Genomic DNA, 267,526 nt, shown 5'->3' with positions numbered 1-267,526 from the left:
AGATCTCTAGACCTGACCTCTGATCTTACATTATTACTGACCTGCTGTGTCCTTTCCCTGAGTACCCCTTCACCCCAACATCAAACTCACCTTTCTGGAGGCAAAGTCAACATCCTACACCCTAAACTTGCTTTCCTCCTGGACAGCCCTATTTCCATTATGTCTGCCAACATCCCCTCATTTCCTAGACTCAAAACTTGGGAGTGACCTTTTATTCTCTTTCTCTTGTCCCTTACCTATTCATAGGAAGCATCTTCATTATATCTTAATAATATCAAGTACTATTTTTGTTTTAATGTTTTAAAATATTTTCAGGAGTGCATTTTTCCATCATAATTCCCCTACATTAATATTAGGCTTAATTATATATATTTAATTTATTATGGGGTCAATGTCTCCTTTTTAAATGATTGGATAATTAGTATTTAAATATAACCATAGGTACTTCTTTGACTGTAAGGGTGTCCCAACTCCCTTCTCCTGGCTTTTCTACAAACACAGAGGCTGGAAAAGCTGAGCCTTCCCAGTATACAGAAGTGGCCATGAGACTGGGTCTGACTAATAAGATTCAAGGGGAAGTCTGCTGACTCATCTATTAGGTAAGGCTAATTGACTGAATTTCTTAATCCAATTCCTATATTTTCTTTTTTTAAAAAAAATTGAGATATAATTGACATATAGCATTATATGAATTTTAGGTGTACAACATAATGATTTGGTATATGTATATACTGTGAAATGATCACCACAATAAATTTAGTTAACATCCATCACCACACATAATTACAAATTTTTTTTCTTACGATGAGAACTTTTAAGATCTACTTTCTTAGAAATTTTCAAACATACAACACAATATTGTTGACAGTCGTCACCATGCCTTACATTACATCCCCAAGACTTATTTGTCTTATAACTGGAAGTTTGTATCTTTTGACCACATTTACCCATTTCTCCCACTCCCCTACCCCCACCTCTGGCAACCACCAATCTATTCCCTGTATCTATGAGTCCAGTTTTTTTAAGATTCTCCTTATCAGTGAGATCATATGGTATTTGTCTTTCTCTGTTTGACTTATTTCACTTAGCATAATGCCCTCAGGGTCTATCCGTGTTGCTGCGAATGGAAGGATTTGCTTCTTTTTTTATGGCTGAATAATATTCTATTGTATATATACACCACATTTTCTTTATCCATTCATCTGTTGATGGACACTTAGGTTGCTTCACCTATATTTTCTTTTCTTTTTTTAAAAATAAATTTATTTATTTTATTTATTTATTTTTGGCTGCATTGGGTCTTCATTGCTGCGTGCAGGCTTTCTCTAGTTGCCGCGAGCAGGGGCTACTCTTTGTTAGGGTGTGCAGGCTTGTCACTGTGGTGGCTTCTCTTGTTGCGGAGCACGGGCTCTAGGTGCGCAGGCTTCAGTAGTTGTGGCTCATGGGCCCTAGAGCTCAGGCTCGGTGGTTGTGGCGCACGGGCTTAGTTGCTCTGTGGGATGTGGGATCTTCCTGGACCAGGGCTCGAACCCGTGTCCCCTGAATTGGCAGGCGGATTCTTAACCACTGTGCCACCAGGGAAGCCCTCACCTATATTTTCTTATTGAAGAAACAGAATAATTTCCCCCAGGGAGTTCTACACTTCAGCCATGTTCTCAGGGTGTTTTACATCCTCGTCTCTCTCTAAGGCCATAGAGACGACCTCACCACCTGCACATCCCCATGGATTCTGTAGGGAGGAAGTGATCAAGCAGAGTCCCACAGGCACAGAAAGCAGGTTGGTGGTTACCAAGGTCTGAGGGGAGGTGGGAAGGAGAAGTAACTGCTTCATGGGTATGGATTCTCCTTTTGGAGTGATAAAAATGTTTTGGGTCTAGATGGTAGTGGGGTTTGTAAACATTGTGAATGTACTAAATGCACTGAATTGTTCACTTTAAAATGGTTAATTTTATGTTATGTGAACTTTATCTCAACTAAAAAAAAAAAAAAAAAAAGAGTCCCACTAGCAGAAACATCATCCTGCCCTACTTGTTCTTCCCAGGAAGAGGAGGGATGGGGAATGGTGTAGCAGCGGCGTGTAGGTTCATGAGTCACAAACTGAGGAGAACCAAGAATTCTCTACCCTCTTTGTTGCTCCTCTCCCATGGTTTACTTAGGGGTATTGACAGTGAAATGGACTGGCCTCACATCAGACCCAAGAGAAAAGGAAAGAAGTTTGTTGTAACTTAGGAAAAGCATGTCATAGAAAGATTTCCATTATTATAAAGGCAGACATAAAATACAATGAATAAAGTTAGTTACTTGATGCAAACATAAAAGTTCATTGTTATATAGCTATTTTTTATTATTAAAAATAAAGTTCCCAAATAATGTTCTGGCTTGTGTAATAATGAGAAAGAGGGATTCAGCAATTCACCCAGAAAAATCACCGATGGACACTTGCAGGACCTCAGGTGAGAGCTGAGTGGATTGTCTGTTTAAAGGAATTCACACTGAGTTGTTAATGAGGCTTGGCAAGGCAGTAATTGCTTTTAAAGGAGAAACTCGTTTACACAGATGTATCTCTAGTTGGTGTATAGTGGGGAGAGATAGTTCTGGACAGGGGCCACTGGTGTTCCTCTGTTCTCTGCTGCCCCACCCCACCCTTAGTCAGCCAGGAAACAAAATTCAGGTACTTACCTTTCACCTAAATCCTTTGACAATTCTGCTTCTCTTGGAAAACAAAGCATCACCAGTGTGTGTGTGTGTGTGTCCCACAAAGCATCACCTGGGAGCCAGGCCTTCTTGGCTCTCTTACTGGGAATCTAGAATATATTGAATATATGTCTTAATCCTATCTTAAGTAAAAGAGCCTGTGGTTTCACAGCATAGCATTAAGCCTATTACCACAACGCCAGCATTTACAGTGCCAATATCTAGACCTTGTTTAGACAAGAAGAAATATGCCACTATTATTTCAGCTTTTCTGTCACTTATGCCCTAATCTAATCCTAAATAATAAGGTCTCTGTATTGCAAAAGGCAGAGATTTTGGGGTAGTGAATCCTTAAAGTAATGCAACTAATCCCTGCCAGTTTCCTTTGAAACAAGATATTAGATGCTAAACCCGGGTGTCATTTAGTTCTGGTTGCAGAGCGAATCCTGAACATGATCCAAACACATGATATTTGTAGATGTAAGCATCCTTAGGGCTTGAAGGATGTTTCCTGAATGCTGATCATGTGCTGAGCTCTGTGCCAGGCATGTTTAAGATGCTGCTCTGCATTTATTCTGCTTTATGATTTCTATGGATTTGAGAGAAAAAGTATAATGCAGTGGATGAGAGGAGGGAAAGCAACATTTTAAAGCATTCCCCAGATGCTTCTCTCTAAGCCCCTCAAACCCAAGCAGTGTACTCCTTTTCTGTTTCTACATGGATGCTCTCAGATTTATCTACCAGGTGACCATGATCTGGTCTCCTGTTCCTGTCTCTCCCTGCCCAGACTTACAAGGGCCCATTTTTGTGCGGATTACACGTCTTTCAAGAAGGTTTCCTTCTCCTAGTCACAAAGTGGCTGTGGACACAGAAGTGCTCAAAAGAGACAAATTTCTTTCTCCCCAGCCCTTTCCCATAGCCCAGTCATACAAAGCACTGCTGAATAAAATCACTTCTGCATTTCTTATAATATATTACTCGTATTATAGAAATTTGTTTCATCAACTGCTCTACCTGAAATATCTCATTCACTTCTCACAGTAACTGTGTGAGCTGGTACTATTTGCATCTCTGCTTTATAGTTGAAGAATCTGGGGTTTAAATTCATCCAAGGTCACCAAACTAGTGAGCAGTGAAGGCACGATTTGAATTTGGGCAATAAGACTTCAAAGCTTATGTATTTGACTACTTAACTATATTGTCTCTCTAATGTAAGTGCTGAATTCCTGTTAATATAGACCCTTCAAGTCTAAGCATTACCATAGAATTTAGTTTGGAAGATACTAAAGGATCATGGAATACTGAGTTTTTTTGTAAGAAGCATTTTTAGTGAGAGACGTTTTTGGCACACAGTTTAAAGGGACCTTGCTTTCAGATATGGCTGGGTCCAGGTTCTCAAATGATGTGATTAGAACTGGATATTTCTTTTTATTTGTCCATTTCTGTGTGATTAAACCACTTTGGGGCAGGTTGTTATATACACTGAATCTAATCCTATCTGATGTGCAACCCCAATTCTCAGAGCTCTGGGCGGATTCACTTAGCTTAGCTTGATAAGCTAACATGATAATGGAAACTAATGAATGTGGCCAGGGGGATTTACTACTCTTCTTTGCAAGGCCTGTCTTCCATGCCCACACCTGTGGCCCTGGAGTGGAGTCAGCCCATCCAAATACATGGCCTGACAATGTGGGGGAAACGCTTTCCCAAAGAAAACCATTGTGTTCTCACCAGAAGCAGGGAGAGTGGGTCAGGAAGGAACTTCAGCTACTCACTGCAGTAATTAAAGGATCTTTTCTATTTACAAGACTTGACATGCTAGTTTAATGATGAAGCAGCCTCCTCCAATAGAGAGGATCTTGGAGTTAGGACCGGAAGACTTATATTCTAGCCCTGTTTCTACTGAAACAAACTATCTAACAGTCCATTCCTTGACCTCAGTAACTTCTATAAACCAAAGGACTTGAATAAATCATTTGCGTATATATCAACTTTTAAATTCTATACCATTTTAAATGACTTTACCTACTCTTTCCCCCCACCCTCACTATGCTCCAGGCATGTCAGTCTTTTAGCTGCTTATTTATGGCTGTTCTTTCCTGTTTTTAAACCTTTGCCCATGTTGTTCTCTCTGCCTGGAAAATGCCTTTCCCTCTACTTATCTGATTTGATATTCAGATACCACTTTAAATATCACTTCCTCAGCAAAGCCTTCCATGAATTCTCTATCTAAATTAGGTTGCCCTTGTTATATCTCTTAGAGCACCTGTTTTTTCTCTTTAGATTGATTACCAGAATTTGTATAATATAATATAATATAATATAATATAATATAATATAATATAATATAATATAATATAATATAATATAATATAATAATTATTTTGAGCGCATACTAGGAGCCAGGCACTAGGCTAATTCTAAGCACTAGGGATACAACAGTGAAAAGGCAATTGTTCCTGACCTCATGGAACTTATGGTCTAGTAAGGGAGAAAGTTGGAAAACAAATAAACATATAAGATCACGGCAAGTAAACATATAAATGTGATGAAGAACAGTAAAGCAAGAAGAATATAGCGTGACTTATTTTAGGCCCATTTCAGATTATGTGGCAAGGACAGGTCTCTTCAATGATGTGATATTTAAGCTGAATAAACTTAGGGGAAGAATATTCCAGGCAGAGAGAACAACAAGTGCAGAGCAAGAAAGCTGGAGCTGAAGGATCTGGGGGAGAAATGTGTATCTACGGATAGGAAAATGGCTAAATGAATTATATATTAGAATCTCATGTAGCTATTAGTTATTAATATTACATATCTGTTTACTTTTGTTCATTATTTTAACATATACAAGGCCTTTTCCCGACCAGAGTATGCATCTCTGTATTCTTTTTTTGTGTGTGTAGCTGTATTTTTATGTTTTTTTTTAATTTATCTGGAATTTAGTTTGATGTGAAGTGAAACTCTACCTTGAGCATTTTTCCAAATTCTTCTTCTTTTTTTATATATTAAGTTTTTATATATACTAGGATATACCTTGAGATTTTGGTCCATTCATCTGACTGTTGTGTCTTAAGTTAGTATTTCACTGCTTTTTTTTTTTTTCTACTTTATTATTACAAGTTTCAAAAAAAAAAAAAAAGAAAAAGAAAAAGAATTATATGTATATGAATTATATATATCATTGCCTTGATTCAACAATCATTGCCATATTTTCTTTATATGACTATCTTTTAAATTTATTTATCACTTCAAAATAAGTTGCAGACATCATAATCTCTCTTCCTAAACACTTCATACACACCTCCTAAGAACACTTCCTACACAACCATTATCACACCTAAGATAATTAACAAAAATCCCTTAATGCCATGTAATATCTAGTGTTGCTTTTTTATTTTTATTTTTTTTAAGTTATTTCATTTTCTTTTTTTTTTTTTAAAGAGTGAAATAGAGAGAAAGTCTTTTTATTTATTTATTTATTTATGGGTGTGTTGGGTCTTCGTTCCTGTGTGAGGGCTTTCTCTAGTTGTGGCAAGTGGGGGCCACTCTTCATCGCGGTGCGCGGGCCTCTCACTGTCGCCGCCTCTCTTGTTGCGTAGCACAGGCTCCAGACACGCAGGCTCAGTAGTTGTGGCTCACGGGCCTAGTTGCTCCGCAGCATGTGGGATCTTCCCAGACCAGGGCTCGAACCCGTAGTCCCCTGCATTGGCAGGCAGATTCTCAACCACTGCGCCACCAGGGAAGCCTCAAGTCTTGCTTTTTTATAGCTAGTGTTTTGAGCCAGTACTGAATCAGAATTCTTGTGTATATCACATTGTTGTAATTTTTAAAGTTCTATCCTCATTATTCTTTATGGTAAAAAAAAAAAAAGTCCTAACAATTCTTCTTTTTTCTTTTCCTGAGGCAAAATTTGCATACAATTTAATAAATGATTCTCCTAACTGTGCAGTGTGGACCCTGTGGTCCCATGAGGAAAAACAAAATACACCTCTTAGCTTTCCAGGTTTTTCCTTTTCATGGTAAAAAACCTACTCAGATATTGATGATAAATTCATATACTTCTAAAAAGACAAATATCCCTGAGAGAAAGCAAATCTACCATTTGCTTAGGAGAAATGGTTTTTAGATTCCCTTCTTATAAAAAGTAATTTGCCCTCTTTCCCCTATCCCAAATTCCTGAGGCTTTGAAAGGATAAAGAAACCAGTTTGGAGCTCTTTCAAAGGATTTATGTGCTACAGAATTGCCTGAGCCCACCAACAAGATGAACTCAGGATTTCTGTGTTTAAAAGGATTTTGCTCACTGCTTTATTTTTACCAGAACTTCAACATTCAAAAAGCAATTCTTTTTGCCAGAATTTGGCATTCCTAGAGGAGGTTAGAAAAAGATAGAATCTATAGAATTAGATGTCTAAAAATAGAAAAAAAAATCCCAAACATTAAAAAATTCCTAATTTGGACAGGTCCTGAGTTGAAATCACATTCATCTGCAAAAAGAACAGTTTTAGGTCAGAAATGCTGTATTTTATAACTCCAGATCTTGACCTTGGACTTGACTAGTGAGCATTCTAGGAACTGCATGAATTGACAGGAGGGATGCCATTCCGTTGGCCAATTCTGGCATGTGTCCTGGCTTGTGAAGTTTTATAAGTCTCTCGTAAACCCAAACCTCCTGGTTCTGTGCTGCCAATTGCCTAAATCTGATTCTCAATACTTTTAAAACAAATAAACAAAAAATTTCCCTGTAAGATCACACTTTTAAGTATTTGTTGCTTGTGGATAGATACAGAGAAACCAAGTATGGATGTGAATTAACAATTCAGTGATGGAGCTGTGAATCTCTGGATGGCTATGTAAGCTGTAAGAAAAGTTCCTCACTGAACCTGCACTTGCTGTGCCCCAGAGGTGACCATCCAGGCAAGGTCAACCTGAAGAGGGTGTGAACCCCAGCAGCTGCTGGATGGGTTTAAATCGCCACTATCTGCCTCCAGCTCTTCTACCAGACCAGCTAGTTTTTCCATCCGAACAACTTGCTGATCATGTTTCACCTGTTTAAGCGTAGATGCCACTTGATAGCTGAAAACGGATTCACAGGGGAATCTCTCAGAGCCATCTTGTAACATCTCTCCAGCTCCTTTGGGGTAGGTGAAAAGGGCTTTCCGTGGTGGGGCAAGGTCTGAGCCACTGAAACCAGATCCAGTGACACAACTTCCACTGACCCCACCGACTGAGGAGGATGATGAAGAGGCAGCCATTTCCTCTCTAGTAGAATTCTCACTTCACTCTGCAGCTTTGACAAGTTCCTCTACAGCCCCGCCCCCAAGGCCAACCGGAGTGGCCGCGTTTACTGCTACGAGGGCGGCAGCCTGCTCCCTAACAATTCTTATTTATTATTGCAGATAAAATTTAGACCTATTGGTAAAGTGCCAAAAATTACGATTGGATTTTTATTAGACTTCAGTTAAACCTATACGTTATTTTGTGTAGAAGTGATCATTTTTACTATATTTAGGTTTTCCATACAGGATTGTCTTATGTCTCATTACTTTTTTTTCAATTTTAAAAATTTTTATTGGAGTATAGTTGTATGTCTCATTAATTATTGAAATATTATTCAATGTCTTAGTAAAGTTTTTATAATTTAAATCTTGAATATTTAGTGTTAAGATTATCCCTAGTATTTTATCATTTGCTATTATGAATGCAGTTTTTTTCTCATTGTATTTTTTTAAAATTAATTAATTAATTAATTTATGGCTGTGTTGGGTCTTTGTTTCTGTGCGAGGGCTTTCTCTAGTTGTGGCAAGCGGGGGCCACTCTTCATCGCAGCGCGCGGGCCTCTCACTATCGCGGCCTCTCTTGTTGCAGAGCACAGGCTCCAGACGCGCAGGCTCAGTAATTGTGGCTCATGGGCCCAGTTGCTCCACGGCATGTGGGATCTTCCCAGACCAGGGCTCGAACCCGTGTCCCCTGCATTGGCAGGCAGATTCTCAACCACTGCGCCACCAGGGAAGCCCTCTCATTGTATTTTCTAAGTGATCGCTGCTAATGTAAAGGAAAAGGTATTGAAACTCTTATTAGATGTCGCTTATTAGTTCAAATTACTTGCAGCTGATTATTTTGATTTTTATAAGTACTGTAGTAGTTTACAAGTAATGAAATTTGACTCCTCCTATCCAATACTTAATGAAGTTTCAAGCTTTAATACAAGGGCTGTGGTTTCCAAAATAATATTAAATAAACATGTTGATTGTGGGCATCCTTGCTTATTTCTAGATTTGTTTGATAATCATTTGTGGTGTTGACTCTTTTGACTGAACTTATATGTTTAATAGGAATGCTCCACACATATCATATTTACACATCATCTAAAGCTGAGTTCAAGGCAGCAACTACACAAAAGAGGACTAACTTGAATCAACATTAGATGTTTTCTTCTAGGCATAAGAATGTGGCAGTCTTTACTGAGTTGGGATAGTGACAGATGAAAACTATGTTCCTGAGGCACTCATGTCACTTAACTCCATGGTAAAGTTCGGCTACTTTCCTTCTTCTAGATTTCTAAATATGTAAGATCTCGACATAAAGTCTCTCAGTCAGGAGCTGTTTGACATCAGGCAGTTCAAATCAACCATGCAGACAGGAATTGGAACCTGTGCAGAAACTATCGGCCACAATGAATTACTTCCCCAAATCATGGTTGTAACTAAGTTTAGGTATGCTGGCTTAACCTGCAAGAGTGTATCCATCAGTGTTCAAGCAGGAAAACAAATCACTCTGGGCCTTTCAAGCAAAGAATCAAGTGTTTATATTGGGCTTCCCTGGTGGCGCAGTGGTTAAGAATCTGCCTGCCAATGCAGGGGACACGGGTTCCAGCCCTGGTCCGGGAAGATCCCACATGCCGCAGAGCAACTAAGCCCGTGCGCCACAACTACTGAGCCTGCGCTCTAGAGCCCACGAGCCACAGCTACTGAGCCCAAGTACCACAACTATTGCAGCCCGCACACCTAGAGCCCATGCTCTGCAACAAGAGAAGCCACCGCAGTGAGAAGCCTGCGCACCGCAACGAAGAGTAGCTCCTGCTCGCCACAACTAGAGAAAGCCTGCATGCAGCAACAAAGACCCAACACAGCCAAAATAAATAAATTAAATTAAATTTAAATTAAAAGAATCAAGTGTTTATAACACTGAAGAAGAAGGAGACTTCCCTGGTGGTACAGTGGTTAAGAATCCGCCTGCCAATGCAGGGGACACGGGTTCAATCCCTGGTCCGGGAAGATTCCACATGCCGCAGAGCAACTAAGCCCGTGCACCACAACTACTGAAGCCTGTGCACGCTACAGCCTGTGCGCCACAACTGCTGAGTCCACGCAGCTCAACTACTGAAGCCCCCATGCACTAGGGCCCGCGTGCTGCGACTACTGAAGCCCGTGCACCTAGAGCCCGTGCTCTGCAAACAGAAGCCACCGCAGTGAGAAGACCGTGCGCCGCAATGAAGAGTAGCACCCGCTCGCCACAACTAGAGAAAGCCCACGCACAGCAACGAAGACCCAATGCAGCCAAAAATAAATAAAATTTTTTTAAAAAATGAATGGACTAATATTAAAAAAAAATAATGAATTGACTAAAGGTTAAAAAAAAAAAAAAGAAGAGGAAGTCAGGGGAACCTGCCACTGGCTTCCAGGTTTGCACTATTGCTCTGGTCCTACAAATCAGTAAGTTGTGGCTGCCACACAGGTCAGGAAATCACAGGAACTAGCCACCAGCCAACATCGCTGCTTTGTTGCAGAGAGGTGAGTGACTAACAGTGGAATGCCTGTGCTCATTACAGCAATCCCCATCTGCCTCATCCCACACACCTGCCCACTCCACCAGAGGAAGAAAGACATGGCTTCTACCTCTCTTCTGCCTTACAAATAGTGCATGAGTGTATCTTGTGCTGACTGTAAATGGCATCCAGGATCCTGTAGACAACAGGGTCTGAGAAATACAGTTCCAAGATTCCAGCATTTGTGATATAGAGAAGAGCTTAGAAGGGAGTGAGAATGCATCTTGGATTAAAAGAGAAAAGAAAAAAAAGCAGTCTATCTCTTCGGCTTCTCAGCAGCCACACAGTGCTTTCTATCTATAGTTAAGCAAACAACAACAACAGCAAAAATTCCTTCTAATTTTATGCAACTATCCCTTATACAAAGAAAAGCATGCCCACCTTTTCTCCTGAAGGGGACAACAAAAGTCTCATCAGCCACTATACTATTTCTGAATGATATTTCTTATTTAGTCATAATCCTCCTTTGATAATCTGTACATACTGGATTAATTTATAACATTAACTGCCACCAAATTCTTTATATAAAATAATACGGAAAGGGGAAAGGGAAAAAAATAGGTTGGTAAATAAAGTATATACATAACAAAACATGGAAAAGCATACATAGGAACTTCATCCTTGTTTCTGCAACTGGTCATCAGAGTATAACATATTTATAACCTCCTTCGTCCACTACTTATATCCTGTTCTCTATTTCTGTGACCTTAGCTGGTCACAGTTCTCTACCAGTAGTGAGATGACCCAAATCTCCATTTCTGAAGGGTCTGAGCTCTTACTGGCCCTGTTTCTGTTGGGTTGTTATAGTTTTTTATTACATTTTCGCCACTGTTCGTGGAAGTACTAAGAGGTGCTTTAGAAAATACCCAGAAGTCTGGGACTTCCCTCGTGGCGCAGTGGTTAAGAATCCGTCTGCCAATGCTTGGGACACGGGTTCGAGCCCTGGTCCGGGAAGATCTCACATGCCACGGAGCAACTAAGCCCATGCACCACAACTACTGAGCCTGAGCTCTAGAGCCTGCAAGCTACAACTACTGAGCCCGCGAGCCACAGCTACTGAAGCCTGCACACCTAGAGCCTGTGCTCCGCAACAAGAGAAGCCACTGCAATGAGAAGCCCGTGCACCGCAACGAAGAGTAGCCCCCGCTCACCACAACTAGAGAAAACCCGCGTGCAGCAACGAGGACCCAGCGCAGCCAAAAACAAACAAATAATAAATAAATAAATTAATTAATTAAAAAAAGGAAAATACCCAGAATTCTAGATATATTCCTTATTCCCAATGTGAAGCAATCAACACGTTTTCCATTTATAATTAGCATCAATTGCCCCTTCTTTGCTTGTGGATTCAGTGGCACGAAGAGCCCCAAATGTCCAGGTGGCAGTCTTAACTTCTAGTTCAGTGGGATCATTGTTTTTATTTCTTGGAAAAACATTCCTTTCATTAGAACTAAGTTATCTAAACCAACAGAGCCAATAACTCTGGAATGAGGATAATCCCATATTGTTAATCCCATATTGTTAAACCCATGTTTAACTCTGTGGCCATTTTCAACATGAGCTCATTGAGCAAGTGCTGGAGTGGTTGGGGAATGATCCTGGCTCACATACAGAATCTCTTGTCTTGTCCACTTGATTATTGGAGGCCTTGTCTGCAGTTGGTGCACTTTGGTGAATGTTTACATGGAATGCTAACATCTTCTCATTCTGTGCTATTCTGAGAGGTAGAACCACATACATCTCTCCTTATCACTGATCCTCTGGTCTTATTGTGCAACAAAAACCATCATCCACAAACCATTAGCCCCTATCCCAGAGTCAGTGATATCTGTATTTCTGGACATCTCTCTTTCCAAATGAACTGTTTCAAGTTCTGCCCATTTGGAGGATTTCTCTTCCCTGTGGTCCTTCAGGGCTATCCTTAAGTGGGATTATATCATAGTTCTATAGTAATTTCTTTTGGCTTGTGTCAAATATCATGAAAATATCATGAAATATCATGAAGATATCATGAAATATCATGCTTTAGCCCATCTTCCCCTGGATGATGGAATGGATACCATTCCACTTGATGAAGGAGTGCTGCTGGGCATTCCCAGCTTTAAATACTGGTGTGTCAGATAACATCCAGTTCATGATGGGCATAATAGATCATACCATCAATGATCAAGCATAGCTTTGCTTCAAAGCCTATGGGTCTACTCTATGATTCTCCCATTAGTGCTTACCAGAGGCTCCATATAGCATCGTTACGTGCCACAGACAGACCACCACTGGATTTACTGGGTCATGAGTCCCAAGTGTTAGACCAGCTTGTTTTTCCTTTTTCTTTGGCTCCACTCAAAACTGTCAACTTTATGGGTAAATGAGTTGGAGCAGTATAAGTAATGTGGCACATGCTGCCTCCAAAATCCAAAAAGGCCCTCTTATCATTGCACCTCTTTCTTAGTGATAGGGAGTTTAACATGCACAAAATTCTTTCACTTTGAAGTGGGTAGCCCAAGAGGACTAAGACCACTGGAGCCCTAGAAACTTAACTGAGGTAGTGGATTCCTGAATTTTCATGAGGTTTATCTCCCACTTTGTGGCATGTGTCTTCCAAGGCATCAAGCAAACTTGCTACATGCTGCTCACCAGGTCCTTCAAGCACTGTGTCCTGTGGAAGAGCAAGACAATCACAGTCCTAGTGGAGGGACTTCCCTGGTGGTGCAGTGGTTAAGAATCCGCCTGCCAGCGCAGGGGACATGGGTTTGAGCCCTGGTCCGGGAAGATCCCACATGCAACGGAGCAACTAAGCCCATGCGCCACAACTACTGAGCCTGCGCTCTAGAGCCCTAGAGGCACAACTACGGAAGCCCACGCGCCTAGAGCCCTGCTCGGCAACAAGAGGAGCCACCGCAACGAGAAGCCTGCGCATCGCAATGAAGAGCAGCCCCCGCTCGCCTCAACTAGAAAAAAGCCCGCGCACAGCAACGAAGACCCAATGCAGCCAAAAATAAATAAATAAAATAAATAAATTTATTAAAAAAAAAAAGTCCTAGCGGACTAGAACATGACACAAAGTTGAGGAGCTGACACAGCCCTGTGGGAAGACAGGCAGGTGTACTGCTTCTGCTGACAGATGAAGTAAAGTGCTTCTGGTGGTCTTTACTAATTGGTATAGAGAAAAAATAGTCTGCCCAGATTAATAGCAGTACACCAGTTGCAAGGGGCTATGTTAATCGGCTCCAGTAATCAGTAAAAGCAGATCCAATTGGAATCCCTAACTGAATAAATTTTCATAATCCATTATCAAGCTCTAAAATCATGTCCTGCACAGATCAAGCAGAAGAGTTGAAAGAGATATGAATCAGACTTATGCTTCTGGAAAAAAATGGAGTTAGATGTACTTTTACTTATTTCTCCTGCTAATTATAACTAAAATCCTTGGTTGAAATACTTAAATCACTTATCATAAGACTCTGAAAGGTTGGGGAAAAGAAGGTGGCCTGGCCAGGCCCTTTGGGACTTGCAAACTGGCCCAACAGTGAGCTTCGTGAGGTTTTTATTTTGCCTCCTGTATATCCAGGCCTCAGTACAAGGGAATCCTGCTCTCACTAGCCAAAGGAATGGGAAAACAGTGACTCTTCAGGACAAAACCCATACTACTCCAGGTAAACACCATGAAAAAAGCCACACGCATCCCCATTGTCACTATTTCTGGCCAAGCCTGTGGGATGGAGCCCTGTCGACATTGCCCGGCCTGCACCAACACAAGCAGACGCAGCTATCCCCTAACCTGGCGCTACAGAGACTGTGAGGGGGTGCATTCCTGACCGTCGCTGCACTACACGAAGTGAACAGCTGCAAAAAGGCAACGTGCTGCTCCTTCCCAACTAGTGACTGGGTGAGAATTAGACGAGAGAACTGGAAAGCAGGATTCTTTAAATCTGTGTATGAAGTCCTGGGCATACCTTGGAGCAGACCATCCACGAGGTTGACTGTAATCAACACAGCAAACTGAACTATGTGTGGACTACTGCCCAGGTTTCAGTTTGGCTTCTGGGTCACACCCAAGTAGGGCAGACCAGAATAGCAATGCAAAGGCTTTGAAAATGAGTTGACACTTGAAACATAGACCACAAAAGTGGGCCAGGACATGCATTTTGAACCTAAACAGTTTGACTGCCTTCTAAAATGGAAGATCTAAATAGGAACCAGAGTCTCATAATATTCAAAATGTCCTGGATACAATGCAAAATTACTCGTCATATCAAGAACAAGGAAAATCCTCAACCTGAATGAGAGCTATAAAGAGGAACTAAATGGAAATTTTAGAACTGAAAAATACCAATGAATAAATAAATAATAAATCAATGGCTGGGCTTGACAGCAGAATGGAAAAGACAGAAGAAAGAATCAGTGGACTTGAAGGTAGAGCAATAACAGTTACCCAGTCTGAACAACAGAGAGAAAACAGGGAAAAAAAAAAAAATGAGCAGAGCCTCAGGGACATAGGAGACTCTAACAAAAGATCTAACATTCATGTCATTGAAGTCCCAGAAGGAGGAGAGAAAAAGAGGGAAGGGCCACAGAAAGAAATAATGTCAGAAAATTTCCCAAATTTGGCAAAAAATACAAGCCTACATATTTAAGAAGCTTAGTACTATGGACTGAATTGTGCTCCCCATCCCCAGATTCATAGGTTGAAGCCCTAACCCCAATGTGATTATATTTGGGGAGAGGGCTTTTAGGAGGTAATTAAAATTAAATGAAGTCGTAAGGGTGGGTTCCTAATCCATTAGGATTGGTGGCCTTATAAGAAGAGGAAGAGCTTTCTCTCTTTCTCTCTCTTCCTCTTTCTCGTTCTCCTTGTGCACACACCAAAGAAAGTCCAGGTAAGAACATAGCAGGAAGGGATCCATCTGCAATCCAGAAACAGAGCCTTCACCAGAACTGAATTGGCTGGCACTTTGATCTTGGATTTTCCAGCCTCCAGAAATAAATTTCTGTTGTGTCTACCTCATTCATGGAATTTCAGTGTGGCAGCTCAAGCTGACTAAGACACTGAGAAAACCTCAAATAAGATAAACCCGAAGAAATCCATGCCAAGACACATCATAGTCAAACTTCTGAATACTAAAGACAAAGAAAAGTGCTGAAAGAAGCAAAAAAGAAATGACATTTTATCTATAGGGGGAAAAATATTTGAATGATATGATTTCTCATCAGAAACCATGGAGGCCAGAAAGAAGTGGCACACATTTTTCAAGTGCTGAAAGAAAAGAACTGTTGACCCAGAATACTATATCTTGTGAAAATATCTTTCAGAAATGAAGGAGAAATCAAGTCATTCTCAGATGAAAGAAAACTGAGAATTAGATGCCAGCCTTTAAAAAAAAAGGACTGAAGGAAGTTCCCTAAACAAAAAGAAAATGATAAAAGAAGCATTCTTGGAACATTAGAAGGGAAGAAGAAACAATGGAAAGAGCAAAAATATAGATAATGTCTTCTTGCTGTGAATTCCCTCAATTTTTGTCTGAGAAAGTATTTATCCTTCACTTTTTTTTTTTTGGCTGTGTTGCTGCGTGCAGGCTTTCTCTAGTTGTGGAGAGCGGGGGCTACTCTTCATTGTGGTGTGCGGGCTTCTCATTGTGGTGGCTTCTCTTGTGCAGAGCATGGGCTCTAGGCGTGCGGGCTTCAGTAGTTGCAGCACGTGGGCTCAGTAGTTTTGGCACATGGGCTTAGTTGCTCCGTGGCATGTGGGATCTTCCCGGACCAGGGCTCGAACCCATGTCCCCTGCATTGGCAGGCAGATACTTAACCACTCACTGCGCCACCAGGGAAGTCCTATCCTTCACTTTTTAAAAAAAGTTATTTATTTATTTATTTTTGGCTGCATTGGATCTTTGTTGCTGCACGCAGGCTTTCCCTAGTTGGCATCGAGCGGGGGCTACTCTTCGTTGCGGTGCGTGGGCTTCTCATTGAGGTGGCTTCTCTTGTTGCAGAGCACAGGCTCTAGGTGCGTGGGCTTCAGGAGTTGTGGTACGTGGGCTTAGTTGCTCCGTGGCATGTGGGATCTAAGTTCCCTGACCAGGGATTGAACCTGTGTCCCCTGCATTGGCAGGTGGATTCTTTTTTTTTTTTGAAATTTATTTTATTTATTTTTTATACAGCAGGTTCTTATTAGTTATCCATTTTATACATATTAGTGTATACATGTCAATCCCAGTCTCCCAATTCATCCCACCACCACCCCTACCTCCCGCCACTTTCCCCCCTTGGTGTCCTTACGTTTGTTCTCTACATCTGTGTCTCTATTTCTGCCCTGCAAACTGGTTCATCTGTACCATTTTGGCAGGTGGATTCTTAACCACTGCACCTCCAGGGAAGTCCCTATCCTTCACTTTTGAAGGATAATTTTCCTGTATAGAAACTTAGGCTGGTGGTTTTTTCTTTTAATAGTTTAAATATTTCACTCCATTCTCTTCTTATTTGCATACATTTTTTTTTTTAAACAAGAAATCTGCTGAAATTCTTACCTTTGTTCCTCTATAGGTAAGGTGTTTTTTTCCTCTAGCTTTTTAAAAGATTTTCCTCTTTGTCTTTGGTTTTCTGCAATTTAAATATGATATGCCTAAGTGTTGTTGTATTTCTCTTGCTTAGTGTTCTGTGATCTTCCTGGACCTATGGTTTGATGTTTGTTTTAATTTTTTTTAATTTAATTTTTAATTTTTTGGCCTTGTCATGCAGCTTGCAGGACCTTAGTTCCCTGACCAGGGATCGAACCTGTGCCCCCTGCAGTGGAAGTGCACAATCCTAACCACTGGACCGCCAGGATATCTCCTGTTTTAATTTTTGAAAGTTTTCACTTAATACTACTTCAGAGATTTCTTCTGCTCCTTTCTCCTTTTGGTATTCCAATTATGCATATATTGTACCTTTTGAAATTGTCCTACAGTTTCTGGATGTTTGGGTCTGGCTTTTTGTTTCTGTTTTTTTGTTTTTCATTCAGTTTTCTTCTTTTGCATTTCAATTTGGAAAAAGGTCTATTGACCTATCCAAGCTCACTAATTTCTTTCCTCAGCTGTGTCGAATCTACTAATGATCACTTAGAAGGTATTCTTCATTTCTCTTACAGGGTTTTGATTTCTATCATTTTCTTTTAATTATTTCTTGGAGTTTCCATCTCTCTGCTCACACTGGCCATCTGTTCTTACATGCTGTCTACTTTTTCTTTTTTTTTTTATTTTAAATTGTATTTATTTATTTATTTATTGGCTGCATTGGGTCTTTGTTGCTGCATGTGGCCTTTCTCTAGTTGCGGTGAGTGGGGGCTACTCTTTGTTAGGGTGCACAGGCTTCTCATTGAGGTGGCTTCTCTTGTTGCGGAGCACGGGCTCTAGGCATGCAGGCTTCAGTAGCTGTGGCTCGCGGGCTCAGTAGTTGTAGCTTGGGGGCTCTAGAGTGCAGGGTCAGTAGTTGTGGTGCATGGGCTTAATTGCTCCGTGGCATGTGAGATCTTCCCAGACCAGGGCTCGAACCGGTGTCCCCTGCATTGGCAGGCGGATTCTTAACCACTGCGCCACCAGGGAAGTCCCTCTATCAGAACTTTTAACATGTTATTTTAACATAGTTACTTTAAATTCCTTTTAGAATCATTCCAACACCTATATCATATGCATGTTTGGTTCTGATGATTTTTGTCTCTTCAAACAGTTTTTTTCTTGACTTTTTGCATGCCTTGTAATTTTTGTTGAAAGCTCAGTGTGCTGTATTGGGTATTAGGAACTGAGGTAAATAGGGCTTTAATATGAGATTTATGTTAATTTGCCTAGAGTTGGGCTGTGTTTAATATTGCCTGTTTAGGACTTCCCTGGTGGCACAGTGGTTGAGAATCTGCCTGCCAATGCAGGGACACAGGTTCGAGCCCTGGTCCGGGAAGATCCCACATACCACGGAGCAACTAAGCCCGTGAGCCACAACTACTGAAGCCGGTGCGCCTAGAGCCCATGCTCCGCAGCAAGAGAAGCCACCGCAATGAGAAGCCCGCACACCAAAACGAAGACCCAATGCAGCCAAAGATAAATAAATAAATAAATTAAAAAAAATATATATATATTGCCTGTTTAGTACTTTTTATTGTAGCCCTGTTTATGTGGTGTGTGGTGGTATATTGTGGAGGAGAGGAAGTGTTTCCTAATGTTCTAATTAAATATTAGTGTTTTTGTGGGCCTACGTCTCGGACTGTGAACTTCCAAGTGTTTCTCCAGTGATAAAGCTCCCTCACTCCCAACCCTGCCCCATACTTCTTTCCCTGGTTGCAGAGTTCCCAGTCTATTTCCCTGAAGCACTAAACCCTTTTGACTTTTTTTTTTTCCCATTATGTGAGACCAGAAGGCTGGAGCGGGATAGAGTGGAAGGAATTCCCTTCTCCAGCTGGGATAAAGCTCTGGTAAAGTCCTTTCCTTTGCAGAGTAGGTCTTTGTCATAAAGAAGACTCTGGGCATATTTCACAGTGATTACTCATTCTCTTCCCCTACCAGTGCTATGAGGAGATATTTCTTGGATCTTCACCCTAACTATGGTGGGGCTTCTGGGGGTAAAACCCAAGAAAGTGTGAGAGCCTCACTAAGACTGTAGTTCCCAGGAGTTTTAAATTAGTCTCTTTTAAATTAGTCCACACTTAGCATCCAGCAGTTCATCATAATTACCATTATGTGTTCCTACCTGTTTAGGGCTCCAGTGGCTTCTGCTCCAGGTAATCAGATCTTGGCTGTGATTCTTTGTATAAGCCTGTCTCATCAGATTTCAGGGTGGCATTTTGCCCTGCAATGTCAGTTTTCAGATGTGTGCAAAAGTTATTGATTTTTCATTTGTTCACCTTTTTCTTGTTTTAAGGACAGGAGGGATGACTTCCTTGCTCTTTACATAGTGGAACTGAAACCAGAAATCCCAAATCTCCATTTATATTCTAATCTTCATAACACCCCACTGTGATTTGTGGACTAGAGTTGTTTAGTTTGGATCTGAAGAGTTTAGCATTATCTTAGAACAAGGTTCTAATAATCCACCCAAAGTCTGGATATTTTCTTTTGTTGATATATTAGTCAGGGTTCTCTAGAGGAACAGAATCAATAGTATACATACACTCTCTTTCTCTCTCTCTCTCTCTCCATTTATACACACACACACACACACACACACACACACATACACACACACTCTATATAGTCTCTCTCTCTCTCTCTGGAATTGGTTCATGAGATTACAGAGGCTGGTGAGTCCAAAATCTGCACTAGCAGGCTTGCAGGCTGGAGACTTAGAGAAGAGCCAGTGCTGCAGTTCAAGTCCAAAGGCTATCAGGGTACAACTAATGTTGCAGTTCAAGTCCAAAGGCTGTCTACTGCATAATTCCCCCTTGCTCAGAGGAGATCCATCTTGTGTTCTAGTCAGGGCTTCAACTGATTAGTTTAGGCCCACCCACTTTATGGTGGGCAATCTGCCTTACTCAAAGTCAACGGATTTAAATCTTTAATCCAAAAGCATTCTCACAGAAACATCCAGAATAATGTTTGACCTCATATCTGGGCACTGTGGCCCAGGCAAAATTGATATATAAGATTAACCATCACACTTGGTAAATGACCACAGGCATCTTTGGGAGAGTTTAGGAGGAAGATTTACAGTATATACTTATAGCAGGGTCATAAGATCTTTTCTCAAGGATTCTTTCTTAAGATCCCCGTCATCTGGGTCTATGAAACCAGCTAAAGTAAGAGAACTAGTTGAGCAACTGGGTCTCTCCATTTGGGTGACATATCAAATTTTGGTTCACCAGATTAAGTAAGATTTTCATAGGCTGCTCATTAATTAGAGAACACCAAAGATCCCTGTGGATCAAGCCCATTACCTCTCTAACTCAGCTGTGCATTATAGCAAACTTGCTCACTGTTCTCTGTTTTCTAGTGTTGCCACTGGCCTCTACCACTTTGGAACTCCATCATTACCATTGAAATCAGGGAGCCCATTTCAACAGTGGCATCTTCCATCATCATCTCACATGTGCAGACATAAAGTACAGAGCTTTTCAAGAATAATGCTGATCCTCTTGAACCAATGGATTTCTTTTGGTGAAGATATTGTCCTCTGTGTCTTACTGAGGAATACACTGAAAGAGTTGAAGAGTATGTTGCACATGATGAATCCAGCACTCTTATCTCACCAAGTCTTTGATTTTTTTCTTTCTTTTTTTTTTTCTTTTTTGGTCACATGGCTTGTGGGCTCTTAGTTCCCCGACCAGGGATTGAACCTGGGAACTCAGCAGTGAAAACACGGAGTCCTAACCACTGGACTACCAGGGAATTCCCTCTCACCAAGTCTTTGGATCCTTTCTTCTCTATTAAACCAAGAAAGTTCTAGTATCTTAACCTAATTTAATGAAGGCCATTATTGAGTCTGATTTCAGTCAACCAACTCAGCAGACCCTTAGAACCACTCCTGACTTATTGAGTTAATACACTAAATCCAGAATCTCTAGTGCTGCAAACACACCAATCACTTCAATATTATATTCCTTCTTCCTTGGTTAGAACCCACTCCTACACAGGAATCCTCCAGTGCCAATGTACATTAGCAATGTCTTGCAATTATTTCCCTGTGTAAGCTTCTCCTCTGGTGTCAGACATCTTATTCACCTTCCTAGGGTATGCTGCAATCTGACTCTGGCTGTGGATCTAGAGGTAAAGAAGCGTTGGCATACCTTTGCAAGATTAATTCTTTTTTTTGGCTGTGCCGTGTGGCATGCAGGATCTTAGTTCCCCGACCAGGAATCGAACCCGTGCCCCCTGCATTGGGAGTGTGGAGTCTTAACCACTGGACCGCCAGGGAAGTCCCTGAAAGGTTAATTTTTCAGTGAAGCCATTACAGGATCATCAAGCAAGGGATGGCCAGCATCTCAGAGAGAGGAGAAGGGACTGCTTCAAGTGGCAAGGGGAACTCAGTGGGATTTGAGGATTCAAGATAATTAAGGGCTTCCCTGGTGGCGCAGTGGTTAAGAATCCGCCTGCCAATGCAGGGGACACGGGTTCGAGCCCTGGTCCGGGAAGATCCCACAGGCCGCAGAGCAACTAAGCCCGTGCACCACAACTACTGAGCCTGCGCTCCAGAGCCCGCGAGCCACAACTACTGAAGCCTGTGCACCTAGAGTCCGTGCTCCGCAACAAGAGAAGCCACCGCAATAAGAAGCCCGCGCACCGCAACGAAGAGTAGCCCCCGCTCGCTGCAACTAGAGAAAGCCCGCGCGCAGCAACAAAGACCCAACGCAGCCAAAAATAAATAAATTTAAAAAAAAAGATAATTAAATTCAACCCAAACTACGAAGATGTCCCCATTCCAGATCTTAGGGTTTTAAATTAATCCCAAGCTTTCACATATGAGTCCTAATAAAGCTGTGGATTCAACTTGTATGATAATTTGACAATCAGCTGGATCAAACATTGGGTCTGACTTGTAAATACCTTCTCCCTGCAGCTACAGAAGTTATAGAGCATTGAAGCTCTCTAGTTCTTTGAGCTGTCATTTTATTCGGTAAACTCTCCAGGGCATTCAAAAGCCACTAGCCCTCTCTATAGTCCTTGTAGGCATCATTCCTACCAGAAGGGTCTAACCTAGCAACTATTTGGTCTAGCAAAGACCTGTCTTCAATAGGCAATTTATTCCCCACTGATAATTTAAGTAACTCTTTCCATTTCATGCCTAAGACTATCATGATCTCATTCTCCACTAGTGATAATGTTGTCATTGCCTTCAAACAGAACTGGGTCAGATAGCTAATCCGTTTAAGCTTTAAGATTACTATTTTAAAGCTACTTTTGGCCTCAGTTACAGTCTTTGTTAAGGTTTATTTAGGAAAACAAACAAAACACTCAAAATATTTCAAGCATAACTGGATTAAAGTGCCAGGAATAGGTGCATATAAAACCAGTGGAAGGACTGGACTGAAGAGCAAGAGACAGGGTAGATAGAATACCACCATCTTCAGGTCAACCACTGAAGCTCTAGTCCAGGACAGTGAGAAATTCCTGCTGCCTCCTAGGTTGGAAAACCACAGGACATTTCCATTGACGGACACAGCTGCCTTGCTGTACCAACATGGATGGCTGGTAAAGAAGGGCTTCATGTCTGCTGCCACCCATGCATCTGCCTGCTGCTGTCAGAGAAATAAGAAAATGGTTTCCACTTTTATTCCATTTTCCAGTTCTCACACAAGAGTATCTTGTTGACAGAAGACTAATGACATTCAGAACTCTGAAGCCAATCTTGGAATTATAGTTCTCTTGCTTCCAGTTCCTGTGATACACAGAAAAAGAATAGTCAGGAATGGGGAATAAATGCACATTTCTCCCCCTCCCCCCATGGTCTCTAGCACCGAGGATATCTCCCAACTTTTATGAAGGCTGTAATTTCAATTCCAAATGGATAAAAAGCTGTTCAGAGACATTCCACCCAGCCTTTCTAGCTCACCACTCACCCCCACCTGCCATAAAAACATTTTGCCTACTGCTTTTTATTTTATACTTTCCTGCCTCTCTGCCTAGTCTCTGTGCCTGTCAGCTACAGAACCCAGAGTGTGCAGAAGATGATTGAAGGAGGAAGCTTAGAGCAGGAGAAAGAGGACACGTTCTGTTTTTCCTAGTGTTAGTACACCTAATGTTCTGCTGATTTCTGTCCTTCTCTCTTCCTCATATTAGAATGACAGTGGGAATTTTGTAAGTTCATTCTCGATAAAAATCTCAAGAGATAACTAGAGAGATTAGATTTCAAAAATATCCAAGTATAAATAATTTTCCAACTAAGATGACAGTGCAAAATGTATACCTTTGTATCTTTTGCATTTTTATACCACACACCCGCGGGGGGGGGCGTGGGTGGGGGGGAAGGAGGAAAGAGAGAGAGAGAGCGCTCAAGGCTAGTGTTATGGCAGTGCTTTCAATGCATAATCTCTTTTTAAATCCCATCCAGCTCTATGAGATGCGGAAACCTAAGCTCAGAGGTTGGGTAACTCGCTCACGATCCTACAACTATATAAGAACTCTCATCTGTGCATATTGGTTTCCATGAGATATTCCCAATTTTGGTTCCCAAAATTAATGGAGACTAACCAACTCTTTGAGTCTGGCCTCTCGGTTGGAATCATCTTCCATCTCAGCTGAATTCCCCAGGCACTTCGCCTGTGGCCTCTGGCACCGAGCGCATGGAGCGCCCCCGCCCCGCGTCAACCAGAGATGGAGTAGGAGTAAGTGAGAATGGAAGACTCCGGACGAGGCGCAGCAGTACTCCGCCGAGGGCCTGAGGAGGGGGTAGGGAAAGGGGGCGGGGGGCGGGGTCTACCCCGCCCCCGCCCTTCCGTTCACTCCCATTGGCCGAGCGTTTCCTGGCCGTATCCCACTGCCCACCCCCAAAACGACGCTTAAAGTGTGCGAAGCAGGTGCCTCGAGTGGAGTAAGAACTTTGCGCGCGTGTCCGGGCTCCGCGCGGCACCCATTCATTGCCTCTGACCATCCATCCGTCCCTTCGGTCATCCAGCGGGGAGGGGCTCCAGCCACCCGGGGGCAGCCGCTACCCAGGGGACCGCGACCAGAAGAGGAGCCGAAAGCGCGCTGACCCTCGCCGGCCCGGCAGGGGACGGTGACCACCACCATGCAGACGTGCGCCAGGGCCTGGGGGCTGCGTCTGGGTTGCGGAGTCGGGGGCGGCCGCCGCCTGGCTGGAGGCGCGGGGCCCTGTTGGGCGCCGCGGGACCGTGACAGCAGTAGCGGCGGCGGGGATAGCGGCGGGGCTGGGGCCTCGCGCCTCCTCGAGCGCCTCCTGCCCAGACACGACGACTTTGCTAGGAGGCATATCGGCCCTGGGGACAAAGACCAGAGGGAGATGCTACAGGCCCTGGGGCTGGCGGTAAGGACCCCAACCCGGCCCTCAGAGGCCTCACCCTGCGCCACACGGGTTCTACCCGTACGGCCTCCCGGCCCCCGCCAGGAGCTCTGCTTCGCTCCGCGTGGGACCGCACCCTGGCCCGGGGCCCCTGGTGTGGGAGCGAGCACGCGTGCTCGGTCCGCGTGCCCCAGCCTGCTCCCACCAGGTTACTTTCGCCTCCACCCGCTCTTCGCGCCTCAAAACCGTATATTTTTCAACCTAAGTCGCCCTGCAGATGAGCTCTCACTTTGCAAGAGGAGGACCTCCTGATTTATCCGATTATCTCCGGTTGCCCACTGAAATCCAACCCGGAGTGGCCGAATCACTACCCCGACTCATTATTTTTTTCCTCCAGTGATTTTTGGTTTGTTCAAAGTTCTTTTTAAAAAGAAACCCTAATTAGACAATTTAAATGAAGTTTCCCACAAGCCTTTGTAGCTGCAAAATACAGAGGTGACTTTTAACTGAGAAGCAATTTCCTCTGCCTTTAGTGTTCACGGACTTGCGTTTTAATTTTAGAGCATTGATGAACTGATCGAGAAGACCGTCCCCGCCAGCATCCGCTTGAAAAGACCCTTGAAAATGGATGACCCAGTCTGTAAGTGACCGGGAGACTCCGCTTGCTCCGGCCTATTTGTCTTCTATGGTCTTTGAAAGTCCAGCTGTGGGTTAGGATTGCTCAGGAGGGAGAATGTTTATGAAAATAAATCAGCGTTGGGTACCTCACGGGGCGGAAGAGGGTGGAATAATTCAGTTCTTTATCTCAGCGAGGAGACAGCAGACTTCCCAGGGGAAGGCAGTGCACAAACACGTGTAGAGGACTCCCAACTTTCCAGGCACCTGTCCCAGGCCATGGTTCTCCCATCCTTTGGCTTGAGAGGTGTCATCACTTCTCTGCAGATCAGGATACTCAGAAGGGAAAAGGAATTGCCTACAGTCATGCAAACAGGGAAGTGACAAAAATGGGAAACCCAGACATCTGGCCTCCTACCCCAAGGTTCTTTATACCACAGTATCTTCAGATTGTTCTCTCTCACATCCAAATTTTACTATTTATACCTACTGAAACGCAGCAGTACTTTTAAAGCCTGAATGATTTTTATAGAGAAACAGAAATAAGATGCATGCTTGATTAAGAAATCTTAGTTTACCCATAGACTCTCTTAGAATTTTATTATTTTTAATTTATTTTTATTATTTATTTATTTATTTTTAAAATTCAAACAGAAAGAGAATTTTATTTTATATTTAAAATATTTTTAATGGTCTGAAGATTATTTGACTTCCATGGACTGAGCAAGAATCCACAAAAAAATTAAAGGCAAATAGGCAGAGCTGAAGAGCTTTTTTTTCTTTTTTTTTATAAACAGGAAAGAATTCTCATGGTTTTGAATTATAAAAATGCTATCTCTTACTTCTGGAGTCAAGTGAAGAGAAGACAATTTGTTTGTTTTAGGTTTTAGGACAGAAAGGATATGTGAAAGGCAAGCTTTATTTTGTTTTAAAGTATACAACTTGAGGTATGAAGCAGGTCTAGCTCCAGCTGGCTGATGCTGTAACTCAGGGTGTGCTGAGGGCTGCTCCCTTTGTTAGTTTCAAATCTGAACCATTTCCCCTGACGGCAGGGACCTTGTTCATAGAAGAAAATATGCGCTTTTTGTCCAATTGAACTGATTGAGACTTGGGGATAGCTGGAAGCCTTATCTATTTCAGTTTTAGGAAATCAGAATCCTGATTAATTGAATGTTTAGAGTGAAGAGTTATATATTTTTGAAGCAAGCCATCGGTGAATATTTGAACAAGTAAATGCCCTCCTGAGACTTTCAAAGTCAGGACATGTTAGGTCAGCCCTTTTACCTTATACTCTAAAATAAAATGTTCCTGAAGAAATTAGCGTCTAGGAACCAGGTCAAAGTTATCTAGCCTTTTTTAGTTCAGCTGCTTGTTTCCAGCTGACTCATTTGAACCTTGGGGGATTCCATTTCTCCTCCTCTCTTTAGAAGCAGACTTCTGATAAGTAATTTGCAATTTAAGTGTAAACTTTAAACCCAGCTTCTGTGAGACTTGGGGCTGGTTCCATCTGGTTAATCTGAGGTGACTCAGAAAATATTGCACAGTCAGGAGTCCCCCCTTGCCCTGAAGTGGGCTGGCTCTCCAACAAAGCTTGCTACTTGGAAGTGAGCTGGGGGCGGAAATGGGGAGGATGGGGAGGGGGAGGGGGAGGTGGTGGTGGGCGGCACAGAATGCAACAGAAAGGCATCAGTGTTTTACTCTGAGTTGTGCACACGTCATGGGTAATGAATGTGTTCCACGTGCGGAGAGCAAATTGGTACAGGTAACCTCTAGTAGAAGCATTTTCATTTAACGGTGGAGCAGCATTATCCAAACTTGGTTTCACGTGAATGCTGAATGCCTGTGTTCTACTGTAGTCAGAGGAATTCTAGACCAAATATTTGTTCACTGCATACAGAGAAAACTAATAAGAGCTAGTTAGATGAGTCTTAAATCCCTCATTGCTGAGTAAAAAGAAGATTGTGAGAGCTGTAAGCAGCATGGAGATACTTGGGTTAGTTCTTATGCATAACTTTATAATCTCAAATCTTTATGTAGTGCTTACCATGTACTGGGCACTTTTTAAAGTGCATTTCATGTATTAATTTAATCCATATTACAACCCTGAGGGGTAACTACCATTAACAACTCTGTTTTAAAGATGAAGAAACCATGGCATACAAAGGGTAAGAATCCTGCTCAAGGTCACCACTGGTAAGCGGTGAAGGCAGAATTCATCCCACACAGACCAGCTGCTGTTCACACTCCAGCCATCTGTCTACATTGTCTTCGTTGTGTCCTCTGCAAGGGGGTGGGTGCATAAAGTAGAAAACTCCTGTCCTGACTCTTCCAAAGCGTCCAGTTTACGGGTATGCACAAGGCCAATCACACTGGAATCACTCTGCCATTTGCCAACTGCCCTAGTGGAAATGCAGCGGCAGGCTGAGAGCACAGGTGTGAGAACACTCAGGCCCGCTGCCAGGGTGAGGGAAGGGATGACAAAAGTTCAGGACTAGGGCTGGGTATCGAAGGGTGAGTAGTTATGCTCTGCTGGACAAGGCTGGGGGAGACTGCTGGAGCTAAAGGGACCAGCTCGTACAGGAGAGAGTGGCCTGACAGAGTCAGGGAGGTACAGATGGTTCAGCCGTCCCGCAGGATACTCCCCCTCCCCTTGGACACTTCAGGAAGTGCCTTGAAAGAATACCTTGATCATTAGTTGGCTTCACAGTAAGCCATACTTTACAGAAACAAGCAAAGATATTCAGTTCAAAACCCTATCAGATTCATCTAGTCAAGTGACTTCTCCATCCCTCACTGACATACACAAAGAACAAAAAACTAGAAGGATATATGTCAGTGGGAACATTTGTTTCTCTGGATGGTGCCATTATGGATGATTTTAGATTTCTTTTTATTCCTTTGCTTTTTCTAGATTTTCTACAATAACTATGTATTTATTTTGTTATTAATATAAAATTTAAATACTTTATGAACCATGCCAATCACTTTCGGCTATGCTATGCCTGTCTGTATAGTATTTTCAGTGAAGCCATCTCAAGTGAACCAGACTGAACTCTAGCCTGTAACTTCACAGAAGCAGGGTTTAAAGTTTACACAAAATTGCACATTGCTTATTGTGAGCATGCTTAGGAAGAGAGAGGAGACACTCAACCCTTTAATGTTCAAGTTATTCAACCAGAACTGAGCAGCTGAGCTGTCAGAATGAGACTTTTGATGATCTTGTGAGAACTTAGTGTTCTAAGAGATATCGTTTAGAGTGATTTTAATAAATGGTTAATGGAGGGCCGTGAGCAGAGGGAGGAGGTGTTGTGTAACGCAGCTGCAGGTGGTGACTGTCACCCAGGTGGGGTTGGGCACTCTTCCATTTTTTAAATTTTTTAATTTATTTTTGACTGCGTTGGGTCTTCGTTGCTGCGTGCGGGCTTTCTCTAGTTGCGGCGAGCGGAGGCTGCTCTTCGTTGTGGTGCACGAGCTTCTCATTGCGGTGGCTTCTCTTGTTGAAGAGCACGGGCTCTAGGCGTGTGGGCTTCAGCAGTTGCAGCACACGGGCTCAGTAGTTGGGGCACGTGGGCCCTAGAGCTCATGGGCTTCAGTAGTTGCGGTGTGTGGGCTCAGTAGTTGCAGTGCACAGGCTCAGTAGTTGTGGCTCGTGGGCTCTAGAGTGCAGGCTCAGTAGTTGTGGCACATGCTGTTAGTTGCTCTGTAGCATATAGGATCTTCCTAGACCAGGTATTGAACCCGTGTCCCCTGCATTGGCAGGCAGATTCTTTACCACTATGCCACCAGGGAAGTCCATGGGCACTCTTCTGAACTGATCCCAAGGACACCTGCAGGGCAGTTGTTCCCCTGGCTGTGGACGTCAATTATCTTTCAGCTGGATTAAGTCTGTTGTGAGGTGCAACCTGTAAACTCTTCAGTCTGTGACAAATCTCTCCTTTGGCCATTCCTAGCTCCTTCAGTTCCCAGCACATATGAATTATTATTTCATCTTTAGGATAATTCCAATGGATTTTCATTATACAACTGTGGAAATAAATAAAGACCAGCCAAATGAGAACAGCAAAGGCTGTTTGTTCTGAACTTGCTCTAGGAGTCAGACTTCTGTTTTGCAGAGGAGTGGGAAGACCTCATAGTGAAATAAAGGAAAGGCTTCAGGTGTGCCCTGTTGGCCTGGGCAAGCTGTAGGTGGGCCAATTAAAGCAGGGCTTCCTATGTGATTGGTTAGGGGTGCTTGTTTGGCTTTGTCTGGTTGGTCCTAAATTGGAAGCAAGGACCAAGAGTAGGGAAGCTGTCAGTTATTAATCAAGTCCTGGCCCTTTTGGGCCAATTGTTATAGAAGTTATCATTCATTTTCCTCCATTGTCACTGGAGATAGCAAAAGATGGCTTTCTGCAAGTCTAATCTGTAGCAGGCTGACTTCAGAGGTGGTTTATTGTAGATAAGGGGGTTGGTTTCCTGAGTAGGCTGCTGCAGGTTGTGGGTGAAAGTTCTGTGGTCTGGCTATTCCTTATTTATATGTTTAGACTCTCACAGCAGTCTGTTGTCCTTGTATTTTTGTCATAAATTCTTGTTAGGCAGACCTCTGCTGATCTGACTGATACCTTGGACAGTCAACCTATTGCCTAAATTGTAAGTGTTTATGGCTATTTACTATAGGCAAGGAACTGTGAGGATAAATGTGTGAAAAAACAGTCACTATCCTTAGGGAGCGTCCATCTTAACATAAATTGATTCAGAAAGTTAGTGTCCAAGATGTCATAAGAAATATGAATAAAATGCTGTGAGTGTACAGAAATGATGTGAAATTGGATAGCAAAACAGGGATTTCTGAAAACAATGTGAAAAGTTGAAGTATATCTTTTCCTGTTAGAAAGAAAGACAAAATCTTTACATTGACTATGTTTTCTTTGTGTGTAAATGTGTTATTATAAGAAGGGAAAAACTCAAAAAGGCAGCTCCTTCATTGAGAAAAAGAAACGGCAAAATGCAACGTGTGAAGCATAATTACGGAATTATTTGAGTATTGTTATAGTCTCATCCTGGATGGAATCTTAATAGAATAATTATGCTGTCAATGATTTGGGGGATTCTGGAGTGTTTTCCAACACCACCGAGCAATTTTCAGTTCTCAGGGGACACCAACTGGTTGTCCTACAATTTAACTCACTTCTGATACTGTCTACCTGCATATAGCATCAGACCTCACAGATTAAGTCCCCCAAAACTGCCCCCACTTCAGATGCCAATCACAAGTTAGGGTTGTCACCTGGTCTTCTGACCAACAAGCTATAAATTGGACCCCCTCCTCTGGTTCAATTAATTTTCTAGAGCAGCTCACAGAACACTAACATTTCCTTACATTTACTAGTTTATTATAAAGGATATTATAAGAGATACAGGTGAACACCCAAATGAAGAGGTACATAGGGTAGGGTCTGGAAGTGTCCCGAGCACAGGAGCTTTTGTCCCCATGGAACTGGGGTGGACCACTTTCCCAGCACAGGGATGTATTAGCCAGCCGAGAAGCTCATCAAATCTGCTGTTTTTATAGAGCTTATCCTGCAACCCCTCCCCCCTTCCTTTTCCCAGAGGTCAGTTGGTGGGCCTGAAAGTTCCAGCCCTCTAATCACTTGGTGTTTTTGCTGACCAGCCCCATCCTGAGGCTATTTAGGGACCCCACCCTAATCACTTTATTAGCAGATACTCAGGTGTGCTCAAAAGGACTTGAGTATGAATAACACAAGATACTCCTGTCACTCAGGAAATACCAGAGACCAGAGATATTTCTTATTATACTACAGGGATATTTCAGAAAAATATGTGGTGGTATATCCTGATAAAAGTGGAGAGGTGAAAATATTTATTTTAAAAGAGATGAATCCTAAAATAAATTGTGATCAGTTTTTTCCCCTTCCTTTTGAAACTAGAACACCAAACGAGAAATCTCAGTCTTTGTAAAGTATCATTTTTAAGCATTAATATGTTTTGAACTATCAATCTAAGTAAGGATGTAAACTGAAACAAGCTCAAATTACCAGAAATTTGAGTTTATCTGGGAATAGCAGAGGAATTGCAATTTAGGAGACATGTGCTGTAGAAGCTGCAAACAAGTTATTGAGGGTCTGGGGCAGGTTGTGTTTGTGGGCAGGGAGTACAAAGAGAGGGACATCCAGCCAGAACCCAGCCAGTAAGTTCATTGGCTTGAGTATGGAGAGATTCTTGGTGGATGTTCATTGGTCCGGAGGTAAGTCTCAGTCTTCTGTAAATCAGGCGTTTACAGGAAATCAGTCTCTCAGTTCTTAAGTTCCGTTCTTCTGAGGGAGCATGTGTGAGATTCTCCATTTCATATCCTTGGGTTCCATCTTTTTTTTTTTTAATAGTCCTTTTTCTGCTGATAGCACCTTATCTTCATTTGGCTGTATGAGTCCCATCCTTTTCCTCTTCAACTTTTATGTTTCTGCTGTCTCAAATTGTTCCTTTTTTTTTTTTTTTGTGGACGGGCCGCATGGCTTGTGGGATCTGAGTTTCCCGACCAGGGATTGAACCTGGGCCACAGCAGTGGCCACCAGGGAACTCCCCTTGGGTTCCATTTTGGATTGAAATCCTTTCACAGGACTTGCTTATTTTTTGACATGCAAGGATACAAACATGCTGACATATGGTGATGAGGGACCAAATAGGTCATGTGATTGAGACAAAGAACTTAAAATGTAAAACAACTTTTTCCTCTTCATCTTGTTAAAGGATCATGGAATTCATCCAGCACCATCAAAGATTTTATGTAAATGGAATTCTTTAACAATATTTTAAAAAATTGGCACTTTTTTGGAAAAGTTACTGTATTAGTTATCTCTTGCTTTATAAGAAATTACTACAAAACCGTGGCTTAAAACAACAATGAACATTTATTATCCTCACAGTTTCCGTGGATCAAGAATCCAGGAGCAGCTAAGCTAGGTGGTTCTGGCTGAGTCACTCATGAGGTTGTGGTCGCACATGGGTGGACGCTCAACCAGGGCTGGAGGAGCCACTTCCAAGGTGGCTCATAAACATGGCTGGCAAGTTGGTGCTGGCTGTTAGCGGGAGGCCCCGGTGCCTCCTCACATGGGTCTCTCCACAGACTGCTTGAGTGTCCTCACAACATGGCAGCTGGATTCCTGCAGAGCCAGTGATTCAGGAGAGAAGGAAAGCCAGGCAGAAACTATTCTTTTTATGACCTAGTCTTGGAAGTTCTACAGTATCATTTATATCATATGCTGTTCATAAGAGTGAGTCACTAAGACTGGCCCAAATTCAAGGGAAGGGGAATTAGTTTACACCTTTTGAAGGGAGGAGTGCAAACAAGATTGCACACATAATTTTTTTTAATAGACGTTCCTTTTTGAGCAGTTTTAGGTTCACAGCAACATTGAGCAGAAAGTACAGAGAATTCCCCTATACCCCTTGCCTCCACATATGCACAGCCTCCCTCATTATCAACATCCCCCATCAGAGGGGGACATTTGTTACCACTGATGAACCTACGTTGACACATCATCATCACCCAGAGTCCGTAGTTTACATTAGGGTTCACTCTTGGTGTTGTACGTTCTGTGGGTTTGAACAAGTGTATAATGACATGTATCCACCATTATAGTAGCATATAGGGTGTTTTCACTGCCCTAAAAATCTTCTGCAGAGATATTTTAAAAACTACCACATTCATCTAAATTAGCATATACTTGCTATCATAAATTATAATGAATTTTATCTAACTTTTAAAAGTACTAAATGCTATCAAAATAAAATATACTGTGCTTTAAATATGGTATTACTCTTGAGGACTGTTGAGGTACATAGGGCCATTTGCCCATACACTAAATGCCCCAACCTACTCCCCTTTGTCACCATTGGGTTATAAGCCACTATTACCAAATCTATGTCTACAGCCTCCTCCATCTACTTTCATTCCTTGAGAGACTTCAATGGAAAATACAATACTGCTTTAGGCACTGAGGGTACAAGAATCAGGAAGTAAAGGGTGATAAAGATATGGTCCCTGACTGTAGGTTAAAACTGATAGGGAGATAGATACTGAATAGCTCCTTAGGTCTGCAAATAGGATGAATGGTTTAGCTGAGGTTATGGCATGAGCAGAGGCTTGGAAGTGTGGACATGCCTCAGATAACCTAACATGGTTATTTGAGGATGGTGAGTAGACCATGTGTGTAGAATATTGAGCTGCAGAGAGGTATGGAAAGCAAGGTATGGAGGGCCCAAAGCCATGATAAAGGATTTGTTTTCCTCTACATAATGGGGAGACATTAACAGTTATTACAGAGGTAAGTGACATATTCAAACTGTGTTTTGCAGAGTGCCTCTGAGATAGAGGCAAGGAGACCAGCTGGGAGATTGTTGGAGATTTTATTGTATATTTTTTATTTTGGGCTGCCTTGGGTCTTCGTTGCTGCGTGAAGGCTTTCTCTAGTTGCGGTGAAAGGGGGCTACTCTTCGTTGCGGTGCACGGGCTTCTCATTGCGGTGGCTTCTCTTGTTGCGGAGCACAGGCTCTAGGCACGTGGGCTTCAGTAGTTGTGGCTCGCAGGCTCTAGAGCACAGGCTCAGGAGTTGCGGTGCACGGGCTTAGTTGCTTCGCGGCATGTGGGATCTTCCCGGACCAGGGCTTGAACTCATGTCCCCTGCATTGGCAGGTGGATTCTTAACCACAGCGCCACCAGGGAAGCCCTGTTGGAGATTTTAGAGGTGAGATTTTAAATGTGTCTACCAGGAAGCAGTCACCAAGCTGATATTAGATATGTAAGAGTGGGAGCAGGAGAAGGCAGGGGAGCCTTTAGACTGTGATGCAGGTCTGACCCTGGTGGAGGGGGAGAAGGATGGAAGAATTGGGTAAGAAGAATCATAGACTACAGCACAGATCTAAAAAGTTTTGGTCAGACTGAGCAGAGTCCTTGAACCAAAGTCACCCATCAGAGGGGTCCCACATCTTACAGGAATGGGTCTGCATTAGTTCTCCTGCTGGGCTTAGTATCAATAATTGCCTGGGAGCAGCCTGTGGGAAGTATGGTTTTGGTACAAACATGGTGGTCGGTCCAGAGGGACAGCAGGTAGGACTGTCAGTCAGTCAGTTTCTAGGCTGAGTGTCTTGGGGTGATGGAGATGTCATTAACAGAGAGCAAACAGGGAGAAGAGGAGGGTCCTAGAGGAAGCCTAGATCATGGGTGTTGTTTGAGCAGAACTGAATTTGAGGTGCTCAGGAACATGCATTTGAAAAAGCTGAATCAGTAGTTGGAAATAACGAGTCTAGAGCTCAAGAGACAGATTAGAGATGGAGTTGCAGATTTAGTGAGTCTTCTGAATGAATTAATGAGAATGAGTGAGATTTCCTATGGATGGAGTATGGGGAAGAAAGTGGAAACCAGGATATTGGGAAATAGAGCATGGAAAAAGGACACAGGCAGAGCAGCCTGAGATGAAGTAATCCAAGAGGCCAGAGGATACATTTTAAGTCAGGGGTTTGTGGACCTCAGTGTCATATTCTGGACCTTTCTTAGGCATAGAGAGAAGAAAGTCCACATGATGACATAAGGACACTCCGAGGTGGGAGGAGTTTAGGGGCTGCCTGTCTCATGATCTAAGTAAGAGGCAGGAAGGGTGAGACTGAGCATTAGAAAAGTGAGAAAGTGATCATCTGGGTAGTGAGGAGCCTAGATCACCCTGCATGGAAGACCTGCTGAGATTTAATGGCTTGAATCTGTAAGGTTTGCTAGGATCCCCTCACCCAGCATCATTTAGTGACCTGGGAGCAGGAACAGAGAAATGGGGTGCCTGAATTTAGCTTAGTTTGAGGATTGGTAAAGTCAAGTGGCCAAGGACTTCAAGGTCCACACAGGCTGGCTGGGGTGGGAGACAGGTGAGGCAGTCCCATCCGTCCACATTGGGATGGGAGCTCAGTGACCACCTTATGGGAATGGGAGTAGGGGGCCTGACCTGCTAAACCTCTGAGTCAGCTCGGGAGCCTGAAGGGGGGTGGCCCACAATGAGGTTGTGTGCTGCTTGCAGGAGGGTGAGTGTTCTGGCTTCTATTCCTTATGCCCTCTTTTCACCCCACCAAATGGCACTGTGCTTTGCTTTTAGAAATCTCTGTTATATGATGTGTGAAGAACTTTGATCTCGTTTTGACTGCTCAGGTTTGTTTTACTTGTTAAACCTGAAGTATTTTAATAAAAATGCAAACTGGGAATTTTAGTAAGGATTCTCAATGTCCATATCATCCAAGGTACTAACTGATTAAACAATAAGGAAACAAAATTTTGGAAAATATGAAATTATTGTAGGCACTGTATTATTTCACAGAAGTTGCTTAATAGCTGCAAGTTTCCCTTTAGAAATGTTTCTCTGAAGCTCATGCCTTTAGGGATGTGAGAACAGCTTGCACATTGATTTGTCATTGTGGATTCTGTGATAGGTGAGTTATTGTGACTATTGAGCTAACTATATGTGGGAGTTTAGGTGAATTTTCATTCACTTGTATTTTCTGAGCACCTAGTATGTACCTAGCAACCACTATGCCCCTGTCCACAAGGAGATTATGATTTAGTTGGTGAGATTCTTGGCTGGATTACAAATTTCTCCATATGCCTGTATTCCTTTGATCTATAAAAATTCTCTCTTTCCTGCAAACATGTTAAATTGTTTGAGTTGGACTGAATACATATTTGTCCCTTCTTGTTCTTGCTCTGCTGGCCATGACAAGCTACTCACAGGGCAGCAAAGAGGAAAAACAAACACTCCAGGACTTCCACTCTGATTCTCATTTCAAATTGACCATTTGGCCTGCTTATGTAGGTCAACTGGTGTTCCATGTAAATATAATAAATTGTAATGTTTCTCTGTACACTTCTTTTGTAAATGTTTATAGATTGAATGAAAAGGGGCGGTTGAGGAGGTCTCCCACAGAAAGTAGTGTGACCCAAGTCCAAGAAGTAAATAACAGACATGTCCCCACTACCCCACCATGGGATGCTGTTCTGGGTTTCCTACAGCTCCTATAAAGATCTTGAACCTGTATATCTCTTGGGTGAGCAGGCAGAGCTCTAGGGACTGCTCACTCCTGTGGAGACGAGGGACCATGGAGCCATCAGAAACACGGATTGGACGTGCCTTGGCTCCTCTCGGCTGGAAGTGCCTGGCCGGGGGTTCTAATTCCCAAGACTCATGAGGGGCTGCGTGAGCTGGGGTGTTAATTGGCTGAGCAAGAAGATGGGAAAGAGCCTGGCAGGATTAGGGTTGGGGGGCCAGAGCTGCAGGTCAGGCCTGTGTGGTGCTGCCCAGACCACATCCTGACGCATGGGGTGGGCGCCCCTCTGCCAGTCTTGAAGGGTTTTCAAAGAGTTTCCATGTCATTATTCTGCGTTAACAGAGCTTATAGATTGGTTTGCCTTCCCGGACTGAACAAATGCTATAATTCAGCAGACTGTGGTTGTGAAACCCTCCTTTGCTAGGGAAAGAAACTTGACAAATAAGAGGGAGTAGGGTTTAATGGGCTGGGTAAGTGGGGTTAAGCCATGCTTAAGCCCACTTATTTATGGGGGAGGGAGAGAGGTGCTGCAAATGATTAGGCGAAGTTAGAAAAAGGCTACGCATTAGGATGGAGTTTGTAGGCAAATTCTGGCTTCCACTCAGGAAATCAGAAAATCCTGATATATGCTATCATCCATGGTTTGTTTATCTTGAGACCCCAGACTCCACCCCATGGTTCCTGAGCAGCTTTGGCAAGAAAAATGCTAAAGCAGTCTCCGTCCTCCCATTCTAGCCCCAGCTCTTCCCTTCAGCCTCAGGCAGAAAAAGCCTTTTCTGGGAAATTCAAATACGAGTTTGTTGGTTTTCAGTCCTGATGATTTCCTTAGAGCCCTTTTCTGAGAATCTTGCAAAGCACATGAAGGGCAGGGAGTGGGAGGGAGGCTCTGTTGCTGGTTGAGTGGCTGCCCCATGCTGGGTGTTGCTGGGCTGCCTGGAAAATGCTCTGCGGACAGCCAGCCACTGTGGGGACAGCACATGTCCGCACCCATGTATTTCACAAGCAGGATTTTGTTCTGGGTGTAACATTTTAACTCAATTTAAATTTTTTGAATAAATAACACAGGCATATTATCCAAAATTCAAAAGCATGAAAAGATATACAGGGTAAGCAAGACCCCTTCTCACTTACCAGTTTCTTAAGAATCATCCCAGAGATATTCTGTTAATATACAACATATCCATATATATTTATTTTTTAATGTAAATGGTAGAATAATATATACTCTGTGGAAACTTAGGCATAATATTTTTAGATTGTCAGAAAAGCAAAAGCAAAGCATGGATACATTTTTCCATATAATTGTGGCAAAAGAAAATTGTGTTGTGTGTTTGGGAATGGGTTAAGGGTGGGGAACAGTGTGTGTGTGTGTGTGTGTGTGTGTGTGTGTGTGTGTGTGTGTGTGTTGGGGTGTAGCAGGTATCTTGACCCACACAGCCTGCCTGTTTATTCTAATGACATTCTCCTAGTTCTTGTCCAAGTTCACATGTATGGGAAATTAAAACCTAGGCCTAGAAATTTAACAGCTAAATCAGCTTATTCCTACCAGAAAGTATATTTGGGGAAGTGGTTGGTACAAAATTCTCCTTGATGTTTTAGGTGCAAGTGACAAGGGAGTTACTATTGGAAAGGCTCTTATATGGAATTATGTAAGGAGGAAGCATTCATTCTGAATTCTGAGAAGCAGGAACATTGTGAGACCCACCTGTAGTTTCTTAGGGAATGGTGCCCAGGTCACTGAACTCTGTTCTTGGTACATTAGGACCAGGGCGTTATGCAACGTGCTGAGGTAGAGGAATAAACAAGGTCAGAAGCAGGTATTTATTCCACAAGAAAAGAACGTAACTGCTTAGATCGCTAAAGGATTGAGGAATTTCATGGCTGGGAGGGCACAGTAATGCAAGGTCTGGCTGCTCTTTGAGGCTGTAGGCAGACGTCTGGAGAATGACAGTTTGTCTCCAAGTGTTTTGTTTTTATTTATTTATTTTTTTAATTGAAGTATAGTTGATTTGCAATGTTGTGTTAGTTTCTGGTTTACAGCAAAGTGATTCAGATATATATATATATATATATATATAGTTTTTCATATTTTATATATATGTATATCTATCTATCTATAGAGATATAGTTTTTTATATTCTTTTCCATTATGGTTTCTTACAGGATATTGAATATAGTTCCCTGTGCTATACAGTAGGACCTTGTTGTTTATCCATCCAAGTGTTTTTTAATGGACATTCCCTTTCTCATTCTGTCTCATTTCCTCCCTGGTTTGTTTCATTGTCCTTCATATTCAGGAAGATAGTTACTGGAATTGGGCCTGTTAACAGGAAGAAGCTGTTTTTGTCAAGTTGGAAGGGCAAGAGTGAGGAACGTGTACTGCTGTGGGGCTCACTCTGGGGGGAAGCCGATCATTTTCCTCTCTCCTCTTTGTTCACACAGCTTTCCTGGGGCTGTGCTGCCCAGGGGTTTGGATGACACAATTGCCTTTTTAAAATGCTTGTCTTACTACGTAGGTGGAAAAGACTGCCGCTTTGGACTTAAGGATCCCACACTATTTCTCTAGAAAGGCATTCTTTGCCAAGGGAGAAAGGAATCTAAATCTATTGTGAAGTACAGTGGTGGATATTGCATGGTTAGGATTTGGGCTTTTATTTAGACCAATCATGCCCCAAAACTTGCTCTTAGAGACTGCTTCTGCTATGTTCCATTTCAGAGAGGTTCAGCGGTAGACCTCTGATTGTGGACTTTTCCCTCTTCTCCCCTTTTCTCCATGTCTATTGGATCTTGGCATTATTTAACACAGTAACTCAAACTCTGGGCTCCTAAATGTACTAGGTTGGCTCTTCTGCTGATTGGACCAAAGTCAGATTTCATTAGTAGGTATGAGAAATGGTGACCAGTGAACAAACATTAGAAATAATCCAGACACTCACTAAGTTGTGTTTTTGGGGAGTGTTTTTTATTAAATGTGACTGGTGAAGCCTGAGGTCTAGATTTTTTTAAAATTTATTTATTTTTATTGACATATAGTTGATTTACAATGCATCAGGTGTAAAGTGATTCAGTTATATACGTATAACTGAATTCTTTTCCATTATAGGTTATTAGAAGACACTGAATATAGTTCCTTGTGCTATATAGTAGGTCCTTGTTGTTTATCTATTTTATATATAGTAGCGTGTATCTGTTAATACCAAATTCCCGATTTATCCCCCCTTCCCCTTTCCCTTTTGGTAACTATAAGTTTGTTTTCTGTGTCTGGGAGTCTATTTCTGTTCTGTAAATAAGTTCATTTGTATCATTTTTTAGATTCCACGTATAACTGATATCATGTGGTATTTGTCTTTCTCTTTCTGACTTCACTTAGTATGATAATCTCTAGGTGAGGTCTTGATTTTATCACAGTAAGAAGCAGTTTAACTCTCTGTTCTTCAAGTCACAGACTGTCTTGACTTCTAGGTTGTCATGATGAGCAATGGATGAGTGAATGGTAAAGGTTTCTCAGACCATTATAACTTTCAGAAGCATGACCAAGTACCTACCCTACTCTTGATGGCTCATGAGTGTCCATTAGCTTGGTGTACAGAGGACTACTCGTTCTATTAACTCACTTTGTTCCCAATAGAATGTAAAATTGGTTGTCAAGACCAGGCTATGATGAGGGCCAATCAGGGAATACAGTTGTCCCTCAGCGTCCAGGAGGGATTGGCTTCAGGCGCCCCCTTACCCACACCCTCCACCATACCAAAATCCTTGGATGCTCAAGTCCCTTATATAAAATGGTGCAGCATTTGCATATAACCTACGCACAACCTCCACATATACTTTAAATCATCCCTAGATTACTTATAATACCTAATACAATGTAAATGCTATGTAAATAGTTTTAATACAAGGTAAATTCTATGTAAATTGTTGTAAATACGATGTAAATGATATGTAAATAGTTGCCAACACTGGCACATTCAAGTTTTGCTTTTTGGAACTTTCTGAAAATTTTTTTTCCGAATATTTTTGATTCTTGGTTGAAATCCACAAATTTGGAAGCTGTGGGTCCTGGAGGGCCTGCTGTATTTGTATTAGCTCTATCTGGGTAGGGGCAGAGCCCACAGGTGCTTGGAAAATTTGGTCCCATAGGGACTAGAGTCTATCTGTTATAGGATTATTTGGTTGCACCAGGTCTTAGTTGCAGCAGGCAGGCTCCTTATATGTGGCATGCGAACTCTTAGTTGTGGCATGCATGTGGGATCTAGTTCCCTGAGCAGGGATCGAACCCCAGCCCCCTGCATTGGGAGCATGGAGTCTTAACCACTGCGCCACCAGGGAAGTCTCCTCTGTTACAGGATTAAAAACTTGTGTGTCTCAAGTTTGAACATTTTTATGCTTCTGGGTCTTATCTATAATTAATTTTTTTGCTCTTCTTTTATGCTAATTGGCCTTTAAATTTTTTCAAGTGTTTTATCCAAGTGTGTAGGACGTTGGCAACTATGAGGGATGATGATATGTATTGATATATGGACACCCTGAACTGATGTGGGATGTGGCAGTGGGTTCCTGGCTAGTCTGCAGTGGTGAAGGCATATGGACAGGATAGGCTACAGAATGGACGAGAAAGGAACTGGGCTCTAACTGAAGCTCTTTCACTGGGCACACGAACTTGCACTAACATCCTCAGCCCTGCTGGGAGGTATGAGAGAATGGGTTTTCTCGCAAAAGGAAGAATCAGGTTCCTCCACCATTCTAGTTGAGAGTTTAGGGTCTCCAGGTAAATATCAACATCTCTCGTAGCAGCCACTGATGTTTTATGTACTTGTTTAGGCACCTGGGGTTAGGACTTCAACGTATCTCTTTAGAGGATACAGTTTAACCCTTTAACCCATAACACTCCCTGGACCATCTCCCTCCTGGACTATTGTGCTGGCCTCTTACCATATCCCCCTGTTTCCAGAGTCTCCTCCCTGACCTATCCACACTATCAATAGAATTATCTTTCTGTAATGTAGAAAAAAAATCATATTACTCAATACTCTATGGCTCTCAAAGGTTAAACTCTTAATCTGACAAAGTCCTTCAAAGACTGTTCTCATTTGAGAGCTGGACCTTTTGTCCTCATGGCATAATATGGAACAGGGACCTGTCCCTCTTGCACAGGATCTTGATTGAAGCTGGCCTTGCTGAATTGGGTGTGGGCCAGGCACTGCTAATTTCCCCTCCTACTGGGCTTCTTAATCACTCTGCCCTAAGAAGACTTTGGGAAGTGATTGGATTTCTTGCATGATTGTTCCTAAGGATGCTGTACTTGCGTATCTCCTCAGATATTGTTTTATTGTACTTTCACCTATAGTTCCTAAGTTTTCCATGGAAGAAGGCAAGATTGTCCATCATAAGGCAGTAGGGTTGTATTTACTCATGAAACCGATACTTGTAAACTGATACTTACTCCTCTCTTTTGTTAGCCTAGTCTGGCAAAATGACACATCTCTTGTGAATTTATTTACTGTGAACGCAAGTGGGGTGGGAGGGTAGGATGGAAGGTGACAGTGTTTTCAATGAAGATAAAGAAGGATTAATGACAATAACAGTCACAGAGTTCAGTAGAATTAAAACATCGTGAAGCATCTTACTAGCCAGTTTGCCATTTTAGAGATTGTTGTACCTAGATCTGTAACAATAAAATCAATCAATTCCAAGATTTAGTGACTGAGTCCCTAATTTTTTTTTTTTTTTTTTGGCTATGTCGGGTCTTTGTTGAGGCATGTGGGATCTTTTGTTGTGGCACGTGGGCTTCTCTCTAGTTGTGGCGTGCGGGTTTTCTGTCTCTAGTTGTGGCGCACGGGCTCTGTAGTTGTGGTGCACAGGGTCCAGAGCGCGTGGGCTCTGTAGTTTGTGGCTCGCGGGCTCTAGTTGAGGCGCGCGGGCTCAGTAGTTGTGGCACACGGGCTTACTTGCCCCGTGGTGTGTGGGATCTTAGTCCCCCAACCAGGAATTGAACCTGCATCCCCTGCATTGGAAGGTGGATTCTTTACTACTGGACCACCAGGGAAGTCCCTGAGTCTGTAAGATCTTAAAGGGGGCAGACATTTGCCTAAGTAGTTAAATCTCAGTTAAATTTAGTAGCATGATTTAACTATATGCAGAGGGGCAGAGAAAGAACCACGTAAGGTCATTTGTATCTAGAAAGTATCTTTCAGTATAAGTGCTATACATGTAGCAGTTCGAAATCTGGCCCATTCAGGAAAGTGTGGAAGCTGGAGTTAGTCTGGGTAGCTAATTTAAAACCGTGTAGCCTTAGGTGAGTGGTTCTTTTCAAGCCTTAGTTTCCAAAGTGATGTGGAAAGCATTTGGTACAATTCCTGGCAAAGAGTAAGTGCTCAAAATGTCAGATGCTGTTATTACATGCATGTCCCAAAATAGGGTCTCATCTGCATCTGAGGACTTTTATAATTCCTCCTTAATTACCTAGTTCCCTAATGAAAATGCTGGTTAAGACTTTCCTGGTGGTCCAGTGGTGAAGAATCCGCCTTCCAGTGCAGGGGACGCAGGTTCGATCCCTGGTCAGGGAACTAAGATCCCACATGCCGCAGGGCAACTAAGCCCGGGCACCACAACTATTGAGCTCACGCGCCTCAATGAGAGAGCCCGTGTGCCGCAAACAACAGAGCCCACGCGCCCTGGAGCCCGCACGCCACAACTAGGGAAGAGAAAACCCGCACGCAACAACTAGAGAGAAGCCTGAGTGCCACAACTAGAGAAAAGCCCATGCGCCACAACAAAGAGCCTGTGCACTGTAACGAAAGATCCTGCATGCCTCATGCCTCAACGAAAATCCCATGTGCTTCAGCTAAGACCTGACGCAGCCAAAAATAAAACCAAAGGGGGAAAAAATAAGGAAAATAAATATTAAAAAAAACCCTGCATGTCGGTCTTTTATTATTTTTTATTTTTTTATAAATTTATTTATTTATTTATATTTTTTATTTTTGGCTGCGTTGGGTCTTCGTTGCTGCGCGCGGGCTTTCTCTAGTTGCGGCGAGCGGGGGCTACTCTTTGTTGTGGTGCGCGGGCTTCTCATTGCGGTGGTTTCTCTTGTTGAGGAGCACGGGCTCTAGGTGCACGGGCTTCAGTAGTTGTGGCTTGTGGGCTCTAGAGCGCAGGCTCAGTAGTTGTGGCGCACGGGCTTAGTTGCTCCGTGGCATGTGGGATCTTCCTGGACCAGGGCTCGAACCCATGTCCCCTGCGTTGGCAGGTGGATTCTTAACCACTGCGCCACCAGGGAAGTCCTGGGTCTTTTATTATAACTGATATTTTCTTGGTTGGGTGAAGGGCCTTTTATAAGTAGCCCTTTCAGTGACACACAGGAAAAAGTGTCAGAATTAGCATGGCAATTTTAGAGAAAAATGTAGGTCATGTGTTATTTAAGACATACCAACTGTTGGTATAAGGCAATTTAAAAGGGAAAACAGGGCTTCCCTGGTGGCGCAGTGGTTGAGAATCCGCCTGCCAATGCAGGGGACACGGGTTCAGGCCCTGGTCCAGGAAGATCCCACATGCCGCGGAGCAACTAAGCCCATGCGCCACAACTACTGAACCTGCGCTCGAGAGCCCACGAGCCACAACTACTGAAGCCCGCGCGCCTAGAGCCCATGCTCCGCAACAAGAGAAGCCACCGCAACAAGAGAAGCCACCGCAGTGAGAAGCCCGCGCGCTGCAACGAAGAGAAGCCCCCGCTCGCTGCAACTAGAGAAAGCCCATGTGCAGCAACAAAGACCCAACGCGGCCAAAAATAAATAAAATAAATTAACCCCCCCCCAAAAAAAAAAAAAAGGAAAAATATTTTACTAAGAGCAGAATTTTTATTTGGTGTAAATAAAACATGTAAAGGAACAGAAGAAAACTGGAATGAGGCAGGTGTCAAAACTGGGAAATTCTGACAAAGCCAAAAAAAGAAGAGCCAAAAAAAATTATGAGGAACCAACCTTGAGGAGTAACTGAGTGCTGTTTGGGGATTTTTCAGGTTCCTGCGTCTAGTACTTAGTGTTGCTGAGCGGATGATTCTTATATTTTCCATATAGCTGTTCTCCTCATGTCAATATTCAAACAAAACTAGGGCTTTAAACTATAACTAGAGCTCTCTTTTGAGACATTTTCTCTCTGTAACATTTCTCTCTTTCCCACAATCAGGTGAAAATGAAATCCTTGCAACGCTGCATGCCATTTCCAGCAAGAACCAGATCTGGAGATCATATATTGGCATGGGCTATTATAACTGCTCAGTGCCACAGACAATTTTGCGGAACTTACTGGAGAACTCAGGATGGTAATGTATTTCTTGATGAAAAACAGGAGTGCTGTGATTTGTTTTGCATTACTCTTTCTGTGTCCCCACCCCCCAAAGCCTCAGAACTTGCCCACTGACACCCATACTCTAGTGCTATCCGTAACCTGCAGGAACCTACCTGGCTTTCTCTGGCTTGGGAGATTTCCTTACTCAAATGTAGAGGACTTAGAAGCTTCTTTCCACTTTTATTCCCATAAAATAATCTAGAGCTCAGAATTGTGGATGCTGGGCATCTCTTCCTCTTGCTGACTCCGTGTTTGTTCTCAGTGCGCGTTTTTGAGCAAGATATCAAACCTGCAGGTGGGCAGATTCAGGGCTTTATTCTTTGGAGACACTAGGATTTTAGGCTGTCTGAGATTACTCAGTGAGTCAAAATCTTGGTCCATTGTCTTCTCTCAGGATTTTAGGAGCTACAGTTAATTATACCCCCCTCCCCTGCCCCCTGCCCCAAACCAATATTCTGGGTTTATGACCAACTGAAAAAAGAAGACGTTGTATCAGGTAGATGGAGATGAAAATGTTAGCTTTATTACTTAGCACTTTGTAGGGAAAGAGAACATGTGTATTCTGTGAACAGGCTCTTCTAGAAACAATCAAAGACAAGCCTGAGCTGTTAATGCTGTTACTTGTTCTGCCTCCACCTCACCTATCAGGTGACTCATTCCTAGTCCTCTAGGGGGTGGGGTAGGGGGTGTTCTTGTCCCTGCCCACTCTGGCTGCCACAGGTTGCACAAAATGAAAATGTTTCTCCTGCACTTGAGGAAAACTTCCATGCTATCTTGCTTTTCCATTCCTGTTTGCTGTATGATAGAAAGAAGGAAACAGAGGTTCACGTCCTAGTATACACTAAACCAGAAAACACCTTGGGTACTTCTTAACGGGCAAAGACCGTGGCTTCAAAGGTGCCTGAGAGCAGATCAGAGCATCTGCTTCTTCTGCCCACTGGGAAATATTGTCTGACTATGGAGGAGGAAAGATGGGGACCCCTGGGCCTTTCTTTCTCTTGTTTTTGGATCAGTGCCATTGTATACACCAGCATCTTTGAATTGAAACTTTATTTCAACTGATAACCTTATCTCCAAAGGAATGTGTGCACTTACCATCTCTAGCATAGAAACAAACCAAGCCTGGGAAGGCTTTGATACTTCCTGGGTGACTTTTTTTTTTTTAAGTTGGTTGGTGTACGAGGTAGATTTAATTTTTAGTAGGACCATTATTATGTAAGGACAGAGTAAGTGATTGCCTCTGCAATTCAAAGGTATTTATAGCAAGATGCAGAGACTATCTTTTAGGTTAGCATATAGAAAAAAAAAAATCAACTTTAGTAAAGGGAATGTGGACCCCCCCATGGGAAAGCACGGAATTGCCTCCTTTGAAATACTAAGTACGTGCTCCACAGCAATATATCTTAAACATTTGCTGAACACTTCACATCTGTTTTAAAAATAGGTTTTATTTAATAAAATTCTGTCAGAGTTAATTTGAATCAAGTGACCAAAATTCTCATTTCAGTATAATCGCCTCATATAAGAAGCTGTCCACCTGCCGTCCTATGACAGACTATTGAGACATCTGTTAGTCCATTTTTTTACTCAAAAACAGAAGTAAGGAGCTTCCCTGGTGGCGCAGTGGTTGAGAATCTGCCTGCTAATGCAGGGGACACGGGTTTGAGCCCTGGTCTGGGAAGATCCCACATGCCGCGGAGCAACTGGGCCCGTGAGCCACAATTACCGAGCCTGCGCGTCTGGAGCCTGTGCTCCGCAACAAGAGAGGCCGCGATAGTGAGAGGCCCGCGCACCGCGACGAAGAGTGGCCCCCACTTGTCGCAACTAGAGAAAGCCCTCGCACAGAAACGAAGACCCAACACAGCAAAAATAAATAAATTAATTAATTAATTTTAAAAAAAAAAGTAAAAAAAACAGAAGTAAGTGCCTGCCTGAGAAGACTCAAAGCTACCCCCCAAATTTACTGTTTGTTCTAGTCAACTCCTGAAGATGGGGTCCGTGTCTCCCAGCTTCTGAGGTTGGGTAGGAGCCTAACTTCTATGAGCACCAGTTAGCAAACCCAGATGGGTTTCATGTGGACGGCCCCCTTCCTGTTTTTGTAAATTTTCATTTCCCAGACTCTACTGAGTCCCTGCTCATTCCCCTCCCCACTCCCTCATTCTCCCTTTAAAACAGCTAGTCACCTCTAAAACACACACACACACAAACACACAGAGAAATATGCAGCCCCATCTAAGATTACAAACTTTGACAATTTTGACATTTTAGAGAGTAAACCTGATACCCTACGTAATTTTAAACTTTGCACAAAGTGTTCTTAGTACTAGGAATAGATGTACTGTTTTGACTACTTACCATATGTGAACTTACACTCTGAACTTACACTCTGTTTGAACTTACACTCAAACAAACATAGCGGTTTCTGTGTGTTTGAGTCTGTGAGTGAATATGTGTTGGGCCGTCAGCACAGCGGGCCTTCATCTGGTGCCTAAAGCCCAGACCTGTAGGTCTGAGGACCAAGGCATGTGTGTAGCTCAGGGCATAGGTTAGACTGGGTGGGAAGCACAGCGCCTTTGCATCTTCTGTCTGCTTTTGCATAAGTGCAAAGGTAATCCTGGTTGGTGAGGGTGTTTGTCCTAGATGCAGTGATTCACGTCCCATCGTTATAGAAGCCAGATCTGTTGGCCTAATCACTCCTGCATTGCTTTTGGTTTCAATATGCTCCATTTCTTTATTAATAGGAGAACAGGAATGAACTGTCAAAGAAGTAATTTTTCTGCTTTGTGTGTGTGTGTGTGTGTGTTTGTGTGTGTGTGAACGCGTGTGAAGGTATTTGTATTGCTGAGGGCTTCTTTTCCCCTGGGGTATTGGTAAAAGTTTGGATGGTAAACTCCAAGTTTGATTTCAAAAGCAAATGGCCTGTCTCCTCCTTCTTACAAAACAAGCCTCCTAAGTACATGAATGGGCTGCAGCATTCCAGCCATCTGAATACTGGCCAGCTGTCTTCGCTCTTGGTGGCCGCACAGAATATTCACCATATTGCTTCCTGGCTGTGAGTGGATATGTTCATTTACTTTAGGATCCGCCAGAGTTTTGAGAGGGAGACAGTGTTGGTCTTTGCTTTTCAGTTCTGGTTTTGGGGTGCATTTTAAGTATTGTTCCTTTGCATTCTCCGAAAGCTGATCTGAAACAGAGGGTGATACTGGCCCTTGCCAGCCCTGATAGGGAGGGCTGTGCACATGAGCGTGGGTAGACTTCACATTATCACCCTTCTGAATGGTTGCCATAGAGATGGAACCAACAAATTCCGGTGACGTGAGGTGAAAATAAATGGGTAACATAGCCTCCAGAGAATACAAACATTTGGGCTCTTACAAGAAGATTTACATTAGGCCTAGAATATATTTTATGGGGTCTACTTTTTGAAATTTTCGATTGCTGATAATATCAGTTAACAAATATCAAAACACTTAGATTTCCCTTGTGACTATTTCTGTTTTGTGTAATGTTGGCACTGGGATTAAATGAGAGAATCTCATGAATGTTTGTCTTCCTGCAACTCCCCCACGCCTTTTTTGGTTAAAATTGTAGAGAATACTGATTATTTTGGAATAAATGTTAATGCCATGTTGAATATATCATGCATCCTTTTTGAGCGGAACAGAATGCCTTCTTGGATATGCAGATACTTTTTGGGTTTTAGTATTAAAATATATCTAGAAACAGAAATCAATTGAGTTAAATATCAGTTGGAACATAGAAATTGTAGATTACAGACATTTTCTTGATCACTGTTTTGCCTGAGGCAACTAAACCCTTTTATGCAGGATGGCAGGCCCTGTGCTAGCATTTTTCTCCTGAAATGAGGGTTTATTTAGTATCTCCAGGCTTGAGACTCACCAATACGTGTCCATTAATAGATGATTTTTAAGACCATTTATGTCTGTTTATTAGTGTAAAAAAAAAGTGTGGATTATAAAAGAAGTTTACAAGTAAAAGAAGTAGGATCATGTGTTTGTCATCTTTGCAAGAAAAGTTTTAAAGCTCTCTCCTTTTAGCAGTGCTCATTAGCATCAGCCTAAGCTTGGACTTTGAGCAAGGAGAGAAAGGCTGAACAAGGGAGGGGGAATATTAAATCCCAAAGTCTGTGAGCAAAGGAATTGCATGGTCTCAGGTATGAAAGACTATGTTTGGGAGGTTTGGGGCTTTTTCTTGCAGGTGACTGGGGAGCCATCCCGATTTGAGCAGGAAAGTCAAACACATACATTTGCACCAGAAATATTAGATAATTTCCTATTTTAAGCACTGTGCTAGGCTAGTAAGGCAACAAAGGGGTGGATATAGGACGTCGGAAGGAAGACTAATGGCAATTGGTCATCATTTGGGCCTAAAAAAATCTGGAGTTTTTACCTTGAGAATTGGCATGATAGTGGTAACTTTGAAGGAATAAGAATATTTAAGAAAAGAAACTACCTTGTTTGGCGATCTGGTTGGAGGAAGGATAGGGAATGTGATGCTGACATGGGATGTGATGAATTTCCAGAAAGAAATTGTTTCCAAGTAGAAATATCTAATAATATCTGAATAGAAGTATGAATAAATCCTTTGGGAGAAGTCTGTGAGTGTTTAAAAAAAAAATTTCTAATACCGGAACAGAGGATAAAAACTTTTCAAAACAATCAGCATTTGGGAAGGACTTTACCATTTCCAAAATGCTTTATGTATGTTAATTGGACTTGAGTGTTAAGATAATATCTGATATGGGTGATGTTATCTCCATTGATGGCCAAGAGAAATTGGCAGGGAGAGGTTTAGTGACTTGTCCCAGTTCACAGGTAATAAATTAGAGAATTTAGGTTGACACCCAGAGCTTCTTAATGCTTAGCATTGGTGAAGATACAGAGAAACCTGTGAATCACTGTATTACTTAAGGGAATACAGAATGGTGTGAACTGTCTAGAGAAAAACATGGCATATGTACCGAAAGATTTGAAATTGATTATCGTACACCTTATGATTTGAAATTCCATATCTGGGGATTTAGCCTAAGGAAATAATACAAAGATAAGGATGCTCACTGTTATGCTATTTCTAATATTTAAAAACCAAAAGTAATATTCAACTTGAGGGGAATTTATCATGAGGAAATAATACAAAGATAGGAATCTAGGAATTTATCCTAAGGAAATAATACAAAGATAAGGATGTTCACTGTTATGCTATTTCTAATATTTAAAAACCAAAAGTAATGTTCAACTTGAGGGGATTTGTTAAATAAATTATGATAAATGATTTAATAACATAACAATCAAATGCATATTTCTGAATAATATTTAAAGTTATTAGAAATTGTCCATGGAATAATGTTAACAGAAAAAAAATCGAGACGCAACTTTATACAGAGTACCATCTTACTTTGAAGTATAAATATGATTGTGATGTCAAAAAGAGACTGAAATTAATTAACCTGATTGTGGTAGTCATTTCACAAAGTATACGTATATCAAAACATCATGTTGTACACTTTTAATATACACATATTATATTAAGTGAATTATACTTAAGTATAAGTGAATTATACTTCAATAAAGCTAGAGAAAAAAAGAAGAATGTATATAGAAAAGTCACAAATTAACAAGAAAAGGGGCAAACAACACAACAGAAAAATGAGCAGGAAAAGAAAAAGAAAAAAAGACTGAAAAGAAATGTACCTAAATGTTAACTATTGTTATCTTGGAGTTCTGGGATTATGGGTGATTTTATTTTCTCAGTAGTTATCTCAATTTTCCAACTTTTTACAAAGAGCATGCATCACATAATCAGCAAAAAAAGGTTGTAAACATGTTCCTGACACACAGAAGATGGTTAATAAATGGTAGCCAATGTCTTTAAAATTTAGAACATATAATAAAAAGGAAGTAAAAATTATGGTTAATCTTGCCACCCAGAGAAAATCACTGTTTACATTTTGGTTCACGTTTTTACAAATTTACAAAAGTAAGATTGTAGTATTTTACATTTTACTTTTTAAATTAATGTATCATGAGCATCTTCTATGTCAGAAAATATTTTTACATATCATTTTCACAATCCATAGTATTATATGCATATTGTCTATTTAATTAATTAATTAATTTAATTTTATTATTTAATTTATTTATTTAATCATTTATTTATTTATTTAATCATTTTCCTTTTAATAGAGAGTTTGTTGCTCATTTTTCAACATTCTGTTCAGTGCTGTGATGAATTCTTTGGATGGGCTAGCTGATACATATGCATGCTTGTTTGTGTATGTGTGTGTATAAGTTTGTGTGTCTGTCCATATGCCAAATAATGATTGTGAGTAAAATGAATATTTCGTGTTAGCCAGGCTATCTAAGCATATGTCTTTGTGGTGGCAGACTATGCTGTGTATGAAGATCTTATCTGATCTGAGGTCACAGTGGCCCCTTGCCTGTGCCTTTTGTGTGCCATTTCTGCTTAGATTCCCTTTCTACTTTGTCTACATTATGTATTGTGTACTTCATTTATTCCAGTTCACCACCCGCTTAGAATTTGGCAAACTGATTACAGTTGCTAAGCCAGGCTGTTCAAGGAATTAATTTAAGCAAAAACATACTCTGCTGTACAAACACACACACACACACACACACACACGCACACAACTATACCAATGAAAGTTTCAGGGAAATTATTTCAAAGTCTTGACATTGTACTGCTTGGTAAGGCAATCTCCCCCACTCTATTCCCCCTCAAAGGTAAGAAGACATTGATTTCAAAGCCTTCAGAAAAGAAAAAAGAAAAAAAAAAGGTGGAAATATCCTGAACATGATTACCAGATCAGGAGAGAAGGAAAAGGGGTTGAAAAAAATTTTTTTTCCTAATACTCTTCGGGCTTGGAAGAACGAAAACAATAGAGATATGAAACAGCGTTAATCTCATGTGGGAGCATAGCCCCCAATCTGACACACTTTTGTAGTACAGTAATGGATTCTTGGTGAAAAGATAGCAGCTCTTTCCAAGTCCTCAGCCACCCTCTCTCCTCTTATTTTATTTTCTTTAAAATATTTATCACTCTGAAATGATTTTATGTATTTTTTATCTCTTTTTCCCCACTACAATATATTTTCCTTGAGATCAGGGACTGTCACCCATCTTGCTTATGATGTGCCACCAGAACTTATAGTTTTTGGCACTTAGTAGACATGCAGTAAATATTTGTAGGATGAGTGAATGAATGAAGGGATGAAAAAAGTGATGAAGTCACTAAGTGGGTTAACTCTCATACCTAAAGACACATTTTTGGCTAATAACTGGAGGATTTTAAGGTTAGAATTCATGTCTACGCTGCCTTCTAACCATTAGTATTCTTGAATTTTGATAGGTATGGAGTTTACTACTTCCATAGACTTTTAATAACTGGATAGTGACAATTCTTTTTTTTTTTGGCTGTGCCACACGTCTTGTGGGATCCTAGTTCCCTGACCAGGGATTGAACCTGGGCCCTTGGCAGTGAAAGTGCAGAGTCCCAACCACTGGACCGCCAGGGAATTCCCAACAATTCTTAAATAGACCTCTATTAATTTTTTAGGAGCACATAGAACTTCTGGTTAGTATAAACAAAGCTCCTCTCCCCCAAAACCAAAAGTTTCGAGTATTAGATATTAGATTCTTAGATACTTTTCTATTGTGAACCGTGGTTGTGGTGAGCTTTTTTTTTTTTTATTCTGTTTATAATATCATAGGCAGTCTCAAGTGGATTTTAAGAACCAACTTACAATACAACATACTTACAATAAGATCATTAAAATAGAAATGTAAGATTAAGTAATTTAGAGGGATAGAAAAGTAAGTATTGATTATCCCCAAAGGATAATATTGTTACTATGATTTAATGCTGAGCTTCCTTACGAAAGACAAAAAGGAAGCTTATTGATGTATTATATGATTCTCAAGAGAGGCAAACTTAATTTTCAGATACTGAATTCTAAAATGAAGGTATTTCATGAGCTTTTTCTGAATAGTGGATTCACAGTTTGGACATAGTGTTTTGGGTCCCTTACAGGATCACCCAGTATACTCCGTACCAGCCAGAGGTGTCTCAGGGGAGACTGGAGAGTTTACTCAATTACCAGACCATGGTGTGTGACATCACAGGCATGGACATGGCTAATGCATCCCTGCTGGATGAGGCCACCGCAGCTGCAGAGGCAATGCAGCTCTGCCACAGGTGAGAGACCCAGCATGAGATTCCCTCAGGGGGAGGGACGTCTTCCAGTCTCACAACTGCTGTGCAGGCGGGGGTTCCCCTGCTCCGGTCAGTGCCCAGTGACTTTGTCCCTCTTTCCCTCTCTCTCTCTCTTTCTCTTCCCTGCCCCCTCTTTCTGTCTATCACACACACACACATTTGTGTCTATGAGATATGTTGTATCAGTATCATTATACCAGTTAGTTGAGGTAACAAACAGATGTGAAATATAGTGCATTTAAAAAAGCCACTGCTGTTTATTGTTTAACATTATGAAAGAAAGACATTTTGCTCTTCACATACATAATGTTAAGTTCAGGGATGTTACAGCAACTCCGAGATAGTATCAAGGACCAATGCCCCTCTCTCTTTGCCATCGTTAGTGCGAGGCTTTCATCCTGTAGATTGAAGAAAAACATACAACCTAAAAGTTGCAAGTTAAGTTTTATTTGGAGATCTTACTAAGGATGAGAGCCCCGGAGACAGTCTCTCACACAGCTCCGAGGAACTGCTCCGAAGAGGTCAGGGAGGAGCCAGAACATGTAGGAGTTTTTTGCTGGAAAAAACCATGCAGTCGAACATCAAAAGATGACTGCTAATCACAAAGAACATACATCTCAGGTTAATGATGTGAGTGCTTTTCAATATATGGGAAGATGTAAGAGTTTGGGCTCATTGAAATTATTCCTTAGAAATGCATCTTAACTATCTTGGGCCAGTCTCCAAAGCAGATAATACTTCCTGTTTTTCTCCATCCTGAATTCCTCTCAGGGTGCACCATCAGTGGGCAGCTACAGTGGCTAATGGCTTGATCCTTGTAGAACTGGGATGGCAGGCAACATTTTTTGTTTACTGCAGTGGCAGACAACAGTCCCGTCCACAGTCCTCCTGGTCACAAGATGACTGCTGGAGCTCTAGCCATGACGCCTGCATTCAGGAAGAAGTAAAGGGTACTTCTAGCGAAATAAGCTCTCTTTAAATAGTGTTTTGGAAGCCTCCACTCAACAATTTACTTATGCTTCATTGACCACCCCTACCTACAAGTGACCTGGAGAAATGCAGTTTTTTTCAGATGGGCACATTGCTGCCCTCTACATATTGGGGTTCTGTTACTATGGGTGACAGGGAGAATGGATATTGGGTAGGAACTAGCAATCTGCAATGTAATATGTAAATAAGTATCACCCTCTTTTATGAAGAATATTCTTCTCAGGTTGTATTTAATGTTTTATAGCTTGCTTTCTTTTTCTATTTAACAATATTTTGTGAACATTTCCCCATTTCTTTAGTCAGCTCTCTAAACTGTGGCTTTTATTGGCTACATAGCAATATTCATTTGCATGGAAGTACCATAATTTATGTAACCTCACCTCTATTGTTATACATTGTTTGTTCCCATTTTTCACTGTTATTAATGGTACTTTTGTGCATCTGTAGGATAAATCTTTGTCAAAAGTTCTGATTATTTCCTGAGGATGCATTTCTAGGAGTAGAATTGCTGGGTCATGGTTAACTTTGGTTAATATTTAGTTAATAATCATTCTCCAGCTCCTCACCTTCTTTTGTTCTTTGCCTTGAGAATACATTTGAGTTTACCTTCCTTCCAGGTAGAATTCTCATGTAGATGGTCATCTGGTAGGGAAATCTGCCCACATTGATGATGTGTCTGTCTGAGGTTTTGGAGGGCTGGCCCTAGTCGACTGACTGGGTGACTGCAGTGGCTAATGGCTTGATCCTTGTGGAACTGGCGGGCAACATTCTTTGTTTACACTCTGAATGCCCATGTAAGTCTCTTTCTTGGCTTCCACAGTCTTGAGGGGTGGTTAAATGGATCCTGGTACCAATTCCCCCTCAGGGAGGGGGGTTCCTCTCACACCTGAAAACAAATGAACAAACATCTGCTGGTGTCTGAGAATTCAACTCAATCCTGACACCATCTACCTGGAGATGGCATCAGATTCCACAGGTTAAGGGCTCAGTTTTATAAAACTGCGCCCCACCCCCCCGCCCCTGCCCTACTTCAGCTACAAGTCGCAAGCCCAGGTTGTTACTTGTGCCTCTGACCAACTGGCTGTAGATTGGGGTTCCAACAACCCCCTCCAACTCAGGATGCCATTCTCAAGTACAGGTTGTTACCTGTATTCATCGACTGGAATTTTCATGACCCCCTCCTCAGAGCAGCGCACAGAACTCAGAGAAACATTTTACTTACTAGAAGCAGTTTATTATCAAATGATATAACTCAGGAATAGCCAGACAGAAGGGATGCATAGGGCTGGGTATGTTGAAAGGGCTCAGAGCTTCCACGCTCCCTCAGAGATCCCCATTCTTCCCAAATCTCCTCATGTTCACCAGTCCAGAAGCTCTCCAAATCCTACCCTTTGGGTTTTTTATGGAGGCTTCATTACATAGACACGATTGATTAAATCTTGGCCATTGGCAATTGATTCAGCCTCCAGCCCCTCTTCCTTCCCTGGAGCTCAGGGTGTAGAACTGAAAGTTCCAACCCTCTAATCACACGGTTGGCTCCTTTAGCAACCAGCCCTCATTCCTCTGTGGGATGCAGAAGTCACCTCATTAACATTACAAATGACACCTTGATCACTTTTCACACTTAGAAAATTCCAATGGTTTTGGGAGCTGTGAGCCAGGAACTGTGGACAAAGACCAAATATATATGAGAAATATATCTTGGTCATCTGAATGATCAAATATTTATTTCCTATAAATCACAGTGTTGCAGTTGTGAACCTCGAACTCACTGGTCAGATATGGAGGCCTCTAAGTTCCAGGCCCTTCTGCTTCCCAAGCAGTCCCAGGGGTGGATTCAGGCTCAAAAGTTGTCAAAAGTTCTGATTCCGGTCATCTTAGGGACAGCCGGAAAGGAATGCCATTTCTATTCTACTCTCAGCTTTTCTTCCGGTCATCTTAGGGACAGCCGGAAAGGAATGCCATTTCTATTCTACTCTCAGCTTTTCACTCCTTTTCACCTTCTCTCTTCCTCATCCACCTGCTCGCTGCTCTCCCATCCCCCACCTCCATCCCCTTTTTCTGAGTAAGAGCTTTCATCTCACACTTGCAGAAGCTGAGACCTTTGTAGTTGATGGGTCAGGGGTTCTCTCCTGAACTTAATAGAGTCACTGGGCTACGCACACTCTGCAAGTGCTTGATTTGCTTCCTCTCTCTTAATTCTCATACCTTCCATCCTGCATTTAATTTTACCCTTGAGAAGCAGCCTTGTGTTTCTTATCTTTAGGAAATGTTTTCTTCAATAGCAATGTTTTTGTTTCCATCCGAGGTCATTTAGGCTTAGATAGCTCTTCTCTCCAGAGTTATTTAGATATAGACTTTGAAGAGCTTTGTGCATTGGACAGTTAATTTTGTATCTCCCAACTCTACTTACTGTATTGAATTTATGCTTATTATAAGAATAATACCTGTTCATAGTGGAAAATTTCAAATAGTAGAGAAGGACGTAATGACAAGTAAAACCTTGCTGTTTCTCAGTTCCATTGCATTGAGAAACTTGCTGTTAACTGGTCATGTGGATCTTTCTTTTTATACAATATACTTGTATCCTCCACTCATTTCTTTTTACCCAGATGCGCTTGTGATACAGAAAATCTTATGCATCCCCATCAGTTTTGTTTCCTGAAACTATGGACTGTTAGAGAACTTCCTGAATTTGGGTCTTAGACCCAACACAGTTCCTTCCATAGCTGTGCGGTACCTGCACGTATCACAACCTATCTGAGTTCTTCTCTGCTTCCTTTGAATGAGGACACTCGGTTTAGATAATCTCTAAATGCTCCTTTGGCAATAAACTTCTCAGATGATTTTATCTAGAAGACTTAGTTTTTTGTTCCTACTCGCACCTAATCACTACCCTTTTCTTTCTTTTTCCTCATAGTATATTTTAAAAAATTTAAACCAGTTTAAGATTGATTTTGCTAAATGGGGTTAGAATGGGAATTGGATTTCAGTGAAATTCTAATCAGGAAATGTCACTATTAGTTATTAATGACTCATTATTTTTTATCCTATGCTCAGACTTTCCTTAAGTACCATCTTTGCTTTGCATTCTTAGAAGATACTCTGATTTCTTTAATGTTCGTGTTTGAATTGTGATTTTTCTTTTCAACAGACACAACAAGAGGAGGAAGTTTTTTGTTGACCCTCGTTGCCACTCACAGACAATAGCTGTCGTCCAGACTCGAGCCAAGTAATTAATTTTATTTGTATTTTGAACTCAGGGATAATGTTATGCTCATCTCTGCTGTTTCTTCCTCTAATTTCCAAACTGACTGGAGTTGAACCTGGTTTAAGCTGGGGTTATTGAATTTTACTTTCCCTACCACTTTCTTCCCATGACCTCACTGGTAAGTAAGATGTGTTAGAATGCAGGGAAAAATACACAGTGGGTTTGGTCGCCTTTGCTTTATATTTTACAAAAAGAACACATTGTTTTGTGTTCTTTTTTTTAAAAAGAAAATTAAGAATATTAAAATTGTTTCAACAGTATTTTGAAAAGTTTGAAAAGCACAGGGTAAAAATGGAACTCTCACACAACTGTTATGATTTTGTATATATTCCTGCAAACATGGCTCATAGGGAATCCACATAATACCTAGTTTAGTATGATGTAGATGAAAGCATATTATATTTTTTAAGTGCTGTAATCAGATAAAACAAACACAGCACAACTACCACATGTGGGTGTGTTTATTTGCTTTCTCCTTGTAAAAGCCTTTCCCCCTGATCCCATACCACCATTCCTTCAGAAGTGGTTTTCTGACATATGATAGGAATTAGATAGTTGCAGGAACCTAAGGAAGGGCTTCTTCCTTGTCTTACTGAGGTTTTCCATTCACCTAAGACCTATCCAAGGTCAAAGTGGCAATGGCTCTGCAGTTACAGGTGGTGGTTGTTTAGCCCTAGGAAGGCATGTTTCTGCTCTTGTCTCAGGCACAGGTTCTGACAGGAAAGCGGGAGGGGAGGTGCTAACGGTGGCTGCAGGTGAGTGGTGTGAAGCACAGTTACCACTGAAGGGCTGGGTGTGGGATGGGGGTGTGTGCGTGTTGGGATAGGGTAGGGGGTGGGGGCACTGAGGAGGGACACAGCATACGAACGCTCTATCGTGGAAAAGAAACTGGAGATGATTTGACTTTCCCTGTAAACCAAAAGCATGGTGGTTCTTTGTCTTCTGTCTTTTCAGGTATGCTGGAGTCCTCATTGAGCTGAAGTTACCCCATGAAATGGATTTCAGTGGAAAAGATGTCAGTGGAGTGCTGTTCCAGTACCCAGACACCGAGGGGAAGGTGGAAGACTTCACGGAGCTCGTGGAGAGAGCCCATCAGGCTGGGGTAGGCAAACCTCTCCTTGTGGGGGGGTCCATGGAGGTGTGTCTCAACTTTGAATTATTATTGTTACTCTTTTTAGCATGATTTTTAAAAAACTTTATTTGTTTAATTTCTTTTTGGCTGCATTGGGTCTTCGTTGCTGCGTGCAGGCTTTCTCTAGTTGCGGCGAGCGTGGGCTACTCTTCATTGCGGTGTGTGGGCTTCTCATTGCGGTGGCTTCTCTTGTGCGGAGCACAGGCTCTAGGTGCGCGGGCTTCAGTAGTTGTGGCTCGCGGGCTCTAGAGGGCAGACTCAGTAGTTGTGGCGCACGGGCTTAGTTGCTCTGTGGCGTGTGGGATCTTCCTGGACCAGGGCTCAAACCCGTGTCCCCTGCATTGGCAGGCGGATTCTCAACCACTGCGCCACCAGGGAAGCCCTATTATTGTTACTCTTTTTGTTGTGTTTTAATTTCCACACATTTATCGCTTGGTAAGGTAAAACTGCCTCCTTCCAACCTCCTTTTTTCAAGTTTGTTTTCTTCACTGGTTCCTGGCACATGATAGGCACTCAGTAAATATTTTAAATGAATGAATGAGTAAATAAATTTCACAGGATACGAACCAACTCTGCCAGTCTGCCTATAATGGAGATAATTTGCTATCCTTCCACTGGTCTCAGGGGAGGTCACAACCTTGTCCATTTTCTCTTGTTTCCTTTCTAGAGCTTGGCCTGTTGTGCTACTGACCTTCTAGCTCTGTGTATCCTGAGGCCTCCTGGAGAATTTGGGGTGGACGTTGCCCTGGGCAGCTCACAGAGATTTGGGGTGCCTCTGGGCTATGGCGGACCACATGCAGCCTTTTTTGCTGTCAGAGAAAGTTTGGTGAGGATGATGCCTGGAAGAATGGTGGGGGTAACAAGGTAAAGCAGCTCATGTTTCTTCCCTTTTATTGTGGTTATGGTTTTCCCTGCTCCTTCTCTTGATCACAGAAGTTGTTGATTTCTCTTTGAATTTAACTGGGCCATTTTGGGTCGATTAAGGAAATGTAAACATAGAGTCAGAAGAGAGAATGTATTTGGGGTATGAATGTTTGGGGTATCAATGCCCTGCCTACCCCCCAACCCCATCCCAATATACACACACACACACACACACACACACACACACACACACACACACACACACACACACACACCCCCCATTTTCCCATACTTGGCCCTTCTCAAATGCCATGTACCTCTTCTCGAATGCCATGAATTTGTGCATATTTGGAAAAGTATGTGTACAATTTATAGCATATTTGTATTGAAGTCATAGAAATGAATTTTAGATTGATGAAAGTCTTGAGAGACTGAATATTTTAAGTGTGTTTTATATCTAACTAGTTTCTTTCTCAGAAATATTAACATGCCACATGGCTATGTAAAGGCAAGGGCAATAAGAGATTACCATGCACACATTGGGTGTGACCTACATTATTTCCTAGAGGCCTACCCTTTGGCCATTTGAGTAATTTCCAAATGTACTTCCTTCAGTGCTTCTCATTGATGAAAATCCTCAGGTTAAGAATTGAGATGAATGCCATGATTATTACTGTGGAACTTTAGCATATTGTTTTTGACCTTTCATAAAGCTGGGCTATTAATGTAAGTGAAGAGTCTGAATTAGTGAATGATGTGCTGGTGATGAGAAGTTCTGAAATACTTTCACTTTGTCACATGATAGCAAAAGGCACTTTGCTTTTTAATGTAAAAAATAATAGTTTCTTTAAGTATTCTCACATTACATTTTCTTTCAATGATGTCTCTTCACCAGATGAGACAGAGGGTTTTCTAATTTAAAAGAGTTTCATATATCAGTTATCATCTTCTGATTTTTTTTTTTTTTTTTTTTTTTTTTTTTTGGCTGTGTTGGGTCTTCGTTTCTATGCGAGGGCTTTCTCTAGTTGTGGCAAGCGGGGGCCACTCTTCATCGTGGTGCGCGGGCCTCTCACTGTCGCGGCCTCTCTTGTTGCGGAGCACAGGCTCCAGACGCGCAGGCTCAGCAGTTGCGGCTCACGGGCCCAGTTGCTCCGCGGCATGTGGGATCTTCCCAGACCAGGGCTCGAACCCGTGTCCCCTGCATTGGCAGGCAGATTCTCAACCACTGTGCCACCAGGGAAGCCCTCATCCTCTGATTTTTGTATTGAACTTCTTACCTTTCTGGAAAGTGGACCTGAGAGTTTGATGAAATAAAGGCTAAGACTGCTGAATCTTTATGGTTATCTAGATTTTTAATTGTATTAAGAAAGGAGAAATTTTATTAGAGACAAGTGTTAGGTTGTTAACATCCTTTATTTATAGCCATATAGTTGCTTTAGATTTCTAGTATAGAAATTCTGTTTCCTTTGTTGGGTATTTCCCTTTTCTCTGAGTCTGCCAAGAAGCTCAGAGTGAAGTTTAATCCTCAGTCACCATCATTTTATTAGGCTGGGTGATTCCTGGAAAATTTTCTTTTAAAGTTCCCAGCTTATTGTATATATCTCAGTGCCTCAAATCCTCAAAGTACAAACTGAAAATTAACAGTCCCCTTTAGAAGAAGATTGGTTTGGAAATTGTTTCTTTATGGCCTTGCACCTAAGTAATTTTGCTGAATTCATTTCAAGGTGGGAAGGAAAGAAGCAGTTCTGTTTATGGCAACTCCTGGTGCTATGATGATCTGTACTAACCGGATGTTTTATTCTTGGTCCAGAGATGCCAGTGGAAAAGAAGTGTATCGTCTTGCTCTTCAAACCAGGGAGCAACACATCCGGAGAGACAAGGCTACCAGCAACATCTGTACAGCTCAGGTAGATCACATACCTGACCTGCTCACTGACTGTCTTACAGTCTACAGCAATGAGCTACTTGTTCATTTACTGAGTTGTTGCTTCATTCATCCACTGAGCAGTGTGCACACCAAAAATGTCAAGATCTTGTTGGTAGAGAAGCCTTGTGGTCTTGTCAGAACACCAATACAATGTATTTTACTGTGGTTCCATGTATGCACACCCTTCACCCGTTAGGGTCTCTGGCATTCTTGGCCACAGGGCAGGTCCATTATGAGTGGTGACTGGGGCACCTTCTCTTAGGGCTGAGACGGAGGCCCTCCAGGTTAGTGTGAGGAAGGCAAGGTGAAGGTGCTTGAGGTGACTGTACTGAGGGGATAGTCCAGATTGGCCAGCCGGTGGTGGCCATGGGGTACTCTTACTGGGAACTCATGAGAGGCATTTCTGAAATGTATGGGATATAAAAGAGGAGGAGTTACCTGAACGTTGCCCAAGGTCTCAGGTTAGAGGGAGCAGTGTTTTCTGACATCCAGCCAGTTCCTAGGATCAGGTGGAGGACCACTCCTGAGCATATAATCCATTCTCGGTTCTCTTCCATTCGGGCTCAGGGAAAGGGAGAGATCTCACAGATACCTCAGTAGGCAGTGCAGTGTTCTTCCCCTCAGGGCACTGGCTCACAGCACCACCGCCAGCTTTTAGAAAGCCTCTCCAGGGAGGGAGTAGATGATAAGGTCTTCTTATAGTTTGCTCCATATCCATTGGTCGTTGAAATAGTTTCCTCAGTTGGTTTTCCTGTATTATTTTTTTTGTCTCAGGGAGGTGGCTGCTTTTCAGGGAAGAGCTCCTCTAGTATCGCAGGAAGGAGCCAGTTGTCACAAGCATGTCCTCTGTTGACAGCAAATTGATCTTCATGTGATGCCTTTACTTTCTGTAGTTTACCCTTCATTTGTTGAATTCCCTGCTTACATATCTTCCCTTCCTCTGCTGCTTTCTGCTCATGTTCTTCCAGAAGGTGTCTCTCTGATCATAAGTGCACTAAGGGCTTTCTGCTTCAAGGTTTGAATTAATTTTCCAGGTTAACTTGGGCTATCTACAATGAGCAAAAGTTACATTCCTACTTCTTTTTTCCTTCCAGTTCATGGATAGCTGATATTTCATTATTTAACCTGGATCGTAAGAGGTCTCTGTTTTTCAGCAATGAATAACATGATGTTTGCCTTAGAGATAGTCATACCCTGTCTTCTCTGATTTTCACTTTCTTATTCTGGAGATTTTCTAACTCTCCATTGTCTATTTCATCTCATGTGTTTCTTCTCATAACTGGTTGCATGAAACAATTGCTTGTGACGCCAGTGTCATTTTCTTTGTAGGCCTATAATTATTCTCTTTTGTTCGGAGATGATTGATATTTTTTAAGCTGTTCCTTGAGCACTCTATGTCATTACTCCAGCCTTCTTCTTGTAGCACCTCTTCCATGTTCTTCTCAGGGCTGCCCCATTCCTCTTGAGTGTTGTAGGGTCCACACTGGACTTCTCTTAGTTTTGCATCACTGATGGTGCAGAACTTTTTTTTTTTTTAATCTCTGAAAATGCATTACTGAATTCTTTAAAAAAAATCTTTCTGTAAACTCGTGACATTTCTACAGGTGTCTGAATTTGCATCATATCTTCTTATTTATATTCTCTTATTTCTCAACTTCCACCACAAGCTTTCATTAGCTTTTTCTAAAGTCCAGGGGTATTGATGTATAATTTACATTTCATTAGCTCTTTTATTGAGATATAACTCTCCATATAATTCACCCATTTAAAGTACACCGTTCAATGGTTGATAGTATTTTCACAAAGTTGTGTACCCATCACCAGCATTTCATTTCTGGATATTTTCATCACCCCTAAAAGAAACTTGTTCCCATTAAGCAGTCACTTCCTATCCTTCTCCCCTCCCTTCAGCCCCTGGTGACCACTTACCTCCTTTCTGTCTCTATGGATTTGCCTATTCTGGATATTTCATATAAATGAGATCATGCAATATGTGGCCTTTTGTGCCTGGTTTCTTTCATTTGAGATGATGTTTTCAAGGTTCATCCATGTTGTAGAATTGGGAAGGAAAAAAAAATTTTTCGTCTAACCTTCTAGGTTCTTCTAGCTGGTCTAAGAATTAAATTGATATGAGACAGATTAACAGGAGAAAATAACATTTTATACATACATACAGGATCCCCACATATATGAGAGGCTCAGAGACCCCACATACATAAGAGGTTAAAGGACAGAAAAGTAAATAAGGTTTACATGTCATCCTGGGCTAAGGAATGGGATAGGGACCAGGTGCTTCCAAGCATGGGAGGGCCATTCACTGGATGATAAGAAGAAGAACAAGATGTTTGGTAATTCGTTGTTTGCTCTGCCATATAGATGGGGCCACTTAGATAAAATTTATCTTTGGTAATAACTCCTTTTCTGGGAAAAATCCTCAATTTAAATTCTTCTGGGCAGTTAAGGGAGGAGCAGTAGTTTCTCTTGAGCCCAGAAGGTCTCCATTGCCTGAACTCAAAATAATCCACATGCTAAAGTGGCACATCTTAGGGAGGCCTGTTTGGAACCCCTACGGTATCATGAATCAATACTTCATTCTTTTTTATGGCTGAAGAATATCCCATTGTATGGATATATCATATTTTGTTAATCCATTCGTCAATTGATGGGCATTTAGGTTGCTTCCACTTTGGGGTACTTTGAATAAGGCTGCTGTGCACATTTGTGTATAAGTTTTTGTGGGGACATATATTTTCAGTTCTCTTGGGTATATTCCTAGAAATAGAATTGCTGGGTCGTTGGTAACTCTATGTTGAACTATTTGAGGAACTTCCAGACTCTTTTCTGAAGTGGCTGCACCATTTTACATTCCCTCCACCAATATATGAGGGTTCTAATTTCTCCACATTTTCACCTGTACTTGTTATTGTTCCTCTTTTTGGTTATAGCTATCCTAGTGGGTGTGAAGTGACATCTCACTGTGGGATTGATTTGCAGTGACCTAATAACTAATGATTTTGAGCATCCTTTCATGATTCACTTTTTTTTTTTTAAATAAATTTATTTATTTTATTTATTTATTTTTGGCTGCGTTGGGTCTTCATTGCTGCACGCGGGCTTTCTCTAGTTGCGGCGAGCGGGGGCTACTCTTCGTTGCGGCACACGGGCTTTTCATTGTGGTGGCTTCTCTTGTTGCGGAGCACGGGGTCTAGGTGCGTGGGCTTCAGTAGTTGTGGCACGTGGGTTCAGTAGTTGTGGCTCGCGGGCTCTAGAGCGTGGGCTCAGTAGTTGTGGTGCACAGGCTTGTGGGATCTTCCTGGACCAGGGCTCAAACCCATGTCCCCTGCATTGGCAGGCGGATTCTTAGCCACTGCGCCACCGGGGAAGTCCCCATGATTCACTTTTGATTACTTTAAGTATCCTAATTATGTTGTTTGTCAGATTATCAAAGAAATTTGAATCTTCTTGGTCTCTCTGTTTCTCTGAACTTCCTTTGATATTCTAATGCCTTACCAAGATTTCTAAAAGTGACTTTATACTTTTCATTAATTTGTTGGTCAGTTGGTTGATATAGTCTCCTGTTTGTAGAAAGAATGATCTCTAGTTTAAAAAGTGACATGAACCAACTTCCACAAGACTTCTGTGATGGGAGGCTTCCAGAGCATTCTGTGAACATCAAGCCTGAGTTTTTATTCCCAGGCAGTATAGCCATGAGCCATGATACACTATATTATGGATGTTTTACTTCAGACATGCCCTCTCCATAGCTATAACGTGTTGTGGTTCTTCCGTATTTATTTCTAATTGTTATACAGAGTCCACAAGAGTGTCTGTACTCTCTCTGGCACTTGGTCCAAGAAAGTCTACTGCTGTGTTCTCTGATGTCTTCTTTTCCTCATTTCCTTTATTGACTCTGATTTCACTTTCTGGCATTTTTGCAGTGACCCCAGAGAGATTCCTTCTAGCAGCCTCACAGAGGAAATGTGTACCTAACAAAATAGATCTGACGTTGAACATCATCCAACTTTAAAGCACTGTGTTTCTCAGCTGAGTAGTGTTTCTGTTCTGTAATGTGCCCCTTCCCACCTTGGGATGCTTGAACATGAAGGTGGACCTTGAACTGCTGACCTAGTACGTTAGGACAGAAGTCACTTTAGTGGGACTGGAAACTCATAGAAACCATGGTGCTGGACCAATGAGATGGGAGGGGCTGTGGGAGAATTGAATGGACTAAGCAGGTGAGGAGTCTGAGACTAGAGTTTGGGTCAGTTACCTAGGGTGATATTGCATGGTTAGAAGGCTGCTGGTTGGTAGGATCTAGGGTGGAAAAGCAGGTGAGGGATAGGGCCAAAAGGAGGAGAGACAGGAGGTGGGCCTCCGTGATTTTCCCCCACATTGGCACTCATTTTGGTTTCTGACCCTTGCCATCCTCTTTTTATCCTCCTCCCTGACCCAAGATGCCACCACAGTGGTCCCTTCCTTGCTCCCTATGCTGGATTCCCTCCCTGAGTCTCTGAGAGATTCTAGTGCCATTCTTTCCTATTCTCTGTCACACTAGAATACACACTTCCCTGTAAATATTTTTGTGAAACTTCAATCAACGGTCAGGAGAGATATCTTTACCTGAGAAAGTGACCTTACTGTCAACAGGGAATAAGCCAGTACGTTCTGGTTTTCCCTTCCTAATACATCTCCTGCCAACTCATTTTGGTTTTATTCCCCTGCGTCCTGCATTTTCATCGTTGATGGTCCTTTGCATAGATTCACCATTCACCTCTTGGTTGGCTGAAATTCAGTTTCTAGTGCTTTATTTAAGGCTTCAAGAGAATTATACTCCCTGAGTTGTTGTGTGTTTGATAATTTTGTTGCTTTTATCCTTGAAGAACTGTATTATTGAGCATAAAATTCTTAGATCTCACTTTTTTCCCCTGAGGTCTTTGTTGTTCCACTATCTTCCAACATTAAATATTGCATCTCCATGTCTGATGACAGCCTGATCTTCCCTTTTATGGGTGACACGATTATGTTGCATGGATGGAACGCCTTGCTAATGGTCACATTCAAAGATTTAGTATAGTGACTCTAGGGTGTCTTGGATACTGTATTTACCCCTCAGATGGTTGGGCAGGTTATAAATGGTCTCCAACTATCACAGAGAAGGCAGGGAGTCTGATCATTTTGCTTTGTACCTGCTTTTAGTTTTGGCATCTCAAGTCAGAATAACAGTCCCTCCCACTGATCATCTTCCATCACATTGTTGAACCTGATTCTTTAAATGCTCTTTGTCGTTTTAGGCTCTCTTGGCGAATATGGCTGCAATGTTTGCAATCTACCATGGGTCCCACGGGCTGGAACATATTGCTAGGAGGGTACATAATGCCACTTTGATTTTGTCTGAAGGTGAGTCAGTTTTCTGCTTTAAAACTTTTGGTTATAACAAGACTGATACATGTGAGTAAATAAAATTGAAAACTCACTGCATGTCTAATACTACATGCAAAATTAAAAGTCAAATAAAAGCCTAGGAATAATATTTTCAACATCTATGACAGACTGAGTGTTAATATATTTAATATATTGAGCTCTTCCTCAGTCCCCCCACCCCATACACAAGAAGAATGAACACCCTGAGAGAAAACTGGACAAAGGACATTAAATGTAATTTTAAAAGAAAGTATACAAATGAACATATATAATTTCAGCCTCACTATTAATCAAAGAAATGTAAATTGAAAGAATAAAATAGTGTTTCTCTCATTACATTGGCAGAGATTAAAAAGAATGCTGAGATTGGTATGACTTTTATGAGGGCACTTAAACAATACGTGTCAAAAGCTTTTAAAATGTGCCTACAATTTGATACAGAAATTCTAGGAATGTATCTAAAGGAAATAATCAGATAACGATGTAAAGGATGTGCATTGAAACATTATTTACAATAGCACAATCTTGGAAACAGCCTAAACGTCCAATAATAAGTAATTAGTTAAATTATGGTACATAATTTAAGTTTGAATATTATATAGCCATTAAAAATAATGATAGGGGTTTTGATCTGTAGAAAAGCAAAATCTTCATGATACATTAAATTTTTTAAAAAAGGGTAAAGAAGTATATGTATGTGATATATTACACGCATACATACACACACACTCTTCTAGAGGAATCTATACCAAGAAGTAACCACTAGTTATTTCTGGATGGTGATTATGGTGATTTTTTTCTCCATTTTTATATGTATTTCACAACTTTCTGTAGCATAATAATAAACATTTACCTTTTTAAAAAAAAATAAATTTATTTATTTATTTTTGTCTGTGTTGGGTCTTCGTTGCTGCACGCGGGCTTTCTCTAGTTGCGGCGAGCAAGGGTTACTCTTTGTTGCGATGCGCAGGCTTCTCATTGCGGTGGCTTCTCTTGTGGAGCATGGGCTCTAGGTGCATGGGCTTCAGCAGTTGTGGCACGCAGGCTCAGTAGTTGTGGCTCGCAGGCTCTAGAGCGCAGGCTCAGTAGTTGTGGTGCATGGGCTTAGTTGTCCCGTGGCATGTGGGATCATCCCAGACCAGGGCTCGAACCCGTGTCCCCTGCATTGGCAGGCGGATTCTTAACCACTGTGCCACCAGGGAAGTCCTACTTTTTTTAAAAAAAGCACCGACCAAAACACTGGGTAGGAACAGACCGTAGTAGGATTTACCTCTTTACTTCTGTGAAGTGTCAGTGGCAGAGGGTCTGGTTTCTACATAGAGACCGGTGGCTATCCTATCTTGTCTAGGTCTCAAGAGAGCAGGACACCAACTCCAGCATGACTTGTTCTTTGACACTTTGAAGATTCAGTGTGGCTGCTCAGTGAAGGAGGTCTTGGGCAGGGCTGCTCAGCGACAAATAAATATTCGGCTGTTTGAGGATCACACAGTAAGTCAGACTTTCAGTTTTGTTTGTTTGTTTGTTGTACAAATTCTATAAATTTTTATGACTTTTCTCATTAAAATTTCTCTTTATTTAAAAAAAAAATCAGTATTGGACCTTTGGGCACAACTTCTTTGTAAACAATTTTCATTTCCAGTTTGGAACATTGTGACCTTTTAAATGATAATCCATTGTCAGCTTTCCTTAAGATGTTGTGTTTTCATATATGGGACTCTTAGGCACATATTTTGCTCATAATACTCCTTCGATCACAATATGACTGTTCAAGGTAAAGGCTATGATAAGTGATATGATAAGGTAAGTTAAGGGAAGAAAAAAGTGAGCATATCTAGTACCAAAAGGAGTGCCCTGCAGCCATCTGGACTCTTTTAGAGTCCAGAAGTGGCTGTAAAACTCTCAATCTTTTGACGTTTGGGACTGGTCTAGCCTACTTTGCCCAAGGGCCAACTTGGACATAATGATACCCTGTTATTTTAGAACAACTGAGAGTTTTGTTCAGCACTTTCTCCCCTTTGACCTCTCTTGGAGTCTCTGCACTTATCTTGGCATTTAGAGCTGATGTTTTCCCTTTCATTTTCATTTCTATAGCTTGGTATTTCTCTTGATGAAACAGTCAATGAAAAAGATCTGGATGACTTGTTGTGGATCTTCGGCTGTGAGTCATCTGCAGTAAGTAAATCAAAATTCACATTCCTCATAATGACTATTTGAGGAGGTGTCACAGATGGCTTTGCCTCTTATGGGCCTGAGTGTGAGGGAGAAGGGGGCGCAGGAATGACATTAGGTGGCCTGCGTTAAAATTATGCCACCGATTGTCCCTTGCTACTGTGACTGCTGATAGTTAGAGGTCACTGCCGTGGGCCCTAGCCAGGACTGAGCAGCAAGGCGAGTTGGAAGGATTGTTAATGGTGTTTAATTGAAACTATTCCTAATACAAAGATTCATGACATTGGCATCTTGGTTATGTTGATTCTGGGAAAACTGACCTAATATGTGCCAGGTCTTATGCTGTGCCCTGCGGCTAGTGGTAAATCAGACATACTTCCCTCCCTTTTGGAGCTTATAGTCTAATGAGGATCCAAACAGGCACAAGACTGCAATCCAGATGATGTACTATGATGGGCACTGTCCAAAGATGCTCTCTGAGCACAGAGTGGAGGGGGCTTCTCACCAACACTTGGAAGAAACTGTCCTAAGCTGAGACCTGAAAGATGAGTAGGAGCTATCCAGACACAGTTGAGAAGAAGGAGGATGGGGCCAGAGGTGTTCCAGACACTGGGAAAAGCAGCCACAAAGGCTAGGAGGAGAGAGGTTATATGAGAACTAGAAACAGTTCAGTGTGACTGAGTTGGTTTCTAAAATGATGAGATAGCAGGGACATGTGAGCAGAAGAGTCTGTGGGATGGAAGAGAGACGTCAGCTATCTAGACCTGTGGCAAGGTGTTAATCACAACACTCTACAAGGCCTGGAGCATAGGAGCCACTTAATAAATATTTGTTAAATGAATCAATGAAAGGAAACAGAAGGTTCCAGAGTGTTGATCAGTGCTGCCCTGGTTGTCTGAGTCCTCTTTGAGAGATGACTTAAGTATCAGATAACAAATGTAAATCATCAAAAAAGTATTATACTGTTCTCTTTTAATCTTTAATTAATGAACAAGACTGAATAATATCTTCCCTCTAGAACTCTGCAGTAAATTTAATCACAGATATTTGTTCCATGCATTTGAAGAATATTTATGGAGCAACCACTGAGGGCTCTCATACTATCGGCCTGGAGCAGAATGAGGAGCAAGCCATGTATCTAATTATATATTCTGGATATTAAATGCTTATCAGATATATGATTTGCAGATATTTCCCCCCATTCTGTGGGTTATCTGGTAATTCTCTTGATAGTGTCCTTTAATGCACAAAAGTGCGCTTTATTTTTTCTTGTGTTGCTCATGCTTTTGGTGTCATATTTAAGACACCATTGCCAAATCCAAGGTCATGCAGATTTGCCCCTATACTTTCTTCTAAGAGTTTTGTAGTTTTAGCTTGTAAATTTAAGTCCTTAATCCATTTTTTTTTTTTTTAATAAATTTATTTATTTATTTATTTTTGGCTGTGTTGGGTCTTCGTTGCTCTGCGCAGGCTTTCTCTAGTTGCGGCGAGCGGGGGCTGCTCTTCCTTGCAGCGCGTGGGCTTCTCATTGTGGTGGCTTCTCTTGTTGTGGAGCACAGGCTCTAGGCGCGAGGGCTTCCATAGTTGTGGCACATGGGCTCAGTAGTTGTGGCACACGGGCTTAGTTGCTCCGCGGCATATGGGATCTTCCCGGACCAGGGCTCGAACCCATGTCCCCTGCATTGGCAGGCGGATTCTTAACCACTGCGCCACCAAGGAAGTCCCCTTAATCCATTTTGAATTAGTTTTTGTATATTCTATAAGATAAGGATCCAACTTCATTCTTTTGCATGTGTATATCAAGTTTTCTCAGCACCATTGTTGAAGAGACTGTCCTTTCTCCCACTGAATGGTCTTGGCACTTGTATTTTATTAGAATTGTTCTCAAAGATAAAAGAGCAATGTCAAGTGAGAATCTTTACTTGAGTGTTATCATGGTCGTCACTTTTTAGATAGCCCTTTAAAATAGTTTACTGGAACTTGCTTCATTATTCAAGGAACATGCAGGGGATGTCAACTTTTTTTTCTTTGGCAGTAAAAATTGTTCACTTTTCTTTGTTCACTGTGGCTAAGTTCAACAGAACTTAAAAACAGTGTTTTGGAGAATTGCCACAATGCATGACCCCTGACATCTGTCATTGCACTGTGCCAGATATCCCTGGGGTGGGTGGTCAGGGAGGTGGGCGGTTGGATGGTAGGGAATTTCTGGTGCTCTGTCAGAATACACGCTGAATGGAAGCCTTCTTCACATGTGGTTCCAGGCATGCTTCCTGCCCTTCAGTTTCTTTGGTCTCTCCATGCAGGAGCTGGTTGCTGAAAGCATGGGTGAGGAACGGAGAGGTATTCTAGGGACTGCCTTCAAGAGAACTAGTCCATTCCTCACACATCAAGTGTTCAACAGGTTTGTGTAGTTTGTGTGACTACTGCATTGTGTGCTGTGGCTTGGGAGCACGGTAGAGAGTGGCTTCTACTATGGCATTCTGACTATGACATGGCCTGGTTTATTGTGGCTCAGCCTGACTCACTACTAAATCCCAATTCTAACCTGGGCAAAGCACACCTTATTTCCTGGTGGCTGTGCTCCCTTGACACTATAACCCCTAATTCTACTCTCAAGAAGATGGGAGTTTTGATGCATAGTCGCCAGGCTGAAGATCATACCCAGGAACTCAACATCCTCTTCTTTCCAACTCTTCCTCTCACGCCCACAGGCAGCTTCTTGTCCTAGGGCATCCTCTGAGCTTCATGGGGGGTACACGCCCTTCCCTCTGATGCTTTGTTGGCATGTTGTCCATGGCCTAATTTGATCTGTATGTTGAAGGTAGATGTCAGTGTGTCTTACCTTTTAGAAGGATGTGTATGGGCTCTTACCTAACTATATTGACCTAAACCATGTGTTTTATGTTCACAGCTATCACTCAGAAACAAATATTGTCCGATATATGAAGAGATTGGAAAACAAAGACATTTCCCTTGTTCATAGCATGATTCCACTGGTAATTATTGCCTTTATTTCCATTTCCCACCCTACCCTGATCCGACCTCTTTGGGTCACATCTAATATGCTGCAAGAGGGATGAATGGGTGACCATTCGGGGAGATGGGAGGGCCGATCAGATAGACCATAGGATGTCACTAACGTAATACGCTTTGGCTGTGCTTCTTAAAGGGGTCCTGTACCATGAAGCTCAACAGTTCATCTGAACTCACAGTAAGTAGGTCACTTCTATTAAAAGGGAACTTAGCAGAGGCAGTGTCTTGGCTTATACATAAGCAGATAACTAGAGAAAGCTGCTGCTGGGGCTGTGATTTAATAACTGCTTTAGTAATCCTTTACCTTGCTCTTCAGCAATCTTGGCAGAAACCCTAACTTTATCACAACCTGATCATTTAAATTTATGGGTGAAATTATTTTTAAATATTAAAATAATTAAACATACAGTGTTTATGTCTTCCTACCTTCCCCAACTCCCCCCACCACCCTTTTAAACCTGCCATGTTGAAAGCTTTTATCAATTTGTAGTTGTTAAGCTCAGATAGAATTAAGAACCGTAAGCCTTCTTTCTAGAAATCCTTTCTCAGTGCCAGAAAGGTAGAGATTTGAGGTTTTAATTTGTTTCTTGTATCAACAGAAGATTTGTGTCCCCTGCTATGGTGTTTGGTAAGTATCTCTACTAGGCTAGGATGTTTCCTTTTTTCCATAGGATTAGTCTGATACGACAAATCACATCAGGCAAAGAAAATCATTTTATATTCTAATAGGAGGATTTTCCCCATTTGCTTTTATGTTGGTGTTTTGTTCTGCTTCATGAAAAAAGAATGATATATGTGCTATGTAAGAGCTTGAATAAACCATGCCTGAAACAACTCATTGGGTTTCATGGATATAAATCTATTCAGGGGCCTTTTTGTTCCTGAAAAAATAGGAAATGGTTATACTTTTGTATAAGTTCCCTTTCTGGGCCTCTGTGACCCACTTGTAAAATGAAGGCAGTAATAGTACTTACCCCATAAGATTGTGGTAAGAGTTAAATGAATGAATGTATGTAAAGTGCTTAGAACAGTGCCTGGCACATAGTAAGCACTCTTTGTGTTAGCTGTTGCTATCATCATCATCATTATTAAAGTCAGTCTTGTTATTACTATTACAATATGTACATATGTGTATGTTTCCTCCCTTCTTGCTCTTTAGCCTATCACATGGAAAGAATTTGCAAACATCCACCCCTTTGTGCCTCTGGACCAAGCTCAAGGGTACCAGCAGCTTTTTCGAGAACTTGAGAAGGATTTGTGTGAACTCACGGGCTATGACCGAATCTCTTTCCAGCCTAACAGGTAAGGGGATTTCTTCTTCTGTCTTTTCAGTTATCTCTTGTAGTATAATACCCACTGGGATGGATGACTAGAAGGTCCAAAGTGGCCTCATTCACATAACTGGGAAGGTAGTGATGGCTGTTGTCTGGGAACTCAGTTAAGGGTGTTGACCTGGGCCTTGGTTCTTCTCCATGTGGACCTCTCCAGTGGTTGCTTGAGCTCCGTCACAGAATTGGGTCTGGGTTCAAAGTGGAGTGTTCCAAGATGGAAGGACGTGGACGCTGCAAACTTCTTAAGGCTCAGCCTCTGGAGTTACACAACATCACTTCCAGAGCATTCTATCTGTCACAGCAAGTTTCAGGGCCAGCCCAGATTGAAAGTGGGAAGGGGACAACATGTGGGTGTGAATGTCAAGAGTCCTGGTTCATTGCAGGCCATCTTTGGAAGCTAGTTACTACATCCATCTTATAGTGTAAGAATCAGAATCAAGCACACGTGTTAACTCCTTATAAGCAGTAATGCCTCAATCTAGTAAGGCCAGGAGAGTCCGGATCCTAGTTTGTTCTGTCACTAACTTTGAAAGTTCCCTTCCTCTTTTCTGTCCTCGGTCTCTGTCTGTAAAGTAAAAACATTTGAGCAACAGTGATTTTCAAAAGCAAAGGGCTCTTGCAGCATCTCCTGGGTACTTGTTAAAAAAATATAAATTCCTGGGCCCCACTCCAGAAGTACTGATCTCCAGGGGTTGAGACTAAAAGTCTTTGTTTTTACGAAGCAACCAAGTGATTCTGATGTAGTATAGTCAACCTGGATCCACTGGATTTGTGATCTTTCTGTCTTCATGGGAATAGATAGACAGACAGACAGACATGTCGTCAGCATGTGAATTAACATCTGGGGATACCTTCAGAGGAGGAGTCTGGTACGTGCCCCGAGGTTCTCTACCTCCCACTGCTCAGTGTGGTTCTCCACCAGCAGTCTCAGCATTGGCAGCACCTAGAAGCTTGTTAGAAATGCCAGATTTCTATTTCAAGATACAAAAATCAAAGGATTTTTAAAACTGAGACATTTATTGTCTCATTTTCTGAGACAGAAAGTAATCAGATCTTAATCAGTTACTATCAAGCCCTACCTCCTGTTTGGAAACATAGGTAACACAGCAAAGCCATACACTTTGTGAAAACAATATACCCCATACAGTACAAACCCTTTAGGAAGAGGGCATGTGACAGATGAAAGGACACAGAGCTTTTTTAATATTAGTCTCTCAAACTCTCATTTCATAAATAGGAAGGAATTGACATTTATGAAAGTCAGGCTGTAGTATACCTTCATTAAAATGTCATCATGCAGCTTTGCTTTTTTTTTTTTTTAATTAAGGGAGGAACCTGAGTAAATTAACCTGAGGCAATAATACCTTAATTAAGTGTTGACAATGAAGAAACTGCCCTCTAGTGATGGAATATGATCACATCTTCTGTATTGTACTGGAGAGCAATTTTTCAAGACCATTTTAACTTTTTAAAGTCATTAGCTCTTTTTTTTTTTAAAGTCATTAGCTCTTGCAGTAAATTGAGGTCCCAGGCAGGGTCTCCAGAAGACTGACTGAAGGATGAAGAAGCTCTCCTTCCCATAAAGCAGTGGTTCCCAGGCCTGGAAATTAGACTCACATGGTGAGTCTATAACTAATCCTGATGTCCAGATCACAATCCCAGATGGAATAATAATCTCGATGGGGAAAGACTAGGTTGAGGGAAGGATGCAGGCATGGGTATATCTTTAAGGCTCCCCGGGTAATTCCAGCTTGCAGCCAAGGTTGAAAACCATCATCTTAGAAGTTTCTCTGTTCTCCTCAGTTTATCTAATGCTCTTTCTCTGTCTTACTCTCCTCATTTGCATGATTGTCAGCGAGGCTCCATTCTCTATCCCAGTCTTGGAGGAGGGAAAGAAATCTTTATCATTTTGTACCTCCTGGCAGTGATGCCTTCTCCAGCTCCAGAGATTCCCAGATATACCACCCATTTCCAAGAGCTGACTTGAGTGTTACAGAGGCTGTGTTGAGGCTTAGTAGAGGGATATTTCTGGTCCTGAGCAGAGGCTGCTATGACAGATAGGGAAATACCTTACTCTTTGTTGGGAAAATACAGGGGCTATGCTTCCAGTGAGTAAGGAAATTTGATGTCTAATTTGGGAAAAGAGGAAGGGATGCACCACATATTCTATGTGAGTGACTTTAGTTTTAGCTCTTCATAACCTCCATCTTGGTTTATTTGTGGTAATCTTTTCTCCATAGGTGGATTATAAATCCCAGGTCTTATAATTCTATATTCCAGGTCTCAGAGTCAGTCTACCACAAGGCTAACTACTTACTGGTTAATTAGTCATGATTTAATGCTGGCTAGTGTCCACTGAAATCTAAGGGACCAATGTAGGCTTTATAGTTATTGTAAGAAGAAACACAAGTTTTCTTGACTACTCTGCACAGAAAAAGAATTTAGTGTACCATGTCAGCCACTGAAGTTATACTCATAAAATAGAGGGTGTAGTAACCTCTTTTATCAAGGGACCATTTCCTGGTGTTTTTATTTATACCTGACAAGTTGGAACTGGTCAGTGTGTCTATAGAGTTCTAGAGTCCAGTCACCAAAACTTTGGAATCTAAATATATTTCCCTTCCTTTTTTGTTACTGCATGGTATTTAAAAGATAACTATGGCATAATTTTTAGGAAGTAGCGTTAGTAATATTTTATAACTTAATTTTTTATTGTGGTAAAATATACATAATATAAAATTTACTATTTTAACCATTTTTAACTGTCCAGTTCAATGGCATGCATTACATTCACATCATTGTACAACCATCAACTCTGTCTAGCTCCAGAACTTTTTTATCTTCCCAAATCGAAGCTCTGTACTCATTAAACAATATTTCCTCATTTACCCCTTACCCCAGCGCCTGGCAACCGTGATTCTACTTTCTGTCACTATTAACTTGACCACTCTACGTACAGCACATAAATGGAATCATACAATATTTGTCCTTTTGTGTCTGGCTTATTTCACTTAGCATAATGTATTCAGGGTTCATCCATGTTGTGACATGTCAGCATTTCCCTCCTTTTAAAATATTCCATTGTATGTATGTACCACATTTTGTTTATCCATTCTTCCATCAATGGACATATGGGTTGTTTCAACCTTTTGGTTATAAGGAATAATGCTGCTATGAGTGTTGGTGTACAAATACCTGTTTGAGTCCCTGCCTTCAGTTCTTTTGGGTGTATAGCCAGACATGAAATTGTTGACTATATGGTAATTCTGTTTAATTTTTTAAGGAACTGCCATACTGTTTTACAGATCTATGCAGAGGCATAGATGGAAAGAGAATCAAAGGATGGACACCGAAATAGTTATCTCAAGGTGGTAGAATTTCAAGTGATTTTTACTTTTTGTCCTTACGCTATTTTAGTTTATAAAAACGTTTTTTAACCACGATATATGTTATTTTAATACAATCCAAAAATAAGTTACTTTTATTGTGGGGAACGTGCATATTATGAATCAATGAAATTCTTGATAAGATGCTTACAGATTCATTTCCACCCTGACTCTCCTGATCTCAGGGGGTTTGGCCATCAGCTGATAGCATAATGAAGTTGGCTTTGAACTTGCCTTGGGGTTGAGGCAAACCACTGGTCTTCCTTTGTAGCAAAGCCGTACTCAAAGTGAGGAAGGTTTGCAACAAAGGGCAAAAGAGCCAAACTCTGTAGAATAGAGTAATATTTAACATCAAGTGGACTCGAAATACAACTCTCTGGTTCTAAAATGCCTAAGTAGGAAAACTGCAATTTTCAGGCATAAACCTGAGTGTTTCTGCCTGTTTTCCTGATGGCTCCGTCTCGTCTGTGCTGCTGGGCCCTCACATAATATCTTCCAGTCCAGAGCAGTTTTATGTTATGCCCACAGAGGGTTTTTATTCTTTCTCTCTTTCTCTAATAGTTCCCGCCTAGATAGAGACTGCCACAGGGCCTTTGTCTTCAGTGCACTTTTTTCTGAGGGGAAATCAGCAGCTCAAAGGAGAGGTTAGCTAGCACCCAGGATATGTGAGGCCTCCAGAGCTCTGTCATGTGGCTTCCTCCCTAGTTGTGATGTAGGTTTCTCTCCTATACAGCAAGAAAGGGAACACTACCTTATTGATCTGAGATTTAATTGAGGGATGGCTGATAAATATGGATGACAAAGGATTTTGTAACCAAAAACTGTGGCGTGAAATCTTTGGTTCATATAGCCAAGCCTTCACTTGGTCTATTTCCTGGGACAGTTAGATCCCAACGTTGTTTAAAGGACTTGAAACAAAAATGTCAAGAAACTTGTCCCCATTTCTCTTATTTGCTCAATCTATAAACACGGAGAGCATTTCCAGCTTAGTGGAGAACATAGCCAGATAATATTTAATTACCTTTCCATTTCCTACTGTGCCCAGTGCAGCTTGCTTCGGCTTGTTCCCCATATCCCTGTGACACTCTTAAAATCATTCAGCAGCACACAAATACACTCTAGGAATTGCTAGGTTAGAATTATGATATAATGTTTAAGGCAGACAGAAACAGCATTTAACACCTTCCACGGATATCTAAAATGAAAGACAAGCTGGAATTATTATTAGCTCACTTGGCTTATAAAAGTGAGGGAGTTGTTTTTGTCTTTAAAAACTGCAAACTGTGATCTTGAGTGTAGATAGAGCTAGCGGTTGCTTTCCTGGAATCTCCTCCTGGTAAGGTTCTTAAATGAGGTGTGAACAGGGCGCAATCAATGACTCTCAAACTTTATTGTGCATGAGAATCACCTGTAGGGCTTGTGAAATTGCTAAGTCCCACCGCCAGAGTTTCTGATTTAATGAGTCTGGATTGAGGCCTGAGAATTTGTATTTCTAATATAATCCTGGGGGATGAGGTGGTGCTGGTTTGGCTACCACACTGTGAAAACCACGGCCTGCAGGGGTTCTCAGTCCTGGCTGCATATTAGAATTCCTGGGGAGCCTTTGAGGTATACCATGGCCTCCCCACCGCGCAAACTAGCTACATCGGAATCTCCTCCAGGGGCAGTACCCAGGCATCACAGCATTTTTAAAAAGCTCCTCAGGTGATACTAATGTGCATCACTGGGTTGCAAAGTGTGTTGACCTGGAGGAACACCAAAGAGGGAGGTTTAGTTATGACTAATATCTTCCAGTGGAGTGAACTTTAAAACTGGCCTTTGCAGGCCAAGTCATGACTGTCATGTGCAGATCACATTGTTTACAACAAAGAGAGTCAAACCCCTGATATTGGCCATGTCCCTCCCCTTCTTTCCTGAGCTCATGGTCAGTGTCATTGAGTAGACTTACCTCATTGATAACTTCTGATTCGCTTTCCTACTGGGCCTAGTGCAGCTTCAGAGCCCTCCCTTACAGAGAGCTCTGAGAAACCAGATATTAGAGACCCTCTCTGATGAGTGACTGATTTCCCAAGGAGACACTCAGAGTGCCAGGAAGAGAAAGAAGGGTGAAGGATGAAAAGAGCCACTTTTGGGGAAATATAAAGCAATGAGAAGGATCTCCCCTTCCCCAACTTTCTTGACTCTCAAGAGTATATTTGGATTTTTGCAGTTTGTAAGGCTTTGGAGAAGTGGTTCTCACATTGGGCTGTACCCACAGAATTTCTGATTCAGTACTCCTGGGGTGCAAGCCAAGCATTTATATTTCTAACAAGTCCCCGGGTGATGCTGATATTTGGGGATTTTGAGTTTGAAAACCACTGCTTTAAGGTGCTCTTGAGATATCAGAAAGGTTAGAGTGGCTGGATCCATCCAGATGTTTTTTGCCCAGAATTCAAAGGTTAAGCATAGAATTTAGCTTATGTCAAATTAGATACAGGTTGGTAAGAACATGTTGAGGGGGTGTTATTTTAAGCTACTAGAAGCAGAGATCTAGGTAGTGTTTGGAATATTTGAGTTATGCAACAAAGAGTTTGATTGAATTTGAATTGCTTCTAAGATATGGAAGCATATCATGTTTATCCTGTCTGTAAGATAGGAGTCAGCACTAATTCTACCTTGTTTTCTTGAGAGTGGTCCTCTGAGGTTGCCATGCACTGATTCAGGTCATTTTTGACACGCTGGCTGTTTTGTTGATCATTTTACTGTGATTAGTTTTACCATATGTCAGTTTCTTAGCTAACATTTCACTTGGATCATTTTTGTTCCTAACCACTCGTTGGTGGTATTTTTAAAGTAAAGAAGGGTTTGGATGAGGACAGTTTGGCATTAGAATGTCCAACATCAAAACATTATGTATCACAAGAAATTATTAATAGTGCTTCTTTCTGGGGAGTAAGAGTGGGAAGAATTTGGGGGGGGGGTTGCTTTCTTTTTTTTTTTTACTGTAAGCTTCATCCCTTCTGCATTGATGGAATTTTAAAAAAATCAGACAAACTTATTACTTTTATAATACAAATTTTAAATTCATCTGTAAATTAGGTGGCATATCCCAATGAGACAGATGAGAGTAAGATCTAGAGGAACTCAGGGTAAAATTGCTTGAAAAGGGACAGCAAATCAAGGAAGGCTTTGATATTAGGGGCAAGAGAAACTCCAGGATGGCCCCATCTCTTTGTTAGACCTGCCTAGGAATGAGTGACTTTAAAATGCTGTGTTGTAGGAGAATTTAGTAATCCCCTCCCGCCCCATGACACCGTCATTAAGTAAAGGTTCTTAGGTGCAACAACAGAAGATGGGTTGGCATAATTTAAGCAGAAAAGCAATTTACAGGGTGAAGATATTGGGTGCTTCCCAGAATTGATGGAAAAGCTGGAGAATGGGGCTTCAAAAGTGAGCAAGACCCAAGGGAAGTTGGCAGCAGAGAACAAATCAAGGTCACTACAGGGGAAGCATCACCACCACCACTGTGACTGCCCTTTTCCTAGGGTCACTCCCTCCAGATTCATGAAGTCCCAGGTTGGAGTATCCGTTAGGTTGAGACTGGGTTACATGTCTAGCACCTCGTTCATGGGTAGTGATTGGGAATATCTGGTCCCTTTCTGCTTCCATAGGGGGTTTTAGGACCCTGCCTTTCCCTAGACTCACACAAAAGGGGAAATTCCCCTTTTAAGGGGACTGAAAGGCTGAGCATTTCTACATATACACCCACGAAAAGAGCAACAATGAGAACCTGCAAATCTCCAACATCCTAATGTAACTCTTCCTTTCTATTTCTAAGCACATTCACATGTTTGATCATCACAGCACCATTTTCTAATTGAGTTGCCTTTGTTTTTTACTGTTTGTTATGTAGTTTGTTTGTTACTGTTTTTACTGTTTATATGTAGTTTGCAGATATTTTCTCCCAATCTGTAACGTGTCTTTTCATCTTCTTAACAGGGTCTTTTGCAGAGCAAAAGTTTTCAACTATGATGAAGTTCAATTTATCCATTTTTCCTTTTATGAATTGTGCTTTTGATTTCAAGTCAAAGAACTCTTTGACTAGCTCTAAATTTCAAAGATTTTCTTCTGTTTAATCCTAAAAGTTTTATCGTTTTATGTTTTACATTTAAGTCCATGATCTATTTTGAGATAGTTTTTGTATAAGGTATGAGACTTAGGTTGACCTATGGAAGTCTAATTGTTCCAGCATTATTTGTTGAAAAGGCTGTCTTTCCTCTATTGAATTACTTTTGCAATTTTGTCAAAAATCAGTTGGGTTTATATATGTGAATTTATTTCTGGTTTCTATATTCTATTCCATTGATCTACAAGTATATCCTTCCATTAATAATACACTATTTATTACAGTAACTATATAATAAGTCTTGGCATCAGACTGATTCTTCTTACTTTTTTCTTTTTCAAAATGAAGCTATTTCAGTTACTTTGCCTTTACATATAAATTTTAAAATAATCTTATGTCTACAAAAATCTTGGTTTTATTGGATAATGATGCATATTTTAGCTCCTAAATATTATAGTTTTGGGACTTCCCTGGTGGCGCAGTCGTCGAGACTCCACGTTCCCAATGCAGGGCGCCCGGGTTTGAACCCTGGTCAGGAAACTAGATCCCACATGCATGCCGCAACCAAGAGTTCACATGCCGCAACTAAGGAGCTGGTGAGGTGCAACTAAGGAGCCAGTGAGGTGCAACTAAGGAGCCCGCGAGCCACAACTAAGGAGCCTGCCTGCTGCAACTGAGACCCAGTGCAACCAAAATAAATAAATAAAATTTTTTTTAAAGTTATAGTTTTTACAATAGGCTAGATGTTAGATATTATAGATATTATAGGTGGTTGAAGGGAAACAATTCACTTCGTATTTAAATTTACAGTTTATCACTCAAAAAAACCTTTTCATGAAAAATGTATTTTTAAATGTAATAATTTTAAAAACATATCATAGGAAACTTCTGAAGAAGTTCAGATATTATTAGAAATAAAATAGGCCCACTGACTTGTAGACAGCTTAAAAGAAAACTTCTCTGAAACTGCACACTAAATGTGGCCATTAGTGTGTGAACTACAATGGTGTGTTAAAAACTACTGAATGATTTTCAGAAGAATATCTAGAGAAAATTAAAACAAGAATAGATTTGGTAAATCTCGATACTTAATAGTTCAAAAAAATTGTATAAATCTTAAATTACCAGCACCCAAAATTTTAAATGTTATGATCCATAACATGATCATTTTCTTTAGGGCACTATTTTTTTTTAAATTAATTAATTAATTAATTTATTTTTGGCTGTGTTGGGTCTTCGTTGCTGCGCTTGGGCTTTCTCTAGATGTGGCGAGCGGGGGCTACTCTTCGTTGTGGTGCGCAGGCTTCTCATTGTGGTGGCTTCTCTTGCTGTGGAGCATGGGCTCTAGGCGCGCGGGCTTCAGTAGTTGCGACATGCGGGCTCTGTAGTTGTGGCTCGCGGGCTCTAGAGCGCAGGCTCAGTAGTTGTGGCGCACGAGCTTAGTTGCTCCGCGGCATGTGGGATCTTCCCGGACCAGGGCTCGAACCCGTGTCCCCTGCATTGGCAGGCAGATTCTTAACCACTGTGCCACCAGGGAAGTCCCTAGGGCACATTTTTAACACCTTTTGACTTGTATAAATATAGTATCCCACTTTGACTTGTATAAATAAAACATCCTACTGTTTTCTCAGTTCAATTTATAGTATAATTCAACAGGAATTTTGGTGACTGCTGGGTTTCACACTAAGTCGTGAATTGTAGCGTATTCTGCAGTCACGCAAATGGGTTCTATGTTACTTTTTTGTAAGTATATATACTGTGCAGAAATCTTTCTCTTAAAAACAGCAGCTACAATAATCCATCTTCAAATATTCCCAAGCAGCCAACTTCTGAAGAATTTCTTATGGTGTATATAAAGTCAGCCACTATATTCTTTAGGTGGAACAAAGAGGTTATTTAATGACTGGTTGAGGATGACTTCTGCAATCAGTGACAAAGGTACTCAGTAACTGACCAAAATGCCTTCTTTATAGGATGCAATTCACTTATAATCTTATGCTTAAATTGTATGCTTAAAAAGTGCTGTGCTTTCCACCTGTGACTATTGGCCATGCATATCATTCTGCAAAATCATCTGTAGGAGCAGGCCATCCATGTTCCTTCTTCATCATAGGTAGATGTATCTGCAGTTATATTTCTAAAATCTAGTGGAAGTTTCCAAGTGTCCCTTGGGATTTATTTTGTGTGATAGTCCAATAAAAATTTGTTCCAAAGATCTAAAAATTTAACCTTTCCAGATAGAACTAAATTGTAATATTTCTTAATCTTAACCTTTGCTCAGTGCTCTTAGCAAAGGTAAAGGTAAAATGATAAAAATCTTTGAAGTTTATTTTGTCCTTCTTGTTCTAATCTTAGCAAAAGAGCTGAACTATCACTCTAGCTCTGTCATGCCATCTTCAAATTCCACCCCCCCCTTTAATTAATTTTTTTGCCAAATTCACATTGAATAGCTGCCCTGAAATCCCACACTTACGATGACACACTGACGCTAATAGGGTCTAGGTTTAAATCATTACAAAACTGTTGAATCTCATCAACTCCAATTTATTTTCACCTTGTGGATCATTGTACTTGCTATACAGTTGTTCTAGCTTCGTCTGGTCTACTGGATTTCGTGTGGATTCTTTGTAGAATGAGTCTGGGTTTTGGAAGAAGTTGCTAGTTCTCACTCATTCTGTGTTAAACAGTACAATATGTCGCAGTTTTTTCACCAGCCTGAGTAAATGCCGTGACTGGGGGCCTTGTTTTTCTCAGACAGTTTAAGCTTATGCCTACCTGGCACTTCTAAGTGGGTCTGAGGCTCCCCATTCACTGGCATCCTCCTCACTGTGGCTGGCTCCGCAGGTCCAGGCCACTAGCCACTTCATTTTAAATAGATGTCAGAAGACCACTATCCTAGCTGCCCCTCCACAGGTAGTACTTTTCTGATGGGTTCTGTCTGGGTTATGCTTATAAGCAGTTACTTTTCATAATACTTTTCCACCAACAGGTGGCACTAATAATTCCCCTTATTTCCATAGTACCCCAGGAATAAGACTTGTGTGGCATTTAGAACATATCTTTTGTACTTTTTTGAGTTGAAACATGGCTGATTTTTAAGAATATCTAAGGCAGAAAACACCCAGCATTCCTGATCAAGTCTTTAGCATGTTGCCTTTCTCCTGGATTACTGGCTCCTAGCTCCAGTCTCTTCTTTCACTCCTAAACACCTTGGTTGGTCTTCCAACAAAACAAGATGAGTAGAAGTCATGACAAAAACACAGAGAGAAATACAAAATCCATGTGCTGAAGTCCCTTTCCATGGGGGAAAGGATGACATTAATGTTGATTGTCTGGACTGGAGAAGAACTCAATTTTGAACAAATTGACTAAACATTTATTGCAGAGCTACTCCATGCATAGTACTATTCTATATATTCCCTGTGAGTACTATTCTATATATTCCCTGTGAATGTATAGAGAACTCTAATACCTAAGATCCTATTCTCAAAGCCTATACCCTAATTGAGATAAAATAGGCACACGAAGTACATGTGAGATCTATAATTTCAATGTACAGTGTATGAATAGGATGGTATTATCAGAAGAACGAGTAAAGTAAAATACTACGTGAGTTTGGAGGAGGTAAAGAATAATTCAGTCAGTCAGTCAATCAGTATTTATTGAACACCCCCTATGTCAGTGTTCTTGGCATAGAGAATACAATGTTGATAAAGACAGATAAGATTTCTGCCTTCAGGGAAGGCCTCTCTGAGGAGGTGACACTTGAGCTGGGGCCTAAATACTGATAAGAAGCCAGATATTTGAAGAACTAGAGGAGGAGCTTTCCAAGCAGAAGGAACATTTAGTGAAAAGCCCCAAGGCAGACATTGGCTTGATCTGTTTCAGGGAAGGAAGAAGGCTTGGGTGGCTGGAGGATAGTGAGCAAGGAGAGAATGGCAGAAGACATGGGTGTAGAGGTGGATGGAAGTCACAGATCATGTGGGGGATTTGTAGGCCATGGTGAGGAACTGGATTTGTGACTTTGCGGAAGGCTTTATAGAAGAGGCAGAACTTGAGTTGGGACAGTTGAAGAATGGTGGATTTGGCTTGTTGGAGGGAAAGGAGAGGGTGATAGAGGTTGAGGGATGTGGAAGTGCTCATTCAAATGCTGTGGTAGCCCATCCTCAGCCCATCCTGAGTCACAGAGTGATGAGGGTTGCTGCCTGAAGATGGTGATGATTGATATTGATGATGATGATGATGTTGATGATAGTGATGATAGTTGCCAGTACTTAATGAGTGTTTACCTAGTGCCAGGCACTGTGAAAAGCCCTTTACCATGGATCATCTCATGTCTTATCATATCTGCCCTTCGAGTTGGGTGCGATTATTATGCACATTTCAGAGATGAGAACACAGAGAGTCTAAGTAAATAGTGGTGTAAGTGGTTTGCTAAAACATGGCATGTTCATTTTCCTGTTCTCAAAATAAAGAACATCAAATGAGCTAGAACTTGTTTTTCAGAAGCCAGGAAAATAGAAGCCCAGTGTTTGCCTCCCTTCCTGGAAGAGAGAGGAGAGAGGCAAAGCTCACTCAGTGTGGGTGATGAGGAAATGGGTGCCCCAGGTCTTATGGGGACAGGCCTTTTACATGGAGCTAAACCTCCTAGTTCTGTCAGTCAGACAAGGGTTCTGTGAAGGAAAGCCAGCGTTTGCTCCCATGACTCTCAATCCTTTGGGAAGCACAGCGTGCTCAGAGGAGCCTCACTGCTTACAAGTAAAGCACGAGGCCCCTTAAGACAGGCCAACTTGTATCAATGTCTCCGGCTGTCACTGTTGGCCGGTTGGGCATGTAATACTCTGACTCAGTTTCTTCATGTGCAAAATGAAGACAATGGTACCTATCTTGTGGGGGTATTAGGAGGATTCAATAAGATGATGTAAAATGCTTGGTGGTGACAACAACAATGTTTCCCATTTACCTGTGTTTACTCAGTGCACAGTGCCTGGTAAAGAGGAAGTGCTTAATTAATGGAGCAGTTTATACTTATTGTTATTATTATTATTCCTTAACTCATCTAGTCTCTTCTGTTGCTCTGTGACACCCACATTGTGGAAATCACCACTTTCCTTCCTTTCCTCCAGCCAGGCTCTACGCCCTGCACACCCAGATGTTTCCCTGTTCTCTGTCTTTTTCTCATGCTGAGCCCTAAATCGTCAATTCTGCCGTCTCCTGACACCAAACCATCAATGCCCCTATGCTAGTTTGCAGATATTTCAAATCCAACTGGTTCCATCCCAGCGTTCTCTCAAAAAATGTTTTCCAATGCTCAAAATTTTAGCTTTTAGTTTAGAAATTAAACAGTTTATCCAATTTATTCTTAAGCCTTGTGCTTTTTTAGAGTATGATCTCAATATTACGGGGTGACCAGAAGCGATGAATGCCAAAACCACCGCGCCTTCCACAGAGTCAAAAGATGGTGTAATTTTGCGAAATGGAGGAAATATGCATTTTGAATGGGATTAAAAAAACCTATTACTCACTTCCTTTCCTTCCTGCAGAGAGTACTGAGAACATTAAGTAACAGTTTATGACTGACTCAGCATCCCTCCCTGGAATGTTAGTCATTAAGTGTTCTCTAAAAGTAGTGTCTTCAAGGACTGCTGAAACAGGGATGGCCAGCCTCTAGCAGCCATGATCATTAGGGCTTGGGAAAGCCAACCCTGAGACTGTCAGGAATGGTGCCACACTCAAAGTGTACAGTTCCTTTGGGGTAATCTGATCATTGACTAAACATTTGGTGATGTTAAGAAATTATTGTTCATTGTTTTAGGTGTAATAATTATCTTTTGTTTTTATTTATTTATTTATTTATTTTGGCCGCGCCATGCGGCATGCGGGATCTTAGTTCCCCAACCAGGATCAAACCCGTGCCCACTGCAGTGGAAGCGTGGAGTCTTAACCACTGGACCACCAGGGAAGTCCCTACAGTTATCTTTTAAAAATAATTCTTATCTTTGAAAGATACATATTGAAGATTGAATTGATGAAATGATGTGATGCTTGAGTTCTGCTTCAAAATAATCTAGTTCAGAGTGAAGGATATAGGTGGAAACAAGATTGACCATAATCTGATCATTTTTAAAGCTGGGTGATAGGTATAATGTGATGGTTCCTTATATTCTTCTCTCTACTTTTCTATAATTTTGGAATTTTCCATAATAAAAAAAAATTTTTTAGGTGCATGGGTAAGCTTTAGTGCACAGACCAGGTACTGTTGTGGTTGTTCAAGACTTTAGGCTCATGCAGGGGTCCTAGGTGAGCTTTTAGTGTCACATGTTGGTGAACACACAGCCTGTGCCCGATGAATATTGAATGAGTAAATGAAAGCAGAGAGGCATAAAGCTCTGACCCTTTTCTTCCTGTCTTTGCAGCGGAGCCCAGGGGGAATACGCTGGGCTGGCCACTATCCGAGCCTACTTAGACGGGAAAGGAGAGAGACACAGAACAGTGAGTGTGGACCGTTTGCTCACCACTGGGGGGTGGGGGGAGGGCAGCAGGTTCAGCTTTAGGGTCCCTTTCATTCTGTGGGACACTCCCTCCAAGTCTTCTTGGAAGAAGCTGGGGAAACATATAATCAAGAAACAAATGTCTATGAACTGGCTATTACGATCCTTGCCTCCAAGACGTTTCACTGAACCATTTTGAGGGAAAACATTTGGAGATAAAAGGCTTTCTCTCAAACCCAGTCTGTAAAAGTCAGCCAGTTGGCTGTGGACCTGCTCCCCGCAGGGAGCAAAGGGAGGAAGGGGCAGGAATGTTGCCATTCCAAGCCTCCCTCCTTGGCTCAGCCCTGGACAGAGGGCAGAGACCGAGCTTTCATTCTTCTGTAACTCCTACTGTGCCTGAGCACGGTTCTTGTCATATGTATGCTCAGAAAATATTTATTGAATAAATAAATTCCCTATTAAGTGATTCTCAGCTCTAAGCAACAAAAGAAGACATGGGACATGGAGCAGAGTTCACGGTTCTGCTTCTTTGTTTGCTTTGGGCGAGAGTCTAGTCTCCAGGGTCCAAACTGCTTTTGGGGGGCCCTTGTGCGGCCAGCAGGTGCTAATGGGCTCGCCAGGCCTCCACTAATCCCCAAAGGCAGTGCCTTTAGCAGATGACCTAACAACACAGGCTTCGGATTGTGGCTGAAGGAGGTCTGTGTTCCTGGGACCTTCATTTTGGTGATGGCCACGCTAAACTTGAACTTCATGAGCTGTGGAGGTGGTGTTAGAGGGAGCAGTGGGTAGGAGCCAGGATCAGGTCGAAGTGTCTGCCCAGCCCAGGAGAGTTAGAGAAAAAGGTGCTGGGGTGGTCTGGCTGCCCACATAAGTGGGGTGCAGTGGGTGGTAGTCCAATCTTAGTCCATTCCTGGTTTTATTAAAGCTGGAAGATTGTTTATGGCCAGTTGCCTGGATTTTGCAGTGAAGAATTTAAATACTATTTCACTTCCCTTTCCCAAAAGGGGAGAAAAAAAATTTTCTCCCACCTTCCCTTGTTTATCCATCCTGATTACACAGGTGTGTTTTCCCAGGCCTTCGTCCTGGTTGGGGAATAGAATTGATTTTCAAAGACCTTTTGGAAAACAGGACATTTATTACTTGAATAAGTTATTGAAGACTGGCCACATGCAAGGTACTGTGTGTGCCAGTCCAGAGAGAGATCAAGCGATAAATAAGACAGACACAGTCCCTGATATTTCAACTTTTTTTTTTCGCTTGGGTGTTGAATTCTTTAACTTTCTAAGGAAGGGTTAGTTTGGAATTACAGTTGTTCTTTGGACCTCAGAATCTCAGCACCGTCATAGAGTCAGAAAGGAAACACTGGGACTCCAGTGAGAGGATGCCAGATGACTGACATTTAAAGTTGCTTTTTCTATTTTTCCTCCGTGGCTTCCATGTACTCAGTAGCCCCTGGAACTCCCCATTGTTATGTTCTTTAACCATGAGGTGTCTGGGACTCCTGGGGAGGGAGCCATTCATCCTGTGTAACCATCTTCATGTCGCTCCTGCTTTATGGAGAGGCCGCCGAGATCTACACTGTGGTGCTTGTGGAAGGCCAGTGAGCAGCTAGCGAGAAAAGGCCAGCTAAAACCCAGGGCTGTCCACTCTGTGATACTTCCCATCCCTCCTTGGTTCCCTGCTCTTTAGTCTGACACCCGGAGCTATCTGTGAATGTCTAGGAGTTGGGGACCAAACCAGAAAGGTCAAGGAAAAAGGATGAGAGACGTTTTGATTGGGCCTGGGCAGAGTTCTTCTGTGACTCATGGATTCTTTTTAGCTCCTTTTCCTTCTTTGTTTTTTCCAGTCCTCCCTTCTCTCTCAGTCCCCTTGTGTGTGACTTTTCTTCTGGCACCACTGTTCACACTACCATCACTGAAATGTTGGGAGAGGTTATTCCACTGAAGGACAGACAGGAGTGGGATGCTGCATTTTGGGGGGTGGGTGAGGGGAGGCAGGGAAGGCTACCCAGTCACTGAGCTTGTAGAAATACAGAACTCTTAAGTTTGGAAATGTTGGCATCCTTTTCAGATTAAAGATTTTAATTAAACCTGACTTTTTTAGTTAAAGAAAAAGAAAATGACTTATTATTCAAATAATCAGGATTTTTCAACATCAGAGATGTCTAAGACAGCTGCTTCCATACAACAGACTCTAATGGAATCTAGTAAAATATATCCTTCTTTTGGAAAAAAAAAAAAAAAAAAAGAATGTGGGGAAGTCATGTGCTACAGAACCTCCTGGGTTCCTGATGATTCTCTTATTTCAAGCTGTTTTGGAAGTTATTTTCACATTTACTCTTAGGTTAAATTTCAGAGGTTCCTAAAATGCAATGGCCAAGTTCTTGATTTACCAGTTTAACTTGAGAGAATACAAATTATTTAACAAACACTTATATAGAAATTACTCTGTGCCAGGCACTGTCCTAAACACTTTATATTTATTAACTCAATTTGCCTGTCAAATACTAACTCAGGTTTGTTGATCAGAGACTGAATTTCCTATACAAAGGGAAAACACTGACCAAAAAACCCCCCAAAAACCAAAAAAAACCCACCACCAAAAACACCCCCAAAACCTATATGTATTTTTCTTTTCTCAGCTGCCTGAGGCAAAGGAGTGGCCTTTTGTTTTTGGATTTTACCTGTGGTAAGAAATTGATTTCCCTTGCAAAGGAGCCCTCCTCCTTAATCTGTCACTCATTCAGCAAGTCTTCTTTTTTTTTTTTTATAGATTTATTTAATTTATTTATTCATTTGTTTTTTGGCTGCATTGGGTCTTCGTTGCTGTGTGCTGGCTTTCTCTGGTTGCCGCGAGCGGGGGCTACTTTTCGTTGCAGTGAGTGGGCTTCTCATTGCGGTGGCTTCTCTTGTTGCGGAGCACAGGCTCTAGGTGCGCAGGCTTCAGTAGTTGTGGCACACGGGCTTCAGTAGTTGTGGCTCGTGGGCTTAGTTGTCATGTGGGATCTTACCAGACCAGGGCTTGAACCCGTGTCCCCTGCATTGGCAGATGGATTCTTAACCACTGCACCACCAGGGAAGCCCCCAGCAAGTCTTTGAGGATGAGCTAGCTATGTTGGGTCTATACCAGGTGCATTGGGGGGTTAGAAAAACACAGCATCCACCTAAATTGGCATAAATGTGCCAAAGAGGGTTAATGTTGATAAAATATCAAATCTGGGTCCTGTTATTTCCAAGTCCTTTGCAACGCCACAATTTTTAAAGTGAGGATCCACATAGAAAATCAGAAACGTCTAACAGCAAGAAATCCCTGACAAAACCACTGAGACCTTTTCTTCCTGCTAATCCTTATATCAGGATGTGTATTAGTTTCCCATGGCTACTGTAACGAATTACTACAAACTTAGTGACTTAGAACAACACAGATTTATTTTCTTATAGTTATGGAGGCTAGAACTCTGAAATTGGTTTCACTTGGCTAAAGTCAGTGTGTTGGCAGGGCTCGTTCCTTCTGGAGGATCCAGGAGAGAATCTGTTTCTTTGCCTTTCCTAGTTTCTGGAGGCCTCCTACATTCCTTGACTCATGGCCCCTTCCTGCCATCACTCCAACCCCTTGTTCAGTTATCACATCTTCTACCTCCTCTGTAGTCAAAGCTTCCCCTGGCTCCTTATGATGAGAACACTTGTGAATGCATTTAGGGTCCAACCTATAATCCAGATTTCAAGATCCCATCTCAAGATCCTCAATTTCTCACCTCAAGATCCTTAATTTAATCACACCAGCAAAATCCCTTTTGCCATATGAAGTCACATTCATAGACTCTGGGATTAGAATGTGGACACATTTGGATGCTATTCAGTGTATCACAAGATGAGTGACATTTTTAGCTTGGATGTTTTTGTTTCCTTATAACTTCTCTGGTATGAATTCTTCATTGAGGCCTTTAACAAATATTTTATATTCATTTTTAAATATTCACCTTTCCCTTCCTTGATCAGTGTTCTGCCCAGAAGGGATCCTTTTATCCAAAGATCCTTTGGTAGAATAAAAATATCTTGTGAGAAAGGAAAAATAACTCCAGCTTTGGTCCTGAGAAATTAAAGAAAAGAATTTAATACAAAAGGGAAACATTTAAACAAGAAAAAGGATTTGAGGACAACACAGCATAATAAGCATGAGACCAGTAACCATTCAAAAGAGGCACTAACTTTCTGTCTGCAGAAGAACAACAAAGTAATTTCATGTTTGCCTCTGTTTGTAGTTCTCTTTGGGTCACATACATTTTGCTTAAGTAGATGGCTTTGCTGTTTTTGAGGAAACAGCTGTAAGCTAAATATCCCCTTCATAAGCCTATTTTTATGATGCCCATCCATTTCTCTTTAAGGGGTGTCAGTATTGGTTCTGGGATTAAAAAAAATTAAAAACAGGATTGTTTTCAGGGTCAAGATTGCTTCTTCTTGTTGCTTTCTGTTGGAGGGAACTCCATGAGGCCCTTTCCTGTAGTGGGGCACCATCAGATCACACAGAGCACCTGTGTTCACATGATTTGGGGGCAGGAAATGCAAATGATTTAAATCTGGGAATTTTAACGTTGTGCCTACCATCCGCCTTCCATAAGAATTCAACACATCTTTAAGCTCTGGCTTAGGTTCTAGCTCTTGAAATACTTTCTCTTGATCTCTTCAACTTGAAGTGGCACCCCGTTATTCTGATTTCCTTTGGTACCTGTGGGCTCTAGACATTTTTTTTTAAAGAATTTTTATTTCCCCAATTATACTGACAACAACAAGATGCTTTGGAAAGAGAGGAACGGCTTCCTCAGATAAGGGAGGAGGAGATGTTTCCACTGGCCAAGGAGACTAGGTTGAGGTGATGCAGTCCCTGTTTAAAGGGTCCTTTTATTTATTTATTTATTTATTTATTTTTAATCTGACCGCACCGCCCGGTATGTGGGATCTTAGTTCCCCACCAGGGATCAAACCCGCGTCCCCTGCATTGGAAGCGCGGAGTTTTAGCCACTGGACCTCCAGGGAAGTCCTTCTAGACATTTATTTATACGGATGCCAGCCTTGTCAGTGAATGCAGTGTGTGAGCACAGGGCAGGGGCTGATCGGCGTTTGTGCTTAGTTATGATTCTCATGGCAACTAACAATTCATTGCACAGAGTAAGCATCCAATAATGAAGTAGTCATTGGTGTGTTGGCACTGGGAGGCCTTGGAATATGTCGGCTATTACTTCTCCTGGTCTCAGTAGAGCCAAGCAGAGCACTGGAGCTGTGATGTGTGCATTTGAGTCCTAGAGTTTAACTTCCAATCTCATGTTCTTGTAAGGTGCTTTCTATATATTATAGCTGAGACAAGGTTAGAATAAGCCTAGGCCTGCTTTTGGTGTTGCTGGGTTAAGGGAGGAGAGTATTAATATTCTGAAAGTCTTTAGGGAACAGTATTTGGGGATTCAAGTGTAAACTCCTGTTGGACATTGTTTTGCAATACAGTAATAATGAAATTGTAATAAACTTTAAGGCACTACTGGTCAATTTAAATAGAGCATGTGGCACCTATTGAATTTATGCTCCAAGTATTTTGTAGGACTTTTCTGTCATTATGAATAGCCTGGTGATTTTTCTCTCCTTCCTTCCTTTCATTCCATTCCTAAGGTTTGCCTCATTCCAAAATCCGCACATGGAACCAATCCTGCAAGTGCCCACATGGCAGGCATGAAGATTCAGCCTGTGGAGGTGGATAAATACGGGAATATCGATGCAGCTCACCTCAAGGCTATGGTACTCATCTTCCACTTAACAGATGGGGGAGGTCTGGGTTGGAAAGAAGTTGTGGGGATCAGGGATGGTTTATCTTCTTTTGCATTCTAATTAAAAGACTGCAGTTCCTCCTCTGAATGAGTCTAGGGAGAATGGCATAAAATCAGAAAACCTAGCCGACTCTATAAGAAAAATAAAAGCAAGAGTCACATTTCTGGTCCAGAATAAAGCTGACCACTGTCTATTTTACCTCTTCCTTCTCTAACAGGGAGAAGGTCCTTTACACTGAAATCCCATCATCTAATGTGTGCATGTGTAAGAAACTGAATGAATTATTCATGGTGGTAGTAAGGATACTCCTTGCAGGATCTACCTGCCTCCTTCTGCCCAACCTTCCCCTCCTTCCCCCGTTAACAGTCAAACTGGCAGTCACTGGTATTCTCAATCTTTGTGTTGGGAATTAAAACATAAATGTAGATTTTGCAGATGCTTGTGATGGCCCCAGCCGTTACCTGCTGAATTTCAGGCAATATTCCATCTTCCTTCTTGCAGCACCAATCCCCACTCCCAACCTCCCAACCTCCAGGAAGAGGTTGCCTAGCAACCGTATCTGCTTTCTACTGGTGGACTGGAGGCTGCATCTTAAGAGGGAAGGAAATCACTTGAATAGCAATGTGGTTTTGTCGGGGTTGTTAGGTACGGAGACTGAGAACTTCATGTAACTACCTCAAAGGGAAGATGAAAACACACAACGCTGCTCACCTCTCCCATCCACCCTCCTGCTTCCATAGCTCCATAAAGTTTTTACTGATAGATATTCTGGGCCAGTAGTTATAATTATTAAGTCTCTCCAAAATAGGATATGACCTTAAAAATTTTTTTTTTCATTTCCACATGAGCCTGTTCACTGACTTGCTGGTCAAAAAAACAGGAACATGCCTTTTATATATGCTTGCCTTCTGTCAAAAGGAAAAACGATGGAGTTTTTTTTTAATCAGAGCAGAACACTCCTAGTGGGAATTCTAATTTCAGTAGAATGGGAGGGAAAGGGGATAAGGGTGGATATGGCAAGATGAGCAGAGAGAGATTAACTGTGAGAATCAACTTGTCTGGAACCAAAAAGATCTGAAATAATTATTGAGATGATTTGAACCAAAGGAAAACCACTTTAGAGAGTTGAGCCCAAAATACCCAGAAATCTTCTGAACAGTTTTTTGGTTTTGACAATGGAGACCTATCCTGAAGGGATCTTGTTATTTCTTTGGAATGATTTACAAAGGGAGTAATGGCTGTGGATCTTCTATTAGCGTCATCCTACATTGAGACAGTTCCAGAAATGAATAGAACAAGTCTTCGTCTTTCTTAATCCTTTAAAATAAAAAGCGAGGGATTGGCTAAGAAAGAAACATTCCCTCTCATTGTCTCCCTCTGCCCTTTTTTATCTTTCAGGTGGATAAACACAAGGAGAACCTGGCAGCAATCATGATTACGTACCCATCCACCAATGGAGTGTTTGAAGAGAACATCGGAGATGTGTGTGACCTGATCCACCAACACGGAGGACAGGTCTACCTGGACGGAGCAAATATGAACGCTCAGGTGGGCAGTGTGAGAGGGCTCCCTGAGAAAATGGTTAAGTGCAAAAAAAAAAAAAATTCATTTTCTTTGATTTCTTGCCAGTTGTCTTAAAACATGACACTGAATTCAGAACAGAGACTGACTTTCTATATTGCCAAATCAAACAAAGTATGTACCACAATTTCACTGAGATTACAGATCCTAAGGAGGTCATGGGGGATGCTGAGGAGGAGGTAAAAAGGTTGAAGGGAAGCAGGGAGTGAGCTGAATGTCCTTAGCTTGTCACAGGGTGTTATCCCTCTGGGGGTACTAAAGGCAATGAGGTCACCTGACTCCCTTCCTGAGGGAATTTAGACCCAAGTTTTGGCCACTGGTGGCTGTTGATCTCCCATGGCCTTGGACTAGCTTCAGCTTCATCAGTGTGAAACAGCTGAATAGCTCTGTCCCTGAAGGGCTGATCCTGACTTCTTGGCAGGGCTTGGGGGGTGTGGTGGTGGTCTGTGTGATGTGTACCTTTGAGGAAATGCGTTAGGGAGACTTTGGAGGACAGGGACTCATCATGTTTTTAAGAGTCTTCTCAGCTTCCTCCTCTCCTCCTTTTTTTTTTTTAAAAATAAATTTATTTATTTACTTATTTATTTTTGGCTGCATTGGGTCTTCGTTGCTGTGTGCTGGCTTTCTCTAGTTGCGGCGAGCGGGGGCTACTCTTCGTTGCTGTGCGCGGGCTTCTCATTGTGGTGGCTTCTCTTTGATGCGGAGCTCGGGCTCTAGGTGCGCGGGCTTCAGTAGTTGTGGCACGTGGGCTCAGTAGTTGTGGCTTGCAGGCTCTAGAGCGCAGGCTTAGTAGTTGTGGCACACGGGCTTAGTTGCTCTGTGGCATGTGGGATCTTCCCAGACAAGGGCTGGAACCCGTGTCTCCTGCATTGGCAGGTGGATTCTTAATCACTGCACCACCAGGGAAGTCCCTTTTTTAAAAAAAAATTTTGTGAAACCATTTCAGACTCTCTGCTTTTCTTTGCTCCTGTCTGATTTCTTTTGAGTAGTCCAGGGATTCTATTGCTTCAGTAGCATAAATGGATTCTTTATCTTTGACCACATTCACAATTAGTCCAAGTGCCAAAGTGGCAGGAACACCCGTTGAATGTTGTGGCTGGTGCCAGGATGGTCCAGGAAAACTGTCAGCCTCCCTTTCTCTCCCTCGGCTCAGTATTCTCTCCAACAGCCTTCCAGCCCTTTATAGCCACGTGCCCTAAGGGGCCCTTTGGTAAAGTGCATGATACCCAAAGCTGGGGTGCTAGAAATGCTGGGGTGAAATTGCCTGTTTCAATAGCACGGCGGTACTATACTTTCTTGCGCTAGGGGTACTTCTTCTTCTCCCTCTTGGGGTGAATAATTAGGAATTGACTGTATATTCAATTCTGTATTTTAAAATCTAAATTAGGCTAAAAAGTCAGTTGCTGTTTCCATAGAAACCACAAGCCACGCTGCCTGTGGGATGCCAGGTTTTGGTGGCAGTACTTTTTTTTTTTAACATCTTTATTGGAGTATAATTGCTTTACAATGTTGTGTTAGTTTCTGCTGTATAACAAAGTGAATCAGCTATATATATACATATATCCCCATATCCCCTCCCTCTTGTGTCTCCCTCCCACCCTCCCTATCCCACCCCTCTAGGTGGTCACAAAGCACCGAGCTGACCTCCCTGTGCTATGCAGCTGCTTCCCACTAGCTATCTGTTTTACATTTGGAAGTGTATATATGTCAATTCTACTCTCTCATTTTGTCCCAGCTTACCCTTCCCCCTCCCCGTGTCCTCAAGTCTATTCTCTACGTCTGCGTCTTTCTTTATTCCTGTCCTGCCCCTAGGTTCATCAGAACCATTTTTTTTTTGTTTTTTTTTAAGATTCCATATATAGGTGTTAGCATACGGTATTTGTTTTTCTCTTTCTGACTTACTTCACACTGTATGACAGACTCTAGGTCCACGCACCTCACTACAAATAGTTCGATTTCGTTTCTTTTTATGGCTGAGTAATATTCCGTTGTATATATGTGCCACATCTTCTTTATCCATTCATCTGTCGATGGACACTTAGGTTGCTTCCATGTCCTGGCTATTGTAAATAGTGCTGCAATGAACATTGTGGTACATGCCTCTTTTTGAATTATGGTTTTCTCAAGGTATATGCCCAGTAGTGGGATTGCTGGGTCGTATGGTAGTTCTACTTTTAGTTTTTTAAGGAACCTCCATACTGTTCTCCAGAGTGGCTGTATCAATTTACATTCCCACCAACAGTGCAAGAGGGTTCCCTTTTCTCCACACCCTCTCCAGCATTTATTGTTTGTAGATTTTTTGATGATGGCCATTCTGACTGGTGTGAGGTGATACCTCATTGTAGTTATGATTTGAATTTCTCTAATGATTAGTGATGTTGAGCATCCTTTCATGTGTTTGTTGGCAATCTGTATATCTTCTTTGGAGAAATGTCTATTTAGGTCTTCTGCCCATTTTTGGATTGGGTTGTTTGTTTTTTTGATATTGAGCTGCATGAGCTGCTTGTATATTTTGGAGATTAATCCTTTGTTCGTTGCTTTGTTCGCATTCTGAGGGCTGTCTTTTCGTCTTGTTTATGTGTTCCTTTGCTGTGCAAAAGCTTTTAAGCTTCATTGGGTCCCATTTGTTTATTTTTGTTTTTATTTCCATTTCTCTAGGAGGTGGTCAAAAAGGATCTTGCTGTGATTGATGTCATAGAGTGTTCTGCCTATGTTTTCCCCTAAGAGTTTTATAGTGTCTGGCCTTACATTTAGGTCTTCAATCCATTTTGAGTTTATTTATTTATTTATTTATTTATTTTTTTAAAAGTAAGCGGTACCTTATTTTATTTTTATTTATTTATTTATTTATTTATATTTGGCCGTGTTGGGTCTTCGTTTCTGTGTGAGGGCTTTCTCTAGTTGTGGCAAGCGGGGGCCACTCTTCATCGCGGTGCGCGGGCCTCTCACTATCGCGGCCTCTCTTGTTGCGGAGCACAGGCTCCAGACGCGCAGGCTCAGTAGTTGTGGCTTATGGGCCTAGTTGCTCCGCGGCATGTGGGATCCTCCCAGACCAGGGCTCGAACCCGTGTCCCCTGCATTGGCAGGCAGATTCTCAACCACTGCGCCACCAGGGAAGCCCCATTTTGAGTTTATTTTTGTATACAGTGTTAGGGAGTGTTCTAATATCATTCTTTTACATGTAGCTGTCCAGTTTTCCCAGCACCACTTATTGAAGAGACTGTCTTTTCTCCATTGTATATTCTTGCCTCCTTTATCAAAGATAAGGTGATCATATGTGTGTGGGTTTATCTCTGGGCTTTCTATCCTGTTCCATTGATCTATATTTCTATTTTTGTGCCATTACCATACTGTCTTGATGACTGTAGCTTTGTAGTATAGTCTGAAGTCATGGAGCCTGATTCCTCCAGCCCCGTTTTTCGTTCTCAAGATTGTTTTGGCTATTCGGGGTCTTTTGTGTTTCCATACAAATTGTGAAATTTTTTGTTCTAGTTCTGTGAAAAATGCCATTGGTAGTTTGATAGGGATTACATTGAATCTGTAGATTGCTTTGGGTAGTATAGTCATTTTCACAATGTTGATTCTTCCAATCCAAGAACATGGTATATCTCTCCATCTCTTTGTATATCTTTAATTTTTTTCATCAGTGTCTTATAGTTTTCTGCATACAGGTCTTTTGTCTCCTTAGGTAGGTTTATTCCTAGGTATTTTATTGTTTTTGTTGCAATGGTAAATGGGAATGTTTCCTTAATTTCTCTTTCAGATTTTTTTATCATTAGTGTATAGGAATGCAAGAGATTTCTGTGCATTAATTTTGTATCCTGCTACTTTACCAAATTCCTTGATTAGCTCTAGTAGTTTTCTGGTAGCATCTTTAGGATTCTCTATGTATAGTATCATGTCATCTGCAAACAGTGACAGTTTTACTTTTTCTTTTCTGATTTGGATTCCTTTTATTTCTTTTTCTTCTCTGATTGCTGTGGCTAAAGCTTCCAAAACTATGTTTAATAATAGCGATGAGAGTGGGCAACCTTGTCTTGTTCCTGATCTTAGAGGAAATGGTTTCAGTTTTTCACCATTGAGAACGATGTTGGCTGTGGGTTTGTCATATACGGCCTTTATTATGTTGAGGTAGGTTCCCTCTATGCCTACTTTCTGGAGGGTTTTTGTCATAAATGGGTGTTGATTTTGTGGAAAGCTTTTTCTGCATCCATTGAGATGATCATATGGTTTTTCTCCTTCAATTTGTTAATATGGTGTATCACATTGATTGATTGCGTATACTGAAGAATCCTTGCATTCCTGGGATAAACCCCACTTGATCATGGTGTATGATCCTTTTAATATGCTGTTGGATTCTGTTTGCTAGTATTTTGTTGAGGATTTTTGCATCTATGTTCATCAGTTATATTGGCCTGTAGTTTTCTTTTTTTGTGACATCTTTGTCTGGTTTTGGTATCAGGGTGATAGTGGTCTTGTAGAATGAGTTTGGGAGTGTTCCTCCCTCTGCTATATTTTGGAAGAGTTTGAGAAGGATAGGTGTTAGCTCTTCTCTAAATGTTTGATAGAATTCGCCTGTGAAGCCATCTGGTCCTGGGCTTTTGTGTGTTGGAAGATTTTTAATCACAGTTTCAATTTCAGTGCTTGTGATTGGTCTGTTCATATTTCCTATTTCTTCTTGGTTCAGTCTCGGAAGGTTGTGCATTTCTAAGAATTTGTCCATTTCTTCCAGGTTTTCCATTTTATTGGCATATAGTTGCTTGTAGTAATCTCTCATGATCATTTGTATTTCTGCAGTGTCAGCTGTTACTTCTCCTTTTTTGTTTCTAATTCTATTGATTTGAGTCTTCTTCCTTTTTTTCTTGATGAGTCTGGCTAATGGTTTATCAATTTTGTTTATCTTCTCAAAGAACCAGCTTTTAGTTTTATTGATCTTTGCTATTGTGTCCTTCATTTCTTTTTCATTTATTTCTGATCTGATCTTTATGATTTCTTTCCTTCTGCTAACTTTGGATTTTTTTGGTTCTTCTTTCTCTAATTGCTTTAGGTGTAAGGTTAGCTTGTTTATTTGAGATTTTTCTTGTTTCTTGAGGTAGGATTGTATTGCTATAAACTTCCCTCTTAGAACTGCTTTTGTTGCATCCCATAGGTTTTGGGTCGTCGTGCTTTCATTGTCATTTGTTTCTAGGTATTTTTTGATTTCCTCTTTGATTTCTTCATTAATCTTTTGGTTATTTAATAGCGTATTGTTTAGCCTCCATGTGTTTGTATTTTTTACAGTTTTTTTCCTGTAACTGATATCTAGTCTCATAGCACTGCAGTCAGAAAAGATACTTGATACCATTTCAATTTTCTTAAATTTACCAAGGCTTGATTTGTGACCCAAGATATGATCTATCCTGGAGAGTGTTCCATGAGCACTTGAGAAGAAAGTGTATTCTGTTGTTTTTGGATGGAATGTCCTATAAATACCAATTAAGTCCATCTTGTTTAATGTGTCATTTAAAGCTTGTGTTTCCTTATTTATTTTCATTTTGGATGATCAGTCCATTGGTTAAATTGGGGTGTTAAAGTCCCCTACTATTATTGTGTTACTGTTGATTTCCCCTTTTATGGCTGTTAGCATTTGCCTTATGTACTGAGGTGCTCCTATGTTGGGTGCATAAATATTTACAACTGTTATATCTTCTCTTGGATTGATCCCTTGATCATTCTGTAGTGTCCTTCTTTGTCTCTTGTAATAGTCTTTATTTTAAAGTCTATTTTGTCTGATATGAGAATTGCTACTCCAGCTGTCTTTTGATTTCCATTTGCATGGAATATCTTTTTCCATCCCCTCACTTTCAGTCTGTATGTGTCCCTAGGTCTGAAGTGGGTCTCTTGTAGACAGCATATATACAGGTCTCGTTTCTGTATCCATTCAGCTAGTCTATGTCTTTTGTTTGGAGAATTTAATCCGTTTACATTTAAGGTAATTATCGATATGTATGTTCCTATTACCATTTTCTTAATTGTTTTGGGTTTGTTATTGTAGGTCTTTTCCTCCTCTTGTGTTTCCTGCCTAGAAAAGTTCCTTTAGCATTTGTTGTAAAGCTGGTTTGGTGGTGCTGAATTCTCTTAGCTTTTGCTTGTCTGTAAACGTTTTAATTTCTCCGTCGAATCTGAATGAGATCCTTGCTAGGTAGAGTAATCTTGGTTGTAGGTTTTTCCCTTTCATCACTTCAGATATGTCCTGCCACTCCCTTCTGGCTTGCAGATTTCTGCGGAAAGATCAGCTGTTAACCTTATGGGGATTCCCTTGTATGTTTTTTGTTGCTTTTCCCTTGCTGCTTGTAATGTTTTTTCTTTGTATTTAATTTTTGTTAGTTTGATTAATATGTGTCTTGGCGTGTTTCTCCTTGGATTTATCCTGTATGGGACTCTCTGTGCTTCCTGGACTTGATTGACTGTTTTATTTCCTTTCCCATGTTAGGGAAGTTTTCAACTATAATCTCTTCAATTATTTTCTCAGTCCCTTTCTTTTTCTCTTCTTCTGGGACCCCTATAATTCGAATGTTGGTGTGTTTAATGTTGTCCCAGAGGTCTCTGAGACTGTCCTCAATTCTTTTCATTCTTTTTTCTTTATTCTGCTCTGCAGTAGTCATTTCCACTATTTTATCTTCCAGGTCGTTCTTCCGTTCTTCTGCCTCAGTTATTCTGCTATTGGTTCCTTCTAGAGAATTTTTAATTTCATTTAGTGTGTTGTTCATCATTGTTTGTTTGCTGTTTAGTTCTTCTAGGTCCTTGTTAAACGTTTCTTGTATTTTCTCCATTCTATTTCCAAGATTTTGGATCATCTTTACTATCATTACTCTGAATTCTTTTTCAGGTAGACTGCCTATTTCCTCTTTATTTGTTTGGTCTGGTGGATTTTTACCTTGCTCCTTCATCTGCTGCATATTTCTCTGTCTTCTCATTTTGTTTAACCTACTGTGTTTGGGGTCTCCTTTTCGCAGGCTGCAGGTTCATAGTTTCCATTGTTTTTGGTGTCTGTCCCCAGTGGGTGAGGTTGGTTCAGTGGCTTGTGTAGGCTTCCTGGTGGAGGGGACTGGTGTCTGTGTTCTCGCGGCTGGGGCTGGATCTTGTCTTTCTGGTGGGCAGGGCTGCGTCCGGTGATGTGTCTTGGGGTGTCTGTGAACTTAGTATGATTTTAGGCAGCCTCTCTGCTAATGCATGGGTTGTGTTCCTGTCTTGCTAGTTCATTGGCATGGGCATCCAGCACTGGAGCTTGCTGGCTGTTGGGTGGAGCTGGGTCTTAGCATTGAGATAGAGATCTCTGGGAGAGCTCTCGCTGATTGATATTACGTGGGACCGGGAGGTCTCTGGTGGACCAATGTCCTGAACTCGGCTCTCCCATCTCAGAGGCTCAGGCCTGACACCAGGCCAGAGCACCAAGACCCTGTCAGCCACACCGCAGGTAGGAGACAGCTAAATATGCAAGTATCTCAGTGGCTTCTTAAATGATGGGAAGGTGTGATGCATGAAGGACACCAACTCAAGTCTCACAGCTTAGTTCTGTGATCTTGGACCAGGCAGTTAACTTCTCTGTGCCTCAGATTTCCTTTCGTGCAGCACCTCCTCGCCCCAGAGGCCCAGTCAGGTGCGAGGGAAGGGCTGTCGCTCACAGGCTGTGCTGGGAGGAAGCCCGGGAGGCTGGCGCAGGGCTGCCAGAGCAATCATATGCCCGGCACAGTATTAGATGCTCAAGATACAGGAGTGAACGAGAGAGATGATATACTTTGGCCTCCTGAAGTTTATATCCAGTTGTATTTATATCAAGCAGGGCATATAATTTCCTTGTCTCAATTCTCTCATCTGTGGAGGGAGAAGAGACAGGCACTGCGTCCCACTCACTGCGTTCTTGGGGAAAGTGCTCCACCTCCTTGGCCTGGGGAGGGCCTCGCACCAGCATGTATAGGGCGAGGGTGGAGTACCTAGTGCCCAGACGCCTGCCTCCTTGCGGCATTTAGGAGGTAAAGGGGGGCCACTTTACCTCCCAACGGGAAACTCAGTGCCCCTGCCCCCAGCTGAGGAACCGGCAGTTTAAAGGCCACGGGCACACGGAGGGCGAAGGACGCTGGCGGGGGCGTCCTGGTTGCAGTATTAAGTATGTTTCTGTGAGCAGCTCCATCTGCCTTTCCTCTCGGGGGAACAGCATGGCCGCCTCTCCAGAACACCCCTTCGCGCTCTTGACTTTTGCTTTTGGCTCTTTCCCTTTGTGGTAGGTGGGAATCTGTCGTCCTGGAGACGTTGGATCTGATGTCTCACACCTAAATCTTCACAAGACCTTCTGCATTCCCCATGGCGGAGGTGGCCCTGGCATGGGGCCCATCGGAGTGTGAGTTCTGGGCCCTGGTTTCAGGATGGCTTTGAAGACTGAGAATCAAAGATTGACCCCAAACTCTCTGTTCTTCTCATCGAGGTCTTCAAGTGTCAGGATACCTTCACATGTGGCATGCCTATAGGGGCTGGGTGAGGAGCAGTGAAAGGGGTGCTTTTAGGGTATGTCTAAGGAGAAACATACTTAGATTTTATTAACCACAGTGTGTGACCACACTTAGCTCCCAGTCATGCCTAGACAGAGCAGGATTATTAACAGAGTAATGAATAGGGAGCTTCACTGAGCATTATGGCTGAGAACTGGCATATTAGCACCTAGAAGTGCCTCTCAGACTTTAATTTAGACTTCTAAGCAGCTTTTATTTCTTTCTTTTTAAAATCAGCTGATGGTTACATTTGAGGCTCTAACATATAACATGGTGACTATAGTTGATAACAGTATTGTATAATTGAAATTTGCTAAGAGAGTAGAACTTAAATGCCACCCCCCCCCAAAAAAAAAGTGAATTGGGTGTAAGATGTTGAACACTTTGCAGCCTGAATTCTTATTACATCTGAAATAAGTAAGAAGGAAACAGACCTCATTACTAGAAATAATTGGATGAAGTCAGAATAAGACTAAAGCAGTATCTCGTAGCAGTTGATAACTTTACACTGTGAAGCCAAATCATCTCATGAAAATGATGCTGAGCAGCCATTTCCTGAGCATCTTCATTTTCCCAAAACTGTGCCAAAGGGGTCAGTCTTCAGGAATGCTGCGAGCCTGGCCCCCTTGCTTTTCTCTTCTTTCCTTTTTGATTACTATTATTTATAGTAAGTGAAGGAGGCCCAGTGCCTCAGCTGTGGGGGAGGCAGGGTGGCTGATGTTCACATGCTGGCCTCTGATGTGTTACCCCATGGGGCTTCTTCTCAGCAGCATCCTTCTATATCCCTTAGATGTCTTGGGAAAGAGTGTGGGAGCAGGGGCTGGGAGGGAGAGCGTGTGTAGGGCTGGGATGTCCCCACATTCTTGTGAGCCCATGGCCCTGCATACTATTCCAGGCTGCTTGCCTCTGCCAGATTTGCCGCCACGGTTTTTGGGTGAGCTGCTGGGATGCTGATGGCTGCTGAGCCATGCCTCCAGCAGAGGAGGAAGGAAGGAACACTTCCTGAACATCTGCCCCTTAGCAGGTGCCGGGTCCCTCCCATGTCAGAGTTCCTCTGCTAGGAATAGAGCTTCCTGAGAGGGCCCAGCACCTGCCTGTTTGGTTAGACTGGATCTTTTTACAGCTTCTAAATTTGTATTAAAAAAAACAATACAGGAAGAAGCATCTTGTCCCTTTTCTGCCTAATCATCCCATCATTTCGGTAAAGCCAAGCGAAGATGCCCGGCCTTTGGGTACCGTCAGCGCGGCCCCATGGGGCTCCAGTTCCATCTTGCCCATTTCATGGGCTTATATTAAGGTGAGGCCTATGGATGTGTGTTAGAGGGGCGGGGGGGTGTGATGTGTGGGTGGGGAACTGAGACTGCAGACTTGAAAATTGCTGATGACTTGAGTGGAAGAAACCTTCCTAAAGAGATCAGCTAAAACTCATTTTGTCTCTTCTTCATCAGGCTGTTTTCCTTTGGGTTCTCATAGTGGGTTTAACACCAGAGAAACTGACATGCCAGATATATTTTTCCAGACGGAGTTAAGTACCATGAGTCATATGGATGTTCTGGCCACGTCATTTGGTTTCCTGTAGGATTTGTATGGCCCCTCGCAAGTGAAAAACAGTGCACATACTAATTATTACACTTGGTTGAGATCCTGGGATAAATTTTAGGAATACATCTCATTTCGCTTTATATTTCTTGGGAGCCTGGAGGATAAGATGAAAATAGCAGAAATTTGCTTATGTGGTGGTTTCCCAAAGCTCTTTGCCCTTTAGGGCCTGTGGAACTATACTCTCGGGGGTAATTAGACTTTGTCAGAGAACAGGCTTCCTTCCTTTGTGTTTTTCCAAGAAACACTACGGCCGGAGTTTATTTTATACAGCTCTTGTTCAAACTGTCCTGCCTACCTCCTGGGCTGAGAAGACCATGCATTGGATAGGAGCACTTCTTCAGCCGCTAATTAGAGCAGCCTTCCCCAACTGGCTCCCCTCCTTAGAGGAAGGGAGGATTCTGGTGAAATAAACCCCTAACTCAGCTATGCAAATCACACCGGATGACTCTTTGGGCTGGTTGTTATTCTTGAACAGTGTAGCATTTATGATTCTTAATGAAAACTTTCTGGGAAGCTGGAACAACAATTCTGTACCCCAGAGACTAAAACCTGCTTTTTGAAATGATACTCGAGTTAGTTTGCAAGTAGTAAAAACAAAAACAATCATAATAAAGGTCTGCTTCTTTGCAAACAGAATCTAATTTACAGCTTCCTTTTGGTCTCTATAAACCTGAGTTATTTGTTATGGAATGTTATTTGGGCTGGCGATGAATCACGTATAGAAAATAAATGCCCCAAGGCTGGTTTGGCCATATGCCAGGAACACCAGACAGAGCCTCAGTTTAAAAATGAAATAAATAAAGTAGGGTTTAAGCCACCCCTCTGACCTTGGGCCCTTTCTTTATTTCAGGCTGTTGTTACTTATCACCTGGACTCTAGAATTATCTTCTCTCCCTGCTGCAGTCCCTCTTGGAGACTCCCTACAGGACTGCTAGATTCCCACCAGGGCTCTCCATCCTCTCCTCGCTGGATCTCCCTAGCCTAGCCTGCACAAAATCCTTAGGGGATTCTTCCCAAATGCACTTGCCTAGGGCCCATCCCAGAGAGAATCAAATTCAGCATATGCAGGTTAGGGCTTGGGCCATCAAGCTGCTCAGAGACTCTGATGCACAGGCCAGAGGCAGTGGCTGGCTGAACCAAGTCCAGGTCCTTCCCAGCAAGGGTTTGAGGCTTGTGAGAGGTAGTCACAGCCTACCCGGCCCTACAGCACCTCCCAAGCTGCAGCCATGTGCCTTCCATTCCCTACCTTTGTTTCTGCCATTCTTCTCACTTCGAGTGTCATCCCCTTTCTCTTTGTCTATCCAAATTCTACCCATTTTCAAGTTTCCACTCAAGTTCAGACTCTTACTCTAGGAACCCTTCTTTGACCAAAATGTGTCCTGCCCTTACTTTGGACTTCGGTGTCCCTGCTCTTTTACTTGGTGCTTTCTCATCTGCTTTACGTTAGTTATGTATTAATATACATCAAGCCTCCATCATATGAGGTGTTCTGGGAAGAAAGTAGTGAGTAAAAATTGGTGCAGTCTTGGTTTTAAGCTCTTTGCTGCTAATGGCATTCACCCCATATAATCACAGGGACTCATGAACCACCAGAAAAGAATAAGATTGAACCTGGCAGTTGTTAAACATAAAGGCCTCAAATATGGACAATTGGAAGACAAACCATACAAAATGGATTCAGTGGGGATTTTGGCCAAGATCCCATGAGATTCCTGGCAATTATCAAGGCATCTCAAATTCACAATGAACAACCAAACAAAACCTCCCCCAAATGCATGTAACCTAAAAACAATTCTTTTTCTTTGGTAGATAACACAATAGTCAGCAGTTAGTTTTGCCCTGTTCTAAGCTTTGTAACTACAATAAGAAGCATAAAATTACTGTTCAAAGGAGGAAACCAAAAGTTATTTCAAGCTTAGAGAGGATTGACAGATATCCTTGTTAGGATATTTCACTCGTCTGCAATCCAGGGAGTGATGGTAGGCTGACTTCCTGTGTGAGTGGGATTTATCTGGGGATACCTTTGGTTAGTGTCCATTGGGTTTCCCTGTTCCGTGGTTGACGGCTCTTTTTCCCTCTGTTGCAGATGATGGGAGGCAAGGGCCTTAAACAGGCCACAGAAATTGCTATATTAAATGCCAACTACATGGCCAAGAGATTAGAAAAACACTACAGAGTCCTTTTCCGGGGTGCAAGAGGCAAGTATGAACTTTAGTCTATATTCACCTTGGTTTTCTTCCTTGGCCAAACCAAGTTTGACCTAGTGAATGTGGCTTTCAGAAGAGGGTGGGAAACTTCTGTTTCTTAGCACAGACCAGAGAAAAGCCTAGAGTTATTGGAAAGCACTTCAGTTTAGTAAACAGGATATCACTATTTGCGAGGCTCTGCCATGCACGTAGTCTCTGAAGCGCAGGCCAACAAGGAGCCCACACCACTGAGAGACGTATACATAAATACCATGCACTCATTACCTCCTCCAGTTCCACGGGAATGAGTGGAGTAATTCAGACTGGGCAGAGGCAGGGCAGAATAGTTGGGAGAGCCTTCTGGGAGGAGGCATTTGAGATAAGCCTGAAAGGAAGAGTAGCAGAAGGCCAGTAAACAGAGATACAGGAGCAAGCTGGAGAGAAAGGAGTTGTCTGGGTGGCGGGAGTGTTGGGTGGGTTGAAGGATGGGATAGGAGGAAAGGGAGCAGATGAGGATGAGGCTGGAGAGGTAGCATGGGGCTTTGAAGGCCTTGGAAGGCTCTGGACTCTACAGTTGGGCCAGAAGGGTTTTTGAGCAGGGTAATGACAGGATTAAGAGGATGTTAATATCATTAAGACAGTGGGAGGAGATGAACATACTGTTAGAAGTAGAATCAGGGGAGTTAGTTACAAATCAGTTGAGAGTGAAGAAATTTTAGGTAAGCCTCCCTCTTAGAGGGAGTAAGAGATGGAGGAACAAGGTCTCCCTGGAAGTGATGGCAGAGGCTGGAGCAGGTAGACTTGCAGAGATGTGGCTCTGGGCACAGAATCTGAGAGCAGGCTGTTGGAAATGGTGGGACCCAAGGAAACAGTGTTGAGGAGCCAGAGCAAAACCCCTGAAGCAGATGGCTACATGGAGTGGGTGCAGGAAAAGTGGCATCTGGTGAGGGGGGCTCTGTGCCGAGGCAGCTTTAGATGCCCCCCTTCCCAACCCCCAGCATTTGTCACGGCGCCTGTCCTTCCTGCCTCTGCTCTGGCCCCACCTCCTCCCTGAGGCTGCCCTTTCCTTTCCTGGTGGCGAGAACTGCTCCTCTTGGCTCCCTCCTCCGCGGAGGATTCTCCCACTCCGTTTATCATCTGGCTGTCTCCCGCAGACCTTGAGCTCCTGCCCGGCGGAGGCTGTGGCTGCCTCGGTCCCTGGCATCGTGTCAGCACAACACGCACAGTCAGCACGTGTGGGTGGTCTTCCGTGACATGGAGGGACAGGCTGAAGAGCAGGTGGCTTAAAAGGACGCAGGTCTCATGAGTCTTAAGAAGCACCATTGCCTTTCACAATTAGGAAGCCTTTGGTCACCTTCGAAAGCAGTTAGGGCCCAACAGTGCGGTAGATGCTAGATGGAAATGGGCTGAGAAGTAGGCTGAGGTTGGGAGAAGGGAGAAGCTTTCATGGTTTGGCGGGTTTGGTGGTGAAGGGGGACAGGAGCTGCTTCAATAGGATGCAGCTTTGGTTGTTTTTAAATAAGAGAACAAGATGATTTTAAGCTGCCAGGGAAAAGGCTGTGAAGAGGGGAGAGTGAAGCTACAATAGAGGGAATGATAGGAGGGGGCGTCAAGCCACCCTGGAGGTGATGGGAGGGTGGCGCTAAGAGTCAGGTGGACAGGTGGCGCATGGGCTGTGGGCACGGAATCCGAGACCAGGGAGCCACGGGTCTTGAGCTTGGGGCAGAGAGAGCAGAGGGCCGTCAGTAACCAGCGCCCAGACCCAGGGCCACGGGTACGAGGCCCCTCTTTGGCTCTTAGTGTCTCCAGCCCAGGGAAGTGTGCATCTCCACCTGTGATCTTTAATTTAAAGGCTGATCTTGCTTTGTAAATATGTGTCCAAAAGGGTGGTTCTGGAGTTTGAAAATAGAAAAGAACTAAATAATCGGGAGCTCTGGTTAACAGTGCTCCCCAGAGAGTAGGAAAGAAAGTTGTGGGCAATATGTCTCTAAGCAACACAATGAAATGCTTGTGTTGGGTATGAAAGAAGCTATAAGAGCTACTAATTAATTCAAATATAGCTCCTGTGCTGTGAGATGCATCCTGCTTATGTATTGGCCTTCAGGATTAGCATCAGTATTGGTTTTGTATGATTATATAAGTCATGTACACATGCTCAACATGGAAAATTTGGACAATAAAAAAGTTTGAGGAAGAAAATGTAAATGATCCATGGTTCCATCAAGCAGACATAACCACTGAATATTTTGCTGTATTCCTTCCCACCTTACTTTTAGACAATTGAGATCATATTATAAACACAGTGTGTATCCTGTTTTTTAACTTTATTTTATATTGCGATTATTTCCCTCGTCATTAAAGGTGCTTTGAAAGTGGCTACATCGATTCTGTCATATATACCATGATTTAAGTAATTGTAGGGGTCCCCCCGCCCCCCCGCCTCCTGCCCACCATGTTATTTGCATTTGTAACAATGCTGCAATGAACATCTTTTACCTAGATTTTTTTTTTTAAACGTCCTTGACTATTTCCGCAGGTTAGAGTTGTAGAAGAGAAGTTATCTCAGAGGATCTGAATGCATTTAAGCTCTTGAAATGTATGGCCTTGTTTCCCCTCAGAGACAATAGCAATTGATTTCATTCTAACAGCATACGAGTGACCATCGCACTAGGGCCCAGTGAGCACCAAGTGCCAGGCTGGGAAAGCAACACAAACCAAACCCAAAATGTCTTTGCCAATTTGATGGGTGAAAATAATCTTTTTGCTTTAATTTACAAGGTTTAGGGTTTTTTTCTTCTAATTGTTATTTTTTATTTAATACTTCCTTAGGATTAAGTTTATTTAACAACTTCATTGAGATAGGATTCACATACCATACACATCACCCACTGAATTTCAGTGGTTTTTAGTGTGCTCACAGAGTTGTGCGATGCAAGCCTGAGTTCTTTACGGCAAGAACAAATGTGGTGTGGACCACATGGGGATGCATGGCACTCCAGGAGAGGAAAGTGAATGAGCACCTGTTGCTCAGGTGCCTGCTATGTGCTTGGCATCACAAGTGACTGGTTCGGGCAGAGACTGTCCCAGGAGATTCGCAACACAGAAAGATGGATGAAATTTCCATTTGTTTTGACATTTTATCCAAGAATTAAATAATGAATTGTATTTCTCACCCCAAGCAGAAAGAGATTGGTGATTACGGACTTTCTTACCCAATCCCAAAGTTCATGAAACCAAAAATTGTCTTGTGTTTGGTCTGGTAAACACATTCATTATACAATCGGAGGCTTAGTATTTTAGGGCCTAAAAAAGAATGATCGCCGTACCTCCTGAGAGCCCAAAATAGAAATGTTCTTAATAAACACATTGTATTCCAAAATGTCTAATGGCAATATTAGAAGACGTTACTCATCTTAATCATATTTACCAGCTCTAAATAAGACTGGAATTACGGACGACTGTGAGGCAATAATTTTAATGAACTCCAGGCTTCCCTTTATGAACCATTTCTTTGAGAGATTTGAAAATACCAGCGAAACTTGTTGAGGCTTAGGGTTTTGTGAAACAAGGAAGTGATAGCCAAGAATTGGGATGTGGAAGCATCAGTAGTATTTATTCTGCTAGGATAAGGAAAGGAATTACCTCAGGTAGGGTGAGGCATTTTTAAAGGAGGAACTGAAAAAATTCACAGGTGTCTGCTCTTGTGGGAGGCTAGGCTCACTGTTTGATCCAAGTAGAGTTCCCGTCAGTGGATAGGCCATTTTGTTAGTAGCCCAGTGTTTTATTTATGTTTTAATTTCTTAAATGCTTATCTCTTTTTGACCTTAGGCAAACCTAACTCTGCCTGGAAATTCCTGTCCCTGAAGAGGTTTCCCGGTGGCCTTTATGGGCAGGTGGACATGGGCCTTAGAGGCTGGACCCTCACATCCCTGCCTGGGAAGTGACCTCCTGAGCCTAGGGGGGGTGGCCCACCTACTTGACCTCATTCCCAGGGAAACAGGAGTCTTGATGCTGTTAGTTGTGGTCCCTGGGTTGCAACTGAAAAGCTTGACCGAGCGTTGATTGCCCACCCAAGCTTTCTAATTAGCTAGTGAGTTCCATTTATTTCTAGGCACTCACTCTGAGGATGCAGGATAAGAAAGTTCCGGTGCCTGCTCTCAAGGAGGGTTTTGGGAAGCCTTATCTTTCTGTAGCACTTTCCCATGTCATCTTCAGCCTTGTAAGATAATTAACACATGAGGGGTTGGGAGGGGGGATGTTCCAAGCTTAGAGCCAAGCCACTTTCTTTCTTTCTTTCTTTCTTTTTTAATTGGGGTATAGTTGCTTTATAAATCTGTGTTAGTTTCTTCTGTACAGCAAAGTGAATCAGCAATATGTATACATATATCCCCTCTTTTTTGGATTTCCTTCCCATTTAGATCACCACAGAGCATAGAGTAGAGTTCCCTGTGCTATACAAAGCTCTCATTAGTTATCTATTTTACACCTAGTAGTGTATATATGTCAATCCCAATCTCCCGATTCATCCCACCCCGCCCCTTACCCCTTGGTATCCATACGTTTGTTCTCTATGTCTGTGTCTCTATTTCTGCTTTGTAAATAAGATTGTCTATACCAGTTTTTTTCAGATTCCACATATATGTGTTAATATACGATATCTGACTTACTTCACTCTGTATGACAGTCTCTAGGTCCATCCATGTCTCTACAAATGACCCAATTTCGTTCCTTTTTATGGCTGAGTAATATTCCATTGTATATATGTACCACATCTTCTTATCCATGCGTCTGTTGATGGACATTTAGGTTGCTTCCATGTCCTGGCTATTGTAAATAGTGCTGCAATGAACATTGGGGTACATATATCTTTTTGAATTAGTTTTTAATCTTTCCCAGATATATACCCAGGAGTGGAATTGCTAGATGATAGTTCTATTTTTAGTTTTTAAGGAACCTCCATACTGTTCTCCATAGTGACCGTATCAATTTACATTCCCACCAACAATGCATGAGGGTTCCCTTTTCTCCACACCCTCTCCAGCATTTATTGTTTGTGGATGATGGCCATTCTGACTGGTGTGAGGTGATACCTCATTGTAGTTTTGATTTGCATTTCTCTAATAATTAGTGATGTTGAGCATCTTTTCAAATGTTTGTTGACCATCTGTATATTTTCTTTGGAGAAATGTCTATTTAGGTCTTCTGCCCATTTTTTGATTGGGTTGTTTGTTTTTTTTTGATATTGAGCTGCATGAGCTGTTTGTATATTTTGGAGATTAATCCTTTGTCACTTGCTTCATTTGCAAATATTTTCTCCCATTCTGAGGGTTGTCTTTTCGTCTTGTTTATGGTTTCCTTTGCTGTGCAAAAGCTTTTAAGTTTCATGAGGTCTCACTTGTTTATTTTTGTTTTTATTTCCATTTCTCTAGGAGGTGGGTCAAAAAAGATCTTGCTGTAATTTATGTCAAAGAGTGTTTTGCCTATGTTTTCCTCTAAGCGTTTTATATCGTCTGGCCTTACATTTAGGTCTTTAATCCATTTTGAGTTTATTTTCGTGTATGGTGTTAGGGAGTGTTCTAATTTCATTCTCTTACATGTAGCTCTCCAGTTTTCCCAGCACCACTTATTGACGAGGCTGTCTTTTCTCCATTGTATATTCTGGCCTCCTTTGTCATAGATTAGGTGACCACAGGTGTGTGGGTTATCTCTGGGCTTTCTATCCTGTACCACTGATCTATATTTCTGTTGTTGTGCCAGTACCATACTGTCTAGAGCTAAGCCACTTTTATTTTGCTCTTCCATCATCCCCCCGACCCCTCTTCTTTCCTTGCTCCTTCAACTTATCATTTCAGACTCTCAGCTATAGTCATGGTTAGGCCCAGAGGAAACACATACTCACTGAAAATTAAAACTTGCACTGATCAGTTTATACAATTTCTACTTCAGATTACTCTGACTCACCATATGCCATATATTTGTATATCTTTTCTCCTTAAAAACTGCAAACAAAGATGAACATCTTGGAATCTGGCCTCCAAGAACAACCAAGTTTAAATTTCACCCCTTTTCAGCCTCAAGTAAAGAGAGAGAGAGAGAGAGAGAGAGAGAGAGAGAGAGAGAGATGCTGAAATCCCACTACAGTTTCCATTTGAACGTATCAGAATATGGACTTAGAAAATAACATCTGAACCTCATTTTGAAAATGGAGCTCTTCCCAAACCACTTGGCTGTGGCGGGGGCCTCTGCAGATGAAGTCTTGCTTTAGCAGCACTGGGCTGGGCTTGGCTTGATGCGGCCTTTCAGCTATTACTGAACCTCTGCTTGAAAGACTGTGCTGTCTGCCCGCCAGCAAGAGAGACTCCTCCCCACTGTGTGTCCGTCTCCTCCTCCCCTCCCGATGGCTGAGTGTTCTTCAGAGCAGTGAGCTCCATTAGCCTTCTTCTTAGAGTCATTGTCATGGTGCTGGGATGGCTGCCAGAGCCTCAGAAAAGAAAGGTCGAAGCTTGAGGTTGGGCTCCCCAAATGGGGTAGTGTCGTAGGGCATTTAGCATTCCTGAAATTAATAGTTGATGAGGACTTAAATAATGTCATGATTTTCCCCCTGAACATTCCAGCTGGTCATTTCTTTTAGGCACTTTTTTTTGGTCTAAGTTTATCTACCTCTGAATACACCTTTCTACTTTTGAACCACACTCCTTACAATTGAATCCTCATCACGGTTAGAAAGCTTGTTTTAAAAATATGCGGTGACAGTATATTCAAAGTCTCAGGTTCTCATACTTTTGTTTTCAAACAAAGCCAATCTCTTCATATGTATTCATCACACAAGAAGCAGAGCAGTTCACATACTAGATCTTCAGGGGCTGTTAATGACTGGAGCTTTTCTTCTCAGGCTCGAGGAGTTATGTCTGCTCCAAGTATCTGTAAGTAGATTCACTGTTTGCTGAGGGTCAGGATAGCGGGTTAAGAAGGAGTACGTTATTTTCACCTGAGTAGATACTTTCTTTGAAGGAAATTCATCAGTTGTGTGGGCCATGGAATTTGGGAAGCTCCCGGGAATGTTGTTCTATTTAAGAAAATGCTGACTTACTCTGTGGTTTATTCTAGATGTTGGATGGGTGGTCAACAAGTCATGCTGGGGAGATGGCAGCCTGAGGCTAGAGAGGCAATTGGTTTACAAATTAGAAAAAGTGAACTGACCCCCACAAGACTTCGGCCTCATCAGCTCCTTGCCACTTGTGGTGTGCTGTTTGACAGCCCTTATTTCTAATTCTCAGCCTGAAGCCTGAAACCAAAACCTCAAAAGCCCCTTTGAAGAATCAAATAAAATTCTGCGTCTTATGGATATGTTTAGTATGTATTTACACACACACACAGAAGAAACCGTTATTTGATGTTGGGAGCAATGTTGTTGAAAAGGGTGTCAATGTACCTTTAACTCTAGAAATACTTTATATAAAAGGATCAGGCCCGTGATGACATGTTTAACTGTTGCAAGTAGATTTTAGGTCCTTTGAGTAGAAATGGTCTCATCCCCAGAGATCTCAGCAAGTCTTCCAGCTCCTGTTCCACCTCCCACCAGCCTCCTGGCTCATGGGTGTGTTGAGCACCGAGGACTGGACATAATCGGCCCAACATGTTAACAATTTTTATACGTAATAAGAGCAGATGAAATCTTTGTTGTCAACTATAAACTTACCAAATGCCCATGGTTTCTTGGTCCTCAACGATATGCATTAAAAAGCTGGTTTATTTGTTCATTTGCTTGGGTAAAACAACAAGCTGATGTTAATCTTGAGCTGAAATAATTTTCCTCAACAGGTTATGTGGCTCATGAGTTTATTTTGGATACAAGACCCTTCAAAAAGTCTGCAAATATTGAGGCCGTCGATGTGGCCAAGAGGCTTCAGGATTATGGTGAGCGGTCTCCCGGGAGTGACCCCTTGTAGGGGAACTTGGGTTTTTGACATTCATGTAGCTGCCCATGCTGGCTATGGACCACAGACTGAATGTTCAGGTACCACAGTAAACTGATCCACAGGCTAAATGGGGATCTGGGGGCTGTGGATAGAGAAAAAGCTTTCCCCATGACTCCATTGGTACCGTCCTTCAAAAGATATTAAATCATGCATCTTGAATCCATCAGCAGCTAGGTAAAGAAGTCTTTATAGTTAACAAAGTTAAAAATCCCAAAGAAAATGATTGCTGCTCTCTGCCCATGTTTCTGGTAAATCCTTCCACCTATCCGACTCCTGGTAAACAGAGAGGTCCATGAAAGTGAAGGAAGTGAAGCAGGCATCCTGTAGGAGTGTTAGAAAAGATGAGTGGCATTTGAGTTTTATAGCCACCTCAGTCGTGGCATAGCTGTTTCAGCTGCTTATAGAGATGAAGGAATAGGTGCACCTTGTTTTCACAGAGATGATGTGATTTTCTGTGAAGTCTTTTATCTGTGTGTTGTTAGTGGATGTTCACTCAGCACAGCCCTTATTAAAATACATTTTCTTAGTGACATTATTAATAACATCACAGAACCTTCAATTCTCAGGAAGGCTAAGTTGGGGAGAACTTTGCCTTTTGATGGATGTGGAGTCCTATCTGAATTTTAAGATGATTTGAATGACTTCTTTTAATAAGGAATGTAAAAACTTTAATAATTTAATAGTTTTACTACCGTATCATAACGGGAGTCCCACGTGTGTGACTCACTTCTCTCGTAAATGATCTTATTATGTAGAGTTACACTGATAATAAATGGGAAAACCAGAGACAGTTTTCATTAATGAAATTAGCAATTACCTCAAAATCTCCTGTTGGCTGCTCCTATGACCTGACTTAACTTCCCAGGCAATGGCTGAGTGATGGCTGATTCAGGTTAAGGCTTCCCTTCTGAGATGTGTGGTCTGTATCCCGCATCTGACTGCAGCAGCATTTGCAGGGAGGGAGCTGGGGGATGGAGGTAGGAGGGAAGTGGTATTTGAGGTTACTGCCCAGTATTTCCAAGTTCTGCTCTATCTACAACCTTGATATTTTGATGTTTGATAGAGTGATGGCTACGCTTGCCCTAAGCCCAGAATTGTCCAGGTGCCTGGCACATAGGAGGCACTCAGAACAATTGTGCTTAATAAGTGAGAGAATGAATGAATGGCTAAGTAAAAAAAAACAACAGTGAAAATGACAGCACAGATTCTGGGTCTAAATCACCTACTGAATCAGAATTACTGATTATACTAGGGGTGAGGCCTAGTAATCTGTGTTTACAAGCACTCTATGGATGAGTCCTATCAGGTGAGTGTGGGGCATGCTGCCATACGGCAGAGATTTCCAAACTTAACCTGATTCTGATATGAGTTTTTAAAGGCTCATACCTTGGATTTCCTGAATCAGGGTTAAAATCCAGGAATCCATGTTTCCATGACAACTCAGATGGTTCCAGATATGGGAACCACTACAGCAGAAAATACTGCATTTGCTCACACATGGAATTGAGGTCAGACTTAATGGGTAATGAGATCAGCTTGTTGTTTAAAAAAGAAATCCCTTTCTGATTTGGGTGACACAGTTGTAGGCATTTGTCAAAATTCATTAAATTGTACACTTAAGATTTGTGTATTTCGCAATAAGTAAACTATCACAAAAATATGGGGACAGATATTGAATTCAGATATTGAATTCTAGCTAATAATATGCATGCTGAAGTGTTCAAGGGGGAAGTGTGCTGATGACTGCAACATGCTTGGAAATGCATCAAAACTAAGACGGATGCCTTAGATATGTGATAGGAATAGATAACTAGATTATGTGATAAAGCAAACAGAGCATCATTGTAGATTCTAGGTAGAATGTGTATGGGTGTTCACTCTACAGTCCTTTCAACTTATCGGTATATTTGAACAATTTTATAATAAAATGTTGAGAAGACAATCCCTTAAAGAATGCAGGCATGACTCTATAAAGGACTCCACGTAATGATGCACACCAGAATTGGGAACCATTGCCCTCCAGGGCCAACTTAGTTGACAGAAATATCAACCTGGGAGCTGTTCTTCATCTTTTAAAGTTTCACAGGAAAAAGTGTAAGAATTGGGAAAAAGTTGTTTTTGGCTTTTGTCCATGAAATCTCTCTCTTGACCATGAAATCTCTCTCTTGACCATGTGTCTTGTCGATTCATCTTAACATGTGAAAGCTTTTGGAAACATAGAAATACCTTCAGCTGTATTCAGTGTAAAGGTGAAGACTTTCTACATCCTGGGCAAGCCTCAGTTTCCTCATCTGTAAAATAGGGACAGTAACACTCACCCCAGCCTCCTTAATGCTTGTTACCTCATTATTTAACTTTTGGTAGGCTATAATATTTTAATTTCTCTTAACTGAAAGTAATACATGAACATTATAAAAAGATTCTAAAACAAAGTGAAATAAAAACCCTAGTCTCATTTTCTGGCAATAACCCTGTTAAAATTTTAGTATTTATTCTTCAAAGCAGCTTCCCTCCTAAAATATACATACATATATAAAGTGTATGTATATATATACACATACACACATATATAAATGTGTATATATATAAATACTTTTGTCATTTTAAAAATAGAAACGAGACAGTATCATTAGGTAGCTTGTCTTTTTCACTTAAGTTGGGTAAACATTCAAAAATATTAACAAATATACATTTAAATACTAAGAATGGTTGCATATTTATTGTATGGAAGCCCAGTAAAATTTGCGTAACCAATCCTCTATTGTTGGATGTTAGGTTATTTCCTAAGCTTTTCTTCCATAAATAGTGCTAAAATGAATCCCTAGATATATACGGTAGCAAATTTATCAGATTATTTTCCTTGGGATAAACTATAAGATGGGGAGGGTCTCGTCTTCCAAATTGGGGAGGTTAAAGTTAGTGACACAAGTTCCTCCATCTTCTTTGCAGGATTTCATGCCCCTACCATGTCCTGGCCAGTGGCAGGCACTCTCATGATTGAGCCCACTGAGTCGGAAGACAAGGCAGAGCTGGATAGGTTCTGCGATGCCATGATCAGCATTCGGCAGGAAATCGCCGACATTGAGGAGGGCCGCATCGACCCCAGGGTCAATCCACTGAAGGTACGTAGGCACTGGTACTTTATCTAAAATATCTCAGAGAGTAGAAAACAGTGTCTGGATGGTGTGCCGGCAACCTCTGAAGTCTTACTGGAAGATGATATTCTTGCCTAGAATAAGGCCATTCTTCTGAGCAGACTATACGTTCATTACCTGGAAGTTTAAATCTTCTTGAATCAACACAACAGTGGTTACTCAAGTATAATGTGGTTATTTCTTTTCTTTCTTTCTTTTTTTTTTTTTTTAAGATTTTTTTGATGTGGACCATTTTTAAAGTCTTTATTGAATTTGTTACAATATTGCTTCTGTTTTGTTTCTGTTTTTTGGCCACAAGGCATGTGGGATCTTAGCTCCCTGACCAGGGATGGAACCCGCAACACCTTGCATTGGAAGGCAAAGTCTTAACCACTGGACTGCCAGGGAAGCCCCGAATGTGGTTATTTCTGATATGTTTTAACTTTATGTATGCGTTTGGTGGTTGCGGGAGCTATTTACCCCACAAGGACCCAGTTGGCTTCCAAAGGAGGGAGCAGAGGCTGAAGGACCCTATATAGTTGGAGAAGTCTTATCATTCTGTGTCTCTGTTTGATGCACTCTCCTGAGATTATTTACCTTATAAACTCTGGATAAAGATATTCTTTTATTGGAGTAGTTATCTCTTAGAACAACCAGAATGGTACTTGGCCTGAATGTTTTACCATGTTTATGGTCTACACTGGAAAAAAAATTGTTAGGCATTACTTCGCCTCTTCCAAAATATGTTCCTTTTATATCTGGTCGGAGCTCTAAGTTCTGCATTAGGTCCAGACGTTATTAAGCTGAGGGATCATGAATTGAGAATACCTCGAAGGCTGTGGTTCTGTTGTTATGGCTTCAAGCCAGAGGAGTATGAGATGTTCAGGGGAGCTCAGACAAGTTCCAGAGCTGCCCAGCTGAAGGTGGAGGGCTGGGGCCAATGGCTGGTGGGAGAAGGCCAGCACCGTGCTCAGTGTGAGTTTGACAGGGTAGTGGAGGAATATAATATGATTTGCTCTCATTATTATTTCTCTTTTCTCTGGATTCTTTCAGGGTTTAGGCAGTTTTTTAAAAAATAGCAATAGACATCTAAAGAATACAATACTGAGATACAAAAGCAAGTGGAGGATAATACTCACAGGATGATATAAGGTTTAAAAGCGTACCAAACTAGGCTCTATGCAGTTTATTAATATATGCAGTAATAGTATAAAAACATGATGAGAATTGTGACAACCAAATTCAAGGTAGTGGTTATCGCTGGGGAGGAGGGCCAGCAATAAGATGGAAAGGGGATATGCAGGCAGCTTCAACTGTATCTGTAATGTTTCTTGTTTTAAAAGGTTAAGAAATATGACAAAAATGTTGATTTATGTTGGGTGCTTATTTTATTACTATAACTTTCTGATATTTAAAATATTTCACAATAAAAATTTTCCTACCAAAATTTCCTTCCCCCCAAACTGTAACAAAACCACCACCCTCCATCCATGGGCTTCCATCACCTCACTGGTTGATGTGACGTGCGGAAGGAAAAGGCAGTGTTCTGCTCTGACCCCTCTCCCATCCATGTCTCTGTCTCAGATGTCTCCACACTCGTTGACCTGCGTCACGTCCTCCCACTGGGATCGGCCGTATTCCAGAGAGGTGGCAGCATTCCCACTCGTAAGTTCTCCTCTGAAACTGGATGTGCCAGCTGGTCCACGTTCATGTGTGTATGAGGGGCCATCACCTGCTCTGAGGGGCTCCCACTCTTGCTGTCTCCTCACCATAGTGACCACATGTAGGACACCTTTGCAGAACAATGCAGAACACAGGAATTGGCTTTCAGAGCTCTTGAGGTCAGAGTCAGAATGCCAACCAGGGGCCTGGGAATCCTCAGGGTGCACAGTGCAGGAAGACCAAATGGGAGTCCCTGTCAAGTGGATCGATGTTTTCTACCATCATCCAACAGAGAGATGGCCCCAAATGCAGTCTTTCTCCCCTTTGATTCTTAGGTGAAGGTGCTCTGTGGTATGCTCGGCAGAGTAGGGACAGGGGGATTCGGATGGACAGTAATGAAGGAGGTTGGATTTTAGCTTTTTATACTTTTTGAGTACTTGTTGGGCTAATGGTACCTCAGGCCGTGGGAATATCATTGCAGTTTCCTCTTCCCCACCGAGAGAAACCTCTCAGAATATCCCGGAAGATTTCTGTCTTTTGTCCCTTGCAGCCCTTCGTGAAACCAGAAAACAAATTCTGGCCAACCATTGCCCGGATTGATGACATCTATGGAGATCAGCACCTGGTTTGTACCTGCCCACCCATGGATGTTTACGAGTCTCCATTTTCTGAACAGAAGAGGGCCTCTTCTTAGTCTTCTCTCCCTAAGTTCAAGTGACTGATTTAATGGCTTTGGAGTGCCTGATAAAGAAATGTTTCACTTTCCACCACAGACTCAAGTAGGGGTTTTATATACTGTGTATATTTTTGTAACATGTCTCAAGGTAAATGTAAATACAATTAGCATAGTGAGTGGAAGCTCATTGTTGGAAGATTGATTTGCTTTGGTGCCTCTGCTTTCACATGTAGCAGTTGATGTTCAAGTTGCCTTGATCGGGACCACTTAGTTTTTTGCGTAGAAAATTTGGGGTGTGCTAGTAACTTTAACTTCAATGTAGCAAGTTTGCAGTATAGAGACTATACTGGAGATCCGATAGACATATTTTTATTCCAAATAAGTCCTTGTGGACTGTGCCATCTGTGGGAAATCCCAGGGCAAATGTTTACATTTTGTATACACTGAAGAAATCTTTTTCATCCTACTAATTTGCCTAATCTGTAATAGTATTTCTGAGTGTTCTCCTTTTTCCATGTGTGTAGTTTTTTAAAAATCTGCAATTAATAATATTCTAATAAAAGCATTGCAATTTGAAGAATGCCTTCTTGGTCCACTTTCCAATGTTAACTCCCATGTACCCTAGTTTCAGAGGAGTTCGAAGGATAATGAGAATACCCAACCCAGCAGAACCGTTACATTATTAGTTGTGTCTTTGGCTAAAGAAACAGTTTGTATGTCTCGGTTAGCAGTGAATGCCACTTTAGCCCTTTCTGATAGAATTGTGTTTGGCTGCATATAACTGAAAAACAACCACAGCAGTTTAATTAAATAGTTCATTTTTCCTCATTTAACAGTAAGTCCAGAGGTAATAAGCCAAGGGGTAGTCTTCAGTCTTCCTGTTCTGCCCCCTTTGCATATAGTCTTCATCCTCACGGTCTTAAGATGGCTACTGCATACCTGGGCATCACATACCCATTCTAGGCAGGAAAAAGGAGGAAAAACAAAAGGCAGATTCCATCCAAGTCAGCTGCTTTTGAAATGCTTTCCCAGAGGTTCCACCCAGTAACTTCTGCTTACTTTTAACTGGCCAGGCTTGTTTCAAATTGCCACTCCTAGCTGCAAGGGAGTATGAGAAGGTCTTTTACCTGGGCATGTTACTGCCCCAAAGAAAACCAGAAGTTTGTTAACTGAAGAAAAGGAGAAGAATGAGTTTCAGGTAGGCAACTAGCACGCCTGCCACAAATAACTTTTCCCTAGAAATAGCAAATGCTTCATATGTTCTTCCCCAAAAGTTATGGAGCATCTGCTCTAACCCTGACTACTTGGTTCCTTGTTTGTTACTCAACCAACCATTATTCAAGCTATTATGATAGTGACATGGACGAAAGGTCTGCGTGCTCTATTGAATGCTCTGCAAGCGGTCTACTCATTCTCACACTTAAAAGTTTGTAGAACTGTTCATTTCAGCCTAACTAAGCAGTAGCGAAGTGATGGGATCCATGGTTCCTTTTTTACATAATAATTAAATGATTAATATCTGTTGAGTACTTCTCAGGTACTATTCTAAGTGTTTATTATTTCATTGGCGCCTCACAACATTCCACTTTTATACGAGGGGGAAGGTATGGAGAGATGCCCAAGGTCACACAGCTGATGAGAAAGAACAGCCAGAATTTGAACCCAGGCTGAACAACTCCAGTTCCTACCGGTGTAAACTGGGTACCACACTGCCGTGGTCACCACACACCTGGAGACTCTGCCCTTCCTGAGCTGGAAACCAGGCTTTCAACACAGACTGACCATCAGGGAATGGAGTAGCCCCTTCTGAGGAAGGACAAGCATGTGTAAACAAACCATCAGAGTGAACAGCAAGTCTTTTCTTTCTTATCAGACTGTAAAGTGTTAATGGTCGAGTGCCCAAGTTGTTTCCACAGCTGGTCATCCACTGCTTGCCCTGGAATATGTTAGGGGCAAAAGCAGGTGATTTAGAGAGTTGAAGTAAACTGTTTGTCTTCACTATTAAGTCGCTCATGCATTCACCTGAGGCTTGTGCCATCTTTCCCTGCTCTGGGTCTTTGCCCGTGTGGTATCCTCCACCTGGAGCACTTGTCCCCGTCACCTTTGCTTTGCTGGCTCCCGTTTGTTCTTCATGTTTCAGCATCTCTTCAGGAGGTCTTCTGCATGTCTCCATGAAATGGGCTGTCTTATTTTCTAGCTTGGCACTCAGTTTGTTATCCTACACTCTTTTGCACAGTTAGTAATTATTCTGTTTACTTGGTTTTTGTCTGCCTCATTAAACTAAGTTTTCTGAGAGCAGGGACCATATCTCATTCATCATTGGATTACCTGTGCTGAGCTGGGGTCTTCCACATCGTATGTGTTCAACAAACAAATATAAATTGAATGAATGAAGGAATGATCCTTGATCTCAAAGAGGGACACTGCCATGGAAACCAGTATTCCCAATGCATGCTGTGAGGGTTCTATTAAAGCTAAGTACAAAAATGCCAGGCCTTGGAGACACGCCTCTGGACAGGCTTTGTGTAGTTCCCCCTCACCCCCACCTTGTGATAAAATTTACCATTTTAAATTATTCAATTCAGGGGCATTAAGTACCTACAAAATGTTATGGAGAATATACCTTTTGAGCACTCTTGAAGATGAGGAGTCTGATGTAGACACACACATACATCCTGTGAATCGGGCATCCCCTTGGCCTTCTCACAGCCCTGGGACAGGCCACAGGCCACTCCTGGAACAACCCTCGCCTTGCAGCTGTGTGTCATAGAGGGGAAGGGCCCCAGCTCAGTCTGAAAACCCCATGAAGGATTTCCCTGGTGGTGCAGTGGTTAAGAATCCACCTGCCAATGCAGGGGACACGGGTTCGAGCCCTGGTCCGGGAAGATCCCACATACCGCGGAGCAAGTAAGCCCGTGCGCCACAACTACTGAGCCTGCACTCTAGAGCCCGCGAGCCACAACTACTGAAGCCCACGTGCCACAACTACTGAGCCCACACACCTAGAACCCGTGCAGCGCAACAAGAGAAGCCACCGCAATAAGAAGCCCGCGCACCGCAACGAAGAGTAGCCCCCGCTCGCTGCAACTAGAGAAAGCCCATGCGCAGCAATGAAGACCCAACACAGCCAAAAATAAATAAATAATAATAATTTAAAAAAAACAAACAAACCATGAACCCTCTAGATACATATAGGTAACGTGTTTTCCAATGACCAAACTGGTGCCTTTCATCCAAATAAAGGATGTAGGTGCCAGTTTTGGGTGCAAGAAGCCATCTGGGACAAGCAGTTTGGAAGTTGAGATGTTAGCACTTTGAGAGGTTTGCAGGGCTCTGGGACAGAACGTTTGGCTCAGACATCAGCCAGGGTTAGGGATGTTACCTAGGGCAGTGGTTTTCAAACCTTAGTGTGTCTAGATCACCAGAAGGGCTTATAGACAACAGAATGCTGAGCCCTGACGCATTTCTGATTCAGTACGTCTGGGGCAGGGCCGGAGAATTTGCATTTCTAACAAGCCCCAGGTTTTGTTGCCTCTCAGCTTTCTTTGTTCACATTTCAGGGACATTTCCAGAACTCTAAGCCTTTAAGGGATGGGTCTGGGGAGGCAGGTAGGGGTGAGGAAGAGGCTGGACTTAGTCAACCTTGCATCTTTTATGCAAATCTTACCATTTTAAGAGGAAAATCCCTCTATGACCGGAGCAGACTGTCCTAGAGCCGATGCCACCTGTGCTTCCGCCTTGTCTGGCCTGCTAGGCTCGCTCCTGCCATTTGGAAAACAAATCAGCTTTATTATCAATAAGAAGCCAATTGGAGACTGTGGTTTTAGATCTCTAGCTGGAAGGGCTTGCTTCTCCATTTTCACCCCCATGCTTCAGCAATCTAAGCCCGGGGACACCCCACTGAAGAAAAAAGCTTGAGTCTGTAGAGCAGATACGCTAATCCAGAATTGCTGCCCTGTGCTGATCCCAGGTGAAGGGGGGAGATAATAAGGGGGGGGGCTTCCCCAGTGCTAGTGGAGTAACGTGGGTTCATCATCAATCACCTCCTCTGTGGAGAGCAGTAAGAGGTAAGCCATGAGGCAGGAGTGTTACATCAGCTGAGGTCATTCCAGAATGTCCAGAAGATAAGAATCCAGGAAGCAGGAGTTGGTGCCCAACACAGAGCATACTACTCTCGTTAAGTCTGTTTATTTTCCTGCTGGGTGTAGTGCAGGATAGCAACCAGAGTACTTGCTTTGTAGTCAGACTGCCTGGGGTGGTATCCCAGCTCCCCTGTATCGTACCTGTATGGCCTCAGAGAAGATAATTAGCATCTCTGAGCCTCAGTCTCCTTATCTGTAAGATGACATTACCACTCCTAGGTGAGAGAGAATTCGATATATTGTTTGGAACCTGGCACAAAGTAAGTGCTCCTAAGTGTTAGCTCCTGTTATTATCCTCATCTTCACTTAGGATCTAGTGTCCTATTCTATACATCCTGCACTCCCTGTTCCAGCACAGGAGTCCTGACTCCAGTTTGACTTACCTTGCATTCAGATCCATCTTCTTTCCCTTTCCATTCCTAACGGCCCTTTTCCTCTGGACCACCAGAGAAAGTGGGAGGAACACGAGCTGTGACTTCATACGGATCTGGATTAAATTCTCAGATATACCAACTGTTTTGAGACAACAGGCAAATTCACTTATCCTTTCTGCACTTCAGTTACTTAAGGTATAAAATAGCAATAGTAAAAGTACTTACCTCAGTCAGCCTTGTTGTAAGGATTAAACAAGACAGCGTGAGCACTTGGCATAGTGTCTGGTACCTAGAAATCACTAACTTATTCAGCAAACTGACTGAGCCGTTATGTACCAGGCACCATTCTAAATGACAGAGATACAAGATGAACAAGAAAGTTAAGGCCTTTCATGGGACGTCAATTCTAGATGGACGAACACATCAAGACTTCACAGTATTAAATGTTCTTTAGAAAACAAAAACCAATATGGTCTGTGGGTGGGTGGCGTTTGGGAATCCTTTATATTAGGTGACCAGGGAATGATTCTCTTACAAGGTGACTTTCAGGCTAAAATCTGAACAAAAAGAAGCCAGCCATGACTAGACGTGGAGAAGGGGCGAAGGGGGTGTTCAGGAAGAGGGAGAAGCATATTTGAAGGCCTTAGTATCTGTATTCTCCATCTTATTTAGCATTTGGTTATCTTCAGTCTCATATGTAAAGGGTTTTAAGAATCTCTGGGAAATAGGGAAGGAAGAAAGAAGATGAGGAATAAACGCTGGGTCGAAGAAAGGTGTCCGAATCTTTCTGGAGTCAAGAAGGGGGAGGAGGGGTTTGAGCCTAGAGTCGAGATCATAGGGAAGAAAATAGGGTCCAGAGAGGAAAAACGGGACCCCGGCTCAGGATGGAGGGCTTTGAGGGAAAAGGAGAAAAGATATTGGGGGGGGGCGGTCCTTGGGTCAGGAAGGGAGGGAAGGATTTGTAATTGGGGAAGGAGGGAGGGAAGAGAACTGAAAGTGGGAAGAAGGTGCAGGTTAGGAACAGGAAGGAAATGGGGGAGGAAGTGGTAGGGGTCTGTGGTAGGGATGGGGAGAAGGATTCAGATGTGGAAGAGGAAAGAACATCATTAGCTCAGTGACAAGGCAGATGAAAGAAATACTGGGGGGAAAGAAAAGGCAGATGGGGGGGTAGGGGAGGTGGGAGAAAGTTCTCCAGGGTGAGAAGGAAGAGAAGGGAGTCAAGCGCATGAACAATTGGCCCAATTAAGGAGGCAGGAGAGAACTCCCTCAAATTAGGAAGAGGAGAGAAATCAAGAGAATGGGGAAGGGGGATGGTTAAGAAGTTGACTTGAGAGCACAGGGTCTGACAAAAGGACAGGGTGGAGGGCAGGAGGAAGCCCAAGCTTGGGAGGGAGGCAGGCCAGCAGTAAGCAGAAGGTGGAGGAAGAGGAGAGAAGCAGTGTTGGGTGGAGGGGTGGGCGGCGAGTGGAAGAAGAGACCTAGGGTCCAAGTTCCCTGGATGAGAAAGAGGCTGGGAGGGGGGCACCAGACATAGTGGAGTGGGAAGGCCTCTCAATAAAGGGGTAGAGGGAGGACCCCATGATTAGGAGGGAAATGTGTGTGGGAGGGGAGGACCCTGAGAGAAGAGGAAGGACAAGGAAGTTTTTCTTAGAAACCAACTAGGCGGCAAGAGTTCTGACTGAGGGAACCATACAGGAGCCAAACCTGAGGCCAGAGGTAAGGAAGTAAGAGGCATGGGGGTGACTACCTCGGGGTTAGGATGTCTGTGAAGTTGAAAACTGAGTCCAGAGAGCAGCAAAGCCCTGAGGACAGGGCGGGTGGAAACCTCCCAGGAAGGGAGCCTGAGGGGCTGGAGGACCCGCCTGCTTATTACTGGCCACAGAAGCAGGCAGGGACCCTGCTGTGTACGACTAACAAAGATGTGTGGTCTGTGCGGGTGAGTTATGATGTTCTTTTTCCTCTTTCTTCCTTCTCCTGTTCATATGTAATTCTTATCGCTTGCTTCATTGAGTACTTGATCTCCCCCTTGCCCCCTCTCCTAGCCCTCCCTGTTCCGGGGGGGCCTCCCAGCTGTAGCTTTACCTTGCCAACTAACTTCCCAGCCTTCGTACACATTGTCCATCTGGAGCTTTTCCCATGTCTTCTCCCCACCTCTCATATATATAACTTCCTCAGGATGGGGAATAAGTCCCTGATATTAAAGAAGCTACAATCTCTGCTGTCAGATCACCCACCCCGAAGTTTGTTTTGGAACATGTAGTCTATCTAGGGGAGGGGGCAGTCTCTGGTGCCTGGAACTGGGAAGGGTTACTGGATACCTTTTCCGTAAAAGCAGTGCTGCTCAATTAGGGTTTAAGAGGCTTTTGAAGGCTAACCTGGAAATCTACCTCTTTCCTCTGTATCACTGTTCCTATGGGAAATATCTGTACAAATTCATAGAAGAGCTTTCATTTTCAACCTACACTAAGTCACAGATTATGGCCATCATTCTTTTACGAATTAAGTTCTGAAATGCAGGTTGGAGATTGCCTATAATTTCTCCTGAATTCAAGAGAATCAATGGACAACGGAAGGTTGAAAAAAAATCAACTACAAATTATTTTTTTAAATGGACCTACATGACTCTCTGGGGGTCTGGATCTCTTATAGAGGTCTAGGGTTTTCAGAACCAATGCAAGAGAATTTCAGTGTGATTTTGATCTGTCTATTGCACTGTAAAAGCACTAGTAAAAGCGTTTGTATAGTTTGGGGTATGACATTTTCAATTTCCTACAAAAGCACTTCTAAAGATCATTTGAAAAAAATAAAACAAAAAACTTGGTGAGATTCATAAGATTTAAGTGCTTTAAGTAACAGCCGAAGTTATAAATTCCCAGAAAACAGGGTGGAATCCAACAGCACCAGGAGTGATATCAGTCATCCTAAAAAAATGCAGAATTTCCCCCAACAGTGCTGCCACTGGGAACTTGATCCAAAATTGCTACTCACTGCAGTAGGAAGCAGCCAAAGTAGAATTAGATTACAAACAGATTCTTTCTTAAAAGTCTGGCATAAAGAATGGAAAAAGATAACTTGCTTGCATTCAAGACATTTTATCCAACGTGAACTGCATAGGAATATTAAAGTTCCCCAAAATAGAAGAACTAGATGTTTTTATTGGTTAAGAGAAGCAGCTTCAATGCATTCCAAAAGACAATGAAGAAAATACTTTCCATGGAAGGAGACAGTTGGGTAGGCTGTTACATAAACTTGCAAATAGCAAAGGAGTGAGTATAGTGTGTGGTGCCAGCCATGTTGGTGGGGTGGGGGGAGTGGGGGGTAGAGAGGAGAGTCAGCATTATTTCTGCATTTTGTCAGAAAGACAGCCTTTAGCCTGGGACAGCGTCTGCCATTCACACCAGTGCTGTCAGTCTGAGGTCTAATGCTCCTGAGCAAGGGGCAGTTTGGGGACGAGAGGCTGAAAGGAGCCAGTTTAGCAGGCTCAGTATCATCCTTAAGCAACTTCATTATTTCCCATAAACGGGTTGCATTTAGGAATGAAGCCCATGGTTTTTACAGTATGAAAACGAGAAGAGTCTCTAAAAAGAAATAGGTGCCATGCAACAACCATTCAGACATTTTCAGATGAAATTCAGTCAGGTTACACACTGGTTCTCTTTAAAATAGTGTCCAAACCTGGTTTTCAAAGAGCAAAAGGATGTAATACAAAAATACTGGAGTAAATAATCAAACAACATAGTGAAGCAGAAAAAGTAGTGGAAAGTAACACAGCCTTGAGCTTAAATTCTAAATCTGCTCCTGACTACCATTAGTGACTTAGGATGAGTAACTCTCTTATCTCCAGTAAAATGGAGATGATGGCATTTACCTCACAGGGTGTGTGAGTAGTAAGTAGTAAGTTGGTATGAAAAATACCAACGGTACTCAATTCTTTTTGGACACAGAATGAACATATACGGGAACTGTTGCTATCCCTGCTACAAAGACATGGATATGCCAGTGAAATACTTCTCTTCCCCCCATTAAAAAACACACATAGGTTCTCAAGGAAGAAAAGGAAATCTCCAGGTGGCAGAAATGAAGAGGGAACCCAAAGGACCTGACACTACGAGGCCCATGGAGGTGGCTGGACTGGATATGTGTCTTAGGAATTGGGATTCCAAAGATGCCAGGGAGGAGATGTTAGGAATCGAGGCTGCAGTTATAATGTATCGTAAGAAGCAGGAATGGGGTATGCTTAGAATTGGGAAAGTTCTGTTCCAATACCAGGACTGAAAAACTGGTATTTCTAGCTCAGGGTCACAGCAGGAAAACAAGCTTTCCCTCCCAGGCCACGGGTGGAAACAAAGTCACTAACAAGAATCTTTGCTACATGTGAATGCAGAAGCCAAATTCATACTAGTTGCATGGTGAAAGAGTCCCATTCAACAAAATTAACAACTGGTTCAGTTAAAAAGTGGGCTAGACTCAAAGAGAAAATTCAGTGAATTGGAAGATATAAGGAAATCACTTAGACCATAGCACAGAGTGGGTAAAGAGATGAAAGATGTAACAGATACTAAGGTATGGAGGGTAGACTGCTACAAACTTCTAGGAGGTCAAGAAGTAGATAGAAAAAATGGGAGGAACAATTATTTTTAAAAGAAAAATTTAAAATTCCAGAACTGCATTTTCAATTTAAAGGAGTACAATGAATCCCAAGCAAAGCAAACAGCAATTAATCCACACCTAGATAGATTTTAGTGAAACTCCAAAGTTATTGGGGGGAAAAACATATATCCTTCAAAGAAATAATCAAAATGACATCCAACTTTTTTCAGCAATAAAAGATGCCAGAACACAATGGAATACCTACAGGATGCTACAGAAAGAATAACTAGCAACCTAGAATTCTAAACCCAGCCAATTTATCTTTCTAAAATCAGTGTGAAAAAAAAACATTTTCAGACCCACAAAGACTGATAAAATTTACTGTTCATAGACTTTCACTGAAAAGTCCATGGTAAAAAAAATCTTGAAGTATTCAACAAGAAACAGTGAGTAAACAGACAAAACTTGTCAAGTAAAACAGCAAGTCATATTTAAAATAACTTGAGTTTTAAAAAATAAGTTATAACAAATACTAAACATTAATAGGTCAGAAAAGGTAATCTGAAGGGAAACAAAAATATATTTGTTTTATTCAGGAAAAAACTGAGCTATTGACCATTTTATAAATATCAATCATATCAATATGCTCTAAAGTGTAGGTAAGTTGAAAGATTAAGGATGATCACAAAATGATAGAAACATTACCTTTCAGTCCAGCGTGTGTGTGTGGCAGGGGTGGGGCGGGGAGGATCAAATCCTCTTCAATTATGAGAATACGGAGGAAAGGTAAGAATTACTCCTGCCTCCTCCATAACAATAAACAAACTGCAATGATAGGAATAAACATTCCAGTATAACACACATGAAGAGACTAAGTTTACCTATTAAAAGAGAAGACTATCTTAAAGCATAAAGTCCAATGAAATAAAAGTTGCAGATTTTAACATTTGAAATACTATATTTTGTTTATGAATACCTAAGTATAAAAATAAACTGAAAAGGCAACACTGAACTCATAATTTCTTGGGAGGGGGAGGGGAATGGGCAGGGTGACTGATGAAAGTATGTCTGCTTTGTTTATAGTATTTTACCCGTTTTTGAAAGGCTACTTGGAGGACTTTGAGTACCACACAAGATGGAGTAAATATATTTCACCTCATTCCTGCTGCTAAATATAACCAAAAACCCTGGACAAAATATATAAAGCAACTATCAAGAGGCTCTGAAAGGTGGAAAAAAGGTGGTAGCCTGGGTAGGCACTTTGGAACTTGAGGAATGACCTGGAGGTTTCCTGGGGTTTTTCTTTTGCCACCTTTTTACTTTCCTGATTTGGGTGCAAGAAAAACCTAAAACCTGAAAACATCAATGGGTACAGATGAAGAAAACAAAAAGCCTGCTCTCATAAGCCAAAGGATGGGAAAAGGGTGACTTGTATAAAAAATCCGTTTGATTATACCTGCCCCATTCCAAGTGAACACCCATCCCCCTACTCACTAGATGTGGCCAAGACTGTGGGGAGGAGCCCTGTGGACCATCCTTGCCCTGTACTGAGTGACCAGCTGCAAAGAGGCAGCATCTTAACCATCCCAACTAGAGGTTGAGGGAGGATTACAGAGAGAAAGAAGCTGGAGAAAGTGTTCCTTTAAATCTGTTAATGAAGTCTTGGGCAGACCCTCAAGCAGACCATGCATGAAACTGACCATAATCAACATGGCAAAGTGAACTATGGGTGGACTACTGCTGAGGTTTCAGATTGGTTTCTGGGTAGCATCCAAGTGGAGGTGGACCAGAATAGCAACGCAGAGGCTTTGAAAATTGACACTGAACCACAAAAGTGGGCCTGAACCCCACTGAACCTAAACAGTTGGCCTTATAAAATAGAAGATTTAAATAGGAATAAGATTCTCATACTACTCAAAATGTCCAGGATCCAGTACAAAATTACTCATCATATAAACTTGAGTAAGAGATATGCGGAAGACCCAAACAAATTTTAGAACTGAAAAATACAATAACCAAAATAGAAAAAACTTACTGGATGGGCTCAATAGCAGAATATAGATGGCAGAGGAAATTATCAGTGGACCTGCAGATCACTAAGAATTAATCTAATCTGAACGATAGAGACTATAAAGTGAGTAAAAATGAACAGAATCTCAGAGACTTGTGGGACAACAACAAAACGAACATTCATGGCATTAAAGTTCTGAAGGAGAGAAGAAAAAGTACAGGGCTGAAATCACATTTGAAGAAAAAATGGCTGCAAAGTTTCCAAATTTGACAGAAGATATAATCTAGACTCAAGAAGCTGAACGAACCAAAACAAGACAGACCTAAAGAAACTCATGCTCAGTCGCATCATAATTGAACTTCTGAAAATTAAAGACAAAAAAAAAATCTTTAAAGAGGCTAGAGAAAAACACCACATTACCCATAGGGGAAGAACAATATGAATAACAGGATTTTTTTTTTAAATTTTTATTTATTTACTTTTGGCTGCATTGGGTCTTCATTGCTGAGTGCAGGCTTTCTCTAGTTGCGGCAAGCGGGGGCTACTCTTCGTTGCGGTGTGCGGGCTTCTCATTGAGGTGGCTTCTCTTGTTGCGGAGCACAGGCTCTAGGCACGTGGGCTTCAGTAATTGTGGAACGCAGGCTCAGTAGTTGTGGCACATGGGCTTAGCTGCTCCACAGCATGTGGGATCTTCCCGGACCAGGGCTCAAACCGCTCTCTCCTGCATTGGCAGGTGGATTCTTAACCACTGCGCCACCAGGGAAGCCCAACAGGATACTTCTTAACAGAAAGCATGGAGGCTCAAGCCTTGACTAGGGGAGAATCCAGTTCCATACTCACCTCCTCTGGCTTCAGGATCTTACTGGCTGTTGGGTGGAGACATCAGTTTCTTGCCACATGAGCCTCTCTAGAAGGTAGCTCAAAACATGCCAGCTAGCTTCTCTCAGAATGAGCAAGAGAGGGTGCCCAAGTGGAAGCCACAGTATCTAACTTTGGAAGTGACATCCCATCACTTCTATTCACTACATTACATGAGTAGAATGAAAGCATTCCAGCCCACACTCACAGAGAGTAGATTACAACAGGGCACGAAGCCCAGGAGGTAGAGATCACTGGGGACCATCTTAGAGGTTGCCTACCATGCCACCAACCAATTTATCAGTAGCTTTGTCAATTAATTTGGATAGTAAAGAAGTCAGTTTAAAAACAGTAGACGTTCTAGTTCCAAAGTATTAAAAAGATCAATTAAATTCAATTTCATGTCTACTGGTAGGCTGAGGAATTTAGGAATGCTATCAGTCAGGAAAGGCTGGGTCATGTGTTAGCAACTCAAAAACCTTATGCTCTTAAAATTTACTTCACACTCACGTTGCATGTACATCACAAGTTGGCTGGGGACCCCACTCTGATAGAAAAGCTCTATTTAGATGCTACTGGTCTCCATGGAAGGGGAAAGAAAACTCTGGAGGGCAATGAAATGCTCTGCTCGGAAGTGACACATAGCATTTGTTACAACTAACTGACCAGCTGGTCACATGGCCCTGGCCAAGCACAAGGAGGTTGGGATGTATAATCCTAACACGTGCACTTGAGCCAGAAATACCTGGTGAAAAGTACAAATGACTACTACAGTCGTTCTGGTCACTAAATTTTCAACCCACTCTTGTCTCCTACAGAGACTACATGCCCTCTCTGTCCAGAATGGTTATAATGAAAGAACAAAATGAAGTGTTAGATTGTGGCAACCTGAACTCTCATACACTGCTGGCAGTGTAAAACGGTACAAACTGCTTTAGAAATAGGTCTTCATTCTTCCTGAATAAATATTAATGAAATTGATGGGTTGTATGTTAAGCACATAATTAATTTTATAAGAAATGTCAAACTATTTTCGAAAGACAAAGTTTCACAGCAGCTTGCCTTATAATAGCGAAATCCTGGAAACAACCTATACATCAGGAGGTGCATAGACAGATTGCAGGATACTCATATAATGGATTACTCAGCAATACATTAAAATTCTGGCAGTGTCCATTCTGTTTTGTCTGTTGCATTTTGTTTTCACAGTCATGTTTATTTCCAAGAATTTTAATCTCAAATTACTCTTTGCACAGCACTTGTTCTTACTCTATCAATACAATGCAATTTCATACTTGAGGACATAGTTGTAAAACTCTTATTCTTTCATTCATTTTTTTCAATACATCATTTGGTCGGCCTGCTTGGTCCCTCTAGCTGGCTCTTCATTCCTGTGTCCAGTGACTGGTGTTTAATCTTTTTTTTTTTTTTCCTGTGTAGTGTCTGATTAACCCAGGTTACTAAATAACAGTTCTTTCAGAGATTTAAAGGTCTGGTGTGGGGACTAGTCAGCACTAGTCAGTGGACAAGCAAGGATAACTCTTCTCACTGTGAGCTGGTGGTGAGTGGGCCATCAAGTTCAATTTCCTCAAATTAAGACAGACAAATCAGACAGGTAGACAGTAATGAGCTCTATCTTCAGGGTGTCCTGAAGAAGAATGCGGAAAGGTTTTGTCCCTGGTGCGCAAAGAGAAATAGACGGTGGGCAAGTCAGAGCAGATCCCCAGCCAGCTCTTGTAAGTGGGATCTATACTGAGATCCAAAGCTTTAAGCTTTATATAGGCAGGGCCCCTTTATGTTAGCCAAACTGTCGCAGCAGGGTTGTAAGACAGCTAAGGGTGTTTTTGATTGCCAGCTTCCAAAAGATTACCTAATACCCTTAAACATACTAGCACGCACATATTTGCTGAATGAACCGTATTATTTAGAAGTGAGTTCTAAAACTAGAGGATCTGCCTACTCTAACTAGAAAAAAGAAAATCCTACCCTTATGAAAGTGGCTGAGTGCTCAGCAATCAGTATAACTTACTAAATGTAATAGAATCCAGTAAAACCCTCAGCTTTCAAACTTAAGCCCAAGAGACAACGAGACATTATGTACCACCCTCCTGAAGGATGACCACACCACTTATGAGGAAGTCTTCCCGCCCTCCACCCCCCACCACCCAATTCAAGCCTGAATTTGGTCAGTCTTGAATTCTAACTACTAATTTATAGAAAATAAAGAGAAACAGGTTAAACTATACCACATGGTTATAATTGGCAAAATCTATTCTGTTTGAAAGGCTCCAGAACATTTCAAAATGCAAATTGTAAAAGGCAAAGGAAAAAAAAAAAAGATTAAGGGGATATACACAGATTAAAGATACTTACGAGATAGCAATTAGTAACAATGTAAAGTCCTTATTTGGATCCTGATTCAAACAAACTTAAATATCCATGTATGACATTTGAGACAATGGAAATTTGAACAAACATTTACTAGATTTGATGATATAATTAGTTAACAAATTTTTTTTACACATGTGACAACATATTGTGGTTATGCTTTCTGAAAGTCTGTATCTTCTAGATACAAACTGAAATACTTATGTAAAAAACCTTGGAAGTCTTTAGAAAAAAGTTTAAGAGTAATATAAAATTGCTTAGCTTTGGGACATTCTTGACACTTCTGGACATGTTAAGCTGTAATCAGCTTTTTTTTCATAATCTATCATTTTATAGCAAAGTTAAAACATATAGCATAAATGTGGGAATCCCTTATTTCCCTAAAAAGTGGTAGAACAAATTCAAGTAGCTGAAACTGGAAGGTATTCCCCACCCTTCATGCAGCGATATGGCCAATGCCAGAGGAAATAAAATACTAGATGATGCAATTTAATGATTCATTTTCAATCTAATTTAAATTTGATTCTTCAAAATAAAAATGATTCTAATGTTTAAAACTAGCCCTAAGTGACAGTAGCTCCAATCACGGTGCTGTGTTTCCCAGAGCTGATTTTGAGCTTAACTGACTGAATGCAGGAAAAGCACTGAAACCAGTCTGGCTTATATTCAAATGTGAGAGTCTACATAGCCCAGAAGTAGATTGCCAGGTCTGGACTCAGATAGCCTGTTTACAGCACAGCTCTGGCACTTCCTTGCCCTATGAACTTTGGCCAGTTTCTTAACCTTTCTGTGCCTTTGATATTCATCCATAAGAAGAGGATAAGAAATCCTGCCTATTAGGACTGTCAGTAGAATTAAATAAATACACATGAACAAATGCAAAGCAAATATTCAATAAATATTGGCTATATTTATGGCTCTGAATTCAGGGGTAGGAAAACTGATTCGATAGTATTAAAAGTTTTATGAAAATTTAGTTTCAGAAACTAGAACTGTTTTAGAATATTCTCAGGTTTGTGAAATAAGTAGCACTGATTATGCTTAAATTGAACCTAAGACTTGGTTGTTATAGATAAAAGAATAGTCACTAGGTTCTTAATTTGAAACTTTTTCCCCATTTAGTTAAAAAGAACCCAAAAGATCAAACCCAGGGTGAAATCTGTCCCTTAGTGCTTAAGATTTCATACTAGTTCTCAATACCAAAAATCAAGAGTAAAAAATTGTGCAAAATGTTTCAGTAAAAACACACAATGAAATACTCTGGAAATGACTGATTCTTAAAAACACCTACAAATATAAGCCAGACAAATGTAAAAAAGTGAAACAAGATGAGCTATTTTTCTGGTCATAAAATATTTATTAAGGTATACTTTAGGGAATATAGTGAATATAAAATTTAGGATCACAATATGAAGCAATTTCAATCCTCTCAAAAAGTCAGCCCAGTCCTCAATGCTCTGCAGATGTTAAAACCACTGGTGAGACTCACTAAAAGCAGTTTGACTAGTACAGAAGAGGCTTTTCACATGAACATTTACAACTAGATCATCTGAATACCTCTTTTAAGTGCAAAACCACACCACATTACACTAATGCAGCAACAATGCATTCATATTGTTTTCATTAGTAGTCAGCTTGCATAAAACACCAGAAAAAAGCACAATGGAGCTCACAAAATTGGCTAAAAAAATGAACCTGTCCTGCAAAACACACACTGTAATGGAAGAAGACATTAAAAATGTATTATGCACACTACAGAAGCTGCGTTCATTCCAACAATCTCAAGTGTCACTTCCTTTTCTGAAAATCAAATTACATGAACCAGGCACAACTAATATTTGGGAGGCAGTGTGTAGCTAAAATTTCATTTAATTATTCAATGATTTAAAAAATCCCCATAAATCTTTTCTGTCCTGAGGTAGTTGCAAAATAAATCATAACTTGGATATCAACTAGAGCTGAGGCTTTGACTTTTTACTCATTAAAACTAGTTGTTAAACTGACAAGAACTACCTTTTGATATTTAAAAGACAGTTGAGAAATGGGCCTCTTACTACACACACAAGATGATGGCTACGTAGGAAAGAGGATTAGCTGCTTCAGAACGTGAGAGATATGGTCCACCATTGCTTCCACCCCCCACCCCCACCCCAACCATTTTAGATTCTTTATTGTCCAAAAAGCCACGGGGAGCAACACAGTAGAAGTAGACAGATCATCGTCCTTTGCTGTAGCCAGGGAAGAAAAGGTCAAGTAGAGTCTGCAGAACCTCATTGGGAATCATGATGTAATTCTGGCCAAGATCGTGCCGGCAAGCAGGGCAGGAGAACACTTGAGCCTTAAAGGAGCGCTGTAAGCAATCCTAAGGCAAAACCAAAACCAAAATGAAACAAAATAAAAAAACACCTAATTTCATCTGAGGGTAAAGCACATAGAAAGTACTTAACAACTTAGGCTTTTAAACAGAACTAGAAACTTACTGTTTGGCAACAAGAGAAACATAAAACATGAACAACTGTCAAGGCCTGAATCTGCACTATGAAAATTAACCTACAGACGTGGCTTTAGTTCCACCTCTAACACATACTGTGAGACTTCAAGTAAATGACCACTTTTGTATACATTAATTTCCTCATCCAGTAAAAATGAATGTTAGAATTCTGCATGTTTCCACTAGCCTCACCTTCTAGGTTGGATTTTAATCCTGATCTTTCCTGATAGAGCACAAAAGAAAAACAACTCAGGAATCCCCTGCTTAAAACTAAATTAAGTATCTACTTTATGAAGTCAATGTATAATGTGCTTTCCAAAAATATATTTAGCTCTACTTAACTGACTCAAGGTCACATACAAACACTTAGTGGAAGGTCGGTTTCCATTTTACAAAAGAAACTAAAGTTCAGAAGTTAGGTCAGGGCACATAACCACCAATCAGTAGAACAAGATTCCAACCTTGGTTTGACTGAAATTCAAATTCCCTTTACACCACACTGATAAGACAATATTCAACTCCTCTGGGCATGCTGCCAGACAGAATCTGTTCTAGGTTCCCTCAAGTACACAAAATTATTTCAGTTTGCACTATAATATATGAAACATACGTAAGCTGTAACAGAAAATAGCAACAACACATTACTTTCTTCTCTATTTCAACCCCTCCTCAATAATTTCAAACATGATAGAATGTTGAGACTATACAGATTTGAATTACTACAGAATTAAAACATGGATTCACCACCAAGATGTAATTAAACGTTTCCTAACCAGCAAGTTTCCTTATCTATTCTGCTTCATGAAAAAAATGCTTGTTCGCGTGCTGAAAAGAGGTTTGGAGGTCAGTGTGCCTTCTGGCCTAACAAGGGAAAATGAGAAAGGAGTTCTACTTACTTTACAGACATTGTGGAGGCAATCTGTTGTCACAGGCTGGTAAACTAGCTCCTGGCAGCAGACACACATAAAAGATTGTTCCAATTTTTTCAGAAAATTCTAGAATGGTACCCAAGGAGAAGAAAAAAAGGTTAGCATTTTATAATATATTAAAAGAATTGCAAATAATTGGGGGAAAAAGTGTCAATCCCATTTAGTATGTTTTCTATTAAGAAAAAAATCAAGTAGTGATTGTAACTAACAAGCAAATGTGTAATAGGAAACTGCAGAAATCCCATCCATAAGATAGACACATTAGTTTTTAAATCTTAGGATTGAGTTGCAAAGGTTGCAAAGTCAGGACATATGGTTTTAAAAAGTAAACTTCATATTCCAGAGATTACTATTTTTCACTTAAAAAAATCATGAACAGCTTGTCTCAGGTCATTACATACAGATCTATTTTCAAAAAGCTCCATGGTATTCTAATATATCTCTATATATTCAATCTTTTTCTCTTAAAAAACTTCAATACTTATTTTTTATGCTAAAAAAGATAAAAGCACTTGGCAATAATACTCTAGTATCTAAGACCCCCAAAGAATCAACGTATTTATTTACCTAGAATAATTTTCTGTGATATTTTGCCCCAATCCCCAAATCCCATATTTTCCTGGTGCTACTGTTTACTCAAATTGGGACTAAATTACAGAAGGTCGAGCTTTCTAAAGCAAACATGATCAGATGGGTAGTCTATAATCTTCAAAAGCCATTACTGGGTTCCATCTTATCCAAGCTGTTTGTTTAACCTAGAAGGAAAAGTAGTTTTTTGAATAGTCACCAGGATAATCCTCCACTCAGTTATTTTTTGGTAGTAGGGGAGTATATTTTATGTTTGTTCTTTATGTTAATAATAAAAGTAGAATCTACAGGAATTTCAAGTAAAAAAAAAACCCCAAAGATTCCATTTCATAGTTATGTCTTGATAATAACTTATTTTTAAGCATGGATTATAAAGCTCAAGTGAATTATCAATGAAGTGTTATTCAACACACTAGAAGAATATACCAGTTAGGGGGAGATGTGGAAAAAACTTAACTTTAATACCAGGTACCTTCTCTCTGACAAACTACTTTGTTAATGACTGATATTTCCCCAGTACCTCCACAGTGCCTGTAATATGAGCATATTTAGTATCAACATTTTGAGTTCCTACAAAGTACCAGGCACTCATCTACATAGCAGTAATAAAAAGGCCAAGTCTCTGCTCTCATGGAACTTTATATTCCTTTAGGAGAGCAGATTTTTAAAAACTCAACTTCATATATTAGTATCTGAGGAAACAAGGCAAATTAAAGCAACAGAGTAAGGAGGGTCTATTTTAGAAAGGATAGCCAGGGAAGGCCTCTCTGAGGACTGTAGTATTTTGCAGACTTACAAGATATGAAGGAACAAGCCACATGAAGATACAGAGAGGAGAATTCTAGTCAGAGAGATAGTATATGTGTAAAGGCCTAGGAACAGGAACAGGTTGAGTGTGTTTAAATAGCACAGATGTCACTGTGGCTAAAGCAGTTTGGGCCTGAGAGAGCAGCAAGAGGAGAATGCAGAGGTAGGTAGGGATGGATGCCAGATCATATAGGGCCTTGGGAAGGTGTTTGGATATAAACATACATATGTAATATATGCATTTATTTAAAAGTCACTGCTGGCCAAAACCTGATTTTTCTGGCTTACTAAATGTGTTCCTGGTTTATCTGAAAAGAATGGGCATGAAACCTACACAGGGCAATAGTACATAAATGTTCAGAGTAACCACTAGCAGCAAGGTCACAGTCACCTGACCTAGGTATAGGTATGTAAGACCCTGCCACCAGGGGCAGGATTTTTATTGTTTTTGTTTGTTTGAGAACTGTCAATTGGTGACTTACACATAAAAGTTAAATTGAAAGAAGAGGTTGAAAAGTACACTTGATTTGCACATACCTACCGAGTCTTGCAGGATTTGACCACTTCAATAATTTGTTAAAAATGATAAACAGGATATATGAAAAGCCACAGATTGAAGCCTTATACACATGTCCAACCCAGACAACAGACGTGCAAAAGAGAACTTCCATGTGCACTCAGGTGGCATTATCCTTCACCTGTATCTGCTACTTTGTCTTCTGCCCACTCACAGCTGGAACTCACCTGAGTTATCACTAACCAGCTGTATCCTCTCCAACCAGAAAATAATCAGACCATGACCAACAACTGCTTGCTGTTTCTTACTTGCTCTAAGTGAAAAAGAATCTGACGTACCAGAGTCAGACTCTCCATATGCCTGGTTCTCTTGGCTAAAAAGCAAGTAACACTTCTCACAGAGCTAACTCACTTTTCTCTGTCCTCCAAACATGTAAGTCTCATTCTACCCAAGGACAACCCAAAATATCACATTTATAGACGAAACAAAGAAAAAAAACCTCCAGTATCAGTCCAAAGGGTATCTGATAAACCTCATTCATTTCTAAGTCTACAAACTGTATCAGGAAGATGTTTCCATAATGATGACTATTTGTCAAACAAAAAGCAACACAAAAACTATGAGAGTTCCCTCTAAATCCACATAAAAGGGGCATATAGATATGCATTAACCCCATTTCAGACACACAAGAAGTTCTGGCCAATGTGCTCAGAAAAATGAAGAAAACATTGGAAGGAAGAAATTACTAAAAAATGACAAAGTGGAATTTCAAGAGAGGATACTAGAGCTCACCCACAACAGCAGCTTTTCTTTCTGAAGGAAAGAAAGCAGAAGAGTAACGATATTACACATGACAAGGGGCTAATATCTAAGAAAACAGAAGAATCAAATTTATAAGCAAAATTAGAGACAATAAGAACAGTGAGCAAAGAATGAAAAGACAATTTACATTTGAAACCCCTACCTTTTGGGATTTGATAAGAAAGCTTCATTGCAAAACACAGCTTAACACAAAACCTAGACGTCAGTTAACCTTGAAATTCCTTTTCATTTTAAAATTTTATCATTACCAAAAAAAAAAAAAAGGAAAAAAAATCCAAAACATATGAAATACTTAAATAAATGCTGGTTTATTTTACTCCTAGGTTGAACATGCGGGCATTGAAAATTATGCTGAATTGCTTAAGTCTTGTTCTATCAGGTAACTTTGAGCTGTAACAAAACTTTCCTGATGGGTTTTAGCTTAAACTGAATGTGTTCCACAACTGAAAATTCTTCCTATGAACAGCAACTCACCATAAATTATCAAGTTCAAGCACAGAGAGGTCAAAAAACCAACATCTAAGAGGACTAAAATCAATTTAAAAGCATCAAGTGCTGCCTCATTTCTGAAAGGTGGCCGTACTGGGTGAGAAGATTGGATAAAAGGATCAAGTTTTAACTGACTTGTGAAAATGATAATTCATAGGGAAAATATTTTTCATCATTTGTTAATATTAGAAACTTATTAAAAAAATATTTACATACTGGTCCTTCCACAAGAGATGCAAGAACTTCATCCCATAGCTTCTGGTTTTGATGATCTTCTCTGATTAGATGTTGTTGTTGAGGGGTTAGTTGGAAAGCCTCAACTGCTTCTGCTGAATCTGATGCTTTCAGTACTTTGGAGGCACTTGGACAATCATCTACATTTATTTAAAAATACATCAGCACACTACAAGTGGTTCTAAGCAGAACTATGAAACGAAAGAGTAAACTGGCACCAATTACATTTAGCATGAAGATAACCAGGGTAGAGCAGCATTTAACTTTCCCATACAGTTTAGGATACTTTGTTTAGGCTCTGACACTATTAAGATATACAAAAAGCTCACCCCACCCCACCCCCACCAAAAAAAAAAAATCCCTTCATTTTTCTTTTAATTTCTTATGAGTTTTCTCTTTATTAGAAACTATGTTATTCAGATTTATGTCCTGCAATCATTACCTACCATCTGTAGATGGCCTTTTTGAGGCTCCACTGGCCTTCTTTGACTGTCCTTTAGTCTTCTTCCCTTCCTTATCTGAAGGGTAACCTACTGGATACTGACGAGGGAAAAAAGTACAATGTAGATTTAAGCTTCACAGAGAAGAGGGGTTCTAGATCCTTGTCAGAAATTTAAAAAGGGGAATGGGGAGGAATCTATACTTTCCCTAAATTGAAAAGATTTACATAAAGGACACAGACGTTTAAAGAAACAGAATTCAAAGGACAGAAGACTATTAAAAATCCCCAATTCAGTGTCAAACCATGTAGCTTTGACTGTTAAAGATATTCCATTTAATAATGTGATGATCTTAGTTTCAGATCAAAAAGAAGAAAGAACTTTTTAGGAGTTGTGACTAGGGGGCTTAAAAAGTTTGAGGAAGAAAGGAAAGTAGAATTAGATATGAAGGTAAGTGAAGATCAACCAAAGAGCACAATAGATGATACTCATATAGTTGGGGTTACACTAAGTTATGGAGCCAATCTTAAAAACAAAAAACGCCATGAAGGGCCAAATTTCTATCTCCCCAAATTAAGAGGCAGGGGTGGGGTGGGGCGGGAGAGCTTTTAGAAGACCTAAAGCCACTAAATTACTGAATTCTTTATCAACCAAAAGGTTAGACTTTAAAGAATAAATTCTACCCTATTACCCTTGTGTTTTATTGGCTATGCTTTCTTTTGGACATGCTTTGTGATAACACTCATATTTAAAGCTCAATATGTTATACAGCCCTCATCAATGATATTAACTCATCATAGCTGACTGGCTTATATGCTTTGTTCTGCTCAACTGTTTCAAATTTAACCTATCTAGAACACTGCTCTGCTGAACAGTAGACCTGAAAAAAAAAATCCTTTGAAAATGGATTTAACAATAGGTTTTAAAAATACTTAGTTATAAAAGGAATTATTTTGGCAGTTATTTTAGCAGCTGATGGGTCTCATTTAAACAATTCTATGAGTTTAAAAAGAAAACAAAAACAGAAACAGACTTGCACTAGAAGAGACACACTCACCTGCCTGGGTGGTCAGACACTTGCCCATAGTTCAGCCCCTACACATGCAGTGTGGGCAGAGCCAGGGGAAATGACAAAGCTGGTAGTCTTTACGAGAAGCACAGCGATGGGGAATGATGGAGGATGAACTCAAACCATGCTCTGAAGTCAGTGTCAGGGACAAAGTCTAGGGTGTATAGGCAGTGGAGGGGAAATGTAGCCATACCATCCATTATGCACAAAAAACCAACAAAGTCTTATATGGGTTAACAGCTGAGCATGGGCAAAGGGAAAAAAAAAAGGCAAAGCACTAAAGGTGGTGACAGGACAAGGAAGCAGCTTTGAGGGGGAAGAGAGAAAAGGGGTGAGGAAAAGTGAGAAGGGTAGAAAGCAGACCACTCTTATAAGCCACCTCCCCCCTTCCCCTACCAGAGACACACCCCCTGTGCCCTCTAGGATAAACTTCCCTTCTCAAGGCGTCCTTTATCTAAATTTTAGGTATCCCTTTCCCTCATACTTCAAGTCCATATTGAATTGGAAATACAGCTGACCCTTGAACAACACAGGGGGTTAGGGTGGGGCCAATCCTCTCAAGTTGAAAATTCCTGTGTAACTTATAGTTGGCCCTCCGCATCTGCAGATTCAACCAACCACAGATATGTACTGAAATATTTGCTATTGAAAAAAATCCGTGTATAACTGGACCCATGTAGTTCAAACCCATGGTGTTCAAGGGTCAACTGCATTTTACATTTCATTGTAAAGCCCAGCTTTCCCCAAGCACAATTCTTGGTCTTAGGGCAGTTTGACACCTAGGATGCTACTTTTTTACTTCTTTTCCTTCCATATACTTGCATGATCTCATTCCTCACCCCTTACAGTCCACTGACCAACTGCTGTGGGTTATATCCAGTGTTAAGGCACATAGATAGTACAGAGGCATACGTTTTTATGAAAATACAAGTAGCCTAGACAAATGTAATCTAACCTGCAAACGTAGACATAGTCTCCTTGACCGTTCTATTCCTTCTGAGGTCCAAGGAGCAGGTTCAACATCATCTCTCCTTAAAAGATAGCGCCAAACCAAGAATCCATGGCTTGATGAAATCTCTGGCCAGTATTTCACCACCTAAATCATAATATTTCAGTACTAGTTTGAAATGTAAAGTTTAGACTTATTCATAATGTCATAATAGCGTTTTAAGTAAACTTGGCAGAACTAAATGCAACTTTGAAAGATACTTGCTCTGCTGTAATAGTAAGTAAAAAATATGCACTTAAATATTGTTTTGACCTTATTTCCTAATTATGATAATTCCCGTAAGTATAGATTGCTATAAATTTGAAGTAGCAGCAAGATTATGCTCATTAATTAATAGAATTTTGCATAATAGTAGATAAAAATGGTGGCAGTAGATGTCTTCATTTTTAAAACAAAGAATGCAACCTGTTTTCAAAATTATGATGTGCTCCGCTTCGAAAAATCTATTACAATTAGAATCATTCTGGAAGATATAAGAATCAATATCTACAACGGCCAAGTTATTTGAACAGTTTTATCATAAGAGAATATATACTTGTAAAAAAACTTAACCCAAAATATAACTCTGCCTTTAGGGACTTCAGATAAGCCTTAAAAGACAAGTGTCAAAATTAAGAGCTCGTTTTGTACATGTTGTATTTCCAGAAAAAGTAGAAAGACCAACTGAGATGGTCTATTGTTTCCTTTAGCCCACCCACAGTAGAGCAGTTCCCTGTGGCAACCCTTTCTTGAAAGCCCAGGAAGAATGACTAACAAGATGTCATGCCAGATAGAGCACCTTATAAATGCCATCATATCTGTTGCCTTCTTCAGGAGCATATTTGCTGATCTTCCTCCCTTTAAAACTGCGTATCACTCTGACTGGCTTACCAGCTCTCCAATTCCGAGACTCTGCTCCAATTTTATCATCCAATGGAGCATCACAGTTTAGGGCCAATGCCCTAAAAAATAAAACAAAGTCTTTATACCAAGTAATCTTTCTTCAAGTATATAATCGCATCATTAGCTCAATTAAAAGGTGAATTATGCCTTACCTGATGGTTAAGATTCTATGATTCTTTCCATATTATTCCAGATAATAGGATTATGCTTTCCCCCACCAGCAGAGAAGACAAATCAGTTTTCTGATGTCACCCCCAAGCCAGGGGATTGGTTCTCAGATAGCCTGTAGGGTTCTTCTGAAAGTAATAACATCTGTGCCACGTATAATAGAAAACAACTAGAAATACATGGAATTTTCTTTAAATAACGTTTGTTGAGGGAAGGGAGAAAGTTGGAAAACTAAAGCACGTGATTGTTGTAATAGTTATTTTTGATAAGGGAATGAGGTAAATTGCTGGAAAAATGTAGAAAGAAATCCAGAAAAATAAATTTGTCAGCAAGGTATGAATGACCTTCCTAGGTCTACTTTCCACATTCCAGACAATAGAGATTCCTTAAAGTTTAGAAGATAATAAGAACAAGTTTAATATGAGAATATCCTTTAAAGACTTGCAGTAAAAAGGTAAGTTTAAATAAAACTGAAGCATTCAAATACCTGTGCTAAATCATGACAATAAAGATTTTTGGCTGCTCAAGATCACTACATTTTACTGATGACACATGAACAAGGAGGAACACTGAGCTGGAAGCAGCACTGGATTTAGCTGAAGCTTCCTTAGTATGTGTACTCACCTAGTAGTAATTAATCAGTAAGGTTAATAGACGTTAGAAGACCTTCCTTGGGGAAACTTAGTCCTGCTCCCCAAAAGACAAACTAGAATGTATTTAAAGTTAGTATTTTTCCTCTAAGACACCTATATCCTAAGTGAAAAGAATCCACTAAGAACATTTAAGGTTAAAAAAAGATACCCTCCCCTCAAATCTGGTAAAATCAGATATGATACAACATGCTTTTTCAGGGTATAGTTCTTTTTATGCAAGCTCAAAAACAAACAAACAAAAAAAACCCCAAACAAACAAAAGACCTTAAGACTAAATGACTAATCTACTATAATCTTTCTATCATAGTTAAAGTAAATGAACTTAAGTGTTTTGTTAAAAAATTTTTTTAATAGACGTGGTCAAAGAGTTAAAGATCACCAAGTTATCTTTTTTATCTCAAATGGGAGATGCATTAAAACTCTGAGGTAGAAGAAAATGTAGCCATCAATTCTAGGGCTGGTATTATTTATGGAATACCTATTGAGATACATATACTTCATCCTCTTAAAGAGCTAAGAAAGAGATATGTACTATCTTCACATTAATGAGTGGAATGCTTTGGTGCTCACAGGTACCTTCCATCATAATGACTGCACCATTAACGAATTATTAACTCACTTCTAGTTTCACATAAGTATGCAGTCTGTTCAAGTTTGTGTAAAGAGTCTAAGAGGATGAATGAAACTAGGCAAAACAACAAGGCTTTTCCATTATTCTATCCACAGCTCAATCGATTGCCTCTAACCGCCCTGATAAAGGATGGCCAGGTTACCTGCTGCCCTCTTCAGTTTCATAAAGTGGAAGAGCTGAGAAGAAACAGGAACAAACTTCTCAAAAGCAAAAAGCAGGTATCAAACTACCTCTTAGTAGAGAAACAAAAAAGGAATTAGACCATATACACGTCAGGAAAGAGTATACTATGGGTCAGAGCTTTCACCTCAGCTTTCGTGTTTATAAAACATATAGGTACCTTTGCCTAAGAGGCCTTTACAATCACAAGGTGTACTCACAGCTTAACGTATAAATTACCTGAAGGAATGTTAGAGTCTCTGTGGTAAGTCAATCCTAAATTGTTTTGAGTTTCTATTTCATTTTCACTACCTTCCTTATTAATATAAACATTTTTACTACTTGTCAATTATTTTCTGAGATTGTGACATATGATATACAGGGTATATTTATTAGATTCTTCAAAAGCTTGACAGGAATTTATCATGTACATTACAAGTGCAGGTAGTTACAAAGGAAGTTTCATTCAAGCCAAATAATCTTATTATTAAAGGGAAAGTATAATTTTCAGATTTGACAACATGAAAAAGCCCTTTTGCAAATTCAAGATACATTTTCATTGACAATACACATCGAAATATTTCTAATTCCTTTTAAGATCATTCTTCCTAAAGAGTTGCTTTCTTGTTAGAAAAAGACTGCGTAGGGGCTGGACTCCTACCTCAGCAATGTTTTCACCAGCAAATCTGACCTGTCTCCTCTGCTGGTTCAATAAAATAATCCTACTGTCAGAAATAATATAGAAGGAAGACATAAAAACAGATTCTATGTAACTTGGTATGCAACAAAGTCTTGAAATCATAAAGTATATTCTTTACTTCACATGGTAATCAGAAATTAAGGACACACTACTTAAAACTGAGTGATTTAGACTCAGGAAAGCAAAAAATACTCACTTTTACTCAATATTCCACAAAATACCCTTAAATAATAGGATACAAAAAATTTCAACTTCATGATCACAAAATTATCAGTATGACAAGTTATAATGTGGTCACTGATATCTGATGGTTTGGGTTACTTAATTATTGGTATTAGCATGCCATTTACGAAATAAAACATTTTGAAGTTATTAAATTTTCTATTCCCATGGAAGCTGGAATATCATGAATATTTCTATAGAATAAAGTCAGCACAAGGTGGCTCTTTTGTACCTAAACATTCTCTTTTTTAACAGTTAAAAGACATTTTATCATAAATCCTAAAAGCACCTTGTGTAGTTCTGATTAAGTTATCTGATGTTTCACTTATGCACATAAATGTGGCTCCCAAACATAACCCTATTTCACATTAGTCTCCTCTAAAAAGAAGTTTGTCACTTTAAAAGATAAATCTGTGTTTAGTAGAACATAACTTTGACCTATGTGGTAGTAGATAAGCCACCTTGTCCTCAATTTCATTAAATTATATAGGTTCCTTTCCTTTAAAGGTTTCAACATGTTTCCAAATGCAAAGCACATGTATTAAGACTGGGAATTATGTCATTTAAAAAAATGATACTAAGAAATAAGTTAGGAAGCTTATAAGTAATTATATACTAATCAGGTAATAGGATTTGTATTTTAGCTATATTAACTCACAATTTAAGATTCTCCTCTACAGTGTAAGTTATAAATTATAGTCCTATAATCCAACTTTTACACAAAGCCCAAATTCTAAACAGTCTTTACAAACTAACAATATAGAGTACCTGTTCATGTTTGTTAATGTTTGATCAGCCGATGGTGCACCAATTCTTTTATTACCAGCAAGATTTTTACCACCACTCCCAGTGTATGTGAATTCATCACCTCGGTCCTGCAGGAGAACATTTTTGGCATTAAAACACCTAAAGCCAGGTATAATTCACCAATTCTTGTTTCAGAGTCAGAACTTTTGGTTCGGATGTTATAAGTTGACATGTTCTCTCAAGGTATCTACCAAAATAAGGCAAAATTCAAATGCAATTTTGTGTGTAATATACCTTCAAGCTGTATCACTTGATCTAAAGATTTCATTTTAAAGTTATAGCTTCCAACACCTCCAAACATAGCTATTCTTATACAAATAATTTATAGAATGTTACAAAATAAGGTCTTATGGGTTGGGAATATTGTTTAGTTTAATTCAATGTTATTAAAATCAACTTATCAATATTAATTTGTAGGGTCTTTACAGGGCACCATTTTAATAAATACTCCAAAACTGATTTCCCAACAGCAATCTATACCATATCCAAGGCTTACTGTTTTTTTTTTTTTAACATCTTTATTGGAGTATAATTGCTTTACAATGGTACGTTAGTTTCTGCTTTATAACAAAGTGAATCACCATATCCAAGTTTGCTGCTAAATTTCAAACTTAAAAATCGTAACAGCATTGTAAGTTCCCCACATTTTACAGTCTATGGGTTTACTCAAATTATATTGGCATAAAACAATTACCTACCATTAAGAAGAAAGTTAGAAAAGAATTTGGATGCTAAAAGTTGTATAGCATCTACTAAATGTGAAAAAAACACGCCCAAAGAAGATATTAAAAACTAGCTCCACGAGTATTTTTATAGTAGCTACAAATTTATATCGCTATTGTTTTTGCCTGATTCAGTACTTAAACCGAGGAAAGTAACTATCAGTATGTAAATTAATTCTACTAATACTATCTCAATAGTGGTTCTTCTTCAATGCAAGATTATTTTAACTAGTTCAGACTGAACTTAAGATAATGAAGTTTTCTCTACTTAATTCTTGCTTGTAATAAAGGTCAATTATTTTGCATCTAGTTTTTCCTTTGATTAAAAGTCATAACTAAAATCTCATGGTTTTAAGTGTTTCTATATGTCCTAAAACCTTCATTCAATTCACTTTGTTGACCCAAAATTGAGGTCTATATTTTAAAGAATAAGGTGTTAAGGAATTTCATCTTCAGTGTATACTCCATTTGAAGGAATTCTAATAAATAAGTACATCTAAAATAGTCCAGAATACTTCTTAAATTGATCAGATACAGTCTTCCAAATGGTATCTGGATTGACTTCACAATGCTCATATTTATAACCCTGTCGACTTTTAAAGTTATAACTGTGGTAGTGCTATAAAGGAAAAAGTAGTGTGAACTAGGTAGGAGAGAGCTTAATAGGGACAACATAAGTTCAACAGTGTTTGAAACATAAGAACAAAAACATTTCTGATTATTCTTCAAGCAGCAAATAATCATGTAAAAATAGTTAAATTCTATGTCATTAACTCATCTATACTTGAATTCATCATTATACCATGAAAGCACGCAGATGAAACAGACTGGGAGAAAATACCTCCAAACTACACATCCAATGAACAGTAAAAACAAACAAAACCCACAACCCAATTAGAAAATGGGCAAAAGACCTGAAGAGCTACACCACCCAAGAGGATATACACATAGCAAATAAATAAATCACGTCCAACACTCTTAGTCATTAGGGAAATGTCAATTAAAACTACAATGAGCTATAACTACATACCTATCAGAATGGCTAAAAGAAAGCAACAACACTGAATGCTGGTGAGGATGCAGAGAAACTGAATCACTTACACTGCTGATAAGAACAAGAAGTGGTACAGTCACTCTGGAAAATACTTCAGCAGTTTCTTTTTTCCTTTTTTTTTTGGCAGTTTCTTAAAGAACTAATCATGCATCTACCATACAACCCAGCAATTACACTTCTGGGCATTTATCCCAAAGAAATGAACACTCATATTTACCAAAAAACCTGTCACAATTTTTAATGCAGCATTATTTGCTGGAAATAACCAAGATGTTCTTCAATGGGTGAATGGTTGTACTGTGGTACACCTATATCCATGGAACACTACTCAGCAATAAAAAGGAATGAACTATTGACACATGGCACAATTTGAGGATTACGCTGAGTGAAAAAAACCCAATCCCAAAGGTTATACACTATACGATTCCATTTATAAAAATTTTTGAAGTGACAAAATTATAGAAACAGAGAACAGATTGGTGGTTGTCTGGGGTTAAGGGGGGTTGGGGGAGCAGATATAGTAGGGTGGCTAAAAAAGGGCAACATGAGGGATCCTTGTGGTAAGGGAAATGTTCAGTGTCCTGAATGTATCAATGTCAGTATCCTGGTTGTGATATTAAACTATAGTTTTGCAAGATGTTACCACTGGCTGAACCTGAATAAAGGGCAAAGACATCTCTGTATTATTTCTAACGCTACACGTCAATCTACAATTATTAAAAATGTAAATGAGCCCAAAATTAAAAATGAGCTCTAAAGAAAATGTGACTATTTTCACTGCAATAATCAGTACACACAAAGATTAAAGACTGCCAATTGATTTACTTTTTAACTGGTAAAGAACTGACCACTTCAACATAAAAACGATGCTAAAAGAGATGGGATTTATCCTGGACAAAGCTTCTGTATTTTACTGAATGATCAAGACAGGTTCTAAAGAACAAGCTTGTATCATGACTTACTACTTCATCCGCAAATCCACCAGCCAGGACAAGAGAGTAAGCGCCATCATTACTTCGACCATGAATTCCACCAACATGGGGTCTATGGACACCCGCTTCGCTCACCTATAACATCAAGAGAGACTCAAAATACCTTTGAACAGTTCGTTAAGTTACATTTACAAAATGGTTTCACATATGTTATTGTATCTTAAAAGCTTCAACTAAGAACTGAATATCACACAGAATTCTAAGTTTTGCTCACAGACTACTTCTCCCCAACTATATATCCTTCAGGTACTGAACTGATGACTCTTAAAACTGCTCAGGCCTAGAATTGTGAGTTTCAAAATAACTATTAAAGAATCATTATCCTATGTCTATTGGTAATTCCAGCTCAATTTGGGCAAAAAATAATTTACTATAAGTGCTCTAGATCGCTTTTTTTCTCATTTCTCATCTTTCATTATGGCACTGTTCCCTAGCCAAGTCAAAAAGGCAAGAGTCATTTCAGCCTCATTCTTCTGTATTCTTCAAACCCATCTGGTCACAAATATTGTTGATTTGATCGCCTAAATCTCTCAAAACCATCTTTTTCTACTTTCAGTGATATAAGCCTAGTTTGAGTATGAATACTTAAAACATACCCTTTTTCACTGCCTCCAGCAGTTTTGTTCCTTCAAACTCATTCTACCTATCACAAACAGAATGATCCTTTTAAGAACATATCTGCTTTTAATTTTCAACTGCTTAACATGTATTAAACAGTCTTAATAGTATATTAAGGCCAAGTTAAGTATTACGTATTATCCTCTCTCAACCGGGCGCCTATCTACTTTCCCAGCCTTATCTTCAGCTTCTCCATTATGGAGCCTATACATCTGAGCCCAACTACTCAATGATAAACATACTACCCATTTTTAGTTTATTCATGCAATTCTTCTATTTCAATGGCCTACTACTTTTCCCCATGTATCTTCAATTCTGGCTCACTTAAGTGTCACTTCTTTGTGTACTTCAAACTCCTTAAGAGAAGTATTCTAATTCATTTGTTTATCACACAACTGTTCTTAGCAGAGTAAATCCAAGCCTGTATAGTGGGCTAGGTAAAGAGGCACATTAGAAGTTGATGAGAAGCTGATAAGAGCAACAGAACCTGGATTTAGGCCTTGAAAACACTAGGTGCTTTAGAGCACAGGACCATTTGATTCCCAACCTCACCAACCCCGATAATAAATCATGCTGAATCTTCCCTACTTCCTAAACTGCAAATCTATCCTCCTAAATGCTTAGGCCAATGACCTCAGTCATCTTAGACCGTATTAATGAGGCTTTTACAATCTGGGAATGAATGACAGGCATACAAAAAAAAGAAGCAAACAAAGAACAAGGCAATTAAAAATACACTAAGTGTATTTTATTATAATTTTTATTTCATATATAAATATTATAAATAATACACAGCATAAAAAATAAATCTTATTTATTATTGTACAGGCATACCTCAGAGATATTTCAGGTTTGGTTCCAGACCACTACAATAAAGTAAATATTGCAATAAAGCGAGTCACACAAATTTTCTGGTTTCCCAGTACATATAAAAGTCATATTTACACTATACTGTAGTCTTAAGTGTATGACAGCATTATGTCTAAAAAACGTACACACCTTAATTAAAAAATAATGCTGTCGGAAAAATGGCGCCTATCGACTTGCTTGACACAGGGTTGCCAAAAAGCTTCAATTTGTAAAAAAACACAGTATTTGTGAAGTACAATGAAGCAAAGTGCAATGCAATGAGGTATGCCTGAACTCAGTTTTTTTTTTTTTACTGTATTTATAGATCCAAAGTCATAATATAAGCCTTGAAAATTGATTTATTCAAAATTATGATATAACCATTGCAAGGATGAGAGGACAGAGTGTGTTAAACTAAATTCTTGTCTTCCATAGAAAGAGATTAATAAAACCAAAATATAAAGACAAAAGCTGTACAAACATGTTATTTATAAATAAGGAGGTAAATTCAGAAAAAGTAACTTTAAAGTGATTGCCTCTTAGAAACAGAAAATGGTGAAAAAAGAGGGTAGGTTTTTAAAATATAAATCATACTCTAGTATTTAACTTTCCATGCTATGTATATGTATTACATTATTTTAATCTTAAAATTTTATCAGTGGTCTAAGCACCAGTGCTATTAGACTCTTAAAGTTCAGAATCCTGTCTAACTGGAAACTGCTCTTTACCTAAGAGATTTTTTTTTCCACATTAAATTTTCCATAATGAAAAAATTACTTTTCTAAAGAAGAAATTAGAAAAATACAAGAGTTTTCTTCAAGAGGAAAAGAGAACTAATTTAATCCTTGGATTATCTGACATTTCCTCTAACCAATATCTTAACATTCATTCAAGAGGATAATCCCCAAAGAAAACACCCTAAGTGAGCTTCCTTGCAGATCAAGAAAAGTTCTTCAGAACACTTAATAACTTTAACTACCATAACTATAACAGAATAGTAAAATGAAGTGATTCAAAGGCTTAGAGGAAGCCTAATTCCATGATGTGTGCTCCTCTGTCTGCTAAGCTATGAGCAAGAGTCTACCCATCCTATAGGAAATCTTTCATTCTAACAACTGAATGCCATGTGATACTACCTAGGTTAGTCCATTTACAATCAATCGACACTAACACTGCTACAATTTGAACTATACCCAATTTTACCCTTTCAACTAAGCCAATTTAAAACATACCTGAACTCTAAATCTCCAAGTCGATCCAACAGGAATTCCAGGAATAGGTCCATAATGATTAGAAGGAACAATAGTACATTCTCTAGTGCGACCAACACAGGCCATTCCCTACAAGGTACCGAACAAACTGAGAAATCAGTTATGTTAAATCTTAAAGAAAGCCCTTAATTCCCATAAAATGTGGATAAAATAAAAACCTAACAATTTATATGATTAATCAATATAGTTATTTGTTAACATTTCAGATTCTTAACATCATTTATACCATTACTACTATTGGAACTGAAACATTGTAACTTGCGTCACAGTTATAAACATTGTAACCAGGAAGAAAAAGAGACTTCCTTCTTTACCCTGCCCCAGTCTCTTCGGCTTTCAGTACTAGCTGATGGCATCTTTGCTTTCTTTTTACTCATCTTGAGTCTTTCACCAGCCTTTACAACTTCACTAGAATCAGTTTTACAGGAAGGACAATACCTTAAAAAAAAAAGAAGAAAAGGAATTTTGATAATATTATATTAAAGCCAATAACAGAATAATGGCCTTTCTAGGTTAGAACAAGTTTTAAGATGTAATACTTGGTGTATATTACAGAGTTTCAGTTGGCATTTCAGTATTAACCTTTTCAAAATATTTACATGATTAAGCTCACCGAAAAAAACTTGTCATTCTTTTAGAGAACTAGATTTTATTATCAAATTCTCAAATGCAGTGCAAAAGCCAAACAAGGCTGTTCAATTTAAATGGCACCATAAACTCTGATCTTATCACTAATCCTCAGAGTAGAAATTATTCATTTGAAGTTTTTATCATTAAAGCAAAAGTGGTAAGAATAGATGATTCTAGACTGAACAATGATCCATGCAACTGATATATCTCCCCATCTAAATTGGTTATTAGAATTCTCAGATTCAAAAATGTATAGTCTAATTGCAGGCATAATGAAATGATTGATATTTGCGTGCTGAACGGGTGTCCTGTCACCTTGCTAAAATCACATATTACCTCCAGAAAGCTTTTTGTAGATATTTTATGATTTTTCTAATTAGAGAATATTGCTGCAAATAAAAGGTTCCCCCCCCCAAAAAAGTATAGTTTATTATAACAAGTACACTGGATTCAAGGATGCTTGCTTATATTAGCCTTATCTCTAGCTCAATTTCAATTCTCTATACTTGTCTGTCCTTTAGCCTATCTGTAGTTGGTCATTCTGCTGTAACTTGTACACCATTATAATCTGCCTTATATCATTTCTAAAAAGCAAAGCATAAGTATGTCTATAGAATGAGATGGGACTATTCTTGAGTCACCAAGATATGGAAACTTTGAGTATATCCAAAGATCAACTGGCCACTCCCCCATTAGTCTTAGATTTCTTTTTCTATACTTCCCATTTTATAATGATCTATGCCATGTGGCCTACAGAGTAAAGAAGATGACACCTGTACCCACTAGTTAACTAGTGGGTACCCACTAGTTAATTTTGACTGCCTAATTATGAGACATGTAAACAATTCGGTCCCTGAGAAAATTAGTCGGGCAGTGAGATACAGAAACAAATTCAAGGTAAAATTATGTATGATACGGCAATAAATACTATCAAGTAAAATCCCTACTAATTTGGAAATCAGGAAGGCTTCCAAAAATTAATTTGTTGTAAGAAAGATTGTATTTTACCTGATGTGCTAACCCTATAATTTTATCAAAGATCTTATGGTGAAAGCAGATATTATCTCTGATGAGAAAATGAGTTCAGAGGTTAAATATCCAGACAACATAATTTGGAGAAGTGGAAAAGAAGATTTAAGGTTAAGGAATTCCAGGTAAAGTGAAGGACCTCGATATGAATGTAGAAATACTCCATAGAGTAATCTAAGACAGTCTTCTAATTATAGTCATCCCTGGGATCCATCTTTTCATCAGGTTTGTTAAGAACTCAGGCACTATTTTGGCACTGGGTAGGGATAAATGTTTGTGATCAAAATATTTGTAAACAGTTAAGGAAAACTAGTACATAAAATGAAACAACTTCAGAAAGTGGTAAATGCTATAAAGGAAATACATCAGGGTTATGTGGGTGGTAGTAATGATTAGAAATGTTATGTGTCTTTAGATACAATAGTTAAAGGTTCTGAGGTGGGATTCCAGCTGAGATTCCTATCAAGAGGCCAGGTAAGATATTCCAGGCAAAGCGGTGTTAAATGTAAAGGTCCTGAGGCATAGTAAGGAATGGTACGTTCTGAAGAACATAAAAGTAGTCAGGGGGCAGGTCATAGATGGCAAGGGTTGAGATTTTATCCTAAACGCAACAGGAAGACATTAGGGGGTTTTAAACAGGTGAGTAACCTGATTCAGGACTTAGATCATTCTGCTGCTGTGGCGAGAAGGATAGCTGGTAGACAATGTGAAAGCAAGACTAGTTAGGCATTTACTATACAGTTCAGGGTAGAGATAGTGGTTTGAACTGGGTGGTGAGAGTAGAGAAACATTATGGAGAACTGTAAGATTTGCTCATGTGTTATTGGATGTGAGTGGGGAGAAGAAAGAATCAAAATTAAGTTTAGCTTTTTGGCCCTCAACAAGTGGATGAGATGATCGTATTACCTACTGAAAATTAGGCGAGGAGCGGGATTTTAGGGGACACATTTGTGGAAATCAAGATCTCTATTTGGACTCACTAGTTTTGTGATACTAGCGAAGCAGGCAGTTGAATATAGGGAATATAAAGCTCAGGGAAGACTGGATCTGAAAATATAAATTCCAAGCTGTTTGCTTGGTATTTAAGTCTCATGATTACATGAGGTCCTCTAGGGAGCAAGGATGAAGAGAGAAAACATGGGTAGTGCTTTGGGAAACTCTGAAATGTGGTAGACGAGAGAAAACCAACAAGAGACCAAGGAAAGGCCGGTGAAGCTGGAGGAAAATGAGATTAGATGATATCATACAAACTACAAAAACAGAGTTAGCAGGTAAGCAGGACAGTAAGGAGAGGACTCAGAAGTGACCCTTGGGTTTGGCAACATAAAATGTGTAAGCCTAATATAAGCAGATATAGTTGAGTAGTAAGAGGGAAGGTCAGACTGGAGTGCTGGGGTATGGACAGGAGGAGAGCAAATGGAAATAATCAGTGGAGACAGCTCTGAGAAGCAAGGGAGTGGGCAGCTTTCTCCCACAATACAAAGGTGGGAGAAATGGGACCTAGGAAAGAGTGTGTATGTGCATGTGTTGTGAAAACAAGAGATTCTAGGATACTAATGAGAATAACCCAGTAATGGCAATTCGGGAGCGGAATTAACTGCAAGAGTGAAGTTCCTCAAAATGCAAAAGGATACGAAACTGTGAGAGCAGGAAGAAAGGTTCGCATTTAGTGAAGCAAGAACACATCGTCCACAGAAACAAAGAGGAAGAAGCACATGAGACTTCAGAGGAAATATAATTACTGGTGATGGTAAAATGCAGGGTGTGACCATGCAAAGTAGTGGCAGAGGGTTAAAGGAAGAAGTTGTATCCTTTTTTTTCTTCCCCCACCCCTACAGCCTCTGCTGTAATACAACCACCTTCCCAACAGGTGGGGAGAGACCAAAGGAATGGAGAACAATCTATTCTTCACAATGATATCAGCTACGTAATGGTGATGTTAGTATTTCTGAGTACAGTCTGTCATCCCTCTAACTAAATCTTCCATGCTAACAACATGAACCGTAGTCTAAAAAGAAAAAACTTCCTAATATGACATCTTAAGAAGCGTATTATAACTTTAACTGGGAACATTTTCCCCCAGTCTCTTTTCTAATCCTTTCTCTTTGTAGCTAACACTACTCAGTACAAGTATAGATTCTGGCAAGTATATTTCACCTTGGTGCCTGGTTCTACTATTAACCTCATACGATTAAGTATGATAATCCATACAAAGCACTTTATTAGTGTCTTGCATGTACGAAGCACTTAACTGTTAAGTAACATTATAAAACATTTAATAGGCACATCTAAAATAACTGAGGGGTAGAGGGAACCATCTACAAAGGATTCCCAGTTGAAGTCATACTTAAGTGAAAACCTGAAGGATGAGTATCATCCTGAAGTTACGCAAAGAGGAAAATGTTTCCAAGAAGAAAATGCATCAAGTGTAAACCCAGAGAAGATAAAGAACATGACTTATTTAAGAAGCTGAAAGATATTTAATCTGGCTAGGGTATACAGTATTTGGGGAAATAAAAGAGCAAAGTGGCAAGGGATACAGTGGGAGAAATCAACTAAAAAACACTGTGCAGGGCCCTGTACAGTAACATAAAGCCTCTGAAGCAAAGGAGTAACTATCAAATTTGCATTTCTGAAAGAACACAGGACTCATATTGGAGAAGGGACTGGAGGGATTAAAAAATGGAGCGAGAGACTGGGTCAGAAGCTGTTGTTATAACTGAATAAAGGTATCAATGCCAAATAACCATTAGTTATACAATTTTAAGCCCTTTAATATACACTACGTAGGCGCTCTCGCCTTCTGAGATGGACCGCATTCTGCCTACAGAATGTGTGTCTCTCTCAATAAATCTACCTCTTACCTATCAAAAATGTATATACACTATGTATCTTTAGAAATCTACTTTTGGTGTTTCAAAGACACATTTCACATGCAATTCTTAACATAGTAGCAACAAAAATCCCCTGATAATCATACCAGTATTCCTCTTCAGGGACCTTATCCAAAGGAGGATTCAGGCAGTAAATATGATAGGCCATGTTACATTCATCACATAGAACTTGCATGTTGGGTTCCTGTTTTCCACCACATATATGACAGGAGCAAGAACGGCATTTCTTATTTGGGTCTCCACCACAAAAGTCACATTCAGGGTCATTTTTCCCTATTAAGAACAAAATTATAGCAAGCCTAGTCTTAAAATCATTTTTATCTCTATGAATCTTATAAAGAAAAACCAATGAGAATAACATGCAGCTTTTTTAACAAAGAGAAAAGAACCATAAGGAATAATCCAGTGTAGTACTTTAAAGTTCCCCAAATGTGCATCGAGATGCCTAGGGGCAATGCAGTGAACTCACGGGCCACCGTAAGATATATTAAAATTTCAAGCAAAATACAATACTTGAACAAAGTTGTTTGGATCTAACTACTTAATAAACGAAACTATTAGGTAACACCTATTCTGCAGATCCAAACCTTTCCTTGGGTGGACTGAACTAGGAGGGGTACGGCTGTTAGAAGTTAGCAAACCCATTTTGGTTTTGCTATGCCCCCAATATACTCTTTATTAGTAACAGTATCTAACAGTTTATTTTTTTATCTTACTTGTCAATTGGTTCAGAACTCTGGCAACTAACAGGTTCCACTTATTGCCCCCCACTTCCCCCATCCCGCCAGCCTCCCCCATCTAAACCCAAACACCTTCTGCCAAAATATTCACTTGAAATTATAAAATACACATACATACACAGAAATCTTATAGTAATGCTCACTAATACCAAAAGTTAAATTTAAATGTCAAAAGAGTAACAGTTGGATAGATTTTGTGTAAAATGAGGTAAGTTTATAAGAACTATAATACAGACGTAGCCAAATATGTTAAATTCAAAAAGGAAATTGCAGAATAAATTTTTACACAAAATTAACTGTATAGATACACAAAGATGAATTATATAGATACAGAAAGATGTCTAGAATGACATATATTGTTAGAGTGATTACCTCTTGGGAGTTCTATAATTTATATAGTTCTATACTCTGAATTTCTTACAAATGCACACAATAAATTCGCGAGGAATTTACCGTGTCAGAGCTGATTGTTCAATATGAGAAACAGGGAACAAGTACCTGACAAATAAGAGAGGGGGAAAGAAAATTGCCACTGATTTCAGTACTAACTTTCTGACTGATCACACTGCCTATTCTTGCTAATGAATGGAAGGTTACAATTTTGTTTCACTTCCACTAAGGTAGCTGTGACAACATATAAGTAACGGAAATTTCACAGACCTAAAATGCCAAAGGTATGTTTAGATTTTTGGTTTGGAGAGTGATCTGGCCAATGGCAATCTGGCTGTGGCTCTGAAACGGTTTCTTTACACAGAAGTTCAAAGCTGTAGCTATAACATGATTAGCATTAGACAGACGCGAGAACAACATATATATGCAGATATACTGAGAGAGAAAACACAAGAAAAACCTAGTCAATCTTGTCTTTCTATTGTGTTTTACTGAGAGCAAGTAAGTCACATTAAATAAGTTTACTCATCAAGTTTACCTTTATTCCTAGAATATAACCATACAGTCATAAACCATAGAAACAGTCATACACAGTATGCCTTAAGGTTCTTAATTCACGTAGATGTATTAGCATCGCAGCCTCAAAAAATGAGTATGGCTTAGACCAGTAACATGGAAATCTATTTATTGATCTGTTAAAGGTCTTGTCTTGTTCTAATCTTCCACAACTGTGGTAAGAAGAGGTTAGGCAGAACTATTTAATCTTGAATATTTCTTTACCCAGAATATACTAGACATTGACACACAGCATAAAGTCAATGAATTGTTCTCCAGAAAAAAAATCAGAATTGACAGAGTATGAGACACTGTAACCTATTTGGAAAGATAGTGATTGAACCATGAATGAAAAGACTTAGAATCTAGTCTACCTCTGTTACCAACTAGCTATATGATATTAAGTAAAATATATGCAAGGAAGAGATAAGGCTACATTCTAACATCCTAACGATGACATAAACCTCATTCACTACCTCCCAGAAATTCAGGGCTCAACCAGCATTCTTCTTCTCAGGCTCTACTAGTATAAAAATAAGTCTCACTATTCAAAATTAATCTTAAATGGCCACAACATTACCAAAGTGGGTTTTTAATCTGGACAGACTCTATAATAAACGAAACAGCAAGAAAATGGCAATAAAATGCCAAGATGAGAAAATACTTTTTGAAAACAAATTTTATCATTTGAGAAAAATCCATTAAACCAAAATAGATCTTACATCAAAATGGTTGTCTTGAAAATAAATTTGTATGGTCTACAATTTTATACTTTCTCAAAAGTTATTCCCTGGCCAGTTAAAATGGCAATCATGAACAATAAATGCAGTCTCAGCCCATAAGAAAAATCCATACTTAAAAACTTTCCATCTGCCAATGAAAGAGGATGGGCTCCAGGTTTCTCGATCTTGAAGATTTCATTTATGAATCTTATCTGACAGTCATTTAATTTTCCTTCAGAACCCCTGTTTAAAAAAGGAAGAAAGGTTAACCTCTGCCAGCAAAATCTAAATCATACACAAATAGTAATTAAAAGTCAGTTTGGAAACTCGCTGAACACTACCTATTTACAAATGGGGATTATAGCTATTCTAATCACTGAGTTATTGTTTCCAGCAGTAGGAAAAGTCCAGTGATTAATTAATATTTGAAGTTGTGTCATTTTTAATATTAGGAAAAAAAATTCAAGACTCAGATCATCTGGTGAGAAGATAGCTATCTTGTAAGTTTAATTTAACTTAAAGACTAGGTAAAATGATACTCCCAATTAAAATGAAAGATTTAAACATATTTCCAATAAATATGGCAAGTTTCTGGGTAAATAGATGACCTCTTATTACAAAGAAAAGTCTTTCAAATACTAAGCCATATTTTTCATAGACACATTTATAGCTGTTTGCATATACTTCTTCAAAGTTTCTTGCTGTGACTGTGGATTTGTATTAATTCTCCTTTTAATCTATCAACTTTTGCTTTGTATTTTTGAAGATATATTATTGGGTACATACAGATTAAGGATCCTTAAATCTTATGAAATGTCTTTGTATCTCTAGTAATGCATTTTGTATCAAAAGTGTACCTTTCTTTTTTTTTTTTTTAAATAGTAATCTTTTTTTATTTATCTATTTATTTTTATATTTATTTTTGGCTGCGTTGGGTCCTCGCTTCCGTGCGAGGGCTCTCCCTAGCTGCGGCAAGCGGGGGTCACTCCTCATCGCGGTGCGCGGGCCTCTCACCGTCGTGGCCTCTCTCGTTGCGGAGCACAGGCTCCAGACGCGCAGGCTCAGCAGTTGTGGCTCACGGGCCCAGCTGCTCCGCGGCATGTGGGATCCTCCCAGACCAGGGCCCGAACCTGTGTCCCCTGCATTGGCAGGCAGACTCCCAACCACTGCGCCACCAGGGAAGCCCTACCTTTGGTTTTTTTGGTAACCATTTGCTTGGTGACTTTTTCAATCATTTCACCTTTTAAAACTTTTAATGTCAAATGCAGAAAATTTATAGATAAATGTATGGTTTAGCCAATTATAAGGTACACATCCTTGTAATCAACCATGACAAGAGATAGCACTGTCAACTACCTCAGCACTTCATGTCCTCCCTCCCAGTCACAACCTCTTCACTCCCTTCCACGAGTTATATTTACCTTAATTTTCTTCAATCTTCTCACCTGTCTGCCTCCCTAAGTATATGATATAGTTTTGTGTTTCAAAAACTAAATTCCTAATATTTTTCTTTATAATTTGTTGAAGAAGCCCCACCATTTGTCCTATAGAGTTTCCCATGGTCTCGATTTTGATACCTGCATTCCCAAAGTGTACTTTAGTTTTTTCTGTCATTTATATTTCCAGTAAATCAGTAGTTGGATCTGGAGTAAAGGCTGAAAACCCTTGGTTTGATGCCTGTTTTTAAAAATATAGTTTTAATGGAACATAACTATGCCTATTACTTTATGTATTCTCCATGGCTGGTTTCACGCTACAACAGCAGAGTTGAATTGTGACAGAGACCATCTGGCGGCCAAAGGTTAAACTATTTACTATCTGTCCCTTTACAGAACAAAACTGCTGACCCTTGTTCTAAATGTTTACTCAAATCCAGGTTCATTTTTTGGGTAAAACTGTCTATAGGTCTATTTTCATCAGTAAGCACCTAATTACTTAGTTGTCTTTTCCTACAGCAGCCATAGATGCTCAATGCCTAGATTAATTCACTGGGGATTGGAAAATGTTGATATTCTAGTTCTTTCATTCCCTTTTTACTTATTTGCTGGAATAATTCCATAAAGAGAAACCTGAGCTCATCAATTACTTGGTGACTCAGTGGTATAGCTCATATAACAAATATAGATGAAATGCTTTCTTTAGCAGTTTAAAAAACATAGTTCTCAAACATTCTATGTAGGTGACCAATGAGTTTCTATATAACTAGGAGTTCATGTATTTGAGGTGTTTCAACCCATGCTAGTTATTTTCCTTATTGATGTTCAAATCGTCTCATCTTTGGCCAATGGGATCTTCCAGTTGATTCTCAAATCTTTCTGACAAGAATTTAGCAGTCTTTGTGGGCTTCCTTGTTATGTGCAAGACAAGATGTTTGTTCTCAGTTCATCTCGTACATTTTCTGCCCCCACCCTGTAGTCTTTTTTTTTTAAATAGATCTCTACTGGAGTATAATTGCTTTACAATACTGTGTTAGTTTCTGTTGTACAACAAAGTGAATCAGCCATATGCATACATATATCCCCATATCCCCTCCCTCCCACCCTCCCTATCCCACCTCTCTAGGTCATCGCAAAGCACCGAGCTGATCTCCCTGTGCTATGCTGCTGCTTTCCACTAGCTATCTATTTTACATTCGTAGAGTATATATGTAGATGTTACTCTCAATTCACCCCAGCTTCCGACCCCCGCCCCCTTGAGCCTGTAGTCTTATCTCCAAGGAAGCCTAGTTTCTTTTAGGTGGAAATGGTTATTTCAAGACCACAATTTAGGCACTGGAAAAGCTTTCTAAAACTGGATTGATCACTATTTCTAGACCAAGCTACAAAATTTAGACATACACATTAATACATGTACAAGATACCTCATGAGTTCATGTAAACACTTTCTGTTCAAATTCAGGACTAAAGGATAAGTTTGCTTTTGACAAAGCAATTATTTCTCTTTCTCCTTTCCCCCACAATCAGAAAATCCTAGTTCTCAAAGACACCAGGGATGCCTAAATTAGAATGCTACAAGTACTTCTTTGCTTTACCCCACATTACATATGACATTTTCACCAGTTGTCATTATGATTACAGAAAATACTTTAAAATTTCTTTGTATATTTCTGCCATGTCTTACAGTTATATCTACAGTGTCAGACCATAAAACCATTACATACTACACTTTCTCCCTTATGTACCTCCCTCTAGTCCCAGTTCTAGATGCAGAAATATTTTTAATGTTTATTACTACTCTATGTCAAATTGCCTACAGTCATCTTGATGGTCTGAAACTAGTTCTCTACAAGATTTCCAAGAAGGGTTCATGAGAACAATTCCTCCCCTAGTTCTTATAAGTTAATGATAGTTTGTCTCCAGCCTTTATACTGAAGGCCACTTTGGTTAGACTTAAAATTCTTGGCTTACCTTTTCTTGACTCATGGATGTCTTTCTGGGATGTTTTCCTCGTAAGGGTGCTATCCTGGTTCCTTATTTTTTCTTTTTCTTTTAATTTTGTATGGATTTGACATCAATGCTTTTCTTTTGCTTGTTTTTATAAAATTTTCTTGACCCTTTAGAGGGTATAACTTCAATTAGGTTTGCTAGATCACAGCCACAGAGCTCCATATAACTCAGTTTTGTTGTTGTTTTTTGGAGAAGCATTCAAAACTATGGCAGCTAAACTCTGATTTGATAGAAAGCAGATCAGTAGTTTGAGGCCAAGGTTGAGGGTTGTGGTAGTAATTGTGACTCTGATGGAGCCCACAGGGACTTTTGGGGGGGGTAATGAAAAGGTTCTATATCTTGATTACAGTGGTGGCTTTATATGGGACATATTGCAATATGGTACATATTGCTTTAAGTAAATTTTGCCTCAAAAATTAATTTAAAAAAAAATGACACTATAGAAACTTCCTTTTGGTATCTCCTGGCTCTATTCCCCTCCCCTATTTTTAACTGGACCCTTTTTTCCTTTGTCTTTGCTGTTCCTGTCCTACTCAGTTTGGACTGCATTCCTAGTAGTTTATTCTCAATATGGGACTTTGTCCTGGAATGGAACTTTAGCTGACTAATTTTGAGAGTTCATAGGGCTCTAATCTCTTCAGACCTTACTGCAAACTGTGTATACTCATCCAAACTGGGGTGTATACCCATTTCTGGCTTCAGCTGCTGTATTAGTTAACTATTATTACATAACAAGTCACCACAAAACTAGCAGTTTAAAACAAAAATTACCTCAGTTTCTGTGGATCAGCAATTTGGAAGCAGCTTAGCTGGGTAGTTCTGGCTCATGATCTTTCTTGAGGTTTCAGTCAAGCTGTTGACCAGACCTACAGTCTCATCTAAAGGCTCAACTGGGGGAAGACCAACGGGCTGTCTGAATTCTCACAACATAACAGCTGGCTTCCACCAGAGGAAGTGACCTGAGAGACCCCAAAATGGAAGCTTCCATGTTTTCATAACCCAATCTCAGAAATGGTATACCATCACTTCTGCCATATTCTACTAGTCACAAAGAGCAACCCTAATAAAATGTGGGAGGGAACTCTGCAAGGTGTTGAGTACCAGGAAGCAGGAATTATTGGGGGTCATCTTAAAAGATGGCCACCATAGCTGCTACTCTCAGGTGAGATAGCTTGCTGAGGTAACTTATTATTTTGGAGTTCTTGGGTCAATCATATGTCCTGTTACCCTCTTCTTCCTCTTGTATAGTAACCGATACCGCACAGGTCTTGTAGCTTTCAGTTGTTTATCTCAGCAGCTATCTTGGTGTTTGTGGGAGATACCACATCACCCTAAATGTTTGTAGATACTGCCCTTAAGTTTTGGATTAGATCTTTTTGTTATATTTGTTTTTATAAGGATATCTAGGAAGATTAAAATCTATGCTGTTGCCATCTTCCTAGAATCCCATCCATCCTTATATTTTCAACTTCTGTGATTTCATATTTAAGGAGATTTTCTTATAAGCAGCGTAAGACTTTTGTTTTTATTTTAATCTAGTCTGTTGATCTTTGTCTTTATAATATTTAGTTCATATATAGTTAATATAATTGATGATATATTTGTTGCTACCATTTTACCATGTCTTCTATTTTATCTACCTTTTTGTCTTACTCTTCTTGATTGCCTTCTTTTGTATTATTGTATTTCCACTCTTAATTTGCTAATATTTTATTAATTTTTAGTGGTTCTTAGAGAACGCACCATGCAAACCTGAAAAATCAATCTGCTTTACGTTTTACTTTCAGTACTTTCCTGATCATGTCAGAATCTCAAAGCTTCATTTACTAATCCCATCTTTCACATGGTTATCATGATTTTATTCTACACATACTTTAAACTTATTTTTTCAGTAGTCTATTTGTACTCACATAGTTACCCTTCCTCTGTTCATAATTATTTCCTATATTTCCTTATTTCTATCTGAGATCATCTTCCTTCTGCTTAAAGAACTCCCTTTAGTATTTCTTTTAGTGCAAGTCTGTTGGTACTGAATTCTCTCAGGTGTGGTCTGATGGCTTTATTTTGGTTTCATTTTTGTAGTATATTTTCATAAAAAATGTATTTCTAAGTTGAGAACTTTTAAAGTCAGTGTTTTCAGATGCCATTCCACTGTCTTCTAGCTTACACTACTCCTGGTTAAAACTCAGCCGTCTTCCCTTTGACTCTATCTTTAGTTTTCAGCAGCCTTATTGCGATATGCCACTGTTTTCTTTTTATTTATCCTGCTTAGGAACTACAAAACTTCAATCTTCGACTGACGTCTTTTATCAGTTTTGGAAAATTCTAGCTATTACATTTTCAAATAGTTTTCACCCTACTCTCTTTTGGGGAACTACAAATAGATGTAAACACACCTCTTCACAAAGTCCCACATATACAACAGTCTTTTCTGTATTATTTTCCATTATATTTTCAATGTTTTAGTTGGATACTTTTCACTGACTTGCCTTTGAGTTTATCCTATCTTCTGCTGTGTCTTACCTGCTGATAAACCAACCTAAGGAAGTCTTAGTTGTGGAAACTGTACTTTTCACTTCTTGTTCTCCATATGATTATTTTATAGATTCTAATTCTCAGTTGAAATTCTCTATCTTTTCAACTATTTTCTTAAGCATATTAATTATAATTAAAGTTCCTGCCTGATAACTTGATCAAGATCACTTATGACTCCATTTCTGTTGTTGGTTTATCTTCTTCTGGTTTTTGATTATGTGGCCCTGTCTTTTGGTAGCACAGTATTTTTGATTCCATGGTAGATAGTATATATAAAACATTAGAGGCGGGCTTCCCTGATGGCACACTGGTTAAGAATCCACCTGCCAATGCAGGGGACATGGGTTCAAGCCCTGGTCTGGGAAGATGCCACATGCTGCGGAGCAACTAAGCCCGTGTGCCACAACTACTGAGCTTGCGCTCTAGAGCCCGTGAACCACAACTACTGAGCCTGTGTGCTACAATTACTGAGGCTGTGCTCTAGAGCCCACGCTCCACAACAAGAGAAGCCACCACAATGAGAAGCCTGCGCACCACAACGAAGAGTAGCCCCCGCTCTCCGCAACTAGAGAAAGCCCGCGCACAGCAACGAAGACCCAATGCAGCCAAAAATAAAAGAATAAATAAATTAAAAAAAAAAAAGAAAAGCATTAAAAAAAGAAAAACCACATTAGAGGCTTCAGACATTATCTTACCATTAAGAAGGTCCAATCTTCCTTCTGCTGGAGAGATACTGCAGTGGTTTAACATTTTAATTAGCAACTCTGCTGAGGCAAGGCTGGTTTTTCAGCTTTGGTAAGATTTAGTCTACCTGTCTGCCTTAACCATCTACAGTTTTCAACTAAGAGCCTGTTGTATATTCTGTGGGACCACTCCACCAGGGATCCCCAAATTCATGTTTGCCTTCTAAGACTGCTAAGAACTCCACTTTGTTTTTTACTTATGTTTTTAGTCTCCTGCCTAGGAAAACCCAGTATTTGGCAAAAGTCCTAAGAGAACATAGGTCATATGCTTGAGGCATCCCACATATCTGCCAACAGCTCTGATTTCTTGTCTCCACACTGCCGCCAGTTGTTCAGTGAGGTTTGCCCTGTATCCATAATTAGCATAGTCCCCAGGGCAAAAAGCAACTACAAAAGCTAACTGTCAGGTTTCCCTGGTGGCGCAGTGGTTAAGAATCCGCCTGCCAATGCAGGAGACACGGGTTTGAGCCCTGGTCCAGGAAGATCCCACATGCTGTGGAGCAACTAAGTCCGTGCGCCAGAACTACTGAGCCTGTGCTCTAGAGCCTGCAAACCACAACTACTGAAGCCCAGGCGCCACAACTACTGAAGCCCGAGCACCTAGAGCCTGTGCTCTGCAACGAGAGAGGCTACCGCAATGAGAAGCCTGCGCACTGCAATGAAGAGTGGCCCCCGCTCGCTGCAGCTAGAGAAGGCCCGCGCGCAGCAACGAAGACCCAATGCAGCCAGAAATAAAAAAATAAAATAAAATAAATTAAAAAAAAAAAAAAAAGCTAACTGCTTTCTAAGGTTCTTCCCTTTCCAGAGTCATACGCCTGGTCTTCTCCTTACCTCTCTGCTGCCTTTCAGATGACAACTGTACTTGATCTGGCTATTCTAGTTGTTTTAGGTAAGAATGCTGATCTGCTGCCAGCTATTCCACCCTACCTGGAAAGAGAAACCTTCTATGTGCTTCAATAAAGTCACAAAATCAGACAGCTTAAAAGTAAAATCACTTTTCCAGTCATTTATCATTTTAAGTTGAAGGCTTACTACATCCATTTCCTCTTGACTAAACTAATGAAGCAAGGTACAGATCACAACCAAAACAGGTAAATAGTCAATTCATTCCTTCAGGAAACACCCTATTTATTTCACTGAAATCTAATAAACGAACAATTGTAAAAATGCATTATTTTATATAATACCAAAAAAGAAACTGGCCTGCAATGGGTCAGTATAAGAAGACCCCTCAAATAAAGATGGGACACCAAATGAAAGCCAACAACTATAAGACATATTATTTTATGAAACCTCAAGCAAGAAAAAAGCCTGAGATGAGCTGTCTAAGAAGGACCCTCAAAGCTAGGACAACAAATGGCTTCTCTCATGTTAAAGAAAAATGGCAAATAAACCACCTTGCACATACAGAAAACAAAGATGCCTGTTTCAATATTACCCCTGGGTATAAGGAGAAAAAGTATCCCCCGAGAGTTGAACCACAGGCATACCTGTGGTTTGCAGATATGAATTCATACTACCTGTGTGGTTTAAAAAAGCTCAAGCAGAAAATTTAACTTCAAGTTAGATGGCACTCCAAGGTGACTAGCAGAAGTAAACTCAAATATCTGAAAGAACCCAACTTTAGTCAGTCCAATAGCAATTTTAAGATACATCATAATTTCAGAGATGTTAAAATATGGAAAACCGTGTATTTCAGATTCTATGAAATATTGTATTTACTGAACATTTATTTTAACTAGTGCTTAGAACAGGGCCTGACACACAGGAGCAAACAACAACAACAAAAAAATCAAAGCATTAACATTCCAGTGGTATGCTTGGCAGAATAATAGGCCCCGAAGACATCTATGTCCTAAGCCCAGGAACCTGTGAATACATTACTTTATATGGCAAAAAGGACTTTGTTAATGACCTTTAAATAGGATTATCTAGATAGGCCCAATGTAGTCACAGGGGGCCTTGAAAAGTAGAAAAAGGAAGAAGAAAGAGCCTGAGGAAGATGTGACTACAAATGAACAGTCAAAGATATTTGATTTTGTTGGCTTTAAACATGGAGAAGCAGGCCACAGGCCAAGGAACTGGGAGGCCCCTAAAATCTGAAAAAGGCAAGGAAGTCAATTTTCCTTCAGTCTCCAAAAAGGAACACATCCCTGCTGACACCGCTTTTAGCCCAGTGAAACTCATAAGACTTCTGACCTACAGAACTGTAAAATAGTAAGTTCTATTATTTAAGCCACTAAGCCTGTGGTAATTTGTTATAGCAATAACAGGAAACTAATACAAGTAGGGCAAGAGAAAATAATAAATGTCAGGTGATAATCAGTATCATAAAGAAAAATAAGTTAGACTAAGGGAGAATTCAATCATATGTACACACACCTATGCCTGGTATCTGTCTGTATGTATGATTTTACATAGCGTAATCAAGAAAGTTGTCTTTCGAAGTGATATTTGAATAAAGAAATAAAACAAAAGACAAAGTAAGCCAAATGAATATCTGTGTGGAGCAGACCAGTCAGAGGAAACAGCATGTGCAAAAGCTCTGAAACAGGAGTGTGTTTATATGATTAAGCAACACAAGGAGGCCAATATGGTTGGAATACAGTGAGCTTTGATTTATAACTTGATATGGACATCAAGTTCATAGTCTGTAAGAATGGTACATTCAATAATAAGATCACTAGAGGTGTCATGATAAACAAGTATGGATAAAATTTAGTAAATAAAACCCTAAAAAATGACACAAAATACAGTAAGTACATCCACAGTTTTAGTAAGGTTAAAAATTTTTTTTTTGCTATAGGATTCAAATTCTACTTAGGAATATCTAATCTAGTATAATTTCATATAGTATTAAATATACAAGACTAAGTGACCAAAGATTTGAAAAACTGATTTAAACCCTAGACTTCTGTTTTGAATTTTCTTCAAAGCTAAAATAGAAACAGAAAATGGCAAGTTAAAAATAGAATTTTGTTAACTAGAATTAGATAGTTTAAGCATATTCACTTTTTGGTACTCACAAATTAAAAATTAGATACAAGCATAAACTTTAACTCCAAGTTCCCTTATCAAATCTCCAAGGCAGATTACAAACCATGTCCTCTGTTTCTTCCTTTGCACCTTCAGTACAATAGAGAGGATCAAAGCTGAACGTTAGTTTTTTTGTCAATGTCTAGTATACGCCATGATCAAGTGGGATTTATCCCAAGGATGCAAGGATTTTTCAGTATCTGCAAATCAATCAATGTGATACACCACATCAACAAATTGAATAAAAACCATATGATCATCTAAATAGATGCAGAAAAAGCTTTTGACAAAATCCAACACACATTTATGATAAAAACTCTCCAGAAAGTGGGCATAGAGGGAACATACCTCAACATAATAAAGCCCATTTATGACAAACCTACAGCTACCATAGTACTCAGTGAAAAGCTGAAAGCATTTCCTCTAAGATCAGGAACGAGACAAGGATGCCTACTCTCACCACTTTTATTCAACATAGTTTTGGAAGTCCTAGCCACGACAATCAGAAAAGAAAAGGAAATAAAAGGAATCCAAATTGGAAAAGAAGTAAAACTGTCACTGTCTGCAGATGACATGATACTATACATAGAAAATCCTAAAGGTACTACCAGAAAATGACTAGAGCTCATCAATGAATTTGGTAAAGTTGCAGTTTACAAAATTAATATACAGAAATCTGTTGCATTTCTATACACTAACAACAAAAGATCAGAAAGAGAAATTCAAGAAACAATCCCATTTACCATCACATCAAAAAGAATAAAATACCTAGGAATAAACCTGCCTAAGGAGGCAAAAGACCTGTACTCCGAAAACTGTAAGATGCTGATGAAAGAAATAGAAGATGACAAACAGATGGAGAGATATACCATGTTCTTGGATGGGAAGAATCAATATTGTCAAAATGACTATACTACCCAAGGCAATCTACAGATTCAATGCAATCTCTATCAAATTACCAATGGCATTTCCACAGGACTAGAACAAAAAAATCTTAAAATCTGTATGGAGAAACAAAAGACCCCGAATAGCCAAAGCAATCTTGAGAAAGAAAAATGGAGCTGGAGGAATCAGGCTCCCTGACTTCAGACTATACTGCATAGCTATAGTCATCAAAACAGTAATGGCACTGGCACAAAAACAGAAATATAGATCAATGGAACAGGACAGAAAGCCCAGAAACAAACTCATGCACCTACGGTCAATTAATCTATGACAAAGGGGGCAAGAACATACAATGGAGAAAAGACAGTCTCTTCAGTAAATGGTGCTGGGAAAACTGGTCAGCTACATGTAAAAACATGAAATTAGAACATTCTTTAACACCATACACAAAAATAAACGCAAAATGGATTAAAGACCTAAGTGTAAGACCAGATACTATAAAACTCGAGGAAAACATAGGCAGAACACTCTTTGTCATAAATTGCAGCAAGATCTTTTTCAATCCGTCTCCTAGAGTAATGGAAATAAAAGCAAAAATAAACAAATGGGACATAACTAAACTCAAAAGCTTTTGCACAGCCAAGAAACCATAAACAAAATGAAAAGACAACCCCCAGAATGGGAGAAAATATTTGCAAACAATGTGACGGCCAAGGGATTACTCTACAAAATTTACAAACAGCTCATGAAGCTCAATATCAAAAAACAAACAACCCAATCAAAAAATGGGCAGAAGATCTGAACAGACATTTCTCCAAAGACATACAGAGGGCCAAGAGGCACATGAAAAGATGCTCAATATTGTTAATTATTAGAGAAATGCAAATCAAAACTACAATGAGGTATCACCTCACACCAGTCAGAACGGCCAACATCAAAAACTTTACAAACAATAAATGCTGGAGAGGGTGTGGAGCACCCTACACTGTTGGTGGGAATGTAAATTGGTACAGCCAATGTACCAATGGAGAACAGTATGGAGGTTCCTTAAAAAACTGAAAACAGAGCTACCATGTGATCCAGCAATCCCACTCCTGGACATATATCTGGAGAAAACTATGGTCCAAAAGGATACATGCACCCCAATGTTCATTACAGTGCTGTTTACAATAGCCAAAACATGGAAGCAACCTAAATGTCCATTGACAGAGGAATGGATAAAGAAGATGTGGTACATATAATGGAATATTACTCAGCCATTAAAAAGAATGAAATAATGCCATTTGCAGTAACATGGATGGACCTGGAGATTATCATACTAAGTGAAGTAAGACAAATATCAAATGATATCACTTATATGTGGAATCTAAAAAAACATGATACAAATGAACTTATTTACAAAACAGAAATAGACTCACAGACATAGAGAATGAACTTCCCAGGGGGGAAGGGTGGAGGGAGGGATAGATTGGGAGTTTGGGATTGACATGTACATGCTGCTATATTTAAAATAGATAACCAGCAAGGACCTACTGTATAGCACAGGGCACTCTGCTCAATAATCTGCAATAACCTAAATGGGAAAAGAATTTAAAAAAGAATAGATACTTGTATATGTATAACTGAATCACTTTGCTGTACACCTGAAACTAACACAACGTTGTTAATCAAATAGAATTTGTTAACTAGAATTAGACAGTTTAAGCATATTCACTTTTTGCTACTCACAAACTAAAAATTAGGAACAAGCATGAACTTTAACTCCCAGTTCCCTTATGAAATCTCCGAGGCAGATTAAAAATCATGTCCTCTATTTGCTTCTTCCTTTGCACTTTCAATACAATAGAGAGTATCAAAGATGAAGGTTAGTTCTTTGTAAATGTATAGTAAAACTGATAAACCTTTGGTGAGATTAAATCACAAACTAAATTCAGGAATAAAAAAGGGAACAACATTAACAAAGACTACACACGTTAAAAGATGAGGCTATCCAAACTTATGACAATAAACTAAAATTAAAATAGGTTCCTAGAAAATTAAATCTTATTTCAAGAATAGAAAATCTGAATAGTCCTATTATCATTACAGAAATCAAAAAACCTTCCCACAAAGAAAACTCAGACCCAAAGGACTTTACTGAAAAGTTTTAACATTCAAGAAAAGGACACAAAACTCTACCATAAAATAGAAAAATATTATAGCACACGATAATTTTATAAAACCAACGTAATTTGGAAAGGATAGCTAGGATAGGAAAGTTAATATACAAATTTCACTCATTAACCTAAATGCAAAAATCCTATACAAAATATTGTCAAACCAAATCCAGGAAAGCATACCTACAAAATACCCATCAAACATTATAATTATTGGTAAAATTTTCAAAGAGATATCAGGAGAAAAAAAAGATGCCTGCTCTCACCACCTCCTTTCAGCAATGTACTAACAGGCAACTGGTGAATGAAGACAAAAGTTAGCAATCAAAGGAAAAATACAACACAAAAATGTCATAATTCACAGATTACAATTATAAAAATCCTGAAACAATCTACATGTGAATTAAAACTATTAACTCTAGTAAGGCTAATGGATCCAAAATCAAAGGTTACTTATATACCAGTAACAAAGAGAAAAATGAAATTTAAAAAGGATTTATAATAACAAGTGGTATCTGAGGTTAAATAAGGATAACAGACACATAAGGTCAGACCTCTGGAGAGAATTATATCAGGCTGAACCATATAATGGCCAACATTCAAATATTTTGAATCTATAAAAACATTTCATATGGTTCCACCTAATAAAAACATGACAAAATCATAATAAAGACCTAAGTAAATGGAGAGAAATCACACCCATGGATTAGATTTAATGTAGTACCTATCAAATTCCCAATGGTTTTTATGTAGAAATTACCAAAATGATTGGAAAACTCGAATGAAAGTACACAGAGCTAAGAACAGAGAAGAACTATTGAAGCACAAGGTAGGAAGTCCTGCTCTGTTATATTATGAAAGTGTGGAACTTATATAAGGACACTCAAAACAGTCCAATGATACAGAATAGAGACCAGATGGATGCATCAAATATAAAGATATGTGACGAGGTGATATTGAAGATCAATGTGGGGAAAATGGGCTTTTCAATAAATGATGGCAGGAAAAATGATTATTCATATGTATTAAGTCTAACCCTTACCTCACACTGTACAAAAAGACCTACTTCAAGTGGATTAAAGATCTAAAGAAAGGTAAATATTAAGCTTTTATAAGGTAATAATGGAGAATATCTTTATGTTTTCTGAGTAGGGAAAAGTTTCTCCCCTCCACCCCACTCTATGTTTTATTGAGATGTAATTGACATACCATTGTATAAGTTCAAGGTATACAACATAATGATTTGATATATGTATATATTGACAATGATTACCACAAAAAGTTTAGTTAACATCCATCACCTCACAGTTACAATATTTTTTCCCCTTGTGATGAGAGCTTTAAAGATCTACTCTCTAAGCAGCTTTCAAATATACAATACAGTATTGTTAACTATAGTTGCCATGCTGTACATTACATCCCTAGAACTTATATATCATATAACTGGAAGTTTGTACCTTTTGACCACCCTCACCTATCCCCAACCCTGACCCACCCCCAGTAGGTTTCTTAAAGCAAGACACAGAAGGTATATGCATTAGGGGAAATTTTTGATAAATTCAACCCCTTAAAATTAAGACTACTACTCAAACATAGGGAAAAAAGATAAGCCACAGAATTGGAGCATACATTTTCTCCACATATAACTGAAATGGTCAAGTCTCTACTTTAGGGTTCTCTAGAACTCCTAAAAATCAATGAGACAGACTACCTAATTAGCTACAACAACACACACCAATATTTGAAACAGGATCCTTACAAGAGATATCCAAATTGCCAATAAACATAACGGTTCTCAATCTCATTAATAGTCAGGGAAATGTAAATCAAAACCACAATGGAATACTATTATATACCCACCTGACTAGCAAAAACTCAAGCCTGACAAAAGTAAGCGTGGTTAAGAATGCAGAGCAATGGGAACTCTCATACTACTGTGGAAGTGCAATCTGGTACAACCACTTAAATATTTGGTCCTATCTATTAAAGTTAAAGATGCACAACTTCTACAACCCAGCAATTCTACTTCTAGACAAGACACATCCTACAGAAACTAACGCACATAAGCACCAGGACAGAGGTATAATGTCATGGCAGCACTGCTTGTAACAGCCCCAAACTATCAACAGCAGAATATATTTATACTTTCCCTCTGGTTATTTATCCACTCTTTCCAGTGAAGGGAAAAGATTTCTAACAATGAAAAAAAATTCCCATCCACAAGCCACAGTGACTCCTTTTTGACTCTTGTATCCCTAGCATGTCTAGTAAAAAACCTAAATGACAGCAAACATAATCCTTTATAGGACAGTGTGTTTTACTTTGGGATAGCCATCATATAATCATTTTCTCATGAGCCAATATTTGCCTATCTATAATTTCCACTCAATCTTAGTTCTAGTCCCTAAAGCCAGAGTGCTCCACTCTAACTGTACCTCAGAATTACTCGGGAAAACATGTTTTAAATAGCAAGCTTTTTTAGCTCAATGTTATGAGTACTGTTATCTCTTCCCACTGTGTATACATGCTTCTTTCCACTTCCTACACTCAAGAACATTATAAGAATCCCTAGATAACTAATTTATGTAGATGCTTTCTCCTTTCCTTCATGATATGTATCCATATCAGAATTTCAAGTTGCTTAGAACTCTGTTAATTGTTACGTCCTTAGCCTGGCAATAGAATCACACTTGTGTTTGTACAAATTTCTGAAACTGTTTTCTAAAAGATAAGCTCACAACATTCTTTTTCTTTATCTTAGGAGTCAGCAAACTTTTTCCATGAAGGGTCAGAGAGTAAGTAGTTCAAGATTCTGTAAGCCTCATGTGCAACCACTCAACAATGCTGTTGAGCACACACACAAAAAACCAGCCATGGCTAATACATAAATGGGGATCACTGTGTTCCAATAAAACTTTATTTTCATAAAACAGGTAGCCAGTGGGCCATAGTTTACCAACCCCTGCTTTATATTATTAATCATAAGCAGATGCTTGATCTTAGATTTGTCACCTCCGTGTTATAACAGATATGATAATATATGTCCATTATATACATAATACATAATATATATAATCCGTTAACCAGAACTTGACAAGAATGTTAGTTTGGCTGCTTCCCTTAAGTAAAAGAAAACTGTCAGGGTCTTTCTAGTATCCCCAATGCTCAACACAACAAATGTACTTCTAATAATTCATTCTAAAGAAAAGAAATGCACAAAAACATATACACAAAGTTGTTTACTTAAACATCGTAATAAAGAACTGGAAATACTTTTAACAGGCTTTTAAAAAAAGTAAATTAGTGACTATTTATCCAATACACTTTATTCAGAAGAACTGAACACAAAACGATGTTGATACTATTTCCCCAAGTGTAAAAAGGTAGCTTTGAAACAATGCATAGTACTTTATCACTTGAAGGAAACATCTAAAAGTATTTCTTAAAGAATTAACAATGGAAATATCTGAGTAATATGAAATCTTGGGTGATATTTTACATTTTGAATTCTCTTCATTAAGCTTGTTTTAAGTTCTTAAATTAAAGAAAATTACTATAAAAGAAAATTTTTGCTAGTCTTGCAAGTCCAGCAGACAGCTGCCTAGGTAGACATTCATTGGTGTTATATCAACATAGATTCTCATAGCAACCATAGCTATTGAAATGCTTTTGTGTATTATTGGTTTAACCTAGGAGAATCCTGTGTGGTAGGCAAGAATTTCTCTAATAAGATATTCAATTATTTCCAAGGTGCTTTCAAATAATACCTCCAGCCTTAAAGTAGCAATGGAGATTTAAGGGCCATTCTTAATAAAAAATTCTCAAGAATTTATTAAAACTTTTTCCTCTAGTATGGAAATTTCCATCTTTCATAGATTCCTTTTTTTTTTTTTTAACTAAAGAATGTGTGCTTAATACCTAAAAATTACACTCCTTAATTCAGTAATTAAATGGCATCAGTGAAGAGAATCTTACCCCAAGAAAACAGTCACACGAAGTTCTTTTTTGGTCCTTGAGATCGTCTTCAGTGTGGTAATTTCTGCATCAAACCAAAATCCTCTATTACTAGGACTTTCTACATTGTAATTAACCATTACCACATCACCGACATTTAGTTCGTTCCATTTCAAAGTGGTTCTAGCTCGTGGTCGAAGATCCTTGACATTTATTTCTACAGTACCACTTTCCGGATATCTGAGAAGAGAGAAAAAAGAATCACAGAACACTGCTTATGATTATCACCAAGGAAGACTAAAATTATATGCAACATGTATAAAAACCTAATCATATTATTCTTAATGGCACTTAAAGTAAATGATATTTATTCCTGATTTTAACTGCCAGAATAAACAAGTCTTGCTAAAATCTTAGTAAGTCATTCTTTGCTAGCTTGGGGGTGGTGGTGGTGATAGGGAATAAAGAGTAGGGGTAAGTAAAAAACCCAAGTTCTTCTTTTCCACATTTTCTTAACCCATGTTTAAAAATTACTTTAATAAGACTAGATGCTGACCTCCTCCTGAACTTGGAACCAGTTCACCAAGTTCTGCCATTTGCTTTACGCATAATAAGAACATAAACCTAGTACATTTTCAATGGCCTCCATTTTTCCAGAAAGAGAAAGATAAGATTTCAGTTCTTACATGTAGCTAGCTGCCTAGTAATGGCAAAATGAAAAAACAAAAAAACAAGAGCAAAAAAATCCTGGAATTTTGTATGTATCAGAAAGTAGAACCATGTGAAAGAAATCTAGCAGAATCTTGATCTTACTTGAATTTCTAAATGTAAGCTTAACAAACCTAAACCTGACCCAAACTTAAAGCTTTACAAGGTTCCTCACTTTTTGGCCTAATATCTGGTATCCATAGGCCAAAAACAGCAATGTAACAGTCCACAATGGTTTCTATAAAATTAAGATCTGTTGCCTTTATGTATTGCTTGCTAGTAGAGGGACAAAGAAATGAGTAATATCTGGTTCCTGCTCTTGGAAAACTCAGTCTACTGGGAAAGGCCAAGCTACTATAGCAGTGGTTCTCAAACCGGTGGTTCCATCTGTGAACATGCTATAAATGCAGACTCTTAGGCTCCACTTCTGATCTGACTCAGAAACGCCGGGAGTGAGGCCCAGTGATCTATTTTCACAAATCTTCTCAGAAATTCTCAAGCATACTCAAGTTTGATAAGCTACTGTGCTGCAGAAACACAAGAACAGTTAAATATCATACCGTTCTGTGACAGCATTAACAATGTAGAAAACTAAGGCAAGAGACCATTAACCCTTAACCAACTGAGTGGCCTACTCAAAATTTAAGTGGGCCTGAAGTTGGAAGCAGCTCTAGCAGCTAGCCTTGGCTCTTCCAAATCAAACAAGTACTATGCAGGCCTAGGACCCTCACAGTATATCTAACTCATTTATAATAAATGGATATTAACCCTGGGTAGAATTTTAATCACTCAATTTAATCAAGTTTCTTCAAATTTTAGTTAATTGGGGAAAGAAAAATCTCAGGATTAGCAAGGGGCCTCAGAAACGATCTGGTCCATTTACCCTCTCAGTACTATAATTCCCCTTTACCACAAGCCTCCCAAATAACCATGCAACCTCTGCTCGGATGGTAAGTGACGAGAGGCCAGCTTTAACCCTAAGAAAAACCATTCTGTCTTCACATAGCTCTGACATAGGAAAGAGAATATACTTGATACTGGATCAAAGATAAACACAGAATGAGTTCCATAGCTTAAGTGCCATGAAGAAATCTATATACTCTCTCCACGAAAGACCTAATCCTTGACAGTCTAAGTCTGTCACCCTGCCCTCCTCTATCTTCTAAGTATAAAACATTTCAAGTGAATTTCCTTCAACTTACGTAAGGTTTTGAATCCTTTATCATACTGGTCTCTTCACTCAAAATATGTTCTATTTTCAACCTGCCTGGGTTTAAATTCCATTTTAGCTTCCTACTACCGTGTATCCTTGGGAAAGTTACTAAACTTCGCTGTTTTACATGTGTTTAGTTTACACATGACTACCTCTCATGTGTGAAACGCACCTAATGGTAACTACCTCATATGGCTGTTTTGAGAACTAAAATGGAGAAGACTTGTAACTAGATATTTTAGGGCTTTTCTAATTCTAAAGTTGTGAATTTGTTTCCTGACTGACTATTCTTAAGGCCATAAAGGATAGAAAACTATTCTTTTAGATGAGATCCTTTTCTCAGCTGTATTGTGATTTTTACATCATGACATTATCATATATTCCTGTATGATTAACAAAGTATGATTAAAAAAGCGTATTTCACTGGTAAAAAGCTCTCCATTTACCTATGATTGTCAAAATTAGATACCAAGAATGGAAATATTTGTAACAAACTTTTAAAATGTTTATTGGAGATGAGTTAAAATAAATCATTGCCTACATCAGAGCAAAGGAATTTAAGCTGTTTGCCCTGAAACTAAGTATGATTTCAGAACAGAATTATAGAAGTAGAGCATATGAATACATCATCTTTATGTATACAGTAAGTGTGTAAAAGTCATGAAAGTGAAGTATACTTTTTCTAATGCTACCCAGAGATGATAAGTCAGTTGCTGTATAAAAAGATATAGAAGGGACCCAAAAACTACTTTTACCAAAGTCAAGAACACGCCCAGACTCAAATATCACTATTATTCTTTTCTTGGGCATCTTCGTCTACACATATCTTAACATCACATAGAGTGATGACTCAGAAGCTCTGTTCTAACCCAAAATTCTCTCTTCAGATTCACATATCCAACTACATCTCTAACACGTATGTCTCAGAAGCACCTCAAATTCAAGAAATTCCCCCATCCCATAATCTGCTGATGCTCAATATTCTCTAAATTTTCATACTCCCAGAAATTGGAGTCATCCCCAATTCCTCCATCCAGTTACTAAGTCCTCCTTATGCTATATACTGTTAACACTTCTTTAATGTAACTCTGCACGGTTAGTGAAGGCCTGCATTTCTGAGACTACTGTCAAGGCCAACACATCTCCCTGTCTTTAGGATTACACCTTAGACTCCATTATACTTTTGCCAAAGATTCTAAAACACAGATCTGCTTAAAACATTTTGTGACGCCTGATAACAATTTGTTCATAGGCTGTGGGAAAACAGGCATTCTTACATTGCTGATGGGAATACAAAGTGGTACTGTCTTCTTGTAGAGGGGAATTTGGCAATACACAGCAAAATTGCCTATATATTTACCTTTTGATCCAGGAATTCCACTTCTAGGAATCTATCCCAAACATAAGTAACAAAAAACCCCAGGAAAAGACACATACACAAGGCTATTTATAGCTGCACTATCTGTAACAGCAGGACTAGAAATAATCAAATGTCCATAATAGGAAACTACTTACTATATGATACAATTATATAATGGAATATTATTCTCCTGTAAAAAGGAATACGACATCTGCTATGGAGAGACATTAACTAAAAAAAAGACCAAGATGCAAACAGTATTTACGTGTGCTTTCTACCTAATGAGTGTGTGTGGAAATACATACTTGTACATGTACATATATAAGTGTGTATGTATTTGTGAGTATACAAGTAATCACACATACACATATATATTTTGAGACAGAAGGATAAACAAAAACTCATTTAGTTACTACAAAAAGAGGTAAGAAATAGGGTAGAAGGAACCAAGATGCACTTTTTCTTAATGTACTTGTTTTGAAGTTTTACCTATAGGATCGTTTAATGTTTCACTTGATTATAAAAACAATTTACAAAATGTGAGAAATCCCTAAAAACCAAAAGCAAAATGAAAAAAGTGGCTTAACTACTGAGAAATACCATTACAAGTGACTTGAAAATACACTAACTATACATTCCTAGTGGGGTTATACCTATTTACTAAGGACAAAGTAAAAAACATACCAACTTTTCACTAATCATATTGCTTGCAATATTAGTACTGTTAGTCTGAAACCATCATATGAGTAGAATAAAACAAGTCAGTGGTGACATCAATAGAAACCATGATTTTCAAGGTAAGAGAAAAAATAAGAGATTAAGGATATTAAATGATAACCCCTCAACTCTAAAATTAATTGGAAATATCAATACAAACATTTCCTAGCTGTTTCCAGTGTTAAGACCTAGAAACATGATCAAAACAGGTATCAATGAACAGCCGACTATACGCTCTTACAAAAAGAACCAGGGCTCCTTAAAGAAATGGCTGAATCCAGGCCTGGGCAGGAAATAGAAGAGCTTGGGACATCCTATTGTACCTGAATGCAAAGAAACCCTCATTATGTCAGGTTCAACTTGAAGGAGCCCCACAGGCCAGAGATGAGACAATCTGGGCACCAAAAAGAACTGAGTTAGAGTAAAACAAGTATTAAAATCCATTAGTTCATAATGAGACTTAGTAAAAATCTCACTGACCAACCTCTGGAGGATGCTAGGGAATTTATTCATTCTGAACACTGAAAAAGTTCAAGAATCAATAGTTTATCCTACCTTTTGTATATGAACCAACTGCTTGTTGAGGAAAGCTCCTTATGAAAAAATTATAGCTAATAAATGAAGAAGAGAATGACGTATCACTATTTTTACTACATTTCATAAAATAGTGGCTGTAGGTAAAGATTAATGGCTACTAAAACTATTAAAAGCTGGCAGCAAATTTCACAATGGATGTATCAGGCTGACAACACCCAAATCTCACCACAAAAAAAGAAAGAAGCAGGTATTATGTGCCTCCCAACGCCATGTAATAGGTAAATAAATGCCATCTCTAAACTAGTCTTATCAAATAATGAAATTTAAAACCAATCAAGCCTCTAAGTACAGTCGTCCCTCCATACTCATGGGTTCTGCATCCAGAGTCAACCAACCACTGATTGAAAATATTCAGAAAAAAATTCCAGAAAGTTCCAAAAAGCAGTTCAATTTGCCAGGCTCAAGCAACTATTTATATAGCATTTACATTGTATTAGGTATTATAAGTAATCTGACATGATTTAAAGTATACAAGAGGATATGCATAGATTATATGCAAACATGCCATTTTATATAAGGGACTTGAGCATCCATGGATTTTGGTATCCGTGGAGGTCCTGGAACCAATCCCCCATGGATACCAAGGGAAGACTGTATAAACTTTCAGGAAACTAACATCAACAGAGGAACATGTTAAATACCACTACAGAAATGTAATCAGTAAAGTTCAGACTGTGGGAAAACTGAATAAACTGTCACTTGTCTTGTACAAATAATAGCAAGGAAGAAAGAATAGGGGAAACCTGTAGGTTGAGACTTAACCTATCAACTACATGTAATGGGTGGATCTTAATTTTGATCCTTATCTGTAAACCCCAAGTATATTTTTAAAAAATAAGTCAGTCTGAACATTGACTGGTTATTTGATTTTAAGGAATTATTGTAAATTTCATGTGGTTTTTTTTTTTAATGCTTTAGGGTCCCCACCCCAGGATCAGTGACTCATTCTCACAGAGCACATAGTTCTTCCCATGGCTATGATTTACTACAATGAAAGGATACAAAGCAAATTCAGCAAAGGAAAAAGGCACATGGAACCAAGTCTAGAGGAAACCAGGTGCAAGCTCAAGGAGCCCGCTCCCAGTAGTCACACAAAATGTGCTTAATATGTCCAGCAACAAATTACGACAACATGTGTGTAATGTTACTACCAGGGGTGTACAGTGAAGAATGCTCAAGATTTTTATTAGAGATTCATCACATAAGCACTTAATGTCTAGCACATACCAAAATTCCAGACTCCCAGAAGCAGGTGTTCGGTATAAATCATATTTTTTTTTGCAGAGTTTATGCAGAGTGAACCATTTTTATCAAGGAATGATGAGAATCCTCCTGAAAGTTAAGTTCCCCAACACCAGCCAAAGGTCAACCACACACAGACCTTTTAAAGAGTAGTAAATCTCTGGCCTGATGTTAGCTGTCTTCTGCACACTTTAAAAAGGATCCTTTTAGAGTATTCAACTGAGAAAATAGCTAAGATGTCAAGATCAGGATGAACCTATGAAAAACAGGGAGAAAGAGTAGGACTAGGAAGCAATAGCCCTTAGACCACGATGCTGTCTTTCACTTTGAAAGGAGAAGAAAAGAGGGTTGAGCAGGAGAAACATGAGAGTGTGATACAAACAAAATCTTCGCCAATCCAATCGTGAGGTCTGGAGCAATGTTGGGCATAATTGCCAGGCCCTAGAACTGCTGCCACACTTAGTCACCAGCTGGAGGATGCCAAGAAAGAGTGTGGCTTTGGCTCAAACACTGTCACAGATATCAAAAGTGCTGTGGCTAAAAGTTATCAGTTAACTGCATTCATTCCTTGCAGGTCAGCAAGTTCTGTCTTGAAGATCTGAGCACTGTGCCCACTACAGCTGCTAAGGCTATTTCTGGTTGAAAAGACTTAAGGTTTGGGACTTGCTTCAAAATAATCCAGTGGTGGTGCTTGGGGATGCTGGTACGGATTAAACAAGATTGGCCAGGAGTTCATAATGATTGAAGCTAGGTGATGAATTCTTTCTCAACCTCTGCATAAGTTTAAAGATTTCTACAATAAAATATAAAATGCTCTGTGTTTCAAGTTAAAATCCAAACAAAAGGCTCTTCCCACTTTTTGAAGTTTTCCCACAAGAGTACAAAACTCTAAGTTAACACTCAAGGCTTACAATGAGGACAAGCAGGCTTCTGCCCCAGTAAACCACACTGATTTCTATTCCCCCGATGCAACTGTTTAACTTTCAGCTACTTCTTTTATTTTCCACCATATTTTAAAGTAACATGCTAACACATTGCTTTTTACTTCAAACTGTTATCCTACCCATCTCTGATGTACAGCTCATTTGCCTCCATCTCTTCTTCCTTATAATTACTAACACAAGGCACTGCTCTAAGTGTTAACATATTTACCTCTTAGGATAGAGGTAGGCACTATTCTATCCCCATTTTACAGATGTGGCACAGAAGTTAACTTACTTGGACAGGAGTAAGAAGCAGAGACATGACTCAAACTCTGATCACCTGGCTCTAGGACTTATAATCTTGCAAGGATTGACAAACTCTCTTGCTCTTAAGCACGTTATACAAACCAAGTTGTTTGTAAAAATCAGTATTTTTTACAATATTTTTTTTTACATGTTGACTAAGTAAGTGTTCATAGCTAACTAATGAAGTATGCTTTAATTATAAATCCTTTCTTTCACAACTTTGTTTTCTGTTGAGTACTTAACTCTTCTTTTTGGTTGCTACTTGCTTAATTTTCCATGTGCATATTAATTATCCCCATTCTGCCACAGTTGTTAAAACTCTTCTACGTTCAGACATTTCAGGTACTCTACTAGTGTTCTGGGTTGCAAAACATCTTCTAGAGACCTCTGTCCTATTCTAATTTGGAAAACTTGCTCTTCAGGCTTAGACCTGTTCCACAGCTGTCATGCTGGGATCTCCTTTCATTACTTCCTGCGTTGAATCCTATTTCCTGAATACCATGTTTTCCTCTTTCTTGATTTAAGCCTTGAGTGGGGTAGAAGTGATTAAAATCCTCTTTCATATAAATAAACCAATCCTCTTCTTCTCAGTTTTATTCCATATGCCTACGTCCAAAGTACCTGGTAAATCCAAGGTCTGAACCTTCCAAAGGTTCTTCGATGTCAATTTACTTGCTTGTTGTTGGCTTATCCTTAGGTTTCAGCTTTTTCTGGCCTAAGTTAGGCATCATTTACCCATTAGCTTCTTACCTTCCAAAATTTTGTTGCTTTCTCTTCTGTGTCTTACTTCTATCACATTTTTTTGTCCTCAGGGGTTTATGCATTTATTCTTTTACTGTCTTCTAGGAGGGTGTAAGAAGGAGTGGAGACAAACATGCAACTTAATCTGCCATGTTTAACCTGAAATCTTTATTCACCTTTAGTTTCATTTCTTACTACTCACCATATATCTCCTACACTCCAGCCATACTAATCTACCCTCAGGTAACCCCGTATTTTGTACCTCCTTAACCTTGGTATCCTGTGGTTCTCCTTCAGGAATACAGAAGTATCTTCTCTACCTTATAATCTCAGAACTTTAGGTACTCTAAAAGCTAGTTGTGCATATTTCTATCACAGAACTTACACTGTAAAATAGCAAGTTTTCATTGAGAAGCAGATACCACGTTCAAACTTTAGTGTGTTTGGGATATACCAGGCCTACAGATGTTTGGAAACATGCAACTCATTAAATAGAAAAATCTTTTGTATAACTAAAGCTCTTAATAAAATGTAATAAACTGTGACCACTGTGTTTTAGGGTAGTTAAGTGGCAACAAAGAATTCTATACAGAGATAATAAGAAAAAGGCGTTTTAAAGATTACGTTTTTGGATTTCTTAAAACGAAGAAACTTGTAGTTAGCTCCACTGTTACTTATACAAGTACGCAAGAGAAAGTCTTTTTAAGTATAGGCAGCCTCCAACACAGCATTCCCTGCCTCCCATGAAGTCTAATGTATGGCTGAAGATAACCACTGCAAATTCTACAAATTGGTCCAAGCGCTGACTTCTTCCAGCATTTGCACTGGCGAAAACTGCAGGAGACTGTATGAAACATTTTGGCAAGTGTTGGAAGCTTGAAAAACTTCTAAAACAGGGCTCAAGATATCCCCAAAGACCTGAAGCAGAGAGGAAGGAACATACCGAAGCTGACTACACTGTGCCAAGAGCCAACATACAGCTATGGAAGGATAAGACTAGGGTCCTTTTTTTCTCTTATTCTACATGACCTTCTGTTCTTAGAACCTGAAGTCAAGGTATTACCCCAATACAGGTATAAGATTATTCTAGTTAGCTACTCTGCATCTTTGAGAATTTAGAAACACTTTGGTGTTATAAAGTCTATATTCTCAGATAAGCCTTAAATATCCTTAAGCTTGTTTTCCCAGTAACATTTTCATTGCTCCAAATACTCTTTAGATGTCTTTTAGAGATATCCTTCAGAGTACATGCTTTTGATTATCCTGAACTATGTGACATTTTAGCAAAAACCAATTGTGTTTTCAATTAACAGATCATTGAGTAAAACCTGGGGAATTAAATTTCAGGGAAATTGATTAAGCACAATTTTTAAAACAGGTTTGTTATAAAATAGTAAAATTGCATTTCCTTAGGTGACTTGTAAGCTAACTAATCATTTTAGAAGACTCAAGCTGTATTAAGCAAAGTACTATCACTGAAACCTTCCTTCAAAACATGGCTTCCTGGTGTTAAAATGCTTAAATAAGGACAACATTCACCTGGAGGCATGTTCTAGTTTAGCAAATCTTTAATGTCATACTACATGCAAAAAGAAAGCATTTCTTAATCTAATAGATAACATTACTCAGTTTCACACCTTAAATGTAAAGCTTACTCACAGACAAAAATAACTTACTTAAAACTGCTTACAGTAGGACTTTACATATTACATGGAAATAAATCTCACTTGTACAACATGTTAACAATGGTGTATAACTGTTTTAATAGTGGAAACAATGTAATCAGGTTAAAAGATACCTATGCCAAAGATAAATTATTTAAGAGTACTTACCAAAATAACCTGGCTTTACTAATAAATGAAAAGCAGAAAATTTCACTATTATTACTGGATACTTTTCAAGGTTATTGGGGGAAAAAACAGAACATGGTCAAGTAGGTATTTACAGATGAGGAAATTAAAGCTGAACGAGTTCAAAGAAAACAAAGCAAAAAACTCAACCAAAGACCTAGAATTCAAAGCAAATTCTGATTCTAATGACTAAAACTATAAAGCCTATAAGAGAACCAATGCTCTGTATACTTAATAGGCTCCTGGCTGCCTTTCTGAAAAGCAGATTCCTGGGCTCTACTCCAGGCCCACCCAATGCAGGGAGTAGGGGTGGGATTTGGTATCCCTCAGGAATCTGCATTATAAATACCGTACCTGGGTGAATCCGCAGTGTTGCTGACCATCATTTTGAGAAACACTAATGTAAAGGAATGATGTATAAATTTGAAAAGGTGAAATCAACTGATATCTGTAGTCATTTTAACTGATACCTGTAGCCATTTTTCCAAGGACCAAGTGATCTTTTAACACAAGAGAAGAGCAACAATAAAGTCAAAGATCTAACTTCTTCTGCCCTCCTTTTGATTATCATCCATTCAGAACACTGCAAGTCATAGAAAGAGGAAATATTCTAAGTCTTTGGCAAACATGTCAGTAACAACCAAAAAACAATGGGGGAGACTGGTCACTGCACCAGGGTTCTGAAACTAAACCTCTCATTTATAGCTCCTTACTCAAGATCAACATGACATTCTGATTTTTAAAAATCTTATTCCTTTTCTCCCATGAAAACCCAGACATCATTAAAACATTTTTGGGATTCCTTTAGAAATAGATCACATCAATACATTCAAGAAAATCAGTTTTGTTACTTTATAGAACAGCAACTTTTATCTAAAAATACCACTTGATTTTTTTCGAAATTGGCTCAGTGACTTCTATTTGCAGTAGCCATAATTAAGAATACTCAAAAGCATGCACCACAGGCTTAGAATAGCTCAAAAAATCTTAAAAGAATGCTGGCAGCAACGACAACATTATCCTAAGACGTTCGCCAGAAGAGCTTTTAATTGTAGCCTAGCGTAAGTTACCCTCCAAGTTCTAAGTGATGCTATGACATTTCCATTTGATCTCAATCCCATGGTAGAATATTGACACGCTGTTAAAAGCAGCAGTTTAACCTATTTGGTTTAAAAATCCTTTGAATACTAGCGAGCTATGCATTTTCCTTACAGAAAAAGACACACAGGTGTTTATTGATTTAAGGTTTCTGTTCTGTGACATAACTGGAGAGAATGACAGAAATTTTTAAATTATGCAAACATAACTGCTTTATAATATTTTATATATACTTATTTATACATTAAGGTATTTTATAAGCATGCTTCTTTCAAAATGAGAGGTAGTATGGTAGAGTGGTTCTAAGTATGTGCTCTTCTGAATCTCAGTCTACCACTTATCACCTATTCAATACTAGGTATATTAACTTCTCTAAATCTCAGTTATTCCCTCTTTACACTTACAAAAGTATCCACTTCATTGATTGTTTAATGAGGATTACATGAGATAATCCAGGAAAAGTACTTGTATAGTGCCTGGCACATAGTGTTGTTTTAACAAGAGAATTATTGAACCATGCTTTAAAAAGGGTACTTCAGAATAATCTACTAAAAAGTCAAAACAAAAAGAGTTTTTGTTTCTGAGGTAAACTGACATTTCTATTTGAAATGTGAACACTATGGAGCATGAAAGATTATATAAGTAGTTTTCATGTCACTATGAAAACTCTCTCTCATGTTTAAAGATTTCAACTTTGCCTAGCCATAGACAATTCACTAAGATATGATACAGAAATAAAATAACTTTCATAAGCATTTTCCCTCTTTATATATATATACTTCCTTGTTCAAACTACTATGTGTTTTCTAGCTTACATTTCTCTTTATAGAAATCAGCTCCAATTTATAAATCAAGGTCTCTAAATTAGAACACTAAATTTAATAAAGCAATTTAAAAAACCAAGTCACTAACAAGACTAGTATTCCCAAATTCACCTTTTTAACTGACCTGTAAATGTACCTGTTGAATCCTTAGAAGAAGGTATATGGGGAGATTCTGAGATCTAGTTTAACCCTAAGCCCAATTCAGAAAGCTTGTCTTAGAACTATTGACTGATGCATTTAAGAGTCTAATTCAACAGGAAAGCCAGAACTAGATCTCAGAACAAATATTCAACTACTACAGAGTATTCTCCCCCACTCAAGAATTTACCAATACTTAACGGTTGATGGAGCAGACAGAAGAAATAAAGAATACTTTTTAAACAGTGGTTCTGGAGCTAATTCTGCAAATACTGCTCCCATGTTAACCTTTCCTTTTGTATGGTCTGGGTTGGGGTTTGAGTTCTTAAGAGGAAGTGCAAGTTTGGGGAATTCAGAGAAATTATCATCAAGTCAAAAGAAACATTATGTGAATGATAGTATACTAAAATTGCCACAAAACTCAAAACAGAATATTTCAATTGGTTAAAAAGGAATAAAAAGAATGTACCAATACAACATAAAAGATAAATTCTCCACAAACACATGATGGACACTGCTTTCTATGTTAGCCAAGGTACAGATAAAGACTGCATAGTGGAAAATGGTCCCTCATTTAAATGATACAGATCATTTAGCTGGAGTGAAATATAATTTCTTTTAGAAAAAGACTTAACTAATCCTTTATGTATATGGAAACAAAATGGAAAAATCAACAAGCCATAAGCCACCTATAGAGGTACTAAAATAAAGATGAATACTCAGATTCCTCAGGTACTATATATCATCTCCAGCCTTTAATATATTTACTATGTTTAAATTGTCATATCAACCCCTTTCCCCCATATTGGTTCTTAGTAGCAACTGATAAGGCTGTACAAAAGGCAATCAGTGAGTGGTTCTTAAACTTGAGTATACATATTAACCACCCAGAGGACTTATTAAAACACAGACTGCAGGGCCACCTCCAGAGAGCGATTCATTACATCTGGAGTAAGTACAAGAACTTGGATTTCTAACAAGTAATGTTGATGTTCCTGGACAGGACTATACTTTGAGAACCACTAGTCTAAGGCAGTGGTTCTCAACCATGGCTACACATTAGAATCACAGAGGAACTTTTGAGACAGCAATCCCCTGAGGTCCCAAAGATCAATCATACAAGAAGTTCTGGGGGTGGGTCCTAGGCACTGATATTTTTAAAGCTCCCTAGACAACTAATGTGTACCTAGGTTGAGAACCGCTAATTAAGAGGAATCTAAACTAAATCCACTAAGAACAGATGTTTCTTAATACAAAAGCAGGGTAAGGATTTAAGCCTTTATCTGTTGATAAAGTAGCCAAATGATGAGTAAAGATTAAATTCAGTAGTGTGGCCTCAGTTGCTTACATACCCAGGGTTTAACTCAAAGTTGTATGAGTGCTGTCTGCTTTAAAACCCAGGCCAAGTCTAAAGCAAGTCTTTAGGTCATACAAAATCGTTGACCTTTGAAGTTATGTAGGCTATTACCAATTACATGTACCCTGTTTAAGGCAGAGTGGCAATAATGCATACTGGTTAACCCTTAAGCTCTGGAGTCAGACAATTTAACAGATGTTACCTCTGGCAAGTTACGTAAGTAAGCCTTGGTCTCTTCATATGGGAGTTAATGTAACTAACATTATAGTTATTCTAAAGATTACATGAGCATTCATGTAAGAAGTTAGCTCAGAGTCTGGCACATAAGAGTTAATGTGATTAAATAGCTGTAAGCTATGCTACAGACATATTAACCTACCAGAAACACTAAGGTAATGATTGCCCCTTTCCCAGTCCACTTCCCTATCAGTCAAGATCATGGCTCATCACCACAATTAGCTTCAGGATCTCTACTCTCACAAGACTGCAGTCACAGATTTGTGAATTTAGATGTTCAGGACCCTTAACATTTTTAAACCTTAAATAACTACAGAGAGTAACTAACTAATGGGAATAAAGACAACTTTTAGAAAGCTATGGAAATATACAGTACAAGCTTACTATGAAATAAGGGAAAATTTGATGTTCTTTTTCTTTAATTCACCATTTAACCACTCCATGGGTTTATAATTGCCTATATTACCTTGACATTTGCTCACTTCTGAATCCCCTTCCCTTTTGTTTTCTGCCCAAAATACCACTAAAAACAAAAGTTTCAAGCAGGCGTAGTCATTCTCCAATAAACACACTTTAGGGGTGTGATCATTTTGTGATGCATAGAAATATTGAATCACTATGCTGTACACCTGTAGCTAACATAATGTTGTAGGTTAATTATACCTCCTATACTATAGGATGGCTCTAATCAAAAAAAGTTTTGGTGAGGATGTGGAGAAATTGGAACCCTCATACACAACTTATGGGAATGTAAAATGGTGCAGCCACTTTGGAAACAAGTCTGGCAGTTCTTCCCAAGGTTAAACATAACTGCCATACAACCCAGCAATCTTGCTGCCACATACATGCCAAAAAACGAAAACAAATGCCTACACAAAAAAATAGTACATGAAGGTTCCTAGCAGCAAAAAGTAGAAAACACCAGTGTCCATAAACTGACAAATGGATAAATAAACAGTGGTAATATGGAGCATTATTTGACAATAAAGGAATATGGTACTGATATAAGCTCCAACATGGATGAACCTTGAAACATTATGCTAAGTGAAAAAAGCCAGTCACAAAAGACCACATGTTATAGGATTCCACTTATATGCAATGTCCAGAATAGGCAAATCCAGAGTCAGAAGATTCCCGATTGCCTATGGCTGAGAGGGGTTGGGGGAAGGGCTGGTGGGGGTAGGGAAACGGGGAGTGACTGTTAATGGGTACGGGGTTTGTGGAAGACCAAAATGTTCTAAATTAGATTGTGGTGACTGTTGCACAGTCCTGTTAATATACTAAAAAAACACTGAATTTTACACTTTAAATGGGCGAATTGAATGCTATGTGAATTATACCTTAATAAAGCTGCTTTTAAGAAGTTAAAACTTTACAGAAGATTTAAGAATCCGTTGGAATCTAAATCTCTAAAGTCTAGATTTAATATTTGTACTGCTAGCTCTTTCTCCCAAAGTACTTACTGGATTGGTTTAATTCTAAAAATACAAAGCCCTTGCTAAGGCAAGGGTGATGACAGATGAATAGTATAGAATAGCCATCATGAAAAAACAAAACAGAACAAACCCACATATATGTTCTTTGTAGCAGGCACTTTGATGTTAACTCCACAATTTTGCTTTATATTATTTGCAGTAGGAAGCTCTCAATTCAGTCTATGTTCATCAAGGAATCTATAGAAAAGGGACCCCTGAAAACAGTAAAACTCTTAAACCTTAAAACATTTCAAACAAATCTCTTAACATAACCTGCTTTTTATGCACTTAGAATATTTGTATCTATAATTTTGAGAGGAAAAATGGAATAAGATTAGCAAACAAATGATTTCACTGAGATTCCAGAACAATATCAACTACTAGATTTGGCTTTTGGGAGTGTTGTTTTGTGGAACACATCTACCTAATAAGTAACATTATAAATCTGTAATACGTATCACTCCTCACAGATTAAAAATTGTTTTTTAACTCTGCTCTGACTGGAGTGGGGATTGAAGATGCAGAGTAGTATACCTACTTATCTTGTTCTGAGACAGCAATGCTTTTAATGAAATTCATTTCAAAGACTGAGAATTCATTTGGTCTGGTTAATATATTAGGACCTGTAGGTCACTATAAAAGTAACTTTTGAACAGTGTCATTTTAAACTGACAAACACTGCATATCCCAGAAGAATTCCTCAGACAGGTTCCTTGGTCCCATGTACAGTACCTCTCTGCACTGGCTAAATGACAGGCTGTTCAAAACGCACTGCTGCACTCAGAGTTTGGAGACAATTAAGCAGATTACTTCCAACTTAATCTATGAGAAAAATGAAGTTAATTCACTGAAAGAAATGTCAGTACTAAATTAGAATCATAAATGGAATGGGATGGCAGCCTATATGTACTTAAAGTCTATTAAGTACAAAAAAATTGTCTGAGAAATACTGTTTTGGAAGTAAAAATTAGAGTGATTGGATTAATGACCTCTCACTTTATTTCCCTTTGCAATGTAACATTTCTAGTAATTCCCCCTGTCTAAGGCTGAAGATAGCCAACGCTTGTTTTTGTCTCCTTCTCAGTGCAGACCATTCTCTATCTTTAGAGATTTGACTGGTAGGAAGTTTACGTTATCCTGAAACGTACCTTCTATGTTGTACAGAACTTTCACCCAGAGCTTTTAAAATATGAAAGCTATCTTGATCCCAGTCTTTTCAATGTAAATACTTAGTTCTTTTAGCTATTCTTCATGTTGATTTTACATTTTGACTTCTACTCTAAAGATGCACCAGGTCCTGTTGGTATTATTCTTAAAGCACGAAGATGGAAAACAATATTCCAAGTAGAGAATAACCAGCCCGGTAAAACGGTAGCACCACCAGTCTTGTTCTAGATATCTTACTTCTAATAAAACATCCTACAGTGTAACTATTTGATAGCTACATTCTATTGACTAAGTTGGAGCTTACTACTCAATAAGAATCTATTACTACTGCTAAGCCCTATACTCTACAATCTGTCTTCAATGCATCCTCCGTCCAAGAACGTAAGAACTTGTTTAATAAGTTATTGAAATTAACACGAACTTGACTATAGTTTTTAACTTTTCTGATAACCGTGACGAATGAAACCTTAACAGGATTCTTTATCACATCCATATAGGATCATGATTTTTTCTAGATGCTTATACCAGCTTTTTGTTATCTGGGACTCTTATCCAGAAACTCATCTATTTTATTTATTTCATACTTTACTCTGTATAGTCCTTTTCTCTTTTTGAAGATATGAATGACATTTACTAAGCTTCTGATATCTTATGTCTCAAAGAAAGTTCAGCTACCATATCTTTAAGTTGCCAGCACTGAACCAATTCCATCATGTAAAATTATTTTGGACAGATAATTTTAGTCTTCTCATGCATGTTGGGTTTAGACTAACATTCATTCTAATCAACACAAACTTCATTAAAAAATAACCAGGGCTTCCCTGGTGGCGCAGTGGTTGAGAATCTGCCTGCCAATGCAGGGGACACGGGTTCGAGCCCTGGTCTGGGAAGATCCCACATGCCGCGGAGCGGCTGGGCCCGTGAGCCACAATTACTGAGCCTGCGCGTCTGAAGCCTGTGCTCCGCAACGAGAGGCCGCGATAGTGAGAGGCCCGTGCACCGCGATGAAGAGTGGCCCCCACTTGCCACAACTAGAGAAAGCCCTCGCACAGAAACGAAGACCCAGCACAGCCAAAATAAATAAATTAATTTAAAAAAAAAATGATTTACTTTAAAAAAAAAAAAACCAAATAAACGCTAAGATATTGTGATTTATGTTCTAACATTGTACCAAACTCAGGTCTATCCCTTGGAAAGTCTTATTCCAAAACCAACTAAGAGCCCCTAAAACTGTAAAAAATTTAATAAGCCTTAGTTCACTTAGTGTTTAAAGCTTCTTACCCTATTTCTACACTGTGCCATTCTATACAATTTTTTTTTTTTTTTGGCCAAATAATAACTCCTTTATTGGCCAGAATCAGGTCCCAGGTAGCAGGTTTCTGAGTTATTTCTTCTTTTCTCCAAGAAACAGAATAAAAACTTGAAGCAAATCAAGAACTCTACTTGTTGACAGCCGATATACAGATAGCTTAAGTCCTCCACTCTTGCTTCTTCGCCATGGTATTCATAAACCCAGACACTGGTTACTATTAACACATCAACTCCAATCCCTTTCTATCCCAGGCTCGATTTACCAATATTGCCAGTCCTGGCCAATCCCAGATCTTAATACTCATTCTAGTTGTTGGTTCTATTATCATCTACTATGGTAAAAAACAGTATGATTGCACATTTGAAATAAGCCATGTTGGCAAGTTAACTACAACCATAAGAAGTATCAGAAAAGATGAAAGGGATCTACTTTTGACCCCTTTCCAGGTATCCTGGAAATCTGAGTTGACACCAATCTTTTATACCATTTTTGTTAAGAAAAATCCAAACCATTTTAGGATCTTGAACTCACACCTGATAAAGACTTGGTTTCATACTTTCTATACATATTAAAATGTCACTTGAATGAAGGCAAAGATCATTTAGTGTTGAATAAACACTACATCTTTCCCCATAGTAACTTTTACACTAGGATTTTGAAAATAGGTAAGGAAAATAATTCAGTGTTAAAGTCTAAGCCGTCAAAGCAAGTTCTTAATACTGTTATCACATGAACATTTAAAAACATTTTGTTGTATAAAATGGATGACTAATAAGAACCTGCTGTATAAAAAAATAAATAAAATAAAATTCAAAAAAAAATTTTTTGTTGGGAGACAGGGATTGGGAAGTGATTGCCGGGCATATAGTTTTTTGGGGGAAAATAAAAATGTTCTAAGAGTAGTGTGTGATAATGCACAATCCTATGAATATATTAAAGATAGTGAATTGTACCCTTTAAATGTATAAATTTTATGTGAATTATCCCAATAATAGCTTGTAGAAAATATTTCAACCTCATTCTAAAGGCTATTACAGGGACTTCCCTGACCGTCTGATGGTTGAGACTCTGCACTTCCACTGCAGGGGGCATGGGTTCGATCCCTGGTTGGGGAACTAGGATCCCACATGCCCCGCGGCATGGCCAAAATAAATAAATAAATGAATGAATGCTATTACATTACACACTGTTATATACTTTCTAGAATATTATTAAAATACATAGCAAAAACCCTAATAGAGGACCAGACAAAGAGAAATCCTTACATGTTGAATTAAGCCAGGTATTAGGATACCCAAAACAACAAACCACTTAGGAGCCAGATGCTAAATGTTGACGAGCTCTTATTATATTACAACCACTAAACAAACAAAAATAAAAACAAATGGTACTAGACTGAACATGACCCCTAGATGATTTCTTCTGAAAGACTATTATTTGAAAACAATCTTGAGATGGAAGATTTTGCTTCTACAAACAAAAACATGAATGAAGTCCTCAATAGCATGAGCACTTACTCATCATACTCGATACGATAAATAACGTCTTCATCAGCAGCAACAGAATCTGAATTAGACGTAGAGGGTACATGGTCCAATTTATTTGTGTTCTCTTTGGAATTATGATTTATATTTCCATTAGTCCTTTTATAAGAACTGCCATTCTTCAGTGGAGTTTTGCCACGTGAGTGTCCATCAGAAGCTCTAGTAACACTATGTATACGTGCTTCAAACCAAGCACCAAGGGCAACATCTCTGGCATCCACCAATTCATTTACCTAAAAAAAAGTTTAAAATTAGTTAATGAAGCGTAATTTCATCTACTGCTTTAAAAACATTAATATAACTCAAGTTATTTTGAGGGTTATCATAGTTAATATTTGCAGATATTTATGTTTAAAGTAATTTCAAAGATTAGAACGAAACTATTCTTTTTGGACTATACTGTCAAATCTGTTATTTACTAATATGAAAATTAACTTTCCTCCCAATATCCTTCAATGAAATAGGTATTTTCTTTAACTATTCCTTACCCATATCTATATTAGACCTTTAAAATATAATTCTTGTGTACCCAAGAGTCATTCTGGCATGTCATTCATTAAGAATGTCACTAACAAAAAGCCAGAACTTTGAAGTATTATGACTGTGATATTAATTTGTTCCATTAATTTCTTCAGAATCCTACAGATAATTTACAGTCAGTCCAACCAGAAAACACAGTATTAAACAGAAAACTCGAAAACGAGGGACTTCCACACATGTACAAAGGAAAGAATCTAGTGAATCTACCTATACAAAATGGAGATAAGTTCCACCAACAGCAAGTCACTAGCAAATGCATTATTTTAGTACCTCAAAGAACAAAGAAAATATAAAGAGAACAGAGCTATAAAGATGCAAAATGTATGTAGTCAACTCTAGTGGATGATCCAGAACTAAACCATACAATCTAACAAAAGGAAAACAGGGTATTAGAAGACAGGTATACCAGAGAAATTTAGAGTTACCTAAGGAATCGCGTTTAAAAAAAAAAAAAATCCTGTCCTAAAAGAGCTGAGGGAATTGGTCTAAAGGTCAAAGCCCTTTCAGGAGCAACAACCAAGAGACATCCCTTCAACTTTTTAAAAAGTCGTTAAAAAGAAGAAAAAAAAAAAAAAAGACATAACTAATACAAGATCATTACCTAATCAAGCTAGCTCTTCCTGAGGGTCTAAGACCACTTAAGGTATCCAACAGAATTCTGACAGATGGTATCACATGGGGTAGGGGTGCGGGTGAGTATGTACTAAAGTTAATACCCATATACCAGGTATTATGCAAGGCTCCTTTAGTTAGGCTTGTCTAACTAACCTTAATAATTAATAAATCATATTTTACAGGGTAAGGAAACAAAGGCTCTGACAAGTTAACTTGCTCCAAATGAAAGTTAATAAAATGTAAAACTAGGATTTGAAGACACCTTGACCTTAAAGCTTATGTTTTTGCTACTATTCATTACTATACATTTTGTAAGGCTATAGCTACCATAGTGATTCCTCTGATGGATCTCAGCAAAGTTGACTGAAAACATTCTGGAAAGAAGTGACCATTCTCGATGCCATTAGGACATTTGTGATTCATGGGAAGACGTCAAAATATCAACATTAATAGGATTTAGAATACATTGATTCCAACCCTCATGGATGACTTTGAGGGGTTCAGGACTTCAATGTGATGGAAATAGCAAGAGAACTAGAATTAGAAGTGGATCCTGAAGATGTTGGTGAATTGCTGTAATTTCATGGTAAACCTTGAATGGATACGGAGTTGCTTCTTATGGATGAGCAAAGAAAGTAGTTTCTTGAGATGGAAGCTACTCCTGCTGAAGATGCTGTAAAGATTGTTGAAACAGCAAAGGATTTAGAATACTATATAAACTTAGTTGATAAAGCAGTGGCGGGGTTTGAGAGGACTCAACTCCAATTTTGAAAGACGTTCTATTGTGAGTAAAATGCTATCCAACAGCCTTGTATGCTACAGAAAACTTGTTTGTGAAAGGAAGAGTCAATCTATGTGACAAAGTTGTTTGTGAAAGGAAGAGTCAATCTATGTGACAAAGTTGACAAAGTTGCTGTCTTATTTAAGAAACTGCCACAGCCACCACCACCCTGATCAGCCAGCGGCCATCAACACGGACGCAAGACCCTCCACCAGCAAAAAGATCACGACTTGCTGAAGGCTTAGATGGTTATTTTTAAATAAAGCATTTTAAAATTAAGGTATGTACATTTTTAAAAGAAATTATGCTGTTGTACATTTAATAGGCTATAGTATAGTGTAAATGTAATTTTTGTATGCACTGGAAAACAAAAAACTTGTTTGACTTCTTTACTGCGATATTCTTTTTTGCAGTCGTCTGGAGCCAAACCCGTATTATCTCCAAGATATGCCCGTAGCCACATTTAGAGAAGAGTCTTTCATGTCCAAGTATTTGATAAAAACTCAAACAAAAAAACCCCAAGTATGGGAGGCAAGGAAAAATCATTAAAAAATAAAACAGTACCAAGAGCAAATACTTGAGAAATTACCATAGCTAGCTGTAGCACTTTGTATGTTCTGTGGAAAACACACAAGCTCTGCAGATAAACCTCAGTTTAAGCCCTTGCTTATCACCTACTAGATGTAACCTTGAACAAGTTACTTAACCTGTCCCAGCCTCAGCTTCTTTTATAAAGTAACATACTTTGCAGTAATATTGAGATTAGGTGACAAATCTGTATGATGTGCCAACCTAGCAAGCATATAGTAGGAACAAATGAAATAACTCTCCTTCCACTAAGTATCAACATATGTCCTATGTTAAAACTTATTAAAACTCATAGTATGGTCTTATTACCATACCATGCTTATTTAGTAAATACATTAGCCATTTAACGTTATATACGTTACCTCCTTTAAAAATTACAATGCAACGTCATTCTTATTTTCCAATTAGGTTCAGAAGTGAAATACACTTGCCCTCAGAAGATACACAGCTAGAAATGGGAGCTAAGCTGATAAAGGTTTCTCTAACTCTGAACATGATTTTCTCATTATACCGTGTTTCTTCAGAGTTACAAATCAAAACACAATATGGTTCCATTTATATAAAGTTCAGAAAGAGGAAAATTAGGGATGCATACATAGGTTAAAGGTTATTAGAGGTTAAGTGTAATAAAAGGTTAAAGTGGGCTTCCCTGGTGGCGCAGTGGTTGAGAATCTGCCTGCCAATGCAGGGGACACGGGTTCGAGCCCTGGTCTGGGAAGATCCCACATGCCGCGGAGCAACTAGGCCCGTGAGCCACAATTACTGAGCCTGCGCGTCTGGAGGCTGTGCTCCACAACAAGAGAGGCCGCGAGAGTGAGAGGCCCGCGCACCGCGATGAAGAGTGGCCCCCGCTCGCCGCAACTAGAGAAAGCCCTCCCACAGAAATGAAGCCCCAACACAGCCAAAAATAAATAAATAAATAAATTTATTTTAAAAAATAAATAAATAAAAGGTTAAAGCTAATAAAAAGTAAAGAAATGACTACCATAGAAGTTTGGGTAGTAGTTACAACTAGGGAGGAGGGAGTTTAATAAAGAGGGGCACATGAGAAGCTCCTGGCGTACTGCTGTTCTATTTCTTAATTTGAGTGGTATTTATGGACACTGACTTCATAATATCTTGTTAAGTTCTACTCTTATTTGTTGTCTATTACATTTCATGATCAACAAGGTTAAATAAAGCAGCACTGCACTATAGACAAAAGACAGGAAATATAAGAAATCCATGATTTTTACTTAGTAATTACTGATAATTTTCCTCTTTATTTGCTACAATAAGCATAGACATGTAAAAAGTTTTAACAGTGCGACACACTTAGCTAAACCCTAAAAGCTTACTATCATCATGCTAAACAGTTATTATTTAAGCCAGAATGAGTCATTTCAATAGTAAGATCTGATGTGAGTCATACAAAGCTTCCACATGTAAAAACCAGAATTAAAACCAATTCAGGCATCAGAGGTCCACCTGGTTGCAGAAATAAATTACTTCCTAGAGTGTGATTCAATGTGTTGTACAATGGGAATGGATGGACCCAGCCTCTGCACAATCTTCCACAGACTTTCTAAACATGATAGTGATATCTGGTTTTTTACAACATGTGAAAAGCTATCTGAAATTGACCAAATATCCCTCAAAGTTATCAAATAGGGCAAAACAAGACTGATATTGGATAACAACTTCAGATTAAAATTTCACCTTAAAGTTTGAATGTTTACCTATGTCTGTTTTGAGTACACTACTTTGAAAATCCACTTTTTGTGCCTGCTTATCATGAGGTCCAAAAATATTCTTAGGCAAAAGGAAGGGAAAGCCTCCAAATCTGTTTGCTCATCCATAAAGAAAAATCTTTATAAAGCAAAAATTACACAGGCAAGAATTCATGAAGAGGAAAAAAAACAAACCTCCCAATTTTTAAATGATTCAGACACAATTTAATGAAAGTTTGATATACTCACTATTCAGAGACTCGCTCTAAGGAAAACAGACAAAATTCAAAGCAAACTCAAAATAAGTCAAAAGTAGAAGCCTCTGAGCATTTTCAGGCTAGCCCAAAAGAATATCTAATATAATTATGAAGGCAGAGGGCAATATCATCTGTTTACCCCTCATTTCTAGTATCTAGTACAAATATACACAAAATATCTAAATATTCAATGAATGCATTATCCAGAAATAAGCCCTTCTATACGAAAAAGTCACTAGTCAAAATTTCAAATATCTATGACAATTACCGAGGTTCATCCAAAAAAGCAAGTAAGTTTGTGTTAGCCTCTTCAACTAAAGAGGAAGGTTAAGTGCAGCTTTGACTAAACATATTACTTTACAAATAACAGTAGCCTTTTGAGAGTTTACATGCCAGGTTCCAAGTGTATTTCTAAATGAGGAAAGGGAGACAATGTACTTACTTGCCAAATTTGTCCAACTCAGAAAGTGGCTGAATTGAAATTTGAAACCAAGTCTGACAACAAAGCTCAAGTCCTTAACATCTATGCTATATATTAATATGAAATATAAGAGATGTTTAAAAAACAAAACAAAACAAAACCAAGTACTAGAAATAGGTGACAGCCAAAGTGCTAACACTGCAAATAAAAAGCAAAGATCTGCTAAGAGAAGTAGTTTCTCATGATGTTTGTCTGAATTAGTTTGGGGGAGGGGACACAACTGGGTATTGAGAAGTGTGCTAAACAGAGAATTTAAATCGACCTTAACTACTTAACCTTGATTAATCTCAGATCTGCAGATTCATAAGCTGGTCCTCCTATGAAAACAAATTCATACCTACATGGCCCAAAACAAATCAAGTCAAAAGTAGCAGCTTCTAAACTGTTGCCCTTAAAAGTTAAAATGTAATAATGTAAGCTTAATATGGACACAGATGGTTACATATTTATAGATACATGGATATACAGGAGTTAGTATACATACTACATATATTTCCTTGCTCTGTCAGCTGAGGGCCCTAAAAACAAGAACACCCCAGTAGCAAGGAGCACCTAGAGCCCAGATCTTAGTTTCCAATACCATTCTCCAATTAAAGGAACCAAGGCTCCTTGGAGAAATGGTTGACTGCAGGACTGGGGCAGGAAACTTACAAGATGAGCCCGAAAGAAAAGCGCTAGGGCTAGTGCCAGTGCCAGAAAGAAAGCGCTTTAACGAAAATCAAAGAAACCCAAAATAATGGGGGTATATGGAAGGGACACAGGAGAAAAAATATCCATACTGATGTCAATAAATGACTGAAGAAATGGAGAAGAGACAAGTCTCCCACATAAAAGAATTCCCAATAATTTTTGTAGATAATCTGACTATATGCAGTTTGGGCTGCATAGAATGACTTCATCTCAAAAAAATACAGTATGTAAAGGGGGGTGGGGGAAAGTAAACTGACAGTGAAGAAATGTGACACACACTACACCTTGGCCGGGTAATTGTGGTTCACATCAACAGTAGTAAGTTACTATTGATGTAAAACCTAAATTATAATCACCAAATAGAATGTCGACAGTACAGTGCCCTAGATATGCGATGAAAATAGCACTTCGCCTCTGTGCTCTTCCTCCCAAAATATGTAAATCCAGTCTAATGATGAGGAAAACAAATGAATCCTAACATGGCATTTTACAAAATACCTGACCAATACTCCTCAAAACTGTCAAGATAATCAAATACAAAGTCTGAGAAACTGCCACAGCCAAGTGGAGCTTAAGGAGACGTGACAACTATCTTAGTATAATACTAATGTAAATGTAATATGGTGTCCTAGATGCGATTCTGGAACATAAAAGACATTAGGTACAAGCTAAGGAGATATGGTTCATTAATTATAACAAACCTGCCACACACTAATGTAAGATGTCAACAGCGCAAACCAGGTGTGGGATATATGGAAACTCTGTAGTATCTTCCCAATTATGCTGTAAATCTAAAACTGTTCTAAACTAACAAGTTTATTTTTAAAATAATACGAAAAAATATCAAGTAGAAAGTTTTGGCAACTGAAAGAGTGATGAAATCAATGAGTGACGTAGACAACAATTTGGCAAGTGGGCTTTCAATATTAACAATTCAATCTGAACTGTGAGCACTACATAAGGCACTAATTTATGTAAGTTTTGTGCATATCATGTAAGTTTATTCCCAGACTTTTGTTTTGTTACTATACTTTTTTCTTTTACTAAATGATCATAGTAAGGAAAGCTACTGGTAAACAGCCACTCTGCTGATGGCTCATAATGCTCTAAGGTATTTTCTCAGCTTTCCAGGTATTTCTAAGTAAAGACTGCCTTCTCCAGTATTTACAACACTTTGTTTTCTGCTTATCTGTATTATCTAGCACTTCTAGAAAGATGTTAAACAATAGCATTAACGGGCTTCTTTGTCTGGCTCCTGTCTTTAATGGGAATGTTTGTGGCTTTTCCCCACCATTAAGCATGATGCTGGGTGTGGTTTAAAATATTCATCTATTCCATCTGTTCCTCTTACCAAGGATTTTTTAAAAAAATCAGAAATGAATTCAAATTTTTATTTAGATGCAGAAAACAGATTAGATCATGTTTTCTTTGGTTTATTAATATGAAATATTAAAATATTTCTTAACAATGAACTATCCCACTTCCTGACAAACCACAATTAGTCAACGTATGTTCTTCTAATATACAGTTATAATTTTATTTGCAAAACATAACTGAGGTTTTACATCAATATGTAGTGATACTAGTGTGCTTTTTATCATGTTTTAAGTATCAGTATTACACTAAATTTATAGAACAAATGAAAGCTTTCCTTTTTTTACATTTGTGGGTCAATTTAGATATCTTTGTGGGTTTAAAGCAATTCATCAGCGTAGCCAGGCCAGGTACTTTGATACAACTCTTTGCCAGTTTTGATTCTTTCCATTTTTATGGATCTGTTTGCATTTTTCCATAGATCTCTATTTGCATTTTCTTAATTCATTTTGTCTACCAATCTTTAATTTTTAGCCTTGAAAAAGCTCTGAAAAATTAAGTTTGGGTCCCAGTTTATCCCAACCAGTAAGAATTAAGAAAAAATATATGGATAGAAAAAGATGGAGCAAAACTGTCAATTATTCCTACAAAATTTACTGGAATTTGAAGAAATTGCTGGATAACAAAGGTCAATAAATAAATCAATTGCATTTCTACATACCAAACAAATCACAATTTTAAAAGGCAACCATTTGTAACAGCATCAAAAACAAAGCTGCTAGAAATAAGTCAAAGATATGTAAACAGAAAAGTAATTGAGAAAGATGTCAAAGATCTAAATTAATGGAGACATCTATCATTCGTGAATGAAGGACTCAACATTGTAAAGATGTCAATTCCCCAAGCTGATCTACAGATACAATATGCATCGAAATTCCACCAGCACTTTTATTTCTAGGTAAAAATTCCTGAAGAAATTCTTGAACATGTATACCAGGATACACATAGTTGGTTCAAAACAGCACAGTTCATAACAGCTAAAACTGGAAACAGCCCAAATACCTATTAATCATGGATTAGATAAATGTATCGTGGCATGTTAATAAAACGGAATAACATAATAGTGAAAAATAAAATATCTATATGCAAAAAAGTAAAAGTTCAAATACAGGCAAAACAAAACATTGTTTAGAGATACATACATAAGTAGTAACACTAAAGAAAAATAAAATGACCATACAAGTGAGAACAAGTAGTTTACCTCTTAGGGAGAGGGAGATATGTTCTGGTAGGGGCACACAGGAGGCTTTAAAAAGGAACTACTTAACCTTGGTGGAATTACACAGGTGTTTGCTTTATTATTCTCTGCACTGTGCATACACATTTTATACATTTGTCTACATATCTTTCACTAGTATTTCAAGATTACTTTTAAAAGTTAAAATATTAACAGCCCAATCTTTACTCTCAAACAGCAATCAATGTTTTCTTGTTCACAACACCCTGAAGAGAACATATCTATATTCTCACAATTAACCAGAAGTCTGAGGAAGACAACATACCTTGTATAGTCCAATGCCAGGATCAATAAGAAAATCATGAGTTGATGTAGACGGCTGACCGGAAGGTCCCACCCTTGGGGTTTTCTTTACTTTAGGTGGACTATTAGAACAGGGTTTGGCCTGTACATCAGTCTGTTTAGATGTGCTAGGAAGGTCAGGGTCTGGACGAACTAGCAGCTGAATTATATCATTCAGTCCAACATCATAATCAAATAAAGTATATCCATTTTCTAACTAGAAAAAAAGGATAGAAAAAGATTAAAATGCTTCTCTCAAAACTCAATCTTTCTACATCCTTAGTTACTCAAATGTCCTAGCTAAATTATTAAAATAAAATACAGAGCACTGCAATTTAGTGATTGTGAAGCCATTCCTATGGCCTCTGATGACAGCATCTTCTCAGGACCTCAATAAATTCTTAAGAACCATTCTATATCAACTATAGGGAAATCTGATAGCCACTGACACCAAAAATGTATCACTGCTGCTGCGACCTCATCACCTAGGCAGAAAAACTCTAAACTTCAACAAGTTTTGTGTATTTTAATGAATCTACAAGAAAGGTGAATTTTGAAAGTGAACTGTTTCATGACCTTGTGTTCCTAAAGACATTTAACCATTTTATCTTTCTGAAGAGTAATTTTAAAAAATCAAGCGGAAAAAAAATTCAAGCAGGAATAATTACAATTCTTGCTTATGCTACTCCAACTTGCTCAAAGTTCTCTATAAAGGTGATCAAGTTGTATTATGAAAAGTATTCCAGGATGACTAGTGAATAAATTATCTTGCAACTTACCCATATTTTGGCAAGGTCTCTATAAAGGACTGAATGGCGTCCACCAGCCCCACCCCCAACCCCTCCCAAATACGGTGAAGTCCTAATCCCAAGTAACTCAGAATGCGACCTTATTTATTTGTAAATAGGATCTTTACAGATGTAATCAAGTTAAAACTAGATGATAAGGGTGGGCCCTAATCCATTGTGATTGGTGTCCTTATGAAAAGTTTAAATTTGGACAGACACAAGGGGAGAAAATAGCCACGTGACTAGAGTGACACATTTACAAGCCAAGAACACCAAGGATTGTTAGCAAACATCAAGAAGCTAAAGGAAGCAAGGAAGGATTCTTCCTTAGAGCCAGAGATAGCATGGCCCTGCTGACAACCTGAGTTCTGGCTTACAACTTCCAGAACTGCTGGACAATAAATTTGTTGTCTTAACCCACCTAGGGTTTGGTACTTTGTTACGGAAGCCCTAGGAAACTAAGTCTCCATTTTGTTTCTTTATAAAAGTCAGTTGGCCATTTCTCTAAACTCCTTGAAGTTCAGAACTACCATTTCCCCAAAAACATTACCAATTTAATCCCTAGTCATTCTTCCCTCTTTGTATGTTAATACCTGTCATCATTCACAGCTCTAACACAATAAAGCCATATGTGAGAAGTCAACCAAAGAGAAATGAATGAGAATCTGTCCTTGAATGACAAACTTACTAATGTACTAGGTAAGGTAACTTTAATTCAAGTGGTCCAAGAGTACACTTGGCACAATCCTGCACACTACAGGTGTTCACACCGTTAAACAGAACAAGGGATTGAGAAATTCAAATTTTCCAGTGAGGGAATTAAATGAGACATTATCTCACAGATTAGTTAACATGCTTACTTCAAATAAGTCTAAGGAGTCTTCCAAGTCAGTAAGTAGATAAGCCCTTATAGGGACAGGATGTTAACATGGCTTATCTGATTCAAAAAACAAGAACTCCTGGGAAAACCTCAAGGAACAAAAAACTACACATTCACACCTTCATTTTGACTTTCTCCAACAGCATCCCCTTCCCTCCCCCCCACCCCCAAGTAAGAACACACCAATTCTGTAACAACTGAAAAAGCACAACTTTGATTAAACATACAGCTGTTGCACATTATGACAACTACAAAAAAATGTCATGTTCAAAGTAGGGAAAAAACTAACAGCACAGAACATGCAAATTAACTGGTAGGGCATGCCCCAAAATGAAGATAGCTGTTAAGGTGATGAAATAATTGGAAATCCAAAGTATTTCCATAAACACTTTTCCACTGAAATTTGAGGTGTCAGTGAGAGGGACCTTGGGGGCATTCTTATACCCAACCCCTCTGACTAGTTTCTAGGAAGTGATCAGAGTAAATATAAGCTGCTTAAAGTGAGACTTGGTTTGAAAGGAAAAGTAGTATCTTAAGTCATAGTGAAGCGCTAAGCATATGAAGGCATGAAGCCCTGTAATAGAAATTAGGCCCACAATTAACAAGTAACCACTTTTCCTCAATTACTCACGCTCGCTAGGATAGCGACTTTTACCCAGATTATATAGTGCTTCCTAATTCATAGGTACCCTCCCAGTTTTCCTGAAACAGTGATTACTATTCACCGCACAGAAAGTTCCACAGAGTTAGGCTATTGTGAAGAGTTGCGAAGACTGTTGGAATGTTATTTTAAAAGTACTGGAAATTCCCTGGCGGTCCAGTGGTCCTTGCGCTTTCACTGCCGAGGGCGCAAGTTTGATCCCTGGTCAGGGAACCAAGATCTTGCAAGCTGCACAGCTAAAAAAAATAAGAATAAGTACTAAAGTTCTCCCAAATTTAATGAAAGTATAGATTGAAAATTACCTGCACTTAAAGTATGCTGAGTGGGGGAGAAAAGGACTGGGTAATTTGGAAATTACAAACACCTATGAGTTTCATGCATTTAACTATAGTCCATCAATGTCTCACAGCAGAAAATGTTTGATAACTGCCATCCTAGAAGATGGGGTTGCAGAATTTACAACATTAGAGAGGCAGGACTAGTCCTAGAATTTTTTCCTTGAATTGGGTTGAAGGAAGAAATTCCAGGTAACAGTAAGAACGGCAACAATGATGCAAGGGAAAACTAGGAAGCAAACACGAATTGGCAGTGGCTGAGAAGGCAGAGAAATCATTCCCAAGGGGCTAATGATAAGGGATGCAGGTGGAGGGCATTACACTTTCACAGCATATACACTATAACACACACACACACACACACACTCCTTTAAGTAGGCAAACACTTTTACTTTGTACTCCATGTGAAAACTGAGTCCAGGGGCAAAAGGCAACTACTCAGTTTTTCTTCAGTTCTGGTTCATGCCCCACATCTACAATCTATTCTAAGAGTCCCTACAGTGGTACAGGGAAGGAAAGAGAAGGAGGAAGAGAATCCTTTCGAAGTAGGAAAAACTCTGGATTCTCAAAAAGATTTAGAGATCCACCAATATAACTCTTGCTTAAAAAAAACCCTCAACCCCCAGGGTGCAAACTCAACTTCCCAGAGAAGAATACCCAAATGAGGTTACCCTACTTTAACTGGAACTTACAGCCCTGAATTGCTGCTCTCCATTCTGACTCTCTAAAGTAGAGAGAATCACATAATTACAGAGCTTCTCAAGCTTCATTTGCATACAGACCACCTGGGGACCTTGTTAAAATACAGATTCTACTTCAGTAGGTCTGGTGTGAGGTTTCCAGGTGAAGCTAATGCTGTTGGTCCTGCTGATCCAGGGACCATACTTTGAACAGTAAGAAACTAGTATGAGGCTGACTATCCTTCAACATTCATTTTCAAACTCTGGTGCTCATCAGAGTCTCCCATGGGGTCTTGTTAAATTCAACCACTTGCAATTCTGGGGTGAGCTGAGCATCTATAATAAATATCCACAGGTGATTCTGATGTTTTCCAAGGATTAAAAGCGGCAGACCTAACACACAAAGGTGGGGGGAGGGGGGAGACCATTTACATCATGGACACTGTAAATTTGATTTTATTTATGACATTTTTCACTATGTGGCAGTAAGGCATCTTGAGGAAGGGGTGGCCTTTTTCTAATAAGCACAAAGGCATTTTACAGGATAAGGGCAGCCCTGTGACACCAATCCAATAGTAGGACACACTATCCTGTCCAAGGACTGTAAACACCAAAGAGGAAAGGAGAATAGAGATAATAATCACTGCCATGGCTACCTGTCAGCTCATAAGGAACAAACACAGCTTCAGCGATGTCTTCCTTCTGTCTCCAACTAAGTACAGCACCCAAGGTCCATTCCTAATTCCTACTGGTTTATCCCTATAGTGAAATCAAAGTAGGGAGTTATCAACTGTCCTGGGCTAGGGGTACATAATGTTGTTATCCTCAAGTTTTTCCCTGAACCTGGAATAGCCTCCTGGTTTCCTGAAAATGCACCCTGTTGCCTTGAATTTATCCCAATCCCTACCTTTTCCTAAAGACAGCCAGGTGCACATTTTCTTTTTATCGTATTTGATAATTAGACTGTAAGGGGTGTCGCCCAGGAATACATTTTCATGCTTCATTTCTATCTCTGGTGAAGTCACCAAAGTACCCCAGGAATTCATGTACTATTGTTCCTAGCTAGAAAATAAAATTCAATAAAATTGATTACATGCTTTTCACTTTTGACCAAAAGATAAAAAGGTGTCAGCCACTGGAGACATAGCAATATAAAGCTACATAGTGTTTAATACACATACATTTATTTCTAAAGCAAAGTTTACAACTAAATTGAACAGCTGTTTTTACAAGTCTAACACTAGAAGATCAATATAAAACTGGCTACTAACACATATCAAAGATGCCATCGTTTACTTGAAAACAAAAAAACCCCTGGCTCTTTCTCAGAGTGTAATCTTGTTACTCTGAAATTTCTGGGCAGTTTTCAAAGGGTAAGCCTAGGAAGGGGAGAAAAATATTCCTTTCAAACCCTTTGGCTGTAGGAAAACGGCTACTTTTACCAAATCAAAGAGAGTTACACTTATTTCAAACCACAGGATTGGAGCCAAACTATGATCTACCAACTGGAGGATGCCAACTTCTTTAGTGGATTAACGTTTTTTAAAAAAGAAAAAGGCAATAAAATAGGATGGGTCTGGGTCTCTAGGTACAGGCCATGTGAGTATGAAAAATCTTCTTCAATGGGCCAGACCAAGGCTAAACTGTTCAACTACCAGCGACGCCCACAGACACCCTCACCGCCAAAAAACACTTTCAGCCTTCAAGTATGTACCGCTGGCTATACTCCAATTGCTGTGTTAAAAGCTTGAGTGAGGGGTCTATTAGAAGGTGAAAAATAAGAGCAAAACGAATCTTTTACACTGCTTTTCGCTCTGCGAACAACCCTCTTGGCAAACACTGGGCAGTTTAAACCTGTCCCGGGTTACATCAACAGCTTCTTCAGCCCAGGTCTCTAATCTGTCCCACGACAGATATGATTCTAGGAAAAGAGGTGAGGGAAGCGAGAGCCAGAAGTTCTGTAAACCCTTCGAATCTTCAGTATATACAAATCCCTTCCACAGTGAGGAGACAGACTTCGGGTCTTGTGCCCCAGAGGGAGCAATGTATGTTTCCCCTCCTATTTGGGAGCCGGGAGCCCGGCAGAGATACGGAAGCGATACGAGCCGTGAGCCGGGTCAGCGCGGCCGGGAGCGGGGGCCTCCGACCCTCCCCACCCGCACTTCGGCATGGCCGCCAGAGCCCGCTGCCCTCCCCGCCCTCCAGGGGCCCCGGACCCCACCAAGCGCGGGAAGCGAGGGAACCCAGGCGCTCTGGCGGGCTGTGCCTGCGGCTGCTGACCCGCTTGGTAAGGGCGATGAGATCTCGGCGCGCGGGGCGCCCCCGCCGAGCGCACCTGCAACGGGGCCGGGCAGGACCCCGCTGCGCCCTGTAGGCGGGCCCAGGGCCGCACTCTGAGCCTCGCGGGTTGCCCACCCGAAGTGGAGCTAGGTGCGCTCTGCGCGCGCGGTGCACCAAGCCCTCCGGCCCGCCCAGCCCACGCATCCCCGTGGCGCCCCGCTGCCCTTGCTGGGCTTCCAGAGGGGTGCGGTGGGCGCGCCTCACCTGTTTGCCCCGGTAGAAGAGGCGCTGGCACTCGGGCCGCACGTCGAACAGCGCCCACACCCGTTCGCGCAGCTCCTCAATTGTGGCTTTCCGAGACACGTCCTCAATGGTGCGCGTCTGGGAGCCGTCGATGGTGCGAACCTGGATCCACATCTCGGCGCCGGGAGAAGGGGCCGGCTTCGCTTTGTCTCCCCCTGCGCTCCGGGCGCCGCGCCCCGCCCGGCCCGCGCCGCTTCTCCGGCTGCTCTGGCTCTCCGCGGCTGGCGGGCGAGCGCGCGCACAAGCGAGGAAGACCGACCAGACGCCGGGCCCGACAGGCGGCGGCGAATGCTAGACCGCGAGCCCACCTAAGAGAGCTGAGGAGGGAAGGAAACCGGAACCAGTCGGAAGCGCGGCTGCTTTCGCAGCCCCCGCCTCACAAATAGGAAACAGCCTTGTCTGCACCGCGCGGAGTGTTTACTTATAGAGCTCTAGCTCCCACATGGAGGTCACGGCGCCAACCCGGATCTCGCGAGATCTACGCCGGGCTCCGCCTTAAAGAGGAAGCGACCAGGGAAGTGGCTATAGACCTGAGGGAACTAAAATGGGCGGGTGCGGGGAGGGCGGGGCGGAGGGGCGGGGCCGCCGAGAGCCGTTACTTGCGCCTCAGCGTGCACCTGGGCCCTGGACACGCCCTCTAGTCTTCGGGTGTCTGGCGGTTAGAAGGCCGCCCACATGGGTTGCACCCTTGGTCTTGGTTTCGCGACCCAGAGCGCGAGCGACTCCTCAGGCTTAGCCGATTCGGTTCTGTGGTCTCAAAAACACACCAAAGATGAGAAACTCTGACGTGCACTTGTATGATCATGAAAAGCGGTGTGCGTGCGCGCGGGCGCGGCCTAGATTTGTGAGAAAGCACGTAAGGAAATGAACCCGCTTCACCGCGCTCAGCCAGACACCGCCAGCCACGCGGCCTGGTGGGGCCGGCCACCCAGGAAAGGCCTTGGGGATCCTTCTGCTTCGCGAACTCGTTTCCCGCCCGCCCGAATGCTGCCTTCGCGCGGAAACCAGCTTCCTGGGGTTTCCCGCCGCTGGGCCGAGGTGGCGGCCCTAGGCCTGCAGGCTGCGGGGCCGGGTGGGATCGCCCTCTACGGGCCCGCTGAGCTCGCAACCGGACCTCGGGCCACGGAGGCGTTGGTGCCGCCGCCCGGAGGGCCTCTTGCGGTTTCCGTTTGTGGACCTTCCGGGTTAGTGAGCATTTGGCCTAAGGGATTGCGGGGTCATGGAAAATGCTTTTAAAAGATGCAAAATTACACACCCCCGAAGAAGGAATTCCAGAGAGCCTACCAGGAATAAATTCTCCGAAACAGGCCCAAAGCAGGGTTACCTAACACACCTAACAGTGGGCTTATTTCAAATAAGGAGGGAGAGAGCATGTGAAGGTAGAAAAAATTATATATATAAGATTTTGACTTAATATTGGCCAAAATCCATAACGTGACTATTCAGGCTGGTGGCAATTATTACCCTAAAGGTAGAGCAGCATTTTTGTAATAACCACTTAAGATAACTGCAAGTACAGAGAAGTCCAGTAGTATGATAAAAAAAGATGGCCCAACACGGGAGGGACAGAAAAAAATGGAATACAGATACACACTTCGGTCTCTGCTCTTGTTGAAAATTTTACATTCACTGTATCCTCTAAATATAATTCATCTTGTCTGCTCCTGATTTAAGTAAAGCAAATACTGAGTATTCATTACATGTGTAAATATTAAACATGCTTATAACCTGCCCCAGTAAGAGATAGCTATTTGCTATTATAGGATATGCTATGCCATTGCGGAGGCATGTTAAGACTTTTTTTTTTAATTCTCCGCTCACAAAGAATTTACAATCCAATTCAGATAAGATTTAGAAAAAATGAAAATATTAAAGAATAATTTAGTACTAAATAGTCTGTTGTTGGTTAAAACAACAATTAGAGATGAGTGAAGGGGGACTAGAATGATCTGTGAGCTTAAAGATAGGGGTACAACTTGACCTGAGTTAAATGGTATATTGTAATGAAGGCAGCATTTAAGTGTTCAGTTCGCGGATTGAGATAGACCTGAATTGTAAACCCAGTTTTGCTGTTTTCTTAAAATGTGATCTTGGACGAATTATTTACTTCAATTTCCTCAATGTAAAATGGTGCTTATAACATCTAATGAGTGTAGAGTGTTTAGCATCGTGCCTATCCCTTGCTGGTACACAATAAATTATTTTTGTGCTATTATTATGGAGAGGATTTAGTTAAGTACAGAATGCCCAAAGAGGAGAGAGTGCTTAAGCAAAGACAGGAGGTATGCATTTTTACAGGTCAGAGGAGATTGCATATAAGAGAAAGGTTGACTAAATGGAGAAGAACACAGTGTGAATATTAGCATTCAAAGCAGTAGATTTTGTGGGCCCCAGGGAGAAACTAAGGTTTTTAAAGGAGTCCACTGTTGTGATTAAATATGCCTTTGGAAAGACAGAAGAAGGAATGTGGAAGGATGCCTTAGGGAAAAACTAAGGGACAAGGAGAGGAGGGGGAGATGCTGTCAGAAAGCTTATTGAAGAGGCAATTGTGTCAGTTTTGGTGAAATTTGTGGCAATGGGTGAGAGAAGAAAGGGTAGCTTCTAGAGTATTCTAGAAAATCAAGCCTATCAGACTTGTAGAATGTGTGGATATGAGTAATGAGGAAAATGGAATGCTAAGAATAATTCCCAAGTTTCCAGTTTGGGAGACTTAAATGATGGTTTTGGTAGATGGTGATGCTCTTAACTAGAAGAGGAAGCAAACTGGGAAAATTCAGTGAGTTCCCTTTGCACTGTGTAGCATTTGAAATGCATCCAAAATATACCTACATGGAGATATCTAAGTGACAGTTGGAAATGCGGTCTAAAGTTTTGCAGGGAAGTAGAAAAGTTCTGAAAGAGGAACTAGTCAAGATCTCCTGTACTCATAAGACAATTTGTCCTTCTTAATGTGGTGGATCTTCCATGGAGAACCCTTGGTTGGGGGGGGGGGGGGAGGATGGAGGGAAACTACTGTCAAAATTGGGTATCTACTGGGACAGTATAGGATTTGTGTTAATCTAGTCAGCGTAGATCCCAAATGATTGACAGAACAGGGCTTAGAGCTGTGAGACTCAGAAAAGATACATTTGTCCTGTGCAGACCAAATTAATTACATCTGGAAACATGAGCTTTTGTGAATAGTATGTTACTTAGGCTATAAATAACTGCAAAGAGTGATTTTATATGTAACAAAATACATCCTTCTGTGTTTCTCCACATAGTGCATGTTGTAACTAAGGTTTTCTCTTCCCCTGCAATGCTGTTGTCTGCTTAGGAAGCTGCCCGGTTTTAAAAACAAGATAGAAGTTCTCTGACAAAAACCATAATATCAGAGAGTTCTGACATACCATGCCTTATTACCAGATGTGTAGCTGAAACAACTTAGATGTGAGCAAGGAAAGAAAAGAGGAATTATTTACATGGATGAGAAGCAAATACTAAAGTTTATGCCATCTGTCATGATTCAGTATTCGTTCAAGTAAAAGAGGCAAAACAGAAAGATAAAAGATTGATCATAGAACTAATTATTCTAGAATCTTATCACCCCTCAGAATATCTCATTTTCTCAACTAATGTCTCAAAGTCAACACACACACACATATATATGTAAAGTGAATTTCAATCTGGTCTCTAAAGTTCTGATTACCACCTTTTCATCTGCACATCTTTGATGATTACCTTCCTTTCGCTCCTCCAGGGCCACTCTCTACCGGCTGGCTGTCCTGGAGTTCAAGGGCAGAAAGTACATCAATGGGGTCAGTGCTCTCAGGCTTCCAACTGAGTTTGGCCAGTGGGGAGGAAGCACAGACAGGAAACTGCAGGATGGGAAGAGAGGGAGGTCAGTATATTTATTCCCCTGGCTTTCTTCCTGAAAGGTCACCTCGCCTTCCTGGGAAGTCACTACTCCTACAAAAGTGACCTGCTCTGCATGACTCACTTTTCCATGTTCTGGTAACCTCTCCCTTCTTTTCTTTTATTTTTTTTTTTAATTTACTTTTGGCTGTGTTGGGTCTTCGTTGCTGCACGCGGGCTTTCTCTAGTTGCAGCGAGCGGGGGCTACTCTTCGTTGCGGTGTGCGGGCTTCTCATTGCGTTGGCTTCTCTTGTTGCAGAGCACGGGCTCTAGGCACACGGGCTTCAGTAGTTGCAGCACGTGGGCTCAGTAGTTGTAGCTCGCAGGCTCTAGAGCACAGGCTCAGTAGTTGTGGCACATGGGCTTAGTTGCTCCGCGGTAAGTGGGATCTTCCCGGACCAGGGCTCGAACCTGTGTCCCCTGCATTGGCAGGCGGATTCTCAACCACTGCACCACCAGGGAAGCCCCCTTCTTTTATTTCTTTGGGTCTAGGGATTGTAACATTTTTACAGTCCTAGATTCATACATATTCCTTCAGTTCCCTATACCTTGGCTCACAGCCTCTTTTTTCCCCCCTTTTTTCTTTTAATTGAAGTATAGTTGATGTACAATATTATATAAGTTTCAGGTATACAATATAGTGACTCACAATTTTTAAAGGTTCTATTCCATTCATAGTTATTATAAACTGTTGGCTATATTCCCTGTGCTGTACAATATAAGCTTGTAGCTTATTTATTTTATACATAGTAGTTTGTACCTCTTAATCCCCTACCCCTATTTTGCCCCTCCTCCCTACCCTCTCCCCAGTGGTAACCACTAGTTTGTTCTCTATATCTGTGAGTCTGTTACTTTTTTGTTATATTCACTAGTTTGTTTTATTTTTTAGATTCCACATATAAGTGATATCATACAGTATTTGTCTTTCTCTGTTTGACTTATTTCACTTAGCATAATACCCTCCAAGTTCCTCCATGTTGTTGCAAATGGCAAAATTTCATTCTTTTTTATGGCTGAGTAATATTCCACTGTGTGCATATGTGTGTGTATGTGTGTATTTATATCTCACATCTTCTTTATCCATTTATCTGTTGATGGACATTTAGATTGCTTCCATATCTTGGCAATTGTAAATAATGTTGCTATGAACATTGTTGGGGTGCAAGTATCTTTTTGAATTAGTGGGGTTTTTTTAATACCCAGGAGTGGAATTGCTGGGTCATATGATAGTTGTATTTTTAGTTTTTTGAGAAACCTCCATACAGTTTTCCACAGGCCCACACTCTTTTAACTGGTCCCTTGTGGGGAAAAACAAAACATTAAAAGTACCTTAACTGGAGGTTTCCTATTATAGTTTCTAATGCTATTTCTAAAAGAACTACATGTTACAAGAAGTGAACTAGAATTTCCATTGACTAAAAAGCACTTCATATCGTGATTCATTACTTAAACTAGCCATATTTTAAAGGGTGTTCTCTTTTTAATAGAATCACAGATTTTTATTGTGGAGATCTACTTCATAGATCATTCCTGTCTAAGCTCTTTAACAAAGGAGAAAATGATTTGGACAAGGACATGTAATCAATGAGTGACAGGGTTAGAGCTTAAATTTCCCATGTCCTTCCTCTTTAGCCAGTGTTCTTTACCCTTCAGCTATCCGTCTTTTGTTTCTCTGGAGGCCTCCCCATCCACTTTGTCCAGAGAATAATCCTCATCCTTCTTGCAGTGAGTGCTCTCGTTCTTTGGAATACCTGATGGTTCAAATAGGACTGGGGATCTGGGATTCTCATTAAACACCTGCAGTTTATTCCTGTTTTCAGTCACATGCCTTCTGAGATTGGTCCTTCTTATTGTTCAACCTTTCTGAGGGTTTTTGGATCAATTTTGCTCAGATTTCTCCACTGAAGGCTGTTAGGGTTTAACTTCCTGATGATGGGGTCAATTTAGTGTTCAACTTCCATTTACAACTTGCTCTGCAAAACAAATTTTAGAGGTTTAAAATAGCAGTCATTTTACTGTCTCTCAGTTTCTGTGGGACAGGAATTCTGAAATGGCTTAGTTGCAAAGCTGGAGTTCTGGATCAGAATATGTCATGCTGCTGCAGTCAGATGCAGTTAGAACTGGAAGAATGGGGACTAGAACAGTAGGGAACTAGCTAGGCATCTCTCTGTAAGAAGTCTCAGGACTTCTCCATGTGGTCTCTCTCTCTGGGCTGGATTGGACTTTCTCACAGCATGGCTGCCTCAAAGCAGTCAGGCTGCTTACATGGTAGTTGAAGATTTTAACAGTGAGAATTCCAGTGAGCAAAGTGTAAGCTGTATCACTTGTTATGGCCTAATTTGAAAGTCACATAGTGTCACTTTTACCATATTCTTTTGACCAAAACATTCACAAAAGCCCACTCAGTTTCAGGGGGAGGGGGTAGAGACCCCGCCTCTAGATGGGAGTGGTGTCAAAGCCACATTGTAAGAGTATATGGGATGGAAGATGTTGCAGCCATCTGGGGGCAGTAGAATCTGCAACATAACTCCTCCGTCTAATTTTTCTTTTTTTTTTTTTTGTACAACCAAGAGTTTTCAAGTTATGAAATGTATCAGTCATACAAAAAAAGGTATAGAGAATAATATAATAGACACTTTTGTATTTACCACCTTGCTTTAGAAATAAAACACTTCAAATTGTTAAAACCCCTCTCTGTTTACATTCCTCTTTCTCTCCCTTTTCCAAAGAGATAAACATTGTCTTATTTATTATTGTCATGCCTGTCTTTATACTTTTAATACATGTATCTCTAAACAGTAGTAAATTTGGGGTCTTTTTAAGCTTTATATAACATGATTCTTTATAACACTGAAACTTACTTTTTAAACTCAGTATTATTTTTCTGACACTTACTCATGTTGATATATAGCTCTAGTACAAAGTTTCTTAAAGGCTCAGATGGTAAATATGTTAGATTTTTGTGGGCAGACAATTTCTGTTGCAGCTAGTTATTCTGCAGTTGTAGTACAAAAGCAGCTCTACTCAATATGTAAATGAATGGTGTACCTGTGTTCTGATAAAACTTTATTTATAAAAATAGATGGCAGAGTACAGAATTTGGCCTATGGGCCATAGTTTGCTGACCCCAGCTCTAATATAAAATTTATGACACTTTAGATATATTGTGTTCCCTGAAAGTTATTTTAGGTTATAACTCATCCCCAACCCGATCCTCATCATGCTTCTCTGCATTAAGAAGAAATTTTAGAAATTTTAGAAACACTGAATAAAATTGACAGATTTACTAAATTTTGATTTATGAAAAGCCTCACTGGACTCCACTCTTCATCTTTTATTCTTGAGGGTAAAGGTCAGTAAACACCTACCTTTAGACCCCTCTAGCCACCCTCTTTTGAACTCAGACTGGCTCTTTCCTACTATGTCTTCTCTGCCTAGAAAATTTTAATTCATATGTTAGGATTTCCTGCAAATGCCACTTCCTCGAGGATACCTTTCCTGATACCTCCCAGCTGAAGGAAAGACTTCCTCTGTATTCCCATACTTAGTTCATATGTCTAACATCTAACTCAGAGCTGTAATTATTTGTTTGCATGATTGTCTTCCCCATTAAAATTTTGATTCCCTAGGGAACAGAGACTTACTCTATTAATCTTTGTTTCCAACACAAACAGTGCTTGGTACCTAGATATACTTAACAAGTGGTTGTTGAAGGATGGAAGGGAGGGAGGGAGGAGCTAGTATTCAGGTGTCTACTTGGAATAAGAAACGAGTTTGCATAATATGCAGGGCCTCTAAAGGCAAAGACACTTCTCTTCATCATTCTACCCCACCTCACCTGAGATCATTTCTTCATGCCCTCCCACTTCCTCTTTGCAGGGAGGCAGATAAATCCTGTCTTCTTTTATACAGATAGTTATAATTTCTGCATAGAAAAAACTTTGCTGTACATTTTCTAATGATCTAAATTCCTAAGTTCTAAGGTATTGAACACCCTCAAAACTATTACTATTTATGAAGAAGGACAAGAAAATTGAGATAAAAAATAGATTTTTTTCCTAGACTATTTTAGAGGAAAAAATAGTTTCAATCTCACTAATATAATATTTAGTTTGCTGTAAGGATTATTGCCTGTGAAGGAGAAAGGTTACTGACATTAAAATACTTTCTATAGAAAGGTACGCCCCCCTCCTCATTTTCCAGTTAAAAATACATGTTGACATTATTTTGCAGATTTACATGAGTGAGAAATACTGTATAACTGATCCATATCCATTTAGTAATTAGTTTGTTTAATGCAGATTTAATGAAGTTATGTAGCATGACGGAAAGAACATGGGCTCTAGAATTAGATAGACCTGAATTTGAATCTGGGTTCTTCTCATTACCAGCATTATGGCATTGGGTGACTTATTTAATTTCTCTGAGCTTTGATTTCTGTACCTGAAAAGGGTATAATAATACCTCTCATAGTGCCACAAGAGCCAAATGAGACAAAGTTTTATTGCACAGGCACTCAATAATGGTTACTTTCCTCTGTTTTTGTCACAACATCTGAGCGCATTCAGTCAATAGAATTTATTCTGGTTTTCAAATGATCTTGTTAGTGATTTGAGATAATAAAGAATTTGGGATAGGAAGCATTGGTGTTATTTTAAAAAGCATTTTATGGCTTTGGATTTATGAGCCTGAGGGAACTCTTTCCAATAGGGGTTCTCTCAGCTCAAGATGGAGATAAATTATGAAGTGCTAACTTCTGCTTGGCAAATTTACATGTAGCTAAATTAATTTGGTGTTTTATTAGTTCAAAAAGCAAATCATGTTTGTGAGGCCCTTGAAGCAGATTTTGATCCTCTTTTGAAATCCCAGAGGATTTCCAAAATTGAAAAAAGATCTACTGTCTGCCTTCTCTCTGCTCACTCCCAGACCCCAGATTAAAAACCTAAAATATAACTTTGTAAAGCCAAAAAAAATTACAACACAATTGCGAGAAATATTTACAAAAATACAGTCCCATTTTCTCATTTTCTCCCTGGTACCTAAAATGTTATTTATACAATGTGAATAAACCAGGTACATCTAATGCACTCCTTCCAAAACTGTACTATTAAAATTACATTTTATAAGGTTTCCATACAGTGAAGAAATTTTATTATCCCTTCTAGGTTGTTGAAAGAGAATTTTTCTAGAATATTTAGCCTACATATTTTCTTTTACAAACTAACACAATTTTTTATCATAAGCATTAATATAATTTATAGACTACAAAGAATTTTAACAAAAGACTATATTAGACTGGGAGTTAGAAGGAACTGCTTTGGGCAAATCATAGCTTTTCTTGGCTATCAATTTACTATCTGTAAATTGAGATGAGCAGGAAAGGTAGTATTGGGTCAGTGTAAGCTTCTCGCTCTTAGCTGGTGATGCAGTGGTTGAGAGCGTCAGCTTTGGAGTAAACTATGTGAGGCAAACATCAATTTCCTCAACTGTAATCGATTAGGTACCTAGTAGATTTGTGGTAAGAATAAATGAGATATCACATGTAAGTACTTAACATACCATTCAGTGAATGTTGACTACCACTATCAGCAGCAGCTGTTGGCAGGACTCAGAAGCAATTTAAATGTGAATTTCTCCTAATAATAATTAAGAATTCCTTCTCCATCAAGTACTTGAGATATACTTCTTGTATTTCTTAGGTTTTGCTGCCTAACAAACCATCTCAAAACTTAGAGGCTTAAAACAACAGCCATTTATTTAACTCATTATTCTATGTGGTAACAATTTGGGCTAGGCCCAGCTGAATAATTCTTCTCTCAGATGATGGCTGGCTGGATCTAGAATGGCCTCACCTGAGATAATCTGTCACTGCACCATATAGGTCTAGCCTGGGCTTGTTCACATGGTGGATGTGCAGGGTTCTACAAGAGCCAGTATAAGCCAACAAGGCCTCTTGAGGCCTAGACTTGGAATTGGTACAGGGTCAATTCACCAGGTTTTATTGACCAAAGCAAGTCATAAAACCAGCCGAAACTCAAGGAGAGGGAAAATTGACTCCTCTTCTTAAAAGGAGGAGCTGCAAAGATTCATTGCAAAGGGATAGAGAGGGAAATAATTATGGCCATTTTTGTAATTAATCTAAAACATAACTCCTACCAGTCCTAGTCATAATAGATTACCATTGATAATCTTTTATGGCTTTAGTAACTTTGTTACTCTACTTCTCACAATCTTCCAATATTTCAGTCTACCACAGATTATTGCTATAAGTGTGCTTCATATATGTGCTGGTACAGGCTGAATGTTTTTGTCACATGACCAGTTGATGCTGGTAAACTTTGATCTACCTGAAATTTATGATCCAGTATCATTTTATCTAATCCCTGATAAGGCAAAATTATATATAATAATTTCTTGAGTGACCCCACAGAATATATCATGATACAATCTGAAAGACATTAGAAATTATTCTTTTTTTGGTTTTTACCCATAAAAATAAAAGTTGCTGGGCTTCCCTGGTGGCGCAGTGGTTGATAATCTGCCTGCCAATGCAGGGGACACGGGTTCGAGCCCTGGTCTGGGAAGATCCCACATGCCGCGGAGCGACTAGGCCCGTGAGCCACAATTACTGAGCCTGCGCGTCTGGAGCCTGTGCTCCGCAACAAGAGAGGCCGGGATAGTGAGAGGCCCGCGCACCACGATGAAGAGTGGCCCCCACTTGCCGCAACTAGAGAAAGTCCTCACAAAGAAACGAAGACCCAACACAGCCATAAATAAATAAATAAATAAATAATTCCCATTTAAAAAAAAAAAGTCATGTTCCTTGCTTTAAAAAAAAAAAAAAAGTTGCTTTTAAGAATATCACAACAATATTTAGTTTCTTAAAACTTATCACAAGTCTTGGTAGAATGGACTCAAGATAAAAAGACTGAAAATATTGAGTGTTAGTAAGAATATAGAGCAGCTGGACTTTTGTACATTGCTGGTGAGAGTGCAAATTGATTAAACCAAATTTGAAACCTGGGCATAGAAATTAGTGCGTATGTTCAATAAAATGTGTACAAGAATGTCATAGTAGCTTTAGTTATAATAGCTCCAAATTGTAAATTGCCTAAAAGTCTATAAATAGGAGAATGGATGAACAAATTGTAGTGTATACATACAATAGAATACTGTACAGCAATAAAAAAAGAATGAACTACTAATATAGCCACAATATGAATGAATCACAAAATTATTGATTAAATTAAGCCAGGCACAAAAAGCACATACTATATGATTCCCTTTATATAAAGTTCAAGAAGATGCAAATTTAATCCATACTTTTAGAAGTCAAACCTCTGGGGAGTAAAGGAATTGCTGGTGTTGGCTGGGAAGAGTACAAGCAAAACTTCTGGGTGATGATAATATTCTATATTTTGATGTGGGTAGGGGCCACAGCAGGGTTTAGATATGTAAAAATTTAGTGAACTATACACTTATGATGTATTCACTTTACCATATGTGTATTGTAATATACATACACATAATTATATAGATGTCCTTCTTAGAAAAAGTGGATTTTAAAATTCTATCTGTTGGTGGCATAAATGAAAATGTAAATCTTATCCCTGGCCTCAGGTTGATTTGTATAGAGAAATTAAAAAGCTTTCTGCTCTTCTTCCTCCTCTTTCAGAGATTAATTAGGGAGAAAGCCCAGTATGAGAATTTGATCTGGTGAAAAGTAAAGAAAAGCTAAATTTAAAAGCTTCTTAAAAACACACACACATAGGGCTTCCCTGGTGGTGCAGTGGATAAGAATCCGCCTGCCAATGCGGGGGACACGGGTTCGAGCCCTGGTCTGGGAAGATCCCACATGCTGCGGAGCAACTAAGCCCGTGCACCACAACTACTGAGCCTGTGCTCTAGAGCCCGCAGACCACAACTACTGAAGCCCACGAGCCACAACTACTGAAGCCCGTGCGCCTAGAGCCCGTGCACTGCAACAAAGAGTAGCCCCCGCTCACCGCAACTAGAGAAAGCCTGCGCACAGCAACGAAGACCCAACACAGCCAAAAATAAATTAATTAATTAATTTTAAAAAAACAAAAACAAAAAAAAACCAAACACACACACACACACACACACACACACACAAACAAATAAAATCTTCTTAAGTGTTCTACAGGTTCCTGACTTAAGAATATTGATAAGATTGGTTGTTCTGTTTTTTGGGAAAGGTATGGTACATACACACATGTATGTGAATATATATGCATGTATGTGGCCGTGTGTGCATATGCTCTGTGCACACATGTGGTGCACCTATGTGTGCACATGAATGTGTATGTGTGTGCATGTGTGTTTTCTACTAGATTCCCATAGGAGGAGTGAGGAGGCATAACAGTCCTCTAAAATAGCAAAGGTTTCATGAAAAGGTGTATGCTTTGAGTCCCAAAATTCTGCTGAAGATTCCCAAGGACTATTATCCTAGATATAACAATGCAGATTTGGGGAAACGTTCAGCTTCAGATGAATTGCTCTAGGTGGAGGTGAGATACAAGGCACAGAGCTTACGAGTAGTATGTTACTCCTGTGTTAGGGACTAGAATATTTCTAAAGTAGGGTTAGCACCACACTGTGAAGGGAAAAGGAGGGTAAAAGTGAACTATGAAGGAGGGTAGTGGAAACAAGTCTAGGAACTAAGGTGCTGGTCCAAGGGGACCTTTATTTCTATTCCTATAGCATCCAGTTCTATGTTTTTTCCTATATTGTAATACACTCTGTCTTTCCCACAATTTTTCAGAAAAGCATAGTACCCATTCTGTAGCCTTATGTTAGTGGTGCTTTGGGGACAGTGGGGAGGGAATTAAGAGACAAGGCAGTAAACAGAAGAGCAGCCTTACCACCTCACGTCTCCATGGGGCCAATGTAACTGGAACAGCAGGGTGTAGAGAGGGAGGATGGCGATCCTAGAATTCACAAGGCCACCAGTAGTGAAGTGAACCAAGCCTCACTGTGGAGGTGGTGGTTAGGAGTTACGTGACCACAGAGAAGCTGCTATAGCATGGACAAATGCAGGAGGGGATGAGAGACCACCTGAGGTGAGGCAGCAGTAGGAAAGGTGGGGGAGAGTGAGCAGACACTTGGTTCACAGTGTGGTGTAGGATCTTTGATAAAGTGACTGGAATGACATGTGAATGAGAAGATAGGAAAGAATGCAAGCTATTGGATTATTTTTTTCATGTGTTGAAATACCCCATGTATATAATTTTAAAAAGTGAAAGTTAAGAGCCAAAATGCATTTGCATTTAGCTTCCTGATATCATGAAATTATGGGGACAAATTGAAGCAAGGTACAAATTTTTAAAAGTAGGGTTATACTCAAAATATATTCCTTGAGGATTTCAATTATTCTGAATTATTCATAGATCGGTGGGGGAAAAAAATAATGGATTAGAAATGAATGTGGTTGAAATTGGTGCATATCTTCAGCAACTTTATCCAAAGTCAGCATATATGCTAAATGAATTATAATTGTCAAAAAGGTCAAAAGAAACTCAAGGAGAGTGAATGTAATTGAGACAGGGTCATGGCCTTGTCAGATTTTGGATTCAGTAACTTTAGCAAAGCAACTCTTCAAATATTGCTTGAGGGTTTTTATATGTCCTCTAGTTTGGGAATCTAAGTAGAAACAGAACAGGTGCCCTGAATGTCTCCTTTGAAGCAGGAAGTCCAATCAGGACAATAAGAGAGGTAGTAGTGGTGCACAGAGGAAGTATGATTTCCCTGTATCTTTTCTGGGCTGAGTCCCAATACATATATGGTGATTAAGTTGGTAACTCTGAATGTGGCTCAGTTTTGGAGCAATCAATTCAACCATGATGTAGTCATTTTTTTTTTTTTAATAAATAAATTTATTTATTTACTTTTGGTTGCATTGGGTCTTCGTTGCTGTGCACAGGCTTTCTCTAGTTGCGGCAAGCAGGGGCTACCCTTCGTTGCAGTGCGTGGGCTTCTCATTATGGTGGCTTCTCTTGCTGTGGAGCACGGGCTCTGGGCGCACAGGCTTCAGTAGTTGTGGTGTGCGGGCTCAGTAGTTGTGACTCGTGGGCTTAGTTGCTCCGTGGCATGTGGGATCTTCCTGGACCATGGCTCGAACCCATATCCCCTGCACTGGCAGGTGGATTCTTAACTACTGTGTCACTAGGGAAGTCCATGATGTAGTCCTTAAAACATGGTCATTCTATTTGCTATTGTGTATAGAACCAGTTTATTATTTTTCTGTTACACTGTTTGGAAGATTCCTGTGGTTTGTTTGTTTTTTTTAAATTATCATTTGTAGGCATTTATCTGTGGCTTAAAAATACTTGGTGATTTAAATGCCTCAGATGTTGTATAGTTTGCTAGGGTTGCCATAAGAAAATACCACAAACTTGGGTGGCTTAAACAAATGAAATTTATTTTCTCACAGTTAGGAGATGGAAGTCCAAGATCAAGGTATCCACAGGGTTGGTTTCTCCTAAGCCTCTCTCCTTGGCTTTCAGATAGCTGTCTTCTCACTGTATGTTCATATGGTCTTTTTTCTGTGTTGGTGCATCCCTGGTGTTTCCTCCTCTTCTTATAATGATATCATGTTGGATTAGAATCTTACCCTTATGACCTATTTAACCTTAGTTACCTCTTTAAAGGCTTTATCTCCAAATACAGTCACATTGGGGATTAGGACTTCAACAGATAAATTCTGGGGGAGGGGGACACAATTCAGTCTATGGGATAATGCTACACCCATGAACTTAAAATTGTCTTACTATTCACTTTCCTTTTAGGATTACAACTTACTACTAATTACAAATAGCAAAATACCTTAAGTAAAGGATGAAATGCTATTAAAAAAAACCCGGAACTAATTTAGGAATTTAAAATTTACTTCAGCCAGGTAGAACCTCAGATTGCTAAGAGTTGAATGAATTATAGCCACATGTTGAATATTAATCTTAGAAAATGCAATTATCTAAAATGTTAGTAAGCTCACTGGCAAATAGATAAGAAAAAATAACTGCATAGGATAAAACGCTGTGAGAAAGAATACAATGATCTGATTTTTTTACTTTGCAAAAAAAAGAAAAAGAAACTAGACGAGATTATCTTCAGAGCTCTTTTTCCTTTTAATAGATCAGATAAATCCTAAAATAGCTTAAGTAAGGAATTTTGCTTTCTAAAACTAGATCGTTAAGATGAAATGTTTTCCTTAAAAATCAAAGAACTCAATAATTCAAATTAATAGTTTCTAAAAATAGGTAGTGAGAAAAGAAAGAGTTTTGTATACATAACCAAAAGAGACAGAATCTATACATATGTTTTATCTTAAGAATAGATATTGGTTTTAGAAAAAAAAGAGTGTACCGAGACAAATTGTTTTGAAAAATAATTGTTCTGATTTGGCTTTCCTGATGTGAATGCAAGAGAAGAAGCCTGTGGTTGCTTGGCTGGTTTGTCTGCAAATCTGGAGTGGCTCTTGCATGCTGGCAAGTTTTGGTGTGCTTGTTCTCAGAAATTCTCCCTATTCTGAAAATCCAAACCTTTCATTAGGGTTTAAAATATGATATCATGATCACATAAAGTTATAGATATAAAAGACATTTTTAATTTACTTTTCAAAATTCAAGTTATAAAAATTTACAATCTGTTCCTTTTCTCCAGCAACTATAACCACAGATAATGACTACTGCAAATATCTTAATTTTGTTGAAGATCCAGGTAAGATATTTTTGTTATTGCTGCTCAACGATGTTTTCTGGGCCAAAGGAAATGTTTATATACCTGTATGCCTCACTTTAATCGTTTCTAGAATGGCTTATGAAAATCAAAAGAGAAAGCCATTCCCTTTTCATTTTTTCCCACTCTGACACTGGTAAATAAATGCACTTCAAAAGTCTATAAAGCAATAATAAAAACCTATTGCAGGGAGTAACATGATATATTCAAAATCCTGAAAACGGAAAACCTGCAACCTAACATACTCTACCCCAAAAGATTATCGTTTAGAATAGAAGGAGAGATAAAGAATTTCTCAGACAAGAAAAAAACTAAAAGAATTCAGCAATACTAAACCTACCGTAACAGAAATATTGACGGGTCTTCGCAAAATAGAAAACAAGCAAGAATCTATAGGAAAGGGAAAATCATAATAGGAAAGACACATATATAAGAGGATTGAGGATCACTTAAATAAGCCAGTGCATAGATTAAAATACAATAAAAATAAGTCATAAAAGCAATTATAACTACAATTAACAGTGAAAGGATAAGCATGAAGATATAAAATATGGCACCAAAATCACAAAGTGTGGGGAAGGGGAGTATAAAAGTAAAGATCTTTTAGAATGTGTTTGAACTCAAATGGCTATCAGTTTAAAGCAAGTAGATATAGTTATGGGTCACAACATACTTGAACTCCATGGTAACCACAAATCAAAAATATGCAAAAGATTCACAAAAACCAAAAATAAAGGAACTCAAGCATACTACAAAAGAAACCCATAAAACCACAAAAGGAAAAACAAAAAGGAGAAATGAGCAAAGAAGAACTATAAAACAAGGATTGAAATGGCAATAAGAACATACCTATCAATAATTAATTTAAATGTCAATGAACTAAATGCTCCAATCAAAAGACACAGAATGGCAGATTGGATTAAAAAAAAAAAAAACGAAGAACCTACAATATACTGCCTACAAGAGACTTACTTCAGTCTGAAAGACACACACAAACTGAAAATGAGGGGATGGAAGAAGATTTTTCATGCAAATAGAAATGATAAGAAAGCAGGAGTAGCAATACACATATCAGACAAAATAGACTTTAAAACAAAGGCCATAAAGAAAGACAAAGAAGGGCATTATATAATGATAAAGGGATCAATATAAGAAGAGAATATTACAGTTGTTAACATATATGCACTCAATATAGGTGCACCTAAATCTATAAAACAAATACCAACAAACGTAAAGGGAGAAATTGACAATAACAGAACAATAGTAGGAGACTTCAATACCCCACTGACATCAATGAACAAATCATTCAGACAGAAATTCAATAGGCAACAGAGGTCCTGGACTTCCCTGGTGGCACAGGGTTAAGAATCCACCTGCCAATGCAGGGGATATGGGTTCGAGCCACGGTCCGGAAAGCTCCCAAATGCCGCAGAGCAACTAAGCCCGTGCACCACAAATACTGAGCCTGCACCCTAGAGCCTGTAAGCCACAACTACTGAGCCTGCATGCTGCAACTACTGCAACCCACGTGCCTAGAGCCCATGCTCCACAACAAGAGAAGCCACCTCAATGAGAAGCCCACGCACCGCAATGAAGAGTAGCCCCCACTCGCTGCAACTAGAGAAAGCCAGTGCACAGCAATGAAGACCCAATGCAGCCATAAATAAATAAATAAATAAATGAAAAAAAGAAAACAGAGGTCCTAAATGACACAATAGACAAGTTACATGAAATTGATATCTACAGGACACTACATTCTCCCCCCCAAAAAACAAAACAAAACAGAATACACGTTCTTTTCAAGTGTGCATGGAACATTCTCTAGGATAGATCACATACTAGATCACAAAACAACAAATTTAAAGGATAGAAATTGTTTCAAGCATTTTTTTCTGACCGCAGTTGTATGAAACTAGAAATCAACCACAGAAAGAAAAACAGGAAAAGAATGAACACATGGAGACTAAACAACATGCTACTAAAAAAAACAATGTGTCAATAGTGAAATCAAAGAAGAAATGAGAAAATACCTCATGACAAATGAAAATGAAAACACAATCTTACCAGATCTATGGGATGCAGCAAAAACAGTTCTAAGAGGGAAGTTCATAGTGATACAGGTCTTCCTCAAGAAACAAGAAAAATCTCAAATAAACAACCTAAACTACCACCTAAAAGAATTAGAAATAGAAGAACAAACAAAACCCAAAGTCAGCAGAAAGAAGGAAATTAAAGCATCAGAGAGAAAATAAATTAAATAGAGATTAAAAAACAATAGAAAAGATCAATAAAACTAAGAGCTGGTTTTTGAAAAGATAAATAAAATCGACAAACCTCTAGCCAGGCTCACCAAGAGAGAAGACCCAAATAAACAAAATAAGAAATGAAAGAAGAGGAATAACAACTGATACCACAGAAATACAAAAAAATCAAAGGATAATACTATGAGCAGTTATATGCCAACAAATTGGGCAACCTAGAAGAAACGGACAAGTTTCTAGAAACATACAGCCTGCTAAAACTGAGTCAAGAAGAAACAGATAATTTGAACAGACTGATCACTAGAGGTGAAATAGAATCTGTAATTAACAACAACAACAAAAAAAGACAAAAAACTCCCTGCAAACAAAACTTCAGGACCGAATGGCTTCACTGGAGAATTCTATGAAACATACAAAGAAGAACTTATACCTATCCTTCTCAAACTATTCCAAAAGACTGAAGAGGAGGAAACAGTCCCAAATTCCTTCTACGAAGCCACCATCACCCTGATACCAAAACCAGACAAAGATACTATAAAAAAGAAAATTGCAGGCCAATATCTTTGATGAATATAGATGCAAAAATTCTTAACAAAATATTAGCGAACAAAATCCAACAATACAAAAAAGGATCACACACCATGATCAAGTCAGAGTCATTCCAGGGTCACAAGGGTGGTTCAACATATGCAAATGAATCAATGTGATACAACACATTAACAGAAGGAAAGACAAAATCACATGATCATCTCAATAGATGCAGAAAAAGCCTTTGACAAAATTCAACATACACTCATGATAAAAACTCTCACCTAAGTGGGCATAGAGGGAACATATCTCAATATAATAAAAGCCATTTATGACAAACTCATAGCCAACATAATACTCAGTGGTGAAAAGCTGAAAGCCTTACTGCTAAATTCAGGAACAAGTCAAGGATGCCCACACTCACCAGTTCTTTCCAACACAGTATTAGAAGCCCTAGCCACAGCAATCAGACAAGAAAAAGAAATAAAAGGTATCCAAATTGGAAGGGAAGAGGTAATTGTCACTGTTTGTAGATGACATGATACTCTATATAGAGAACCCTAAAGTCTCCATGCAAAAAGTATTAGAACTAATAAATGAATTCAACAAGGTAGCAGGATACAAGATTAAAATGCAGAAATTTGTTACATTTCTTTACGCTAATAATGAAATATCAGAAAGAGAAAGTTAAAAAAAAATCCCATTTAAAGTCACATCAAAAAACTACCTAGGAATAAACTTAACCTAGGAGATGAAAGACCTATATGCTGACAACTATGAAACATTGATAAAGAAAATTGAAGATGATTCAGAGAAATGGAAAGATATCCCATGCTCTTGGATTGGAAGAATTAATATTGTTAAAATGGCCATACTACCCAAAGCAGTCTACAGATTTAATGCAATCCCTATCAAAATACTCATGACATTTTCCACAGAACTAGAAGAAATAATCCTAAAATTTATATGGAACCACAAAAGGCTTAGAATTGCCAAAGCAATCCTGAGGAAAAAGAACAAAGCTGGAGGCATAATCCTTCCCTAGACATGTAGATCAATGGAATAGAATAGAGAGTCCAGAAATAAACCCATGCACCTATGGTCAATTAATCTATGGTAAAGGAGGCAAGACGATACAATGGAGAAAAGACCATCTCTTCAACAAGTGTTGTAGGAAAAGTTGGACAGCTACATGCCAATCAATGAAATTAGAACACTCCCTTGCACCACATACTAAAATAAACTCAAACTGGTTTAAAGACCTAAATGTAAGACCTGAAACCATAATACTCCTAGAGGAGAACATAGGCATAACATTCTTTGACATAAATCATAGCAATATATTCTTCAATCAGTCTCCCAAGGCAAAAGCAATAAAAACAAAAATAAGCAAATGGGACATAATCAAACTTAAAAGCTTTTGCATAGGAAAGGAAACCACAAACAAAATGAAAAGACAACCTATGGACTGGGAAACAATGTTTGCAAACGATGTGACTGACAGAGGGATAATATCCAAAATATACAAACACTACATATAACTCAACATTGAAAAAGACAAATGACCCAATCAAAAAATGGGCAGAAGACCTAAATAAGTATTTCTCCAAGGAAGACATAGAGGTGGCCAACAGGCACATGAAGAGATGTTCAACACCTCTAATTATTAGAGAAATGCAAATCAAAACCACAATGAGATATCATCTCATACCTGTCAGAATGGCTGTCATCAAAAAGGCTACAAATAATAAATGCCATAGAGGGTGTGGAGAAAAGGGAACCTACCCACACTGTTGGTGGGAATGAAAATTGGTACAGCCACAATGGAAAATAGTATAGTAGGTTCCTTAAAACACTAAAAATACAGTTGCCATATGATCCAGCAATCCCACTCCCAGGTATATATACAAACAGATGAAAACTCTAATTTGAAAAGATATAGCAGTGCTATTTACAATAGCCAATACATGGAAACAACACAAGGGCCCATCAACAGATGATTGGCTAAAGAAGATGTCATATATACCAGGAAGCTTGCACAAGCCTCTTAGCCTCATCCACAAGAGGGCAGAGAGCAGAAGCAAGAAAAACTACAATTCTTCAGCCTGTGGAACGAAAACCATATTCACAGAAAGATAGATGAAATGAAAGGGCAGAGGACTATGTACCAGATGAAGGAACAAGATAAAACCCCAGAAAAACAACTAAACAAAGTGGAAATAGGCAACTTTCCAGAAAAAGAATTCAGAATAATGATAGTGAAGATGATCCAGGACCTCAGAAAAAGAATGGAGGCAAAGATCGAGAAGATGCAAGAAATGTTTAACAAAAACCTAGAAGAATTAAAGAACAAACACCTAGAAGAATTAAAGAACAAACAAACAGAGATGAACAATACAATAACTGAAATGAAAAATACACTAGAAGGAATCAATAGCAGAATAACTGAGGCAGAAGAATGGATAAGTGACCTGGAAGACAGAATGGTGGAATTCACTGCCATGGAACAGAATAAAGAAAAAAGAATGAAAAGAAATGAAGACAGCCTAAGAGACCTCTGGGAGAGCATTAAATGCACCAACATTCTCATTATAGGGGTCCCAGAAGGAGAAGAGAGAGAGAAAGGACCTGAGAAAATATTTGAAGAGATTATATTAAAAAATTCCCTAACATGGGAAAGGAAATAGCCACCCAAGTCCAGGAAGTGCAAAGAGTCCCAGGCAGGATAAACCCAAGGGGAAACATGCTGAGACACATAGTAATCAAATTGACAAAAATTAAAGACAAAGAAAAATTATTAAAAGCAACAAGGGAAAAACAAGAAATAATATACAAGGGAACTCCCATAAGGTTAACAGCTGATTTCTCAGCAGAAACTCTACAAGCCAGAAGGGAGTGGCATGATATATTTAAAGTGCTGAAAGGAAAGAACCTACAAGCAACATTATTCTACCTGGCAAGGATCTCATTCAGATTGAACAGAGAAATCGAAAGCTTTACAGATAAGCAAAAGCGAAGAGAATTCAGCTCCACCAAACCAGCTCTACAACAAATGCTAAAGGAACTTCTCTAAGTGGGAAACACAAGAGAAGAAAAGGACCTACAAAAACAAACACAAAACAATTAAGAAAATAGTAATAGGAACATACAAATCGATAATCACCTTAAATGTGAATGGATTAAATGGTCCAACCAAAAGACACAGGCTCGCTGAGTGGATACAAAAACAAGACCCATATATATGCTGTCTACAAGAGACCCACTTCAGACCTAGAGACACATACAGACTGAAAGTGAGGGGATGGAAAAAGATATTCCATGCAAAGGAAATCAAAAGAAAGCTGGAGTAGCAATACTCATATCAGATAAAATAGACTTTAAAATAAAGAATGTTACAAGAGACAAGGAAGGACACTACATAATGATCAAGGGATCAATCCAAGAAGAAGATATAACAATTATAAATATCTATGCACCCAACATAGGAGCACCTCAATACATAAGGCAAATGCTAACAGCTATAAAAGAGGAAATCTACAGTAACACAATAATAGCGGGGGAATTTAACACCTCACTTACACCAATGGACAGATCAACCAGACAGAAAATTAAAAAGGAAACACAACCTTTAAATGACACAATAGACCAGATAGATTTAATTGATATTTATAGGACATTCCATCCAAAAGCAGCAGATTACACTTTCTTCTCACGTGTGCACAGAACATTCTCCAGGATAGATCACATCTTGGGTCACAAGTCAAGTCTAAGTAAATTTAAGAAAATTGAAATCATTTCAAGCATCTTTTCTGACCACAACGCTATGATATTAGAAATCAATTACAGGGAAAAACACGTAAAAACCACAAACACATGGAGGCTAAACAATACGTTACTAAATAACCAAGAGATCACTGAAGAAATCAAAGAGGAAATCAAAAAATACCTAGAGACAAATGACAATGAAAACACGACGATCCAAAACCTATGGGATGCAGCAAAAGCAGTTCTAAGAGGGAAGTTTATAGCAATACAAGCCTACCTCAAGAAACAAGAAAAATCTCAAATAAACAATCTAACCTTACACCTAAAGTAACTAGAGAAAGAAGAACAAACAAAACCCAAAGTTAGCAGAAGGAAAGAAATCATAAAGATCAGAGCAGAAATAAATGAAATAGAAACAAAGAAAACAATAGCAGGGATCAATAAAACTACAAGCTGGTTCTTTGAGAAGATAAACAAAATTGATAAACCTTTAGCCAGACTCATTAAGAAAAAGAGGAAGAGGACTCAAACCAATAAAGTCAGAAATGAAAAAGGAGAAGTTATCACGGACACCACAGAAATACAGAGCATCATAAGAGACTACTACAAGCAACTCTATGCCAATAAAATGGACAACCGGGAAGAAATGGATAAATTCTTAGAAAAGTACAACCTTCCAAGACTTAACCAGGAAGAAATAGAAACTATGAACAGACCAATCACAAGTAATGAAATTGAAACTGTGATTAAAAATCTTGCAACAAACAAAAGTCCAGGACCAGATGGCTTCACAGGTGAATTCTATCAAACATTTAGAGAAGAGCTAACACCCATCCTTCTCAAAATCTTCCAAAAAAATGCAGAGGAAGGAACACTCCCAAACTCATTCTACAAGGCCACCATCACGCTGATACCAAAACCAGAAAGAGATACTACAAAAAAAGAAAATTACCAACCAATATCACTGATGAATATAGATGCAGAAATCCTCAACAAAATACTAGCAAACAGAATCCAACAACACATTAAAAGGATCATACACCATGATCAAGTGGGATTTATCCCAGGGATGCAAGGATTCTTCAATATATGCAAATCTATCAATGTGATACACCATATTAACAAATTGAAGAATAAAAACGATATGGTCATCTCAATAGATGCAGAAAATCTTTTGACAAAATTCAACACCCATTTAGGAAAAAACTCTCCAGAAAGAGGGCATAGAGGGAATACACCTCAACATAATAAAGGCCATATACGACAAACCCACAGCCAACATCATTCTCAATGGTGAAAAACTGAAAGCATTTCCTCTAAGATCAGGAAGAAGACAAGGATGTCCACTCTCGGCACTATTATTCAACATAGTTTTGGAAGTCCTAGTCACAGCAATCAGAGAAGAAAAAGAAATAAAAGGAATACAAATTGGAAAAGAAGAAGTAAAACTGTCACTGTTTGATGATTACATGATACTATACACAGGTAATCCTAAAGATGCTACCAGAAAACTACTAGAGCTAATCAATGAATTTGGTATAGAGCAGGATACAAAATTAATGCACAGAAATCTCTTGCATTCCTATACACTAACAATGAAAGATCAGAAAGAGAAATTAAGAAAACAATCCCATTCACCATTACAACAAAAAGAATAAAATACCTAGGAATAAACCTACCTAAGGAGGTAAAAGACCTGTACTCAGAAAACTATAAGACACTGATGAAAGAAATCAAAGATGACACAAACAGATGGAGAGATATACCATGTTCTCAGATTGGAAGAATCAATATTGTGAAAATGACTATACTACCCAAAGCAATCTACAGATTCAATGCAATCCCTATCAAATTACCAATGGCATTTTTTACAGAACTAGAACAAAAAAATCTTAAAATTTGTATGGAGACACAGAAGACCCCGAATAGCCAAAGCAATCTTGAGAAAAAAAAAGAGCTGGAGGAATCAGACTCCCTGACTTCAGACTATACTACAAAGCTACAGTAATCAAGACAATATGGTACTGGCACAAAGATAGAAATATAGATCAATGGAACAGGATAGAAAGCCCAGAGATAAACCCACACACCTATGGTCAAGTAATCCATGACAAAGGAGCCAAGGATATACAATGGAGAAAAGACAGCCTCTTCAAAAAGTGGTGCTGGGAAAACTGGACAGGTACATGTAAAAGAATGAAATTAGAACACTCCCTAACACCATACACAAAAATAAACTCAAAATGGATTAAAGGACTAAATGTAAGACCGGCACTATAAAACTCTTAGAGGTAAACATAGGAAGAACACTCTTTGATATACAACACAGCAAGATCTTTTTTGACCCATCTCCTAGAGTAGTGGAAATAAAAAGAAAAATAAACAAATGGGACCTAATGAAACTTCAAAGCTTTTGCACAGCAAAGGAAACCATAAACAAGACAAAAAGACAACCCTCAGAATGGGAGAAAATATTTGCAAATGAATTAATGGACAAAAGATTAATCTCCAAAAAATATAAACAGCTCATGCAGCTCAATACTAAAAACACAAACAACCCAATCCAAAAATGGGCAGAAGACCTAAATAGACATTTCTCCAAACAAGACACACAGATGGCCAAGAGGCACATGAAAAGCTGCTCAACATCACTAATTATTAGAGAAACGCAAATCAAAACTACAATGAGGTATCACGTCACACCGGTCAGAATGGCCATCATCAGAAAATCTACAAACAACAAATGCTGGAGAGGATGTGGAGAAGAGGGAGCCTTCTTGAAATGTTGTTGGGAATGTAAATTGATACATCCACTATGGAGAACAGTATGGAGGTTCCTTGAAAAACTAAAAATAGAATTACCATATGACCCAGGAATCCCACTACTGGGTTTATACCCAAAGAAAACCATAATTCAAAAAGACACATGCACCCCAATGTTCACTGCAGCACTATTTACAATAGCCAGGTCATGGAAGCAACCTAAATGCCCATCAACAGATGAATGGATAAAGAAGATGTGGTACATGTATACAATGGAATATTACTTAGCCATAAAAAAGGAACGAAATTGGGTCATTTTTAGAGATGTAGATGGACCTAGAGACTGTCATACAGAGTGAAGTAAGTCAGAAAGAGTAAAACAAATATTGTATATTAATGCATATATGTGGAATCTAGAAAAATGGTACAGGTGAACCTGTTTGCAGGGCAGCAGTAGAGACACAGATGTAGAGGACAAACGTATGGACACCAAGGGGGGAAAGCGTGTGGTGGGGGGAAATGGTGGTGGTTGTGGTATGAATTGGGAGATTGGGATTGACATATATACACTAATATGTATAAAATAGATAACTAATAAGAACCTGCTGTACCAAAACATAAAATAAAATTCAAAAAAAAGAAAAATAATGTGTGTGTGTACATTATTATATATATATAATAGAATATTAGCCATAAAAAAGAATGAAATACATTTACAGCAACATGGAGAATATTATACTTAGTGAAGTAAGCCAGATAAAGACAAATACTATATGATATCATTTATATGTGGAATGTAAAAATAATACAAATGAATCTATATGCGAAACAGAAACAGACTCACAGATATAAGGAATTTGTTGTTGTTATTGTTTTGACAATGGGACCCTTGATTAAAGTTTCATGTAATGTTTCTTGGATAAATGACCTCCACAATGAATTATTTAGGATTTGTAGTTTTCCTTTTTTTCTCAATTGATTTTAATAACCTTTGTAATTAGACATAGATGTTCTCTAACAAATAGCTTAAACTTCTCAATTTTCAATTAAAGACATTAGACTGTAGTTTTTTAAACAAGTTCTGGTAGTAAAGAAAAGTGAATTTTGTATAAAAAAAACTTTATCTCATTTTAAGTGTTTATTATCCATAACCCCATTTTCTTTTTAATTTAATTTAATTTTTTTATTGAAACATAGTTGATGTACAGTATTATATAAGTTATAGGTCTACAATATAGTGATTAACAATTTTTTAAATTTATACTCCATTTATAGTTATTATATAATATTGACATTTTCCCTGTATTGTACAATATATTCTTGTAGCTTATTTTATACATAATAAATAGTTTGTACCTCTTAATCCCCTACCCCTATATTGCCCCTCCCCCCCTTCCCTTTTCCCACTGGTAACCACTAGTTTGTTCTCTATATCTATGAGTCAGCTTCTTTTTTGTTATATTCACTAGTTTGTTTTAGTTTTTAGATTTCACATATAAGTGCTATCATATAGTATTTGTCTTTATTTGTCTGACATCTCACTTAGCATAATACCCTCCAGGTCCATCCATGTTGCTGCAAATGGCAAAATTTCATTCTTTTTTATGGCTGAGTAGTATTCTGTTCCGTTACTCCTAATTTGACAACATTTGTATGTGTGCCTTTAGAATCTGTCCAAATCATTCAAATTAATTTTCCCTGAAAGAACTCTTCTTCTTTTCTTTTACATAATATTGATCAAATAAATAATTATAAAACAAGTACAGGGACTTCCCTGGTGGTCCAGTGGTAAAGAAAATGCCTTACAATACGGGGGATGCAGTTCGATCCCTGGTCAGGGAACGAAGATCCCACATGCCACTGGGCAACTAAGCCCACCCGTCACAACTACTGAGCTCGCGCACCTCAACTAGAAAGCCTGCGTGCCACAAACTATAGAGCCCACGCACCCTGGAGCCTGCGCCACAACTAGAGAGAGAAAATCCACACATCATAACTAGAGAGAAGCCTGCTTGCTACAACTAGAGAGAAGCCTGTGTGCTGCAACGAAGAGCCTGCGTGGCAGCTAAAGACCCAACGCAGTCAAAAATAAATAAATCTTAAAAAAAACCAAGTATAATTGGCATAAAAGTATTTTTTTTTTAATAAAAAACACTGACTTTTGGTAAGCAGATAATTCAGAATGGTAAGGGCAGATCAAAGACTAGTATACTGGTATCAAGGACTTGATGGGTCCTGGCCAGCAGTGTGTTTTATAGAAAGAATAGAGTGCAGTTTATCTAATAATGTAGTTAATCCAGGGTTGGTTGAGAGAGTTTCTACTAAACTGCCTTCCAACAAAGTTCTATTGATTTGCCCTCTTATCAGCAGTGTATGAGAGTGCTTACCTCCTTCTACCCTAGTTCTCAAACTTCAGTGGCCATAAGAATGACGTGGATAGCCTGTTAAAAATGCAGATTATTTACACACTATTCTAATAGATTCTGATTTGGGACAAGTCCCAAGAACCTGCAAAATACCAACCAGACATTTGTTAGGCAGGTGATTAGTCAAAATGTTTAACTTAAGGATGAGATTCTATGATTCTCATTTGCCCACAAACAGTCTTCTAACAAAATTTGGTTAAGATAACAAAATAACCCATCTAGGTTATTTTCCCTCCTTGATCCAATGTATTATTACTAGAGAAATGACTCTTCGGAAAATAATTCTGTTGGTCCAGGTTTTCTGTGATGGAGATTTTCACAATCTAATATTCAGATTTCTTTTAAAAAATTGAAGCTAGATGTTTGAAAAGTCCAAATGCATCTTAACAGTAGGGGGTAGATCCTCTGAAGCACACCAGGTGGGTTTTTCAGAGTTGGGTTAGGATTCAGAGGTAACTCTGATTTTTTTTTTTTTTTTAAACATCTTTATTGAAGTATAATTGCTTTACAATGGTGTGCTAGCTTCTGCTTTACAACAAAGTGAATCAGTTACACATATACATATGTTGCCATATCTCTTCCCTCTTGCATCTCCCTCCCTCCCACCCTCCCTATCCCACCCCTCTAGGTGGTCACAAAGCACCGAGCTGATCTCCCTGTGCTATGCGGCTGCTTCCCACTAGTTATCTATTTTACATTTGGTAGTGTATATATGTCCATGACACTCTCTCACCCTGTCACATCTCACCCCTCCCCCTCCCCATATCCTCAAGTCCATTCTCTAGTAGGTCTGTGTCTTTATTCCCATCTTGCCACTAGGTTCTTCATGACCTCTTTTTTTTTTTTTTCCCTTAGATTCCATATATATGTGTTAGCATACTGTATTTGTTTTTCTCTTTCTGACTTACTTCACTCTGTATGACAGACTCTAACTCCATCCACCTCATTACAAACACCTCCATTTCATTTCTTTTTATGGCTGAGTAATATTCCATTGTATATATGTGCCACATCTTCTTTATCCATTCATCCGATGATGGACACCTAGGTTGCTTCCATGTCCTGGCTATTGTAAACAGAGCTGCAATGAATATTTTGGTACATGACTCTTTCTGAATTATGGTTTTCTCAGGGTATATGCCCAGTAGTGGGATTGCTGGGTCGTATGGTAGTTCTATTTTTAGTTTTTTAAGGAACCTCCATACTGTTCTCCATAGTGGCTGTATCAATTTACATTCCCACCAACAGTGCAAGAGGGTTCCCTTTTCTCCACACCCTCTCCAGCATTTATTGTTTCTAGATTTTTTGATGATGGCCATTCTGACCGGTGTGAGATGATACCTCATTGTAGTTTTGATTTGCATTTCTCTAATGATTAAAGATGTTGAGCATTCTTTCATGTGTCTGTTGGCAATCTGTATCTCTTCTTTGGAGAAATGTCTATTTAGGTCTTCTGCCCATTTTTGGATTGGGTTGTTTGTTTTTTTGTTATTGAGCTGCATGAGCTGCTTGTAAATCTTGGAGATTAATCGTTTGTCCGTTGCTTCATTTGCAAATATTTTCTCCCATTCTGAGGGTTGTCTTTTGGTCTTGTTTATGGTTTCCTTTGCTGTGCAAAAGCTTTTAAGTTTCATTAGGTCCCATTTGTTTATTTGTGTTTTTATTTCCATTTCTCTAGGACCTGGGTCAAAAAGGATCTTGCTGTGACTTATGTCATACAGTGTTCTGCCTATGTTTTCCTCTAAGAGTTTGATAGTGTCTGGCCTTAAACTTAGGTCTTTAATCCATTTTGAGTTTATTTTTGTGTATGGTGTTAGGGAGTGTTCTAATTTCATACTTTTACATGTACCTGTCCAATTTTCCCAGCACCACTTATTGAAGAGGCTGTCTTTTCTCCACTGTATATGCTTGCCTCCTTTATCAAAGATAAGGTGACCATATGTGCGTGGGCTTATCTCTGGGCTTTCTATCCTGTTCCATTGATCTATATTTCTGTTTTTGTGCCAGTACCAAACTGTCTTGATTACTGTAGCTTTGTAATATAGTCTGAAGTCAGGGAGCCTGATTCCTCCAGCTCCATTTTTCGTTCTCAAGATTGCTTTGGCTATTCGGGGTCTTTTGTGTTTCCATACAAATTGTGAAATTTTTTGTTCTAGTTCTGTGAAAAATGCCAGTGGTAGTTTAATAGGGATTGCATTGAATCTGTAGATTGCTTTGGGTAGCAGAGTCATTTTCACAATGTTTATTCTTCCAATCCAAGAACATGGTATATCTCTCCATCTATTTGTATCATCTTTAATTTCTTTCATCAGTGTCCTATAATTTTCTGCATACAGGTCTTTTGTCTCCTTAGGTAGGTTTATTCCTAGGTATTTTATTCTTTTTGTTGCAATGGTAAACGGGAGTGTTTTCTTAATTTCACTTTCAGATTTTTCATCATTAGTATACAGGAATGCAAGAGATTTCTGTGCATTAATTTTGTATCCTGCTACTTTACCAAATTCATTGATTAGCTCTAGTAGTTTTCTGGTAGCATCTTTTGGATTCTCTATGTATAGTATCATGTCATCTGCAAACAGTGACAGCTTTACTTCTTCTTTTCCGATTTGGATTCCTTTTATTTCTTTTTCGTCTCTGATTGCTGTGGCTAACACTTCCAAAACTATGTTGAATAATAGTGGTGAGAGTGGGCAACCTTGTCTTGTTCCTGATCTTAGTGGAAATGGTTTCAGTTTTTCACCATTGAGGACAATGTTGGCTGTGGGTTTGTCATATACGGCCTTTATTATGTTGAGGAAAGTTCCCTCTATGCCTACTTTCTGCAGGACTTTTATCATAAATGGGTGTTGAATTTTGTCGAAAGCTTTCTCTGCATCTATTGAGATGATCATATGGTTTTTCTCCTTCAATTTGTTAATATGATGTATCACGTTGATTGATTTGCGTATATTGAAGAATCCTTGCATTGCTTGAATAAACCCCACTTGATCATGGTGTATGATCCTTTTAATGTGCTGTTGGATTCTGTTTGCTAGTATTTTGTTGAGGATTTTTGCATCTATGTTCATCAGTGATATTGGCCTGTAGTTTTCTTTCTTTGTGACATCTTTGCCTGGTTTTGGTATCAGGGTGATGGTGGCCTCGTAGAATGAGTTGGGGAGTGTTCCTCCCTCTGCAATATTTTGGAAGAGTTTGAGAAGGATAGGTGTTAGCTCTTCTCTAAATGTTTGATAGAATTCGCCTGTGAAGCCATCTGGTCCTGGGCTTTTGTGTGTTGGAAGATTTTTAATCACAGTTTCAATTTCAGTGCTTGTGATTGGTCTGTTCATATTTTCTATTTCTTCCTGGTTCAGTCTCGGCAGGTTGTGCATTTCTAAGAATCTGTCCATTTCTTCCAGGTTGTCCATTTTATTAGCATAGAGTTGCTTGTAGTAATCTCTTATGATCGTTTGTATTTCTGCAGTGTCAGTGGTTACTTCTCCTTTTTCATTTCTAATTCTATTAATTTGAGTCTTCTCCTTTTTTCTCTTGATGAGTCTGGCTAATGGTTTATCAATTTTGTTTATCTTCTCAAAGAACCAGCTTTTAGTTTCATTGATTTTTGCTATTGTTTCCTTCATTTCTTTTTCATTTATTTCTGATCTGATCTTTATGATTTCTTTCCTTCTGCTAGCTTTGGGGTTTTTTTGTTCTTCTTTCTCTAATTGCTTTAGGTGCAAGGTTAGGTTGTTTATTCGAGATGTTTCCTGTTTCTTGATGTAGGCTTGTATTGCTATAAACTTCCCTCTTAGAACTGCTTTTGCTGCATCCCATAGGTTTTGGATCGTCGTGTCTCCATTGTCATTTGTTTCTAGGTATTTTTTGATTTCCCCTTTGATTTCTTCAGTGATCACTTCGTTATTAAGTAGTGTATTGTGTAGCCTCCATGTGTTTGTATTTTTTACAGATCTTTTCCTGTAATTGATATCTAGTCTCATAGCGTTGTGGTCGGAAAAGATACTTGATACGATTTCAATTTTTTAAAATTTACCAAGGCTTGATTTGTGACCCAAGATATGATCTATCCTGGAGAATGTTCCATGAGCACTTGAGAAAAATGTGTATTCTGTTGTTTTTGGGTGGAATGTCCTATAAATATCAATTAAGTCCATCTTGTTTAATGTATCATTTAAAGCTTGTGTTTCCTTATTTATTTTCATTTTGGATGATCTGTCCATTGGTGAAAGTGGGGTGTTAAAGTCCCCTACTATGATTGTGTTACTGTCGATTTCCCCTTTTATGGCTGTTAGTATTTGCCTTATGTATTGAGGTGCTCCTCTGTTGGGTGCATAAATATTTACAATTGTTATACCTTCCTCTTGGATCGATCCCTTGATCATTATATAGTGTCCGTCTTTGTCTCTTGTAATTGTCTTTATTTTAAAGTCTATTTTGTCTGATATGAGAATTGCTACTCCAGCTTTCTTTTGATTTCCATTTGCATGGAATATCTTTTTCCATCCCCTCACTTTCAGTCTGTATGTGTCTCTAGGTCTGAAGTGGGTCTCTTGTAGACAGCATATATATGGGTCTTGTTTTTGTATCCATTCAGCCAGTCTGTGTCTTTTGGTGGGAGCATTTAATCCATTTACATTTAAGGTAATTATCGATATGTATGTTCCTATTCCCATTTTCTTAAATGTTTTGGGTTTGTTATTGTAGGTGTTTTCCTTCTCTTGTGTTTCTTGCCTAGAGAAGTTCCTTTAGCATTTGTTGTAAAGCTGGTTTGGTGGTGCTGAACTCTCTCAGCTTTTGCTTGTCTGTAAAGGTTTTAATTTCTCCATCAAATCTGAATGAGATCCTTGCTGGGTAGAGTAATCTTGGTTGTAGGTTTTTCTCCTTCATCACTTTAAGTATATCCTGCCACTCCCTTCTGGCTTGCAGCGTTTCTGCTGAAAGATCAGCTGTTAACCTTATGGGGATGCCCTTGTGTGTTATCTGTTGTTTTTCCCTTGCTGCTTTTAATATGTTTTCTTTATATTTAATTTTTGATAGTTTGATTAATATGTGTCTTGGTGTGTTTCTCCTTGGATTTATCCTGTATGGGACTCTCTGTGCTTCCAGGACTTGATTAACTATTTCCTTTCCCATATTAGGGAAGTTTTCAACTATAATCTCTTCAAATATTTTCTCAGTCCCTTTCTTTTTCTCTTCTTCTGGGACCCCTATGATTCGAATGTTGGTGCGTTTAATGTTGTCCCAGAGGTCTCTGAGACTGTCCTCAGTTCTTTTCATTCTTTTTTCTTTATTCTGCTCTGCAGTAGTTATTTCCACCATTTTATCTTCCAGGTCACTTATCCGTTCTTCTGCCTCAGTTATTCTGCTATTGATCCCATCTAGAGTATTTTTAATTTCATTTATTGTGCTTTTCATTGTTGCTTGGTTCCTCTTTAGTTCTTCTACGTCCTTGTTAAATGTTTCTTGCATTTTGTCTATTCTATTTCCAAGATTTTGGATCATCCTTACTATCATTATTCTGAATTCTTTTTCAGGTAGACTACCTATTTCCTCTTCATTTGTTAGGTCTGGTGTGTTTTGACCCTGCTCCTTCATCTGCTGTGTGTTTTTCTGTCTTCTCATTTTGCTTATCTTACTGTGTTTGGGGTCTCCTTTTCACAGGCTGCAGGTTCGTAGTTCCCGTTGTTTTTGGTATCTGTCCCCAGTGGCTAAGGTTGGTTCAGTGGGTTGTGTAGGTTTCCTGGTGGAGGGAACTAGTGCCTGTGTTCTGGTGGATGAGGCTGGATGTTGTCTTTCTGGTGGGTTCGTCCACGTCTGGTGGTGTGTTTTGGGGTGTCTGTGGCCTTATTATGATTTTAGGCAGCCTCTCTGTTAATGGATGGGGCTGTGTTCCTCTCTTGCTAGTTGTTTGGCATAGGGTGTCCAGCACTGTAGCTTGCTGGTCGTTGAGTGAAGCTGGGTCTTGATGTTGAGATGGAGATCTTTTGGGAGGTCTGACGTCTTCTGCCAGCGTTCAGTGGGTGTTCTGTAGGAGCAGTTCCACGTGTAGATGTATTTCTCATGTATCTGTGGGGAGGAAGGTGATCTCCGCGTCTTACTCTTCCGCCATCTTGCCCCTCCCTCTCTGATTTTTGACTGTGTATCTGTATTAAACAATTTCAGAGGGGCAACCTCTCAGTTTTTATGCAGGTGGCTTTGCCATTAAACTGAATTTAAATAAACCAACAGCCAGTTAAATGAAGGAAACTGTTCTTTAAAAATTATGTCTCTAATAAGTCAATGATACTAAAACATGAATTTATAATAAATAGGAGGTAATGCCTGTTATCCCCTAAAACAGTGGCAGAAACAACAACAACAAAACACCCATTTCTCTCTGTACCATAGGAAACCAGAGTTATCTCATTAACACCTCTGGAGGTTTAGGAGTTTAATTAATCTTGACTAATTGCAGTGTATCTAACCAGTGTCTTATAGAGCAGAGTCGGGGTTGAGGGGATGTTTATCAGGTTTTCTTGCTGTTTTGTCACGCTTGGTACTCACCTGCAAAGGAAGATAATTTTCTTACTGGGGTTTCTGAACTTTTTTTCCTAACTAGGGCTCTAGGACACTGAGTTAGCTTGGAGAGCCAGGGCTGGCCTGCTGGAATCAGTGGATGTCAGAAGAGAATGCCCAGAGGTCAGGACAGAGTTGAAATCTGAAGAGACTATCTGCGGCTCTAGTAGGGGTCTTATTTTAAGGTGGCTGAGGCTTCCATCTGTGAGTCAGGCCTGAACTGTTAAAGGCCCCAACCTTCCTAGAGAAGTGTGGGGCTAAATGTACATGAGCATCTGTCTGAAAGTCCAGGGCTCCACTGAAGAGGTCATTTGGTGAGGAAATCACCCTTGGGAGCAAAGAAGGTCTCTTGGTAGAGTTTAACAGGTAAGGGAACTAACATTTATTGAATGCTTTCTTATATGCATCTTCTCATTTAGCATTGTCATCATCCCTCAGGAAGTTAAAAAATGGTTGAAATGAAAGACAAAAGGGTTGCAGTAAAAGGTACCACCTTTATAAGACTTGCTTTTGCATCTATAGTATGGGATGTTCTAGCCTACAGAACTGGCTGATGTCAGATAGGGATATGTATCATAGTCCTTAGTTCATGGATATACTGACAAAGACTGTTTCCTTGACCAAATTTAGGTTCCTTTGAGCCCTCTTTTCAATTAGGCCTTAAGCTTGGCCTATAGGGACTGCAGACCCTAAGCACAAACAATTTCATTCACTGCCTTCCACACTAAGAGACCTGAATAAACTCTTGAACAAAAGCATGGTTTCTAACAGCTCAAGGCCATATACCTGGGATGTTCAAGCCCCCCCGTAAGTACCTGCCTGGGAAAGCTCAATCTGCCAAAAGAATTTACTGTTTCAGTCAACATCTGAAGATAGGGCCCCTGTCTCCCAGTCTCTGTGGGAGAGTACCTAACTTCAATAAGAACCAGTTAGAAAACTCAGATGGCCTAATCATACTGCCCAACCTGCCTACCCACTTTTTGTAATTTCCCTCTTCCCTGACTCTGTTGAGCTCCTACGTATTCTCTTTGTCTACTTCCTCATTCTCCCTTTAAAATGCCCAGTCACCTCTACATGGATCAAAATTGAGCTTGGTTTACACTGGACTCCCTTAACTACAGCAGTAGTTACTGAGTAAATCTGTCTTTACTGCCTTTAACTAGCATCCAGCTTTGTTTCTCTTTGAGAGTTTTAACAATAACTTTGAATGGCTCTAGCTGTGAGATGACATTTTCCCCTATTTGTGCTATGGGTACATAAGACCTAGGTTATATGTCTTCTCAGATCCATTATGTTCCATTGTTCTTGGCTGCTTATCACAGTAACTCTATGGCCTGTCTGATCCATCTGGAACCAGTGGATGTCCAGAGGGAATGTAGAAGTGCAGGGGCATTAATGCTATATGAGGCAAACCTGTCTAAATAGAGTAGGAAACAGGAAGGAATCAGTAGATCAATTGCCTACCTTTCTTCTCCCTAACGGGTGATTTCAAGACACAGTGGTTCTTATGGCTTTTCTAGAGAGGTCCCATGACCACTGGACAATCCACTGTATGCCTTATGAAGCTGTGGTCAACTTAGTAATGCTCTACTTTGTATTTGCCTTCTCTCGTTCCCTGGCTGACTTCTCTTTTTTCCTCTTGCTTCCCTGGAATTGCACTCCCAATAAAACAGTAGCACAAAAGCTTTGCCTCAGGCTCTGTGTTTTAGGGAATTGAAGCTAAGAAAATAGATTCCAGGATTAGCCATAAAAAGCAAACTCTCAGGATGGAATTTTGGAGTTGGATTGCCTACTTGACTAAAAGCAATTGAGACCGTATTGCCCAGTGGTAACTGGGGTAATAATGACCCCTGGCAGTGGGATCACAATTAATGAAACTTCACCCGTGATTAATTGAGAGGAGATGCAAGGCAGAAGGCAAGGCATTGTGAGATCATTATGTGGAAATTGGTAATTATAAGACTTGTTATGTGGGGTGGCTGCTTTCGGTGGCAGTGGAAATCTTATTAAAAGAAAATGATAGACTCGGGGCAGCTAATTGCTAACTTAAAGGATTCTCTGAAAACCAGAGATGTCACTGGCAGTCTGGTCTCAGGGTAGAATGGGTTGAAAATCAGATCCAGATTATAATTATAAAGACAGTAGAGATGTAAAGGAAATTAAATTTGTAGCTTCCATGAATATGCTAGAGGGCAGAAAGACCTGTGTAATGAGGATATTTGAGTGGATAAACCTAAGAACCCTGAACTAAAAAATTCCCTGGAATGTTCCCGGGCCAGTGGAATCTACCTGCTTTCTTTGACAAAGGAAAGCAGCCTCCCCTTTCCTAGAGGCTGTGCAATGGCCTAACAGGATGATACTTGTTCTCCTCAAAACTGCCTCTACTATACCTTATTGGCTACAGGCAAGTAACCAGGATTATATTTCAACACAGCCTGAGAGGAAAGGTATAGTCTCTGCTTAGGGGAGAAATAGACTACCTATCAAACAAATGACAGGATCTGGCCACTATATATCAGCAGGAAACAAAGGAATATGTGTAAGAGTGGGTTTTGGGGATATTAGATGGGGGGAATAATATAGGGCTGGATAGGGGAGAATTCACTGATATGGGGGTATTCTCCCATGATTAAGGATTCAATGCTCTAGGACCTAGAGCTAGTTTAAGCACACTGTCAAGTTGGCGCCTTGAAACTTGGTCATGACAGTGGCCTAGAGTATGTGAGGTAATGTTGCTAGTCAACTTGGCATTACATTAAGCAAAAAGGATGTATATGCATTAGGGAAGCAGGAATGTTAGAATGGATTTACCACGGACAGCCTGAGAATCTATCACTGATTATGTTCCCTGAAGGACCCAGAGCTCATTCCCACCTCTAAGGCAGTAAGAAATATACTAGTGCTAGGTATGCCAGTTTCTTTAGGAAGCTTGGTGGTGCCTGTTCTCTGCAGGCCATGCCTGCATATGTGGCATGGAAGTTAGGCTGCCTAATATCAATGAGGTTGATGGGATTTCAGAATGACAGAGACGAGTGGCAGGACAATTCTCAGAGGCACAGTGGACATAATTACTGCAATGGGAATCAAAATCAGAGTAGCCATTAGAGTGCCTTGGCCTACATGGATCTATGGTGATTTTAGAGATAAGATAGATGGAGAACTGACCAGGGCATTGCTTGATTTGTATAATAGAAAATTGAGAGCTGGAAAGCTGACATCAATGCTACAATGAAAAAATCACCCAGTTTCTAGAACTAAATTGGTTTATAGACCCAGAATCCATTTACTGAAGGGGAGACCAGGTCCCCTTGAGGAAGAGTCTGGCAATGCCACCATAGTATATATGAAAAATATTTTTCTGATCCTTCCCTAAGGGGACCTTTGGTCATTTACCAGAGTAACTGCGCCAGAGGAAAGGGCAATACTCAGGCTTTTCAAATCTGTTAGATATGAGGTCTGAGGTGGCTCTGGCACTGATATTAGGAGACCCAAAATACCATCCTGGTCTTCTAGTTAGAATGGAAGTTATGGTAGCCAGATGATAAATGGGGTATTAGCCCAAGCCCAATTCACAGTAGGACCGGTGAGTCAGCAGACCTGCCCGGTAGTCTGTAGTTAGTTCCCTAGTCCTTGAGTATATAAATGGAATAGGTATTAGCTGGAATAGATATCAGAACTCTTACATGGGTTCCCTGCACTATGTAGATTAAGGGCCATTATTTTTAGAAAGGCCAAGTGGAAGTGCCAGAAACTGACCGTTCCCACCCCCATTCAAGAATGTAAATTAGAAACAATGCCTCACCTGAGAAAGGATTGCAGCAATTAGTGCTACTATTGGACTTGAAGGATGTGGGGATGGCCGTCCCCATCATATTCCCTTTCAGTTCACCTCTATGTTCTCTCAAAACCAGATGGATGATGGTGGGTCACCATGCATCCAGTCTGGTGACAGTCCCAGTCATGGCTGGTGGGCAGGATATGGTTATCTTTACAGAAGCACATCGATTTATCCTCTGGCATTTGCCATGCAAGTATCAGTTAATAAATGCATTTCTTCCAATTCCCACCAGTAGGAAGTATCAAAATCTCTTTGTCTTTACATGGCAGGAACAGCATTGAGGTAATGCCCTATGGGAAAGAGGAGATGGAAAAAAAGCTGAAAAATACATTTCTTGCTCTTCAAAGATTCCAAGATGAAGTAATTCCAAAAATGCCTTTCTGGAGATATCCTACATTACCAAACAACTTGTTAAGTCTCTTTTAAAGGTATGGCCAGCTCAGTAAAAACGAAAAAGATTGTATTGGGTTGACCAAACCAATACTTACCTTTTTCTCCTTCCTTGCCTCACTTGCCTTTTTCCCTTCACTTTTGCCTACCTGGGACTTCCTTGCCTCCAATGAAGAATTAGCAGAAAGTTTTGCTTCATGTTGTTTTCTAATAAATCTGAGTTAAGAAAATGGCCCTCCACACACTCCAAGTGGTTGAACCGAAAGGGAAATATAAATATGTAGGAAAGCAGAGATAAGTTTTGAAAGACAGCTGCTCTTCTCTATATAGACATTCTGAATAGCCACGTAGCATCTGGTCATTTTAATTTACATTTATCATTTAGTTTGTGTCAGCAAGCCAGTGTCCATGAGCAATTATTTCAAGATTGCAGGTACTAATTATTGAACACTCAGTAAATATTACTGAGTGTTCAATAATTAGTAAATATTACTGAATGAACACTCAGTAAATATTATCCATTTCTTCTTGTTCATGTCATATGAATATCAGCCCAGTCAGGACACAGATTTTTATCACTGGAAGGAATTTGCAAGGGCAGTTAATCCATCTCCGTGCTTTGAAGGTAAAATAGCCGATACCAGGAGGATTGGTGATGTACCCATGGTCACAGAGTTAATCTCCGCACCAGAATCCAAATATGATTGACATTCTGATTTGGAAAATATTTTAAAAAGACGGTCTTGACTGTGAATGATAAAGTTTGTATTGCAGCATTAGTTCGGCAATGGCCTTGTGAAATGCTGGGTTTAATCCTCAAACCTTGAAGCACTGCGTATATTGGAAGACTAGGAGCAAGTTCCTGGCTTTTCATCAAAAGAGGCAAGAACGAAAGTTTTCTTGGGGGTAACTTGAGCTTTGAGTTTCCCTGGCTTTCTGGTTTAACAAAGCTTTAATGAGTTGACATTCAGGCAAGGCACAGCTGAAGGCACTGCATTTAATTTAACTCTTCTTTTCTGGGAAGACCTAACCAAATATGTTGAGTAATTTTATTTCTTTGTTCAATAATTACTTTCTGTGTCACTGTATTCCATAACATGCTGTGTAACACAGAGTCTAGAGATGTACATACCAGTGGGAGTGGCTCCTTCAGGAGGATGAACATAGGGAAAAGATCCTTGTAGGCTCTAGGGACAGACTTGAGGCTGTTTGGTCAGAACCTTCTGTTGTCCTAGGAATCCCAAGTATGATCTAATAGGGTGATCTAATAGGGAGGTACTGGGTCTTGGTGCGCATGTCCCTTGTCTTGTGGACCTTGCCCTATAGGGAAGGACATAAATGAAGGAAGGCTAGATGGGACCATATAAAGTACAGGACTCAGGGCAGGGCCTGGGTCTAGGGGTGGAAAGGGAGCTTGGAATGATCAAGGAACAAAAAGACTAGTGAAGCTAGAAGGAGGTAAGCATGGGAAGCTGTGGTAATAAGCTGAGATTGATGAAGCTTTGAAGACCATGAAAAGGCTTTTGGATTTTTTTAAAATATAAATTTATTTATTTATTTCATTATTTTTTTGGCTGCGTTGGGTCTTCGTTGCTGCGTGCAGGCTTTCTCTAGTTGCGGTGAGTGGGGGCTACTCTTCGTTGCTGTGCGTGGGCTTCTCATTGTGATGGCTTCTCTTTGTTGCGGAGCATGAGCTCTAGGCACGAGGGCTTCAGTAGTTGTGGCACACAGGCTCAGTAGTTGTGGCTCGCGAGCTCTAGAGTGCAAGCTCAGTAGTTGTGGCACATGGGCTTAGCTGCTCTGCGGCATGGGATTTTTGTTTTATTGGTATCTTGTTTGCCAGTCAGACTGCAGTCAGGTATGTGGAGCCTTAAATGAGAGTTGATTGGGACCTTGTCTGAGGCATATCTGCAAAGCTTTTGGACAGAAGATCTTCTGAAAGAAGGGACTTGAGATTTCAGCTAGTCTGTGGTCAAGCAGAGGTCAAAGTAGACCAAAATATTCAGATGGAGCCAAGGTGATATCGCAGCTCTGAGGAAGGAGCTTTGTATAGTATGATGCATACCCCTGGGCCTGGAACTGGAAAGAGGACCTGTTCCAACTCACCTGAAGACTGGGCAGGAGGTAGAAGGATGCACACTTTGCTGTGAAGCTGCCCATGTATCCTTTTGCTTTCACTTACAAACACTCTAAGGTTCTTTACAGCAGTGCCCTTGGACACCTTTCTTTGCTCTCTACCTCCCTGTAAACTGAACCACATTTTGTCTGATTCTCAAGTCCTTGTTCTGAAATCCTAACCTGCGGCCTTTGGGTTATGTATTAGCTCTTTGTCTTGCCAGCTTTCCAATGTAAGCTTTCCCTACTGGATTGTGATTTAGCTGGCCCATCTGACCTCCTGATGCCACATGGCAAACACTGTTCCAGTTCTGACCACTTGGAATCTAGCTTCTACCCTAGCTAGAACAACCTCTGCCTCCCAAACAAGGAGAAATTGAGCATTTTGTTATGAACCGCTGGATTCAGAGCACCTGCTTGTTTGCCCTGGCAAAAAGGCAACGGCTCTGCTTTCCTTTACTCCCTAGACCTGGGGAATATGACACTACAGAAGGAAAATTTAGAGTCCTGAGGACAGATTTCTGCTGGGTCCATTCAGTCATTGGAGGTTGGGATGTAGATACAGACCCTGCTTTCACAAATACTGGGTCTAGCAGCTGCTGTGGGCAGCTAAGCCCGTCCCTGTTCACCCATCCAGAGAGATTTAGAGGGAATTGAGTAAAACTCTCTGAGATTAAGCAGTCATAATGATTCATGAATATCCAGAGCTTTGATTGGGAATTGGTGGGGGGTTGGGGTGGGGAATGCTGTTGGGTGCAAACTGGTTGCATTTCTGACATACTGCATTTTAGGAGATGTGGAGGGTGATAACTTTAGAAGCCCAGCAGTCATGTCCGGGCGGAGGAGGGAGCAATGAAGTTCCACCCACAAGAACTGATAGGCATTGTTCATCTGCCAGGAGAAAGGATTGACAGCTCTAGAGCTTTATGGGCTATCCTGGGGGAAATGATCCAAACTTCCACCACAGTTTAGCGACAGCCTCAAGAGTGGATTATGCAATGAACTAGTTCAGGTCACCAGGCTTGAGCCTTCCAATATTAACAAGCCTCTGTATAAGGCTAGAGATGGAACTAGAACATACCATGACTCCCTCTTTCTCTTGGGTAATAACAGAACCACTCCTCAAGGTGGACGCATGTGTGTGCACACATGCGTGCACCTGTGTTTGCCTGTCCCCCCTCTATTTGCCAGCTCCCCCAAGCAGGACACCTATATCCCTATAAGACATTGTGCTTATTTTTATGCAGATTGCATTATTCATGGTCTACTTCTAAAAAGGTACTTGCTTAAAAATCGTTAATTGCACAAAAAGTATAGATTAATTTTAAGGATTTGTTACTGGTAATAATATTCAAAAACACCTTCCTCTGGCAAGTGCACTCTTTCCTACCGAGAAACCCTTTGGAAGTGTTTTGCACATGATACTTGCACTATGAAGATGCCCCTGGGCAATCCTTGGTAATAATGGCTAATGTTTAATAGTGGCAGCTGGACTTCTGCCATTTGGGAGGCAGCAGAGTAGCTGAGAGCCTGGCTTTGAGTTAGATGCACCTGGATTCAAGTGTCCACTCTGCCATTTGCAGGCTTCGAAGACTTGGGCAAGTTCTTTGGGCAAAACTTAAGTCTCTCCGCCTTAAGTTTCTCATTTATGAAATGGGAGAGTTACTTTCTTCCTTACAGGACTTTAGTGAGGATTAAAGAACATAATAGAAGTAAAATCCTTAGCACATAGGAAGTGCTCAGATGAATGATATCAAGGTTTATTGGACTTTTTAAAAAAATCACTGTCCGGACACTTACGAATGCTCTTTAAATATTTGCCAGACATTGCTTATATGTAAAAATGTTAATTACTGAAGAATCATTTTAAAAAGCCTGTTTTGTCTCTTGCTATTTTCAAATCATGGTGTTTTTTTTTCCCAGAAAAAAACTTGCAATGTAGAAATATTTCCAGGTACTAGAAGTTAAATGTCTTGTTTTGCTAAGGGCCCCCAAAAAGAATAAATATGATTTGGTGTCTAAGCTTGCACATAAACAATGCGCTATAGCTCACTTAGTAATGGCATCTTTTCAGAGTTTAGTAGACTTTCAGCTTCAGTAAGAAGACTGCATGAGTCATTTTCTCCACTTCCCCCCAATTCCTCCCCCCCCCACAATTATACTAACGTTGCTAAAGTACAGTTTAATAATCTGAATTTAGGTAAACTTAATTTTCTGAGCTTACTTTTATCCGATTTGCTTTAGTAGTTTTCATGATCAAAATGCCCAAAGAAGCTAAAATTATACCTCCTTCCGATTTTTACTCATTCTCTTATATTTTGCTTGTTCTCTTGTATTTCTTTATCTCTAGAATGATCAGGAGGCAATATAAGAAGGCTCTCAACCAAAAAGGACACACAATCTTTCCTTGTCTGATGAAGCCAACAGTCCCAAAACACATTAATATATCTTCCTCTCTCATTTGAGAGTTGCACAGGCAGTCCCCCTGTTGGAATGCCAGAATTCCAGTGGTTTGTTTGTAGAAGTGAGTTATGTGGAACTCAGAATGCATTCTCCATAGAAACCATGTTGTACATGGTGGTTAGCTATATTTAACCTATAATGCTTTGAAGTGGAGTTCCAACAGAACTATAAGACGTGGCCATTCAACAAGCAGTATTTTTACAGGGAAATATGTTCAGGGGTCCAACTAAGCATGCCAGGAATGGAGCCTCTTCTCTCCTTCCCATCCCCCATTTCTGAGCCTCTGTTGCCTAGGGCAGGGAATCTCCCTAAGAGATGATTGGGAGGAGGTTAATGAGGTGTGGAGCTGGAGGCTTTCAGAGTCTGGGGACCAGAGTATGATGTGTTGTGAGAAGCTGAGAATTCTCCCTTGCTTAGCTTCAGAGTAGCCCCTGACACACTTGTCTTTTACTTTCTTTTTTTAAAAAATTTTTATTTTATATTGGAGTATAGTTGATTAACAATTTTGTGTTAGTTTCAGGTGTACAGCAAAGTGATTCAGTTGTACATATACGTGTATCTATTCTTTTTCGAATTCTTTTTCATTTAGGTTATTACAGAATATTTAGCAGAGTTCCCTATGCTGTACAGTAGGTCCTTGCTGGTTATCTATTTTTTTTTAACTTTTTATTTTATATTGGAGTATAGCCAAATAACAATGCTGTGATAGTTTCAGGTGCACAGCAAAGCGACTCAGCCATACATATACATGTATCCACTCTCCCCCAGACTCCCCTCCCATCGAGGCTGCCACATAACATTGAGCAGAGTTCCCTGTGCTATACAGTAGGTCCTTGTTGGTTATCCTTTTTAAATATAGCAGTGTGTACATGTCAGTCCCGAACTCCCTAACTATCCCTTCCCTCCACCCTTCCCCTCCTGGTAACCATAAGTTAATTCTCTAAGTCTGTGAGTCTATTTCTGTTTTGTAAATACGTTCATTTGTATCATTTCCTTTTAGGTTCCGCATATAAGCTATATCATACGATGTTTCTTTCTCTGTCTCACTTACTTCACTCAGTATGACAATCTCTAGGTCCATCCATGTTGCTGCAAATGGCATTATTTCATTCTTTTTAATGGCTGAGTAAATTCCATTGTATATATGTATCACATCTTCTTTATCCATTCCTCTGTTGATGGACGTTTAGGTTGCTTCCAAGTCTTGGCTATTGTAGACAGCACTGCAATGAACATTGGGGTGCATGTATCCTTTCAAACCATCGTTTTCTCCAGAGATATGTCCAGGAGTGGGATTGCTGGATCATATGGCACTCTATTTTTAGTTTTTTGAGGAACCTCCATACTGTTTTCCATAGTGGTTGTACCAATTTACCTTCCCAACAACAGTGTAGGAGGGTTCCCCTTTCTTCACACCCTCTCCAGCATTTATTGTTTGTAGACTTTTTGATGATAGCCATTCTGACTAGTGTGAGGTGATACCTCATTGTAGTTTTGATTTGTATTTCTCTAATAATGTGATGTCAGTGCGAGCATCCTTTCATGAGCCTCTTGGCCATCTGTTGGTCTTCTTTGGAGAAATGTCTAGGTCTTCTGCCCATATTTTTGATTGGGTTATTTGTTTTTATGGTATTGAGCTGCATGAGCTATTTGTATATTTTGGAGATTAATCCCTTGTAGGTTGCATCGTTTGCAAATATTTTCTCCCATTTTGAGAGTTGTCTTTTCGTTTTGTTTATGGTTTCCTTTGCTGTGCAAAAGCTTTTGAGCTTAATTAGGTCCCATTTGTTTATTTTTGTTTTTATTTCCATTACTCTGGGAGATGGATTGAAAAAGATATTGCTGTGATTTATGTCAAAGAGTGTTCTTCCTATGTTTTCCTCTAAGAGTTTTATAGTATCAGGTCTTACATTTAGGTCAAAATGGATTAAACATTTTGTGTTTATTTCTGTGTATGATGTTAAAGAATGTTCTAATTTCATTTTTTTACATGTAGCTGTCCAGTTTTCCCAACACAATTTTTTGAAGAGACTGTCTTTTTTCCATTGTATAGTCTTGCCCACTTTGTCATAGATTAATTGACCATAGGTGTGTGGGTTTATTTCTGGGCTTTCTATCCTGTTCCATTGATCTATATTTCTGTTTTTGTGCCAGTATGATACTGTTTTGATGACTGTAGCTTTGTATTATAGTCTGAAGTCAGGGGAACCTGATTCCTCCAGCTCCATTTTTCTTTCTCAAGATTGCTTTGGCTATTCGGGGTCTTTTGTGTCTCCATACAAATTTTAAGGTTTTTTTTTCTAGTTTTGTGAAAAATGCCACTTGATAGGGATTGCATTGAATCTGTAGATTGCCTTGGGTAGTATAGTCATTTTGACAATATTGATTCTTCCAATCCAAGAACATGGTATATCTTTCCATCTGTTTGTGTCATCTTCGATTTCTTTCATCAGCATCTCTTAGTTTTTGGAGTACAAGTATTTGCCTTCTTAGGTAGGTTTATTCCTAGGTATTTTTTTCTTTTTGATGCAATGGTAAATGGGATTGTTTCTTGAATTTTTCTTTCTGATCTTTCGTTGTTAGTGTATAGAAATGCAACAGATTTCTGTGTATCAATTTTGTAACCTGCAACTTTACCAAATTCATTGTTGAGATCTAGTAGTTTTCTGGTAGCATCTTTAGGATTTTCTATGTATAGTATCATGTCATCTGCACACAGTGATAGTTTGACTTCTTTTCCAATTTGGATTCCTTTTTTTTCTTTTTCTTCTCTGATTGCTGTAGCTAGGAATTCCAAAACTATGTTGAATAAAAGTGGTGAGAATGGACACCCTTGTCTTGTTCCTGATCTTAGAGGAAATGCTTTCAGCTTTTCACCATTGAGTATGATGTTAGCTGTAGGTTTGTCATAAATGGGTTTTATTATGTTGAGGTATGTTCCCTCTATGCCCACTTTCTGGAGAGTTTTTAATCATAAATGGGTGTTGAATTTTGTTAAAAGCTTTTTCTGCATCTATTGAGATGATTATGTGGTTTTTATTCTTCAATTTGTTGATGTGGTGTATCACATTGATTGATTTGCAGATATTGAAAAAACCTTGAGTCCCTGATATCAATCCCACTTGATCATAGTGTATAATCCTTTTAATATATTGTTGGATTTGGTTTGCTAGCATTTTGTTGAGGATTTTTGTGTCTATGTTCCTCAGTGATATTGGCCTGTAATTTTTGGTTTTTTGGGGTATCTTTATCTGGTTTTGCTATCAGGGTGATGGTGGCCTCACAGAATGAGTTTGGGAGTGTTCCTTCCAGTGCCATGTTTTGGAATAGTTTCAGAAGGATAGGTGTTAACTCTTCTCTAAATGTTTGATAAAATTTGCCTTTGAAGCCATCTGGTCCTGGACTTTTTTTTTTTTTTTTTGGCTGTGTTGGGTCTTCATTGCTGTTTGCGGGCTTTCTCTAGTTGCGGCGAGCAGGGGCTACTCTTTGTTGCGGTGCATGGGCTTCTCATTGTGGTGGCTTCTCTTATTGCAGAGCACATGCTCTAGGCACACGGACTTCAGTAGTTGCAGCACATGGACTCAGTACTTGCGACACATGGGCCCTGGAGTGTGCAGGCTTCAGTAGTTGCAACATGTGGGCTCTAGGGCACGTGTTCTTCAGTAGTTGTGGTGCGTGGGCTCAGTAGTTGTGGCTCGCAGGCTGTAGAGCACAGGCTCAGTAGTTGTGATGCACAGGCCTGGCTGCTCCACGGCATATGGGATCCTCCTGGACCAGGGATCGAACCTGTGTCCTCTGCATTGGCAGGTGGACTCTCAACCACTGTGCCACCAGGGAAGTCCCTGGTCCTGAACTTTTGTTTGTTGGGAGTTTTTAAATCACAGTTTCAATTTCAGTACTTGTGAATGGTCTGTTCATATTTTCTATTTCTTCCTGGTTCAGTCTTGGGAGAATGTACCTTTCTAAGAATTTGTCCATTTCTTCAGGTTGTCCATTTTTTTTTTTTTAAACATCTTTATTGAAGTATAATTGCTTTACAATGGTGTGTTACTTTCTGCTTTATAACAAAGTGAATCAGTTATACATATACATATGTTCCCATATCTCTTCCCTCTTGCATCTCCCTCCCTCCCACCCCCAGGTTGTCCATTTTAATTGGCATATAGTTGCTTGTAGTAGTCTCTTATGATCCTTTGTAAATATTTCTATAGTGTCTGTTGTAACTTCTCCTTTTTTATTTCTAATTTTATTGATTTGAGTCCTCTCCATTTTTTTCTTGATGAGTATGGCTAAAGGTTTATCAATTTTGTTTATGTTTTCAAAGAACCAGATTTTAGTTTCATTGATCTTTTCTATTGTTTTCTTCGTCTCTATTTTATTTATTTCTGCTCTGATCTTTATGATTTCTTTCCTTCTACTAACTTTGGGTTTTCTTTGTTCTTCTTTCTCTAGTTGCTTTAGGTGTAAGGTTAGGTTGTTTATTTGAGATTTTTCTTGTTTCCTGAGGTCAGATTGTGTTGCTATATTGCTACTTCCCTCTTAGAACTGCATTTGCTGCATTCCATAGGTTTTGGATCATCATGCTTTCATTTTCATTTGTCTCTAGGTATTTTTTGATTTTCTCCTTGATTTCTTCAGTGATCCATTGGTTTTTTAGTAGCATATTGTTTAGCCTCCACGTGTTGGTGTTTTTTACAGTTGTTTTTCTTGTAGTTGATTTCAAATCTCATAATGTTGTGGTCGGAAAAGATGCTTGATATGATTTCAGTTTTCTTAAATATACTGAGCCTCATTTTGTGGCCCAGCATGTGATCAATCCTGGAAAATGTTCCATGTGCACTGAGAAGAATGTATGTTCTGCTGCTTTTGGATGGAATGCTCTATAAATATCAATTAAGTACATCTGATCTAATGTGTCACTTAAGGCCTGTGTTTCCTTATTGATTTTCTGTCTGGATGATCTGTTCATTGATGAAAGTGGGATGTTAAAGTCCCCCACTATTACTGTGTTACTGTTAATTTCTCCTTTTATGGCTGTTAGTATTTGCCTTATATATTGAGTTGCTCCTATGTTGGGTCCATGTATATTTACAACTGTTGTATCTTCTTCTTGGGTTGATCCCTTCATCATTAGGTAGTGTCCTTTCTTGTCTCTTGTAACAGTCTTTATTTTAAAATCTATTTTGTCTCATATGAGTATTGCTACTCCAGCTTTCTTTTGATTTCTATTTGCATGGAATAACTTTTTCCATCCCCTCACTTTCAGTCTGTAAGTATCCCTAGATCTGAAATGGCTCTCCTGTAGGCAGCATATAAGCAGGTCTTGTTTTTGTATCCATTCAGCCAGTCTATATCTTTTGGTTGGAGCCTTTAATCCGTTTACATTTAAGGTAATTATTGATATGTATATTCTTATTGCCATTTTGTTAATTGTTTTGGATTTGTTTTTGTAGATGTTTTTTCTTCCCTTCCTCTTTTGTTCTCTTCTCTTGTGGTTTGATGACCATATTTAGTGTTATGTTCAGATTCCTTTTTCTTTTTTTGTGTGTGTATCTATTATAGATTTTTGGTTTGTGGTTACCATGAGGTTTTGATATAGCAGTCTATATATAGATAAGATTGTTTTAAGTTGTTAGTCTTTTAATTTCAAATGCATTTCCAATATCGTGCATTTGTACTCTCCTCATAATTGCTGTTTTCTTTTTTCTTTTTTAAACATCTTTATTGGAGTATAATTGCTCCACAATGGTGTGTTAGCTTCTGCTTTATAACAAAGTGAATCAGCTATACATATACACACATCCCCATATCTCCTTCCTCTTGCGTCTCCCTCCCACCCTCCCCATCCCACCCCTCTAGGTGGTCACAAAACACTGAGCTGATCTCCCTGTGCTATGCAGCTGCTTCCCACTAGCTATCTGTTTTACATTTGGTAGTGTATATATGTCCATGCCACTCTCTCACTTTGTCCCAGCTTACCCTTCCCCCTCCCCGTGTCCTCAAGTTCATTCTCTATGTCTGTGTCTTTATTCCTGTCCTGCCCCTAGGTTCTTCAGAACCTTTTTTTTTTTTTTTAGATTCCATATATATGTGTTAGCATATGGTATTTGTTTTTCTCTTTCTGACTTACTTCACTCTGTATGACAGACTCTAGGTCCATCCACCTCACTACAAATAACTCAATTTCATTTCTTTTATGGCTGAGTAATATTCCATTGTATGCATGTGCCACATCTTCTTTATCCATTCATTTGTCGATGGACACTTAGGTTTCTTCCATGTCCTGGCTATTGTAAATAGAGCTATGATTGATGGTTTTGATATCATATTTGTGTGTGGATGATTTCCTACCTCTACTGTATGTTTGCCTTTACCAGCGAGCTTTCCATTTGTCATCTTCTTGTTGCTAGTTGTAGCCTTTTCTTTTCAGCCTAGAGAAGTTTCTTTAGTATTTGTCACAAAGCTGGTCTTGTGGTGCTGAATTCACTTAGCTTTTGCTTGTCTGTAATGCTTTTGATTTCTCCGTCAAATCTGAATGAGAGCCTTGCTGGGTAGAGTATTCTTCGTTGTAGGTTCTTCCCTTTCACCACTTTAAATATATTGTGCCACTCGCTTCTGGCCTGCAGAGTTTCTGTTGAGAAATCAGCTGATAACCTTATGGGAGTTCCCTTGTACATTATTTGTTGCCTTTCTCTTGTTGCTTTTTATTTTTTCTTTGTCTTTAATTTTTGTCAATTTGATTACTATGTGTCTCAGTGTGTTCCTCCTTAGGTGTATCCTGCCTGGGACTCTCTGTGCCTCCTGGATTTGAGTGACTATTTCCTTTCTCATGTTAGGAAGTTTTCAGCTATTATCTCTTCAAATATTTTCTCAGGTCCTTTCTCTCTCTCTTCTCCTTCTGGGACCTCTATAATGCGAATGTTGGTGTGTTTAATGTTGTCCCAGAGGTCACTTAGACTGTCTTTCTTTTCTTTTTTTTTTAATTTGAATCTCTTTTAAAAAAATTAATTAATTAATTTATATTTTATTTTTGGCTCTGTTTGGTCTTCGTTGCTGTGTGCGGGCTTTCTCTAGTTGCGGTGAGTGGGGGCTACTCTTTGTTGCAGTGTGCAGGCTTCTCATTGCGGTGGCTTCTCTTGTTCTGGAGCACGTGCTCTAGGTGCATGGGCTTCAGTAGTTGTGGCACATGAGCTCAGTAATTGTGGCTTGTGGGCTCTAGATTGCAGGCTCAGTAGTTGTGGTGCACGGGCTTAGTTGCTCCACGGCATGTGGGATCTTCCCAGACCAGGGCTCGAACCTGTGTCCCCTGCATTGCCAGGCAGATTCTTAACCACTGCACCACCAGGGAAGTCCCTGTTTATTTTCATTCATTTTCTTTGTTCTGTTCCATGACAGTGATTTCCACCATTCTGTCTTCTGGCTCACTTGTCTGTTCTTCTGCCTCACTAATTCTGCTATTGATTACTTTTAGTGAATTTTTCATTTCAGTTATTTTACTGTTCATCTCTGTTTGTTTGTTCTTTAGTTCTTCTAGGTCTTTGTTAAACATTTCTTGTAACTTCTTAATTTGTGCCTCCATTCTTTTTCTGAGATCTTGGATCATCTTTACTATCATTACTCTGAATTCTTTTCCAGGTAGATTGCCTATCTCCACTTCACTTAGTTGTTTTTCTGGGCCTTTATCTTGTTCCTTAATCTGGGACATATTCCTCTGCCATCTTGTTTTGTCTAGCTTTCTGTGATTGCAGTTTCCATTCCATGGGTTGCAGGGTTGTAGTTCTTCTTGCTTCTGCTGTTTGCCCCTGTCTCGTTTTGGCTTCTTCTTTGTCTTTGGATGTAGGATACCTTTTTTGGTAGGTTCCAGCATTTTTTTGTCAATGGTTGATCAGCAGTTAGTTGTGATTTTGGTGTTTTCTTAAGAGGAGGTGAGGTCACATCCTTCTATTCCACCATCTTGTCTCCGCGCCCAGGTATTTACAATACAAACCAAAACAGACTTGTTCTGACTGCTCGATGTCTCCATGGCAACAACCACCACAGCCGCTTGGCCCAAAGAACTCAGCGAGGCGCTTGCTCCTCCTTTGTTCCCACAACCACCACCACCTCGGAACAGCGTGCCACACTCCCAGCCCACAGCACCCCAGCTGACCGGCGATACCTACCCAAGGCACCTAGGTGCAGGTGGCCCTCAAATCCCACCAAGCCTGCACTCCCTCCACCCCCTCAGTCCTCGGCATGTGTGACCCTCCTTCTTTTTTTCTTTCTTTTCATCCACTGATCCCAATTATTGATCCCCTTCCTTCTCCCTCTACTGCCACAAACAACCTCTTCCTTCAGAGAAGGATTTCTCTCTTCTCATTTTGGATCAGAACAAGGAGTCCCTTCTACTTGCCTGGTCTTGAAGCGAATACACAATACATGGAATCAGATATTCTATGACATTAACAAAAAAATTTCCCCCTGACCTTCTTCAGTGTTGCGAGTAGGTTCTATAGGTTAAGGTCAAAACCCTAGTTAATGGTAAGTCTTTTTCTACGTAAGGAACTGGTGCAAGGTTTATCCATATTTCAGTGGGAGTCATAGATTTAGGCTTTAATGATAAATGTTTCATCACGAGATGTGACTGATGGAAGTTTAGGGATGAAGAGCATGACTGTGGGGTTTGTGTAGCACAAAATAGGGTAAAATTACAGTGTGAGTAGCACCCCCTAGTGTTGAGAAGAAGCTGTAAGTAGAGGGGAGGTGGCTGGGAGAAGGGGAGTGTCGCAGAGTTTGTCTTTATTGCTTTGCTCTCAATCCACTCATGCAGGAGTAGGATCCCGAGATCCTGGGTTCAGCTGTTAAGAGACTTATGAATAAAGTGCTTAAAGTAATTCAAGAGACAGCATCCAGGGATGAAACCAAAACTAAGATGCCATCAAAAAAGACTGAGGAGAGAGGTGAAATCCAAGTGGCCAGCAATGAGAGATAGACAGTGGAGGAAGCTAGGCTGAAGCAAGGGACTCCTGGTGTACCCTGGAGAGACTCCTAGCTGCTACCTGGGGGAACACTATAAGCATTTCTTTTTCTAGGACTCTCAAGCTTTATAAGGGAAGGAAACTTTTGAAGGCACTGAGTAAACTTGCATATCATTCCTCAGATCACCACCAATTCTGCCTGAGCTAAGGACAAGAGTGGTAAAATAAGAGTGAGAAGCCTTTGAATGCAGATATCTGAGCAGGTGAAATAATCAGCAGTAAAAGCCAGAAGCCTTAACAACTAGGTATAGGGCAGAGTTGGTCACTGGCTGCCTAGATGCCCTTAAGTTTTTAATGACTTCAGACATCTCCTTGGTTTGGACCTAGTTTGATTTTCTGACTCTGGCTACTCTGATTGTTTGTTGAAGTTGATATTTGCCATCATGCTGACCCCATTCTACGTACAGACCAGGTTTCACTTATTGTCCCAACCCTGACTCCTTTCTGTCCCATAGAGTTTGGTGAGATATGAGGAGGACCAAGCCAGTCAACTCCTGGACTTTCTTCCCTCCTTTCATTTATCTATTGAACACTTACTATGTGTCAGACACTGCATTAGATGCTGGGGATATACTAGTGAACAAAACTGACAAAAATCTCTGCACTTATGGAATTTACATTCTAGTTGAAGAGGCAGACAGTAAACAAATTGCAAAAATGTAATCTGTGATATATGGTTCTAAACCCAGAAATGAGGAGATGGTGTTTAAAAGTGTACATAGGGTGGCCAAAAGGGGTGACTTTTGAGTAAAAATTTGAAGGAGATTATATTAGTCTGGTAGAGCTGTCATAAAAAAAGATACTACAGACTGGGTGGCTTAAATAGCAGACATTTGTTTTCTCATAGTTCTGGAGGCTGGAAGTCCAACAGCAAGGTGCTGGTAGGGTTGATTTCTGTTGAGACTTCTCTTCCTAGTTTGCATGTGGCTCTGCACTTACTAGCTGTGTATTTTTTGGAAAGTTACTTTACTTCTTTGAGTCTTGGTTTCCTAATCTGTAAAACTGCAATAGTAAAGAATCTACCTCAAAGAGCTGTAGTAAGGATTAAATGAATTAAAGGCTGAAATGCATTAGAATAGTTTCTGGTCCATAGTAAGTAGCAGATAAATGTTAGCTCTTATTATTATAAATGTTTGCCTTCCTGGAAATTATATACATTACCAACTAGCCAATCTTTGGTAACTCCAAATGTGTGGTTGCCTATCTCCTCTCCTGTAAGGTTCAGATGGGCTTATCAGGCTTTCACAGACATCAACATAGAGTCACAAATCAAGGGGCAAACTAAGTCCATTAGGAAAAGATAAGAGCCATTTGATGGGAACACTTGGTTTGAATAAAAAATTCACAGGGCCAGAGGTAGGTTCAAAGTTTGGGGTGTAGCGAACCAAAGGTTTGGAGTCAGACAGAGGCAGGGCAGAGTACAGAGGAAGAAGGAGAGTTCAGTGTGACAGCAGGCCAGAAAGAAATGAGATTGTGTTCAGGATGGCTGCTGCAATGCTTCACCCCACTCCCCTAAACTCCCCACCCAACCCCCTCAGGAGAGCTTCATGAAAGGCCTTGGCCAGGGTCTAGGATAATTTTGCAGTGGGAGGCTGATTCTCACTACCATTTTTCTAGCTCCATAAAATCTCCATGGCATTAAGTACCATGGGAGAGGGAGCCAAGGTGCCAACCAGCAGGTGTCTAATATTTCTATTTTTGGGACTGGGAGATAATATGTAAAAGTGGGTAAAGGTCTAGATGGACTAGGCTCAGCAAGGACCAATGGAAGGTGGGATGAATATGCAGAGATGGGAATAATTAGATATCAGCTTCCATAGGGTGGATAAAGATTTTGAATATGCTAAGGAAGACATATTTCACTTTTATGCAGGGATGAGTGGAGCAGATGTTTCCTCTCCAGTACAGCCTCAATCCAATAGTCATTGGTGCCTTTGAAGGTATTTTTTTTTTTTTTTTTAAAACATGAGGAGCCATTTCTCTTTTTTTCTTTAATTTATTTATTTTATTTATTTATTTTTTTAGCTGTGTTGGGTCTTCGTTTCTGTGCGAGGGCTTTCTCTAGTTGCGGCGAGCGGGGGCCACTCTTCATCGCGGTGCACGAGCCTCTCACTATCGCGGCCTCTCTTGTTGCGGAGCACAGGCTCCAGACGCGCAGGCTCAGTAGTTGTGGCTCACGGGCCTAGTTGCTCCGCGGCATGTGGGATCCTCCCAGACCAGGGCTCGAACCCGTGTCCCCTGCATTGGCAGGCAGATTCTCAACCACTGCGCCACCAGGGAAGCCCTGAAGGTATTTTATACACCTCCATTTGTAGTCTGTGGCTTTTCTAGGTACCAACCACTAGGGTGTTACTAATAATCAGGAATTTTGGGGTAAATAACAGTCTGGAAGCTATAAGAGTTATGGAATGGTATATGTTGGGTAATGAAGCAATGCTGTGAATTATTATATGAGATTTTGTGGTGATAAGGAACATTGACCAGCCAAATTGTCTGTAAGAAGTGTTTACAGGCTGGCATGGAGGCATAGTGCCTTTTGCTTGTGTTTGTGGAGATTGAGGGACCATTTTGTAGGGCAGCTTCCTGTTGCTTGTTTTTCTGTATAATAAAAAAATTGGCTGGTCTTTGTCCCTGATTCCTTGTAAGGAGACTCTAAATCCTTGGAATTCCCTGAGTGATAGGAGTGTCTTTGTTATTCATGGTAGGTCCCTGGATAGTTTCAGGATGGGGGCTGGCAGTGCTGGAAAGAACCAACCATGTGATTAAGGTTTGGGGATTTGAGTCACATTATATTAACCTGACCTCCCAACCTCTGGAGAGAGAAGGCAGCTGGAGACTGAGTTCAATCATGTGGCCAATAATTCAATCAATCATACCCATGTAATGAAACCCCAATAAAAACTCTGGACACCTGAAGCTGGACACCTGAGCTTGCTAGTTTGGTAATCATACATTGATGTGCTGGCAGGATGGTGCATCCTGAGGACATGGAAGTTTCAGGTTTCCTCTGAGATCTCATTCTTTGTGCTTCTTCATTTGGTCAATCCTGATTTGTATCCTTTATAATAAAACTGTAATCATAAGTACAGGGCTTTCCTGAGTTCTGTGAGTCATTCCAGTGAATTATGGTGTCTGAAGGAGTAGTAAGAACCCTGAAGGTTTGTAGCTAGTTGGTTGGAAGTGTGGGTGGCCTCAGTTACAATACAAGTTTCTAAGTCAATATTAGGATATTTGAAGCCATACCATGAAGTTAAAACATGAAAAATCGATATCTATATGACTGTAGAGACCAGTTTCAACCCAACTGAGACTTTTAATCTCTTAGTTATAATGTTCTAGAAAGAAAGTTTGGCTTAGCCAAGTCTATGAATTATTCCTCTAACTTAGGTAACATTTTTTTCTCCAATTAACTGCAAGTTTTAATGGGTCTGAGGCAAGGTAGCCAGGATTGGGGTAGAGGTGACCAAAACCTTCAACGTCCAGAAGAACCCACTTCTCTTCTTGAGGTGGTCATTTATTTGGGTGATAGTATAGATAAACAGGGAAGGAACTTTTAAATTACCTGGTGAACTCTCAGGAATTGCCAGACATTTCTGACTGTTTTAGGGACCTGCTTAGTAACTTCTGAGAGATGACCAAGTGCCATGATAATGTCTCATAGTAGCTGGCCAAGGTGCATCATCTTGAAGGCATTCTGCCACTTTTCACTTGCCTTATGTGAATGAGGCTCTAGGCACTGGAAGTCGTGGCATCATCAAGCCTCCTATCAATAGATCTGGTCAGAAGGAGTGGGACATGGTCTCAGATGGTAACTGCGGCCCCAGTAATTTTGATAGAGGGGCACTCATCAATTTTTCTTACATTGGAATTCATGGACAAGAACTGAAATTCCATGGCTCAGATGCGACTGACCTCATTCCTTAGCAGAATCAACAAATGGCATCATTGTGCCCTTGATGGGTAGGGCCATCAAGCACATTGCCTAGCACTATCAGAAGACCTACACAGTTCTGGATCACTGCTCAGCTCTCTGCAGTCCATGCAATTCATGAGAGTAGGTATGTGATATATTTTCTCTCAAATCTGAAGGTTAGAATAAAGTAGTTTCCAGAAGTGCAGGTGAATTTCTCTGGGAGTGATGCTTGCAGTATGCTGGGGTATGTATGATGCTAATGAACAAGGGCTTGGTACTCTACTCCCATCCTTGCCAGCTGCGTGGAGAGTGTCATCTGTGGGAGTTGGAACTTTCAACCTTGTCTCTACCTTCCACTCTAGCCCCCTCACTCATATGAGCAATGGAAGACCAAGAAAACTGAGAGCCTCAGGGAATTTTGTTCCAACATCACTCTCAACCAGTGGTTCTCAGGGGTTGAGCCAGACGGGGCATCTTTGAGGGTTCACATATTCTGAGAACTATTGGAAATTGCATCCTGAAGTGGCCTAGTTAAAGTAAAATAGACTGAGGCTAGGCTACAAAATCCAAATAGGGCTAGATGAGCAGAAGTGATCAAATTATAAAGGTGAACAGGCTAGGGAATGAGGGTCAGCAATGCATGCGAAGGGTAGAAGCAAGTGGAAGAAAGAAAATCTGGAGGAAACCTTTGACCCAAAGTCCACATGCTCATGAAGGCATTTTATTTGGTATCCATGGCTGTTGATGCAGGTATGCTGGAATCCAATAGAAGAGCCAAAGCAAAATGAATGTGCAGCTCCAGCATTGTCAGTATCAAGTCTTTTCAATTCTACATCTTTATCAACTTGCAAATCTGTCCTTCCCTCTCTCCTATGCAGTTGCTTTCTAAGTTTTGGAGATTCTATCTCTTAAATACTTCTCAATCTACTTCTATGGTGACTAGAGTGATACATCTAAAACATGTATTTGAGTTAAGCACCTTCAAATCCTCCTCATTTCCTACAGGATTAAATACTAATGTCGGATAGCATATATAGAAGACTATTTGTGATCTTGCCCCTGCTTATTTCTCCATCCTCATCTCTCACCACTTCCCCTCTCTCTCTAGCCACAATGACTTATTGGTATTTCCTGGAACATGCCATTCCATTCCATTCTTTCATGACTTAGTTCCTCTGTATATTGTCTGGAATGTTCTACTCTTGTATGTCTGGCAAATTCCTACTAGTCCTCTAAGACTTTATGCCTCTCTGAATTCTTTTCTGACTACCAAGGCAGAGTTGAACACCCGTTCTTTACAGATGTCTTCTATTTTAGCACCTACTGCAATGAGTTGTAATGATTTGAAAATCT

At 39.7% G+C, this 267,526-nt stretch overlaps 2 protein-coding genes and 2 pseudogenes across 4 annotated transcripts; 1 reads left to right on the top strand and 3 right to left on the bottom strand.

Moving 5' to 3' along the window:
• Positions 1–7,514: 7,514 nt before the first annotated feature.
• LOC133097168 (anaphase-promoting complex subunit 16-like) lies at positions 7,515–7,951 on the bottom strand (annotated as a pseudogene).
• Positions 7,952–23,973: 16,022 nt separating this feature from the next.
• Positions 23,974–120,580, top strand: GLDC (glycine decarboxylase). The gene is made up of 25 exons (XM_061200411.1): positions 23,974–24,458; positions 24,996–25,074; positions 44,310–44,445; positions 52,540–52,704; positions 56,867–56,944; positions 57,938–58,085; positions 58,783–58,979; positions 60,790–60,886; positions 66,198–66,303; positions 67,676–67,815; positions 68,419–68,499; positions 70,800–70,897; positions 71,408–71,492; positions 71,666–71,707; positions 72,689–72,831; positions 86,768–86,843; positions 92,500–92,625; positions 94,054–94,203; positions 102,501–102,613; positions 103,917–104,058; positions 106,450–106,561; positions 114,371–114,466; positions 117,478–117,650; positions 119,247–119,327; positions 119,875–120,580. Exons 1-25 carry the CDS (start codon positions 24,204–24,206, stop codon positions 120,016–120,018), a joined length of 3,063 nt encoding a protein of 1,020 aa, XP_061056394.1. The 5' UTR covers positions 23,974–24,203; the 3' UTR covers positions 120,019–120,580.
• Positions 82,422–83,169, bottom strand: LOC133098103 (DCN1-like protein 2; annotated as a pseudogene).
• A 15,105-nt stretch (positions 120,581–135,685) lies between the features above and the next one.
• Positions 135,686–210,934, bottom strand: UHRF2 (ubiquitin like with PHD and ring finger domains 2). Of its 3 annotated transcripts, XM_061200407.1 has the most exons (16): positions 210,453–210,934; positions 204,548–204,781; positions 195,984–196,243; positions 177,223–177,441; positions 160,580–160,689; positions 158,126–158,312; positions 153,801–153,924; positions 153,448–153,555; positions 150,719–150,823; positions 147,942–148,048; positions 144,537–144,699; positions 143,705–143,845; positions 141,687–141,780; positions 141,223–141,380; positions 137,751–137,849; positions 135,686–136,725 (listed from the first exon to the last, which is right to left on the bottom strand). In XM_061200407.1, the coding sequence occupies exons 1-16, from the start codon at positions 210,603–210,605 to the stop codon at positions 136,579–136,581; spliced, it is 2,409 nt and encodes an 802-aa protein (XP_061056390.1). In that variant the 5' UTR covers positions 210,606–210,934; the 3' UTR covers positions 135,686–136,578. The 3 variants fall into 3 exon arrangements, with proteins under 3 accessions (XP_061056390.1, XP_061056393.1, XP_061056392.1); XM_061200410.1 differs by lacking the exon at positions 204,548–204,781; XM_061200409.1 differs by lacking the exons at positions 135,686–136,725; positions 137,751–137,849 and adding an exon at positions 138,301–138,538.
• Positions 210,935–267,526: the final 56,592 nt, after the last annotated feature.

The sequence above is a fragment of the Eubalaena glacialis genome, chromosome 9 (genome assembly GCF_028564815.1).
Source record: "Eubalaena glacialis isolate mEubGla1 chromosome 9, mEubGla1.1.hap2.+ XY, whole genome shotgun sequence".
NCBI classification, from domain to species: Eukaryota; Metazoa; Chordata; class Mammalia; order Artiodactyla; family Balaenidae; genus Eubalaena; species Eubalaena glacialis.
Note: the sequence above shows the minus strand (reverse complement) of the source record. Positions and strands in the feature narration are given on the sequence as shown.

Excerpts from the sequence above, each read along its gene's own strand:
- UHRF2 (XM_061200407.1), bottom strand. The coding sequence starts at position 210,605 with ATGTGGATCCAGGTTCGCACCATCGACGGCTCCCAGACGCGCACCATT. Across the intron at positions 143,846-144,536 it reads GATATGATGGCATTTATAAG|GTGGTGAAATACTGGCCAGA; the intron begins GTGCTCTATCTG and ends ATTATGATTTAG. Across the intron at positions 141,381-141,686 it reads AAAAAGGCCATCTACAGATG|ATGATTGTCCAAGTGCCTCC; the intron begins GTAGGTAATGAT and ends AAATAAATGTAG.
- GLDC (XM_061200411.1), top strand. The coding sequence starts at position 24,204 with ATGCAGACGTGCGCCAGGGCCTGGGGGCTGCGTCTGGGTTGCGGAGTC. Across the intron at positions 102,614-103,916 it reads GGCATGGGGCCCATCGGAGT|GAAGAAGCATCTTGTCCCTT; the intron begins GTGAGTTCTGGG and ends AAAACAATACAG. Across the intron at positions 114,467-117,477 it reads CAAGAGGCTTCAGGATTATG|GATTTCATGCCCCTACCATG; the intron begins GTGAGCGGTCTC and ends TCTTCTTTGCAG.